We start from the raw sequence: 250,012 nt of genomic DNA on the forward strand, positions 1-250,012 counted from the left end.
AAAACCTCTGGCTGTCCGTCCGTTTTTCCGCAATTCTGTCCGTCCGTATGTCCGTCCATCTGTGGTTCCGTCCGTCCGTCTTCATACGTGTGCGTGCTCCAAAATCGAGAAACATCCCTTGGGTGGGGCAACATGGACAACGATGAGGACACATAAAGGCTAAATTGAGCTTGAATGTGCGCCATGGAAGACATTGCCTGGCCAATGGACAAACACTCAAGTCATTTATCCCACCTCCAAGCTTCTAAAAATACTACACGTATATCTGGCAGCCACCGGAGCCTATTGAATTGGAAAACTCAATGGATATAACCATTCAATTGCGTCCTACAAGTGTATAATTACGCCTCGCAAAGCAACTTTGGGAGTGGGAGTACCGGTATATGGATATGTCCCATCTCAATCTCTAACGGAATCCGTTTGCCACATCGCCTGGCTGCCACCCAGAACGTGTTAACACGAAGGCCGAAACGTGTGCTTTTGGCCCAGTGAGTGGGAGCCATCAGGGCGAGTCGTGCTGCCTGTCAACAGTTTTTGTTTCTATTCTGATGCTGTTCATCCATCCAGCAATGCTGCGATTGCGGGGAGTTCAGGACCAATGGTCCCATATGATACCTTTTACTCAAACTTTGCATAATCTCTAAATAAATAAGATTTGAAGCTGATGCAAATCAGTTTAAAAGTATCTGATAGAACGAACATTTTTAGATAGTATTTCATCAAACTAGCTTTCACAATATATTTCAAGGCTTATCCGTTTAAAGCCAAAAACTTCATGGCTTCGGTTGTGCCAAATGTGGAGATGTTTGGAAAACAGGCTCGCAATTTCTGGACAACTCTGACCGAGATGAAGATGCGCCGTCCTGCCCCCGAGGGTCCAACAAAGGGACAAAACAAACGACAGACATTTGGAGAGCGGGCGCGGGAATTGGCAAGTGGGCAGCTGCCCTAAAAGGTTGTTCCAACCAAATGAGAGAGCTTCAAGGTTGTGCCTGCGAGCCACAACAGCAAAGCAAAAGTGTGCGCGGGGAAAGCGGTGGGTTTTCCTCGGAAAATGACTGCTCTTGGAGAAGGTTTCCATTGGCATAGGGGGAATGGAAATAACAGATAATTGCCAACTGGATGAACCATCTTTGTACACCTTGGGTAACCAATAAACCAAGGGCATATATTATGCTACATTTTATATTTTTAATATAATCTATAATATATAATATATTTATAGTTTTAGCCAAACGGAATTTGTCATAAAGTTCTGTGTTGAATATTATATTACATGAATATAAAATAGAAAAGCATAGAGAATATTTTTCTGTGCACCAAAAATAGTGACCAACATTGAGGGAGTTCGTCATCGATGGCTGGCATAATTGCAGGACAGGAATTAAAAGGTGGTGCTCCAAGGTTAGACTCGATGGCGATGGTGGGCTGTTAATGCGATATTCGCCCAACCCTCTGAACTTTGAACTTAATGCACATTTAAATGGTGGCTCTTGGTCGCAGTCTGTTTGGCCAACTTTTCTGCTGACTTTTTAGACTAAAAGTCAAATATTTCATTTGGAAATTCCTAGCGACGAGGCGAGAATGAAATGTGAAATTTTCACCCACGCACACATGCACAACCCACATTTTTCTAACCTTGCGGAAAACCGCCCTGAATAACCCACCCACATTGGGTGGTGCTGCTTAAAAACTATAAATTAAGTTTACAACTTTTCCGCAGAAACTTTTTTATTTTTATTTCGCCCGCTTCGCTGGCACAGTCACTGTTATTTTCGCTGTTCTATCACAGTGTGACAAAATGGCATTGTCAACCCGGAATTGGAATCTTCGCCTCCGTCATCGCTTCTCCATTTCTCCATTTCTCCGCTTCTCCTTATCTCTGACTTTCTCAATTTCTGCATCTCTGGAAATATATGTCAAGTGTTACCAAAAGCAACTTTGACATCCATCATTTGGCATCTGTGGCACTTGTTGACCTTTGTTTGCAACACGACACAAACAGGATGCCGAAGTGGAAGCTCTGAGGTGGGGCGAAAATATAGGTGCAAATTGGGTGGCTGAGGTAACCCCCCCTCCGCCCAACCCACCTGCCAGCTAATCAAAATGTCGCACAAAGTTCATTAACAACATTTTCCAGTCAATTGTCTTGTCAAGCGAAAGAGTAGGGAAAGCTCCGGCAAATAGAGAGGAAAAACTGGAGACAGCCAGCACATTTCTGCAGCTGTATATTTATGTTTGCACTTGCCTTGTGGCAGGGGCGTGGCCCCGCCTCCTTTTCCGGGTCGTTGAGGTCGTCGGCGGCTCACTTTGTTAACAACTTGGCATAAAGTTGTTTGTCTTTCACCTCGGCGTGTCGATGACATCACAACGACGAAGTGGGTGAGGCAAATCAGGGAACGGGTGGAGAATTCACAGGAAGAGTCCAAATGTATTGCGAAGAAAATCCACTAAGCTTAACAAACTTCCCCGGGGGCAAATTTAAATTTCAGGCAAGAGATCTAACGCAAATTTCCGTGAAACTCGAAACTCCTTAAGTTTTAGAGCTACGAGTATAATTGTTATTTTTCTTTTTCTACAAATCTCGTAAATCTATAAACCATTTTTTCGGTGTGAACAAAGAAGCTGAAATTTTTAGCAATAGTTGTAAAGCGGTTGTAAAGTTGAGACTGGAGGACTGCAATTCATACAATATTCCGCAACAACTTACAGACGTTCACCCAGTTTTTCCCATGAGCCAAAAGCCAACGATATGTCGTTCTCATGGACTTTTCTCCATTTCCAAATTAAATTTTCCTACGCTTCGGCATCCAGCGAACTAACCGTCGGCCAAGGGTGTAAAAATCAATCAAACAAAACGAACTGACACTTGGACAGACGATTAAAGGAAATGGAAGAAAGCTTGGGGAAATTCGATATGCAAGTAAACGAAAACCAGACTTTGGGCAAGACAGATGGAAACCTTATGGATGATGGGCATGGGAATGTTGGGAAATGCTGCAAAAGTGCGGGGAGGGGGGGGGGGGCAAGATAAGTGGGGATTCTGTCATTGTTTCGGTCAAACGCACAACAACAGAGCGTTAAATTCACACAAAACGAGCAAAGATGAGTCCGATTTTGATTCCTAACCGTAGGTTCTTGGAAAGCCATTCGACCAGATCCTTGAAATTGTCCAAAATGAACACTAGGACCATGGCGAAATTAGAATGAATAGAATTAGAATTGAATTAGAATTAAGAATGTCAAGTAGTCTTATGAGTTTCTTTAGAGCAATCGCAGATAAAAGATCCTACATTATACATTTCAGATTACCATTTTTGTTTTTTATAAAATTTATAAAGTTAATGTTTGAAAAACTGATTTACGCGATTTCCCCATTTTTTCCTTAGTTTTCTCTGCTTTTTTTTCAGCAAAGAGAATGAAGAATCAGCAGCATAGATTATTTTTGCATATCAAATGGCCGAACGGAGTTTCCCGCCAGCCCTTCCGCCTTTCCCATTTCCATTTTCCGCAGCACTCCAGCCGAGTGAATGAATCCTTCACAGCGGAGGACACGCACAAAAGCGCAAGCAAGGCAAACAGGTCAAGGATATTATGCATATGTGAGTAGGCAAAACGAAACAAAGGGGGTGGTTGCCTGGGTGGGTGGTTTGTATGAGTGGTTGGGTTGTGGGCTGTGGGCTGCGTGGGTGGTGCAGCAAGGAGTCCCTCATTTTGGCTGTCATTGTCACCATCAGCCGTCTGCAGCGTCATCTTCATCTACATCGTCATTGTTGTTCGCCACTCGAAAGTCGCACAAATGAACGCGTAATTGTTTGCACATGAATACATTGAGTAAATATTTGCAAACACATTCAGCATTCCACCGGTTTTCCTCGCCTCTATACACGGACTCATCACGTTTTCCTCGATTTTCCCCCGATTTTCCTACGATTTTCACCCGTTTTTCAACCGGCTTTCTACCCGCCTTCTCCTCGACTGCATCCTGCCAGCTCAGCCAAGCTGAGCCATCATCATTTGCATGCCGGTGCAAAAGACTTGAATTGCATTGCCAAGTCAAAGAAGGCCTTAATCTGCTTACCTTGCCTCGGTGACATTTCTTTTCACACTCCACACTCCCCCGTCGCCCCGCCCCGCACTGAAGCCAGCCAGGAAAATGGAAAATCGCTGGAAAAGTTGCTTAGCTTGGCAGGGCTTTGCTTTAATTACGGCTGCCCCGACTTTGAGAGCATAAACAAATTGCAAATTGTTTATGGCATGCAAATTAATCAAATCTCTTTCTCAATTAAGCCTGCAAGCCAAGAAGCTCCAAGCGAAGGAATTGCAATGGGAGAAGTGTAGTAGTGTACAGAAGGCCAAATAAAAGCTAGCCGGAATAGGCAAAGTGAATCGACAGAAAGAAATATGGAAAACTGGAGAAAAATTGCAGTCAATACAAGCGCTCACATAACTTGAACGTCTGTTTTTGTTTATGCCAACTAATTGAGTACGGGAAATAGTTATTGGAAATGGAATGAATTAATAGTTTATTGAACTTCAATTAAGTACTAAAATATTCACTTTCATAGGTGTTTTGGAAGCATAAAGAAACTGCTTCAAAATATCTAAATATGCGAAGGACCTTATACAGTTTTCATTCCCTAAGCTGACCCTCGATGATCCCTAAACGAACGAATCCCTGCGAAATGTTGCTCACATCCAATTAAATTCGCTCAGCTCCGTAATTTGGAGCTGTGAAGTTTCCATTTCGCAGCCCGGGGGGAGCCAACTCATGTAATTGAGTGTAAACTTGTCAGAGCATTTATTTAATGCCTAATCAAGTGATGTATAACACATGACTTACCCACTTCACCGCCTCCGCTCCGTGCTCCATTCCTTTCGACTCTGACCGGGTTGCCATGGGTTAAGCGGGCCGATGATGGGTGGCGAATTGGCTTTTTCGGGGCATGGGGGTTAAGTTTAAGTGTCAGTTGTAGCTTGTCAAAACTTGTGTTGTCCAATTAGCATAATTTCTTGTCTCAACTTCGGCCCCGATGCAACAGATACGTAATTCGGATACGAAAGTATCTACGACACATCTAAATTGCCGGATGCCCGGAATTCACTTAGGTTCCCATTAAATAGTTACGGAAACTTATCCTCGTCTGGATGGCATTTTCCGCTCAGATGGACTCGCTCATTAAAGAATGAAATGTAATTATTTCAGATATTCCAGCACAACAATTAATCATTGGGATCTAGGTGGTATTATGTGTGTGTGTGACGGTTGTATCTCAAGCATCTAGGACAGTCCCACCTTGAGCATATTCTTACTTTTAATCAAGTTATTAATATGTTTTTAATATTTTCCCGACGCGCAATACTGGGGCATTGTTGGAAATCCAGATTGTCAGTATGCCAGTACCACTAGCATAGTGATTCCCACCACCATTCTTGGCAATTAGGACCGCTACGATGGCCATAAGCGATTTTGGGTAGCCGAAAGAGAAAAATCAACAGCTGGCGAAGAGCGAGCCAAGGTCGTTCGCCGGGCGGCCGCTCTTTAGTGCGGGGAAAACCGTTGGGGAAAACTCACCACGACGACGAGGATTTTCCGAGGCGACGAGGGCATCGCACGAGGCTTTTCCGTACGGCATTCAGTCTCACGTTGAACTCTGCTGCTGTTTGTTGTCAGCCGGCTGGTGAATTAACCCCCAGGACACACAGAAGCCAACCGATTTGGCTGAGCCAACTCTGAGCCACTCAGCCAGCCGAAGGACGAAGGACCACGACCACGACAATTCGCGACGTGTTGTTTGAGACCAGAAACCCAGAAACCAGAGACCTCAGGTCCTTATGGTGTCCTGTGATCGCGTGACGATAATTGTTTGTGCTCCGTGTTTCGTACGAAAGAAAAATAAATAAACACTGGAAAAGTTCGCTGATCTCTGTGCGCGATTTTCCATTATTTTCCAAACTTTTTTTTTGTTTTTGTTTTCCCGGCACCAGACCACGCACACACACACAGAGAGAGTGATAATGATGGTGATGAAAATCGAATAACAAGTGAATGCAACAAATGCGCATGAAATGAAAAATTTGTCCACACAAGTGTGAAAAACCGAAAAGTAAAAATCAGATAAAACTGAGATAATCAGCGAGCGAACGAGGCGAAGCCGGAAAACCCAATCAACCAAATAAGCTGAGGGCCAAAGTGCTCCGAGAACGGTTAGTAAACACAAATTGTTTGTTTTCGTGGCTTTTTCCTGTGTTTGCCTGGAATTGGGGACTATTTTCTTAGAAGAGAACCGAAAAAGGCCAATACGAGTGTGTTTTCTACCAATTTATCCCCATCTACCCACTTAATCCACGAGATCAGCTAGACACTTTGAGAATCGCCGAGAGGGGCGCTAAACGTTGTCGCCTTGTTTTATGACTATGAATGAGTGTATATTTGCATTGCTATTATTTTCTTAACGAATAACAATCAACTAACTATGTTTGGTTAGTAAGTAAATACAGTAGGTCGCAACAGAGTTATATTTAAAAAATAGACGATTTCGAGTACATTCAAAGTAAATATTGGATAACACTTATCCAAAATGTGAAGCGAACTTATTTGCAAACTGTCAATGCCTCTGCCCTTCTGATGATAAATTCTGCACGGACAAGTGTTGGTCCAGGCTCAGGAGGACCCTTATCTAGGCAACCCAAACGATGACAGTTCATTTTCCGGGGGATGGAGGCTAATCAATTCCGGCACCAGACCCCAGCGATAAGCAGTTGTAAATCAGGGCTTCATAAATATGGAATTGTGGAAAATAAGTGACTCCATCAGGCAGTGAAAACTATCCCTATTCTCCCTTATCCTCCTACGCCGGAAAGTGTGACAAAGCAGGGGCCACGACAGGACGAGGACCTACATGATTTATAAGGCACATTAAATTGAATATTCAACATAATGTAGCATTTAAATGACCCACGCACAGCGTCGAGCGAGCAAATGTGTATATATTATAAGGAAAAGTGGCACACGACGGCCTTGAAGGTCAACGCGGCGGTTTTCCAAGGAAGAATGCGAAAAGAGGGCTCTTTATGGCCAACTCCTTGCCATATTGTTTAAATGCGAAGACCGCTTAAAGTTTGGCCGGCGATTGAAATTCCTTCACTGCTGGAGTGGGGAGCAAATACTCATCCAAAAAAGCATAAACAAAAAAAAAATTCGCACACTTTGCGTGTGCGTGTGTGGGGGAAAGTAATTTACCAACACAGCGCCAGGGAAAGCATCATAAATCACACGTTCTGCCCAACTACAACTACAGAAAGTGACATTCGCTGGGGGCGGGAGGTGGTAGGCGGGTGTGGGGGGCGTGGCGCGTGACGTGTCCAGGTCAAATGTCAAAAGTCAACCAATTTGGGCAACATTTTGACAGACACTGCGCTTAGCCGCCGGCTGGCTGTTCATCATTGTGCAACACTGCCAACCGATTATCGCAAGGGCGTGATGAGTTACTCGCATTCCATCCCAAGAGGATTACACACGAGTTTCAGAGTCCCCCCATCACCACAGATTATTTCAATTTACACAGCAGCTCGAGTTTCGAGGGAAAGTCGCATGCTCGAAGTTCAACCTAATTCAAAACAATAAAAACGCGTACAAAATATGTATTCAGTTTCACAATCTCATTTTGCCACACTCATGAGAGCTAACATGATTGCTTCACTAGTCTCAAAAAATAAATATATTATATTTTAAACACTTTCATATGTGCACGAAACAGAAACATGAAAATTTCATTAAAAAGTTAAACATGTTTTGCAAATTATTAAAACTTTGCTGTCAATATCAAGCCGCGTAATCAATTTCAAAGTGCCAGCAGTGGGTAAACTAAATTATTAACTTTTACCGAAACTAAACGCTTATTATTTTGAAATGATTATGGACAGGAGATATATGTAGAACCCATGTTTTATTGTTTCCATTAACTTTCGAGTGACTCCAAACCATACATCCCTTTGCCAGCCCAGGTAATCACTCCATGCCAGCCCCTTGACCCGCAAATCATATTTTCCGGCCGTGGATTTATGGGCTGCCCTTCCTCTCCTCGCAAAATGTATGGCCCTGGGTTAACAAGATGTTTATAAAAATGATATTACGATTTGCCTAACCCACAAGATGGCACGCACAATGTGTGTGAAAGGGAAGTTGGAGGGGGACATGGGGGGCGTTGGGGATCTAAGGCCATTAGACAACGCATTAATCTAATCATGAGTTGCTCTGTCTGTGTGCCAAAAATCATGAACTCAAAAATGGTGGCCCTTAAAAAAAATAAAAGTGTGAGACATTTGCAAGTTGATTTATAAGCGCGCTGATGTCAGTTACGTGCAAAATGGCAGCAAGTTTTTGGCCCACGCATGGGTTAAGAGAGGTTAAAGGGGGGGCGATGGGTGGTGGGTGAGTTGGCTCACCTGCTTTCGTGTGCCCGGGGTGAAAGGTTACTGGCGGGGATTTGCCAAAGTCAGAGGCAAAGGCAGCGCTCGCTACCATTGCGCAAATTGCTTGCAACACTTTTTGTGCCATTCAACCCCGCTCCATTCCTTGGCTGCCTTGGCTTTTATAAATCGTTTAACCAGCCCACCTGCCCGCCGCGATTTTCCACTCCCTGGATAACAACAACAGCGGAGCGGTGGCGACAACTCGAGTCAAAAGAAGCCCGAAAAACAGGAAGCCACTCCCGTTCCCGTTCGCCTTCCCATGCCCTTTGACCCCGAATCCCCAGCGTTTCGGGCGCCACTGAAAACACATCCATCAACAGCGTATTTATATGCGAGGCAAAAGGTTAAAGGTGTTTTCTTTTTACTTCTTTCCCACCTCCTCATTTTGTATCCAGAGAGAAAGCTCCTAATTGTCAGGACTTTGCATTGGCCTCAGCTTGTTTGGTCCTTGCATACTTTTGTGCGCTCGTCGCGTAATGAAGATAATTGCTGCTAAGCGGATCCTGCAGGATTTCTGAGACACCTCCGCGTTCTCACACCCGTTCATAAAATCCGCAATGTTTCTGGCCGGATTTTCCGGTAGGCGGGGGGGGCGAAAGTTGGCCAAAACAGGCAGGAGCTCTCATTTATCTAAATTTAATTTAAACTTTGCTAATTTCAACGCATTTTTATGTTTTTGGTTTCGTTATTTGGCCATTAGTTTTCATCTTTAGGTATACTTTTAAACGATTAAATTGCAAATTCAAGGACCTTAGGAATACAAATTTTAAATGCAGCTGCTGTTTTACGTTATATTCCCTTATTGCGCTTAATATATTTTTTTCTTTTTGGCTTAGTTGCTTACTCATTTCTACGTTTTTAATTTGCCCGGGCGAGGACCAAGGACTTCCTTTTGCCGAGCAGCATCTCTGGTTGCTTTAGCGAGGACGACCTGCATTAATTAAATTCTTTCAGGTGTTAAAAGGTGTCGAGTCTGCAGCTATTGTTAATGCAGGATAGAAAGGACGAAGCAGCGTAAGGGTGGCTAATTGGTAAATGCTCTGAAGTGCCACGGCTAACGAGGCGTATGCGTAGTCCGAACAGAGTCAGAAGCGGCAGGTGCTTTTGGCCTAATCAGTGGAGAGAAGCTCCTCCCGGATTTACCATTTAAGCTATACTAATCCCGACCGATATATCCTAGTCGGATTCCGATTTCAATCGTAAGTTTTACGCACTAGCCTGTGGAAAAATAGCAAGAATAATTTTGACAGACGTTCACATTTATGACCAAAAAACCCATGACAACAGGTAATTGTTTTTCTTATACGTTTCTTTCTCAGTTTTTCCTTCTTTTTTTTAAGACAATAGGCTGTGTGCCTATTTTCTACTTCATTTTTGCTTCATTTGTTGTCTGTTTTCGGTCTTCTGCTCCCTCGTTTGTTGGCATAAATTTATTGTATTTGCCCGCCTTACGCATTTGCATAAATATTTTAATTTGCATTTCAACGAACACGAAAAGCGAAACGAAGCCAAGCCATAAAATCCATATACCCAAAAAAAATGACTAGTATACATATATATAGTAAAATATATATGCAGACCCAGAGGACTGAATGAAAAAATAATAATCAGTGGAAATCTACATGTAATCAAAGTGTTACAACTATCGAAAGACTTTATTTGTATAAAATTCTCGCAACATTTGTATGCAAATTCATTTTTGGTTGGCTTAAAAAAATATATAATAAGAATTGTATTTCCTATCACAACTGAATTTTCTATGAGGTCACAGAAATGGATATTCAATTTCGCATAAAAATATCCTTTTTGTCAATAGTATAATTTAGATATAGGTGTTCTTTTCCAAGTGAAACACATTCAAATACTCATTTGCGAATCGCAAGTAACTTGTTTCAATATTGAATCGGTTAAGACTTTTGCTCTGCCTCGAAAATCCATAGATCGTTAAAACTTTGGGACATTGCGCATACGACACGTTGTCTCGTGAAAGTTTCCAGATTCTTATCATAGCACAAAAAGTGGGCGGGAGTGGGAGGTGAGCAGAAGGAAAACAGCGATGGGTGGAGGGCAGAAAAAAAACTAAGCAAACAGCCCTCGCACAGGCAAATATGTTTTCATTTTCTCATATCTCCGGCCACACAGGACGAAAAGGACTACTGCACCAGCGTATGAGCTAAAACTTTCCATTTCAAAATATTTTCTTAGCAAGCTTCTCATTGCCGGCGCTCCTTTGCCAAATGCACAGGAGCTGGGAGCTGGCAATGCACAAAGCAAAAAATCCTAGAGCCAAAACAAGATCCGCAAAAAGCTGCACGGTGGGCGCAAAGCAAAAACAAGTCTCGCCTGCAGATGTTTGCTGGCCGAAAAGCCGAAAACAAGAAGCCTTTTTCCACCTCTCCACATTTCGCCGGATCCATAATTGAATTTCGTCAGGCCATTTGCATATGCTGGCCAGAAGCTTTCGGCACAACCGGCTTGCACAGCTGGACAATTGCACTGAATTTACGCAATTACTATCGGATGCGATGATGCACTGGGATCCCCGAAAAGGAAATGTAAATTTAATAAGCTAAATAACCGGGCCGCATTTAACACGCATAATTCGGGAACAAAGGGCACTGGATGGATGTTAAGGCTTCCGGAAATACTCTCAATGCATTATTCATTCAGCCTACGGTTGGACTTTTCAATTTCAATCCTTATTATTTCAACTGCCCTAAGTAATTAAGCAACATTGCGAATGCATACTTAAATACGAACTCACTGCTGCAACGGTTTGGCAATTATTTGTTGAGCTAGTGCATTTAATTATACTAATACCATGATCGAGGAATATACTACCCGCTTTTAATTGGGTTTTAGCTTCCAGATAATTAAATTTCCTTAGACTATGTTAAATTACAAATATTCAGAGGGAATAAGTGCAAATTTAAAGCTCAAGGATAACACGAAAATGTAACAGAGCTTTTCAGTTCAAATGAGAAATACCTGAGGGCCACACAAGAGTTCATCCAGAAGTGTGCGTGCACAATCCTTTAACAATGAAATCTACATAGCCAAGAGTCCCCAAACAATTTCCTAGCAATTAACCGGAATACCGCAACGTTTTCGCCACAATTGAAAAATACTTCTAGTCCTTTGTTGTGCAAAAAAAAAAAAAACCCGCATAATTCAATCAGCTACATCGGAAACGAACTGAGACCACGCCGAGCACAATCACTTTATTAGCCATATATCCACATGGCCATAAAAAAAAGCACACAGAGTAATGGCCATCAAATTTGAGGATTCAATGCGCCAAAAATGCTGTTCATCCTATTTTGCTCCGCTGGGTCTGCCGCTCTTTGCGGGCTCTGTTTATCGATAGGTAATATATTTATATTTAAATAACACTTCATCATGTCGACGCTGCGTATGCGTAATATTGTTCGCTTTCATGTTTCGGCCAAGTGAAGCCGAAGCGAAAGCCATGGCCCATGGAGAGCATCGACTTATAAATAAACTTGATCCATTGCACGGAGCACGGGGTAAAAGGCCATGAGACATGGCCTGCCAAGATATAGGCACACACAATTTGCCTCGACTGTCGAGTGCGATAAATTTGGGCTTATGATTTTATCCCTTTTTACAGCCCTTTTCAGGCCCGCGAAACGAAAAACGCGAGGCACATTTCCAAGTCAATTCCTCAGTTTCATTTTCATTCCGATTGTGGAATGGGCGCGGGCGGGCCTTTTGGCCCGGATTCACTGGCTTTTCCCTTTCTGGGTGCGCTGGTCTTTCCTGGCCAGTCATGCGTGAAACAGCGCTTCAGGAACAGACAAAACCGAGAGACATCGCATTGTCTGCCGCTGAAGAATAAATAAACTACTCGTAACAACAATAAGCGGAGCAAGTCAAGCAAATTACGCACACACAGTGACACAAATAAGTTTATTCGGTTAACTTTGGCCGCAGAACTAAATAGTGAAAATCAAATATAGAAAAGCGAAACTTTTCACCATTGACATGCATAGAAAATAGGAAGAAAAAATCAACGGAAACACAAATTGGGCCGTAAATAGAAAAGAAAAGAATGGAATTGAATTAACGAAAAATAGGAATAAAAAGCGAGCATATATTCGATATCCCAGCAAGGCTCCTTGAAAATGATTTAGCCCCAAGAATTGCCTGGGAATTGCCTCCTTTGAGATGAACTCGAGTGGAAGAGCAACTTTGCGGATGGAATTATCTCTCATGAAGATGTAATTGATAAATGGGCAGGGGCCCAACCCCGCTCGCCGATGGTAATGAAAATGGCAATGGAAATGCGATATACGATATGCGATATGCGATACTCTAAGCCCAACTGATTGCACAAGAGCCCTGGAGAAAGGTCGCTGGTTTTGTGGTTACAGAATTCTGCACCAAAATCGTTGAAGTCTGGAAGAGACGCCCAGAACCAAATCGAATTGCCACACAAATACATACGTACATACATATGAACTTGTAAGCTTTATAATTAAATGAAAAACTTTTAAAGTGGCATTTAGTTCATCATGTGCTTAACCAAGACAAAGGGAAATAATAAATAAGTTTGTATATCAACGAAATAAGCCAGGATAATACATTGCTTATCCGTATTCAAATTAAGTTATTATTTAACTCCAATGCCTTTGAAAATTAAATCAATTTATCAACTCGAGGTGTTCGTCAAAGCGAGCCTCCAACTCAACAACAACAACCATAAATCCCATCTCCCAATAGTTTGGCAATTATTTCGAGTACTCAAACCCTTTCACCTCAAATTGCTGGTCTACCCATGAAGTGTTTACACAACAGGTACCCCATTCACTGATTCCAATTGTAGTAAAAGCAGCGGGTACTCAAGTCAACAACTCAACAATAGTTTAACAATCGCTCTCTGTCGATATGACAGCAATCAAATGGAAATAAGTACGGCACATTATTAACCTACCAATGCAAGGGAACCGAAAGGCATTGGGCACAATAAAAATGCGAACAATTGGCGAATATTTATAGATGCTTATAATACATCCACTTGGGCATTTTATTCGCTGACACTTGATCATTCTTGATCAAGAGAGATTCGCTTCCCCCACTCAATGAATCTCAAGCAGCAAGAGCTACTTACACACGCACATGTAAATAGATGGCCATGTGTGGGTGAATGTCCTGGCCCTTGAGCGTGTGTGTGTGTGTGTAATTATGTGCTACATCATCTTTTATGGGGGCTCAAAGAACAAGGGGGCCATGCATCATTTTCTTTGCCGCTTCCTCTTAATCTTTTTGCTTTTTTTTATTGTCAAGTGTATCAAACGGAATATTGCCACGCCCCCAGGGCCGACGAGCAGACCAGCTTTTGGCCCCTTATTGCAACCACTATGTCTCTCGTTTGTTTGTGTTTAATCTCGTTTTAATGCCGTCGAGCATCATCGTAAAAATTATTACATTAAATGTCAACGCAAAAGTGAGGAAGAACGCTGTAAAAGTGGAGGAGCACTAACACACATGGCTGGGTACAGAGAGAGAAATATGTGTAAGGTTTTAGCTTACAGAAATCTAGAAAGTAACTTTCAGTGGTGTACATAATGTTACAAAATGTATACAATTTAGTTTTTTAGCGCCACCGGCATAGTTGCCTGCTCTTATTTAACCACTTTTTACGTTATTTCACATAATATTGTTAAGTAACTATTTAATTTTTCGCCGTGTCAATGAAGAAAGCGAAATGAGAGAGGAAGAAAGATATGGGTGGATAGAGCAGGTTCACTGAAGACGGTGAAGGTCTGTTGGTTTAAGAGGGTCGTTATTATTAAATTTTATACACGCACACCTACAGACAACAATAAAGTGTGCGACTGTACGCCCAAAACACACACACACACAATCCGCACACCCACACTCACTTACAAACAATGTATACGCCACTAAAATTCAATTTTTACGAGCATAATATGTTTCAATGGCAACACACACACAGACACACACAGAGATAAACGCACACACACACACACACGTTTCACAGGCACACCTTCACTTAGGGCCTTCTTTTGTCTTTGTCGCAGCCTCCGTTTGCCAGCCCACTACCCATTACCACCCACCACAATCATTTCGGCAACTGCTTTTTATGTGTGTCGCACATTATTAAATGAATTCAAGCGCAGAAAATTGCCTGCCTGCCTGCCACGCCCACTTTTGTCAATAAGCTTAGCGTTGCGAGCAGCAAATCAAGTCCATATCAGATGGCAGGCAAATTGCTTTTAAAATAATAACAGGCGAATGCAAATATAAGGTGCGCAAAAACAACAGCCAGATTTTTCATAAATTTCCACTCTTTCTTATCTTTCGATAAACAGGTCATTAGCTTTACAAATATGCACAGAAAGTAAATTTGCTATTTATACAATATGTTTTTCCACACATTATGTGATTCCTTCAAGGAGACATTTAATGATCAGTTCTTATGCTCAGTATGATAAATGACCCAAATATTCCTAGGATAACACCGCATTTCCAACGACACAGACATGTAGAACGTTACTCACTTATCCTATTTATAGGTTCATATTCTACTCTCCCACCCACACAGGAGATGCATTTTCCTGTCTGATTCACTTCCGCATGGTGCAAATAGGACATACTTCTGGGCTGATTTGAATGTTGACACGTTCTGGTACTTCTGCATCCCCTTTTCCTGGTCTTGTTTCAGCTTATTATCGCAAGTCCTTTGCCATTTCCATACAATCAAATGTAACTAATGAGGCGTATAATCATTGTTATGTCAACAGTTTTGCTGCCTTTTGACAAACGGCACATACACAACCAGATGAAAGACAGGCGGCTGTGAAAAAGGGCATACATTTTCCGTTTTTGGGCGATACTAGGAGAAATCTTCCTGCACATGTCAATATAAATAAGCGGCAAGGAAGTGCCAAAGAAAAGCTGCGGGCCGGGAAACTTCATCATTACATTGTGTAGAAGTGGCTAAAAAGAAGGAAAAGCCACCCACACAAGTACATGACACATGCTTTGACGTAATTGCTGTGTAGGAAATAAGCAATTTGAGAGATCATTAAAAAGTTGAAGCGACAAAATAAAAACTCTCCTCTCGAAAGAATAAAAACAAGAGAAACTTGACGAAAAGATGAAGAAATAAAAACGCCATCCACGCTAAAGGATATTAAATGCCAGGCGCACATACGAACTTTGTTCATGCCTCAAAAAAATGTCTCAAATTTGCTTCTTCTTTTCAGCCGAAATAGTTGACCCAGTCAATTGGATTTTTGGAAGAACCAAAACAAAAAAAAAAAGAAAAGAAATGTGATTCAATGCGAAATCAGTTTATATTTCTGATTTCTTTTTGATTAGTTAGCAGCTTAGAGAAAGCCAACTGACAGTGATTTCCTCCAATCGCATTCACGGAAATTGACTCAATTGCCATGGAATTTTCATGGCAAACGGGAACCAAAACAAGCATCAAGGCCACAGGCAACAAGAAAGACGAAAACCGAAAGCCTCAAGAAACCCACACAACATCAAAAAATAATAAAAAAAAAAATACTTCTACGGAATCGGTGAAGAAAACCTTTCGAAGAAAGGAGAAAGAAAAACTCGTCGTCGGCATGCAGTTGAATGCACGCATTTTGTGGCTCACAGTCTTTGTGGCGAAACTTCGCTCCTTGCAGCCCCCCTGGGCCACTGGGGGGTTAAGCCGTGAGGGAGTGGGCCGGAGGAGGGTTAAGGATGGCAGGATGGGCATTTGATTGCAAGTTTGTGTGCTTTACTTTTTGGCCAGGCCAAAAGACTTTGCGTCAACAGCAGAAACAGGCGGCAGCAGCCAAAAACACTCGACAAGCGACAGGCGGCAACAAAGCAAATTTTGTTAGTGGCTTTTGCTGGCCTCTGGCTGCTGGCTAATACACTGAGAGAAAGCCTAGCTCTATATGCATTTAAAGGGAAATCAATCATACATACAGAATCATATAATGAAATAATTAAAGAAAAATAAAGGACAACAATATAACTACCCCCCTTGTAAATTCAACAAATAATGTGATTTTCACATGTTTCGCATTCGAATTTCGCCCAGTGCCGCTCTCCTTGTGGCTTTCCTTTGGGCCCAGCTGCGTGAATGCCACTGCATTGTTCGGCACTTATTTCTGGCTTTTGTAAATAGTATTTGCATTTCATATTCTGGTCGTGTCCTGGCCGAGTCCTTCCGAGCTGTTTTCGCCGTGCTAGTTAGCGACTTTTCGCTGCACTTTAAATGTCATTTGTTTGCCGTTTCGGTGCGGCTGCCTTTAAGTAAATTAGTGACCCCCTTTTCGGCGCCCCTGCATCGCCCATTGTGTTTATCCAGGCGCATTTCTTTTTGTGCAGCGAGACGTACCCCTACCCCTACTCCTACCCCTTCTCCAGCATCAACCAACCTATCACCAAAAACATTCACCCACTTCACTTACCCCGAACCCGCTGGACGCTTCCTTCGTCTCGACATCGCTGACGATGGCCTTTGTTTCACCCGGTCGCACAGTAGTTGAAATTTGTCGTAACAAGATTTGCTTTTGATTTGGACCTGCGTCCAACGTCTCCATTTCCCGACTCTTCTGCATCGCCCACTTGCGGCACTGAAAGAAAAGAGTTAAAACATAGTAACTACCAATTTTGGGACAAAATAAATACATGCGTGAAAAGGTAACCGTTAACTTTACGCGTCGCTTCGCTTCCTTCTTGTTGGCTCTCTTTGTCTCTCCGTTTTGTTGCATCAGACGCGCGCCAACTGAACTTCATATTTCCACTTGAGCACTTATGTTTTTGGCACTTTAAAGATAAAAAGTATTAGTTTATTGGAAACATACTTAGTGAAACAGTTGAAATACACGCGGTTTACCGTTTTTACCATTAACTTTATTATTTACTAATCACTTTGCATCCGCCTCCACCAATCGCAAATCTCAGAATGGCGCCATTTTTCTCTCTCTCTCTCACTGTTACGTTCGCTCAGCCTAACATTCGATCTCTTCTGTTAAGTGAATAGCATGAGAGAGAGGCGCAAATGTTAAGTTAACAGCTGGTATTCTTAAGTACAGTGAACCTCGCCTGTAAGCGTACTGCTAAAGTAATTTATTTAATTTATAGCTCCAAACAAAATAGATAGCCTATTGAGCCAGTGCATATTTCTCCCTGTGCATACCCGCCCCCTTAATGCCTCCCACTTGGCATCGTGAGCGCGTGCAACATTTTTGCGTAAACAAGTTTCTTTGTGCAGCGAAATGGGAACGGCGACAGGAGCAGCGAGGCAGCGGGGGGCAGTGGCAAGGAATCCCAATTGCAGGCCTGCCGAGCCACTTGAGCCAATTAGGATTTATGGCCCAGCGGGCTGTCCTTTTGCTCCGACCAAGAGCAGCCGCCACATGCCCACTTTTGTGGTCACGATTATCACTGTTTGTGACAGTTGTTGGACAGCCGACGAAGGCCACAGGGAAGTAAAAATGACGAGGTGTTTGGCCAAATTGAAGCCGGGATCAGTGACTTTGTTAGCAGAACAAGGCAGCAATTAGTTATGGACAGAGCGAGACGATAGTATAGTATGAAACTGATCATGTACATATGTACATAACAATGGTACAGGCAGCAAAGTTAAGGCAATCCCTTTCAATTTGGCCATAACCTCGAGCGTTTTCTTCTCTTGCCAGCATCTATCAACGCGAATGGCGAAAGCCCCACGGATTCCAGTGCGGATATATATCATATTAGCCCATCTGCGCCACTGCAAATCCCATTGGAATCGAAATATGTATGCACATATATTCAGCTTTATACATATGCAAGCGAGTACACCATATATCTTTATCTGCCACATACGGCGCGGCGGAGCAGCGAAACATTTCAGCGTCAGTTTTTATCTACGATGATGCATAAAGCGCCACAAAACATTCCCTTACCAGCCGAAATCCCGAAATCCCAGCCCCAACTCACCCTTTTTCCAGTCGACTGCTTTATTATGCTAAAAACTGTGGAGCTAAAGTGTGTTATATGGCATAATCCACTAACGAAAATTGAGCACGAATTTATTATGTTTTCGCATATTTTTTTTCGTTTTTTTTTTTTCCTGCCTAAACAAAATGCCAGTGTGTGCGTGGGTGTGGGTGTGCGAGACACACACACACACACACTCATACATAATGAATTATGCAAGACATTCATGGCCCCACACACACTCGGAAATACTTTTAGCCCTATCAATAATTCAAACCAAACCCAACGAAACAAATAAAACCAAAAAACCAAAAGCGGCGAAAAAGCGATAGCGATAGCCTAAAAAGAGAGAGAAAAAAGGGAAGACTAAACAAACGAGAGCAGAAAGCTGCCGACTTGATGAATTATAGAAGTAAATCTGAATTGAAATATAACTGAACCGAACTGTATATGTGCATAACTTCTCTATAAATACTAGTATGTGCATATTTGGACATCACCTGCGCTCGGAAATGGAGATGACCGCGGTTTTTGCTCTCGTGACTGGAAGCGATATCTGAAACAATAAATAGATGCATTTATAATTCAAAATCATAAAGTTAAACGTACAAATTTTGAAAGTGCAAGAGGAAAGGCACATCTAACAGATATTCCAAGCTCAGAAAAAAGAATCTCAGAGATTGACAAATTCGATGCCAATCGATAGTCACGCGCTCATCCCGATTATTTGGCCAAATTTATAGCACAACTTGTATCTGTATATCGTTATATCTTTTGTGCGGCGTTATTACGAGCAAATGAAATGCACGCCATATGAAGTGTAATATATCAAAGGCATATCGAAGGCAGTCAGACAAACTGGATGGATGATGGGGCAGGAAAAGTTGGGGCGAGGCCAGGTAAATTGGCCTATATAAATAAATAGATTTATTGCCGCACTCGTTTCGTGATTGTCTGTGTGTGTGTTTGTGGTAATTTATGCCGGCCAAGGAACATTTGAATTAATTTGTTGGCTTTATCAATAGTTCTTATGCACGCTCCCCCCACCATTCAACTTCAACTTCTTTGCTAATAAGCTTTCAACTTAAAGCTGCAACAACTTATCACCGACTTTTGTTGCACGTTCGCCAGCCATATATGTATGGTATGTATGTGTGTGTAGGTATTCCGGAATGGAGCCAAGTCTTAAGTAGTTTGCCGGCTTTTCTTGCCAATCTCGAGTTGCTTTTAGCTAACAAAAACTAACCGAAGAACTGAGATCACGAGCCACAGACTAGAAAAGTGGCGTTTGTGCGGTGACTGACAAAGTACTTTTACTTAAAGTGCATTTCTACTTCCACCATTTCACCCCTTCTCTGCGTTTTTTCCTTCTTTTTTTGAAGAGAGCTCACAAAGTGGCGCGAAAGAAAGAGATTTTCGCGAAAGAATGGCCAAACAAAGGCCGAGAAAATCAAATATTTCCAACACGACTTTCAAGCGCCTCACCTTTCCAGGTGAATACCACGTTTAACTTTGTGCGGCTTTCATAGAGGCTATAAACACTTGTGCTAAGTTCTTTAGGTACGAAGAATGGATGAGAGATTTACAGGCATATTGCACACTTCACTCTAGTTACTAGAGCATATAATATAATTCCTTGAAAAGCAATATAAACAAATTGAAATGCCTATCCTACGCCCGATCGTAACTTTTCCTAATTGGATTAGAACCAAACTTCCCCTTCGATCAACGATTGCGATGCCATCGGATTACGTAAGTTAAGACCGCCCAGTCGTAATTCAATTACGTATCTGTTACGCCGCTCCGATCACCATTCCGCGGCCGTGAGTTACGAATTAAGCTACTTGAACAATAATTGACTTCAACAAACTGCATTTGTTGCGCATTTATCTTGAGGCATCCGCGCTGCGCTCTAACTATTTGCACAATGCTGCCTGCTTTTCGTATGGCTGACTGGATGGCTCATTGGTTGCTGGAGCCCTAAAACCCCACAAAACCACTCAGGCCAACCCTTAGCATCCCCAACCCCTTTCCCCCTTTCCAATGAAAGCCGCTGCCGAAGAGCCGCAGAAGATGTAAAATACAGCACGAGAAAAATAAAAGAAATAATAAGAGTTAACTTGAACGTGGAAGGGGTGCTGAGGGGAAGTCTGGAGTGCATGGGGCTTTTGTTTACACATCATGGGAAAGCGAGCCCCCCTTTGCGACGCCCCTGCCAGCCATCCTGTTGCATCTCTAGCAAGAAACTGCGGTTGCTGCCGCCGTAACACACGAGTGCTGCGAGTGCACTGAGAGAATCGGAAATGCATCGATTGAATTTGCTTATTAGCAAATTCCTTTGCCATTATATCTACTTCCACGTTTATTTTTTCTCAGTGTACCCCAGCTTGGAGTCCATCAAATTGCAATATCCGCGACAGCGACATCGACATTAAGCCCCTCTCATCGATATCGCCTGCCTGTCCTTTTTGTCTCTTCCTCTTCCACCGCGTGCCACGCCCCCTTTGAGGGCAAGATTAATGCATTTTAGCCGAGGCAGCAAGAGTCTTACTTTGGCGCGCCGGCTGGAAAAGCGAGCATCTTAATACTCTGGTTACACTTCAAAATGAGCAGCGCCCGCTTTAGCCCCTTTTCCGCAGATTGACTTTTCCGAATACGCTTTCCCCGCGATTTTCCCCCATTTTCCCCCCTTACCCACATTTTCCCCACCCTCCTTCCATAGATTTACCTGGCTTGCTTTGCATATCGATGGCACTAACTTGCTGCCTGCGGAGCACTTGCGAACAAAGTATCGCATCGAGATTGATGGGCGGGCTGCTCATTGATCAGGCTTAAATAGTTTTAAATTGCGGCCCTCGGCAACAAAACCCCCTCACCCCTTGCAAACCTATTTATCCCGATCAGTTTTTCGCTAATTGGCTTGGTGTACTGTAGCAATTTGTAAAGTTTTGCCAGGATTATGAGCTGGTTGTGGCCGATTCTTAATCAACTCAACTTGCAATAGTTACTATAGTTAACTGTACAGAGATTAGTGTAGATAAGAGATTAGTGGATTAGTGCCGCCTTGAGACTTATACCAATATTTAAACTCGCCTCGTTGCTTCTGGCTTAAAATGATTGAGATTTAGCTGCGGGCCATGTTTTAAATGAGTCGTGTGTTGCCTCGAATGACATACATATACCAATTTTCGTACTGAGCAATCCATTCGAAAACAATTTGGCCGACAGGCCACAAGCGCCACTCGAGAAAACTTTTAAAAATCACTTTTGCAGAGCAAAAAAAAAAAGTGACCAAACAATTTCCATTAGTGCAGGAGAGTAGGTTAAATAATTGATTAAAAAGCCTGTTGATGTGGCGCAAAAATGTCGGAGTGACAAAGTTGCAATTAAATTAACATTTACATCGAAGCCAGCACAAAAAAACAAAAAGAACACACACACATGCAGCAGATTGTTGTCACATATTTTGTGCGCACGCAAAACTAATTGAATTATATTTAATTAATGTCGCACAACAATGCATGAATGAAAAAAGGGGGGTAAAAAGTGGAAAACGGGTTGGAGAAGTGAGTGAAAGACTCTGGGATTGCAGCGAATTTCTTGCATTTGACAAAAACTAACTCGCTAGCACGTGGATAATTTTAATTTTCTTTACCTACACACACACACACACTGGCAGCGGGAGAAAGCATTTCCCTCGCATGACTCAAACTTTCGCTGAAATTGTTTTGCTAACGACAACTACGAAGTAGCGGCAACATCAAACTCAGCCAGACTGCACCAGTTGCAGCTATAAATCTTAGCATACCGCAGGGCGCCCAGCGCCAAGGAACTTTCCCGCTTTTCCGCCCACCGCCCCCCCCTTCCAGCTGCCCTTTCCCAACCGAGTGCCACAATGTGGCTTAAGCAATTTGTGCAGCAATAACAAACCTACACAGCGAGAAACATCAATACTTATTTGTTCATTTCGTTTTGAACGAAAGTTGTTAGCCGCACATATTTAACATTTTTTTTTTTTTTTACACACTTATACCCTCGCTTTTCTCTCGGTGTGCGCGCACAGTACGTGCTAAAAGTATGTGCACAGGACTCGCATATATAGAAAGCTTCGGCATTAGTTTTTAGTTTTCGCATCACATGACGCTCGGGGGTGTCATATTGAAAAAAAATTGCTTTCAAATTGGGCCAAGCCGAGCAGAAACGTAAAAGCAAAAAAAAAAATAAAAAAAAAAGAAAAATCGCAAAAAAAGTATGAGCCAAAAAAGGCGAAAAAAAAACAAAGCACGGGAATAAAACAAAAAGCAAGGAAACAAATAGCCGCCGGCAGCAGCAACAACTACAAATTTTTGTTTCGAAATTAATTGCAGTGGTTTGCAAAATATAACAAAAAAAAAAAAGCGAAAAACCGAGCAAAAGAGAGAGCCATAAAAAAGGAGGAAGAAAAGGCAGGAGTCAGAGGCAAGGTTCAGTTTTTGGTAGCCAAAGTTAAACAATTAACTAGGCAGGGACTAGTTTCTGGCCAAAACAAAGCAGAACCAAGCCAAACAACACAAAAACGGCAAATCGGGGCCCAAACGGAGCCAGTCCGAGTGAGATATATGCAGACATGTTGACATGATGATGGGCGTGGCACTGGGGGGCGGGGCACCCTGTGAATGATAGATGGACGAGTGTTAAATGGCTCTGGGGCAGGAAGATTTGCGTGGTGGATTCACTTGCTCCGGGGCAAGATGCCACCACCATGAATGGCATTACACAGATGCATTGCCCCGAAAAATGACAAGACACGACAGCCAGAGCACGAGCATCTGGGCATATATGGGATTAATAGAGATTTCCTTTTTTTTTTTTGTCTCTGCGCAACACTGCGTATACGCAATGTTATCTCTAGTTTATAGCTTTGCAGTCACTTCGATTGAGCAGGCACTCAGCAATTAGCGTGCAATTTGAAAGGCCCAATTGTTGACGAAAAGGATGTTTACTGTACCTGCACCATACCTGTATGCCATATTAAATGGCATGTTTATTGAAGTCGCTGCATGTTTAATGAATTGCAAACACATATGGCATATGGACTGTGCGCCGCCCTTCAAATAAATGTACACTTTCATGAATGCTACTCGAATATGTATATATATATATATGTATATGTACATCAGCAGGCAGTGTATTTGCAGCGGCATACGTTGTGCAAATACGTAATAGTTGGCGCCAAATGAAAACATCAAGGTGGCCAGCCAGCCCAATCGACAATCGCATATCGACGCCATCACCAGTGGCACACAATTACGTCAATCGCGAAAATTACGGCAAAGGCTCGCTGCGCCTCTGGTGTTCCGTATTCAATATTCAGTTTGATTACACATAAATGTGCTTGAATCAAATGAAATTAAAATTCATTTCATACCCGATTCTGTCAATATTGCCCTGCTGTCTGCCGTTCGCTTTGTTCATTGGGATCGCCGAAACAATTGAATCGAAAATTATTCAGATCTAACCGATTGCTCGGGCGGAGTGCACTCGAATTAAATGTGTTATTTGCACAATTCAGGTTGCAACTCATTTACGCGTTTTTACTTTTACACGCTTGCACAACGCTGCGTATACTTAATCTATATTGCACATGTTACCCGAGCGACTCTATTCATCAAAATAATATTTTCCTAACCGGATTTTATTAACGTCCATCAGCATCACTTAGACTTGGCAAAAATGGGCCACATATTAAAACGTTCCATCAAAAGTTGGCTTGACTAGTTGGCCACAGAAGAGGCCGTCGGCATTTGTCAATTGGCAGGCGACAGAGACGGACTCCGGCCACGCCCACTTCACACTATATAAATTAATCAATTACAGACACACACACACACACTTACACATATGTGTGTGTAGCAGAGCAATAACATTTGCGATCCTTGCGAAAGGACGAACAAGGAGGAGAGCCATCAAACGGTGCAGCTCAGCTGTCAATTGGAGTTGTCGTTGCCATGACAGACGATTGCACAAACACAGCGGACACAGATACGCACACATATATGGCGAGCACTCACACAGATACTCACACAGACAAGCGGCTGTCAAGTGTATCCGGATGGTTCGCCTTTGGCTGTTTGTTGTGTGCTCGTCTATAAATCATGTTAATTACGTTATAGCAAATAATTTTCCTGCATTTCGACCCGCACACGGAGGACATGTCTTGCATAGACAGATTGTCGCTGGAATGGCGAGCCACTGAACCACGGAACCACCCATCAAACCACCCATCGAACCACCCGCTGGGGCTGCTCCCATTCGCCCGTTTTTGCCATGTAAAATACATCACTTATTTGCTCGCGCTGCCATGCGGCTTTCAATATTTGTGGTCCATCGAATCATCCAGCCATTCGAACGGGCAAACAGCCCAACAGCCCAACACCCAAACACCCAGCGAACCACTCAACCATCCAATCAATCGAGGAGCGCGATGGAAACCCAATGATGACCGCTTCGAAACGCCGATAAAGATCTTCTTTGTTTTATTTCAATGGCTTCACGGGACTTCAGATCCTTTGACGAGGCTCATATATGTATGCTCTGATTTACGAAGACTGAATAAGGCAGCGGGAATTCTTAGGTTTTTAATTAAGACTTAAACTATATTAGCTTAGCAAATTATGGAAGTAAGCAACATTAATTTAATTTAATTTACTTTAGTTTAGATTGTCTATGGATAAGTGGTAAGTGGGTAGTCCGCAAGCTCATCTCGTTCAAGAAAACGATGAGCTGTGAAAATTCGGGACAAGTTTCTATTTTGGGGCAATGGATGAGATGTTGCAACTTTAAGCAGCTGAAGTGGCAGCACTTGATGAGGAAAAGGCAGTTTCCTAACATGATTCCGTTGCCCCTTTCTTTATTATTTTTTTTTTGTTTGCGGCTAACAGGCAAGAAGTGGGCTTGGCTTAGTTTTTCCGAAAACGGCCGCCAGTCCAGATATCCGGCACACAAATGCGAGACAATGGGCGATAGGCATCTTCAGTAACCTCATCATCGCCATGGGCTTCAGCATCGTGTCCATTGTCATCTGCCCATTGAGGGTCAGACTGTTTCGGATTCGGTTTCGGTTGCGCTTCCTGGGAAAGTGTCAGTCCAATAAAATGGCCAGCTACACGGCAAGAAATCAGTGAAAGTATTACTAGCTGTGTCATATTTTAAGCAACTGTATCCCCCATAAATTTACAACTTTTTTGCCATAAATTTCTCTCTGTGCTTGATATCGTAACGGTCCTGCATATGTGGCTAATCCTGAGCCGCATCCTCAAACATTTGTGTCCTGCCGGAAGAATAAGTATGGCAATTGTAAGGTCAACTTTCGTGCTAGATGGGCCTCATCTAATGCAGTGGAAAAATGATTTGACTGGGAGGCTTCCGTTTTTGCGGTGGCCTTTCGACTTTCGGTCCACTCATGCCCATTGTGTGTGTGTGTATGCCTGTGGAAATTTATGATTTTCCGAGTGACTTTGAAAATCAGGCAGCCGGCAGCAGCAGCATGAACATCTTTTGGCCTTTTCACTCGGACTTGGGCTTATTTTGCTATCCCGTCTCCTCTCGCTTGACATTTCACTTTTGGCGCTCGCCTTGCCGTTTGCCGTTTGCCTTTTCATATTTCGCATTTTATTTAGCAATCCTTTTTTGCCCAGCAACTGACTGACAAACATATTCGCTTTGGCTCGTCTTGTTTGCCGCCGACAAAGGCGGAATAGCGCCAGGAATACCCTTTTGCCAGCGATTTTGCAGTCCTTGCCAAGGATGCGCGCACAAAGGACCTGAAAGCCGAACACGTTCTTCGCCACTGTCCCTGCGTACGTGGTGGCGTATACGTTATTTTTTCGTATTGGGTTCGAAATTCGGCTCTTTTAAAGGGGCTGCGGGCTGCGTTAAGAGGATGGCAAGGCAAGACAACCCCAAATATCCGCACCCCTCATAAGCTCTTCAATTCTATTCAATCTAGCTGGTACTCACAAGTGCTTATGGCTGCGTAAGCATCGATAGTTATAGAAACTGGCACATAGTTTCGATAGTTTCGACATTAAAGCAAACCACTAATCGAAATGATGTTCAATTAATGCACAACACTTTACTTCACACTTTACAACACTTCAGCACTTCACACCCCCTGCATTTTGACTAACAATTTATTTTTTGGGGAAGTAGAAACTCGGGCTAAGCTCCTTTAATCGCAGGGCATTTATCATTCGACTATCTCCGCCTGAAATCGCTTTCTGTTGTGCTTTTAATTATTTTCTTATGCCTCACTTAAGCCACCGCAGCTGCTTTTCCGCAACCCGCAACCCTTTCAAGGCATATTGAGTGCTTTGTAATTTTTGCGGTTTTTAAGCCTTTTCCAGGGCCGCAAGTTTAAAAATAAAGAAAGCGTATCAATAAAGGGGATTTCTTTTGGGGCCAGCCTTTTTCGGGTTGAAAAGCACTACACCCACCGCCTGCCGCCCAGAATTTTCCCATTTTTCTGCTCCTCGGTGGCTGTTGTTGTTGTCGCGATTTAATCTTTGGCTGCTGTGGATAATTGCGAGCTTAAGCATGCGCATAAAAGTCATTACGTCGACTGCCGCAGAACGGGCAATTTAGATTTATTCTAATTAGTGGCCCAGCCCCAGCCACCAAGGCAACAAGAACACGTATTTCAAATGCTAATCAGTGATGCTCAAAATGGGGCAAAGGGGAGGAGGGGGCGGCGGCGGCGGGGAAATGAATGAGGGTAAACATTGAAAAATGTCCCATCTTAGGCGATGAAGTTGCTTGGAAAATTAACTTTCGTCCACGAAAAGAACAAGTGACAGCTGCTGTTGCTAGACAAGGTCCTTGAACAGGGTATTCAGTGTTTCCGAATGGCTGGATCAGCACTTTGGCCAACCGAAAGCAGGGGTACTCGTAATCCACTTGGCATTAGCTTAACCACGACATTATATGGACTTAAGCGGTAGCTGCTAGTCGATTATTGATTTGCTGTGTACTTTCACAAATAAATCTCCCACATTTCCAATAGGCAGGCAAATTGCCTGAAGCCCACGTGTGAATTAGGGCCAAAGCCCACAGCAAATTTATTTTAATTTAAAAGCGAATTCGCGGCAAAGAAAGAGATGGCAGGCGACAGTTGTTGGACAGAGACAGGCATAAAAGGCTCTTGATGTGCCAACTGCTGTTCTCGATTAGGATTTGTTGTCCTTGATGGCTGGGAATTGACGATACAGAATTCTAAAATTGAATCGAAGCCAATGAATAATGCAAACATACAAATCAGCTAATTGATGTATGTGTTTAGGCTCAAATCTACAATATACAACAAGTTAAATCTACAAGCTGCAGCAAGTTGGTCGGTATAGTAATAAAGTTTGTTATTGTGGCATAGTGAAACAGAAACCCAAAACAGAACCCAAAACTTTCACCCGGCATCTGCCCTCCCCCACAAAATGAAGCATTATAATAACCTTGCGCTATGGCTAATTTCCTCCCCCCCTTTCAGCCAATATCCATTACTATTTTATGGCATCCACCACTCAAGAACCCTATCAACCAATAATTGGCTTTCGAGTAACTTCGGCCCGCCATCGCTGGCGAAAAGTTGGCGAAAGCTTTCGACGAATGTAAGCATTGGGTAGTGTTAGCAAACATTTGGAGCCGCCCGACAACCACTTTGCAACACCAAAACCATCGAACCAACGATCCACCGAACCAACGAACCACCCAAAAAGCCCAAGAAGACTTGGGCCATATTAATTATCCACACAACGCAAACACTTTGTTGCAAAAATTTCCAACGCTGTCTCGGCCATTAAATATTTAACGCCTGCCAAAACACTAATGACAAACACTGAAGCTCGACACTAAATTTGAAATGCTCTAAAATTTTATTTAAGCATCCATTAAGGGGAGTGCGATCGCAAAATAAACGCCATATAAAATCAGGCGGGGCCGAATAAATTCCACGCTTTAAGATTGCGGCCCGTTTGTGAGTGTTTGTGTTTGGGTGTTTGGGTGTTTGAATGTTTGTTGGTCTGAGTGTTTCGCACGCAAGTGTGAGTGCTCCGCTGCCGGTGAGGGAGTCACTATTTTGACGGCGACGATGGGGTCACACTTTGTTTTTATTGCACGTGCTTGCTTTTAACGATTCTCCATTGTTTTCACCCCACAACCGGACAGCTTGCGGGTTAAAGGTGATGACTGACTGTACCAAGCTACAATATAAAAATATGTAAAAAATTAAGATAATGCTTAAGTTCGTATTTATAAAGAAGGATACAACACTGTGTACAGGAACTATCAGACTTATAGGGGAAACTCCGCGAATTCTTCAGTTTCGACGAAAAGGTTCTTTGCAAACATTGTTGCATACTTACGGGCAGCGAATGTTGAATGCAGCGAAGTGGAGCATGGTGAAGTGTCTGGGGTATCGGCACGTCGAACTGCTACCCATAGATCTCTTAAAAATTCCCTGCCAAAAGGGAGGAAGTGCGCGGGGGGCAAGGATGAAGCGGCAGACAGGAGCTCCGTTTCTGAGCTTTTTCCCATGCCAACACAAGCAGCCAACGACAGCCATACAATTTTAATCACATTAAGTTCGCGCTGTCGAGAGAAAGCAAGGCGAGACAACTTCCTTCTGGCTTCAGTTCGTCCCCCCCCCCTCCCCCCCCCCCCCTCAGACAGACCCCTCTTGCACACCGCCACTGTGTTTGCTTGTTTGTTTGTAATGAATATTTGCAAGTTGTGCCTTGAGTTTTCAGTGCAAACAAACTTAAAAACTGTAGCGCACTCAAGCAAAATAAATACTTGAGCAACAACAAGGACAGCGCAGCGAAGGCGGCAGCCACGCCCCCCGCCGTCCAACGCCCTCCACTCGTTTCTCGCTTTTTTTTCTCGTTTTGCAAAAAATTTATTTGGTTAAGTGACTTTGCAAGCTGCTCATATGTATATATATGTACATGCGTGTGTGTGTGTGTGTGTGCCGCTGTCTGTGTGTGTTTGTCTGCTCGTGTGTGTGTGTGTGGTAGAGAAATGCGTGTAAGAGAGGAAGTGAGGCTTCATGCATATTGAAACAGAGTGCTCGCATTGCGTATACGCAGCGTGGCCGCCAAAGCAAATTAAATAAAAATAACCAAAAAAAAAGAAAAAATAACCAAGGCAGGAAAAAAAAACATGGCAACAGCCAATCATTAGCTTAAGGATGGAGCACTACAGTATAAAACCCATGAAAAATGAACCAAAAATGGCAAAATTCCTGCGGATATTACAGGATTTTATAAATTCAACTGCATGAGTTTCAAATGAGTTTGGTATCTATACAAAAATGTTTAGTAATTCACAAGCATTCAGAATCTACGATATCAGCTGGTGACTCTGCTCTGGCAAACCATGGCAAAGTGAAGATTAATCCACGTTGCTTTGCTCTTGATGGCGATTTTGCTTGCACTGAATGCGATGCTAATGACACATTCGCAGACCTTGGCACCCAAATCCGAATCCGTATCTGAATGCCGCCGCCCCCGCCAATGGCTACCGCCATTCTGCTGCTCACAAATGCAAATCCGAAATCAAAAGCTCACTTCGGTTTTTGTGACGGGGGTTGCATGCAGGGGAATTGACATGCCGCAACTTGGCGGCAAAAGTACACAATAAATTTGCATGCCACATGCACATTCGTATAGGAGTATGTATGCACACACTCACACACACTAGCACACAGGCAAGCACACTCTTTTATGAATAGAAATTGTTAGCACACAATAAGCGGCAGACGGAGCGTGAAACGAGTGAACGAAAGACAGAGGCGGCGAAAAGGGGACATATGCATAATGCCTAATAATCCGCATATTGTAATATCTGCATTATACGACCAGCGCAAAGCGAATGTCATTATGTGGCCAAAACGACACACCCGACCGCCCCCCTTTCGCCCGGCCACGCCCCCACGAATATTGTGTAAAAATTGCGACTTAATCACGACGCTGCAACACGAGCAATCTGCGATATGCAATCTGCATCTGCAACTGAGGCAAATGCCGCAAGCCAACTGCCAAAGTGCCTCAAAATCCAGTTGCTAGCTGCACAGTGGGGCCATTGTAAATAGGGAGCATCATTTTAATTTTTATATTTAAATTGCAATGTTAATCATTTATTTTTGCCATACTTCAGCATCATCAGATACTTTAGCAATGCTATGATTTTCCAGAAAGTTTTTCTCACTTTGTGAACTACAGTGCGTTACATGCATATCAATGCGCAGCTCAGGCGACGCCTGTTTGGCTGCCACTGTCTGCAAAGTGTCGCTGCCCGTGTGCCCCTCTGCCTTTAACCCTTAACGGCACACCCCTCGCCTTAACCCACCACACACACACACACAGCACAGAGTTAACCCACGATTGCGCCTTTGGCAAGGCTCCACGTGGTCGCCAGCGGTGCATTATTTGCGCTCATGTGTGGCCTGTTCCGCTGAAGCCATCGTCTCTTAACCCATAGTCTGGAGTCTGGAGTCTGTAGCCCGTAACCCTTAACCCTTAACCCATACCCTAGCCGGGCTGGCTTTTATGCCCGCAGATTTGGGTTAAAAGTAGCCTCCCTTGTGTATTTAATAGTATTCCACACTCGCCTTCATCTTCTGCTAGCTGCAATTGTAAGTGGGTTGAGGTGGAGAGGGGGTGAGGTATTAGGGGCATAAAAAATAAATAAAAATAAAATAAAACGATGTCGTTTAGTATATTTTTCAGTTTTATGCAACTCTTTTTTCTACCCAGCATTTGCTTGGCATGCATTCAGTGGCCAAAGGATGCTGAAGTCAAAGAATTTCCTCAGCATCAGATACTTTCGTATGCAAATTTCTCAGTTTTCGACTTCGGGCCGAGTTTTGAATTTCTATTTGAGTTATGTAAGCACAATGTGCACACACACATACACAGCCTTTCAAATACCACACACATTCGCATTCCATTCCCTTTTGGCATTCGCTCCATTCGAGTTAATGGAATTGCAAACCTTCTCAGTTATTTATTTATTTAATCTCTTAAGACTTTAATGGCCCCAGCAAATGCAATTAGATTGCAAAACAAATGGTAGTGGCAAAAAAAAAATCTGCTCTGCGAAATTCAAAATGGCGAAAGCAACAAAAGTTTGGGTTATTAATTAGGCGGCATTAAACGGCATTTTGGGGGGCCAAGAAAAGTTAGAGAGCCATTTGCAAAGCGTTAGCAACAGCAAGGAATTTTAAATTATTACATATTCCGGCATCAACTGTCATTAGTTGAATGAACAAAGTAAAATGTCTCGTAAATGTCAAAGAGAAAGCAACAAAACAATGCTATTGATGGCTATATCCTACGATTTCTGGCCCATTCTGAGCAATTAGAACAATATAAAAACACAGGCAGCAGCAAATGCATGTCATTCGAATTAATTGATCAGCAACAGGCGTACTGCTTTTTTTATTACAAATGGTTGTGCCCCAAAATGTTGCTTTTAATTCGATATTTTCATGGCAACCGATTAGAGAAGGCACTGAAAACGAGCTCAGGTCAAAAGGAAACTGAACACTATGGTGTTTCCAATTTTTTTTTGCGACTTGGAGTGAAAGGCTGAAGGTGGCAAGGAAATAGGTTGCAGGCAAAAGCAATTTGCAGTTAATTAGCAGACTAAGAGCCACAAAAGCCATCTAAAACGGGCTGAAAGTGGCAGATCGGCCGCAACAAAGATGAAATTCTCTCCATGGCCAAAATGGAAACTGGCAATTGTATCGGGCAATGAGGAAACCTTTGCTCGATTGGTTCACAAAAGACAAGTGTGGGGGGTTCAACGCAGGGCATTAATTTCAAGCGATTTCCTTGCACATTCCATTACAAATTTGGGCTAGGAAATTTGCACGAGCTCACATGTACAATATGTGCCCCACTTTGGGGCACAACACAATGTCAATTTGTCGAACGGAGGGGGGGTGGGGGCTGGATCGAAATGCATTTTACAGGGGCCGTAATGAGCCCAATGGCCGAATGCATCCACCAAATTGACCCCCAAGCATATGAAGCGGAAAAAACAGACTCGCATCCATCGTACAGTAAATTATAATTGATGTTGCACTGGGCGAAAAAGGGGGACAACGCATGGCAAAGTGACAGTGTTGGTAAAGGTACTTTATCAAATCTAGATAAATTTCATAAATTGTTTCTTAAAACTGTGAGCTATTTCTTCCAGTGTAAAAGTGTTAGGCCAGCAGCACATGCTGTTGGTGAATTTACAAGCAAACTGATTCGATTGATTCGGTTGCAATTTTTCCCTACCCCCTTGCCCTTCCCTTGCCACCCGTTTCTCTCAGTGTGCGAACGGTGTCAGCTGCTTTTGGCCAGCTGGCCAGCTCGCCAGTCGTTATTTAACATTAATTTATGCATTACTAGGGCGCTTAAATTAATCAGCGAATGGTAGGCGGGACGACAAAAGGGAATAGGCCATCCACAGGCGGAAAATAAAATTTTAAATCGCCACCGAAAAGCGCGAGAATGAAGTGCAATTAAAACGGGGAGAAAAAAGAGGCAAATTTACGCAAAGCTTAAAAAGTATTAACGCGAATAAGACAAGGACAAAGCAAGTGCTAAGATGTGGTCATAAAAGGGATAATGTTTTTATCTGGCCAACAAGGAATGGTATTCTGATTTAATGCCTGCTAAAAGGGTCTTTTGTACAAACCGCATTATCATTTAAATATATATGTTGTATATATACACTCATTTATCAACCATTTATTATTGCAGAAGACATACCATTCAACTTCGAACCGCAGAAAGTAACGATTTCAGTCGACTCACTTTGGGTAAGTAAGACTTCTTTTTTCAGAACCCACCTGACCCACTTGCGCGGATTTTGCCAGATAGTTTGCAGCCCCTTGGCTCCCAGCTCCACTCACTTATTTCGCAGAGAGTTCATAACGCCAATTTCGGTTTGCCGTTCACCCTCTTTCAGCTGTCAGTTACTCAGTCAGTCAGTCAGTCAGTCAGTCAGTTGGTTGGCCAGTAAACTGAGCCGAGCTCAGGCGAATGATAAATGGCTGACATTGTGGATTGTGGTCAACATTAAGCGTCGTTGAAGCGCCGCAGATTGCAATCGTTGAGATTCCTCCTTCTTTACAGAGCCACGCCCACTAATCCCAAGGCCGCCCACTAGCCGACACCCGACTGAAAAGCAGGTTACTTTTGCAGTTTAAAATATACCCTGCTTTTGAGCTGTATAAGTAGATTGATGGGTAAAAACCTTATAAATCTAAGCCACCAAGTCAAAATATACCATAAATAGCATCTTGTTTCAAAATTAGTGAAATTTCTTTTATTTTTAATATATTTTGTGTATTTATGCATGTACTAAGTGTCCATGAGATGAGTTGGCCAAGTCAAATACCTTTCGTTTGCGCGCCAACTTCGCTCGTCAAAGTTTTTCATGCTATTTTTTTTTCTTTCCTTCTGCAGAAGCCCAACATCTGACCCCTGACCCCTGACCCATACCGTCGACGGTTCGCTCTGACAGCCAGCAGCTTGTAATTTGTAATGTCGAGAGTGCCAGGTAGTGGTTGTTGTTGCTGCTGAATGGTTCATGATTTTCAAATGAAATGCATTTCTAAACTTTTGCGGTGATTTAATGATGTGCCCGGGGTAAGTGGCTCCTGGCACTTGAGAATATGATTCATTTGAGCCATCCGAGTGGCGTATCCATCTAAATGGAGCCCCGAGTCCTTAATTAAGCCGCGCTCGAATTGATTTGAAAACCGGCAACTGATATTGTCAGCGGCGCACATTGAATTTGCGGTTCTAATTAGCTTCAATTAAGTGATTAAAAGCCATCAAACTCGATGGGAATGGGCCAGATCGAAGTTGCCATATAATTCAGGCGTGGCCCCATTTTATTTGGCCGCATTATAAATGCCAATTAATTATGACAACAACAGTAACAAAATAAAGGCAGGGGAAATTGTGACAGATAAATCTGTAAATTGTCATGTGCCACAAGCGGTGCGCATTTGTGCGTTTGCGTGTTTATATCTTTCGGGGGGATAAATAAATTTATGGATGTGCCGTGCAACCAGCAACAATATTGCGATGACTTTTTAATTAAAAACAATAAAATTGTTTGTCGTATTATATTGATTGGTTAGTGAAATGAATCATCGGCTGCAGAGTTTCACTTTTTTTGCGCTTTTTACGGTGTTTATCAATTCCGGACAAATGGTTTCGGCCAAAGCCAACGTAAGTCCGATTATCGGTTCAGTTCAGTGCGTGTATATATTTCGCTATAATGGCCATGGCCATTTTTCGAACGGATTTCCAGCTTATCCCCCAATTGATGAACTGCCAGCAGTTTGGCAAATATTTTGGCCAGCTTAAAGGACTTCTGGAGAAATTTAAAACTATCAGTTTCCGTGTTGAACAAAGCCCTTAATTATGCAAGTAAAACGATTCTATTAAGGTAAGCCTACAGACATAATTTAATATTCTGCAGCAAAGGCATTTGTAAATAATAATAAAAAAATATATCTGTAGGAACTGTACTGGCTTTTGCCAAAAATCAAATTTCTAACCCAAAATAATCAGTTTATTGTATACGAATTTTCTAATTCTTGTCCAAAAGTAGAATGCCATACATCGTTGAATTCGTCACAAAATTTCCAACAAAGTGGCATTCCAGCCTTTAAATGTAAAATTTTGACCATTTTTCGCAAAATTTAATGATGTTACCCCTTACCGAAAATGAAAAAAATTGAGAATTCTTTTTTTTTTGGAAAACAAAAAAATAATGATTAGGCTAGTTGGCGTTGGTAATTACCAGCACAAAAGGGTCATTCTTTTAATTCTGTGATCATTTTTGGGCAAGTTATGACAAAAATGGCAAATAAAATATTCATATTTTTGGCGAAAATTTGCAGCCCAATTAATCCAATTAATTAAGTTAAGCCCAATTAATCAGTTTTTTGCCTACAACTTTTATAATTCTTGTCCAATTTTAGAATGCCATATATCGTTGAACTCGTTAAGAAAGTTCCAACAATGTGGCATTCCAGCTTAGAAATGTAAAATTTTAACCATTTTTCGGAAAATTTAATGAAAAAAATTCCGAAAATGTGAAAAATGGCGAAATTTTTTTTTAGTGCAAATTTGAACAAAAATGATGAGGATAGTTAGCCTCGGTAATTAGCTATACAAAACAGTCTTTCTTTGAGTTCTACGATTCTTTTTGGTCACGTTATGGCACAAAGCTCATTTAATATTTTCATATTTATATAAAAAATTTAGTCCAACTTTTTTACTTTTGTCTAAAACCGAACAGAAGGTATTTTAAATATAGGTACGATGCGAAAAGCCGATTGCTTTACCATTCTGGATTCCTCTATAGTCTGAATAAAAACATTTTTAGTTTCATTTGGTTTTTTAAACCGAAACTTAAAAGTGATAAGCTTAGTTTGGAGATTCGGTATCAGCAGGCGAAGCCCTTTCCAGCTGTTGCTGACACACCGCATTTCCCACTTTTGAGGGATCTATTCAAATATTACTCATACGCCATGTTGTACGGAGTGAACAAAAAGCAATGGCCAGTTATTAGCTGGCAGTCCAGTTCAGTACGCTTCACTTCGGTTCGATTTTGGTTTTAGTATTGGTATTGGTATTGGCATTGGTATTGGTTTCGGCTTCGGTTTTGGTTTCGTTTCAGTACCAAACTGGCCAACAAACAAATGACCGTTTTATGGCCGGCAATCAAACACAAGACCACAAATACTTAAACTTATGGATGTCTGTATATGCCAGAACCCAGATATCGCCGCCATATGTATACACATATACGAGTATTGGATGCCTGCCATCATCATCATCGTGGCTTGGCAGAAGTTCCAATTTTTCACAGCACAACTCGACCACAAAACATATAAAAAACACATTCTTATTACAAATCGTGGCGAGTGGTGTGCCAAAAGCAAAATAAAAAAAAAAAAACACAAAAAAAAAACAAAAAATAGGGAAGGAAAAAAGTATGTTTTCATTCCCATAAGTGAAAAGAGGTCGAAAGGCGGCCGAAAACCCACTGACGCACTTATTTTGCGCTTTGAATCCAATCACGTACCAATTTTCCAAATTTAACCTTTTTGAGCTTGAGTTGAAGGCTCTGGCTGCCAATAAAAACCATTTGCCAGAGTGATATTTATATGGCGGCGTCGATAAAAAGGAGAAAAACGAAAAATAGGAACGTGTTTAAGAAGAGTGCAAGCGAAATGGAAGCGGATAAAGGATAAAAAAAGAGTGTGGGCTAAAGACCGCAGGCCAAACGCCCTTTGAACCGTTTCAATTGACCAAAGGTCAGGTCAGTTCGCCTACCCAGCGATTTTCCATAATGCCTTATTTCAATCCTTCACCATTTTCAAAAAAAAAATTGAATATAACTCGTAGGCATATTGAAAATCTAGAAATTATAGATATTAACCCTCATTATTTTCACACTCATATTAAATATTTAATTAGTTAGTTACTTAGCCTGGCTTTAGTTTCCATAGTTCCAACTGCACGTGGTTATTTTTTAGTTAGTTATTAAGTATATATTCCCTAGTACGCCATACAAAACGCAGCTTTTTTTCTCCGTGTACTACTTATGCTCTTTTCGATTCTCGATATCTGTTTGCTTGGCTCCCATTTTGCCTGTAAGCGACACCATAAAATATTGAACGTGTTGAGCACACACACACACACTCACACAAGTGCACGGCCACTCACACTGCTGCACTTGTACGCTCTTGCACACAGACGTGGGGTGGAAAAGTGGAAGAGTCGATGGGAGGGAAAACGCACTGACCTCGCCAACATTACCAACCCATCGATGCCTTCGATTCTTGGGCTGCGAATGTTCCGCTGAAGGGCCGTCCTGTTGTTTTATTTTTACGCGGTGGCACTTTTGGCTTTTGTTGCCAACATCCAGTCTGACCCTGCCACGCCCCCTTAGCCCCCTTAGCCCCCTTGCCGTCCGCCTCTTAAGAGAACTCAACTTTGACCCCCTGCGACCCCGTAGCGAGTAACGCTTCATTTTCTTTATTTCGGCTGGCAGCACGCGCATTACATTACATTACAACATGGCCGGAATGGGTCCGGTCGATCCGGAGTCCATGTCCATGTCCGTGTCCGTGTCCATGTCCGTATCCGTATCCGCATTCGCATCCTTGTTCTGGAAAATGAGAGAGCGGGACGGCCAGTGGCTTTTCCGACTCGCATTTCGGCCACTCGCTGTTTGCCCATTTCTATTCGAGTGCGAGCGTGAGTGTCAAGTGAGTGTTTGAGTGCTCGGCTTATTCATGGCCAGTTGATTCGAGTGGAATGAGTGCTGGCTACTGGCTGTCCACTAAGTAATTGTCTGATGTGAGCTTACGGGCCACAGAATATCCGCCATTTAGTCCGCAAAAACACTGATTCAACATGGCATTTATTCAAGGATTAGTAAATAAATGTAAATCTAATATTCACATTAACACAACCCATCTTATTTCACATTTATTAAATATATAATATTCATTTCCTGACAACGAACTACTGGTTTCTCGTTTAAGCCTTTTTTTCCGCGCACTTTTCCGCCCTGTGGCTTTCCTTTCTTTCGCCTTGCGAGGATTTTCCGCAGCTTCTTCATACGGTTTGCTCGATTTTTCGGTACAAATTGATGCCATCTGTTCGACGTTTAATGCCTTTGGGTTTTTGGCCAGCTCCCGGGCCATTTGTCGTGCAACACTTTCAGCGCTTTTTAATGCAGTGGCTGCATAATTTTAACGTTCGTAAGTCGCCTGCATTATCCGGGCCATAAATCGGACAAGAAAGACTTGGCCACGCCCACACCCACTGCTGGATGCCCCTGGGTTCTCCGTGGATGCGGATGCGGTGGAGCAGTTAATTTTGGCCAACGGGCAGCTCAATTTTCACACGATTGGCCCCGGCTCACAATCATATCCCTTCAGCCCAACATACATATATATATATATATATATATATATATTTATTCCTACCTGCAAGCCCACTCACCTGACCCGAAAGCCACTTAAGAGCCATTCAAATTACGTTTCATTACGCTTATTGAGGGGGGCTTCAGCAAGCAAACCTTTTTACGGACGGCAGGTGATCCCGAAAGTCGGCGAGACTCGCACTGAAATTACCACTTGCCAAAGAACTCTAAATAAATTGAGCAAATATTTATTATGTTTTCTTTTTTTATAACATTTTCCAAAGCGTTCTTTGGCATGTTTCTTGTAACCAATTGGTTGTATTTGTATATTTAAATTTTTTTATTGGGTAACTCCAAGTCCAGCAGTGAATGCGAGTGCCTTCAAAGTTTGTGGCTTTGTTTTATGGCCTCGAACTTTTGAATTCAATTTGTTTTTGGGCAGCCAAAAGTTATTGATTTAATTCGTATCTGGGGAATGCTTAATCAAAAATACTCGGATATATGACGTGCAGTAACACCCTGTTTTTTCGACACTTTTACCATCGGAAAATGTAAGGGAAAACTTGGTTGGCCGTCCGTGTGTGTATGTGTGTGCTGCTCGTTAGCACAACTCCGTGGAGATAGTTTTCCGACTTTCCTTGTTTTCATCATCGATTGGGAGCCCAGTATCTGGTCAAGTGGGCCGTGTAAACGCTGTCAGTCGGCAAGCGATTCAGCTCGAACCTTTTGAAGCAGTCCAGTTAGGTTTCTTTTCGACAAAACATCAGCACAGAACGTCTAAAAATTTTCTAAGTATTTAATATATTTGTTATGTATATATATCCACTGCATTAGGTACGGGAATTTGGCGTTTAAAATGGCTTTTCCGAGGGCTAAGAAAAGAAGTAAGAAAATCGAGGCGACGCCAATGGATGAGGACGAAAAAAAGAAAAATCGTGAACGTAAACATGTCTTGCGTCATATATCGCGGGCACCCGGAAAATGTGCCTTGTGTAATCAATTGGTGTTCCCATCGAGCATGCTGCTTCACATGATCCGCAAGCACAATAATAGTCCGAATACCGACTTGGCGATCATCTATGACGACCAAGGACTCCGTAAAAACTTCAATCTAAATAGGTTAAAATACGACAAGCCGCAGGCGTTGAATATACTCCTGTATGCTGGCACCGAGGGCAAGCCGCAAACTCGACCAGCTCGCAGATTTTTGAGTTTTTCCAATTACGATCTCCCTCTTATTTTGCGTCAGTACGAGCATCATTTAATGATGATCCTAATGATTTGCAAGACGTCTTGTTCCTCCATGCTGCCCAGAAGAAATTCCATGCTGAAGAAAATGCGTAATACGCCGGAGAACACCATATATGTTATCTGGGTGATTGGCCCGGAGACCACGAGTCGAATGTTTTATACGCTGACTGCATTCGATCGCAGCTACACACAATCGCGCAGTGTTATCCGGAAAACAAGGAATTTCTTTCTATCGCAGCGTCCGAAGGACTTCCTTTATAACGAGAATGATTACCTGATGCTTCGCCATGAGGAGGCAATGGGTTTAATGAGAGGCGAGGGCGACGAAGTGTATCAGACACCGTACATTAAGCTGGAACTATTTGTGCACGTGGAGCCTAGTCTGGTTTCGTTACCCACACAATTGCTTCCGAAACCAATGATGTCAGATAAAGTGCGAAAATTCCCATTGTCAAATAAGGCGGTTGATGTTCCGCTCCCTAGAATGATGACGGAACAGCAACTCGAACGGGTCACAAGGATGTCCAGGGAAGGAGTTAAGGCAGACACTAAGGCCGCGGAAGAATCAAATGTCATCTCAGACGATGAAGATAGTGACGTAAAAAAAGGGCTCCTTATATATATGTACTCAGTGACGATACCTGAGGACCAGGGAACGCAAAAACAAGTCAAGGACGTAGAGCAAGCAAATCCACTCGAGACTGGTCCCGTAGTCACGGCTCCGTACCCGCAAGACGAATTTGAAAAGCACGCAGCCGATCAGGGAGAAGACAAGTGTCGGCAGCTACTGAAAAGCATGGAAGGCTGTCCAGAAGCTTCTTCAAATGAGATCAAAAATGTTCTCAAGGATGTCGCTAAGGAGAGATCTTTGGGCGACAAGGACTCCAACCAGCAATCAATCAATGAAAGAAATGAATTTGTTAATGACCAAAATAAGCATAACGAGTCCTCAGAAATGCAGTCAGGATCACACGAAAAGGCCGAATTGAGTCAAGAAGGTTCCCAAAAAAGCTCTGAGATATTTAACTTGGTAAAACCAATCAACAATCGAGTAGAGCAAACTATTAAGGATGAAGTGTTTGATTGGATCAAGGACACAGTACGAAAGGTGGCTGAAGAGACGATAACTACCAAGCTACACATAGATTCTGAATTGGAACTACAACCAGAACTGGAGACGAAAACCGGAAATAAAGCCGCGAAGCCGACAAACTAAAGCGGAAACGGAAGCTATAACTAAAACTAAAGTTCCACCAAAATTCCAGCAGTATAACACATTTATTTTCATCCGACTACGAAATTTTAATTGAAAAAATCGTAATGTTCCTTCAACCATATTAATTTTTCTTACCAAAAAATTTCACGTAACAAATTGTAAATTTTTCAGTACAATAAATGACCCGAATTCAGCTTGCATACCGAATAAGATTTTTATAAGAGCGAAAATGCTTTCGTTGTTTTCATTGCCATTATTTAAATTCCAGTTTCGTTTCATAGTCGCCACATAAAAATGGTCAAATCCTGTGGAAAGACTGTGTGTGCGATAAAGGGGGAGTTTGCGGAGGGCTTTTAGTGAGGCAACCAAACCATTGCGGTTATCAACGCACGTTGCACTCAGCAGGAGATTTCATTCCATTCCGGTTATTTAAAATATAAAGATTTGAATTTAAAAAGCTTGCAAATGCGGTGCACGGATAGCAGGTGAAGGTGTGTGCCAAACCGATTAAATAATGCACTAATAGTTCAGTCTGACATTTATTTAAGCTGCTGCCGGCTTTACACTGGAAGCAAAACCTGAGTGCAAATTTAAAATGTTATTCAATGCACAAACGTTGGTATCAAACAGTGGCAAAAAACAATTAAGGTCTTTAATTCAGATGTGCGCAACGAAGGATGCAGAAAAAAAATATAAAAATACAGGACGTCAAACGAGAAGATAAAAGTACAGTCCCGCCAAACTGCAGGCGATTTCTGTCAAACTGACAGTCGGCTGAAAGGAGAGAAAGAGGGCGCGATAGCCGCCAAGAACGAGAAGGATAGATCGAGGTGAGAAAATCACTGAATGAATCTCATCCGAGAGTTTTCGCACTTGAAAGCGGCCGGCAAACAAAACAAGGACACCAGGAAGTGGGCGGAAAGGGTGAAAGGGCAGCGCGGCCCGTCCAGAGTTGCCTGCAACTGAAATGTCCGACGAACAATGCAAAAAATTAAAAAAAAAAATGAACACACAAAAAATAGCACCAGACTCGGAAAGGTAAAAAATAAGAATGGCCGGCAACACAAATAAAATGCGAAAATGCTGGGCGACAAGAACAACAAAAGTACAACAACAACGACATCAACGGTGGAAATCTTCTGCTCTGCGGCAGTGGAAAACTTTTGAATAATTTATCTTGCGTTGAAAGGACGTTTTCATTAAAATTCGCCAACGTATTTAAAGTGCGAGATAACTCCCAGAGTGGCGATTATTCAAGTGAGTTCATTTGCCTGCTAGGAATGCTAAATGCGAAGGTAACTCCCCATACAGAAGAACATATACATATATATATACATTTATATACACACATAACTCCCGGAAAATGTGTTTCACTGACAACCAAAACTCACTTCTAGGAAAATGGGTAGCAACCAAGCCGTACTTTGTACATTATTTTGACCAACTCAACACATGTTATGCGGTAATTGTTTTATTTTAAACGAGATAATAAATCAACAATAACATCATATGAATACGAGAGTAAGAATTTCTCTGTGGGATAACAATACCCAACTTAATGATAATAAAATTGCAGAAAATTATAAAATAACATTTAATGATTTTAACGATTATAACTTTATATTTTTTGTATGTGTATTCCTAAATTCTACCCAAAAAAAAGGCGGTTGCCAAACTGCAAAGGGAAAACAAATGGAGAGCGAGGTTTTCATTGGAAAATTGTTTTACATTTCAATTTAATTAAATTTTTTGTGTATGGTTATATGGTTTTGTGTTTTCCACTAAAATGAAACACAAAACATCAAATATTTAAACGTAATTGTACTTTGAGTATTTCCAACTTAAAGAAGCTTTAATTTAGCATTATATTTCATTAAAATCCTGTTATTAATTAGCATTTTAAGTCACCATTTCAATGCCCAGATTTAGCGCCTTTGTATCTGGCAAATGTGTCAAAAGTGAGCCAACAAAAAGCTAATTTTCTGTCTCAAACAGACGCAGCTGAAATGCAGCTAATTTAATCGGAAACACAAAAGAAACCATTCATTTCGGTGACGGAAATCTTCCAAATCTTTCAAATCATGCCTTTGTTTTTCCTTCACCTTGTACTATAGGTTTTTTTTTAAATTATTTATAAAAGTGTTAGCCGGTTTGGACTAAATGTTAGTGGCTAGCTCTCTTGTTGCGCTTTGTTTTTATTCGGAGGCTTTTTGTTAACTGAAATATGGCGCTTTCGCTGCTGCATATCTCGCGTAAATATCGCGGCATTCACATGTGCCTGTGCTTATTCAGGAAAAGTGGGTGGCGATGGGCGCATTAACGTTGGCTACAAACTACAAACTGCACTGGGGCTGGCAATTTTCTTGCGGATCCCCACCGCAGCGCCCAGCCATTTCCATTTTATTCCGCTCCTGGGCAGCGTCGTTTCATCGCGCAATTTCCGAGCAAGTGTTGGCAATATAAAAATAGCGACAAAATATAAAAGTAATTTATGTTCGCCTTTTTCCATATCATTTCTATATGCATGAGTTCGGGCCACTCACTTCAGCTGGGTAGTTTATAAAAATGTATGGTACACCAACCAGCCAACCAACTACCGCTGCCGGCTCATCCTTTTTGTGATATATGAAATATGCATGCTGATGCGCTCGTTTGTATGCGCCAAACTGCATTTAATTTATTAAAATAAATAATTTGCAGTGTTGGATAACGGTGTCTAAGTTATGTCAACGACGATAAAGCACTTTGTGAATGTATCTTGCTTGAGCGTAACGCGAAAATACTTACCTGCTGTACGAGTAGTTTCCTATGACATCAATTATTCTGTAGTGTTGAGCAACGTTGTATGAGGCAGCTAAAAGTGACTGAATAGAGCACGTTTAAACAGTGTCCGATTTGTGTTAGTAATGATAAAACACCAGATGCTTTGTCCATAATTGATGACAGGCCTTGGTCGTCGCTTTCAATATGATTAACCAATTGCCTCGTTAAAATTTACATGAAGCGAAACCGAAATTAAATATGTTTAGTCCGAAATCACATTTCATTATAGTGCGGCAATTGCATAATAATGTGGTCAGCCGCAAATAGCAGCCATTATCCGAGTCACCCAGCAAACCAAACCCACCCACCTGTTTATATAGTTACCCAACACGTTTTGTTGATGTCAAAACGCATTCCAAAATACTCATGAATATATCAGCATGAGCATTTGCCAGATTCATTTGACAGGATGTGGCAGGTGGATCTTTGTTAGTACACCCCGAAAGCAAATATAAATGCATATCCGCGAGCATGTATGTATTTGCGTAATCGATTTCTAGTTTTTCATAGCTGCAAGCTAAACGAAACCCATATCAAACCAACAGAATAAAGCAGATATTTTTGTTTTATGTGCAGAAATATTTAATAACTTTTTATTTGAAGCCAAGCTACCTGAAACTTTTTCGCCCACAACATGAATTCCATTACCAGCTTAGCAAAAATAATTAGGATGTCCCTTTTGACTTTGTTCAAATATTTCCGGGCCAAATTGTCAACTAAAATGATACACAATTTGTGCTAGCAAATGGCCGAGCGGCATATTTTTTTATTGTTCATCAAGTATGCAGAAAGGGAGAGAGAGAGTGTTCATAGTGTAAAAGTGTCTATTTACATAGTCATGCATCATGGCAGACAGCGAGAGAGACGGAGATATGGGTGGCGAGAAAGAGAGCCACACATAGGGCATGAATGAGAAGGCGAGAGACAGGTACAAATGCTTGGTAAGGAACTGCATACAACAAAAAAATTAAAATATCTATATGGAAAAGTTCATAAATTTTCAAACACCACGCGAGCTGGGAAAACCAGCAAACGGGAGAAAGGGAAAGAGACGCAGCACACAGGGGGGCACAGATTGCGGCAAACTATTTGCAGCGCAGCAAAAGTGAAATGCAAATAAATCCCCAAATGCCAGCCCAACCCAGTCGCAAGTACATGCAACACTAAACAACAGGCACGTTCGTCTTTAGCACGGCTCCAAATTTCCCATTTTTTTCTCTCTCTAGGTGCTACCTCACCACCCACCGATTTTCCACCCATTTTCCCGCCTCGTTTGCCGGCTGAGAGATGGCCAAAAAACTACTCGCACACATATGTATGCAAAATATGCCCACCTACACCTATAAAAAAAAAATGTGAAACCAACGGACAGGCAGGGAATAAAAAGAAAACTCCGGAAAATTCGCTTACAAATCGTTGGACAGCAGAGTGCGTGGTCTACGCCATGACTTTTGCCCATTTGCGAGTAAACACTCGCATCTCCAGATTAATACGATTTCAATGTAGCCCACTTTTTGAGCTCCGCTGGGAAGTGAACTGGATTCTGCTCTCGGAAAGTAAATTAAATTTAAATTTGCAGCCATTAAAAGCAGCATTAGGATGATCCTATTAAAGACCAGAGATAGTATATAGTATTTAAATACTAAATATGGCATTTATAAGATCTGGCAAAAAAAGAAAACATACCATAAAATTACTTCGATCCAAACTGACCTAATTTCAATGATAGTCATCCCTGTCAGTCCCCGGAGATTCGGCATGATCAAAGGTTCCACGGCTGTGGGTCTCTGTTTCTGAGTATTCCCCAGCTGGAAATCATTGACAATTCGCTGATGTCTCCCCAAAAGCCCCGAGGAAGTGTGGCAAAAGGCACTAAAAATGAGAATGAAAATAAAAATAAAAAAAGGGAGCCCATAAATGGCAGAGCCAAAGCGAAACACTGCGGGGTCGAGGGGCTTTTTGGCACACGTGGAAGCATTTTGTCGGACCGGAAGTCGCATAATTCCAAAGCGGAAACAACTAATTTGATTGTATTTAGCACCAGTTGAGGATCGGGCATCCGGACGTAAAGCGGGTATAAATTGCGAGGGCCTTTAAAGGGGGTGGGGGGTGGTAGTTGGTTGGCTTAATGAGCAACTTTTAGTTGCAATTAGCCAGCAGAGGAGCAGCTGGAGTGGAGAAACATCGAGTCGAGGCCCAAACCTCAGACCCGGCTACTGCGGTTTTAAACATTTCACTTTCGTTACTCGCAAAAATGTGCTAACTTTTTAATGCCCTCAACTGTTGTCCAAAGCACTCCGTACAACTGGCCGCATATATCTATATATATATATATGTATATTATAGCGAAATGGAGAGAGTGCAAACTTTGCTGATATCAAAATGAACGACTCGGGCCATAATGCTAGGCAGGTCAGTGGCTGACAGCTGCAAAACTATTCCGAAATTGGAGCCAGGTGAAATGCTGCACAACTTTACATCGCTTGATTAAAAACTTTCCAAAAAACGTTAGGTTAACTCGTTTTAAACTTTGGCATCGCCTTAAAGTTGCAACAAATCTCGCATATAATTAATGCGATTCGAAACAAGGCGAACAAGAAAGTAAGAATAAAGTATTTGTCTTAAAAGTAATAGACTATGATGCTATTCAAAAATATACTATAATTTATTGGAGCCAACTGCCACCGATGTACCATGACGAAAAGCTGCTTGCTGCGACAGCCAGGAAAAGTTTATAACTCAATTTGTTGGACATTCCGCAGAACATATCCATAGTTAATGATCCTCCGTGGGGCGCAGTTAATATCGCAAACAACGGGGAAAATGGGGGAAAACTTTTGCGAATGGGAACGGCTGGTGGAAAATGGTGGAAATGATAAAGCGGCGGGAGTGGGGGCTCTGCCACTTTTCCAGCAAACCTTTTTGACAAGCGTCGCAGTCATAACTTTTACTGCGCTACTTGTTGTTGCTGTTATAATTGCTCATTACGCTGGCATGTGCCACGCCCACGACCATGCCCATACCCACGCCTACGCCTAAAAACGCAACCGCTTCCCTTTCTCGACATTTTGCAGCTTTGCAGCTCGCCACAATGAAACTTTTTAGTTTATTTTATTATTTTTTCCCCACTTCCATTCATTTTTTTGCTGTTGTTTTGTGTTGTGTTTGTTTGATGCCTTCCAATGGCAGATTTCCCGAAAACCGAAACTTTTCTCTAGGCCCAAATTAAAACAGTATAAGCATAGTCAAACACCGAAGACCCTTAGGTGGTTCAAACATATTTTGCTGGACTTTATTTCTGTTGGGTTGGCTAGCAAAAAGGAGCGCTGAGCTAATTAAAATCATTTCATAAATTTGCCATTTCTTCGGGTGCACAGCAAACATAAGCAGGAAAATTCCCAGAAAGTGGCATTGAAAGTGAAATTACTAGACTAGAAATGGGCTCCTATTTGGGCGTTTCACAGCACTGCACGAAAAATGATGTGACCATATGACGCGTATAAGGTAATAAATTATGAAGTTTTTAAATTGCACCTTTAATGTTTGCATCTCTTTCCACTGACCAACACTGGTATTTCAGCCATCAAATATTTTCACCCAGCCAGCAAACACTGGGCTTTCAATGTAAGAACGGTTTACTTAGGTGTTGATGGGAATGTATTTTGGGGGTGGCTGGGCTATCGGGTGTGGTTTTTCGGTGGTTGGGTGGTTGGGTAGATGGGTGGGTCAAAGAACCGGATGGGCTTTGAGAGCCTGCGGCTGGGACGCGACACGTGCAACGGGCGCGTCAAATAGGAATTCATTAACAAAACGTTACACAAAATTTTAATTAAATATTAAAACATAAAAGTTTGTCGAGCAATATTTTCGGTGGTGCGTTGGCGACAGAATTTCGTCCAGGCCTTGGGGCACTTGAGCACCCGAAAATCGCCTCGAAAGCCACCCAGTTTGGGCAGCAGCATGACAGCGGGCTTTTGTTGTTGCTTTCGCTGCCTTTGGTAATAGAAAATTAAGTTCTATTTATGTGCAAAAGTTGCTCATTAAAATCGAGCAGGCAAACTTTGATTAAACTTGCAGGCCGCTATTATTTCTTCCATTTTTTTCACTAGTTCCTATACGAGTATACACTTTTCTCTGGGGCAACAGTTTGTTTTTATGCGACAAAACTTGTCGATAATTTAATTAGTAGAATTTCCTAGCCGGACACACAATGGCTGGACAATAAATGCCAGAGTGGCGAACAGCAGACAGCAAATTGCCCATAAGGCTTGAAAGCGGCCTGAGGGGCGTTGGGCGTAAGTAGATGGGCGTGCCACTCCACACGGCTACTCCACAGAAATGCTGTTCGGTTTTGCTTGCGGGCATTTAATGTATCTTTAATTTCCCCTGTGGTTCGTGTCGTACACAATCAGAGAAATATACATACATGCAGACACATATATGTACACACATGACGATGTGTGGCGAACATGTATGCATGTGTGTGTGTGCGTGTGTGCTTGTGCATTTCCGTTTCCGCTGAATAGTCGTGGTTCCGGTTATCTGGGGAATTTTCTTCAGCTCTTTTTTGGAAATTTTATGCCAGCCCAAAGACAGCTAATTCGCAGAGGTTACAAATTTGGTTAGAAGCGAAGAAGAAAAGTCTTAAAATAGACATTGATATTAGTAAATAAGGGGTTTAACTGGTAAAATTGTATTTATCTCCCACATCCGTCATTCCCAACAAACTGAATATTAAAGTGAGCCACTCTGTTTGGCAATCACACTTGATTGAGTCCCCAAAATCCACATTGTCGTCATCGTCGTCGTCCAAAATCCACATACAAATTGGAATTTCAGACAGAAAGATAGAGGGATATACATTTTGTGTTCTTAGAATTAGTGGCCTTACTCACGGCCCTAGACAATAATAACGACTTGTAGTTAATGCCGTCAAGCTAAGAAGTCCTGGGATTTCCCAAGCCGAAAGAAAAGAAGGGCCACCGAGAGATCGAGATAATACAACCCTTTTTAATTCGAGTTTAAGGATTTTGGGCGAGGCTAATGACGCCTTTGGGGAAATTCACCATCGACGGTCGATGGTCCAAGGTTGGCAGCCAAAGGAAAAACAAAATCGACCAGTGCATCCAATTAACTGGGAACATAAGACCACTCACTCACTTCTTCATTATACAGAGCTGCCCATTGGGGCCAACACAGAAATCAATGCGAAGACCAGGGAACTCATGAGTCCTTCAAACGGTTGCCTTTTCAGGGGCCCAATGTATTACGCATGCAATGTTTGGTGTCTTTATGCTACACTGAACAAAAAATCAGAATCAATATATAAATTTTGTATTGTAAAAATATATTTTTAAGAATTAAGAAGTCACAATGCATTAATTTAACATATAAGTGTTTTCTCTCAGTGATCAGTTCTGATTCTGAGGTGTGGCTGACTTTGATTTGATTGAGCACAAAATGTACCATTTCTCAGCCTGTCCAAACATTCAACTGCACTCGATGTCCGCTGCGTAACATCGAGGTTGTTCCGGTTTTGAAGTGGTTTTCCAGCCGCCGAAAAGGGGGGTACTTTGCATAGGAGGGGGTTGAGGGGTTTTGAACAGTCCGTAATACCCTGACTAGGCGTGTTCACATGCCACGCCCATTTGACGCACACGGCAAGTGCAACAAGCTGGCAACCAGGACAGCGCCAAAAACTAAGCCAGCTGGAAAGCCGTTTTGCGCAATGATAGCACACCCAATACCCAATACCACTAGTAATAAATGCTATATATATGTTAAGCTGCATTACATATGCTTGCTAAGTGCGAAAAATTGGAAGAAAGTCGAATGTTAAAATGAATAAAATTAATGAATAATTAAAATACCCTTGGCGATGCCCAAATGCCAGGGTATGCACTGTGCAATCACACGACAACGCCTGCACCCAAACTGGAGCACATCAATGGGGATTTATAAAAAATGCAAATTCATTAGAAGAGCCGCCGACCAGGACGAGTTGGCCGACTGAGTGCTGAGATCTCGAGAGCTCGAAAGCTGTTAGATTCGGTTCAGTTGGGGGCCAGCAGCTGCTCTACTAATTCCACTGACTTGACACCGGCAAAAAAAAGTGCATGCCACAGAAATGGGGCAAGGCAGGCACCTAGGCACGGAACCTCAGACACAGAGGCGTCGTGTCAGCGCCGGGTGAAAGTGCAGCGTCAGGGGCTTTCCGCCCCCCGCACCACAGCACCCCCTTCCTCCAATCTCTAACACTTTTTCCCACTTTCTCCACGGCGATGGCAGCATTTGGAAATTAAAAAGAACACCAACGGACCAGAAGAAGTCGAAGGAAATGTGCAACCTTTGGCTGCACATATTGACGAAGCTGATGGGATGGCAAATATTCCGCACATGCGGATGCGTGGTAGCAACGGCGACTTGGACATCCACTCCAATCTTTAAATTCAAAAAACTCAAAATGCCAAACTGAAGCTATGCTAAGGTATAGAGAAGTATGAAACAATATATTTAAAAAGCGGAAGTGTGATTTACAATGAGGAATAAGCTAGTTCCTTTTACATACAACTCTATTTATAAAGATTTGGGATTTTTTGCTCAAAAGATATATTTGTAGAAACAGGAAAACTCTTCCATCACTCTATCGTTTTGCGATTCTTCCAACCTCATTTCTGCGCTTGCTGCTGAGTTGCTTTTACCTGCTGGCTGCACACACCGCATGAGTCCTGATGTCTTGATGTCCTCATGTCCTGGTGTCCTGGTGTCCTGGTGTCCTGGTGTCCTTATGTCCTGAAGTCCTTCGCGACTTTCTTACCTGTGCGGTCTCCGAAGCACATAAATCTCAACTGTGGCCGCCATTTGAAGCGTCTTTTCAAGAGTCGACTGCGCGAATGGGATTGCGAATGAAATTCAAATTCGCTGCATACTTTGCGGCGCTTATTAAACTCAAGATAAACGCCCGAAAGGCAAAACGAAACGAAAAAGGATTTGTGGGCGTTTATGGAGGCGTGGCAGACCACTAATAGCAGCGCCTTGTTGCCACCGCAAAGCATGCTTTTCGGTTTAATGAAGCAGCCGCGGATTCAGCAGCAGATTCTCCGAAACTTGTGAAAACTCTTTCGCGGCAGTCATAAGTTCAATCAACATCAAATTTAATTAAAACGCTAAAAGCATCCTCGCACGCCACCCTGCCCCCAAATGCAAAGTGAGAAAAAAGTAGCCAGCCAAAGAAAAAGCACCAAGAATGCGTGCACTGTGAGCAAAACCGCAGCTCATGACAATAAAGTCAACGATTACATTGGTTTACAAATTCTTTCATTGGAATTCTTTGGAATTTTCGAAAGTTTCGAATATTTCGCTCAGTGTACTCGCAATGGCCGGAGGGGGTCGACACTGGCGAGAGAGAAAAGAGCGAGCATTAAAACGGAAATAATTGTGGTCTGGCCCGAGACCGTCGGACCGGATATGGCCAGATCCAGGGGCGTCTGCTCGGAGAGGGGCGTGGCAATGGTAGGTGAGCCGTTGCAGGGGCAGCGACATTTGCAAGACTTTTGGTTTGTAATTAAGTAGCCAAATGGCAGACAGACAGCCGAAGGGTGAGAAACAGAGGGAGAAAGGAGTCGAAACTTTAGAGAGACTGGTCGACCGAAAGAGGATGTTAGCCATCCGCAGCTAATCATAGTTACACAAATGCTTATGGCGGAATTAACTTGGCCGCCAACGATGAGAAACAATTGAAATCGATGGTAAGAGTCAAAGAGATTGCAGAAATTGAACAAAAAGCATTAAATGGGAAAAAGCGGAATTTTAAAACTTATGTGCACTTAACAATTATACAACACTAAGTAAAAGATAAGCCAGCAGTTAATAGTTAAGTGTGGAAATATTAGCACACAAGTCCAAGAAAAAAACTTTCGAAATTCCATTCTCCATTAGACAAAGTTTATTCCCGTGTTGCACAAAGGAATTTAAATTTTAAAACAAAGTGCTCGGCAATTTCATTAAGTATAAATTAAAACAACTAGACAGCCAGACCAAACGAATGGCTAACACGGAAAGGAAAACTTTTGCAGACTTAAAAGCCCTCGAAGGTTAATTCTCAACTTGTGTTGGCCGTTCTTTTTTTTCCAGCCAAAAAATGTAGAAAAACTAAAACAGAGGCCCAAATACAATTATAAACACATTTGTCTAACCATTTTTGCACTTTTATTCCATTTTTGCTGGCCCCTTTGGCAACTTTAGTGGCATGCTCACTTTCAATTTGGCCTTCGTGTGAGTGCAACACACGTGAGTGTTGTTGCAACAATGGAAGAGGACAAAAAACTGAAGAGGTGCGAGTGCGAGGGGGCGAGGTGCGGAGACAGGGACAGCAACACGGGCACAGAGCAAATTGTGTAGAAGAAATAAAAGAAAAGTGAGAAATGCAGACAGACTCTGTTAGTGGCAAACTTTTGCCGCTTTGCAACACTTGAGCACCAGCACTCAGCGAAAGAGACGGCTATACGGCGCCAGAAAGAGAGAGAGCGAGAGATCTAAATGGGGCTAGAATGAGAGGGCGAACATAGCTTATCCACCCACACATGTGAGTGCGAAACTAATTTAAAAAGTAATTATTACTTCCGGCTTTTACACAGCTGCACTAAGGTAAAAAATGATGATAAAAAGCTTACAATGTGCAACGCAAAACTAATTTTGTTGCTCAGATATTTTGGAAAGTGCACAACAGATTTGCGTTAACTTTAGCAATAAATATTGAACAGGCCAGATTTTTGGCCAAAGCAAGTGTTTAACTTTAATAGCAGCTCTCTGCACAAAGATCAATTGGCAATCCAATGGGGGAATTACAGCAAACAAAGTTACACTATTTTCGGTTCAAACAATTTGTAAAATTTGTAACTTTGGCAAGAATTGCAGTTCAGATAATTGCCTGCTCCTTTCGAATGTCCCTTAAACGGACTTCCTTGTTTTCCAGCTAAAAATCAACACGGCGGTCTGACCGTTTACTTTCTCAACAAAGCCAAATCAGAGTAAATAATAATAAACTAGCCCGATGGTAACAACAGCTCACCCCTTGCCACTAAATCAGACCACGCCCCTACCCACGGGCAACCGCAACATCGACAGCTGCAACAACATTACGTGCAACAACAAATGCTTATTTAGTGCTGGCAATCTGTGTTCGATGTGTTTCGATTGTTGTGACCAAGGGCCGCAGGTGAAAAGTGGGCGCAAAAATGGGAGTGGCATTGATGGGTGGCAGCGCTGGCAAACAACAAAAGTTGCCAAACTCAGCAGCGGAAACTTCAGGTTCAGTGGTCTTTTTTGCCAAAGCAATTAATTTACTAAAACTATTTGCGATTTGCACGTAAACCAATTTAAAATCAAAGTCCAAGTAAATGCCAAAAACAAATGATGAATGGAGTATCCTGCGGTTATACCTCTATGACACTCAAGTTTTTGCTCCATTTTGTAGTAAAATGTGAAAAGTCATTAAATGAATAGCCAATAGAGAACCAAATTGGGTCAGCGTGTATAACTTGTATGGGAATTTAACACTTAGTTTTATGAATAATAAATATTTGATAACGCATTTTTCCCATGTGCAATGACAGACACTCAAAAGTAAACACCATGAATCCAGTGAGCGGGCAATAAACGCAATTCATACATAAACGAATATGCATCATAAATATCATATATATCATAAATAAATATATATGGGAGAGACATGAAGATTTGTCATAATACCGGTTAGGCAATGATTCCCGGGCTAATAACAGATCTAATGCCAAAGCAAACGCTGTGAAATGGCCAAAATATATATGTATATATATATAGAGAGCACATAAAGACGACAATGTGGCCATAAAAGCTAAAGCAAATGCGAAAGCAAAAGACAAGCAAACACACTCGCGCACTCACTGACATTTCATTTCATAAGCCCGGCATTTTAATCTCGAGGCATAAACTCGTTGACACCCGTTGTCACACAACACACAACACACACCACCCACCACACCTCCCCCTCCCACGACGAAGGAAATGTCCTTTCTCCTTTTCCCAGGGAAAGTTCCTACCCCCCTTTTTTTCGCCCACGGTCGTGTTATCCATGTTTGAAATTAATTTTACTCACACAAAAATTCTCGCGCGCATACAATTTCATTAAGCAAATATTTTTGTGTCGCCCGCCAGCGTTACCTACGCAGACACGCCCACTTTTCCAGGCGGGGCCACGCCCCCCGCCCGCCCACACAGCCCCTTGGGCGCAAAACAGAGCCGCAACAAAAGCAAATCAGAAGGCGTTACCAAGGCCACAGAATGATGTGTTTAACTTGGTACGTTCGCGCACTTGTTTAGCTATAACAATACCCAAATAAATGATATGGAAAAATAAAATAAAATAAAAAATAAAATAAAAAATAAAATAAAAATAAAATTAAGAAGAAAATGTTTTACATAAGTTCAAAAGCAAGAAAATGTTAAAAATATACAACAAATTTGGCAATGAACAAATGCAGCAAAGTCGCAAATCAATTGATAATTTACTCTAGTTAAGTCCCATCAATTCACATTTAATTATGTGATTCTTTCAGTATCCTTTGCGAAGGACCTAACGGATTTATCTCTTCAATTTTTTGCCTGCATGTTATCTTAATTTTTTTTTTTTTCGTTGAGTTAACGACGCGCAGTTTTTATACGATTTTAATGCCGCGAGCGTTTCCACAAGCAACTGAATCATTGCGCTCATAAAACGGGGCATATAACAAATGATAGTCGAGGCCACGCCCACTGCGACTGGCTCACAAAAAAAAAAAATCCCGAAGTAAAAATGACAGCACAATTAATGCATTAAAATAAGGACGAGAATGCGAAAGCAGAAGCGAAACATTTGCAGGGCCAATAAAAATGGCATTTAATGACGCCTGCAAATTTTCGAGCCTCAAATAATCAGCATAAAAATGAGCAAAAGTGCTGAATATAAAATTAATTGAAATATCTCAGCGAGCAAAAGAGACAGCGACGGAGATAAAGGCGCATTAAATATATGAAACAGTACCGAAGTCAAATGCCAGGGATTTGCCAGCGCCAATTGACATGCGAATTTTGATTGCGAGTGCGAATTAAATGCGAAATGCTTTCAACAGATAATGAGCCAAACAAAATGCTTAAAGCATTACCAAAAGTAACCCATATCGAAATCGAATTTAAAAATCGAGAGGGGCGTTCCAAAAAATATACCCCAAATTATCTTCAAGTTCGGCCAACAAAGCGTTGAATTCTGAAGTCCAAGCAAAGGCAGCACTCAGGACGACAAACCAATTAAGGCGAAGGACACAAAAGAAGGAAGTGGGGTAGGCTGATGAAGTAAGCAAAGAGAAATGCGAGTGGGCAAAGTGGAATGACGACTGAGCGAATCAGTTTGCCCATTCCGACCAGGATGTTGCCCATGGCCAGCTTATTGGCTCAGTTGGAGCCGGCACGATGGTATTTTCCCAGATCCTCGAGATCCCCGAGATGCCTCCACTACCACTGTCCATGCCTCCATCCATCCATCTCAATTTACTGCGTGAGACTTTTGTCAACGCACGGCAAGAAAATGAATGCCAGCCATGGCACTGCCGAGCTCGAATGGAAAAAAGAAAATGGGGAAAACTGGCGCTGGGGGCAGCCAGCTGTGTAGTGGGGCCAAACAAGCAGCGGACTAACAACAGTCATTAGGCAGCCTTCGAATTTGTATCACAACAATGCCATGGTTACAATCGTCTGGTTAAAGTTGCAGTGTACTGCATTTAAGCCACTTACCGCACATGAACTGAGCCTACTGATTATTTATATAAACTCATTAACAGAAGACACCAGACACCAGACGCCGCACTTGATTCTTTTAAGATCGTATACTTGATTTTAATACGTATACGCAATGTTGCCACTGCCATGCATATTCTTCAGTGCAACAAGGTAGAGAGGCGCAACCAAACGCAACACGTTGCAAAAAAGTGTTGCCCCAAAAAGCAATTTATACGGGTCTGCGCCGCTTTCTACCGCTTTCTCTCACTTCCCTTGTTTGATAGCTGAGGCCACAGTGTTGCACTAGTGTGCGTGTGCGTGTGCGTGTGTATGTGTGCGTGTGTGTGTGGGCAAACATAAACAACAGTTACGCTCGAACAACGAGCAAAGTTGCATTTCCGCTGTAACCGTTTTCCGCACAGGAAATGCGTTCGACGCGTGTTTGAAATATTGGGACCGAAAGTCGCAGCCCTGGATTTTCCGCCGCCGGGCTTTTCTCCTGCTTTTCCCCCCGCCCCCTCCCCCACCATTGCCGTGCCGCCCCATTTTTGCGGTCAACTTGGCCAGTGGGCAGTGATTTCGCTGCCCGTCGGTTCTTCGCAACCAGTTTTCATCTCATTTGAGCGAGCATTTAATGTTCAGCCTTCGCGGGCTGGCAAACTGCGCCAGGAAATGAGTCTCAATCCCCGCGATTTTCCACCCAAAAACCATCTACGATCGCGCAACTTTTGGCGGGGAGTGGGTTTTGATTTTCCGCAAAACGGTTTTGCTGCTGCTGGCAAATCATGTGTAATGGAATTAAAGTCGCAAAAAATTTTCACTGCCACTGTTTGCAGCAGATTGAAATTGAAAATAACAAAGGGAACTTAATAGTTGCCTTTAAATTGGTTAATTATATTAACTTCTGGCTTGTGAATTTCTAATTGCCTGCCTTTTTTTCATAGCACATTATATATAAATGATTTTCTTTTCTCGACTATTTTGTACTAGTTTTCAAGTATTCCCAATCGAATCACCGTGATTGCCACACAACTTTCGCATTTTTCGCATATATGTACATATGTATGCTTGCTTTCTCACCTTGGCCACTTGTGACTTTGATTCAAGATTTTTGTGTTTCCCATGCTGCAGTTTGCCCCTTGGCCGAGATTCTCACCTCGCCCAAAGTGAAGGTGTCCGAGTGGGGCCACGCCCCCTGCCACGTCCGCCCTGCATACGAAATGCGCAACACATTGGCTGCACTTGAGCTGAATTCCCTGCGCTTCGTGTTGTTGTTTTTCCCACCTTTTGTTTTGCCGCCGCTTGTCTTAGCCACTTGACGCCCTTTTGACCGCCTTCCTTTCGCATGGAAAATAGCGAGGAAAGCGTTGGAAAAGCCTCGGGAACGTGTTGGTGGGCCGTGTTTGTTGTGTTGCACAGAAAACAACTCAGGGCCAAGTCAAATATGCTGTCCTTGTGTCCTTGAGCGCGTCCTTAATTGCCGCACCTTCGTTTGCCTGCTCGCCTTCGGGCGATTTATTGCGCATATTCTTAAAATGCTACATAGTACATGGTCTTAAGTTAAGGAATTTTAGCAATTTAGTAAGCTAGTTGTATTTGAAATTCCAGGCTAATAATGTTCTTCACCTTACTAGTTGATAGGAAGTTTTGGCCATTCGAAGTGAAAACTAAACAAATTCCACGCTCCCCTGCCTCTCAATCAAAGCGAACTTCAACCGTCGATGGCAGAGTTGATGATTGGGAGCGTAAGCTGCTTAGGCTTTGCCCATGGAAACACCCATCGAATCAACCCAGTGAGCCACGCCCTGCCAACCGTCAGTTTTTGGGCATTTTGGCAAAAGCGATTAATTTCGAGTAATTGCAACTTAATGAAAAGCATTCGATTGTGCAAATTAATGGGAATGTCTTCAGCATTCTGATTTGTGTGTGTTTTAGTGCCTGTTAATTATTGCTTTGATGAACCGCACTCAACTGATTCAGCTTCCACCTGCAAAAGGCCCAAAGTTCCGGGTATTCCCAATACCCAAATGCGATTTTCATCTGCGGCACTTGCGGATTTTGTCCGGAATTGTAACCGATTGCCTTGGCCATCGGGGCGGAATACCAAATCGGTTTATCGTATCTATTTGCCTATTTTAGCAGAAAATTATGTCAAGCAATTCGAAATGCCGAGCTAAATGGCTTAGAGTTTAGCCAGTGTGTGTGTGTGTAGCTCAAAACAAAAATGGCAGCACGCCAATTGGATGTCAAATGTTTATTCAAAACCACGAATGGGAATGCAATTAAATTATTACATTTTCGATGGAGCAAGATGCAACTCAAGTTGAATGCATCCCCTTTTTAGAAACATTTAAGACACAAGATCAATCCATTATCCCAACCATTAAGTATGGCTTGTCCTTCTTCAATCCGCAGCTTGATTGATCGTCTGATTGATTGATTGAACTGGGAGGCAAGGACCGGGCAAAACAGCGACCAAATGCAAGATGAACCCGGATCAACCGATGTCAATGCAAAACGGGGCGCCGCCTCCGCCCCCCTCGCAGCTGACCGCCCACACAATCGCCGCGTCCTCCGTCACCGCTGCCCCGCCCACCGGCTCCATGGCCGCCCCCACAGCCCTGCACTACGGCACCGGAATGGGTGGGGGCATTCCGCCCACTTCGTCCGCCGGCGGCACGGCCGGCAACTATGTGTCCATCGGCATCCTGCCCAGCATGTCGCCCGCCCAGCTGCCCCCGCTCCTCCTGCCCGCTCCGCCGCCAGCGACGACGACCTTCAAGACCACGCCCCTGCTGCCCATGCCCACGCTCGAGGACATTGAGGTGGCCAACCAGACGGGCGGCCAGAGCGGTCAAGTGAGTAGTCCACATCGAAACTAATTCCATTTAAACCGTATTCTAGATAAAAGTATTAGCTTTTCAAAATACGACATCTCTGTATAATTGCGCACTTTTTGTTGACATCTGTGAACTTTTGCAGGTGGTCGTGTCCTTGGCCCAAACTTCGATGGCGCCGCCGGGCATTTTGAAATACCCCACGGCGGGTGGCTATGTGAGCGACATGATGGCACCGCCGCCCAGCCTGCCGCTCTCCATGTCGCTGCCCCATCCGCCGCTGACCTCCATTGCTGGCAGCACCGCCGGCAGCAACAACAGCAACATCAGCGGCAGCAACATGAGCAGCAGCAACAGCAACTGCGGCACGCTCAAAAGCAATGCGAAACTGTTGCCGCTCCAACTGATGGCCACGCCCCCCAGCCGCAAGGAGCCGCTGACACCCGCCCATCCGCAGGCGGCCTCGATTCAGGCCCAGGCGCAGGTGCAGCACCAGCTGCAGCAGCAACACCAGCAGCAGCAGCAGCAGCAGCAACAGCAACAGCAGCAGCAACGGCAGCGCAAGCGGCAGGGCTGGTGCTCCTGTTTCAGTTCGGGGCCTGGTGGTGGCACCGCCGGCGGTGGTGTTGGTGCTGGTGAGACCGGAAAGACGCCACCCGGATACGGAAGCAAGGAGAAGAAGAAGAGCCGCAAGGCCACCTCGCAAACGGTGTGGTCCGCCCTGCTGACAAACCTGGGCATCTGCATGCTGCTGCTCGCCTACACACTTCTGGGTAAGCGCGAATGCGAATTAAGTTGGACTAATTAATTCAATAAATTAGCGAGCGAATTTAATTTAATTAATTAGGCAGAGTTGCCATTTCAACCACTTGTGCTTAGGAACTAGAAATCGATCATTTCAAGATAAATCAATTGAATCGGAGCTACAAATTTAGATACATAGCGTACTTGCTGGTGTTTTTAAATAACATATACTCGTATACTACAGTTTGGCTATAGTTTCTTGGCCCAAAGCAGCTGCCCCACTAGCCAAGTTGGCGGACTGTGCGTGACAGGCACTCACATATCATTTGTATCCGCTGTCTGTTTGTGCCAGTTGGCATTTCATTGTTGCGGCCACCCTAATTAACGTGGCATCTTCTTTCGGCCACGCGCCCTGCTCATTTGCTCCTTTTTGCGGCGCGTGTGTCATATACAGATCTACAGATACATTTTCGGATACAAACGCGGATGCGAATGCGAATGCGGATAGGCTTACACTAGTGGATAGCGTTACTGTTTGCAAGGATGCTTAATGTATCTTGTCACAGGCTTCGACGTTTAAATTAACCAACAACAGAAATGGGGCGGGAACGTCGCACAAGCCGCCCAAGCCGCCGCACGACAACGTGATAAATTTAATTAATCATTCGCTGCCATACCGGGAACTTGTGCAAAAACAACCACTGTGCGAAGTGAACTTCAGCTGAATTTCGCGCAGAGATTGGCATGAAAGTATAGCGCAGTCATGTTTATGAGCGGGTATTAGGAAACCAAAAGGCGACACTTGACGCGGACTCCGCCCAATTCCCAATTCCCCGCCTCCGGAAATCCTGCTCCGAATCTCAGCCGCTTCCTCCGACTCTCTGCCCCTTTCTCCGAATCTCCGATTCTCTGACGGTGACGGCTGCTTTGACAAGCGATGGTGGGAGACACAACAGCAGCAACAGCAACATCAGTACAGCGACGACATGGAAAAACACAACACACATGTGAAAATACTTTAAACAAATCGAAAAATTCGCACTTGTGTGCGTGTGTGTGTGTGTGTGTGCGTGCGACAGCTGGGCGAAAAAGTTGTCCCTTGTTAAGAGGAAATCATCAAAATGACACAAACAATTATTTAACTTTCGCTAGGCCGTGCGTGAGACCGGTGACGTCACTTTACACACACGCACACACACACACATGACAGATGACTTTTACCCCAACCACCGCACATTTTTGTTCAAGCCAAAGTTACAAGCCCATTTAACTTGAAGCCTCTGCAGTTGGAAAAGCCGCCAATATGAAACCATTACTCATTTCAAGCTCAAAAACCTACTGCTAGTGATAGAAAATATTAAGAATTTCTTTCGAAAAATACATAATTACCTATACATTTGCTTTCCGCTCAATAAAGTTCCATGTCGGATTTTCCAGAGCGATTTCCTTGGCAATAATACTACCACATTTCAGTGGCCATCATCTTGGCATTTTACTGCGATCCGATCCGATTTTCCACCATCCATCCATGTATTATTCTCAACTTTGACATGTGTTGGCTTTTGGCGAGGACATCAACTGCTCATTTCACACACACACACGAGGGTCGTGAATGGAAAAATAAATGGCAACTTTGTTGTAGGCAGGCGAAAAACTTTTCAAAAACTTGACAAAATGTGTGACATGCGAGCGTGTGTATTAGTTGGCGAGCATTAACATTAAATGAGTGACAGGAATCAACACTGACGTGCCCAAAAGGAACGAGGCCTGTGGGAATTCTATCGATTTGCTGCGAAAATAGGAGGCCCAAAAACAAGGGCTACTCTTTTCAATATGTAAACAAACTAAACTATTTTAGATACGAGTAGATTAAATGGAGTTTGCACTTCCCAGAGCATTTCACTTTAGAATGCCCCATAAATTGGCCGTAACATGCCCGAGAATCCTGCCATTCAACGGTGTGGTTGCAACAGGATGCTCTTAACTTGGCTCACAACGATTGCAACACCTTCAAGATGCTTTATGGCCCGAGCCCTATCTCCTCGCCACCTGCATCCTTTTTCGCCCATATAGGAAACAAATGAGTTAGCGTTGAGGAAAATCTAACTATCTATAATATATTAATATATTATAATAAATTATAATATGTGTTACTAACTTGCTGTTAAGGGATAGGGTTCCAGATCCTGATGTACCTGTTCTAGCTTACTTTGTGTTGCTCTTAAGAGTTCCAACTACTCCATTTCTGGCAGTGTTGCATTGCTGATGTTTGGCTTTTGTTCGCCACCTCGTTGCAGGCTCCTTCATCTTCCTGACCATCGAGAACGAGGACTCGGCTTTGCTGCATCAGCAGCACACGCTGGCCAGCACCAAGCGCAATTTGGCTGGCCTCGGGATCGGTGCAGCGGGAATCGGGAGTAGTATCTATCAGCAGCAGCAAAGGACACCACATCAGCAGCAGCAGCAGCATCAGGCGGTACAGGGACGTCATGCCGACAATGACACGATGGCCGCTGCAGCCGCAGCTGTCGCCGCGCAAGGAATGTTGCCCGGAAGCGCCAGTGCCGGCGGCCTCAATCCATTTGGCCAGCCCGCATCCAGTGGCGACTTTGTTTACGGCCTGGACGGCATGGAGGCCACCGATTTGGAGGCGGGCGGAATGCCCCAGTTCGCCCTCTCGCCGGACACCTACGATGTGCGACAGCGGACCATCGAGAATATCTGGGACATCACCGTCTCGCTCAACATTCTCTACAAGGAGAACTGGACAAAGTGAGTGCTTTTAAGTAATAACAATTTTAGGCAAATAAGTTAAAACAAGTACTTAAGATAACATAGCAGTGTAGACTTGATCTACTTAATCTGGTTACCCCGTGCGTATACTGGATGCAAGCAAACTGGGCGTATACTTGATTTCATGTATGCTTCACCGACGTGACCCACTCATACTCCCTCTCTTTCTCTTTCTGTATCTCTATCTCCCTCACAGATTAGCCGCACTTGAAATAGCCAAGTTTCAAGACCAATTAATCAAGAGACTGAACGAGGATGTTATGCTGCAATTATCGCACGACGATGTGGCCAACGCCCCCTCCTCCTCCTCGTCGGGCGCCTCTGGTGTTCCGGGTAGCAACAATCCGGCCACGGAAGCCGTGCTCCTTCACACACACTATCACCATCATCGTGCCGGAGGCGTTGGGGGCGTGGCAGTGGGCGGAGGGCCGCCGCATGAGTGGAATTTTGCCAAAGCGTTTTTGTATTCGCTGACCGTTTTGACCACAATTGGTAAGTGCCAGTGGCCTTCTGCCTTCACAGACACAAAGAGGGGCGGGCGGTGGAGGGGCGGACTTTGGATACCCCCGACCCCACAATGGAGATGGAAACAATGACCCCCACTCTATCCATGGCTGTGGGCCATAAATTTGATGTTCCAGCAACGGAAATTTGTTTTACTTGAATGGCGAGTGCGCTCGTGTTTGCAGGATACCAAAGGCAAAAGCTGTTGAAGGGGGCTAGCACACTGCAAAAAATTCCCTAGAATATGATTTGAAATTTACAAAAATTCAGTGCAAACAAATTTACGTTTCCTATCCATGTCTATTTCAAAAATGTTTCATATAAGCTTAAAATTTGCGATTTATTTTGTAATATATTGCATTTCATTGGGTAGCATATTTATAATATATTGAGTGCCATTTTTGGCCGTGTATAAAAATGGCAAAATGGATTGGGGCGATGGGGGTCTATGGGGCTATGGGGCTGTGGTGCTATGGGGGCTACGGGCATGACCCGTACACCTTTTGACACCATCGCATGAGTGCATTTGGGGCCGCAGCAACTGCTGTTGTTGATGGCAACCAAGGAGAATAGCGGAGTGGTCAAAAGGGAGTCCAAAAATATGGGGGTATGTAAACGGGCTGAAAACGGTGTGCAAGCGGTGGCTAAAAGTAACCTCCGGGTTCGAGTAGCGACAAGGGGAACTTGATGATGATGCGATCCCATGGTCACATCCATGGTGCATGGAGCTTCCACAACGGAGCCAGAGTAATTTGGGCCATAAGAACTGCAGTGGTAATTGATTGATATGCGGGCTTAAAGGGTTATCGTTGCTAGACATCGATTATTTATCGGCGGGATTGCAGCTGGCTATCGGATAAGCGAAGATAGCGAATTTAATGGATATCAGCTCTTTTAAATATATAATTTAGCACTTTTCTAACGTCGTATACGTTCAATAGATATTGCGTAATAGATTTCCAGCTCGTCCTTTCAATTACCGAAACTAATTCGATAAGTCTTCGATTGCTGACTCTGTCGAGGATTTCTCAATGGGCATTTGTCAGCAGCAGGCGGCACGAAGCTCTGGCCAATTTTAAATATTGGCTTGTGGAGGGCCTAAACTTTTAAGCCCCCAAACATTCATCCATCAGCAGGGTGCTTGCCCGCACCTTTTCCTTCGATTTTTCCTGGGCTGCCACAGAGCCACTTGCCGGTTTTCCCAGTAAAATGCCGTGTACGTTTTTCCCTCTCACTTGGATGGTAATTTCGTAGGCCCAACAAAAAAAGAAAAAAAAGCGAGTGGAGACAAAAAACCAAGCCGAAAGTCAAATATTGATAGAGCAAAACAACAAACGAAGCTATTTGCTTAGCCAACTCACACACACACACACACACTCGCATTCTTCGGTTTTATATCCGCCCTACATATACATATACATATATGCAGGGATACATCGACACGACTTTCCACTTGTGAAAATGCTATAAAATAAAATTTGCAAAAATTTTCTGCTGATCTTGGCAGTTGATGCCAATGCCAAAAGGCCAGAAAGCAAATATAGGGCCAGAAAACCGACCCCCCACCCACCCACACACACACACACACACCCGCCCCTGCAAGTGTGCATAAAGAAAGGGGCGGCGGTGGTGAGGGGGCGGGGCAGTTTGCAATTGCGTTAGTCAGCAGGACTGCCGTGACATTTATATTAACATGACATCCTGCCATTCCACCACCAACACCCTCTCCTTGTCCTTGTCCCTGCTTATTATTATTATTATTGTTTTTGTGGGTTGTGTTTATTTTTATTTATTTTTTTTGTTTTACTTTTTGGCCAGAGCAAGCGAGCCAGCAGGTCTTCATTGTTCTTGGCCGGGCAGCCCGAACAATATGATTATGATTATTGGCCCGTGCTTCTGGCCAAAGGACTAAGCCACTCGAGCACTTGAATGCAGCGCCATGTTCGCAGTCATTTTGGCCTTAAAATTGGCTAGGTTCCTTTAGGGGCCAAAAAAAAAAAGAAATATTCCTAATTACATATACAATTCAGGCTTAAAATTAATTTAAGCGAACAACTACATTGTATTATTCGAACGTTTGGTTTGGATGCATTACCATTTTTCGAGAGTATCACTTAGTTGAGCCCTATTTAGCTGGCAACATCCTTGTTACCGACGTGAGTTCTATGATTGTCTTGGGCATAAATGCGAATTTATAGTCGGCCTGCTACTGGCGCTCCTTTCGCTCCTTCCGCTTCTCATGCTCCTCGAGATGCCTTCTGCTGTCGCTGGCACAATAAATAGGACCCCGGATCGGGATCGGCCAATCCCCTGGACGGCAATAAGACAAGTAATTTAGTTGCAAAATAATTTTAAATTTCATTTTCCATTTGCACACACACACACAGCGAGCCAATGAGAATGGGACTGAGGCTCCATTTCCACATCCACTATCATCAATTGCGCATCTTTGGGGCCCAGCGATTCCGTTTTATGCTCCACCATTTTGTGTTATGTGTGCGCATAACCGAAGGACCATCGATGTACAAATGGGCCTCATTGAGCGCGGGGGTTAGGGGGTTTGGATTGGATGAACCCAAGTCCAGGTCCAAGTCCAAGTCGAAGTCGGAGGCAGATTAGGTCTAGTTGTTTATGGCTGGAGTGTGTGCTTTGGCTGGGAGCGGGTAATTGTATTTGCTTGGCCACACACGCATATTCGAAAAATAATTCACTCGCCTATCGGCTTAGTGCCCCATCGCTAAGTCAGCCCATAAACACCACGAGCGATTTATTTGCATATTCGATAAGCATCTATCGCAAAGCAACTCTGTGGCGTTCAAAGTCATTAAGGTGATTTGCTCTAGTAATACTAATAATTATTATTACTTTCGTTTATAAGCCAGCATTCAGTACGCCAATCCTACTCAATATTGAAATCTTTCAATATCTTTCAATAAAATATGTAGATGCCCTCGAATCCTCCCGCCACTCCCTACGTTATCCGTGATACTCCGTGATATCCCAGCAAATTGACAGCGCGACAGCTGAGTTTTACAGCCCCCTCGAGTCGGGTCAATGGCAATATTATTAGCCATGGGTGGTGGGATGGAGTAACATAACCAGGGGAGTGGTGGGTTGGATCTGTGGCTGGATGCCGGGCACAGTGGTGCAAATAAATCAGCAAAGTGTTGCCGAAAATCTTGCAACCAGATTGATTTATGCCCCCCATGCACAGCGGTGACCCACTGTGCTGGGATGGGGATCGGCCAAAGGGATATAGATAGAGATATATCGATGGGGGGGAGGGGCACTTTCGGGGGATGCTGAGCTGTCGTCTGCTTTGTGACACATTGACATTTTGGTCCTGCGTAGAGGGGGATTTCATTTAAATTTGCTGTCAACGCATTTACATGGTTACCAAGGTATTGGAAATCCGCTTCCTGTTTCAGTCACTGTTGCTGATTTGGAGGGAACAACACCCCCGTGCACAGAGAAAAACAGCAGTACTATGACTGTAGATCCATTATAGAAGCGTGCAGAATAAAACATTATTTCTCGCTGTGCATCCCCCAAAAAGTGCTCCGTTTCCAGTAGACCGACTGCCGGAGGCACTTGAGCCCTGCCACATGTGATAGCCCCATATTAATTCGATTCCATTCGATTCGATTCGTTTTCTCCCACAGCTTCCTTCGAATCTCAAATGACTCACTTCCTCCGGGGGCAACATTTGTGCCATAAAAAAAATAGAAGACGCGGCAACCAATAAACCACGCCCACGTATAAATAAGAAACATATATCGCAAAACCGCCGACTGCGAAATGAGAGAAAAAAAGAAAACAATAAAATTAAGAAATTTTCAAATTTATGCATGACACACCTGTGTGTGCGTGTGTGTTCCACGCCCACCTGCTCAATTGTTTCCCCGCCCCCCAGTTTTCCTTTTTTCTACCTTCCTTAGGGAATTTCCGGCCTTAAGCTTGTTAAGCATTTTCATTGCCTCTGCCAGCTTAATTATTTTTGGTGCCCTTTACAACGTGGGCAAAAATGGCGAAAAGACGGAAAGTTGGGAGTAGGGGGCTTACCGGGCTTATATGTGAAGTTACGGCTCATTTGGGTAATGTCAATAAGTCGGATCTCTCGGCGGAGTCGCACAAATTGACTTCTGGCAAATTAATGTGAAAAACAACAACAGCAACGAAATAACAAAAACGAAAATTGTTAACGGAAATTTTGTTGCAAGGGGAAATCTCTTAATAACCATACAAAAAGTGGTACATATATTCAGAAAGTTAATTAAAGGAAATATATAACGCGGTGACTTTACATTTTAACATGGTCCATCGATCCGAATTATTTATTTTCTTTCGCCGAATTAAAAAGTATTAACCAGTTTACTTTCTTTTCACAAATCAGGCTATGGAAACGTTGCGCCGCGAACGACGCTCGGAAGGATCGTGACCCTGGCGTACGCCTTCTTTGGCATCCCATTGACCCTGGTCTACCTGAGCAGTACGGGCAGCATTTTGGCCAGAGTGGCCCGCGAGGTCTTCTCGAAGGCCCTGTGCTGTTGTCTCTGCTCGAATTGTGGCTATTGCTGCTACGACGAGAAGCGGATGGCGGAAAAGGAGCGCCGGATGCGGCGCAAGAGGCAGCAGGAGGAGCTACGCAAGCAGCAGGCGGTCATGCAGGAGCCGTATTACGTGAGGGATGTCTTTCATGTCACGCCCGAAAAGGATGCCGGTGCTGGAGCACCGCCGCCGAATGCCGGCGGTCCGGGTGGATCGGTTGGTGGCTTGGGGGACATCGATTCGCTCAGCGCCAGCGAGTCCAGGGGCTCCATGCACGGCCTGAGTATCTTGGCGCCCATCCTGCTCTGCTTCTCCATGATGATCATCTACATCGTTTTCGGTGCTGCCGTCTTATATCGCCTGGAGAACTGGCCCATTCTGGATGGCATATACTTCTGCTTCATGAGCCTGTCCACCATTGGCTTTGGCGATATGCTGCCGGGACTGCGCCGGGAATCGAACGCCACCACCTGGTTTTGTTCGGTTTACATAATGTCGGGCATGACCCTAACGGCCATGTGCTTCAATGTCATACACGAAGAGATCGTCCATCGCATTCGCATTGTGGTGAAGTTCAAGAAGACGAGTGCCGCTAACTCGGGCGGCGGCTTGATCGGCGGCGGCAGTGTTTCGGGTGGTGCAGGTGGTGCTGGCGGATCGATGATGGACGTGGCGCACGAGGAGGGCAGCCAGTATTATGTGCCGGCGTCTTGACACTACGAGAAGCGAGGTCATCTCTACCAGCGCAACCCCACCGAAGAGACCCTGGTGACAGGTGAGCGCTTCTGCTGAAATGTACCAAATTAAGAATTTGGCTTCAATTCATGGTCCTCCCAGTCGAATTGACTTCTTACTTACTTACCACTTTCCCTTTTTTTTAGTATGTATTGTTAATGCATATGGATATTTCCTCTTGCAGACACACCCACATCGCTGGTGTTGAAGGACTACGTAAACCACGAGCTGGTGCCCATCCTAACAATGGACCCCAATGGCGCCCGCCTGGCACCCACCCCCGCCCCCGCCTACACGCCCGCCAACACTTCGACGGGAATGCCCGGTTCCGGCGAAGTGACCACTCCCGGCAACAGCTGCATTGCCCACGGCAGTGACCCGGGCCTGGGCTACTCCTCGCTGAGCAGTCCGCTCCTCGATGTCCTGAACACGCCAACGGGAGCAAATGCCTCCGGGGTCTACACGCTCGCTGAGGAAACGGAACTCGAGCTGCAGGAGACGCAGGTGGACAGGGAGCGCATCTAAAAACGCCAACGACGAAAGTATTTACTCGACGGATCAGTATTAGTTAGCGGTTAGCCTTAGACATAGTCCTAAAACCCTAGATCGAATCGGTATAGTCTGTAAAGTGTAATGACTATTTTTTTGTTTTTTTTTTCGACCTGCCCCCCAAAAATATTGTGCGGGTGCATATGCCATAAGAAGAGTAATAAGTGTGCGTGTGTGTGTATGTAATGGGGAGTTTTTCCCCCCTCAATAAAAAACAAATATGTCCCGTTGGACCAGCAAAAAGATCGTAGCATAAGGCAAACTATCACTGTACATACTATATATTGCGAAGATACATTTCCATAGCACCTAAGCAGATCGACCGATTGTAAACAGAGGCCCCAAAGGAACGAGGAAACAACTAGTCAATGTAGTAAGAGATGCAACCCGGATTTAAGTAAAGAATACATATAGAACAGCAACCGATTGGTTGGAGTGTGCTGATCGTATGTATTAAAATTAAACTCTAGGGATTTGGAAAGCTTTCAATGTGGGCTTTATTACTATGCTGTGATAAATTTGAACATTTATTATTGCATACTCCTGAGTCCTTTTCCGGTTATTTGAAATCCCTAGAGGTATTCGTAAGTGATATTGCCAATTTACATTTACCTAACGTATTCACTTAAGTTGTTCGCCAATTTGGAATTTGTACAAAACTTCTTGGTGGATCACCGCCAAGAGTTGACGTTTTAATAGTTCATGCAACTGCATTTCGATTTAAAGAAATCTGAGCCTTCACTTTCAAACTACATTTTCTTAACGTACGACTAAATAGAGAAATTCCCCTTTTTAATGTGTGCAAGCAGGGAGCTCCAGAACGCAACTACATAATCCAGAATACCCATACCTAATCAAGACACATTTTATACGTAAATCAAGCTTAGAACAATTACAAAATATGTACTTCATACGAAATAAATATACTACACATAAAACTATATATATCTAAATATATATATGAAACTACATCTAGGTAATTGTTTTTTTTTTTTTTTTTGTAATTGTAATAAGCATAAAATGGATGAGTGGAGTATTAAACTATGCATACATATTATCAATGAATTCGAATTCATAAATTTAAATAAATGTTTAAACTACAAGAGAAAACTACAAAAAAAAAACAAACCAAACTTGCGTAACTTTGTAAATGTTGAAATATACCCGATTGTATATTTATGACAAGTGCAGCAGTGAAATAAAATCAATAAAAACTTAAATGAGTAAAGACGTTAAGGAGTTTCGTGTTTGACTGGAAAAGAATTTCGAATTTGGCGCGCAATCTAACATAATGTTCGCCAGCGCTGTTAGGCGTAACATGGTGCTAACATGGCGTTTGGTGCTGTCCAACACAATGTTAAATTCATTGTGCTGTTGGGCGCACGATGCACTGCAATGATTATGATCCAGTGCATTAATCAATATATTCGATATACTTAAGAAATTGTCTATCAATGTATTAATTAATTTTATTATTTGCTTGTAGGTTTAAACTGCATGCATTTTTTATTGATTAAAGTGCACAACTATATTTTGAGTGTAGTGTAACATGTCTGCTAAGTTAGCAGTGCTAACAGTGACAGCACTGTTCCGCCATATTGAAATAACCGTTAGGATCTTATTGGCGTGGCTTTATTTTTAAGTTTTATAGCGTAGTTTAATATAATGGACTGGTCGCTCATCATATCGATTCTGCTCAACTGCCTCTACGCCGGAGCCTCCGCGCACGACGAGGATTGCCCAACCTTGGACGATGGAGACAGTTTGTCGCAAACACAGCTGCTTGACCGCTTAACCCATGGCTGCCGCTACGATCGCTTGGAACGACCCATAACTTATTCGGAAACTGGCCAGCGGCTGCCGGTGGACGTCTATATGCGTGCCTACATCTACTTCATGCAGAACCTGGAGGCACACGATCTGCAGTTCAAGATATATGCGCTCCTCCAAATGCGATACCTCGATCCGCGTCTCAACTTTCGCAACGTGAGTCCCAAGCGCAGGCAGCCAATTTTGGGCGAGGAGCATCTGAGGAACTCGCTCTGGATGCCCCACATATTCCTGGCCAATGAGCGCGACTCCAGTATTTTGGGTGAGTAACGGTGGAGTCTGGAGTAGACTCGTACTTGATTGCAACTAATTGGCAGGCCTCACGGAGAAGGACATCCTCACCTCGATATCCCCCGATGGCACAGTGATCGTTTCGAATCGCATCAAGGCGACACTCTATTGCTGGCTCAATCTCAAGAAGTTCCCATTCGACGAGCAGCACTGCTCGACGGTGCTGGAGAGCTGGATGTACAATACGTCGGAACTGGTGCTCCACTGGGAGCAGAAGCGTCCGATAACCTACGATGGGGCACTGCATCTCACCGAGTTTGTGCTGCAGCGTTCCTGGTCGAACGAGACGGTGATCAATGCCGATTTGAGTGACCTGCGGCACGGAGCCTTTGCCGGAAACTACAGCTCCCTCAGCTTCACGGTTCATCTAACGCGAGTGGTTGGCTTTTACCTGATGGACTACTTTCTGCCCTCCATGCTGATCGTGGCCATATCCTGGGTATCGTTCTGGCTGCAGGCAGATCAGGCGCCGCCGCGCATCACGCTGGGCACCAGCACGCTGCTGACATTCATTACCCTGGCCTCGGCACAGGGAAAGACCCTGCCAAAGGTTAGCTACATTAAGGTGTCTGAGGTGTGGTTCCTGGGCTGCACCATCTTCATATTTGGCAGCATGGTGGAGTTCGCCTTTGTTAACACGATTTGGCGTCGTAAGAAGAGTGTGCCCGTCAAGAAACTGAACAGCAAACACATCCTGAAGTCAACTCTATCGCCGCATCTGCTCAGACGACGCAGTCACTCCAGATCCAAATCCTTTTCGGGCACGGCTCTGCATAAGACAGCGGATACTGGCTCGCTGGGCGGTGCCGGTTTCAACAATTACCTAACCGTCAATCTGCCCATCACCACGATTAAGGAGGGCCAAGTTCTGGATCAGCAGAGGACCAGCCGCGGCGTCCAAAAGATGGAGGTTAACTTTGTGGAGAGTGCGTTTGGATCCATGGGCTCTGCCCAGTCCACTGGAGCAATCAGTGCTGCCAGCAGCAGCCAAACTTTGACCAACAATAACCGAACGGAGAGTGCGGGGCACCAGGAGGAGATCGATCTGAGTGGCTGGACCACGCTAACGCCCCAGGAAATAGCCATGTGGATTGATAGTCGAGCCAGATTCGTTTTTCCGCTCTCCTTTCTCGTCTTTAATCTGTTTTTCTGGACATTTGTCTACTGTATTTAAAAAAAAAGGGTCCACTTTATTTTATTATTAGATTACACAGTAGGTTTAATATTGTGAACAGTATGCAATTTAAAGTGTTTATTATTTGTACCCATCGTTTAGCATAGTTTGGTTAATTATTGTGAAAGTTTTGTATTTTGTTTGTTTCACTTTGTTCTGTAAAATGATTTTATATTTATTATGTTGAAAAATAAAGTTCATGATTTCATGTATGCCTAAAAAAAACACCGTTAAATTTTTAAATAAAATAACCTATGATAAGTAAAATAAATCTTTCGCAGTTGCAATTAAATATTAAATAAATATTAAAAAACTTGTTTTCAACAACGATTCCATTAGCCGCCTCGTTTTCGATTACGGAAATCGATAGAAATATCGATAGGCCAGGCCAAGGAGCACCAGCCAAGCCAACCTGTGGGTTAGAGCAGCGCGACTATATCGCCGCGAATTCTTATCGTATTCGTTTTTTCCCCCACACATACACACACACGACACACGCATACAGCGCAACAATAACATCGGGCCCCAAAAAAAGGGAAAAAAAGACGACGGACAAAAACTTCGTCGTGAATTGTAAAATACAAAAAAAAAATCGCATTCGAACGCGCTGGTTTTTTTTTTTCACGTGTAACTACGCCAAAAAAAGGGCAAAGGAATTAAGCAAAAAAAAGAAGCAGAACTTCGCAGCAGCAACAACAACAGCGCCGCATATTTGCTTGTATGTGCAAGTGCAAGGCAAACATAAACAACGCGCGTGTGTGTGTACCACGAAAATATCGTATAAATCAAATTTCTATATCATTTTTATAGTTTTTTTTTTTGTTTTTGCCATCATAATATGCCATAAAGCGATCACCGAAATCCAAAGGCAAATCAAACTCCAAAAAGTTAGTTTCAAATACAACCACACATCGTTTGGATCGTGTTCACAAACTTATAGTAGGAAGGAAAAGGAAAAAGATAGAAAAAAAAAACGAACCAAATAATAATAAACGAAAAACAAAAACGGTGCTGAATGTTAACCGGTAAAGATAGCGGTAAATTGCGAGGGAGAAGGACGACAACAACAACAACAACAACGACCGCAGAGGGGGCAAAAGTCAGCAACAAAGTGCATCCTCCTTCTCCTGCTCCCCATCCTCTTCCTTATTTACTGTTATAATGGACACCATCTGTAGATTGTGCTTCCAAACGGCAACGGTATGTTAACAAAAAAAAGATATACACACATATGATTTAGGTATATACACTTTGTTATTTCTATTGATTTTTTTTCTTTTGGTGGAGTTTAAACAATTGAATTCGCGCTACTGTTATTGTGCGGGCGGGTTGTTGGTGCAGGGGGGCAGGGGTTGAAAAGCGCGCGCATTGCCCCCCTTTCCCCACACACATGCAAACGCACACATACAGAAATAAGAAATACACACACACACATGCGACCCCAAACTATTGCTGAACAATTTTTATTTTTAGCCAACTCAGCCCGAAAAGTTGTTCAAGCCGACAACTTGAAAAAATATTATTTTTACATTTTGCTTACGCTCGCCACTCGCTTTTCACTTTGACTCCTTTTCAACCTATTCCCCCGAACAGTCCCCCCTCCTTCACCCCCTCCCGCCGCCCATGAACCGCACAAAAAGAAATACATAATAAGACAAAATGACAGAAATTGCGCCAAGGCAGCCAAATCCGCAGTGGCTGCGCGTTGATTTAGTGAGTGGGGGTTACTATTGGGCATCTAAGCTATGATCGACATGCGAAAAATTTAAAGTTAAGCGGTTAATCGAATGAACAAAAGAGATCTAACTCTGCTTGGTTTTTAGTTCATTACTTAAACAATTACTAGTTACCCCTTTTATGTGGGTGACGCCTCTGCCGCCGCCGCTGGCAGAGCGGCGGCAAAGCAAAACAAAAAGCGAAAGAATAACAAAACGTTGTACCGAAGAAAAAAATAACATGAAATGAAAACAACAACAACAAAGCACCGAGCTGCTGGTGCTGTTGTTATTGTAGTTTCTTTTCTTTCTTTTTCGCTCTCCATGTGTGTGTGTGTGTTTATCTTCTTGGCTCTTATTTCTAGTTGGCGGAAAAGAGAAAGGGCTAGTTGACTTGGAAGGGGGAGGGTATGTGTGGAATAAGATTGAGTTGCCACAATAAATAAAGAGCATTATTGGGTTTTTTTCCAATTGGAAGCACTCTCTAATTCACGTGTCCTGTTCTGTTCTATTCTATTCCCCCGCCCTACAGTTGTTCCAGGTGCCCGGCTATAGCATACCCACGTGCGTCCGCTGCTCGGAGCAGTTGACAAATAATTCCAACTTCCATCAGTCGGCGGCGGCCGCTGCAGCCGTCGCTGCCTCTGCCTCGGCTGCAGTTGCCGCCTCCGCAGCAGCGGCAGCTACCTCCTCGTCGACGGCCTCCTCCAGCGACAGCGACGCCATCGCGCAGCAGCAGCAGCACCAGAATCCGCAGCAGCAGCAGCATCAGAACTCGCAACAGCAACAACAACAGCAGCAGCAGCAAATGCAATCATCCAGTTCTTCCGAGAACCTACAGTCGCAGGACGACTCCGAAGACGTAAGTCCTTTTCCAAAGCAGGGAGAGTGTTGTAAAGGGCATAGTGAGTGGTTTGCACTACGTGCAGTGTTGCAAGGGGCATGACACAGAAGTGGCAGCGAATACAGTGCTGCAAAGGGCTTACTAAAGGAGATATGTAAATAAAGTTAGAAAAATAACTGAATTTAAACCGTATTTTTTAATAGCCCACGAAAAGTGTTTTATGATTTTGGAATCCAATCAATGCAATTGCCCATCAGACTATAAATGATTCAAAAAAAATGACCAATTTAAACCTAATTACAAAGTTCATTGCAATTCCCAGTAGATGCATTGCGATTGGAATTATGGGGGTTTGAAGGCCCCCATCAACTAGAAGCGGGCTTTACTCCCCAGGGAGTTCGACTCCTGCTCCTTTTGCTGCACTTGTTTATTATTGTTGTGCTATTTTCTCTTCATTTTCTTACATTTCACTACTCCCCCGCTCACAAAAGGCTTACATATACATATACATAAATACATACGGACACACTGCACATTCATAGCCGCTGATTTTCTTCTTCGCTTCTTATTTCGCCGTTTCTTTGCATGTTCTTGTTGCCTTTCTTTTTCCATCATGCAACAGAGAATTGCAAAAAAAAAAATGTATAAATAAATGTAAAATTTCGTTGTGACGACTTGGGAATGCTCTATTGCAGACATGTTTAGATACTACTTACTACCATTGCTGCTATTTACATCACTTTAAAAAGATAGTTTCAGTACAGTCTCATTCCATCACACAGTCGACGGAGTAGTGTTGGAAAGTTCTTATAGAAGATTAAAAACGGTAGGCCAAAAAGATATGCATTACAAACGGGTTAGAAAAGTGTTGGGCGTGAGAGTATTTTCTATTCCACTACATTTCGCACTGCTCATTTTCTTGTTTTCCTTTATATTTATATATATATATATATAGATATATGTATATACACATATATTTTGTGCTTCTTTTTCCATTAATATCTGCTCAGTCGACGTCGACGTAGAAGTCGACGCAGCTCGTCGTTTTTGTGCGCTGTGTAAAGCGGAAAAAATTCATTTTCAGTTGGCGCTTTTGGTGTGTGGGTGTGCGTGGCACGCAGAAAAATAAATGAAATAGTTATAATAAATAAAAAAATCGTGAAAATTATTAAATGTAACTCAAGTGATTCCCCAATAAACAAACTGAATTCGCACGGGAATTTGCAATCCGTTCTTTTGGCCGCCAGCTTGTTGAGCGTGAGTGGGAGTGGGAGGGCGATAGTGGGACAGTGATGTCCACTTGGCTACTTAATCGTTAGAACTATATGTATATATGATGTACAGCTTAGAAAAAGGAAAAGGTTTTTCCTATACATTTATAATAGTTTGAATTAAAGTAATATGGCATATCATATATAAAACATAACTTTCTGATGGAAGGTAACCCTTGGTAGAGATGGCAAGCCCTTTCCAACTGATGCTCCATTTGTTTCTTCCAGGTGGATCTGATATTCAACGAGGAGGGCTCCTGCCCGCTATGCAACAAAACTTTCTCGCGCAAATCCTCGCTCATGACGCACATACGAAATCACTCGGCGGAGCGTAAGTTTGTGTGCACCTACTGCCAAAAAGGTGAGTCTATATGCTGTTCGCACACATCATCTGGTTGTTGACGACAATCCATGGACAATCCGTGGTACCCCTTGCACTTGCAGGCTTCACGCAGGCGGCCAACTTGCGGAACCACGAACGCATCCACACGAACGATCGGCCATACCAGTGCGTGGACTGCGGCAAGACCTTCACGCAGATCACCAATCTGAACAATCACCGCCGACTGCACACCGGCGAACGGCCCTTCGTCTGCAATGAACCGGAGTGCGGTCGCAGCTTCGCCCAGGTCAGTTCCAGACATCCAGCTGCAGAGGATTTATGATTAACGACTCGATATGTTCTCGCATTGCAGGTGACGAACCTGAACAACCACATGAAGTCGCACCACAAGGTGCAGCAGTACTGCTGCAACGTGTGCAACAAGAAGTTCACGCAGGTGACCTCGCTGAACCAGCATCTGCAGGCGCACGCCGGAGTCACCGGCTACTACTGTCCGCGTTGTCCGGAGAAGAACTTCAAGCTGCAGTCGCAGCTGCACACGCACATGAAGACCCACGGCCTGGCCTTTCCGTACGAGTGCGACAAGTGCGACGAGAAGTTCCTGCAGCAGGCCCATCTCGACCAGCACCTCAAGATGCACGACGAGTTCAAGTTCAAGTGCGACATCTGCCCGAGCAGCTTCAATCAGGAGTCGCTGCTGAAGAAGCACGTGCAGCGCCATGTCGAGGGTCGCTACCTCTCCTGTCCGGTGGCCAATTGTGCCGAGTCCTTTGCGGTGCGCCAGCACCTCTCCAAGCACCTGCTCACCAACCACGCCCACCACGAGCTGCCGCCTCCGAAGCGATCCAAGAAGGCGGGCACGCTGCAGACGTCGCAACAGCCGTTGGCGATGATCGGCCAGCCGTTGTCCCTGCAGCACACGACAGGACAACGTAAGTGCTCACCATTCACTCTTTCACTTTCAATCTCACTATGCCTTTTGTTGCATATCCAGGTGGACGTCCGCCGAAGAACAAGAACAAGGCGACAACGCTGGCCGCCACGGCCATCAAGATCGAGATCAACGAATCGCTCCACAGCCAGCATATCAGCAATGTCAGCGGCCTGTCCATCCAGCAGCAGATCAACCAGCACATGCAGCAGCAGGCGGCACAGCAGCAGGCGCAGCAGCAAGCGGCACAGCAGCAGGCGCAGCAGCAAGCGGCGCAACAGCAGCAGCAGGCGGCGCAGCAGCAGCAACTGCTGCACTTGCCGATGGGACAGGCGGTCAAGGCGCGTTTCATACCCACTAAGTAGGCTAGTTAAGGATGGAAAGAAGGTCTCTTTTAGCTTAAGCCCCAAACGATCAGCTGCTAAAGTCCCTGATTAGCATAGCCATAGCCAAAGTAGCATCACATTCAGCACATACACACCCAAAATATGATAGATATGGCGCGGATGTTTTGGAGTCTCTGCAGATCTCGAAATACTTTTGGGTGTCTGAAGTTGATGAAGCAGTCATCCTTTTTATACACGTTACCCGTGGAGTAAAGCCTATGCTGGATTGGTGAAAAGGTAGGAGTAGGAAGCGTTTCCGTCCGTGAATTCTGAATCAGAATGACCTAGACATGATCTCGCGCCTAGCTTGTCCTACTTTCACATCAACTTTTTGGGTATCAGAACCCACATATCTTGAAATCGGCGAGCGGACTTCCAGAACATCCCGAATTTAGAGTCGGCGGCAAGCTGCTGGTTCAGTTTGGTGTCTGTCTCCCACTTCCTGTTTTGAATTCAGCAGCCAAAGCAATAGAGGAACCAAATGCCCCTGAATAGATTTCCAAGAAAATAGCAGCAATGCATGACATCGAAAGAGAAAAGGAGAAAATGCGGCAGCACCAGATGGACAGACAAAAACACAACTGACTTATAAAATTATGCACATAACACCCACATCTATATATACATTATATTATATAAACATGAGATCGGGTTGAGAAATCTGTAAAACTTAAATCGAATTAAAATTTTATTGTAATGCAAAGGCACAGCGAAACGGAAAATATAATGTTGGAAAGAAAAAAAGCAGAAAGCAAATACAAATTACCTACAATTGATAGTAATTATGCATAGAGAAAAGTAACGAAAACAAGAAGTGAAAAAAACAATTCGATTAAATTCGGTATGTATTTATGTTAGGCATTAGCTTAAGTGTTTTTATTTTTTTTTTAATAAACCATTACAAAAAATCAACATTAAGAAACGAAAACCAGCCAACAAATGTTCATTACAGCGAAAGTTTTCTTCTAAATGGGTGAAATTTGTTATATATCTTGAATATATGTATAGAAATTCAGAAGTGGCACAGGCGATCAGTTTTATATAATACATGTATGTATATATAGTTTATTTGCAAATGCAATCCGTTTAAAAAAGATAGATAATAAATGTACATTGAGCTTAGGCTAGACGAGCAGAAGCGTTGAGGGCAACGAGAAAGGATCAGCAAGTCGGGAGCTCAATTCGAGATGAGTATATTTGGCTCGATGGAGTGCAGGACGTTGAATCCTTTGTGGAGGATGCAGGTGCGCTGGACGCCGCAGGCCACCAGAAAGTGCGAGAACTGCGAAATAGGGAATGACTTTAGTTTGCAAAGAAGCTTCAATCGCGCCAGTGGATGACCCCACCTCCACGGAGTGCTGATGGATGTTGCTCACGCAGACGACGATCTTGCCGCGGAGCTGCGCCTCCAATTGGGGCACCTGCAGGGCCTCCAGTCGCTGTTCACCCAACTGGACGGTGGCGAACGGTATGTTGATGCTATGCGGCACATGGACGCGTCCGAACTCCACCACACTGCGCAGATCGACGAGGGCCAGCTCCGCAGGCGAGTTGTCCAGCAGGAATTGCACATCCTTGGCGCTGATCCGGGGGCACTGCTCCTGTTGCAGGTGTTTCAGCTCGACATCCGCCACGCCAATGTCCTAGGGGGGAAGAGAAACGATCTGTGATATAGAACGTGCCATGGTTTTGCTCGAGACTCACCAACGCCTGTGGCGGCTGGAGGCGCAACGCGTGCTGGCGGTGAGTAATACTCTTCGGTGTGGCCTCGTACATCTTCTGGGACTCCAGCACACAGCCATCCATCACGATATCGGGCAGGTCCGAGAAGAGCAGGATGCACTCGTTGAAACCGGAGGTGAGCAGCGTGCTCCTCAGCTGGCGCAATATGGCGATGCCAATGAAGAGCGGATACGAACTGTCGCCCAGCATGAGTTTATCCCACAAATGCAGGATCTTGTGCAGCGGGAATACATCTGCAAGAAAGGAGAGAGTGGATATTCAATCTATTAAAGCTATCTATCATTGGTGCAGACAGCAACTTACGCGAGAACATGGTGAGGAACCAGGGAATGGCAAACAACTCGGGTATAAAGCTAATGCTGGCCAAATGCTGAGCGAGGAGCGGCTCATGGAAGGCAGTCAGCTGGGAGAACTTGCTCAGGTACTCCTTGATCACCGCCGAATTATCCTTGAGAAAGAACCACTGCAGATACTTTGGAATGAACTTGAACAAGCTGAGGAAGGCCAACTCTATGAGCGGGTAAAGCGTTACAACAGAGAAACCTTTGCAAAACCTTGCTCACCTTCATTGTTGAAGTTGAGATAGAGAAACGGTGCCGTCAGTGAGTCCAGTCCCTGCCAGTAGACGTACTGCGGATGGGCGGTGACCCAGGCCTTGAGCAGCCGCCTCAGCTTGCGGTGGCCATCCGGCGAGGAGAGCAGCTCATCGTACTGATGGCAGCGCGGTATGTCCACCTCGATCTGCCGATCCGTGCTCGTAGACGTAAACTTGTCGATCTTCGCGTAACTGCCATTGGGCACGACCTCCAGCAGGGCGGCCCAAATGGGACCCCTTAGTAGCGGCGGCACATCCACGGCTGCCTCGCGCTGCAGCTGCTCCGCCGTATGCGGATAGCCCTGGAGCAGGCGCGTAAACAGTCGCACGCGCTGAAACTGATACTCGATGTCCTTTTCGCGGATCACCAGCGGCAGTTCCTGCAGTTCGCGGGCAAAGTGGGCGGGAAAACGCGGCGAGTGGAGCAGAGGAAAGTAGACTGCGGCCGGCAGGCCACTCAGTCGCTGGAGCAGCGCCTTCAGACGCAGCGGCACCACGCGATCGTCCATCAGCTGCGCCTGGCTTCGCCCGGGACAAACGCTGGCGCCGCTCAGGCGAACGATTTGTGGCAGGCCCAAAATGGGCGCCTCACTCCGGATGAGGCCCTCCTTTTTCAGCTCCGCCTGCACATCTCCGCCGGCCAGTTGCCACAGGTGGTAGATCTGCGACAAGGGACATCGCAGCAGCAGCGGTAAATGATCGGTTTCTGGGCTCAGGGGCTCCATCTTCTGTTTCTTCAAATCCAATAGGACTTCCTCGAAAATGGGATGTTCCAAGAGCTCCCCTGGCAGTGGTCTCCTCTTGGGCAGTACACTCAAACAGCTCTCCAGCAGCTGTCGCAGGCGCTGGTCCATCTGCACATAGCGCTCGTGGCACTGGTGCTCTCGCGCAATCTTCTCCAGCGCCCCGTTGCTCTTGCCGAAGGCCAGGATCTTCCTGACCACATTCGAGAGCTTGAGCTTCGGCCACAGCTCGATCTGCAATATTAGCTCCACCATCACCAGGGCCAGCGACCAAACGTCGCTCTTCACATTGCCATTCAGACCGAGGAGTCGTTCGGGCGCCATGTAGCGAATGTTGCCAATGGGAAAGGGCACATAGGCACCGCCCTTGGTCATGTGGTGCAGCCCGTAGTTGAAGAGCTTCACCCGCTGCCCGTCGCTGGAGAGTAGAATGTGCTTGGGCTCTAAGTTGTGGGCCACCAGATGGTGCCGACTCAGCACGTTGATGCCGCACGCCACCTGGTAGAAGATTCTCAGGATCTGGGCAATGGTCAGCGGTGGATGACGCATGGCGTAGTCCTCCAGTGAGAGTCCCAGATACTCCGAAACCACAATGGTGCGCTCTGAAAGGAAGGGGTTTCGCGTTAGAAGTGAGTCGTGGCACTGGAATTAGTGAGTGTTATCCGTAGATGATTCTGTGATCTTGGCACGTGTGAAATCAGTGGGAGTTTTGTGGGGACACGAGATGTAATAGTGGGTGTTTCCGGATTCTCGCCGCATTAGACCGGATGAGTGGTTTCCTGAGCGCTGGCTACCCACCGTGCTTGCCGCGGATCACATCCAGGTACTGGCACAGGTGCTCGTCCTGCAGCTCCTTCAGTTTCTGGGCACGCCCCAGGATCGCAATCGAGTTGGGCGTGAGGGGCAGGCCGTTGCTGCCGCACACGTCACCGGGATGCAGTTTCGCGAAGAAGGTGACCGCGCACAGGCGGCACTCCCTTTCGCGCTCCCGCGTGCCCATGATCTCGATGCGATTTGCAAATCACAGCGATTTCCCTGGACTTCACGCCAGCATCAGCAACAATATAATATTTTTTTTTTTTTTTTGCGAGCGGAATGCAAAAACAGCTGTTCACGTTGCCAGACTTCAGCGAGTGCAACGCCCTCAATTTCTTGGCTGGTGCTAGCAAAAGAGCATAATTTTAAGAGATAAACGTATGTAAATCCTCAATTAGGGTTGTACTCATACGCCATCTATAAGTCTGAAGTTTATAGTTCTGTTCCATAAATAGAGCAACAGTTGAGAGCGCTTAGTCGCGAGGCGCTGCCAGAATTTACATCAGCTGTTGAACTTTTATTGGGAATTTTTTCAAACGTGTTAACATTAATTACGTAGGCAATGTTTTTATATATCTCTTTTTTGCATAACATTTTAAATTAATTATTAGAAAGCGAAAAACGACATATCTGGCAGCTCTGCGCCAACGGCAGTGGGAAGCTTCTTCGCTCGATTTGCAACACCAATCGCTAGTTATCGCCTATCGTTTGTTTTTTGTTTTGTTGTCGCCTTGTTGTTGCCTCCGCTTGTTGTTGCTATTGGCATAGCGAGTTTGTTTTTATTGCGCACTCGAAATTGTTTTGTTATTTGCTGGCGATACGATTCGAGAAACACTCTTCAGATGGTGCAAAATTTAGTTTAGTCCAAGTTAGTCGCTCGTTGCGTTCAAATGCAAGTGTGTTTGTGTGTGCGTGTCGTAGGTAACTGTTGAATGCAATTTGGCTATTTGGCAATTGCAGTTGCAACTTTGCAAGCTGCAACTTTGTGAATGAGAAGCGCGGCTAGAACGCAAATCACTGACAAATGTCGCTTTTTGTGGAATATACGGAGCCGAAGTGGCGACACCTGGATATGCGCGCGCTGTCCGTTGACGAATTTTACCTGTACCTGCGCTCGGAGTTCAGCAGCCAGACCCATCTGTACTCACTGTCCGACGAATGCTACACGGTAATAAATTGATGGCCCATGTAATCACATCGCGCAATCGGTTTCCCTTTCAATTGGCTGGCCCACTGATTCGATTTTAATTGCATTCTTTGCCGTTTTCGATTCGCAGTGTCCGTACACCAAAGTGAAAGCTCTGCCAGCTGCCGACATCGCTGCCGGCGTCGCTGAACCGTTACGTTTGAGTTCGGCGTATTCGTTGAATTTCAAAATATTCGAACACGATCAGGGTCACTATGCCTACGACAATGTGTGAGTATCACTGTACGTACAGTGGGCACTCGCGTAGAATGGCGCGGATCACAAGGTACAGTGGTCACCCGCTGAGGTCGAACGCTAGCACTTCTTTGAGTAAAGCTACATACTTAACTTAAGAATCTTCCAATGATTACAATGGTTTATTGTGACCATGTGGGCTGTAGGCGATGGCCACTGTACATCTTGTGATTAGCATACATGTACATGTAACTAGTTAAAGCGCAACTGCTTAGCAATATGCAATTGCACCTGTTCTCCTCCAAGTTTGTGTGACCAGCAGTTTGTCTTAAATCAATTCAATTTTCCCGCAGCTCGTCTCTCTGCTGGCTACGTCGCAGCGATCTGCTGGAATTCGGCGTCTACAACCTGACCCTGCAAGCGAATGGCACCTGTGCCTTTGCCGTGGACAAGCCGGGCGTACCAATTAATTACGGTGAGTGCCGCGTTAATCCGCAAGTGCCACTCCAGATACATATTACTTATCGCTCATACTATGATCCCCGCAGCTTTCATCGCCGTTTTCGTGCTGGTTGCCGCCCTGCTAATCGCCCTGAAGCTAGTGAGCTGCGCCTGGCGTTACTATCGCTATGACGAGGCCACCGCCGCCGCCGACAGCATCGGCGAAGCCGCTACCAAGGCTACGCAGAGGAAGCGCCTCCGCAGCCTGGACACCTTTCGCGGGTAACTGTCGTTCCGCCTGGCCAAGTCCTAAGTGTATTGTCCTTGTATTTGAAAACTAACAACGCTTTCCCATCGATCGCCACACAGCCTTTCGATTGTTCTGATGATCTTTGTGAACAGCGGTGGCGGCGGTTACGCCTGGATCGAGCATGCGGCCTGGAACGGACTGCACTTGGCCGACATCGTCTTCCCCTCGTTCCTTTGGATCATGGGCGTGTGCATACCGCTCTCCGTCAAATCGCAATTGTCGCGAGGCAGCAGCAAGGCGAGGATTTGCCTTCGCATACTGGTGCGATCGATAAAGCTGTTCGTCATCGGCCTGTGCCTCAACTCGATGAGCGGGCCGAACCTGGAGCAGCTGCGTGTCATGGGTGTGCTGCAGCGATTCGGAGTGGCCTACCTGGTAGTTGGGGTTCTTCATACGTTGTGCTGTCGCAGGGAGCCCATCAGTCCGCAAAGATCCTGGCAGCGCGCCGTCCACGATGTGTGCCTGTTTAGCGGAGAGTTGGCTGTGCTGTTGGCCCTGGTGGCCACCTATTTGGGCCTGACCTTCGGCCTACGCGTGCCTGGCTGTCCGCGCGGCTATCTGGGCCCGGGCGGCAAACACGACTACAATGCTCACCCCAAGTGCATTGGTGGCGCGGCGGGCTATGCGGACCTTCAGGTGCTGGGCAATGCGCACATCTACCAGCATCCGACGGCCAAGTACGTCTACGATTCCACAGCCTTCGATCCAGAGGGTATATTCGGTCAGTTTTTGAATTGAATGCGCGACCTGATCTAATCTAATATCGAACCAATTGCAGGCTGCATTCTGAGCGTTGTGCAGGTGCTGCTCGGCGCCTTTGCGGGCGTAACTCTGTTGGTGCATCCCAACTATCAGTCGAGGATCCGTCGCTGGACACTACTCGCCATTCTGCTGGGCCTCATTGGCGGCGCTCTGTGTGGATTCTCGAGTGAGGGCGGCGCCATACCCGTGAACAAGAACCTCTGGTCGCTGTCCTTCGTGTGCGTCACCGTCAGCTTGGCCCTGGTAATCCTCTCGCTGATGTACTACTTCATCGACGTGCGGGAGACGTGGAGCTGGTCGGGCTATCCCTTCACCGAATGCGGCATGAATGCCATCGTGATGTACGTGGGCCACTCCGTGCTGCACAAGATGCTGCCCTGGCACTGGCGGATCGGCGAGATGAACACGCACTTCATGCTCCTGCTGGAAGCCACGTGGAACACTCTGGTCTGGGTGGGCATCGCGCTGTATCTGGACGCGCAGGAGTTCTACTACAGTGTGTAGGCCACACGAGAATGCACAATCCATTCAATTGCCAAATAAATTAGACACTATCGCTGTACCAACGCGAACCAATATCAACAAAAGTAATTATAAATCAGACAAAGATAAACACACTGCGGCTTTTTTTTTCAAATTTATTCATTAGTCTTTACAAAAACATCTTCTCTTAATACATAAATAATGGATTCTTTTGTAAGGCTACAATTTGTATGGTTCTGTGTGTGTGTGTGTGTGTCAAACTACAGGCTACCTGGGCGCTTCATTTAACTATTAACACTACAATATTGGATACAATTTGTAAGGTTCTGTGTGAGTGGGTGTGTTTTGCGTGGACTCATTCGCTCATTCTGTTCTCAAGGGCCCCAGTGTCCTGTAGTTGGACTCCAACAAGTCCCTCCCTTCTGCTCGACCGAAGCCGGAGCATCGAAGCCGGCGGAAGTAGCTTCCGGCGGTTAAGAAACTCCAGCGCCGGTGAAGCGGAAGGAGCGAGATTGTTGGAGTCAAACTTCAGGCTACCTGGGCGCTTCATTTAACTATTAACACTCAAATAATGGATACAATTTGTAAGGTTCTGTGTGAGTGGGTGTGTTTTGCGTGGACTCATTCGCTCATTCTGTTCTCAAGGGCCCCAGTGTCCTGTAGTTGGACTCCAACAAGTCCCTCCCTTCTGCTCGACCGAAGCCGGAGCATCGAAGCCGGCGGAAGTAGCTTCCGGCGGTTAAGAAACTCCAGCGCCGGTGAAGCGGAAGGAGCGAGATTGTTGGAGTCAAACTTCAGGCTACCAGGGCGCCTCATTCAACTATTAACACTACAATATTGGATACAATTTGTAAGGTTCTGTGTGAGTGGGTGTGTTTTGCGTGGACTCATTCGCTCATTCTGTTCTCAAGGGCCCCAGTGTCCTGTAGTTGGACTCCAACAAGTCCCTCCCTTCTGCTCGACCGAAGCCGGAGCATCGAAGCCGGCGGAAGTAGCTTCCGGCGGTTAAGAAACTCCAGCGCCGGTGAAGCGGAAGGAGCGAGATTGTTGGAGTCAAACTTCAGGCTACCAGGGCGCCTCATTCAACTATTAACACTACAATATTGGATACAATTTGTAAGGTTCTGTGTGAGTGGGTGTGTTTTGCGTGGACTCATTCGCTCATTCTGTTCTCAAGGGCCCCAGTGTCCTGTAGTTGGACTCCAACAAGTCCCTCCCTTCTGCTCGACCGAAGCCGGAGCATCGAAGCCGGCGGAAGTAGCTTCCGGCGGTTAAGAAACTCCAGCGCCGGTGAAGCGGAAGGAGCGAGATTGTTGGAGTCAAACTTCAGGCTACCAGGGCGCCCCAATTAACTATTAACACTACAATATTGGATACAATTTGTAAGGTTCTGTGTGAGTGGGTGTGTTTTGCGTGGACTCATTCGCTCATTCTGTTCTCAAGGGCCCCAGTGTCCTGTAGTTGGACTCCAACAAGTCCCTCCCTTCTGCTCGACCGAAGCCGGAGCATCGAAGCCGGCGGAAGTAGCTTCCGGCGGTTAAGAAACTCCAGCGCCGGTGAAGCGGAAGGAGCGAGATTGTTGGAGTCAAACTTCAGGCTACCAGGGCGCCCCAATTAACTATTAACACTACAATATTGGATACAATTTGTAAGGTTCTGTGTGAGTGGGTGTGTTTTGCGTGGACTCATTCGCTCATTCTGTTCTCAAGGGCCCCAGTGTCCTGTAGTTGGACTCCAACAAGTCCCTCCCTTCTGCTCGACCGAAGCCGGAGCATCGAAGCCGGCGGAAGTAGCTTCCGGCGGTTAAGAAACTCCAGCGCCGGTGAAGCGGAAGGAGCGAGATTGTTGGAGTCAAACTTCAGGCTACCTGGGCGCTTCATTTAACTATTAACACTCAAATAATGGATACAATTTGTAAGGTTCTGTGTGAGTGGGTGTGTTTTGCGTGGACTCATTCGCTCATTCTGTTCTCAAGGGCCCCAGTGTCCTGTAGTTGGACTCCAACAAGTCCCTCCCTTCTGCTCGACCGAAGCCGGAGCATCGAAGCCGGCGGAAGTAGCTTCCGGCGGTTAAGAAACTCCAGCGCCGGTGAAGCGGAAGGAGCGAGATTGTTGGAGTCAAACTTCAGGCTACCAGGGCGCCTCAATTAACTATTAACACTACAATATTGGATACAATTTGTAAGGTTCTGTGTGAGTGGGTGTGTTTTGCGTGGACTCATTCGATCATTCTGTTCTCAAGGGCCCCAGTGTCCTGTAGTTGGACTCCAACAAGTCCCTCCCTTCTGCTCGACCGAAGCCGGAGCATCGAAGCCGGCGGAAGTAGCTTCCGGCGGTTAAGAAACTCCAGCGCCGGTGAAGCGGAAGGAGCGAGATTGTTGGAGTCAAACTTCAGGCTACCAGGGCGCCTCAATTAACTATTAACACTACAATATTGGATACAATTTGTAAGGTTCTGTGTGAGTGGGTGTGTTTTGCGTGGACTCATTCGATCATTCTGTTCTCAAGGGCCCCAGTGTCCTGTAGTTGGACTCCAACAAGTCCCTCCCTTCTGCTCGACCGAAGCCGGAGCATCGAAGCCGGCGGAAGTAGCTTCCGGCGGTTAAGAAACTCCAGCGCCGGTGAAGCGGAAGGAGCGAGATTGTTGGAGTCAAACTTCAGGCTACCAGGGCGCCTCATTCAACTATTAACACTACAATATTGGATACAATTTGTAAGGTTCTGTGTGAGTGGGTGTGTTTTGCGTGGACTCATTCGCTCATTCTGTTCTCAAGGGCCCCAGTGTCCTGTAGTTGGACTCCAACAAGTCCCTCCCTTCTGCTCGACCGAAGCCGGAGCATCGAAGCCGGCGGAAGTAGCTTCCGGCGGTTAAGAAACTCCAGCGCCGGTGAAGCGGAAGGAGCGAGATTGTTGGAGTCAAACTTCAGGCTACCAGGGCGCCTCATTCAACTATTAACACTACAATATTGGATACAATTTGTAAGGTCCTGTGTGAGTGGGTGTGTTTTGCGTGGACTCATTCGCTCATTTTGTTTTGAAGGTCCCAGTGGCCTGCAGTTGGACACCAAATAATGGTTACAATTTGTGTGGTTCTGTGTGTGTGTATTTGGGAGTGTGTTTTGCGTGGACTCATTCGTCCATTCTGTAGTTCAGTGTCCTAGTCTAGGCTAAAGTAACGTTTAGGCTAAGGTGTTCCTTGAAATGTTAAATATTACTCTTGAATGATATGGGACCGCGGCTAAGGAAGGGAGCTTGGCTTTCGGGCGCCGTTAAATAGCTTAGTGTATAACAAACGTAACAGGGTGGTTATTATATTCCCTGCGAGACGCTAGACATCTCCTATCTATCTCTCTCTCTTTCGTGTTTAATCGCCTATACGATTTTGGCTTGTGGAGGGGGAGGAGCAGGTGGCTCCGCCGTCAGAGTCGCGGTATTCACCTCGTTTGACGACGCTGGTCCCACAAATTTTGCTGGCTTCAGCAGGATAATCTTGGGATTTGGCACCGTTACCTTTTTGCTCACCGATGACGGCGTTATAGTCACCGTGCTGGGCGCAATTGCGTTCATGGCAGCTGTTTGATTGCTGGCTGCCAACGAGGAGGCTGGCACAATGGTGGTCACTCCGTTCTCATGCTGAATGCTGCTGGTGCTATTGAATATAGCACGCATTTTATTGCTGTTGCCCTGAGATCCGCCAAGTACGTTGATTTTGAGTGGGGTTGCTCCTATCGATGGAGCACCGGCTCCGACTCCGGTTGCGGCTGCGATTCCGGCTTCTCGTTGCTGCACAATTCGTGCCGTAAACTCGTTGCCCGCCAGCATCAGATTCTGAGACTGTCCAGCCAGAGGCAGGCCGCTGACTAGGATTAGCTGCACCCTGCCACCCGTGGTTCCACGCTGTTTGCACTCGTCCTGCTGAATATATTTAAAGAAAAAAATATAGGAATTAGTCAAATGCTCTGCATATATCATGCAAATATACCGGAGCAATCGAAATAACACCGTTTTAAAAACGGTGCCGTAAAAAAATAGCGCGCACAACTAGAATAATTCCGAAATAGATCTGATTTTGTAGTGATACAACATGCTTCATTTTTCAGAATCCCGAGATACGTCGCTGTGAAATGCTCGCGTGTTGTTTGAGTTGGTGGCCACCGAGAAAGCGGTAGGTGGAGTCAGTTTTGACAAAAATGGTTGGTGAGGTGTGATTGTGTACGCAGGAGCGAGGTCCACCGCGCCCACAGAAGGCAATATGCCCTGGGCTGCGACTGTCGGTCTCGCGTTGGGACGGCCTTTCTCTCTAGTGATGGATTTCACGCGTGATACAGAGTGGAATGTGGCTTCGGCGACAGTGGTTGGCCAGTAACTGTAATTTTAGTCATTGTGTGCTCATTGGTATGACTATATCACATATGGGTTCCCAGAGCTCATATGACTGTTAAGAGAAATAGACGCAAACCAGACCTTTGGTTCGACATTAGACACAAAGTAAAAGCTAATGCGTAGAACAATTAAATGATGCTTTCTATGAAGTGGCGAACACGCAATGAGCGCGTGGTAAACCAATTTCATGAGAACACACCCACATGAAGATGAGCCGGTGTATAGGAACGGCTTAAACTCAAGGCTTGGGAACTTTGCTAGATGTGTTTAGAGTGTGCGGAAGTATATGGGTTCTTGGTAGTCTGTAAACGGGTTTTGGGGAATTGGTGGCATTTCCAGCTCCGCCTGCTGCTGTTGGACAGCATCGGGACGATCTCTTCGCGATAACTGCTGGGTAGAGCGTTAGCGTAGACTCGTGCTGGTGCTTTGTCTCGCCCGCTTTCTATACTTCTCTCAGGTTGCGGAGAGCAGTTTGTGGTGTAGTGGATCGCTATGTGGGAAGATTGGCTGCCTGAAGGGTAATTTAATAGCTCTCGGAGAAGATGATCACCATAACAAAAGCTCTTATATTTTAATGGTTATGGGAGAGCATGAGCTTGTCCAGGGAAAGAGTTACTTTTTCCTCGAAGAACGCGTGAGGACTTGTTCTGCTGGGCCGAGCGGATTATCGTTTTTGATATGGTACTAAATTGCGTGACGAGTCGAGATAGTCTTGCTCAGCGGGTTCCGCATTTACAGTGTGGGCGTGGTTATTATGTTTAAGTTCGTGCTCTTACTCTTTTACGTATGTTTCGTTGGCATGTGGGGAACAGTGCGGCTACGGGCGCATGTGTTTCTGCATATAGACAGTGGACGCGTTTTGAGTCTATGGTGCATTTGTGCCTTGAAATGCACGTTTTGTAAACACTCAACATCAGGAACGACTTTAATCTCCAGTATCCGACAAAAAACAATCGCTCTGCTAGTGAGAAGCTGAATATATTATATTTCTTTAACACACATGATATACGTATATGTGATTTGTGATTAGATTGTTAGAATACATGCGGTTTATCACAGGTGTCGATCTTATTGAAAGCAAGCTATAATGGATTGTCAGCTATGATATTGGTGGATAATGATCGATTGAAAGTATGGAAAGTAAAACTAAAGATCGATTTGTTATGATTTTATTATTAGCGAATGTAGACATCTTCGGCTGCATTAGCTTTTCAGTTACCGCCGCTCTTCTTGCTATTACTACTTACAGGCGCGCTCTTTGAAGGATCATTACTCGAGCAGGCATACGTTACTTCAAGTGTGCGGAAATGTATGTCATAGAAGGCTAAGTAACAAGACAGTGTGCTGGTCCGGCTGCATTCTTCTCTGGGAGAAGGTCGCTTACGATGGTAGTCAACGTTAGTTGCTAAAGGTGTAGTATAGGACCCATGGAGAGACATGAGAAAGTTACATCTATATAGAAAAGTTGCTGGGGTCCAGCACGGTCAACAAACCATGTGTGTCTAAATGCTATGCGGTCAACCAGGCGAGAAGACGCGAAACGAGCGGGCGATAATCTCGCGACTATAAGATGGAATTTTTGTGTGTTTTTTGATCGCATCTCTAGGTTCATTGATTATATGCTATTCAGATGGATGCACCCAGTAGACGTAACGTATATACCTAGTTGTACATATATCGAGGGCTTCCACGGTTTCTTGCGTAAGTCGGCGCTATTCGGATCATACCCATGGAGATGTCACGGAATATTTGGCCAATTTTTTCAGCTCCACATTGTCGTCGCTTCTTTCTCGTGCACTGATGTTATTTTGAAGGCACTGTGCGAGCACTTCGGAAACCATCCTTTCTGTTGTTCTCGTAAGCTAATTGTTACAGTTCTGGAGGTGAGGTAGTCAAAAATGAACACCCGGAGGAGGATTGCATTCCGAGCTGGAGGCATCCGAGAAGTCAAAGTGCGAACTTCTGGAATGGGAAAATTCTCTGTTATCACGCGGTGGCTAGAACGCGACTGAAGTTGCTCTGCATGGACATTGGAACACTCAGGGGCTTTCTTTGTTTATTTGTAGTGTGGGAAACCTACTGTTGATCGTGTCTTCTGGGTATATTGTGGGTCCGGTTACATCACTGATCTTCTTGCTGCTCCGTCGGTGGAGATTTTCCACGCTCAATCGCTTCAGTACGCCTGCGTCGTTTTATTTTCGCTCTCTTCTTCTCGTTGACCCTTTGTTTGGTTTTCCTCTTTCTTCTTCTGTTGGTGGCTGTTTACTCAGTTATGGTGTGTTCTTTCTTCTTTTTATATGTGTTTGTACGGCTTTTCTCATTATTGTGCTTTAGTTGTGTGTTGTGTTATTTTTTGGTTGTTTTGCACAGCAGACTGTGTACATTATATCTTTTGTCGGCATCATCCATCGTTGTACTCGTTCCTCTTATTACTCTATGGTTTGTGATAGCGCTCTACGTGTTGTTTAATTTGGCTTTTCCGTTGCGTCGGAAATTGGGGTAGTCTTGTAGGTATTGAGAAGCACGTTCGTTTGTAGTGCTTTTTTATCTAAGGAGTGGAGTTTTCTTGTTGTGGGTGTGTGTTACTAGAGTGCGATAGTGCGGCGTTGTATAAATAGATAGTTTTGGTGTGAGTAGGTATTTTTAATATGTTGTTTCCAGGATTTTTCTGCGCAAACTGCAGTTTAGTTATCTGTAGATTTACGCTGTGTGTGGTTGCTCATTTTGGACTTTTTAATAGCGTGATTAATTTAGTTTTGACATCTATACCACTGGAATTTCGCTTTTGACATCATAAGGCAAGCCTTTCGCACTTTTTGTGGTCTGTTATGCCTTTTGGGAATCCATGGTATAATAAGGCAAAGCATTAGGCTACGAATTGGTCAGGGGCCAATAATTATATACATAAATACCGTCACAAGTGATTTGTACTCTACCGTGGGTCTCGTGGCAGGACTCGGTTTGATTGATTCATTCTGAGATTTATACGTAATCAAGTCTGGTGGCGAACGACACTAGATAATTGGTAAGCAGTTACAGTGATTAGTAAAGAGCGGGTCTTTGCGCAAAGAACTGACCAAGCAGTGTGTAATCTCGGCATTATTTCATATACTCAACAACATAAGCAATAAATGCGTTTAAGTAACAACACCATCAATGATGACGCAAGAAAATATTCTCTGTTATAAAGTTACAATTCTGTCTACAATATTCACGCCTAAACTTGAAGAGGGCCGGGCGGAGTAGACAACGAAAGTACGGTAAATCGCGCTTGAAGCAGTAAGTGCTTCTTCTAGCGGGATCGAGGCCAGAGGAATAGTGTTTCTGGGTGTGTACAATGTTGCGGGCCTAGCTAGCCTCAACTCAATAGATATGACTTGCTATATCTCTCATTTGTCTGCCGGCGTTGTCTGCAAAAAAAAAAGGAAAAATAACAAAAAAACATCGCAATATTATAGATCGATTCGAGCGGAGACCAAGTGGAGTGGGTTTGTGCGAGGGCGAGATTTAGCTAGCTAAGGCCACGGCGCGCGCTTCAAACCACACACAAACGCAACATATTTCGTAGGTAGACCGCGTGGTTTTGCAGCCATTGGGGCGAACGCACTACGTCGATATGAGGTCAGTGAGCGCGTAATGGTCACAACAACAATGACTGGCAGGCTCATTTCGGCAGGGTAGGCACGTGGATACATTAGGGCAAGTGCAATTTTTATGTGGTCTGTTTTTTAATCTCTGGATATGTGGATGGCTAGGAGACACTCCGCTCGATGTGTACTAACAAATGCTTTCCATGAACAGAGTCTCTCTTTTTTTTGATACGCGTTTCGTGCAATTTGAGAGTGATCATTGTTCCTCGTCTTTACACTTGACCTTGCCGCGCTCTTGGCTCCACAGTTCATCAACTCTAATCGCAGGGGTAATTCAATATACTCTGGGGAGAGGACGACGTCTCTTTCTTTTTTTTGTGAGCTCCGGGGCACAGAGAGTAAAAGATGTCTTACTTTCTTTTTCTTCAGATCGCTCAGTATTCTATATTATGTGATATAGATAAGTCTCGTTCTGTATTTTCTATTGTGTACATGCGCATTTTTGTGAGGTGGTAGACATACTCGCTAAGGGAATGTTATACTTTTTAGATAAATTATTGATGGATGCATCTGTCGGTTATAGCACCCTTTATAGAGTATATTGTGTGTAGTTCTGCTTGTTGTGACACTATAAGAATCTGGGCTAGCAGAAAGAAATACTTTGGTATTGCATATTTATATTAATTCCTTGGGGACTATATTCTATAAATATCGGAGTTTCATACCTCTTACATATTTCTTTATACACTCATTATATTAGCCGTAGCTTTTTATCGAGAGTTGTATTAATATGCTCTAGATTAGTACACCTTGCTAGATGTTATTTATTATTGATTTATATGGTGTCAGCGTATAATGGTCTCGCTGTGATTTGACGCTATAAGATTCTTATTCTTTAATTTATAACCACATATTAAATGAGAATCAGTACACTTGTTTTTGCCAATTTTTAGCTAACAATTAAGATCATCTGATTTAATTTTTATATTTGAAACATATAGTGCAAATGAAGACAACTGGACGTTGTCAACTATATCGATACTCTCCAGTTAGTGCGCTATACAGTGACACGATGCCAATAATACTGCAGATCTTTTGTGCGATAGAGTGCAATACACGATCGGGTGGCGAATTATAACGAGGGTAAGATTTTCTGTCCGCTTTTATATATGTTTTTGAGGGATACAATTCAATTTTTAACTTATATATAGTCAGTTTTAAATCTTATATACTACACAGTTGGGTAGGCACATTGAAAAGATTTGTATGACCCCGAATATAGTCGACAAATGGTCAGGGAGTCTAGAAGTGTGAGAGAGGTGCGGCAGCGCAGCTAGTCAATTGCGCTTTGTTCTAGTGGCACGAGAGACAGATAAGACAATAAACAACGAGTCATTGCGGTTACCCAGCCATCCGCTGACGTGGAAAAAAATCCCGGATTACACATTGCTTCTTACACCATTTGACACTATATCCAACTGAATTTGGTTATTGTTTGCACTAGGCGCTCGCTCCAGTTCGTTATTGTGTTCTCAGTATTCGTTTTTTTGTAGAAGGGTATACACGTTATACTGACACATTTTCTTTCTAAAAATACAATTGTATCTGCTCGTAGAGTTGATTCTACTGCGGTTGCTCATGTCGCATAGTAGGGGTGTAGAATGCATCGCTTTCTTGTCTTACGAGTATATCTGAGTACTTATTCAGTCAGGTAATATGTAAGCTGAAGAGTCGCGCCTCGATAAAGATTAATAGCTATCTTTGGTAAGTAACTACACAAAGGTGTTATGACGTGCTTATGTGGGATTGAATTTTAATGATATTTGCTTGCGGATTAGAGTTATCATCTAAAGTACATAAATTTTTTAGCAACATTAAGGTTTGTTAGTCGCATTTCTAGTTCTGCATTGATATTGCTCTCTACTAGAATAGTATTATTGGAAGGACAATCGTGGAGTCGAGAAACAATATATACAATACGACAGTTTGCTGACTGTACAAACGCAGGCTCTCTCATGTGGAACACGCTCGCCATACGGCCTGACGCTCAGTCGAAACTGTACGTATATCGCACTCTCTGAGGTGGCAGTATAAAGTGTGATATTCTCACACTCGATATTGAATGATCGCACAGTCCGTGTACTTGTGTGCGAGAAGTCAGACACTCGTGAGTGATATATATCACACACGAGGATAATGCGCAACGTCGATACACACAGTATGTACACGTACAGGCTAGACTCTTATCATTTTTGCTAGAATACTGTCTTTTATTTCATTAAAGGTAGTATTTTTGCGACACTTGGACAATTGTATTGTGGGTATTTGCCTTGCTGTGGTTGGTGGCGTCATGAGAACAGCGGTAGGCACTTGAGATCCGAGAGAATTCCAGCCAAGCGCTATTCAATTATTTGTGACAGATATATTGTATAGTCGCTCGGTTGCAAGTTGAGACGTGGTGGGATCTTCGTGTGTGTGATTGCGTTATAAAAATGATTGACTAAATCTTTCATCGTACGCTTATATAGTCGATTTGCAGAGAATGGTTAGTTGTTTGTTGCTGAGAACACAAGCTGTGTTAGCTGTATTATAAAGATAAATGAGCAATAGGTCATATAATTCGACTTAGTCATATGAATGGTCGCAAGAGATTTGCGTATAACATACCTAGCTATATCTGCCTTAGTAGATTTATAATAATTTCAAAAGATTTATAGCTTGAATATATATAAATTTAGATTCTTTATATCACAAATTAGAGTGAAATCAGGATGTAGCTCTTTTGTTAACTTCGTCACGCCATATTTATTTATTTAGTATTAGTAGAAAATATATATTTATTTAATCATATATCTAGTGAGATTTATTTTATGAATTTTCTATACAGTCATAAGAAAGGATAAATAATAACGAGTAGGTTAATTATAATACATTTCGCCTAAAGACATATAAGAGCAGGTGCTCATATAGCGCCACGAGAAACATCATAGCGGAACTGAATATATACGTACTTTGCGAATAAACTTGTGTTAGCGAAAACGACTAATATGATGCAGATCGCGATAATTTATAGGATATCGGTAACATACAACATTTTTCCTGTGTGTATCGTCATATACAGGACTAATGCGTATTATCTATATCGAAAGAATCAAAAACATGGTGTTTTTTTTTCGGAGGATCATGCGTATAAATTGTAAGTACAAATAATTTTTGCACTCTAGCTTCTTAGATACACGCTTTAAGCTATTTTAGCTACATCTCGCACACATTATTGTGAATGCTGTGATGGATACGTATGTGTGTGATAGGTGATCGGTGAAATCGTTATAAACCCGACATTCCACCAAATTGCGTTATCTATAGAATTCTCTCGTTCATGCTCTTGAAACTTCGTTTGAGGGGAATCTGATTTTCTTTTAAAAATTTGCTAAGTCACTTTACGTTCATTTGCACAGTTGTGTGATGAGTGGCATCGGCTTGTCTGTTCATATATATATATATATTATGAAATGAAGTGCAATGCGTCTAAATTCTGCTTCTTTTGTAATATTAACACATTATGGCAATGAATTTAATTAAATTTACCTTGAAATGACAGACACACTTTTTATTGCTATTTTATAGCAATAATTTATTCCTTTGTTTTAATTAGATATTTTTCAAATTTGAAAGGAAAACGGAGGAGAAAAACTAAAACACAGCCTGCGCCGCTAGAAACCCAAGGGGCCAACTGGAGAACTGACGAAAATCAGACTAGAGGTGGAGACACAATTGATGATAACAAAAATCGAATGTCCAAACATCGATATTTTTCGAAGAATCACAAACATCGTGGTTTTTCGAGATGCATCGTATAATTGTAAGTACAAATTTAATTTTGCAATATCTATCCTAATACCAATTATTATTGCACATTGCAAATTTATATGTGACTTGCTTGTGTGTGGGTGCGTCGTGAAACACGTGGGATAAACTCCGACATTCCACAATGCGTTATAATTCGTATTTCTTCTTCGTTGAGGGACCTGATTTCTTTTAAAATTTGCTAAGTCACTTTCGTTGCATTTGCAAGTGTGTGTGTGTGCACCGGCTGTATGTTCATAATATACATAAATTATGAAATGGAAGTGCAAATGCGTCTAAAATTCTGCTTCTTTTGTATATTAACACACTTATGGCATGAATTTAAATAAATTTACCTTGAATGAACAGACACTTTTATTGCTATTTTAATTTACAATAATTTATTTCACTTTGTTTTTTGATATTATCAAATTTGAAGGAAACGGAGGAGAAAAACTAAACACGTGCGCACGCTAGAACCCCAAGGGACCAACCTGGCAGAAACTGACGAAATCGACTAGAAGCTGGAGAAAAATTGATGCGCAACATCGATTGTCAAACATCGAATATTTATACCGAAGAACAATAACATCGGTGTTTTTCGACGAAGTCAATCTTAAATTGTAAGTACAAATTATTTTGGCATATCTTCTAATACAATTATTTATTAGACACATTGCCCAAATTTCATTGTGACTTAGCTTGTGGTGTTGGGTTGGCGAACGTGAAACAGTGGATAAACTCCGAAATTCACATGCGTATAATTCGTATTCTTTCCTTCGTTTGGGGGACACTGATTTCTTTAAAAATTTGGCTAAGTCACTTTCGTTGCAATTTGCAAGTGTGTGTGAGTGCATCGGCTGATATGTTCATATATATAAATATATATATATATCGAATGAAGTGTCAAATGCGTAACCCCTAAATTTCTGCTTCTTTTGTAAAGATATTAACGCGTTAATGGGAATGAATTTAAATTAAATTATAACCTTGATGAACCAGACACTTTTATTCGTAACCTCTCTTATCAGGGTCACGCTTTTCAATATTGTCACCAATATCATAGTTTTTTGAATATCTTTTTTTTTTTTCTATGAGTTCTGTGGTGAAGGAGACTATCACTCGAAGAGAACAAAACTGAAGAAGCACCTTGCTCCGGACTCTGTCACGCCTATTCATGAAACGCAGGTCCCGGTTTGTGAGAACGATAATCGACGCGTAGGGCGGGCAGTACTTCATAAGAATTTTGTACATACATCCGAAGGTCAATATCACTTTCGAAATAGACTATCTGAATTGATGATTTGTTCCATACTCTAGATATATCTCATCGTGGAACGTCGCTGTTTCTTTCCGAGCGTATAATTATATAGGTGAATACTCACAGTTGTCTGTAGTAAATAATCAATATTAGAGTTCTTTGCAATAATTAATCTTTTATATCAAATACTGACTCAGTAGTCGAGCGAGAGATCTGTGCAACGATCTATTATCTTTGGATGAGCTTAAGTGGGATTGGATATTGGTTGTGTTTCTGTTAGAATATACAGATAGGTATTAAGCGCTACATAAGATACTAGTTAAGCAACGGACTGTCGTATGGAATTAAAGATATATTTTTCCTTATTTACCTGCTTATTGCAGGAGAACATTACTGATTTTCTTTTAAAATTTTGCTAAACTATCGTTGCATTTGCAAGTGGTGTGTGTGTGGACACCGGCTTGTATGTTCATATATATAAATAGTCGCACATGACAAGCGCTTGTAAACTGCTCCTCGTATAATTCTGCTCTCCTTCCTTCTGTTTTGAGCGATATGTAATCAAGTGTTAAGATTGGACATTAAAATTCATTTAATTGTATTTTTTTATCCTTCATCTTGTAGCAAGGATACGCAGAGGTTCGACTGACACTTGCTTTTTTTTTCTTGGTTATGTTTTATCCATATTATATTTTAGTCCTCCTTCATCATTTGTTTTTCTTGATTTAGTTTGTCAGAGTATCCTTATATGAAGTTAGAACAGGTTGAGGGACGAATTAGACGGCAGACTATCGGTGCGCACCGTGAATAATTATGGATGTAATCTACCGCGCCTATAGATAGTGGAAACTGGGCGATAACGACTCGAGAGCATTCAGACATAATAGGGGTGATCGCTTTGAAAATTTGTAGAAGGTGCTCCAGACACTGGTTCTCTACAGATACGATAATTCGGGAAGAATACAAACGTCTGGCTGGTTTTTCGCAGAACCTATCGTTATAATATTGCTTAAAGATTAGCAAATTAAAATTTTTGCTCTCAATATGATTCTTGCTTATATTATACAATTATTTTGACGCTTTTGCATATTTTTGTGATTTTGCACTCGGCTAATGTTGGTATAGTGTTGGGGTGTGCGTCGAAATGTGATCAACGTGTATAAAATTTACCTGGAGAGCTACTTGATAACATGCGTGAGATGCTTTCGAGTTCTGCATTTACTGTTTGGACAGGTTGGTAATTCAGTGCTACTGGAGGGTGATCAAGCTCACTAAGATATTATCTCTTTGTTACCTAATATGTGCTCTTATTAGGTCGTGCAAGTTTCTCACGAGTGTTATAGTTTGTCGATGTTGGTTGTGTGTGTGTCAGACGAGCCTTGATATAAGTTGTTTCTCATATCTTTCATTATCGTTAGATGAATAGGTGGTATTTGTGATTTAAATTTATTGACACTCCTATAAAGATGCGAATACAATTGCGCTTTCGAATATATCTCGCTCTATTCTTTGTAAATATTCCAACAGCTCAGCAGCATGAACACTGAGCGGTATAAAGTTATTAAAAAGTTCTCTTGAGTCCAGCTCTTCGGAATGAAGATGAGCACGTCATCATTTTGGCTTATATTATGTGACTTTAGGGTATAATATATACCTTCTTATTATCGACGTTTGTATATTTTTTTTTCTTAGGACTGTACTTCATTTTCACAAATTTTTCGGAAGGAAACAGGAGACCAAACTCAAACACACTCGCGCACTAGAAACCGCAAGGGGCACTCGGCTGGAAACTGCGACGTAATACTCCGGGACGAGAGGTGGGAGCACACAAAACTCTGGCATGCAATCACTGAGATGTCTAATTACACGCGACATATATTTCTCATATGCAGAATTCTAGACATCACATATCGTGTGTTTTGCATCTCCGCGAAGGTGATATTGCATAAATTGTAGGTCAAATTAATTTTGCATATGCTTCTAATACGATTTATTATTAGCACATTGCATTTATTGTGACTTGCGTTGTGCGTGTTTGTGGGACAAGTCGGTGCAAACACGTGGATATACACATGCCTCAAACATGTCCCGCACATTGTACCTACAAAATTCGTCACTCTCTGTCTCAATTAGCTATTAGTTAAGGGGAACAGACTATTGTTGTATACACATTTCACTAGGCTCTAACTTTCGTGATTGTTGCACCTTATGTGCACACATGGTGTTCGTTGCTCGAGTCGTATTCCAGGTCTGAGCCTACATGTGTCCATTCATATTTATAACACTTTATTATATTCGCATAATGAGTTGCAAATTGCGTCTTAATTTCTGGCTTCTTTTTGTAATATTTTACACCGTCGGCTTGCCAATATCGGACTTAAGTGTATATTAAGTTTAAAATCTATAAAATCTTAATTTAGCCACCTTGAATGAACAGTAGGTATCGGTAATTGTGATGAGTGGCTTATTTTGGTCAAGGAGCAGTAAGAGGTGATGAGCCGGATTTTTTGGTGCCCGTGTTCGGGATAAGTGTATTTTTAATCTTTGTCGCATATATAGTATTATCGGCGAGGAGGAGAGAACCACCGAGAGGGCATACACCTAATCGATAGCGCGTCGGGCGTCCACCTGGTGTCCTCGCATAACACCTGCACCAATGGCAACTGGTGGCGTAAATCTGGGCAATATATTCGTGACTACGAGTTGGCGAGAAAATTCGGCTTGTCTTAACGGTTGACTAGTCACCACGCTATCGGGTCATTATTCGAACGCGAATGACAGAAACACATGCGGATGTTTAAGTTCGGGTAGCACATCATACGAGTATAGCAAAGATTGTAGTACAGCTCCCTGGAATTAAGATATGCTTGAATAGTCTCATCAGCTATAGAATTTATGACAATTAAGGCAAAATTTGGCATAATTTGTCCTGTATGTGGATCTGCCATTGTTGTGATCTGGGTGGCACATGGGGTTCGCTCGAAATGGACGCAGTAGAGATCAAACTCCGTGTAGATTTCCGACATGCTCGATATAATACTTGTGATTAGTCTAGAGTAGTCTATCGGTTTGGAGGGGACTAGCTTAGATTTCATTTTAAGATATGGCCCTGTAGACGTCAGCACTTACAGGTTGCATTGGCAAGTGTGTTGGTGATCGCGCCTGTATTGTTCACATAGTCACCTATTACGTCACGAGATTTTAAATGGGTATACATTGAGTTACAATTGTCGGGGTCTTACGCTCTCGTCGCTCGCTCTCTCTTTGATAACTCACTATAAGCGTGTTCATATTGGACATCGATGGTTCACAGTCTATAATGATTCGACTCTGATTGCGGAATCGCTGACAGTTACTTTAATGGGCCGTGGAGTTTACTCTGGAGTTTTTGTTACTGCCTATCTTTTTATCCATATTATATATAATGTCCACCGTGGATTTTCTCGATATGATCATTTTAATTAAATATTTATTGAACGGGTGTACGTAGTACGCGGGAGGTGAAGAAAAATTACTTTGTGAGAGAATACTCTTTTACTCTGTGCAACAATTTGGAGAACTTGTGTAAAGCATACATGAATTCAAATGGTTTAAGGTAACTGTTGGCGCACCAGGGCATAGGAAAATCCCAGAGTAGGTATCCTCATCTTGTGGACTAAGAACATACTATTGCACTCTATAGATTTCGACTAGAGGTCGCAGCGAGTAGAAAACCTGATGCAACAATCGTGACTTTGCTCATATATCAACACGATTCGGACTCATCTTCTCGTGATGATCATAACACTTGTTCCTTTGTTTGTCCGAGGATTTCATGTGTAATAAATGTCGTAAGTCACTTATCACTGTTTTTCTTCGCATTTTCGTAATATTTGATAACATAGATGTCGACTTAAAGTTGATGACACAAAGTCTCGGACACGTTGTAATTGGGTGAATGTCTTGTGGTGTCTGTGAGGGGTCGCGGTCTAGAAATACGATTCGATTGGAGGTACATAATTACGACCGAGTTGCACAAATGCCGCTTAGTATGAAGTGTCGTATGTATCGTGATGCTGTTTGAAGGGGACAACTCGGAGATTTGTCTTATGTGCAATTGCTGTGCGACGTTAGATTCGACTTTGCATAGTGCATTCTCGCCACGGGTGTGAGCTCCAATAGTATGTACGCGGCAGTGCTTGAGGATATGCATTGCAAGTATGAGTAGTAGGGCGAATTCAAGTGCTTTCTTCTGACTTTGACTCTTTTGGTGCTGCTGCCAATTAGTCATTTGGAAATATGGTAGGGTTGCTAATGAGGTCATAACTTTCGTGACGAATATTTCATGTTTGGTATTTTGGTAAAAGATATTATTAGCACCAAGGTTTATCAATTATATAGGAGATAATCATATTTTGTTTTAAATTCATTTGAACTAATTGAGGGAATGGTATAACTTAGGGACTCAATCATGCATTATTTCTTAGGCTTATATTAGTATTAAAGACACATACATATTAAAAATTATTTCAATGTCAACTTATCTTTTGGTTATTTTTTTCACTTTCATTGTTACACGTTGGATGGTGGCCATGACAGGATGGTAGTATAATTATGCTATATATAACTGTCGCTCGGATGTTTGTGTCGCTCACGACAACCTAAAGGCTCACCACATAGGAGTGAAACTGGGTACGCATACAAGAAGGCGACATTAGTGCGAGGCAGAGAGAAGTGGGAAATATTGCACGCAGTCTGATATAGACGAACAAATCTGTATGCTGATTCATACCACAGAGGGGGTCAGGTCGAGAAGTCGAGTCAGATAGATAGACGCACTCGGTGCAGGTGCTGTTTAGGAGTTGCGGTGCACGTTCGGGAGGATCATTCGGGTATATAAATTGTAAGTACAAATTAATTTTGCATATCTTCTAATACAATTATTATTAGCACATTGCAAATTTATTGTGACTTGCTTGTGGTGTTGGGTGGCGTCGTGAAACACGTGGATAAACTCCCGAACATTCCACATGCGTATAAATTCGTATTTCTTTACTTCGTTTGAGGGGACTCTGATTTCTTTTAAAATTTGCTAAGTCACTTTCGTTGCATTTGCAAGTGTGTGTGAGTGCATCGGCTGTATGTTCATATATATATATATATATGAAATGAAGTGCAAATGCGTCTAAATTCTGCTTCTTTTGTAATATTAACACGTTATGGCATGAATTTAATTAAATTTACCTTGAATGAACAGACACTTTTATTGCTATTTTATTAGCAATAATTTATTTCACTTTGTTTTTGATATTTTTCAATTTGAAGGAAAACGGAGGAGAAAAACTAAAACACGTGCGCACGCTAGAAACCCCAAGGGCCAACTGGCGAAACTGACGAAAATCGACTAGAGGTGGAGAAAAATTGATGCCAACATCGATGTCAAACATCGATATTTTCGAAGAATCACAAACATCGGTGTTTTTCGAGGAATCATCGTATAAATTGTAAGTACAAATTAATTTTGCATATCTTCTAATACAATTATTATTAGCACATTGCAAATTTATTGTGACTTGCTTGTGGTGTTGGGTGGCGTCGTGAAACACGTGGATAAACTCCCGAACATTCCACATGCGTATAAATTCGTATTTCTTTCCTTCGTTTGAGGGGACACTGATTTCTTTTAAAATTTGCTAAGTCACTTTCGTTGCATTTGCAAGTGTGTGTGTGTGCACCGGCTGTATGTTCATATATATAAATATATGAAATGAAGTGCAAATGCGTCTAAATTCTGCTTCTTTTGTAATATTAACACGTTATGGCATGAATTTAATTAAATTTACCTTGAATGAACAGACACTTTTATTGCTATTTTATTAGCAATAATTTATTTCACTTTGTTTTTTGATATTTTTCAATTTGAAGGAAAACGGAGGAGAAAAACTAAAACACGTGCGCACGCTAGAAACCCCAAGGGCCAACTGGCGAAACTGACGAAAATCGACTAGAGGTGGAGAAAAATTGATGCCAACATCGATGTCAAACATCGATATTTTCGAAGAATCATAAACATCGGTGTTTTTCGAGGAATCATCGTATAAATTGTAAGTACAAATTAATTTTGCATATCTTCTAATACAATTATTATTAGCACATTGCAAATTTATTGTGACTTGCTTGTGGTGTTGGGTGGCGTCGTGAAACACGTGGATAAACTCCCGAACATTCCACATGCGTATAAATTCGTATTTCTTTCCTTCGTTTGAGGGGACACTGATTTCTTTTAAAATTTGCTAAGTCACTTTCGTTGCATTTGCAAGTGTGTGTGAGTGCATCGGCTGTATGTTCATATATATATATATATATATATGAAATGAAGTGCAAATGCGTCTAAATTCTGCTTCTTTTGTAATATTAACGCGTTATGGAATGAATTTAATTAAATTTACCTTGAATGAACAGACACTTTTATTGCTATTTTATTAGCAACAATTTATTTCACTTTGTTTTTTGATATTTTTCAATTTGAAGGAAAACGGAGGAGAAAAACTAAAACACGTGCGCACGCTAGAAACCCCAAGGGCCAACTGGCGAAACTGACGAAAATCGACTAGAGGTGGAGAAAAATTGATGCCAACATCGATGTCAAACATCGATATTTTCGAAGAATCACAAACATCGGTGTTTTTCGAGGAATCATCGTATAAATTGTAAGTACAAATTAATTTTGCATATCTTCTAATACAATTATTATTAGCACATTGCAAATTTATTGTGACTTGCTTGTGGTGTTGGGTGGCGTCGTGAAACACGTGGATAAACTCCCGAACATTCCACATGCGTATAAATTCGTATTTCTTTCCTTCGTTTGAGGGGACACTGATTTCTTTTAAAATTTGCTAAGTCACTTTCGTTGCATTTGCAAGTGTGTGTGTGTGCACCGGCTGTATGTTCATATATATAAATATATGAAATGAAGTGCAAATGCGTCTAAATTCTGCTTCTTTTGTAATATTAACACGTTATGGCATGAATTTAATTAAATTTACCTTGAATGAACAGACACTTTTATTGCTATTTTATTAGCAACAATTTATTTCACTTTGTTTTTTGATATTTTTCAATTTGAAGGAAAACGGAGGAGAAAAACTAAAACACGTGCGCACGCTAGAAACCCCAAGGGCCAACTGGCGAAACTGACGAAAATCGACTAGAGGTGGAGAAAAATTGATGCCAACATCGATGTCAAACATCGATATTTTCGAAGAATCACAAACATCGGTGTTTTTCGAGGAATCATCGTATAAATTGTAAGTACAAATTAATTTTGCATATCTTCTAATACAATTATTATTAGCACATTGCAAATTTATTGTGACTTGCTTGTGGTGTTGGGTGGCGTCGTGGAACACGTGGATAAAATCCCGAACATTCCACATGCGTATAAATTCGTATTTCTTTACTTCGTTTGAGGGGACACTAATTTCTTTTAAAATTTGCTAAGTCACTTTCGTTGCATTTGCAAGTGTGTGTGTGTGCACCGGCTGTATGTTCATATATATAAATATATGAAATGAAGTGCAAATGCGTCTAAATTCTGCTTCTTTTGTAATATTAACACGTTATGGCATGAATTTAATTAAATTTACCTTGAATGAACAGACACTTTTATTGCTATTTTATTAGCAATAATTTATTTCACTTTGTTTTTTGATATTTTTCAATTTGAAGGAAAACGGAGGAGAAAAACTAAAACACGTGCGCACGCTAGAAACCCCAAGGGCCAACTGGCGAAACTGACGAAAATCGACTAGAGGTGGAGAAAAATTGATGCCAACATCGATGTCAAACATCGATATTTTCGAAGAATCACAAACATCGGTGTTTTTCGAGGAATCATCGTATAAATTGTAGGTACAAATTAATTTTGCATATCTTCTAATACAATTATTATTAGCACATTGCAAATTTATTGTGACTTGCTTGTGGTGTTGGGTGGCGTCGTGAAACACGTGGATAAACTCCCAAACATTCCACATGCGTATAAATTCGTATTTCTTTACTTCGTTTGAGGGGACACTGATTTCTTTTAAAATTTGCTAAGTCACTTTCGTTGCATTTGCAAGTGTGTGTGAGTGCATCGGCTGTATGTTCACATATATATATATATATGAAATGAAGTGCAAATGCGTCTAAATTCTGCTTCTTTTGTAATATTAACGCGTTATGGAATGAATTTAATTAAATTTACCTTGAATGAACAGACACTTTTATTGCTATTTTATTAGCAACAATTTATTTCACTTTGTTTTTTGATATTTTTCAATTTGAAGGAAAACGGAGGAGAAAAACTAAAACACGTGCGCACGCTAGAAACCCCAAGGGCCAACTGGCGAAACTGACGAAAATCGACTAGAGGTGGAGAAAAATTGATGCCAACATCGATGTCAAACATCGATATTTTCGAAGAATCACAAACATCGGTGTTTTTCGAGGAATCATCGTATAAATTGTAAGTACAAATTAATTTTGCATATCTTCTAATACAATTATTATTAGCACATTGCAAATTTATTGTGACTTGCTTGTGGTGTTGGGTGGCGTCGTGAAACACGTGGATAAACTCCCGAACATTCCACATGCGTATAAATTCGTATTTCTTTACTTCGTTTGAGGGGACTCTGATTTCTTTTAAAATTTGCTAAGTCACTTTCGTTGCATTTGCAAGTGTGTGTGAGTGCATCGGCTGTATGTTCATATATATATATATATATGAAATGAAGTGCAAATGCGTCTAAATTCTGCTTCTTTTGTAATATTAACACGTTATGGCATGAATTTAATTAAATTTACCTTGAATGAACAGACACTTTTATTGCTATTTTATTAGCAATAATTTATTTCACTTTGTTTTTTGATATTTTTCAATTTGAAGGAAAACGGAGGAGAAAAACTAAAACACGTGCGCACGCTAGAAACCCCAAGGGCCAACTGGCGAAACTGACGAAAATCGACTAGAGGTGGAGAAAAATTGATGCCAACATCGATGTCAAACATCGATATTTTCGAAGAATCATAAACATCGGTGTTTTTCGAGGAATCATCGTATAAATTGTAAGTACAAATTAATTTTGCATATCTTCTAATACAATTATTATTAGCACATTGCAAATTTATTGTGACTTGCTTGTGGTGTTGGGTGGCGTCGTGAAACACGTGGATAAACTCCCGAACATTCCACATGCGTATAAATTCGTATTTCTTTCCTTCGTTTGAGGGGACACTGATTTCTTTTAAAATTTGCTAAGTCACTTTCGTTGCATTTGCAAGTGTGTGTGAGTGCATCGGCTGTATGTTCATATATATATATATATATATATGAAATGAAGTGCAAATGCGTCTAAATTCTGCTTCTTTTGTAATATTAACGCGTTATGGAATGAATTTAATTAAATTTACCTTGAATGAACAGACACTTTTATTGCTATTTTATTAGCAACAATTTATTTCACTTTGTTTTTTGATATTTTTCAATTTGAAGGAAAACGGAGGAGAAAAACTAAAACACGTGCGCACGCTAGAAACCCCAAGGGCCAACTGGCGAAACTGACGAAAATCGACTAGAGGTGGAGAAAAATTGATGCCAACATCGATGTCAAACATCGATATTTTCGAAGAATCACAAACATCGGTGTTTTTCGAGGAATCATCGTATAAATTGTAAGTACAAATTAATTTTGCATATCTTCTAATACAATTATTATTAGCACATTGCAAATTTATTGTGACTTGCTTGTGGTGTTGGGTGGCGTCGTGAAACACGTGGATAAACTCCCGAACATTCCACATGCGTATAAATTCGTATTTCTTTCCTTCGTTTGAGGGGACACTGATTTCTTTTAAAATTTGCTAAGTCACTTTCGTTGCATTTGCAAGTGTGTGTGTGTGCACCGGCTGTATGTTCATATATATAAATATATGAAATGAAGTGCAAATGCGTCTAAATTCTGCTTCTTTTGTAATATTAACACGTTATGGCATGAATTTAATTAAATTTACCTTGAATGAACAGACACTTTTATTGCTATTTTATTAGCAACAATTTATTTCACTTTGTTTTTTGATATTTTTCAATTTGAAGGAAAACGGAGGAGAAAAACTAAAACACGTGCGCACGCTAGAAACCCCAAGGGCCAACTGGCGAAACTGACGAAAATCGACTAGAGGTGGAGAAAAATTGATGCCAACATCGATGTCAAACATCGATATTTTCGAAGAATCACAAACATCGGTGTTTTTCGAGGAATCATCGTATAAATTGTAAGTACAAATTAATTTTGCATATCTTCTAATACAATTATTATTAGCACATTGCAAATTTATTGTGACTTGCTTGTGGTGTTGGGTGGCGTCGTGGAACACGTGGATAAAATCCCGAACATTCCACATGCGTATAAATTCGTATTTCTTTACTTCGTTTGACGGGACACTAATTTCTTTTAAAATTTGCTAAGTCACTTTCGTTGCATTTGCAAGTGTGTGTGTGTGCACCGGCTGTATGTTCATATATATAAATATATGAAATGAAGTGCAAATGCGTCTAAATTCTGCTTCTTTTGTAATATTAACACGTTATGGCATGAATTTAATTAAATTTACCTTGAATGAACAGACACTTTTATTGCTATTTTATTAGCAACAATTTATTTCACTTTGTTTTTTGATATTTTTCAATTTGAAGGAAAACGGAGGAGAAAAACTAAAACACGTGCGCACGCTAGAAACCCCAAGGGCCAACTGGCGAAACTGACGAAAATCGACTAGAGGTGGAGAAAAATTGATGCCAACATCGATGTCAAACATCGATATTTTCGAAGAATCACAAACATCGGTGTTTTTCGAGGAATCATCGTATAAATTGTAAGTACAAATTAATTTTGCATATCTTCTAATACAATTATTATTAGCACATTGCAAATTTATTGTGACTTGCTTGTGGTGTTGGGTGGCGTCGTGAAACACGTGGATAAACTCCCGAACATTCCACATGCGTATTTCTTTCCTTCGTTTGAGGGGACACTGATTTCTTTTAAAATTTGCTAAGTCACTTTCGTTGCATTTGCAAGTGTGTGTGAGTGCATCGGCTGTATGTTCATATATATATATATATATGAAATGAAGTGCAAATGCGTCTAAATTCTGCTTCTTTTGTAATATTAACGCGTTATGGAATGAATTTAATTAAATTTACCTTGAATGAACAGACACTTTTATTGCTATTTTATTAGCAACAATTTATTTCACTTTGTTTTTTGATATTTTTCAATTTGAAGGAAAACGGAGGAGAAAAACTAAAACACGTGCGCACGCTAGAAACCCCAAGGGCCAACTGGCGAAACTGACGAAAATCGACTAGAGGTGGAGAAAAATTGATGCCAACATCGATGTCAAACATCGATATTTTCGAAGAATCACAAACATCGGTGTTTTTCGAGGAATCATCGTATAAATTGTAAGTACAAATTAATTTTGCATATCTTCTAATACAATTATTATTAGCACATTGCAAATTTATTGTGACTTGCTTGTGGTGTTGGGTGGCGTCGAGGAACACGTGGATAAAATCCCGAACATTCCACATGCGTATAAATTCGTATTTCTTTACTTCGTTTGAGGGGACACTGATTTCTTTTAAAATTTGCTAAGTCACTTTCGTTGCATTTGCAAGTGTGTGTGAGTGCATCGGCTGTATGTTCATATATATATATATATATGAAATGAAGTGCAAATGCGTCTAAATTCTGCTTCTTTTGTAATATTAACACGTTATGGCATGAATTTAATTAAATTTACCTTGAATGAACAGACACTTTTATTGCTATTTTATTAGCAACAATTTATTTCACTTTGTTTTTTGATATTTTTCAATTTGAAGGAAAACGGAGGAGAAAAACTAAAACACGTGCGCACGCTAGAAACCCCAAGGGCCAACTGGCGAAACTGACGAAAATCGACTAGAGGTGGAGAAAAATTGATGCCAACATCGATATTTTCGAAGAATCATAAACATCGGTGTTTTTCGAGGAATCATCGTATAAATTGTAAGTACAAATTAATTTTGCATATCTTCTAATACAATTATTATTAGCACATTGCAAATTTATTGTGACTTGCTTGTGGTGTTGGGTGGCGTCGAGGAACACGTGGATAAAATCCCGAACATTCCACATGCGTATAAATTCGTATTTCTTTACTTCGTTTGAGGGGACACTGATTTCTTTTAAAATTTGCTAAGTCACTTTCGTTGCATTTGCAAGTGTGTGTGTGTGCACCGGCTGTATGTTCATATATATATATATATGAAATGAAGTGCAAATGCGTCTAAATTCTGCTTCTTTTGTAATATTAACACGTTATGGCATGAATTTAATTAAATTTACCTTGAATGTACAGACACTTTTATTGTTATTTTATTAGCAACAATTTATTTCACTTTGTTTTTTGATATTTTTCAATTTGAAGGAAAACGGAGGAGAAAAACTAAAACACGTGCGCACGCTAGAAACCCCAAGAGCCAACTGGCGAAACTGACGAAAATCGACTAGAGGTGGAGAAAAATTGATGCCAACATCGATATTTTCGAAGAATCATAAACATCGGTGTTTTTCGAGGAATCATCGTATAAATTGTAAGTACAAATTAATTTTGCATATCTTCTAATACAATTATTATTAGCACATTGCAAATTTATTGTGACTTGCTTGTGGTGTTGGGTGGCGTCGAGGAACACGTGGATAAAATCCCGAACATTCCACATGCGTATAAATTCGTATTTCTTTACTTCGTTTGAGGGGACACTGATTTCTTTTAAAATTTGCTAAGTCACTTTCGTTGCATTTGCAAGTGTGTGTGAGTGCATCGGCTGTATGTTCATATATATATATATATATGAAATGAAGTGCAAATGCGTCTAAATTCTGCTTCTTTTGTAATATTAACACGTTATGGCATGAATTTAATTAAATTTACCTTGAATGAACAGACACTTTTATTGCTATTTTATTAGCAACAATTTATTTCACTTTGTTTTTTGATATTTTTCAATTTGAAGGAAAACGGAGGAGAAAAACTAAAACACGTGCGCACGCTAGAAACCCCAAGGGCCAACTGGCGAAACTGACGAAAATCGACTAGAGGTGGAGAAAAATTGATGCCAACATCGATATTTTCGAAGAATCATAAACATCGGTGTTTTTCGAGGAATCATCGTATAAATTGTAAGTACAAATTAATTTTGCATATCTTCTAATACAATTATTATTAGCACATTGCAAATTTATTGTGACTTGCTTGTGGTGTTGGGTGGCGTCGAGGAACACGTGGATAAAATCCCGAACATTCCACATGCGTATAAATTCGTATTTCTTTACTTCGTTTGAGGGGACACTGATTTCTTTTAAAATTTGCTAAGTCACTTTCGTTGCATTTGCAAGTGTGTGTGTGTGCACCGGCTGTATGTTCATATATATATATATATGAAATGAAGTGCAAATGCGTCTAAATTCTGCTTCTTTTGTAATATTAACACGTTATGGCATGAATTTAATTAAATTTACCTTGAATGTACAGACACTTTTATTGTTATTTTATTAGCAACAATTTATTTCACTTTGTTTTTTGATATTTTTCAATTTGAAGGAAAACGGAGGAGAAAAACTAAAACACGTGCGCACGCTAGAAACCCCAAGGGCCAACTGGCGAAACTGACGAAAATCGACTAGAGGTGGAGAAAAATTGATGCCAACATCGATGTCAAACATCGATATTTTCGAAGAATCACAAACATCGGTGTTTTTCGAGCAATCATCGTATAAATTGTAAGTACAAATTAATTTTGCATATTTTCTAATACAATTATTAATAGCACATTGCAAATTTATTGTGACTTGCTTGTGGTGTTGGGTGGCGTCGTGAAACACGTGGATAAACTCCCGAACATTCCACATGCGTATAAATTCGTATTTCTTTCCTTCGTTTGAGGGGACACTGATTTCTTTTAAAATTTGCTAAGTCACTTTCGTTGCATTTGCAAGTGTGTGTGTGTGCACCGGCTGTATGTTCATATATATAAATATATGAAATGAAGTGCAAATGCGTCTAAATTCTGCTTCTTTTGTAATATTAACACGTTATGGAATGAATTTAATTAAATTTACCTTGAATGAACAGACACTTTTATTGCTATTTTATTAGCAACAATTTATTTCACTTTGTTTTTTGATATTTTTCAATTTGAAGGAAAACGGAGGAGAAAAACTAAAACACGTGCGCACGCTAGAAACCCCAAGGGCCAACTGGCGAAACTGACGAAAATCGACTAGAGGTGGAGAAAAATTGATGCCAACATCGATGTCAAACATCGATATTTTCGAAGAATCACAAACATCGGTGTTTTTCGAGCAATCATCGTATAAATTGTAAGTACAAATTAATTTTGCATATTTTCTAATACAATTATTAATAGCACATTGCAAATTTATTGGGACTTGTTAGTGGTGTTGGCTGGCGTCGTGAAAGACATGGAGAACATGGTGGAGAAACATCGATGCAAGCATCTCTAAAATCAACGCATGTACGAAATGGTGTACAAGGAGAATGCAGTGATAACGCGAGCAGCTGAGCATTGCCGTCTCGCTCGCACGCGTGCGGTGCGTGTGTGTACGTGAGAATGCGCACAGCAAAGGCAACAGCGAAAAATTCCGGTTGTGAAAAAGGGAGAAAGAAAAAAGCGTTTGTTACAACCAGGGGCGTTAGAAAACGGAGAAAAGGGTTGTGCCAATGTAGATTTGGTCTAAATCAATAAACAAATAAATAGAAAAAAGGTTGATTGCATATATTGTTAGATCCCCTGAATATAAAATCGCAATACGCCACTGTTTATAACAGAAGCAGAAGTTCGCTGCCGGCAGGGTTGCCACCTGACTGCAACTTTAAATGAATGCGAATTAAGCAATACATATGATATGCAAATAATAAGCGCAACAATTATAACACGCTCTTTTGTTGATATTCTTTGTTTGCACTGCGACTGATAAAGATAAAGCTGAAAACGTGCCGCGCAGCTGTTGCGGCTTCTCATATCTATTTATAGCGTTTTTATTGCAGCACAGCACCCACACGCTTTTGTGTCGCTCTTCTTCATCCCCCATTACTACTATTGCCATCTCATACGTGAATAGGCACGCATAACATGGGAAGTGGTAACACTGCTGCACAGTGCTTAACAACACTAAGTGTTCTTCTCGATGTTGTTGATGTTTCGCTTGCATTTTTCTTCTTTTACGTTATCATTCGGCGAAAGTTGCCGAAAAAAGAGGCCCCACCATGTTTTACATTTACAGATGCACACAAATGTGTGTGTAAGGCGGTCTACGTGCCGAATTAAAGCAACATAAAAGGCCCCTGAATAAACTAGGTCGCTGCTCGTTGTTGTTATTGCTATCAAAAAAAAAAATGCAAGCCGCTAATGTGTGTAAATGGAATTGTAAGCGAGTGTGCTTGTGTGCGTGCAAGGGACGCCTGCCGCTTCCTCTTCTTCGACTTGCCAAACAACAACGAGCGAAATTGAGCGTGAAAACAGAGGAAACGCAAAGATAGATATTGTATATAAACATGCGTATTTAACAGCGGCTGACCTTGTTTTCATTTGCGCCTAACAAGCAACGGAAAGTGAAAGACTTTGATTGGAATTCTCATAAGAATGTGAAACAGGTTTCGCTCTCATAACGGTATCTGCATACATACACACACACACACACACAGATGAGGCGTAATAGCAAGGCAAAAACAAGAAAAAGCCGGAAAAAGAAAGTAAAAAGGCAGAAAATGTTTAGTTTATATTTCTTGACCGAGAAAGAGAGAGAGAGAGAGAGATGGAGACGTAGAGAGTGACTGTTAAGTAATAGGTTTGCAGAGAAAGCGCGCGCAAAAGATACAAGAAATAAAACACATTTAGATGTATTGTGTGCTACTTATTGATGTAGCTATTTTCTGGTATTTTCCGCACAATTGCCGCAGTTTCTGAGCGCTGCTTTTGACATTGGAAGAGTTCAAGCGGCTTTTGTTTTACGAATTCGATTTAAACTCATTTTCGATTTGCGAAGGTCAACAGCAAAACAAAATGAAGCCGACTGCACGCACACCAACGCAATATTTACACAGATACATTCACCGCCGTTGCTTGTTGTCTTGTGTTTGCTCCTTAAATATGTAACTTGTGCATATCAAATATTACTTGCAATCTTTACCTTTGTAGAGCCGCTCGATTTTCCAACTATTATTGATCACGCTTTATTTTCACTATATACTGCACTTTATCGCTTCCTTTTTACTTTTGATTGCTACTGACATCAAATTGACGTGCTGCTAGTGACTGCATGTTAACGGCTAACAGCTTTAGCAATCTATCGATTAATGCTGTTAACGCTACAGCTGCTTAACAGAATTATTGAAATATATTAGATTTTAAAAAATACTAAGTACAGCTAGCTGGTCATACTCCTGTTTTACATTTTATTTAATTTACGAATACGTTTAATTTAAAATTTGTTGATATATGATTTGACAAATTATTTGGTCTCAACACGTCTTAGCTAACCCCACACAAAACCACTTAGAGATTATTTTGAGGTTTCACGAAAAAATAAAATTTTTGTGTGTATAGAGAATATACATAAAAACCAAATATAAATAAACCTGTATATATTAATACCATAGGATAGCTACTAATTCTACGAGCTGTGGGCCTTGAGTGCTGGTGCTCATATAACTTTCTTAAGTTTGCTTGATATAATTTTCATATTGCGTATCTGAAAAAATAAATAAGTAATAATAAACTATTTGTTTGAAGTTCAGTAAAAGTAGTTTGATTCACTTATTACCTGGTATTTCTTTCTCTGCAGATATAAACCATTTGAATATATTTTCAAAATCGTTCGTGTTAATGTTTTCTACCCAAATTATAAGGGTTTCTGTTTATTATGAAAACATGGATAACATTTATAGTAAGTGCTCAAAATATTTATATATTTTCTTAATATATCAAAATATAAAATAAATTGTATTTTCTATTAGAAGACTTATATTAAAAATAACAAAGTTATAATAACAAGTTTGAAATAATTTCAAAATTGCAATTTTTGAAATTGAAAAGCAGGTAATTTCATATAAAATAATATTAGTGTGACTGCACGAATACTTGTTGAATACCATATCCATAAATTAAATTTCGCTTTCAGAAACAAGTAAACATCAAATTTGGCCACGAACACGAACAAAACATCTCATATAATATTAACAATATATTTATACACAAATTGACTAATTTTAAATAAATTATGAGTGGCCCTGTGTTGTGTAAAATATGTAGTATTTATTCAGTATTTTTGGATATTTTTTGCGGTTTTTCGGCAACACTGCGCGACGGTCACGCCTTTGTATTGTATTTATATTCATTCGTTAAACGACGCTCGTCCAAAAAGGCAGAAAATGTGGAAATTCATTGATAAACAGTGGTGAAAAGTGCGTGCAGTCATTCGCTTCTATTTATCGTGGCCGATTCCTTTTCGCAGCCAATTTTTCTTATTTTTTTTTTTTCTTAAGATATCAGTAACAAGTTTTCGGTCAATAAAAGTGCCAGCTTATTTTCCGCATAATAACGGCTACTAAAGCCTAATTTTTTTGTCTGTGATTTATTTTTTTTTATATTAAGTGCGCCGACGCGACAGAAGTTTATATTCTGTTTTTATGTTTTCCCCTTAAAACGAAACGTGACTAGTTTGTTTTAAATTGGTGTGCAACGAAAACAAGAAGAAGCTGAAGAAGAGGGTGGAGAGGAGAGGAAGCAGAAGAAAAAGAGCAACAGTCAAGTGAATTAGTTTTTTTTTCGTCCATGCCGTCGCTGCCGACGTCGACGCCGTTGCGCCGCCGCATTTAGTCATTGCATCAGTGTGTGCGAGTGTGTGTGTGGGAGAGAGAGCGAGTGGGAGAGCAAGGGCGGAGTAAAAGTAAATGCGTGCAATTAGCATTTAATGCAATCACCATTAACCGCCCACTATTGTAATTTATAATACCCTAGTACCTTTACTTCACACATACACCTACACACACACCTGCTCAGCTAGTGGTAGTGCAAATATGAAGTGCAAAAAGCGGCGGCAACAACAATTCTCTGTTAATTGCTGGATATTTCGTAATGCAGCAACAATAACAACGGTAGCAAACCGTAATGCCACAGTGGAGACTCGCTAATCGAATCGTTGGTCATATTAACCAAATTAGTTATTTGTTTGCATTGAATTTACATTTAATATTTTAACTTCTAAATCTCGATAGATGCTTGCGTGTTCAATAGCAGGGAGCGCCCACTGTACTTGTAGTGAAGCGCCGTTACAGCCACAAATGCGTGTGAGTGTGATTATATGTGTGTGTGTGTGTCTGCATCAAATCACACACTTGCAGCGCTCATGCACACGCACTTGTACTTGTGCGTGGCTCACATTTCCATAGCCAGCCGCTTCCCCCTCCACGATCATTGTTGCTCATCACCTGCAGCTTTCGCTTCTGCTTCTTCTCCTTCTCCCACCTTCGGTGCGCGCATACACATGCACGCATGTGCCGTTACAAATTCGCTTGGGCATAAATCAATCAATTTTTCGTGCATTTGCCGGCGATTGTTAATGGAAATCGTATTAGAAAACAACAATTACAATGGGCCCACATCTGCCGCTCTCGCTCTCGATCGCGCTCATCATTGCTCTCCCGTTTCCCGTTACAGAGAGTGCAATACAAGTGCAATATTAATTAAGTAATAGAGGAAACGTAATATGCGTGTGCAATACAAACAAATGACCATGTAACGGCCAACAGAAATGTATATGCAATACAAAAATATATACATGTGTAAAACAATAAGCGCAAAACACCGCCCATCCCCGCTCGAAAAGTAAAACCAGCAATCTGCGAAACCTTCGACCATCATTGGGTTTTACTGTACTTGAAAATGGACTGTGCCACGCGAAAACAACAACAATTACGGGCACATCATCAGCAGCAACAAATACAAATACAACGACAAACATATGGACGAAAGCGGCGGCAATTACAAAAACAACACCACAACCTCCACCACCACTACTACCACCACAATCAACAACAACAACAAAAACATTTTGTGTGGCTTGTTGTTGGCATTTTGACAATTTATTTGGCTCAGGTGAGTGAGAAAAAAAATGAAGGAAAAGAAACAACAACAAAACATAGTGATAAAGATAAAGCGACAGGTAAACCCACAAAGTTAGTTACCTTTATGATTTTGGGGGAAATTCGTTGGGAAAATTCTGAGGACACCTAATGATGGTGCAGTGTTGTAAAAAATATGCATATTTCCACTAATTACAATGCAGATTTCATAGAGTTGCCAACAACACAGGCAATTTGCAAACTATCTTGGAATGTTTTTTTCTGTTTTTATTTTTTTCGAAAATTACAAGCCACAACTATTTTCCAAGTTTTAGTGGCAGAAAATGTCTTAACTGGGTTTTTGATTCGCTGAGTGCGTTTTAGGAACTCGTTTGGCCGGTTCTAGTTGGGATTTTGGCTGGGTGTTATGTTATTTTAATATGAACTCGCTCAACCGCTCACTAAAATTGAACTAAAATCACGATAAATCCAGATTTCATATAAAACCGATCAGTTTCATATAAATATTTAATGTGTTTAATGCTCCAAACCGGGTTTACTTGTTATCTGATTAAATTTCGGTAGCCAAACTATTGATTAAAACGCCGCTTGCAGAGCTCGAAATCTTAAAAGACAAATTAGAAGCGCACTGTATTTTTAAATTTAAAATGCGCTGATTAAATTTGATTTTGATGGGTGATTTGTGGGCCTATTCCAGTGATTATTCCTTCTTTTATTGCCTGACTTTTTTTTTTTACCTCGTTCACAAAACTCGTTTCATTTCGTTTCGTTTTGCATTGTTGTCGCATTGTTTCAGCGCAAACGAAAGACAATAAAAACAAAATCCCAACCACCGCAACGCAACAAGTAAAAAGTTAAAAAAAAAAAAAAACAGATGAAAACACTAAAAAGCGAACGCAAGTTAAACTCAAGGTTGGTTCTGATGACGCTGTCATCGCAACTTCCTCACTCAGAAAAAATATCAATACGCTTTTCGAGCGATTCCGATTCGTAAACTGTTTCTATGCTTAAAATGAAACAAAAAACTACAGATGGCAAACTTGTATCTTTGCTGCTGCAGTTTTGTATCTTTGTATCTCAGATGCACAACAAAGTTGTCCCTGATTTGGCAGTTTCTTTGGCCACAACAACTTCAATGTGCACCACTGCCGTGTTAGTTTTTTTCACATGCTTCATTTTCATAACTACTCACGTGTATCTGTGACTTTGGCTTTCATTTTATCTGGGCAATGCCGCGATTGCGGATCGCGGGTCATTACGTGCCGGCTTATCGCCCCAACTTGGAACTTGGCCGAAAGTATTCGTATTACTAAGCGTCCCAAACATACAAATGCAAAAATGTTTATAAAAAAAAAAAACAAAAAAAAATGCCAGCGAAGAAGAGTGGCGATGACATCAGCCAGGTTTTCGTGATCACTTTATTTACTACGGGCCAAAAGAGAGCGGGCGTAACCACAAAATGTGTAAATTTGACTGATTTCAACTGAAAAATGTTTGTTTCGAAAATTCCCATTTGATTTGATTGCGCTCTGTTTTTGCATTTAATTGTCCTCAAATCGTTTGCACTTCTTTGGGCCTAATGAAAGCATTTAATACCTATATCCTTTGTTGTTCCATGGCAGCCTGAAGTGAGTAAACTCAATTAGAATCGAGCAAAGTGCCGGCAATTAAGCCACCCTTTTTGTATCCACATAATATTGGAATTGTGTCAAGTGGTTTTCCATTTTGGGGGGTTCGTGGTGATGTGTATCGAGAATAACGAAATGAGAGTCGGAAAACTATACAATTTCTTTGTTTACAATTGCTAGGATCGATGTAAAATTAACTTGCGCTCAATTAATGGAAATTGTGCGTTCTTTTCCACTTGTTTAGTTTTCCTTGCTGGATTCTCTCAAGATGCCACTGTTTCGTCCACTTTCTTGTGGGTGCTTCTTTTTATTGGGTTTTTTTTTATTCTTTGGTGCCTGGTTGTTGGCACCTCCACTCCGTTCACCGTTCACTTTATGGTTTTGTGCCTATTGGCCATTGTTTATGTGGCAGCTGCAGAGGAGCAGCAGTAGAATCAGCTTGGAGTGGGCCCAAGGGAGATACTTACAACTAATTGGCATGCGGGTGGAGTTGGGCCAAGTGGAGCACACACCCATTGGAATGCTGGAATTTCACGTGGCCATAGGCTCCGCCTCACCTGTCCAGTGAACTTTCGTAGAAGAATCTGCGCATCTGCTGCTTTCTCCGCGCCGAAGACAGGAGATTGAAAATAAAAAAAAAAGACAGGAAGCGAATTTCGCATGCCAAGTGACAACTCAACAGAGAATCGGTGAGGAGAATAAACATATATGCATATACTATATATATGCATATCCATTTATGGCTTGTTAATCTCTATTTGCACTTGACTATAGACCCCATCAATTGAAGTGTTGGTGGCGGGGTATGTTGGGGTGAGGGGGGCAATGGAGGGGGTTGAAGGGGGGTGGAGGTGGCGGCTTCTTAAAATAGCCACATCACATGCTTGGGGTCCCACATCATTATTTATCCACTGGAGGCAGATGAACTCTTAGCCCGTTTGGCAATCGAAAGCAGTCGCTTTTTGGTAACAGACTCTATACTCTATACTCTATACTCTACACTCTATACTCTACACTCTATACTCTACATTCTATACTCTACACTCTATACTCTATAATTTGCATATGATCAAAACTCCAGCTGTAGCATGACTCTTCCCCAGTTTAGTGCTATCTTTGCCCTATCCGGTTTCACTTCGCGCTGGGTTGACTGACTGACTGACTTATATAAACCTATAACAATTTGTTGCTGCATCGCTGGCGCTGGTGAAGTGCCCATTTATCAATATAATTATTGTTTTGTTAAACACTTTTCTGATCCGCGGAGTGGGGCTTTACATATATACATATGTACATGCCACATTTGCGACGCCAAGACTTCTGGCTAATTTTTGTGCTGATTTGCTGATCTCCAATTATTTTCGTTCGTTAATCGCTGTACCGAATTCTCTCTTTCTCTCTGTGTTCTGACAAAGCAACTACTACTAATTAATTGATATTAATTGCGGGGCCAACACAGAAAACTGGGCCAACTCGACCCGAACAGAAAGGCCAACAACAAAATAGCAAGAAATAGCAACAAATAACCAGCTAGCTGGAAAAAAAAGATTTGCTTGGCCAAAATAAGTTAAAGTTACAGGTGGATTGTGGAGGGGTGAGGGGGGTTTCCACATAAAACGACAATTTGTTTATTTAACACAAAAATATGGGTACGACAAAAAGGTAAAAAATAAATGTTTAAAAAAAAAGGAGACACGACGCACGACAAAAATTGAAGCAAAATTCGAGAGAAGCTTTTGGCTCACCTAACTGGTTTTTGGTTTTGGTTTTGAATTGGATTTGTATTTTATTTGGACTTTTTTGCCTGCGAGCTCTCCATCTCTCTTGCACGCACATGAAAATAATTAGCAAACAACCTACAGCGTTTTATACTTGGGGCAAAAGAAAAATAAATGAAAAATAAGACGAAAAATCGCACATTCACAAGAAAAAAAAAAGCCTTAAATTCGATCTCACGCATTCCAGTTTGCGATTTCAATTTGCGTTGCGTTTATTTTTTATGCCGCCCGGTTTCATCTCGATTTATGCGATATTTTCGCACTGGCTTCATATTCATTCGTTCAAATAGTTTAGTGGAAAACTATTACAAGCGAGCTTAATTTATTTAAGCAATTATGAGGATTCAACAAAGTGGCACATTGTTCACTTAAAGTTCAATGGAATATTCCTGTGGGCGGCGAGACTAGAACACGCTGTCTATCGATAATTCATTACGCACTCTAAATAACATATACTTTAATCCCCAACTTTCCCAAAAAAAAAAAATCTCAGTGGCTTAGCAAAAAAATAAAAGTGAAAGGCAGGTCCGAATAACAACATGAAACAAAATCCAATTTAAATTGTCAATCAAATTGGCTTAACCCAAATGTAAGTAAGTGCCGATTAAAGAAACGATCGTGTGTGCAAATAAATCGAAATAATCGATTGCACCAATGCAAAGACGATGTGCAAAGGAAGTATTTAGTTGGTGCGATATAATTTTATGCAAGCCATGCTATTATCTTATGATTTCAAATCGATAACATATTACAAAATTAAACTACAATTATCGATGGTTTGCAGTGTAAAATATTTGTATTTCGATTAGAAACCAATGTTAAAATGAATATCTGGAGCACTCTACCAAGTAATTAAACTTATTATTTAATTTGCATTCCAAAAATAGTTTTTGCTTTTTTTCTACACACCTTACATACATTAGCTAAATCGTTTTAGTTCATATGATGACGATTGCTCTTTGGCTTCCGTCCCATCACTGTCATAATCATGCCCATCATCCTAATTATAACCATTAGTATGATCATTTAGGCTTAAAGGTCATATTCATTTGCCGCATTGAAGGACAAAAAGCGGTTGGGGGGCGTGATCAGAGGTGTCGCTGATAAAAGGGGGGCCATTAATGTGAAAAATGGGCGGCTGATCGCTTTTGGCTCGATTTGCCTAAAAACCACTTAAACTTCCGTTTTCACATGCAATTTGCCATTGTTATTGCTAGTTTTTTTTTTTTTTTTAAGTTGGAAATTGCATGTGACATGCAATAGCAGCCCCAGCACTGCTGGAATCGAATTAAGAAATCATATTCAAATTGCATATGCACTTCGAGCGTAGGAAAATCTGTTTTTCCTACCATTAAATTTTCAATCCATTTTCCGGATTCCGGATGTTTTGCAGCATGATCGGAATCTACTCCCTGCACATTTAAAAAAAATTTTTTTTTTATTATTATTATCTACTACTTTTTCGGGTAGACCCAGAAATTCGATATCTCGTATCCGTTGCGCTGCTGACGTCAGCATTTGCCTAATGTCCGAATAACGTTGCAAACGTGATCAGCGTCATTATCATTCATATATGTGGATATGCTATACTATATATCAGCCGTCAGATGATCGGACCATCGGAAATTAACAAGTTGCGGGCAGAGACAAAAAACAATAAAAAAATAATAAGCAACAAATAGATCGCCAGCGGCTAATTTGATTTTTGCATTATATTTTTTATGGCCAAACTGCACTTTATGTGGATAATTATCAGCCACCATAGATGTTAACTGCGCACTTATAGCATCTTAATTGGACGCTCTTCGGAATAAATCACCAGATTTAAGCAATTTTGCATAAACACCACCCCACCCACTCACAAGTAGTAGATCTAAACATTTATCCCCTGAAATAGGATTGCGAAACGCTACGATTAAGGAATGGGTAATCCAACACTGGACATTCCCGAAGGCACCAAGAAATCGATCAGGTTCGCAGTTTTTCGATGGCCAGACAGGAAATGCGATCGAAGTGCTACGATTTCCCCAAAGAAATGCCAATCCCGAAGTATCGTAAACAGATATTTGTGTATAGAATTTGCCATTTGCATACGCATACCTAACCCGTAACCCGAACTGCAAACGCAAAAGGGAGGAGTAGCCAATGTGTGTGTGTTTTTCCTGCTGCATTTCGCTGGAAACAACAACGCACGAGGTCGTCCCGGGGCGGTGGAAAAACCCATCATCACAGTGATGGCCACTCTGGGATTCCGGAGGCCGCTCATTGAAGATAACTGGATGTCGGGGCCGGGCACACATGGTGATCCATGTGGGTTCGTGGGCTCGCTGGCTAGCCTTATGCAATGCCAATTTCAAAAGCTGCACACAGCACGAGATGCACTCACTCAATGGCAGCCAAACGGAACCCTCGTGAATCACTTTCTCTGGCATTGTGCAAAGTGTTGTGATACACTCATGATCTGGTGATGATGATGAACTGGTAGATTTCACGCTCTTATCGCTCAATACGCTTATTGATATGCCAATATGCCGGAGTGCGTTATCTCGCTGATTAACGCGGAATTGCACCGATGTTAGGATGTAGGTCAGTTTGGAGGTGGGCGCTTTGGATGTCTGGACTGGACAGACTGACTGAATGCCGATTGATATACCCTTGTTGTGGATTCACGGGCAGACTCAATTGCATGCCTCAATTCACTGCAGCTGTAATCATCGCACACAGTGCCAAATAATGTAGGACTTGGACTAGAACTATTGGCTTATTCATCGGCAGTGCGTGATTTGTTTCACTTAAGTATTGAGATTTACGTTTACTTTGTGTCAAGCAAAAAACCTTCGCTGGGCGTAATTGCTGCGGTTAGCAGTTGATTTATTTGTTCAGTTCTAATTAAACTGTTTTTAAGATTATTTATAGACGCTATTAACCGCAACTGGGGAGCTTTTTGTTTTTGTGTTGCTTGGTCTTTTATGGCTTGTATCTGTATGTGATTTCCAACTTTTTACCTAATATAATATATATATATATCAGTATAGGAGAAAAATGGGTTGACAAATTGTAATTTACTCTCCGTTCTTTTTATTCTTAGCACGCGAATGCCGCTGATCTAGTGATAAATGTTCCAAATGCGAGCAGCAACGCCAACGCCTTCTACAGAATCGACTACAGTCCGCCCTTCGGCTTCCCGGAGCCGAACACCACGATCCCGGCCAGCGATATTGGCAAGGACATCAAGTTCTCGAGAGCTCTGCCGGGCACGGAGTACAACTTTTGGCTGTACTACACGAACTCCACGCATCGGGAGCAGCTTACCTGGACGGTGAACATAACGACAGGTGGGTGTCATATAGTGTTGGATTGAATGTAACTAACTAATTTATAATGTTTCACTTTGGGCGGACAGCTCCCGATCCGCCGGCCAATCTGAGCGTGCAGCTGCGTTCCAGCAAGAGTGCGTTCATAACGTGGCGACCGCCGGGATCGGGTCGCTACTCGGGATTCCAGATCCGGGTGCTGGGCCTCACGGATCTGCCGTTCGAGCGCAGCTACTCGCTGGAAGGCAACGAAACGCTGCAGCTGTCGGCGAAGGAACTGACACCCGGGGGCAGCTACCAGGTCCAGGCGTACTCCGTCTACCAGGGCAAGGAATCGGTGGCCTACACGAGCCGCAACTTCACCACAAGTAAGTCGGGACAGAGGACAGGAACGCGTAGTCCGCACCGCAGGTGCAACTTCTAGTGCACCAGCACATACGCAAATATCCGGTTAATCGAATATGCTGGCAATAACTGCAAGCCGTAATCCGGTGATGGGCCATGACTAACTAACATATGTTAAATTCCACTTGTCTCACCTTGTATCCATAATAATGCTCTCAAGTCGCCGGGAATCTGAAAGTCTGAGCAGCCTGAAGGTAACCCTCTCTTTACGCACCCAACTAAATCCTTAATTTCCCAAGCGTTTTACTAGTTTGTTTTGCGTTAATAAAAGGTTGAGATGCCAGTTGATTAGTTATTCATTCGAAGCGCTTTTAAGCAGTGGCGCCCAATTCGATGTGAAAATTGTAATGATTGGATAGATCGGAGATTAGTAGATTGTTCCTCGCCATTGGTTCAGGATTTGGGGACCACTGTGCCGGGCGTATTGCGTCTTTATTTCTCCCAATGTTTTATCGTCGAAATTCGAAATGTTTGTATTTGTTGGCTCCTTGTATATAATTTTATTTATTTATTTCAAATCTGTACATAGCCTTTACATAGTATATCGTTTTTGAAATCATTTAGAGTATTTCACTTTTCATGTTACTTTTTTTTTGTTTTTTGATCTTTTTTTTGGCTTAAATGTATTGTAGACTAACCCAAACACACACCTATTAATCGACTCACCTTAGCTCTTAGTTTAGTTACCCATTTACCCAAGACTCATTGCATCTCGAAATCCCTCTCTGCCCGCTGCATCTTCCTTAAACGCGCAGAGCCCAACACGCCCGGGAAGTTCATTGTGTGGTTCCGGAATGAGACGACCCTCCTGGTGCTGTGGCAGCCGCCGTTTCCGGCTGGAATCTACACCCACTACAGGGTATCCATAACGCCGGACGACGCCATCCAGAGTGTGCTGTACGTGGAACGGGAGGGTGAACCGCCGGGACCGGCACAGGCGGCCTTCAAAGGTCTCGTTCCCGGCAGGGAGTACAATATCTCGGTGCAGACGGTTTCCGAGGATGAAACATCGTCGGTTCCAACGACAGCCAGATATCTAACGGTACCGGAGCGCGTACTGAATGTCACCTTCGACGAGGCCTATACCACATCGAGTTCCTTTCGCGTGAGATGGGAGCCGCCGCGAACCTACAGCGAATTCGATGCCTACCAGGTGATGCTCTCCACGTCGCGTAGGATATTTAATGTGCCACGCGCAGCGGACAGCGATTCGGTGTACTTCGACTATCCGGATGTTTTGGAGCCAGGTCGCACCTACGAGGTGGTGGTAAAGACAATCGCGGACAATGTGAATTCGTGGCCAGCCAGCGGAGAGGTCACTCTGCGTCCACGGCCAGTGCGCAGTCTGGGCGGATTCCTCGACGATCGCAGGAATGCTCTGCACATATCGTGGGAGCCGGCGGAAACGGGACGACAGGACTCGTATCGAATTAGGTGAGTAATACTGAAAAGATTAGTTACACTAAATACCAAATATGAAATAACACATCTTACCTACGTTAGCTACCATGAGCAGACGAACGCCAGCGAGGTGCCGGCACCGTTTCCGGTTGCCGCCGAATCCCAAATCACCACGAATCTCACGGAGTACACACTGGACTCGCTGCTGGCAGGACGTCGCTATCTGATCGCCGTGCAGGCCCTGTCCAAGGGTGTGGCCTCCAATGCCAGCGACATAACGCGCTACACACGTCCGGCGGCGCCACTTATCCAGGAACTGAGGAGCATCGATCAGGGCCTCATGCTCAGCTGGCGGAGTGATGTGAACTCTCGCCAGGATCGCTACGAGGTGCACTACCAGCGCAATGGAACGCGCGAGGAGCGCACTATGGCCACCAATGAGACAAGTCTGACGATACACTACCTGCACCCGGGATCCGGTTATGAGGTGAAGGTGCACGCCATCAGCCACGGAGTGCGAAGCGAACCGCACTCCTACTTCCAAGCAGTTTGTAAGTACTTTACTTCTTTAAAGCTGTGGGGATACGGAAAGTTCCACCTTAGCAATCTGATATCGGGTTCCAATACTTTGTTGCAGTGCTAGAATTTGATTGAACTTGACAGGTATATTGATATATGTCCCCCATTAAATGTGAATTTAAGTCTTCTATTGAGCTTTATGACCGCTAATTAGTGGACGGTCAAACGGGTTGTGGCAAGGGGTTAGATTTTGTGTTTCCTAAGATTAACTGCCAGTTAGAGAGGTGTTTAGTTTACAATGTATACTTTAATGTATTTGAAAACACCGCGTGACCAATTAAATATTTGCTCTATTCCTCGACAGTTCCCAAGCCGCCTCAGAATCTCACCCTGCAGACAGTGCATACGAATCTAGTGGTGCTTCACTGGCAGCCGCCGGAGGGCAGCGACTTCAGTGAGTATGTGGTGCGCTACCGCACGGATGCCTCGCCCTGGCAGCGGATATCCGGATTGCACGAGAACGAGGCGAGGATCAAGGACATGCACTATGGCGAACGGTACCTGGTGCAGGTAAACACCGTGAGCTTTGGCGTCGAGAGTCCCCATCCGCTCGAGCTGAATGTGACGATGCCACCGCAACCGGTGTCGAATGTGGTGCCATTGGTGGATTCGCGTAATCTCACCCTGGAGTGGCCGAGACCCGATGGCCATGTGGATTTCTACACACTCAAGTGGTGGCCCACCGATGAGGAGGACCGTGTGGAGTTCAAGAATGTTACCCAGCTGGAGGATTGTGAGTTGATACCATTCGATGCGCTCAGTACTGCATCTAAACTAATCGTATCTAAATTTTTCAGTGAGCTCTCCCAGCGTTCGAATACCCATTGAAGATCTGTCGCCAGGTCGCCAGTACCGCTTCGAGGTTCAAGCCAGTTCCAATGGCATTCGTTCCGGGACTACCCATCTGTCCACTCGCACCATGCCACTGATCCAATCCGATGTGTTCATCGCCAATGCGGGGCACGAACAGGGTCAGGATGAGACCATTACCCTAAGTTATACACCCACTCCGGCGGACAGTACTCGCTTCGATATCTATCGCTTTTCCATGGGCGATCCGACGATCAAGGATAAGGAAAAACTGGCCAACGATACGGAACGCAAGCTGAGCTTCTCGGGACTGACGCCTGGCAAGCTGTACAACGTGACCGTGTGGACAGTGAGTGGCGGAGTGGCCAGTTTGCCAGTTCAACGGCTATATCGCCTGTATCCGCTGCCCATCAGTGATTTGAATGCCATCCAGGTGGCTGCTCGTGAGATAACACTGCATTGGACAGCACCTGCTGGGGAATATACTGATTTTGAACTGCAGTACCTAAGTGCAGACGAGGAGGCACCACAACTGCTTCAGAATGTCACCAAGAATACAGAGATCACGCTGCAGGGCTTGCGTCCGTATCATAATTACACATTCACCGTGGTGGTGCGATCGGGCTCGACCCAGGGTGCGGATTCCGCCGATGTTTCCGTCAGCACCCTGATGCGCAGCAGTGCCCCCATCTCGGCCAGCTACCAAACACTGACTGCTCCGCCCGGAAAAGTCGAATACTTCCAGCCCAGTGATGTGCAGCCTGGTGAGGTTACCTTCGAGTGGAGTCTGGAACCCGCCGAACAGCATGGACCCATCGATTACTTCCGCATAACATGCCAAAATGCCGACGATGCAGCGGATGTGTCAAGCTACGAATTCCCGGTGAATGCTACCCAGGGGAAGATTGATGGTTTGGTACCCGGCAACCATTACATATTCCGAATACAAGCCAAGTCGGCTTTGGGCTACGGTGCCGAAAGGGAGCACATCCAAACAATGCCCATACTAGCACCTCCGGTTCCGGAGCCGAGTGTAACACCACTGGAAGTGAGCAGGACCAGTAGCACCATCGAGATTAGTTTCCGCCAGGGTTACTTCTCCAACGCCCATGGCATGGTAAGATCTTATACGATAATCATAGCCGAGGATGTGGGCAAAAATGCTTCCGGACTGGAGATGCCCAGCTGGCAGGATGTGCAGGCATACACCGTTTGGCTGCCTTACCAGGCAATAGAGCCATACAATCCATTCCTGACCAGCAATGGCAGCAGAAAGAACAGCCTGGAGGCAGAGCACTTTACGATAGGAACGGCCAACTGCGAGAAACATCAGGCGGGCTACTGCAATGGTCCGCTGCGGGCTGGAACCACCTATAGGATTAAGATTCGCGCCTTTACGGATGAGGACAAGTTCACGGACACGGTGTACAGTTCGCCGATAACCACCGAACGCAGTGATACCGTCATAGTGGCGGCTACCGTTTCGGCTGTGTTGCTGGTGGCAATGGTGCTTGCGGTGGTCTACTGTCAGCACCGCTGCCAACTGATTCGTCGCGCCTCCAAGTTGGCCCGCATGCAGGACGAGCTGGCCGCCCTGCCCGAGGGCTATATCACGCCCAACCGACCTGTCCATGTGAAAGACTTCTCCGAGCACTACAGGATCATGTCGGCCGATTCGGACTTTCGTTTCAGCGAGGAGTTCGAGGAGCTGAAGCATGTGGGCCGCGATCAGGCGTGCAGCTTCGCCAATCTGCCCTGCAATCGGCCCAAGAATCGGTTTACGAATATCCTGCCCTACGATCATTCCCGCTTTAAGCTCCAGCCAGTGGACGACGACGATGGTTCGGATTACATTAATGCGAACTACATGCCGGGACACAATTCGCCGCGCGAGTTTATCGTCACCCAGGGACCGTTGCACTCGACGCGCGAGGAATTCTGGCGGATGTGCTGGGAGAGCAACTCCAGGGCGATTGTCATGCTGACGCGCTGCTTCGAGAAGGGTCGCGAGAAGTGCGATCAGTACTGGCCCGTGGATCGGGTGGCCATGTTCTACGGGGACATCAAGGTGCAGTTGATTATCGACACGCACTACCACGACTGGAGCATATCAGAGTTTATGGTCTCAAGGGTGAGTTGTTTACCATTGACATTGCATGTCCATTTTTCATCCTTTTGTTTTGCAGAACTGCGAGTCGCGTATAATGCGTCACTTCCACTTCACCACATGGCCGGACTTTGGGGTTCCAGAGCCGCCGCAGTCGCTGGTGCGCTTCGTGCGCGCCTTCCGCGATGTCATCGGCACGGATATGCGTCCGATCATCGTCCATTGCAGCGCTGGAGTAGGCAGATCGGGCACATTTATAGCCCTCGATCGCATCCTGCAGCACATTCACAAGTCAGACTACGTAGACATCTTTGGCATCGTGTTTGCCATGCGAAAAGGTGCGATATTACTGATATTTTGTTCTTTTCGCCTTGACCATAATGATTTTGCATGATTTCAGAGCGCGTTTTCATGGTGCAAACGGAGCAGCAGTACGTGTGCATCCATCAGTGTCTGCTGGCGGTGCTGGAGGGCAAGGAGCACCTGCTGGCCGATTCGCTCGAGCTGCACGCCAACGATGGCTACGAAGGTGAGTTGGAGGATTGTTCTTCTTTGGCCAGACTCAGAACTGTTCTATTCTCCCTCATTTTTATCTGATTTTTCTCTATTTTCACTCTCTTTGCGGATCAAGTTTTATAAATATTACTTGCTGATTGATTAATCTTAATCTGTATCTATTTGAACACACAATCTGGATACGGGCTATAATAATTTGTAATTTGGTGGTGCTTCTTATTTTGAATTTCAAATTGAGTTTCTGTGGCTGCGGTTCACCTAGAGGTTCTACATTAATTTATCTGAGATTGTAACTAACCAAAAATGTTCAATAATTTATTTTCTTCTTTCTTTTCACAATCATTCACAAACACCCATCACACAACTAAAACACGATTGTAAATCACACAAAAATCGCCTAACCTACACATTTTCATATGCTTCTACTCCTGCAAACGAATTGAAATTGAAAAACTCGAATCCAATCAAAAACACCGAAAAAAAAACCACAAAAAAAAGTGACTAAAATTTACTTAGAGCGCCAGCCACAAACGAAAATGGGAACCTTGCCCATACGAGCTTCTTTGGCCATGGCCGAGAAACTGGACGCGGATTTAATGACCAACAAGGATGAGGTTGAGGATCAGGAGCAGCAGCAACTGCAGCTAGCCACGGAAGAAAAGCCAAAGGGTGACGATGAAGAAGTCGATGACGACGACGACGACGAAGACGATGACCAGCAGCCGTTGAACAATGAAACGACGGCCACCTTGTCATCGGCCAGCTGCAGCAGCAGCACCCATGACGTGCATGTGGTTCTCCAGGAGGCGATAGAACACCCCAAGCAAGAGCAGGAACAGTCCCATGCAGATACCGAATCTGAGACCACGGACTCAGATGACGATGATGAGGATGGGGATGGGAAGGTGGCCAAGGATGGGGCTGTCGCCGATGAGGATGGCTGGTGGTATTGATAGAAAAGTCGACTTTTTAGGTTTGTACCCACAAAAACAACAACACAAAACAACACAGACCCAAAACTGTATGTTCCATATCCAAAATTACTGCTTTAACTCGCTTTTGCCCCCGACTAAACAAAAAAAAAAACAAACGCAAAATTCTAACCGCACACTGGAAAGTGAACTAACTAACATTGACACATCAACACGGTTATGGGTTGAAAGACAAACAAAACATTAGATATTGCATCGAAAGACCAAAAGAGAGACAAATTTAAAATCCCCACTAGCTTGTTTCAGTCCATGTGTTATGTTCTCGCATCCGAACATCGGTGGTGTCACAGCACGATTTCTAACCGATCCTTGCACTTTTCCAGATGACGAAGGCATAGCTGAGACGGGAATCTGAGGATGCTTGCTGCGGGAACATCTACATATGATATAAAGTACCTATAGTTATTTTTTTTTACATATACTATACGTAAAATCTGCCTGTGATGTGCTGGATGTGATTTGTCTACGAAGTGGCACTCGGAGTTGCTGTCAAATGAGTTGAGTTTGTTGCCCTTATTCTGCGGAGGATCGTCGGTGGATCGTCGGTGGATCCATCCGGGGGATAATGGACGCGCTTCTTGGCCTGTGCCATGTGTGCGAGTACGCCGCACCGCCTGTTTGCCATAGAGCTAAGCTAGCTAGCCCGCTGATTTAATGTAATGCCGCCAAACTAGACCAAACCAACAAGAGCGTAAACTTAAGCTTCAGGTTTAACAATCTACTACCTATTTTTGTATCTGTCCTGTATCCCTGTACCTACTATAAATACCTAAAAAAAACATATTACCCTTTGCTCTGTCGTGTTGTGTATAGATTTGTACATTTGTTACCACTTAGTGTGCGCGTCGATCGATATTATGACCATACTATGTTTACCATTACCACTATGACTATTAGTCTAAACGATTGTGTATTATTTTATTATATAGTTTATATAGCCTAGTTAGACGATAGACTCTAGACCACGATTAGTCAGCGAAATGTTGGCTCTAACTGCGTGCAGCTTTCCATTTGCCCTTTCCGTTGGCCATCAAGTCTCGAAATAACCAAGCGATTCCATCGGATCTGTCCGAAGCAGCATTAGTACAGTACAGTACACTGCAGTTAAAGTTATTAGCATTTATTTTACTATATTTTATTATATGATATTGTATTGTATTGTATTTTTTTAGATGTGCATCTACACAAGATCAATAAATTTATATTGAGAACATGAACAAAAAACCAACCTCGTTTCATTTACGTGGGCGGGTTGTTGTTGTTTTTTCTTTTCCAGCGGGGCGAAAACCTGGCGAATGGCGAGATTTCTGATTTTTGGATACCAGGCGAATAGAATCGATCAGCAGGTGGAGAACGCTAGGGATGGTCGATTCAAATAAGTGCCAGGAGCTTTCGTGCTTAACGGACAAAGTTCGTGACACGACCGGAAAAACAGCGAGATTGGCCATCTCTAGGCTTTGCAGTTTTAATTTATCGACGGACACCTTTTACCGTTTCTGTTTGCCTGGTATTTAGCGTCGGCAAAACTGTCAGTTTTGGCCGAAAAAATTGGTTGCGGCGTTCAAATATGAAGCAAATTGGTGATTTTTCCATTGCAAGTACCAGGCGAACAGAAATGGTAGCAGGTGACCAGCGATCAGTTGCGTTAGTCTCCTAACGGTTGTTTTCCAAAAAGCTGACGGCCATTTATGCCGCAGCCCAAAAGTATGCAATGCTTTTTAGCCATTAAAGAAGACGACATGAAAGTAGCTTTTTGGAGAGAATGTGTGTCAGAGAGAGAGAGGAGAGCTTAAAAAGTGTAACAAAACTGTTGAATACTTTCAAGACAACTCAAAGCTCAAATAAAAACTAATGCTTTTGATTTTAATAAATTCTTTATTTCACACATTGCGTGCAGGTGTTTTATATTTCTTAATATTTATGTTAAGCTTAATAATATATCTTTTTATAAATAATTATAAATATAATAACATGTGGAATTAGGTATAGATCAATTTCTAAATTTCAGCTAGCCAACGGGGTTGCAGCACCTGAAAAATACAGAAAGAATTAGTTGAAAGTCTATAAATTAAAATGCAAATTATTAAATAACTATGTCATATTGAACTCTACAATGTTAATCAATGATTACGAATGGACAGTGATGCTGTTCTTATAAGATCTGCTTTTTAAGCGCAAAAACGAGCTTTCTTCTTAACCAGATGGATAGTAAATAAATAAAATACTTTTTTAATTGTGATCCGAATTCGATGGGATTTTGAAATTTCCCAGCACCATTACAAGAGCAATAGAAACAGGAGACAGACAGCCGCGGGCATTTGAGCCATCTTAATGGGCTGAGCAGGCCAAATAGAGCGAAAATCATTGGAGCAATTATAAGGCATCTAAATGTTGGTCCAATGACGAAGCGGAGTAGCAGTTGCAACATGCTTTTGATCCGAATGCAACAAGTTCCAGGAAGAGGAAGACGAGGATCGGAATAGCTAGATAGATCATCGTGATCGCTATATGTACATATGTATGTCACTGCGACTCGTCGGCATTCGTTTTAAACAAATAAAGCCCGCGACTAATTGCATTTGCACTTGTTGTGCGATATTTCTTTGCTGGAAATTACACACGGCCCCACAGTGGATGGAATACGAATACGAAAGAGTTGCGATCTGCGCACTCTTTGGTTAAAGATGGGTACCTGAGCACAGTTTAAGACACGTCATTTGTCATTTATCTTTCGTGGCCTTTTAGCGTTTGGCTTAATTGACTTCTTCTTGGCCATCGTCGTAGCTGCAGCAGCGAAATACAAAAACAAGCCGATTGACAAGCAGAGAAAGCAAGCACAAGGAAAAAAAAATTACATAATATGAAAATTGTATAACATTTTTAGAAAACTTATAGGGTATGATATATTTCAGTCGCAAAAGGCAAGTAATGCGGTTCAAAATTCTAGAATCTTCTATTGGAATAAAAGCATTTCAAGTTCAAGAAACAATGTACATCATGCTGATATATTATTTATGACATTTCCTTAGCTTGTGGATACATTTTTCTCTCGGTGCAGCCACTTTGGCCAAAGCCTAAGCTAAAAGTCTTAGTCGGAGTTTTGGTCTCATCATCAGCTCTTCTCCTTCCTTGCCTTATGGTCAATACCAATTGGCCGTAGTGCGGAACATTTAGCTTCATTACGTCGGGCCATGTTTGCCATGCCTTGGCCATCATCGCACTGCAGAACCGTTTTAATTAGATGTAACCATAATAAATCATGCGAGAGCCAAAATCAAATTCAGCCAGGAATGCAGCTGCATCGAAAGGGAATTTCCAGGTTGCCAACTTGGGTACACATGTAGGTACTAGGAAACACCACAGTGAAGCCTCGCCTGCACAACCTAAATGGAAAGACGACGCAGTGCAGCAAGCAAAATTACCTAAAATATACAATTGCAATCCCTGATAACTTTTGCCATTTGCCCCCCAATCCACGCGTTGAAGTTCATCGAGCTGACTACAACTATGTAGAAGCTAATCCAACTTTGGGACCATTCCGTCTCCATAACTCTTTTAGTTCCCATGCCAAAGAGTGATGTTCTATTGACATGCAAGCTGGCAGTTTTGGCCGGGCCATAAATTTCTGGCTGGCAAATGAGGCTGTGCTGCCCACCCTCATCGCCTGGCGGCCTTTGGGTGTAGTGGTTCCGCGTTGCGTCGCCAGCGTTCAATCCAATGGATTATTGTCTACCCTTGGCTGTCGGCTGGAGCTCGATCTATTAGAGCTCTTCCCGAGCTGGACTTAACCCACATTGTGGCCATTAAAAAGTCATTCCCCATTTTGCGAGGATGGCCATTTGACAACGCCCGGTGCGAAATGCAAAATGCAAATCGCACTGGCAATTGCCACACGCTTCATTCCGCCCCCTCATTTCCCATTCCGTTCCCTTCCTTTTTTTTCCTACTCTCGAATGCCCCGTCCAATCCTCGCCAGCTCAGACATCACCCACTGCATTTGCCACATCTTAGATAAGTGCATTGTGCATTGCATGCAATTTGGTTGCATGTATTGCCGCAACAGCAGCAACATGCAACAGCAGACCCAGCAACTTTGCCGCGATCTTGGTCTTGAACTTGTGAATTTGCTAGACAACAACAAGCCAAAAGCCAGGAGAAGCAGCAGCCACCACTGGCAGCTCCAACAGCAGCAACAACTGCCAGCAGCAATCAGCGGCAAGTGAATGAGCTTAAATTGTCCCAGCCACGGTGGGCCGAATACTTCATTTGCTAGACTAAAATCCAGCATCAGTATATAAGTTATATTAAATCTAGTACTACTACTTAGTAGTATGCAACTAGGCATATCACTTTTATCATCATATTGCAAATATTTCTTATCTTATTAGTCTTATGTAGTGCCCACTGTTCAATAGCTGCAGGGTAGTTGATTTTCGGTCGGTTTTGGTGGTGGCCATGATGATGGCTTCGCTTGCTGATTCTGCAAACCATCAGCCCATCGCCCCCTCATCCCGGCCACTTCCCTCTGCCCCTGAATGTTGCATGTTGCTGCCTTAACGCCCTCAGTACGCTATTATATAGTGGGTATTTATGTTTGTATGGTATGTATATGCGCTGCTGCTGCTGCTGTCTGGTCGTCTGTGGAGCATCAAGGCACTGGGGCAGCGAGGCATCAAGTTCGCAATGGGCGACATGAGATGGCTAACACACACACACACACGTGTGTGTATAAGCCATCTATACAACAGCGAAAAGATAGAGCGAGCAGCAACCGCAGTTACTTTTGGCTAAGACTGCATAGACAAGCCTCAATTAAGTTGCAATTGCAGTTGTTGCTGCTGTTGTTGCTGCTGCTGCTGTTGCTGCTGCTTTGTTGCTGCCGGGGAAGCGTTGGCGGCATCGGAATTCCACTCTGGAGCTGCCCACGCGCGCGCTGCTCGGCTGCCTGTTTTGCTGATAAAGTCCGAAATGATGTACTACCCATGTGCTGCTGGTGGCTCATTTTGTTTTTCTTTTCTTCATTCTTCATTCTTCATTCTTCGTCTCTTTCATTGCCCATTTTCCACTCCGCCAGCCTGCTGCCTCCCACTAGCACTATTTTTTTTTTATTCTAGCACAGGAGCGCACTTTTTTACATTTTTGTATTTATTTTCCTTGGGTTTATTATAACTTAATGATTTTCCTATTTTATTTCCTAATCAACATAATGTGCGTCCTTTATGTGCCCTTCAACTTGTTACTTTGGATTAGTGCTCCTTGGAACGGTGAACGCTTCAGTGGCATCAGTTAGCTCGGTTAGCTCAGTGTTGCCAGTTCCCTCGGCGATTAGATGCGATTGTCGCGGCGTGGTTGAGAATACGACTCCGAATCGTTCAGCCTTCATCTTGATCTGGTCCAGTCGCCCATCGATTTCGGAGAAGATTTCCTCGCTTAAAACCTTCAACTCGGCGATCTCGTAGCGAAAGTCGTTGATATGTCGGGCGATCAGGGCGTGACGCAGATATCGACGGCTATAGCGAAAGCCACTGGACATGTTCGTCTTGGTCACGAGCAGGGCCATCTTTTTGGTGAGCTTGACGGCGGCCAAGGAGCGATGTCTCCGCTGGCAGTTGCTAAGATCGTTGGCGCACTCCTCAGTCCAGGCCAAGTGGACGAGATTCTGGCCGCGAATATCGGCAATACGTCGCTCCAGACACGTCCACGTTTCGCCCAAACTGCGCAACATATTCCGGAGCGCATCGTAGCGGCACAGGAGTTCGGTTAGTTGGCACTGGATGTGATGCTGGGCACGTTGGATGCAGCGTATCTCCGATTGCTTCGCATTCAGGCCACTGCAGGAGATCGGATCCTCCGGCGCTTCCGATGGTTGGCTCATATCCTCCAATTGCAGATTCCTGCGCAGCTGACTACGCAGTATATCGATTCTTTTCAGTATCTCGTCCAGACCCTGAATGGCAATCAGGGTTTTCGTCTCCTCGTCGGTGGTTATGCCCTCCTCGCCCATTCCGTATGGCAGTAGTTCCATCTCCTCCTCCTGTGAGTCGGTTTCCTCATCAACTGGTGCCCGATCCAAGGAAGTGACTATCCTCTGATAGCCCGTCGAAATAATCGGATCTCCTGCAAGCTGACATTTGGTGGTCGTTCGCGCTATGACATCTATGTCCGCCAGATTGGCCTTGTGACAGTCGCCCAGGTTGCGCAGCAGATGGAAATCCTCGTCGAGCGGATAATCCCTTGGTTCGCCGTCATTGGAAAGTTTCATCTTCACCTTATCCATTCGGTATTTTATTTTATTTTTAACAAATTGTAGATCTAGGTCTGAGTAGATGTGTGTGCAATATGTGTGTGTTAGGGTAAAACAAAAGCATAGCCCACTTAACTTGGGTTTTTCAAGCTCCTAGTGGTTCCCCATTTTGAATCCACTCCAAACCGCTCCTGTCTTTTTGGCCTGGCGCTGATAAGAAAATTTATGGCTGCTCAGTTGCTCTGGCGGCATAATTGCGCACCCACATCCAGAGCCCCACATCCAAATCCGCAGAAACATCCACTCCACTCCACATGGAGTCCGGCAGCAGAAAACGAAAAACAACGATGAGTAAGAAAAAAAAAACAAAAGAAAAGCTGAGAGCTGTGGGGCAGAGGCTTGTGGGCTGGCTTTTGGCGTGTGGCTTCATCGGCAATTCTTCTAGTCAGCCCTCGCCCCCTTTCTTCCCCCGCTTCCCCGCCAGCCGCCATCCATTCAGCCACCATCAACTGCCGGCAGTTGACTTTGTTTACCCGCAAGTTGTAATTTTCTGCGAAAACCGTCAGCCGCAGAATTGCTTTTCTCCATCTCCATCTCTCACAAGCTCACTCTTCTGTCTCTGATAAATCCCGCTTCTGTCTGTCTTCCACTCAGTCACCCCTGTTCGCCGCTTTCTTCTGGGCTCCTATTCCATGCTCCCCCTTTTCTCCAATTGCAATTGGTGCCCCCGATCGCGGTCTTGCGGTGATCTTTCTTCTGGGCCCTGCCTTGCTAATTGCTTGCCAGAGATTCGGGCCTCTACTTAGGACATCATTCCAAAACCCATTTAAAGCAGTGAACAAAATTGAGCTAGCAAATCTTCTAGTGTTTAGAAGTTAAAAATTCGATTAGAAATTGGTAAGTAAGGTTCTATAGTATTGCATTATTATATAAACGAACAATTGCTGAGTTATTTTTTAAGAGAAATATCAGAATATTGCGTTCAGTGTTCCTTTCCACGCAACATCAGCGATTGACAGGCTTTTAGTCAACTTTGCTATTCCATTTGGAGCCATCTCGCCATCGCGGCATCTGCTGAATGCTGAATTGTCACATGTGGAATTTCGCAGGTCTCTAAGAAACGTTTAGGCATGTGAGCTGCGGATAGGATACGAAGGCCCAAGAATGGGGTCAGGTTAAACAAATATTTGGTGGAGCCTGGGCAGGCATTTAAAAAAAAAAAAGATGAAATACCATATGCACAGAACTAGCTGCAAGAAATGAGAATGAGACGAGGCCAAAATAATTCCCACAACTTATATACTTAATAATGTGCCTTACTTTATTTGCATTTCATGGGTGCAAAAAAGCGAATGAATTAAGAGGCCTGGCGGAGCCGAGAACTGTACCGCTAAGATGCCTAATTACATCCAAGACGAGCGATGACCGATGATGGCCATAAAAGTTCACATGATCTGCTGATCTCCCGGAGGCCTTGGTCATGCAGGAAGTTCAAGTGCGCGAGAATGGGTATACAAACAGGGGGGTACTCCGATCCAGACATCCAGACATTCATATATTCCGACTTGAGTTGCCCCAAGTTGACTTGACTCAACCTGGCGCGGTCAAATCTTCGCGGCTCGGTAGCGAAATTCAGCAGCACCAGCAGAAGACTCCGAAGAAGAGATAAGCGATCATAAAATAATAATAATAATAATAAAAAGAAAAGAAAAAACAGCGCAGAAACAGAAAGAGAAACAACTGGGAGAAATCGAGTAGCGAATAATGCAATATACATTAGATATAGAACAAGTCTATAGAAAATTACGATTTATGTAACAAGTTGAGGAATTCAAGTGCATTTATTTCCGCATCTGGAACTAAGTGGAGAAGCCAGCGCATAAAAAATAATGCCAAACTCCGACTGGATCGACCTGGTGATATCCTGTAATCGCAGATTTCTCCCATGAGCCACCCAAGTGCTTTTATTTGGATTATTTCCATTATTGGTTGACTTTGAAGTAAGAGCAATTTCCCAAACTAAAGTTACCATCTAGTCGAACATACTCTTCAGGTTGCAATATTAAACAGCACACCGATCAAAAGCAAAGCAAAGAAAGCAATTTTCCGATGCACTGTGCGTTGGGGGAGTGGGGAACCAGTGGGGTCTAGGATCAGATTGGATAGGATGGCATCGGATCGGATTGGTGCAGTGCATCCATCAGAGCAGCGCCATGAGTCAGTCAGTCAGCCAACTAGTCAGTCAGTCAGTCAGTCAGTTAGTCAGTTATTAAATGTGACCATAAGAAATAGAAACAACACCAGACACAGGCGGACGATAAGAGGGCAGTTACGGGGAGTTATTACATAACAGCGGGCACAATTGCGAATTGCGAATGGGATTGTTGTGTGCGGCAGAGGAAAATACAAGAAAAAAAGAAAATAATTATAAAAAAAATAAGGAAAGATGGGAGATGAGATGGCAAAAGAGGTGGACTTGTAAAAATCATAGCGCTGCTAAAGCGTAAAGGCAAAGAATTATAATTTTCCAATCAACTGATAAATTTTTAATGATGCGACGGGCCAGAGAACTTGAGGTTGCGATGATATGGTATGGGGATGGTATGGGATCTCTAATATGTTGTCCAAAGTGCATGCTGGAATCCCACTGCGTTGTGCTGATCATGATCATTTCCAGCTGGTAATGATCATGGTATAGATGTTTGGACATGTGTTAGAGACATTCCCATAGGTGTGATTGCCGGCGCGCAAGAACAAGAAAGACACCAAATTACTGTTACCTAGACGTCCACATGGGCGGGTGGCCAGTCGCCGGGTGTGCGGAAGGGGGGAGGGGCAAGGGGCACTAAGCTGGAAAATCGCTGGAAAAAGAGGCGCCGCAAATTCACTTGGTGACGAGTGACTAGTGACTCCGCAGTCGCCATTGGCACTGGTCCAAGAAGTGGTTTCGTGATCGATGCGGGCTTTTGATGCCCCTGACTACCAGCTTGATTGCCACCACCACCAGCTGCCCCCCTTCCCTTCTGGATGCTCCACCCCCCTCCTTTGGACATTTCCCATGCAAATATACCCCGCGTTTTCTAATGAAGTTGTCTATCTGCGTTTTAAGCCGCGTCTTTAAACCTCTGCAATTTGAAAAGTGCTCAATCGAGGAACGACATAGCGAAAAGCAGGTAAATCAATTTGTTGAACTTTTGTATGAGTTTTCTGTAAGATAAAAAGTACAAATATTATACCAGCCATTTTTGTCATAGCTTACCGAAAAAAGATCGAAGATTAAGATTAAGAAATTACCAACTATAATTCCTATCACTTTTCTACAGAATTCAAAAAAATTTTTTTTGTCAATTTTCCATTTTTGGTAAGGGGTAACAACATCATTCATTTTTGCGAAAAATTGACAAAATTTTACATTTTAAGGCTTGAGTGCACCTGTATAGGAATTCAACGATGTATGGCATTCTACATTTGCACAACTATTTTCTTAGTTATGGGAAAAAAACGGACTATTTTGGGCGGAAAATTGGGATACACATATTTGTCAAAAATATTAATATCTTTTTGGCGATTTTTGTCATAACTCGCATGAAAATGATCGCAGAACTTAAAAAATTACTGTTTTGTGCAACTTATTGGCAACGAAATAAATCCCTATCACTTTTTTACCGATTTAAAAAAAAAATTTTTTTCGTAAAATTTTTCATTTTCTGTAACAAATAAATTTTGACAAAAAATTGTCAAAATTTAACATTTCTAGGCTGGAATGCCAGTTTATTGGAAATTTTTTAGCAAACTCAACGATGTACGCCAATCTGCATTTGGACCAATATTCTTATTGTTGTAAAAAAAATAATGATTATTTTGGGCGAAAATTGGGAATTTTTGTGCGAAACTTGTCGATAGGTTGCTTATCGCTGGTGCCATGATTTCTAATGATATTCCCAGCTGCTTTTCCAACCCCTCAGTTGGTCATGAGAGAATTCGCATTTTGGCAAGCGATCGATTGTGACCGTTATTTAATAAGGAAATTTTATCAGGCAACCGCGGTGGTGATGGTGGTGGTGGGGGATTCGTCGTCCAGACTCAGGTGGCAAAGTGTCCATGTCGACGACGTCCAAGTCGAAAGGCGCCAAAAGCTCGCAACGTTTTTCATTTCGTGCCCGCAGCCGTTGCACGCATACAAATTACGAATGCAAATGCGAAATCCCAGACCCGAGTTTTCCCGCTCGCCGCCTCCGGGATGCACCCCACCCCCTTTAGCCCCTTGTGGTTGCCTCAAGGAAAAGGCGGATCGAATGCGCAGCAAATTGTTCGCACGCTTCGCTCTAAGGTAAAAAAAAAAATAAAAAAAAACAAATCGAAATAAGACAAAAAAAAAATCAAAGAGAGGGTCTTCTAGTAAATGCGTTAGCGATTTTCGCACATTTTCTTTTATTTTTCAATTACGACGTGTTCGAAGCGAGACAAACCCAACACACACACACACATGGATAGCCACAAAGTAAGCTGAAGTGTGCACACTAAAAATGAGATGCTACTCAAAAAGTAAGCATTATATATATGTAAAAAATAAATAAATTTAGAGCTGTACTTAAGTATATTAACATGGTTTTGTTAAGTATTTTCTGCGCTCGCCATAAATTTTATTTCGTATAATTTACTTTCAGGCTGTATTTTCTCGCAGTGCATGTATCGGCAAACGATCGGAGTTCGCAGCAAAGCCAATAAAAAGTTGATCGTCGCTGCTTAGCCACATATCTTTCCTTTAGTTGTTTTCTCAACTTCTCCCCGATCTCACTAACTTGTGCGCCGATCATCGCAGTTTGTCAATTAATTGATTGCATTCTCCGCAATTGCTTGGCCAACAATAATAACTGTCGTATTTGCGCTTAAATATGTGCATCTCTTTGGACCTCCCCCCATCAATGTGATCTGCGATCCGTACTGAAAGTTCCGTGGAAAGATCGCTGTTAGGCCATTTCGTTTCGCCTTGTACCCTCACAACAGGGATTGCAATATGGCTTTGAATCCTGAATGCATTCACTTGGAAATTATAATAGTTGAGAATTTGCAGCAGGATGTTTAGAGCATTCCCAAGTCGAGATGGGATTTAGGCATAACCATACACCTGATACTCAAAGCTAATGCAAAAGACTGAGGCCCGAGGGTCCCCGGCATCAATTGATTTATCATATACTTATATTCCTAGCCTAGCCATCGTTTACCGTTCAGCGTTGGCCCACTTGGGATTGTTCTCAGGCTCAATTAGCCAGCTTTTGAGCCAGAGTCCGAGGCGAATTTCCATTCATTGCCGTCAACGTTGGTCCCCCCCGCCATTTCATTTCCCATTTTCCAGTGCCATTTGTGCGGCTTTTCTTTCGCCAAATGAATCATCGAAGCAGTTCATCTTATTTTTAATAAATTGAAGTTAAAGTGAATGGTATTGAACTCAGCCGATTGCTTGGCAGTTTACCCCCAATTTTCCTACATTTATCATTCAATACAGAAAATGTCAATTACAATAAATAAAGTGGGAATTTTCACCAAATTTGAAGTAAAATATATTTTTGTGTTATTCCAGCTGCAATAGAAATCTTGCAAGCTTAATTCCACATTTAATTCAGTTTAACTAGTTTAATTAAAGTTAATAGTATGGAAATTATTCCTTTTTTCCGTGCTCATTTCCCTTGTTTTTCCGCAGTTTCCCTTGATTTCCATTTGAATTAATGCAAAGAGCTAAAGAACTAAGAGTTTTTCCCTGTTGAAAGAATCAGTGGAAAACAAAAAAAAAACATGTAAATTGATAATGCAGATTCATCGGCTTCATGGACTTCCACTAGTTCTCGCATTGAAGTTTTATGGACTTGCCTTAGTGCCTTACATTGCCGGCGCGCACTGTCCGCTCTTCTATGCATTAAGGAACCCGAATGAATTTATATGCGTATTTATTTATTTATTTATTTTGGTTTATTTTCTTTTCTTCGATCCGATCCGATCCGATGCGACTCATTTCATTATTCTTTTCATTTCGCCTGGCTTTGTTTCTTTTCATTTTTTAATTGTCCCCCTTTGGTTTTGTTGCCCAATTAGGATTTTCTATAGAAAGCCAATGGGTTTATTTCGTTTTATTGGCCTTTAATGAATGCAATTCCAAATCCACGCACCGGCCATTGTTGGCTCTCTAAACCGGCGGCGGGGAAATGTCAAGTCATCGAGAGTTGCAATCGATTGAATCGATAGGTGGTGGTGGTAGGTGGCAGGTGGGGAAAGGTGAGCAAGGTCGCCCTCAAAATGGAAAACAAAAAGCCGCCTCGAATGTTTCAAAAATAAAGCAATAGGCTATTTCTTATTGAAATATTCAATATTTATATACCTCTTGCTTCTTGTGGTCTTTGTCATAGTTTTTGATGAACCATTCCAGGATTTCCGCTTCTCAGGGATCGCGATACCGCTCTGCGGAAGTTAACCCATTAAAAAGACCAACAACTTGGGCCATTTTCTAACCCAAAATTTCGGTTGCCGCCCCTGCTCCACCTTTCCACGGAAATTCCCATGTCCGTTAAGTTGGAGGAACATATATATATATATAGGTTTTATAGGGGGAGCAGCATCTATTCATTCCCATAGATCCAGTTCCATCAACCCTTCTGCGCACCCTCGATCATCATCATCATCTGTTGTCTAGCTGAGGATCTGTCACAGGTAAATGGGAAATAAAATAGTAGAGGGTTGATATCCTGGAATAGGTGAATATTTGACTAATGCTACCTGCCCCTTCGTATGCGGATGCAAAAAGAAATGCGCTCCGGTTCTCACATATCGATCATACACAATTTGATTCGCATTTCGCTGGCACCCACGCCAGATTTTCAACATCCATTTCCCATTCGTGGGAGTCGTGGGAAATCCTCACAGGTGCTGTTTCCAAATGGCCCATATGAAATTCAATACTTTTGCTCATATTTCCCTCAAACATTGTTGCAAATATTTGCTTAATCCGATTTGTTTTGTGAGAATTTCTTCATGGACGGGCGTGTGCGTTGGATAATTTTTCCTAAAGGGGATTTCCTTTAGTTTTTTTCCCCCCGCTCCACTGCATCATCATTCGGTCTTGTGTGGTCAATGGGATTTAGAAAAGAATCAAAGATCTGGCAATTAACAAAAATGATTTGATGAAACAGAAGCTGGACAAAACGACAACCGCAATGATGACAGTCGGACAAATCAACAAATCACGATCACACGAAAATCACGATTTCTTGTCCCGAAACATCAATGCCATCGGAAGAGAAATGGAAAGAGTATAGGAAGCTAAAAAACAGTAGCTAAAAAGCAGGCAATCTAACAACAGCAACAATGAACAGAAGCAGCAAACCCTTGGCAACTAAGAATTGCCAAACGCAATCTCTTTATTCCTGAATCTTTCATAAATGGATTCGAAACTTGAAATACTCTTGTGCAACAAAAGAAAAATAAAATAAACCATAAAATCTTTGGATTTAAAGTGATATTTGCTAAGTTCTAAGCATGAAGTTAATCTAGATGAGTTTAAATTATTGAAAAAATTTGAAAATAAATCTGTTATGCCCATGGACATAATGATACCCTATCGAATGTTACCACCGACTTTTGTCATGGCGCATGCTTAACAAGAAAACGTTGTTCAACAAGTATCGGCCAAAACGAAATGTGGCCAAAATGTGTAAGCAATTTGTCAACATCATATGACAACCGAGCCGAGTTAAGCCCAACAACCGACAACGAACAGCAGCAGCAAAGCAGCAACATCTGCAACATTATTGACATTAGGGCACCTGTTTGTTTGCCAACTAAACTGTGATTACCGTTTGCCATACCCTCACTCGAATGCGCAGACATACGTATTGCCAAAGGTGAACATGGTACAACAATTCGGTGTGGAGTGCAGTAATTGTACAATCGAGTATTATACACTAAGTGACTTGATTCGATTTTAACTATAAATAAATGATTTAAATACAAGTATATGTTGTTTTGGTGACCCAACAACTGGTTTGTTTGCTTCCTGCTGCTACATAAACTATGATAAAACACTGTTTCATAGAACCAGAGATGCATTTGCCATATTTCAACACTATTTTCCAGCATACTTGGCTCATAAAATAGTGTATTCCCAGCGACCTGCTGGATCTCCACCAAAGAACTGCGATTGCTTTCTTGTCTGTCATTGAGCCGACAGCACGCGTACCTCCAGTAACAACAACCATACTGACAATGGCAGCAATATCAACAAGTTGGTCATAACTCGTGACTGACTACACCAGACGGCCAAGAAGAGGCTGCGGGAATTGGATGTGACTGTGGATGTGGCTGTGGCTGTGGATGGGTGATGGGTATGGAGTCAACGTGATTCACAGACAAAAAAAATCCTTAGAGGGAAGAACAATTAAATTTCAAATCTCAAGATCGAGAACAATTAGAATTAGAGGATTAAGTAATTTCCCTATAACTTAGCCTTATAACTTAAGTATTGTAAACTTTGCTAGATGCCCTTTTTTTGCTCAGTGTAAGCTCGAGTCAAGTGGCCAAGTGAAAGAGCCAAAAGTCCATGAGCAAGTCAAAAAGACCGAGTCCAGGCTGCACTTTGTGGCCACAACTCAATGGCAAAAATGTTTTCGTTGTTGCTTTTTGGTCAATGAACAAGAAAAATGGGTTTTCACGGTTACATGCGTCCGCGGCTCAAATGCACGGAGATATACTTACTCATAAGTATATGCAAATGGCACAAAGAAAAGCGGAAAACCAGCCGCCTGTGCAGGTGTGTGATATATCAGCGTTTTGGTTTTTCTATTTTCCTTTTTTCATTTGGCAGGGGGTAAACTGATAGGAATATTGGATGGGATATGCGCAGAGCTCAACAAAGACATCCTGTCAACGATGGAGTTTCTCACGATAGCAGGGAAGCGAGGAGAGCAAAAGGAGCAGTCCCGCAAAAAGGATCTCGCGTCTCGATTTCCCATTTACGCCTCTTTTCAGGTAGAACCCAAATGTTGAGCAGGTAGTTTTAAGTGGAGAAGAAATGATTTCGAAAGAGATTCAGACACACAGATAGAACCCTATTCTTGCCAAAAATTGCATTTCAATCAGGGTCCTTTTTTGCTTTTTCCTTGACCCACTTTCACTTTCACCTCCCTCGGCACAATCTTATCTTAATGAGCTCAGTGAGTAGAACAAAATAGCCTGCACCCTCTCACAGTGAGCAGCAAATGAAATTATGGTAATTTTTGTTTTGCCACGCCATTACATGGCTGAGCAATTTTCCATAACCGCCCGAACTAAACAGCTGCCGATGTTCCAAGAAGTTCAAGTGTTGAAAGCATTTTCATGGCTTTATTCCCTAATTAAGCAGTTGGTTTTCCTTGAGCTCGAAACAAAAGCGCGCACTGGCAGAAATCATAGATGAAGCTACCATTTGAATTCATTATGATATGTAGAGTATTTGATGAATATTACTGCTATTTTTTCTCCGTGCAAATGGGTGGTAGGGTCAAGGTAGACCCACTTTCCTAACCAACGCTGCCCACTCGATGGCTAATGACAAGTTGGTCTGTTGCTCTCTGGCATAATTAATGTTCATTAAAGTCGCAGTCTAAAAAGCCACAACTAGCATTTGATGTATGCAAAAGGGGCTATGGCTATCTGTGTGTTTTCCTTAGTGGGCCACGTGCTGACCTGCGTTCGTCTTGGTCGCGTGCCCATCGAAAACCCCACCCACATGTCTAGAGAGACCCAGCATCCTCTGCTGTGCGCCTTTTGTTCCAAGTATCGTTTTCTTTCGGAGATCGGGCATGGAGCACGCTTGGGGTGGTCAATCATGGCAGTCAGCCGGCCGTTAAGCTGGGCTCAACTGTACTTTTTTTTCGAAACTCCCCCCTTCGTGCAGTGACAACTATGTGCATGATCATCTAATCAGGCAGTGTCATAAGGGGAAATAATCGAAAAATCACATGGATTTGCTACGAGAGCATGAAGTTATTAAAACTGGTTGCAAATATTATTGCAGAGTGATGCTGTGACTGATGCTGTTAGCGTGAGCATAAATCCAACTATATGTACATCTCTGCAGTTTAATTTATCATCTTGAAATTGCAACGGCAAATGAAATTCGGAATGCAAAAATATAATAATATAAGGACCTTCCCTCGTAGCTAGCATAATTGCAACACATTTATGTACGTGTAACATATTTAATTCAATTAAGGGGACAACACGCAACACGCACGAGGCCCACATGCTACACATCTCTATTAAGGAGACACAGTGCACAGTGAATGTTGCATGTGGAGCAGCTGCAACAACTGTGAACTCGAACTCGTCTGGTCGCGATTGCGGCTGCCTTCACGTTGTCTCTCGAGTATTTATCAATTAGATTTTTAATTGCTGAAATATGAATGTAGGCGCAGCAGCAACAAATGCCTTGACTTTGACGTTGACAGCGGCGGCAGCAGCAGCAACAGCAGCAGCAGCAGCCACATGCAGCAAATGCATCTGCAGCATTCGCAGCCTGTTTTGCCTGTTTTCTTGCTGCTGCTGCTGCTGCTTCAGACGACTACGATTATTAAATGCAACTTAGATCAGATCAAAAGCAGCAATTGCAGCCAGAGCAGCAGCATCAGCAGCAGCGGCAGCAACGAACGCGATTAAATCGAAATTCTATGCGCCATTGACCGACCGCTCCTCCTTCTGCGTCTCGAAAATGGAATGGAAAAAAAATGGAAAATATAATCCCCGCGCGTCTGGAAAAGATGGATCGCGTGCCAGGCGACTGCGACTAGTTGAAATATTGTTATTATGCTATGGCTAAAAGTGAATGATTGCCGGGAAATCTCGGCTCTGCAGACCAGACTGCATGTGCTGCTGCTGCTGCTTGCAGCTGCATCACTGCAGACGGCCGACCGAGTACCATAAGTTGTTGTATTTGCAACATTTGGCCCAAACAGTTGCTGCACTTGCAACATGATGCATGCTGATAGACGACGATAGATTATCAGCAACAGGCTGCCAACAGCAACAGCAGCAACCTCTGAAAATCTCGATTGGTGAAGGTTGTTCTCTCTGGCCGGCATTTAATGGTTTATCAAACAGGTGATCAAGGCAGCTCTGGGGTAAGAGCCACAAATAGATTCGCAAACAAGGCACTGTTAGAACGAATACAGGAATTAGGCATTTTTAGTAAAAATACTACTGAAAGTTATATGTTTCATCACTATGTACCAACTATAATAGAATTTATTAGCATACAAAAACTGGCGGCAACTGGAAAGAACCAGGACATCGGACTATAGCCATAACTTGCGCCACTAAAACAGCAATAAATGCTTTGGCCGGCAGCAAAAACAGCGGCAACATCTCTGCAACATCAACAATATCAACTGCGGCAACTGCGGCAAACATGCCCGCAACAGCAGTAGTAATAAATTAATTAAGCAGACGCCTAGTGATTGCCCCGCCGTTGTTCTCGACTTCTGTTCACTTCGGGGCCTAATTAAAATTAGCGCCAGATTACGCATACGCCACGTGTGCGGTGTCAGGGAACAATCAGTATAGGGATTAAGCTTAAGTTGGGCTAAGCCTAAGACGGCGGGAAAAAGCAGACGGCTCATCATCATGTTGCAAGTACCCTGGTACTCGTACTCGTACCGCTGATGTTTGCATAGAGTGCACTTACCGTTAGCCAAGGAGGATTCAATGTGCGAGTCTGTATATAAATATTTTCATTTGCCGCACGGCTGCTAACTGAGTGACTCGAAGACCCCGAGTTCTCCTCCCGATTTCCCGACTTTCCGACTTCAGCTGGCACAACGTGCCTCGTTCGCAGTTTCATGGCTTTCATGACAAAAGTGGCAGCAGTTGTCGTGCCATGTGCAACACACAACTGCAAGGCATGGTAATAAACTTATCTTAAGTGAATTTGTTGAGTTCTGATTTCTTGTATCTTTTCTTTTTTAGCCGCTCTCATATTTCAACAGTTTAAATCGAAATATATATCGTTATTCATAACCCAAACCAACGATATTCACAACGTTCCTTTCTCCATTCTGACTGGCGGAATGGTTCAATAAATTATTGTTAAATAGAACAAAAAACGAGAAAGAGACTCAAAAGCATTCGAATCGTATTAATTCATATTAAAAAGGCGGAATGGGGGGCATCTTGAAATCTATATTGAAATCAAATGAGACACAAAGATGCTACCCAGGAATATTGCGGGGATATTCGTGAGACACCCAGTGGAATTTTTAAAAACAAAGTTACACACATTTAAGGTTACAAAAATGCCCAATTTTTCGAATGTAGTAATATTTGGAATCTATTTATTTCACTCCATTTAAGTTCTCTCAGCAACTTGAGATTTCGATTCATAATTCATCGATTTGTCACTTTGTATTTAAATACTTCAACTTAAGGCTGTTGCTTGTCGGCTGTCAGCGGCATTAGCATTTCAATTGATCGGCGGTGACCCACACGAGTGCTGAACTTTAGCGTGCGCCAAGCTCCCCTGTGATCCCACAGCCCTCTCCGATTTTTAACACCTTCCACTGCCTGAATAAATTCGAGAACGATGCTAACAAGAATATCGAAGGAAAGGCAGATAAAGATATCAGTTTTCAATGGACGGAGCACGGAGTGGAGGCACCTGTTCTAAGGGGCCAGTTGTTGGACATCTCCAGCCTTTTTGACACTTTTGAAAATTTGTTAGCGGCGATTTGCATATGTTCACAGTAAATTCAAAATCTCCAATAATCTCGATGTCCCCACGGCTGCCCATCTCAAACCTAATCGCTAATAAATACAGACTCGTATTTCAAAATGATTTGAATATTTTTGATATTTTTTCCTTTTCGTTCCACCCGCGGCGTTTGCTTTGTTCGAAATCAAAACATTTCCCGCTGCCCAGGGAGAAGAAGAAAAGCTGTAATATTTCACACCTTTCCCGAGGAACTTGGACTTTTGAGGATGGGGTTTCCAAGATGAAGATCGCCTTGCTTCGGTTTCGGTCTTCAAAAGAAGTGGAAATACTAACAACTTAATCAAAGTCTTCGCGGTGTATGTAAATTTTTGTTGATCGAATAACTATATTCTTTCGCCGGAAAAGCTAACGATTTATGTAACCTTCATATCGAGAGTTTAGAGAGCTGTTTGCTCTCGTTATTTCCAGGCATTTCTCACGATCTCTGCTCGAGTTTTATGTACATTGTGCACATCTTTTTGCCTCATTGATATTTATGACAGATCATTCGAAAAGTGAACGGTCGCATGTCATTTTGGAAATCGATATTAAAAAGTTTCGGTTCTCTTCCGCATTTTGGGTGTTATTACTTTCGATGTTTACGTGCGAACTCACTCAAGTGTTTTTCCGATCGAAGAGTTAAAAAATAACATTTTTTAAGCACAATACTATGATTTTTTTTTTTAAGTTGAACCATTTATATTTTACAGCCGGTCACGAAGCCCCTCGTTAACATTCTTGGAGAACTGCTCTTCTAATACGATTCACACTTGATCGCTGATGCTAATGATGATGTTTATTGGTTCTTTCTTTCGATTGTTATCGCCTTGGCTAAACCTTTTGTCTTGATTCGCTGCTGCTGCCATTCTATTGATCAATATTTCCAATCGGTTTTGAATTCATTTATCTTTTTTTTTTTTTGCGCCCAGGCAGCCAGGTGTTTGCCGAAATTGATAAAGCTTCACGCTTCGCATTTAGGCAGCATGAAAAAAACAGCTCTGAGACGAAATAAATAAATAAACGTGATAAATAAAAAGAGATTGTCAACACGAACCACGGCGTCGACGATGATGATGTTGGGCTCCCTTGTGCCCAGGAGATGTTAAATAAATTAGGCATTTGATGGCATTTCGGAATTATGCAAAGTTAATGGGGCAGAACATAAAGACAGACAACGATTTATGCGAACGATTTGCGGGCAATAATGAATTTCATCGTACGAATTTGCTCAAATACTTGCTTGAATCTCAACTAATTACAAAATATTTCAACTATTTTGTTAACGGTTTCGATTAGTAACCTTTATGCACCACCCCAAAATATCTCGAAAAAATGCGTATCTTTTGTGTATTGATTTAGATTGCCACACAATAGTCCTGAAATTTTTATTGTCTCAACTAAGAACACAAGACAGTTGTGGATGGGGAAAAAGACGAAAAAGTCAGCGAAATAATAACAATAAAATTGAACAATGGAGCGCCATAAATTTTTATTATATTTTACCGTAGTTTTGTCTTTAGTTTAAAGTGGCGTCTATCCATCTCTTTCTACCTGTTGGTTTGTTTGTTTGTTTATTTTTTTTCTCTTTTCAGCCGATCTGTTTTGCAAATAGGAAGCAGAAGCTGCAACAACAAAATATGTCATTGCATACAAAATTTGATTTCATTGTTATCATCAGGTTCTGTTTTTATTAATAAATTGTTGGTTTTGTTGAATCTATCAGTCGTGAATCTATCAGTCGATTGATTGGGTTATTGAACCCTCTTTGCAAAGCGAGAGGCCCATTCGATGGGCTTTGCAAGAATCGTGGCTCGGGTCTGTGGCATACTGATAAAAGGATTGCCATCTAATCGCATCCGAATTAATCCGATTCAAACTAATCCCATCCAATCCGATCCGTTCCATCCCATTCCAGAGTGTACAAGATATTCACTTTGCCTTCCGATTTTCAACGCTGCCGTTGTTGGCCGGCAAATTAACGCTTGATTAAGAACAATTTTAGCCAGATGCATATGTTGACTCATCAGTGAGAGAAAAGCTATCACTATGTTATGTTGCAACAAGGAGTTTAACCAGTATATGTGTCCTAGCTCAACATTATAATAAATAATAAAGTATAATTTTTATTTTTATTTCAGAATTGACTACTCAATGGCTCTAAAAATTCCCAACTGTATCTCAGTGCTGCTGAGATTGTCGCCATACTATATTCTTCCCAGCTGTCTCCTTAACTTTTGTGGCGCTTTGGCAAAATGCGTTGCTAATTGTTGCCACTAAACTGTTGTTGGCATGCGTTTGACAGTCGGTCAGCAACGGCCTTTCGCTGACCAACCGACAAACTAACTATCTAACCAACCAACCAACCAACCAACCAACCAGCCAACTAACAAACAGTTAGCCACGCCCCTCACGCCTCAGCCTGTGCTGGTTGTTCATTCTGTTTGCCTCCTTTGGCTCATTTGTTTTGATTGAGTTATTAAAATACTTGTTTACACAAGCTTAACAACAACAAGGCGATGTAAAAAAAAAATTGAATAAACCGAAAATATATGAACTAATATTGGCGAAAGAGGAAGAACCGGGCGGTTTTTATCATTTATTTGCATCGCTCAGGCGATAATTATAAATGTTTTTGATTTGATTTTACAACTCTGCGACTTTGTGTCGCATTTTGCCTCGCACTTCCGTTTCCGCATAATAAAAGAGGATGCTGTGCTGGAAAGGTCTTGATGATGGCTTTAAATTAGCTAGAAATTAGCATCAAATCGTCTGCAAATTAAAGAGTCGCGTAATAAGCACTTAACAGCACTGGAAAAATGCAGCTATCAATGTAATTTTGAAATAAATACGTTCAGTTATTGAAATCCATCAATGCCTATGAGATATACGTTTTTTAAATGAATAATCAAACGTTAATGGTGCCTAATATTTTTTAAGAAAATAAAACATCCAAATTGTAGTGGAATTATATCCATTCAAGCCATTTAAAGTCACAATGCCATGGGGTTATGAAATTTCTCCGTGTGTACCAATGAAACATTTAGCTCTGCATTACATAAAATTGACATTGATCGACGACATCGGATCGCATTGAATGCGATAAATAAAGTGGATAGCTTCGAGATTACGGCGCTCCAGCTGCCGACATCCGCCGCATCTCATTTGGCGACACATTTGCATGATTATGAGCTCGGTTCCGGCCACCATGGACCATGGAGCCCACCGACTGCCATCGCCTTGGATTCCACAATTCCCTGCCAGAGTGCACAATCGATTGAAAGCGATTGCGGCGCGGCGATTAAAATTGTTTGCATTTGAGTGCAATTATTTATTTATGCACCCGGTGGTTGGCGAATCAATCGCTAGATAAATGCATTTACTGTTTATCGAACCATGCTAAATCCCATGGGCGACACACCACTTGACACTCCAACCCAAGTTGCAAGTTCCAAGTTAAAGCTCCTCATCCGCCGTTCGTCGTTGGTTGGAACAAGCATGGGATGGAACTAATCGAAGTTGTTAGCCCACAATTAACGGAAAATCAAATCATCTGCAGCGGCGAGGGAAAACTGCGGAAAAATGTGTCAAATGGCACCTTCAACTTATGCTGCGACTAATTGGTTGATAAACGGAACTTGTTGGCTGCAAATTTGCGTTTATAGTTATGCAACTAAATGCTGGAAGAGGTCAATATGGGTTACTATTTATACATATGTATGTTGGAGTTATGTAAGTTCAAAAGTAAGCATTGATTTCTTACAATTGCTTAAGGAAAATCAAAATTTAAAAAGTTGTTTTAAAACGGGCGAACAAAAAAGATTCTCCAGTTTCTTGTAAATTGATTAGCAAGGTTTCGTTTTTATTTTTTTTTGCCTGTCAGTCGGCATTCAGTTCTTTTCGTTTTTATATTTTTGCGGTTTCTGTCCTTCGTCGTATTTATTTTACATTTATTTCGGGTTTTTGCGTTGATCTTTGTTTAATGTCGATTTTATGGAGCGCCACAGCGCTAAATTCTTGTGCTCCTTTGCTGCGAGATGACTTATTTTGCAAACAATAAAACAATAAATCAATCAATTATAAGTTAAACACGGCGACAAGAGCAATCGAAATGAAAAATAAAGCTTAAGAGCACAAATGAAATGAAAAGGCAAAAAAACCCAAGATTTTAATACCCACAAGTTGTGCCCATTTTGGGATTGACGAACGGTAGACATGCTGGGCGATGTGTGCTGTATAGCGTATGACTACTGTCCCATAGCTATATTCAATGGATAATGTTTTCTTTAGATTTAATTGCACTTCTTGTCAAATTTCCCACCCAACAACAGTTTAATTTGGATTAAAACTACTTTGGAGCCCACAAGCTGTAAGCCATGATTTATTTATTTATCCTTTTACGACGCCCCTGTCTGTTGCATATCATACGCATTATAATTTGTCAGTCCGGACATCAGCGCAACATGGCAAAAACCCGCCGCCGAATAAACAATAAACAAAAGAAGCTGGCCAAAACGGTGGCCGGGGCATTGGGCACTGCATTCAACTGCAATTTGCTGAACGTTGTTCGCCTGTCTCGTTGGTCGACTCTTTTTGGATTTTAGCCAAAAGCCAATGGCACAAACAGAAGAAAAAAGCGCCTCTGCCTTGGCGCCAAAGTGGGTCACTCGGCGGCAAAAACAATGAAAATAAAACCAACAATAGCTGCCAATTTGGGCGCACAAAATTCCTGGGGTGACAGGCGTCGACTGGGACTCGGATTCGAGCTCGGATTGGGATTCGGATTCAGTATCGAACTCCAAACTGGCCGCCTTACGCATGCCAATTAGGCAGAAGGAGAGCTAGACCTAGATACCCCCGACCAAAAACTCCAAAGTCCTCTTCAAACCGAACACATGCAATTCGAACTAGTTTTAGTTTCTAACTTAATTACAAAACCCAAAAATATTTTATTTTTTTTTCCTATGCACCTCTATTCACCTGATATTCAAAACTTTGTGGTAGTTATTTTGGGGAAAAGAAACGAATAGATTATTAAATTAATTCGAATGTTTTGATGGTCTTTAAAGACAATGGAAATGTTTTCTATTGCTATTATATTTTTTTTAACGACTACCCGAACTGAATTCGATCGTTTTGGACTTTGTCTCATGGCTCTTTTGTTGAACATCATCGCTAGGCTATTGTGGCCGCAAAACGAAGATTCGAAATTCACGATCAACTCAGGCAGATTGTGTTCCCGATTTCCATGCCAATTTAATGCGAATTTAATGAGTGAACAGCGATGAGCTATCAATTATACACACTCAATTTGTTCGATTCTATAGCTGCTATTGTTTGGCAAAACCAATTGAATCATCCATCCATAAAAAGCCATAAAAAGAAGATCAATTTGAAGAGTTTGAATTCAATATGGGGAAATATGGAAAAAGAAGGCAAACAATTATAACGGGAGCGGAAAACAATAGTTTATATATATTATATATCAAATGTTTGGTAAAAACCCCACGAGAGCTGCAGAGTTTGAAATTCATCCTCGACCTCTGGGGGTCAGTTTCACAGAACCCAAGGGCATGGTAAATTGGGAAAAGGTGGATGCCACATGGCTTTTAAATTTATCTAACGGCTTTTGATATATATATCTTTTTTTTTGTCAGCTACCCAAAATGATTTTCGGTCGCTTAAATACACAAATTTATCCTGGGGCATTTGAAACTCCACACCGATAGGCGACAAAGTTAAAAAAATATTTGCCAAAACTTTAGCTAATGAACTGTTAATTGCCCAGAGACCTCCAACACTGGCCGCCGTTAATTGCAGTTAATGGGTTAAGCTCTTACCTATTTCTAACACTTGATTATGCAAAGGTCTCGAACTTATCCCTAATTAATTTCCACACCGCGAAAACCAACAATCTGAGTCGATGGCTTTCGCCCCGAGGAAACACGTGCGATTTGCTCGCGCCAAATTTGACAACATTTACGAAAGGCCCTCGGAAATGGGCGCTTATCAGATGTACGACTAACGAGATACCCTACAATGCGCAAAATCACATTGATAAAGCTTAACGCTTAAGCTGCATTTGAATAACTTCTTCTTATATTTATTATTTATTTAAGTAAGTTCAATTTCATAAAAATCATGATACCTCGCGAAGTGAGTGTGTTAACCAAACTCCAGAGACAGTGAAGTCAGATATTTGGAAAATGTATTGAAATATGTTTTCATCAATAATTACATTTGCCGTTGGCCGTGGAGACGGACGACAGCTGCCACCTGGAGCCGGAGATCCGAAGATCCAAAGATTCGAAGCTGTTTGGGCGGTGGAAAGTCGGAAAGTTGGACGGCTGAGGTGAGAGGGTAGACTGTTCACCGCTCTAATGGCATTTTAATAATAGATTACGACGCTGGCGACGACAACAGTAGATTAAGACGAAGCTGCCATAGAGATGCCCTGAGACAAATGATGTTTGCCACTAAACAAATTTCGCAGACTCTTCGGTATTTACCCCCCGCCCCATCCCCCCTTATTTTAAGTGTCCGTGTGACAGTTGACAGTTAGGAGAAGAAGCTGCAGAAGAGCGTCTTCTTCTCGCCATGCAGAAAGAGCCGGACAGAGACGAGAAGAGCCGGCGACTGAAATTGACTGGGAGTTGCGAGTTCATCGCAAAGTCTCGGCATTATTTGCATAATTCAACTTTAATACAAATTGGCAACTCCAGCAATTTGCGCTTGAACGGCCACACATTCACTTGGACACTTTTACACGGGGATCTGGACATTAGAGATGGTCACATGGAGGGATAGGTACTATTGGTATAATTATAAATATATTGAACATTAAATTGGTTGGTAAATTAAATAGTTCTATGAGGTGATACATAGTATATTTTAGCTAGACCATACATATTTGTTATTTTATGTTGGTTTTGAGCAAATTCGTACCATCTCTACGCTGAGAACCAAAAGCTCTGCAACTCATTTCATTTTTTTCTTTTTTTGCCAGCTAATCATGCGCATGATCTTTGGGATGGATGTATGTGGGCACATTAGGGTTACCACTGGCACAGCACAGCTCAGCTCAGCACGGCACTCCCCCCGATTCCCGATTCCCGATATTCGATTCTCGGATTCCCGATTCCCGATTCCTGGAGCCGGGCTCTACTACGTCTCACACTTGAGCACAATAAATTCCCATGACAACTAATTTAGCCGGCTTCTTGGTCGCTCTTTCGATCTTTTGCGATCGAAGTTTGCCTGCATTTATTTGCAGCGCTTTTTTTCTTTTTTTTTGTTACCCACTGATCGGCTGTCTCATCTTTGCCGACTCTAGCATTTTTATTGACTTTGACTTTGTCTTTCAGTTGGAGTTTTCAGTTCGACTGACTCGTTCTTTGAGCGCGGCTGTGGCTCTGCATTTGGTCAAATTATGTGGCCGGGCCTTAATGATCGTCTCTATGGAGATGCGAGATGCCACAAACTGGCCAAAGTCACCAAATTCCCCACATTACGTATACGACACGTGAGACAAGACGAATTGAATTGAAGCGCTCTAAGGCCAAGTGCTCCGCCATGCAATCAACCGCAAAGTGTCAAAGTCAAGGCAACGGGGATAGCTGCCAGTGCCACTGTCGCTGCCACGCCCACTGCAGCCCACAAGTGTGTCAAATAACAATTATTAACTTTCCTAGCTACCCTAGCTGCGGGTAGCATAGAATGGGAAGCAAGTTGTCCTGCTGCAATACGAATACATACCAAATTCCTTGCACTTTAGAGCTTTACTCATTCTACAATTTGTAAAAAAGAGCTAAAATAGCAAATAGAGAGTCTTTAGAGGGTATTTAATGTCTTGGAGACTCCTCAGTGCAGCTTGTTGTTTGCTTAGGAGCAACTTGAGCCACACGAGGAGAGCAACATTGTCGCCATGGAACATGGAACAGCAATCTAAACAAATGGCCTACGCCAAACGTATGGCATAGCCTCGCCGAGTGTTGATTTCCATTCCATTTAGGATACGGATACAAGATGCGATACATGGGTGTTTTTTTTTGTTGTTTTGGCTCAACAACCGCGGGCGTAATGCGGATGACATTGACGCGCGCCAAGCGAAGCCATCCATCTGAAGATTGGAGCTTGGAACGCGAAGCTGGGACCTGAATTTGAGTCCCGTCTGTCAGGCGCAGATTGGTGCAGTTTGCCCCTGGCCACTGTAATTTAACACCCACGCCAGTCTGTCAGGCAGCTCGATTCCCGCGATTCCCGATTCCCGATCCCCCCTGCAATCTGCCAGCCCAGCGCCACTGGCCTGAATTTGAATTTAGCATGTGGCAACGTTTATTATCAGGTGTCGTCGCTTTTCAATCATTTTGTTGTGCGCTGCAAACTTCACTGCGGCAAAATTGGTTTTAATTGCTTCGGCTCTCCCGTTAGACACTGCGAAAAAAAACACATAGTTTGGCATCATGTTTGCAGCACTTCAGATCACATGTCCCATTTTTTAACATTTTTGTAGTCATTCTTGTCTAAGTCATCAATATGCAGATATTCTTCTCATTTGCTTACGTTAATTTGTGCGTTTTTTTCACAGTGTAGCTCCCCCACCCCTCTCACATTTGCCACACGAAAGGCGGAAGCAGAGCAAAGAGCAAACAATTTGGCCAATAATTTGTCAATCAAGAATTAACGATCGAACGGAGGCCATAGAGATTGTGGGATTGGGCAGCAAGAGGAACCCAAGGGGGGCCCAGGACATGGGGTGGGGCCTCTACTCCTTTATTGCGATAAAGCCAATGATTTTATGAGCGAGTTGCCAGCTAGTTGTCAGGCATAGTAAAGTTACATAACTGCAGTTTAGAGCACGCGACATTTTGTCGCAAGTTTACGGTCGACGACAGGCAACAAATGCAACTACTCGAAGATGAGGTAATTCCCCGCAGCAGGAGCATCGTCATCATCATCGTCATGACCATCCCAGTACCAGTACCAATGGCAATCCCAAACCCAATCCCAAGGAACCGAACCGAATCGAAACGAAACGAAACGAAACTGCAGATGCCCAGCACTGCGATAAGACCCTGAATTATGATTAGACGACAGTCATATATATATGCACACAAATGCTATATATGAGATGGGGTTTTTTTGGTGCAGGGTGGGTTGCCTTTTGTTGCATCAAATTATGGGGCAATAAAACAATTCACAATGAATGAGTAATGGACAAATGCGATGGCCTGTGCTAAAAATAATTGGACAGGAATTAGTTGGTGTTTAGCCAACAGAATTTCACTATCTTGTGTTAAAGTTGAAAATTGTGAATTAAAACATTGAGACAAATTCATAATTAAGCTGCATGGAAATTGCTCTTACATATATGCGAATAGTGTTGTTGTTACTGGGATAAATTCGCTTACTTTTCATTGACTGCACACGAAATTTTGTTGTGCATGTGCCTTTTGTTTTTATCAGCCACACTTTTCGACGCTTGGCTGCGTTTTCATTTTTTCTTAATCAGTCAAAAAAACGCAAAAGATGATCAAGACGACGACGAAGCAGCAGCAGCTGATGATGATGATGATTTTGATGAGGAAGAAGATGAGGAGTACACCGTTCTACGGAGTAATTATTGCTATATTATATTGTATGTACATATACATATACATATGTGAGTTAGTTGGGAGGCAGTGAGCATGGCAAGTGCTCTGCCCTTGCAGTAGTAGCTAGATAGAAGCATATTATATAACTTAAGTCGGCTGCATACCCTGTAAAGAGGGGGTGTGTTGGGCAACGAACGAATAACTCAGACTTGGAAACTTAAAAACTGTGAGGCTCTACAAGAAGATAAAAGATATAAGATTGTCAGCAAAGTTGGTCGATATCGATAGGATATTTGGTAGTCTTATACTTTTGGACTTTGAAAGTGCTCGGCTCGGTTCATTTTCGTTGGCGTTGTGCTTATGATTTATGATGCTTGAAAGATAAATTCTGGCAAAGCTCTTGTTAACTGCCGCTGTCAATAGTCAGTCGCCGACAGCTGGCAGTCAGCCGTCTATATAAGATATGGCCCATTCCAAAGCTGATAATGATAATGATGCCTGATGTCAATGCTCTGTAGCGGTGAATTTGCGTTAATACACTGCTTCTGATTCGGAATACCTAACTCTGCACTGCTAATACCTCTTCTTTTCAGCATTTATTTTATTTTTTTGTTGTGTTCTTCTGTTTTCTTGTGCAAAACTCAAGAATCCCACTTGCTAAAGTCGCTGTCGTCCAATCTTGAGCACATTACGTATACGCCGTGTATGCGCCTTGAGTTTGCAACAGTGAGTGTATGCGTTTGACTGCCCAAAAGCATTTTTATGCTATAATTTTCAAAATCAAAGAAAATTGATAATCTGCAAGTGCCGCAGAACGCAGGCCACTATGCACACTTACAGTTGTGGCCAAGATGTTAGCAATCTTAGCATGGTAATTAGACTGAATGAAACAAGGAGCACTGCAGGTTTTTGACCATCGTTTTTTCTTTGTTTTATCTTTTTTTCTTTTTTTTTTTTTTTTAATTTTCAATTCCACATTTGAGCCGTGCAACCCACGGTCGCTGGCCAAATTGTAATCGTAGTTGTGGTCGCCGTTGTAGTTGCAGTCATGCCTTGAATTTCGCTTTGATGGTCGCCGCATTCGCATAAATCAATAAAAGTGCAGCCGCTCAAGAAGAGGAAGAACGAGAAGCAGCAGCAGCAGCAGCGCAGCCAACAACAATTACAACTGAACGGCAGCAACAACAACAATAACAACTGCCGAAGGAGGACCACGAAAAGCTTGGAAAATGCAGCGAAATTTTCCCGTCCTGACAGATAAGGAATAATTTGGTGGAGGCTAGATAAAATAGCTATCAAACTTTCATAAATTTCAGTTAGTGGAAGGCAGCATAATTTCGTTCCTTCTACGCACTTCGCCACATAGTTTATCATTCATTAAACTTAGCCAAGAATGTATATAAACATTTAGATTTGATAACGATTCCACTGACGAGCCGTTCAGAAGCGTAGAGAAGCTAATGATATATAATGGCTATTCGGTTTCGGTTTCAGAAACAACAAATTGCAATTTTTACGACTGGGAATCTTGTGGCAAATGAAACATTCTTCCACCAAACTGCCAATAAGAATCAGTGAACAAGTATAAAATGCCATCGCAGGGCAATGATAAATGATAAGAGACTTTATGACCCTCGTTGATATAAAATCTGGCTTTAATTGAAAATAAAAACCCCGAAGAGCTGGAATTATTGAAATGAAATTTAAATAATTTTTTATTTTATGGAGCATCAAAGTGGCGTAGAAAAAGAGGCAAACAAAGGGTATCATCGTAAAGAAGACTATATCTACATCTGTTAAATTAATGCATCTTCTTCGCTTCAAGTACACTTAAAGAAATTTGGTTTAAGATATTAAGAAATATTGCGCTGCATATATTCTATTGATTGGTATATAGTTTTAAATACAACAAACTTTTGTTGTATGTTATTTTTTTACCATTTTAAGAGTTTACTTAAAGCTAGAGATAAACAATATTTTTGCTTCAGTGCATGACTTTTTACTGCCCTCTCTTTCGATCCCTCAGTGTCTGTGTGGTATAAAAGTTGATTTTATGTCGGTTGTTTTAATATTCGTGCTACCGTTAGAATAAACAGCGCAGAGTGCTGTGGAAAATTCGTGGAAAGGGGGTGGACGGGGAAAAAGGGGGTAAAGGGGGCGGCGTCAAAGTCAACGCTTCGCCAGCGCCGGCGTCTCTTTGGTAAAACATTAATTAAATTAATTAACCAACTCGTGCCAAGAATTTCATACCGAAGGAGATGAGCAGCAAACCAAAAAAGAACATACATACATATATATATATATATATATATCTATGTAGCCGTATGGTCGTATATATATTTCAGACATCGCTTTGGAACGCATAATTAATGCGCTCAGTGCGCAGAACCAGATTAAAGTGCACACACATATACAGATATATATGTATATATATATCTCTTTATTCCATAACTACTTGCTGTTGTTAAGTCAGTCATCTGTGGTGAAAGATCCGATCCGTCTTCCGGCAATTGAAAATGATTCTTTCAATTAAAAAATGCGCCAAGCTGAGTGGGTTTTACTTTTAATGTTACTTTTCCCGGAATAAATGGGTTTTATGATTTATTCAAAGGTGCAATAGGTTGAATTTTAAAGGCTTAAATTGGCAGAATAACATTACATTTATTGGCCAATTTAATCCCTTCTCCCATTTGATTAATCCAATATTTAATCCAGCTGAATTGAACGAATTTTGTAGGCCTTTTGTTGGCCGCTGCTCGCATCTCTAGCTTAAGGGCCAAAGCCAATCAATCTTGGCCAACACGAAGATGCCTCTGAATACGTTTTCCATATCCGTTAGCAGCTTGGAATGTGAAACCCTGAACAAAAAAAGAGACAAAATATCGCGACACGTGCCAAGTGAGCCACACAAACCGGCGAGAGACATCAATCAATTGCGCTGATTGAATGCAGTCGAAACCGAAACCCAAACGAAACTTAAGAAAGGGGAATCTATCTGCGAAAGTAAATAAATAAGAAAATAAACACAACAGAGTGTGAAGTTGGATATAAAGTGGCGCTTAATTGCGAGCGATTAATGAAGCAAGAATCCCCAATTTCCCGATTCACCGAATTCAATGCCCAGTTTGGAGGCGCCCAGGGCAATCGGCTTCTTTTTTTTCTAGTGTAGCCGCTCTGCTGTCGTCGCCTGTGTCAGGTGTCATGTGTCAGGTGTCAGGGCAAGGGGCAAAAGTTTAACGGTTCTCCCAGCCACCAATCAACGCAAGAAACCCAACAGCAACAAAAGCCAAGAAATAAAAAACAAAACCAAATGAAAAACGAAACAATCTAAAAAGCTTACAACAAAATTAACACGAAAATCGCCGGCAGCCAAATGACCAACGAACTCCAATCCATTGGCAATCGGAAGGTCGCCGTCGTCATGAAAATTTATACATATATATACTTCCAATATATGGGTACAAAAATAAAGCCAAAACAAAGAGCAATATCAAGTGCAATAAACCATAAACTGATGGAATCCCAAATTGAATATAACTATCGAAGAAAACTGCAAAAAAAAAAACAATACATGTTCAGGCTTGACACGAAATACTCGTTGAGTGTGTTGAGTGTGTTGTACCTACTTCCGAAATACCCTGGAAATTTTTAATGTTTTTCTAAGATTCCACTTACTAGTTGGCTCTCCACAAGGAGATATTTCAGATTAGAAAAAACTTAAGCCTAAATTGTTATCATTGAGAATTTCCAGGAATATAGCGCTAATCCGCACCCTCGTCTACTGTGCAGTCAAAAAATCTGGCACAGTTTTCGCATATTGAACGCCTCTCTTTCTGCTTCCGATTCTACATGTCGGATTCTCCAGTTCTCCGATTCTCCGTGACACAATTTCGTATCAAAGGAGCGAGGGGCGACGGAAGTATCAGACTTCGTGGCCCGCCGATTAATATGGAGAACGACAGCACTTGCCGCAAATGGTGTGCCAACTTCCGATCACAAGTACGTCCATATGAACAATTCGAAAAAGCCGGCGAGAAGAAGAGCCCAAACCATAAATCACATGAGCGTATGTTGACAACACTGGCAGCATGACAATTGCCACCTGCTGCGCCGAAAGGAAATCCCATTAATGACAAAATCAATAAATTCATAATTCCATCGAAGGCAGACATCACAAATGTAAAATCAACAAATCGAGAAGATATACAGCCAGACAGAATGCCGTTAAATCAGCGCTTTAAATACAATATTAAATTAAAGACCCTCCAAATTCTCCACTAACTTGTCCGGGGGACAGAAAACCATCTAACTAAATGGAAACTCAACGGGAGAGGAGGCGATCGAGAATGAAATTGATTTGTCAGATAAATCAAATAGTGATCCAACCAACAGAAACCAAAGCTTGGACAATGCAATTCAACAACTTTGTTCGGCGATTGAAAGGACTGAGAAGATTAAAGACTTGAGATCAAAATACAATATTGAAGAGAAGTTGGTGTTTAATCTTCTGCGATTGAAGATTTAAAGTCACAGTATAAATGGTAACCCCATTCCCCCATCTGAAAATGAAAAATGTGAAAAAGAACTTTACCACTTCATTGAATCCTTCCTTCTTTCAATTAATTACATTTGACTCTGGCTAAAAATCAATTAAATAAAAACCACTGCTGCTCCATTCGAACGGATTACGCAATCACACAATCTGCCGAGCGTTTTCTTCCGGAAAAGTCAATCAGTCCATCACTCAATCGACGATTGAAGGAAGCCAAACAGTTGGCAGAGTCTGCAGACTGCCGTTGCATTAATCACCAATGCAATGCAGGCAAATCAGAACCGATCCATCGCATCGCATCGCACTCGTCATAATTATCGATGATAGCTGCTCGGACTCAACTCAACTCAACTCGACTCCAACGTGTCATGTCAAGCCCCCCGATCTGCGATCGCCCCTCTTTGTATTGCCTAATTGAAATAATGCCGCCCGTAATTGAATCAATTAAATCGGAAGATCAAATCAATGCCAGCGAATGAATAATACCACTGAAGGGGAGCTTTGAGTGGCGTCTTTATAAAATAGGTCTTCGTCTTAATATTTTAAATTAATAAATTAGTTAACAAAAGCATCTTTCTGTTTTCTCTGTTATCAGAATTCTTGAATCTTCTTGCTCTCAGCGCAAAATATTGGATATAGTAGTTGATAAACTTGTATATATAATGTAGATTATAATATTTTTAAAAATTATTTCATATCAATTAACGATTAAATTTGTTAAATACCAAATACATAAATTCCCCAATCCTATTAGGGAGCTAATGGAATCCACACATTCAGATCGCTTCGAATTCCAGTCACGACCCAGATGAGTGAGTCATTCAACCCCAGTAAACTGCTGGCCATCTGTCTACATTAGTCTGTAATTATTTTTTGTATTTGCCGCATTTCGAAATGAATCGATTTCGAGACACACACTGACGCACAGCGATGACACGAGTAGATTGTATTGGCGAATCGAAAAGGACAAGCGGTTCGTGGATGGAGCTGGCAGGGATTAGGTTCGGGACCAGCTTGTGGCTCCTCCTGCTCCATTTCAGCTGTATCCTGGCCAACATCGATCACACAAAATGCAAGGAATGCGAACAGTTCAAGTACAAACTGCCGGTGAGATGCAGGTATTTGTTGGAGAATGTTCAGGTGTTCGAGCGAAAATGTGGCGGCACCTATCCACTAATGGCCTTCACCAAATATCGGGATACATTCATAAAGACCGGCGAGCCATATGCCCTGTACATGCCGAGCTCCTTGGATTATGTGATGCTGCTGATGAAGGACTCGGCAATGCAGAGCTGTGCGCGTATTCAAGTGGGCGATACGAACACGTTCTTTTGCCTGGACGATAGCACCAATGAGACGATCAAACTGGACGTGGCCCACATGTATTGCTTCCCATTTCACATCCAGCTGCCGGATGATCTGATGCAGGAGTGCCTCATGGAGAATCAGATGACCAATGGCTTTCTGAACGATATCCTCCGCACACGACGCGGCATCATCCACTATACCTTTGGCTCTAGTCGCGGCCATCGGCTCGATTGTGGATATTTGTGGCCGAAGCTCCTGCTCCTCGTGCCCCATCTCCTGCCATCGATGATGAGTCGTAAATTTTTATGCGAGCTGCCATAAAGATTGATCGGTTAAGCCAAAAGAGGATGGCATTAAGTAAAAATTGCTTAAAAACAAAAACAAAAAACGCTACAGCTGAGTAAATATATATGTATATGAATTGCCAGTCTTATCGGTGGCCTTGCTCCTGGCCATCTCCTTCGCGCCACCGGCCCTTGTTGTGTATTTTTTATTTTATGGCAAAACGAATGAAACTATATTAACGCATTGTTTGTTTTCATTGGACGGCGGAGCGGGCAGAGCGGAGCAGAGATCTGGGTTCCCATGGCTAAAGGCCTCAGCAGGCAAGCGTTAACCTCTTCCGCTTCTCGGGAATTCGAGAGCAAACGATCTCGTTATGTCTTCATAACGCTTGCTGATTAGTTTTCTGATTTTCCTTTAATAGTTCTTAAACATTGGCTGCCACATGATGAGCAAATGAAGTGCTAACCATGTCTGTAGATGCTGTCTAATTAAGAAAATACATTTTCCCTTCCACCCTTCTGGTTGATTGCACATGTAGGTATAACTTCGATATCTGGCCACGTCACGTTGCAGTTCGTGATCCAAAGAGATCGGTCACCTGCGGCTGCCTGGCGTGCGTACTCGCCAAATTTCCATCCACATTGCAAAACCTAATTCGCGATCGCCGCCGGTCCGCCGGTCCGTATTCACATATCCAAATCTCCAAGTCTCGGTCCTCTAATCCCCATTCATCCGGTCGTTTGTAGTCGCGTCTAGCGGTTTCCCCCGACTGCAAGGAAAAGCCTTGGCGCGACCATCGACCAAATTGTCAATGCGGCGATCTGAATGCAGAACATCAACATCGGCATCAGATATATATATATACGTATGTATATATCGATTACTCCAGTTCGATCGCACTGAAGCGATTTGCATTTTGGGCATTGGCCCGGGTTAAGGAGAATCATGGTTTTAGCAACAGTTGTGTTTTGTTGCACAAATGCCGTTGTCCGCACAGTGCACTGTGGTTTTTTATGCGTTTTTTTTGGCAGAAATTCGAAATGATGACCTATCTTCACCAAATTTGGTTTGTGTTACTCCTTTCTTCCCCCAAGATGATTCACAAAGTTTCAAGTGATTTGGTCAGCTTTCATATATCTGCCATATAAACGATCTGGCCGATATGCCATAAAAATATTTACCTTACCAAAAAAAAAAAAATGTATCTATATTTAATTATATTATATTAGCATCATATTTAGCATCAAGAATATCTGAATTAAAATCATTCACATTCATTAAATGCGTTGACTTTGCTCCGCAAATCGGGCAAAATTGGCAAGAGTTACATCCTGTTAATATGTTTAAGACTTTACCGTCTATTAATGTCATTTGACCGACATATTTTACAAATATTTTAATGTTGTTTATTTTATGCAAATATATGTGCAGATTACAAATCTGGGTATCCAAGTTTTCTTTTTCTGCTAATATAAGCTCTCGAGTTTTCTTAATAAATTCAATTTTTAAAGGACAACAAAACCGTATAGATTGTGGCGATCTGTTTTTTTTTCATTGTCTACTAATTTTAATGGCACTAGCCTTTTCATAAACTAGTTTTGGACGACCAACACAGCTACATTTGTTAAGTTGACTGTAAAAAAGGTACATAAACAAAACGCGATACAACTACACAAAAACATATAACATACACAAAAATTTTACTGAACTACAAATCTACATACCTGGCCTACTGTTTTCCATGACACCACCTTAAACTTTTTAATTCTCTGAGGAAAAAATTTTTTGACTTTCTGCCAAAAAAAACACATAAAAAACCAGTGTGCAGTGGTCGCAATTGGCAATGAAAGTATTCAAGAAACAAATGGGAAATTATTTAACAAAGTATCTGAATGTATGCAGCAGCTTGACGTTGAATATGATGCAAAAATGGTAGTCTTGCTTAAACGTTTGAAGCTTTACTTTAGAATAGATATTTACCACACACCACCCACTGTGCCACAAGAAAAGCACCCACATGCAAGTGGTTTTTCTTCTACTTGCCGTGGTTTCGGTTGTTTTGAATTTTCTTCTGGTATTCATAGGAATTTCCAATTGATTTTCAGTTTCTATTGACCGCACCGCACCGCACCGCGCGTTGTCACGTGTTGGCCAGCCACCTCCCTCCCTCGTTGCATTTGTCCACGCCCCCCTCTCCGCACAGCCCCCAAGCGGTCCACAGCAGGATCCCTTGCCCCATCAACTCATTACGCATCTGGCACACTTGAGTTCAATCAAATGCCAAATTCTGCAGCAGGTGGGGTCTTTCCCCGACTCCTCCTCGCACTTTGTGCTTTACGGGGATAATTGCGCAAAAGGCTTTGGAAAGATCTGTCCGGCCATTTGCATAAATTTCCCTTGCGAAGCCGACGACTTTGCGAGCAGGGGAGCGACCACACAAACTGGGACTCCTAGGGGAGAGAACACAGAGACCTGACTTCATCCTCCACACGAGAAAGAATCTTTACATATTTTTGTTTCACTTGAAACATGACTTTCTGTTTTTGTACTTGCCTTACGATGGAATTTAGTGAAGTTGAGGATTTTTTAAATAAATTCGAATGAATAAAAAGACAATTTTTGGCAAAGTTAAATATGCTAAACACTCCTCTTCTCTCTGTGCAGCCGAATGGTTGGCCAGTGGCTAACCATGTCATAAACAATGATTAGGCGGCTGCTGGTGGTTCTAGTGGTGCTAGTCGTGGTGTGTATTAAAACGGTTTCCATGTTGCAAATGGTAGCGATCATCCGCCTCCCTCCTGCACCACAACCATCCTCTTCTGGCTGCAATGGCAGTGAAATTGCATTATAAATTAATTAGTCAACTATTTGAGCAGCACACCTGTGAGGGGCGAACGGACAGGATGGGAGCACGATGGAGAGAATCTACCATAGACGGAGTTTTTCAGAACAAATCAGGCAGCAGAAACAGTAGTCACCAAAGACGGACATCTCCGGGGGCTTTGGGAACATTGTGACCGGCTACCAAACAGATTCCCCACAAATGAGTTTCGTTTCCAAGTTTCGCGGAATGTTGCTGTCGCTCATTAAATGTATTTAGCTATTTGATTTCCCTAATGCTTTCCGTAAGCGAAAATTTTATACCATAGCTTGACTTGGCACCTTGCATTTGATTTTAATTCAATGGTTTACTACTTATTTGAATAATATTCTACATTATTCAATATTCAGTATCTTCCCACACTTCTTCCGCTCAAACTTCGCGGCGGCGGCAATCAAAGTGATATTCTTTGGTGATTCGGACACGCCTACTTAGTGACAGCAATTAGGTAGCCGGCAATTAAGTGGAATCTTATAGTTATTCATTTGGACGTCAACGAGCGAGAACGATGGGCGTGGCAAATCGGCTAAGAAGACTGCGGCCGGTATGATATCTAAATTTAGAGAAGGCCTACTAAAAAGGAACATTAATCAATTGATAAGTCAGTGTGTTGGTCTGGAAAATACCATAATTAAAACATTCTCTTTGATGGTGACGAAGGAAAACAATTCATGCCCAGAGATCGGACATTGTGGCGTTAAAACAATAAGCGGCCAATAAGCCAAACAAAGCGAATATGCAGTTAACTTAACGGTCAAGCGTGAAGAAAAACATAAATAAAGTTTGTCAAACAGTTCTAAGAGCTCTCATATTGAGATAAACAAATTTACAGTCAAGCCTCGCTAGAAGCGCTTGAAAATCGTATGATTCTGAAAAACCATTAACATATATAGAAGTGCAAATTATATGAGAGCATTACAATATATTTTCTGAATATAAAATAAATAATTATTTGGAGAAATGTTGATTTCAGTACTGAATCTATATGATAATATATAATATTCCATATAGCTAGCTATATCTCCATTTGAATAATATATGAAAGAATCGTTGGGCAAAGGCAGGTTGCCCTGTCGATCGATGATGATCTTTGACAGCCAATCGATTTCGTTTTCCGACGTCCCTGACACCTGAACTTTGACTATTAATGGAACACGAGCGAGAGTAAAAAGAATGGCCACCAAAAAAAAAAAAATGTGGACGGTGGGTTCGATGAAAGTACCGTTGGGCGGGGAGGCATCTTCCTCAGCAGCTTTTCGGATCATTTTTGGCTACTTTGGGGTGCTACTCTTCTGGGCCCATTGTCACCGCAACGATTTGTGGCAACAATAGACAATTTGAAATCTTGATCGAACCTTTTGTTCGCTTCGTTTCGCTGTTCGTTGACTTTTGTCACCATCGTTGGGAATATAGAAAAATAAAAACAACAAGTAAATCGATTCGATGAGATTAACAGCCCCGCCTGTCCTATAAACCATAGCAATCGGTATTGCAACGCCCCCTTTTCTATTTCGATGGCACAAGTGCTATTTATTTATTTTTAACAATATCGACACATGCGCAGACGCATTGTGTTGCGGATTATTTGTTAATTTTTTGTTTGTTTTTTATTTATTTTTTTTTTTCATCTTCGGATTTTATCATCTTGAAAGGGCTGTGGCGCTGTTTCCTTCGTAGCCAGTGTATATATAACTAATAGAAAATTGGTTTAACCTTTCTTTGACGATTTCAATGAATTTGTATGTATTTGTTGTCTCCTTATTTTTTGCAATCTATTTTTGGCCCCTTTGTCCGCGACTTTCGTCTTATGCAAAGTGCGTGAAGGTGACTGGACTCTGGTCTTTTCTTCTTTTTTGTTTTTCTATACTAAATATATCTACTTATCTGCGCCCCTATACCACCCCACCGCCCTTTTGGTTAGGGATTGGCTAGTCTGATTGGCCAGCATTTTAAGCAAGATTATTAAGTTTTGGAACTATATATGTGTAATATAGTTATTAAATATTTGTAATTTTCAACCCAATTAGAAAAACGTAGAGATGCCTATCATCATCCTTATTTTAACGGCGCATTCAGAAATTGCTGGCTGAATATGATTTATTTGAATAAGCCTGCCTCGAATGCGAGCCTACATTTGTGTACATCTATATTTGGGCGTGGCTTCCATCTCGTTAGCAGCGTCACCTGCAGCATTAATTAAGCAACAAATGGCAGCAAACATGCCTCAAAATGGACTCGCGCTAGATGGTTGGAAAAAATGAAGCTATAGAACGAAAGCGTGAATCTCGGGGATCTGGAGATCCGGGGATCCGGGCGGGCAAAGACATTCATAGATGCCCAGGAGAGATTGCCGCAACAAGATTCTTATCACCGGCAACTGCGATGTAAGAGCCTGCCACCTGCAGCCTGCAACATCAACACATAGCATCGCGGCTAAATCTAGAGCCTGGCCTGTCCGAGAATCCACAATCCGGGCCGATGATAAAGTTATAAAAAACGGAGCATTTCCGATTAAGTTGATTGTCGAAAATTTGCAAACAGATGAAATATTTCAGCAATGTGATTTAATGGTTGTGTGGTGGCATCCACACGGTAATTGCAAACGCCGGCGGGGCGTTTTGCAACAACAAAACAACGTGCACTTCAAAAAAAAAAAAATAATAATAATAAAAAAAAAACAATAATAATAATATTCAATCATTTTCACCTATTTAAATTAAACTTTAGGAAATGAAAAGTGCAAGTAGTTTGAAAGTATCTTTACTGAACTAAATTCAAATATTTGCAGCTCGATCTGTTTTTTTTTCCAGTGCAGTGGCAACCTCTACGGTCCAGATTCGTGGCTACCGCTGTTGTTGGCCACCTGTTTTGTCATCCATTAGCCATCATCCTCTGCATCGAACCTCTTGTTCGCCTCTTTGTCTCTGGGGTTTGGAGGTTGGGGCTTGCCGCTCGGCGTTTGGCGCTTGGGGTTTGGGGCTAGTTGCATGCAACGCCTGCTTAATGGCATTTGGAAATTTGTCAATCGTTGTTGGGCAGTGGTAGCAGTAGCACTCGTGTTACCCCCTTTTTCCGCTGCAGCGGAAGTGGGAGAGCTAAAAAATTGGCCAAAGCGGTTCTTCTGGGGCAGAAGCGAGCCACATCCAACCCCCCCGTCCACCAAGTTTTGCCCCATCCATAAGCCATCCTCCTCTTCGATCTAACGAAGCAATTAATTTTGCCTGGCACGTTCCCCGGTAGTGGCGTGGATCGTAGCTCCGGTTTCGTCTGCTTCCAGTTGTGCTTTTTCCCATTTTTTTTTTTTTTTTCAGCTTCTGCAATTTAAGTTGATGTTGCGCTAAGTGCTGCCATTGCCCCAGGGCCGTGGCAGGGGGCATCGGATTCTGCGCGGAGGGGGAGGAGTGGGGAGGCTCTGCGGTCTATCATTTAAATGACGAATTGAGTCAAGTCGAACCGGCCGGCCAAGACACGCGCTATACTCCATATTCTATTCCTGATCGTTCCTTTCTTATAGATGTGACACCCGGCAACATGCAACATGCAATATGCAACATGTTGCCAGCCACTTTATTGCCGGCGATAACAGACACGCACACAGATGCATTAGCATCAGATATATATGCGATATGTTAACAGATTGAAGCAGGAAAATTGATTGATAGACAGCCGACGGTAAGATACAACAAGCTAGTGGGGCAGATAGTGCCAAAGTGACAAAGAACATTGTAACATATATTACATATATTATGTTCGTTAACTAGTATAGGTATTACTAGAACTACAAGCCTGCAACTTAATTAAGCATTTGAGTACCAGACTGTTGTAAAACAGTCAGTCAGAGAACCATATATACAACCAATTTAACAGTACTGTGAGTGGCGAGAACCCCAATAGCCGCGTCTGCTATTACTAGGAAGTATCTTCTTGGCTGCATACACTGCGCTTTATTGCGCCATATTTGCACAAACATTACCGAAAGCCACTTGCAACTTGGCAACTCGGCACAAGTCGGCTAACCTGTCCATAAAGCGGAGGCAAGCAGACGATGTCGCTGTTTGTTTGCCTTCTTGAACGGTGTTAATTGTCATAAAACGAAACGATGCGTAGAGCAATAAGCATACTCACATATGTATATATACAAGAAGGAATATATATAAACATATTTAAACAAATATATACACATTGATGAGGTGTCTATGGGCCCGTTGATAAGCACTGCTTTTGGCCTGTTCACATTCCGTTTGGCATTCAGCGCATTCTTTTGGTCAACTACCGCCCAAAAGCCATCCAATCAATCGCACTTTATGGCATCATTATGCTAATGTTCAATTGTGCATTGTCTCTCCCTTTCTGGATACTTATGCGTATATATAATTATATGTATGTGTATAGCACCCCCCAAAGACTACAAAAGGCCCCCTCGAATTACCACCGACTTTAGATTATTGTACAACGTTTACAGTTTTTTTTTTTTTTTTTTTTTTGGTGTTCATTCATTTCCATATGGACACGCTCATTTGATTAGCATACACATGGAGGGAGGAGCCGTACATCTGCATATAAATCTATATCTTTGTACATATCAAAGTATATATATATATAGATACATATATTGATTTGTGTTTTGATTTGTTTAGCATTACGTGTGCGCTGCTCGCTCATTTGACCCAATTTGTTATGCAAATATTATGAGTTTTATTCTCGCTCTTGGAAGATCTTAGGAATTTTCAGCCATGGCAAAAAGAGATACGATTTTCCAGACTTTTGTCCAGTGGCTTTCATTGTTATTTCATTGTTCTTCGACTGTCTTTTTTATTCGTCTGCGCATTGTCTCGACTGGAATTTGCATTCACTGATGTCATCGAGATTAAAACAGAAATAAAATAAAGCCGCAAGGAACTCACAAAAAAAATCCCCAAAAATCACATTTAAAATGCAAACGATTGTTCTTTTTAGGGAATCATTAAATAAGCGTAGATTTTGTTATTGTTTGGAGTTTTGTAAAATAAAATCGCATTCTTCTCTTCCTGATTAGCAAAACAACACATTTATAAAGCGCTAATTTCCCCGCAAAGGGAAAAAAAGGAAAGAAAACTGAAACTGGTTTCTCCCTTTTCCTTTTCAAATACAGTTGCTTTTCAAGAAGAGAAACCCGATGGAAAAGGGTTAAGGCAGAACGCCTCCGAAGAAGGCTGGCCAAAGCGCAGTCCAAGAAGTCTGAGGAGGCTGTTTCCCCAAAAAGGCCCTTCTTTTCGAAGACTTTTTAAAATGTATTTCCCTCATTTGTCTTACTCTTCTCGCATTGCTTTTCCTCTTATTTTTGCAATTTATTTTTATTTCTGTTTTTTAATTTTTTCTAATTCCTCTGATTTATGGAAACGGCAGTGAGAGACACACGGGGACCCACCCAAAAATAAAAAATATCGGCATCTGCGAATTCCCGAAAGTCACCAAAACAAAACAAACGAACTGACTCACATGACCTGCCTGAACTTGGCTTTAATGGCTTTTTATTAGCCAGTTCCTTTCGATGCCATTTGCCGTTTTCGCTGTTCGTCATTTATTTTGGCCATAAAATCCGTCTGGCTCTTCGTTCTGCTGCCTCCTTCGGATTCTCCAGCCTTATCAGCATATTGCACTTGATGGCTGAAAGAAAAAAAAGGGAAAAAATCCAAAATTGGAATAAGAAACCCGATTGAATTTATCTCGCATATTCTTAAAATTACGCTTTATATTTGCCTTCGCTTTCGTTTTGAAGAACCGTTGAATAAATATTAAGAATATTGCACGGATAAGCGTGCAAATAATGAATAATATTGGTTGTCAAATATTTAAGAAAATTATATGGTTCAAACCCACTTAGTCATCAAGAGAGTATAGATTAAATACTAACAATTTGAACACCCAAGATGATTGGAAAGGCGGAAAAATTCGTAAAGATTTTGGCATTAAGAATGGAGTCTTTTGGACATATTATACCCTATGGTGGACAAGTGCGGATCCAGCCAAGTATTAATTGCACTCGTACTGCCAATTAATCTGCCCGATAATCGTATTAATTGCCGGCACCGTGGAGCCACTCATAAATATTGCTGCCAAGTTTAAAGCCGTCTGACTTCTTCTCGGCCAGTTTTTTGTGTTGTGGAGGGGATTCGGTGTCCAAAGCTAAAGCTAACACCGAAGATGCAGCTGATCAGGTGGCAGATGCAATAGCAAAATGGGATCCTCTCCCAAACCTGGTTTCAAATAGAATGCAAAAAGCAATCAAAATGCAAAAATGAACAGCTGTTACTATCGCATTAAATTTCAATGGCTGTGTGCGTAAATAAACACAACAATGTTCGCTCGAAGACCTATTATCATAAATATAACGATGAGATGAGAAAACTATAAAATTACGTAGAATTAATACTATTTAAAGGCATTTCATGGTAACTCAACTAATTTGGGAAGTTTTAGATGAGAATAAACTAGAGTTAATTTTATAGTCTAGTGTGGAAAGTTTTAGATACCAAATCAAAGCCAAAGGAGCAACTTTAAGATATCTAGTTTAAGCCCACAACTGCAAACGAAAGCGAAACGATGGCAAAGGGTAATCCCGACTGCCAGTTATCCCCCCTATTTTTTTTTTTTTTTTTTTTTTGAAATCTCGGGACAAACCCAATGCCTTACATAGGCAATCCAAGCGAGTCGCGGGACGAACTCTGTAAAGGAAGAAAAGAAAAAAGAAAAAAAAAAACATCTGCGGCAAGCGAACTTTACATGCAAAAAGGAATCACAGTTGGTAGTTTGCTTAGATGGTTTGTTGGTCGGTTGATAGGCAGGCAAACAAACAGGATCAGGAAATTCCGGTTTGCTATTATTTTTATTATAATAATTTTTCTCCTTTTTTGCAGCAGATTCTTCGGAGGATGTGAGGCTCTTCTAATGCCGAAAAAGACGAGAGCAAACGAGATGGGCATATCAAACAGGAATCCGCGACTGAAAGAACATTGAAAGACGATACGATACGATACGATATACCTACGTTCTTCTGGGTTCTTCTCCTGCTCGATTCTCGATTGGTCAATTCTCCGGTCTTCCCCGACTCTCTTCTTTATTTTTTTTTTTAGTTTCTGTGTGCTGTTTGTTGTGGTGTCTCCTTGAACTGGCGCTGCTTGTCGATCTGGCCGTGACTCGTTTGCTATTTTTATAATCAGCAAGATCGAAATAACTGGGCAATAATGGGGTATACTCATTGGGGGCCGAACAGGGATCGATGACTAGCGCGATAAGAGATTATAGCACGGCACGGCTGGCTAACAAAACATTAGCTGAATTATATGGATACAAATAAGATAATGGTATGAGCAACTCTGTTTTTTTCTTTTGAAATTGCGGGTTTACCACTTAGGTTGATCAAATTATGATTAGATTACAACTTGATGATATGCCTTTTCAAAACATGAATATGCAGCTAATTAACATAATTAATTTTTGCGAAAAATTGACAAAATTTAACATTTCAAGGCTTAAATGCCACTTTATTGGAAATTTTATAACGAATTCAAGGATGTATGACATTCTATATTTGGAGAGTTGTCCTAATTGTTGTAGTCAAAAGACTCATTATTTTTGGGTTATGAAATTATTAATATTTTATTTACAATATTTCTTACAGTTTTTCTAAAAGTGATAGCAGAACTAAACAAATAACTGTTTTATTAAGCTAATTACCAACTCGAACTATCCGTGTCACTCTTATACTGATTCCCAAAAAAAAAAAAATCGAAAATTTTCTCATTTTTGGTAATTTAGCATCATAAATTTTTGCGAAAAATTGTCAAAATTTCACATTTCTTGGCTGGAATGCCACTTTATTGCAAATTTTATAACAAATTCAACGGTATATGACACACCATATTTGGACAATTATTTCCTCGTTGTGCACAAAATACTGATAAGAAGAAATCAACATGCAGGGTAGTTTGTATGTTGAATCCCCTCTTTCTGGCACATTATCTGCAGCTTCCGAACCCAAAAGGATACCAGCAGGAGAAAAGACAGAAGAATCTGCCTTACTTCTCAACTACCTCCTAATGTGCGGCCCGTTGGTTGAACAGGTTCTAAACCCTCCAACCCACCATTCTTGGGACCTCTCTTGCAGCCGCCTTCCTCCTGTGGCTCTATTCAACAGTCTTCGGACCTCTCTTCGCTGCTGATCTTCGCACTGAACTCTTCCAGTGCGGATTCATTGCGATCTAAGTTTGATCCCCGCGTTTCCCCGCTGGCTCTACGCTTCGGATTATTGATTGCTCTGGGTCTCTGGGCAAACGTGTGCCAAGCAGTGGCTCTACATACTTCTTTCTCTCTCTCTCTTTCTTGGCCAATATACCCCTCTCTTTCGTTCGCCCACTGCCGCTGCGCTAAGCATTTGTCGCCATGGCAAGTATTTGCTTTTCCACTTTGCATTCGCTGTCGAATTATTATTTATGGGACTGCATCTAATTCAGAAGACGCAGAAGAAGCACCAATCGCTGAAGAATCGGGCAGCTATAGCCTCTGGGCCATTGATGTCTTTGTTTATTGGCTTCGGTTCCTGTTCGATTCGGTTCGATTTGGTTCAATGTTCAAATGGGTGGGTTCTGCTTTTATTTCACCATTTCCCCATTTCAACGCTTGCAGTTTTCAGTTGGACGAAAAGTGGGAGGGGGTCGCTAGCTGGCTTTGGGCTCCACTAAAACGAATGCTAATTAGACATCTCGGGGAATCGAAGAGAAGGCGAGCTGCATACATCCAAAGATCGAGTGCATTCCGTTTGGGCCCCATTTATCTGGCTGACATCGCAGACATCCCGCTCTAATTGACAGCGGCTCTAATGGAAGAATCCAATCCATGCCGAATTCCAAATTGAAGCCGAAAATTCTCAGGGAAATGCCACGGCTAATTGCAGTGATAAGAAAAATGTATTAGTATTTCATACTTTATTCAATGAATACTTTACTTTATTCATACAATGATACTAAGTTGAAAGGAAGCAATGACCTTGACCTGCACCTAATCTATACATATGTATCGCCTTGCGAGGTCCACATTAACAAAAAAAAAAAAAAAAAATTCTCACAACAATTTGCATAGGAATTTGTGCTGCTGCGATTGGTTTTTCATCGATCGCTTTTTTCCGATATGTGCTCTGATCTAATGCATTTCACAAATGCCAACGAGTGACTTATTGACGCAGCATGTGGCAAAGGCAACCTGCAACTGAAACTGGGGATCTTGGACCGTCGATCGCTGATCAAATCGAATCGAATCGAATGGGGATCGCCAGTTGGAGTGCAGCTCACGTACGCAATTGTGGCTGATGATTGGAAGGAAAATGCCAAAGTCAAAGCCGTGGCCCGTTGACAACGCCTTCGTACTAAGGAGAACTGGAGCTGCAGCTTATGGGTCGGATTATTGGGCCACCGACGGAACGGCGGCTGTAGCACAGTTCATTTCATTCAGCGGGCACAATTCCACGAAAGTGATTGATTACAATCGATGCAGCGATCCAGCGATCGCAGATCCAACTAAATGTAATACAATGAAATGCAAGGAGCGGCGGGGCATGGCAAAAGCGATCAATTAAAACCGACTGATGATGATCAATTATCGGCGAAAGATGAAGACTAGAGTGAAGAAGCTGGCCTGATCTAGATTTGAAAATGCACCGGAAAAAAGTTGGGGCTCTAACTCAGAATTCCCTTTAATAATTAAATCAACACTAACTACTTGAATTTTTGTTTGCTTTGCCATTTATTGATTTTGGTTTTCTTTAATTTTATTATTTCGGAAATTTATTGATTGCTCCCATTGAAAAGCATTTAATTTTCTGTGCACAAATGGCCGAGAACTTGAACACTTGATCCCGGCCAAAGCGAAACCGTCCGTTCGAACCGTCCGCTCAACATTTCCACGATGACGACAATGACAATGACAACGACAACGACAATGACGATGACGTTAGCCAGTCATCGTCGTCGTCATCCTTTTTTTTTATCTTTTTTCTTGTCATGGCGGTGGTTGTTGCTGCAACAGTTTTAACACATCATAAAGCTGCTTAAAGTGTGCTTTTGGTTCGCAGCTCCCAGTTCGCCGGCGGTAAGATCTGTTGACATTACATAACTAGTACCACATTCTCAGATAGATCGATCTACAGCCGCCCAAACGGACTTGTTTCATCTATTATTTATTTGTCGCACTCAGTGGTTCGGTTGAGAATAAGAAGGTCAAAGAACTCGTGGAACTCAAATACCAAAATACAAAGTATACACAATAAAAGTAAGGAGCATATGTATATTGAAGATATATCGGAAATGCAGGATAGCAACACAGTGCACATGACATTATAATTTGCATTTAGAAATCCAATATCACCGTTTAGTCTTGTTAAATACTAATTTTTGATTTTTCGGATTTGAACGTAAGACCACCCACCGCATACGAACATAAAATAATTAATCAAAAGCTGTACATTTTTATAGCCTACTTTTCGAGTAGTGATAAAAAAAAAGCCCTCCCATAAGATCCATGATTGGATTGTTGAGGGAATTTTATTAACTCTCCCGTTCAAAAACAAACAAAAAATAATAATGATTTCTCGTATGGCTTTCGGATGTTTTTATGCTTTATGACAAATAGACCTGACTAATTGTGAGGCACTCAAAAATCTATTTTAGTGAGCCATCAATCGGGTAAAATATATACGATATTTATAACTCGATATAAAAATATATTTTATGATCTACCATTCTTTGTCAAGCGCCGATTGCCTACAAGCACACCAATATACGTGCGTTGTGTGTGTGTGTGTGTGGTGTGTTGAGGGAAATAAATCAATAATTTGTTAAGAGGCGCTAGCTTCGAACTTGTGAAAGCAAGTTCGTTGCCTAAGTCTTTTGTTTGGTCAGCAAGGTAACGGCCTTTTCTTCAGCTTCTTTTTCTTCTTCTTGCCCATATGCCAATAAATCACTTTGTATTTATATTGATAATTTCGTTGTGCTCTGCTCGCATTTCGAAAGTATTTAAAGATTTTTCGACTCTTTATATTAGCCCATGAGTTGTTGGTCGTTGTTGTGAAAGGAAGTCCGTAGATCGTATGCAAATTCGCTGCTTCTAAACACAAGAGGAAAAAAAAAAACAGAAGATAGAAAAGCAAATAGCCAAAGAGACAGTTGGCTGGCGGGAAAGAAAATGGGCAAACGGAAAAAATTGTAAATCACAGAAGTGCAGCTGCACCACACTGGCAACATCATCGCCATACTGCGAGTTTCGGCCCGCGTTTCCGAGCCACAACCCCATCGACCATTCTCAAAAGCCACGCTTAGAATTCGTTGCAAATCTTTGAATTCTACGGAGATGGCAGCGTGATTGTGGTGACACGAAATTCAGGCGAATCGATTAAAAAAGGATGAGATGATTTAATGGAGTGCATATAGTGCCATTCCATTTAATGCATCATCAAGTCTTCTAAAGTATTCAGTTTTCAATTTTAAATTAATTCAAATGATGCAATATCTTATGAACCACGTTATGATTTCGCCTTCTAGCGGTTTTGGTTTTCATATTTAATTTAATTTTAGTTTAATTTTTGTTGACTTGCATTAATATTTACAAGTAACGACAGACTGGCAAGCGGCTTTATAAGGAATTTAGTGTAGACGCGTGCCAAATTGCTAGGCGGTCTGCTACCATTAAGTCCTGGCACTCTTTATGGATTTGCCAGTTGCGATTATTGTACTTGCATAATCCCGGGCAGCAGGAACGCATCTCTAGAGCATTGCTGTTTATCGCGAGTGAACGTTGCAGCGTTGTCAAATCGGGCAGTGATTTGTCTCCAATCGGTAGTCTCGATGGCGATGCGGATTCGGATTCGGATTCGAATTCGCGCTCGGATTGGGATTGGAAGAAGTCGCACTCCTGCCTTCCCGCTGGCCAATTGACACTTGAGATTGGGCCCCGCCCCGCGGCCAGCTGCTGTTGGCAATTTATAAACGAAATAAATTCAATTGACTTGTTTGCCGCAGCATTTACAGTTGGCAACAATTGCAGCAATGCCATAAATCGTTGGACAAGCATTCGAAGACGCGATTCCCCTCGTTTTTCGCAGAAGTTCCGCTCGTGGCTGCGTAACAATAAATTTTCAATGCAAACAAGTTGGTAAGAGAGGCGACTTGGCCAAGCGACGGCCAGGCCATCCTGGCCAAAAGCAAACCAAGTCCGGCAGCGGCTGCCGCCTCAGCATTTGTTATTTGAATTTCAAAAATTATGGCCACAAATTTGTTTTATTGCCAAAGTCAAGGCGTGCAATCATTAAATGCAACAGCATGCGGTCCCGATTCCCCAGTCTCAGTGTCTCCACTGGTTTCCCCTGTCTCCAATCCCCCCCTGCTCAGCTTTACCATTTTTCTGGCACCTGGCTTAGGAGATACTTCCAGATTCGCCGTCTCAACTTGAGTTATGCCTTGCACTAAAAGCGTTTCAACTAACTTAAATATGAGCACATCATTAGCCTAAAATTGTTAGTTTGCCGACTTGGTCATGGCCAGCAGACGCCTTGCCCGACGGATTTTCTTCTAAGCTGGGTCTGCACGGAAAAAAACGAATGAATCTGGTACGAAAACGTTTCCTACGAAGTTAAATTGAAAACTGAAAGGATATTGCGAAACATTGCTGTAATAAAGAAGTAGCTCTACTCTTCATAATTAATGGAGTTTAGTGCCGCCAAAAGCAATCAAAAGCGCCCAAATAAAACTTTCTATATCTCATTTCTTGCAGTGTGACTGGCAACAGTTTCAAACTGTTTGTGTCTTGCAGCTGTGCTGTGCGCCGTGTGTTGTGTGTGCATCATAATGTCTGATTAACACGTGCGCAAATTATAAGATTTTATGCATTAGCCACAGATATCAGAGCCCGAGATAAAAGCAAAAATGCCCGGCTTGCCGCACTCTCATCACGGATCCGATGATTCCCCATTCTCGGCTCTCGATTCTGGAGTCTGGATTGTGGATTCTAGAGTCTGCAACTCATGGAATGATGTTTTATGCATGTGATGCACGCACGCTCAGCCAGCTCAGCCTGGACACCATCAAATCTGTGCTCATCCCAGTGCTTAAGTTTTTTTTTTTTCGATCACTTTATTAGGCGAGCTGCTTACAACAACGCCTCATATGTTTTTTTTTTCTTTCGAAATGGGAACGCTCTTGATTATTCCTTTGTTTGCCGCCTGCCTTCTCTAAAAGGGGGCGTGGCACGAGTGGTCCACATTTGCAGACTTTTTGCCAAGCGGGAATTATGTAAAATGGTTTGGTCATAATGTCCATGTCCATACAGAACAGTGGGAGGAGTAGCGGCGTCGTAATACACCAAAAGTGGGTGAAATGTTTTGGAATAATGAGTAGTTTCTAGCTTTTAACGGAACACTCCTACCAAGCAGAACAACTGCAAGCAATGTTCTCTTTTTTTGGCTTAGGTTCGCAAAAAACTAAGTTAAGCATACAAAAATATATGAAGAAAGAAAACTGCATGTTTTCGAAACAATAAAAGGTGTTATGAAAGATGGTAATGTGTAATCCGCCATCCAAGCGCATATAAAAATCATACTAAACACCCTGGGCAAAAAAAAAAGAGGGCAATACAACTGCACATTCAGCTGGCTCTATTAATGGATAATCTCTTTTTTCACCGGTTCTAAGGTGATCCAAAGCCATCAAATAAAAACAAGCATCCAGATAAAGTCAAAACGACCCACACAGAAAATCATTGCGCTACTCCCAGAGACGCAGCATAAAGACTACGCACCGGCATCGGTTTTAGTAATCGAATTTTATGACAATTCCATTAAACGGTCATTTACAAGAAGGCAACAACTGTTGGACAGCCAATGTTTGAGCCAACAATCTGCGCGGCTAAGCCCACTCGCCAAGCGATCCAACACGCCCACATCCTCGGGCCAGCGAAATAAAAACCACGATGGGCTGAGCTTTGCGCTCATTTATTTTTATTTTTTGTGAATTCTTGCTTTTTATTTACTTATTTATTTTTTTTTTTTGGTGGGAAGGGGGCGAGAAAAACTGTTTTTCCAGCCTATAACACGCACAAATCTTGCATGTATTTACCCACGGACGGGCGGCTAATTCAAATTTCTGCTGCCTGCTCGACTTTCAAGATCTTCGATCGCCCATACTATACAGAGAAGAAAACGTATTATTTCAATATAATGGAAACGCACAAGTTCGCAGTAAATGAGCTAAGCATTCGAAATATGAAACACTGTCCTTAGCAGTCGTTGTTATTTGACAATTGAAGTATTAGCTGTTTAATTGTTTATTTTCCCCCGGTGTATACAACTATTCCATCCGCTGGCAGACGTAATTACTTCCTACCCATCCACAAATCCCATTCTCCATCCTGCTTCGCATCTGCATTCTCCAATGGAGGGCAGTAGAGGCAAACAACATCGGGTTTTTTTTTTGGTTGGTCTCTCTCTCTTTGGGGATTTTCAATTACCACCGATCAAAGAGAAAAAAAAAGGGGGGCCGAGGATGGGGCTGCGGAAAAATGTGGTGCGCGTGTTTGGTGGCGTTGCGTGTCTCTTGGCATGTGTCCACGCGAAATTGATATCGAACATAATTTTTTGTTTTTCTTTTAAACATATTTTTATACCTCGCAACGGCGAGCATTCGGCTGTGGGGTATATGAAATATATTTCCCAAATAAATGTGAACATAAAACATATGGCAGTTAGTCCAATAAGTTTAAGTATTGCACAAAAATTCTATCCAGCTCAGTTTCCAATTATTTTCGAATTTCAAATCTTCTATTAACCATAACGGGTAGCCAGCGAGTCGAAATATTAAAAAGACAGCATTACCGCTTTTATTCGTGGCTGTTCTACCTGCAAGCTTATAGCTTATAGATTATACACATAATATATATATATATATTGCCCCCACTCTTCTGGGGGGTTTGTATGTAAAGAGGAAATGGCTGAAAAATGCTAACAAGATTTGCACGATCCGCCTGCCAACCTCTGGCTTGGGATCTTGGCTTTGGCAGTGGCCAGAGCTCCAGCTCCCAGCTCCCAGCTCTTTTATGCTGTCTGCATGATGACAATGACAAGGCTGCAAGGTTACAAGTTTTTCCAGATCGGGAAAAATAAGCGCGGGAAATGGAAAGGAGGGATGGGCGGCGGAAAAGTCGGGCCGGGGAGACAGGACAGAGATTTTTCTTTACTTTTTTTTTCGTCCCGCTCCGCGCAGCGACGATCATCAAACACTAAACAGCTCGTAAACACTTGGGCTTTATCGTCGCAGAGTCTCCCCTTATTTCCCCTTCTTTTTTGTTAAGAACCATTTCCATAAGAGTCTTCCCCTCCTATTCCGATTCTCCCCTGGCTGATAACGTGCCGCTGACAATTGCAATTGCTGCCTAGCTTATTGTCTGCGGATTTTCCTTGTCGCTTGTCCATGTTTGTGCTATCAATTTTATGTTAAAATTTGCACTACGAAATTGCCAACAGCAAAAAGACGAGCAGAAGTTGGATTCGAAAATGGAGCACTAGATAAAAAAGTTGTAGCTTAAATTAAGATATCTATCTATTCACACATCTGACAAGAGACAAACGAAATAAATTGTTTATAATCGCAAGCTGTAATTAAATGAAATTGAATTTAAGCGCTAAATGGTTTGAAATATTTAATTTCCCCCGAGAACTAATGCTTTATTGACCAAACTTATATTAAAACGAAAACTCTTCGTGCCAAGACGGCAGAACTCGTTTCGATTACCACTTTTGTAATGGTTAAAACGATCGAGCAAACTGGAGCTCCACTAATCGATCCAAATATTTACCATTTTTGCACGCTAATTGATAACATTTCATTCCAGTTCATTCGCAACTCCTTGAAGTTGTTGAAAAATTGCGATCTTCGGACACGAACATGTAAATTAAAAGTCGCACTTGAAGTGGATCTGAGAGCTGAAAACAGGATAAAAAAAAAAAAATCAATAAAAAACACTCGGAGTTTTGGCATCAATAAAAAGAGAGTTAAATGTCGGACAACATTAATGAGCAAACAGAATGTGTGATTTACACGCATTTGGAGTTTAAAGTAAATTTTGAAATGAACAAGAGGTCTTTTCCATTTCCTAGTCGTATTTGTCCAGCGGTAACCTTTGGCCAAAATCAATTAATTAGCCCACTCAGTGCTGTCTGAAAATCTCATTATTTATGCACATAATCTTGACACCTTTGGGAATGTTTTGAAAGCCATCCCCCCTCCGTCCGCCACCTTCCTTCGTCGCAAAGACCATCCATGTAATACCAGTTGAAAATACTCGTAGAAATGCATATGCGCGCTACACTCGATAAGTATACGCAATGTGCGTTTGTCAATGCCGATTATGATTGTCGTCGCCCCGCTCAGAACGGGGTTTCCGGGGTTGGGGGGGATGAGAAACGAGGAAAACCCATCGAGAGGAGCCTCCACATTATGGACAGGAAATGCTGGCCGGGCCAGAAGCAAAAACACGCGGAAAAAATGCAACCACTTTACAAGAATTTCATCCAATTAAATTTCCATAAAATGCTATTCGCAATGTCAGAAAGATGACATTTATTGAAAACAGATAGAAGAACTGCAGTTCGATAACCAGCTATCGTGTGAAATCGATTGTAGCGAGAAAAGCCATCGAACATAAATTGTGGCTTTTGGTAGCAGAATTTTGTATATTTCCTTTTTAGGAGCTCACCAAAATGCATTAATTTTTCTTCCTGTGCAAATTGCGCTTGCGAAGCGAGCAACTTCCATCTGCAGCATTTCTATCTTTTCTTCGCTGGCTGCAATAAAACTTTGCAGTTAATTAGTCAAAATGCTGCACAACCGGGCTAGCAACTTTGCCAAATGATTCTATTAGCCAGACGCACAAAGTTGAAGAAATCAAGCACCCAGAACCTCCAACGAAATTTCAAAAGAAAAAAGAGCCCAAAAAGAAGAAGGTTGGTCGGTTGAGAGCCGCCAGTATCCAGTATCCATTTGCACGCAGTAAATTCCTGAACATATTGGCTTGATATCGGCTGACAGGCAGAGGCGGCAATCGATAAGCCCAATAATTCAGCATCTTATGTCCACAGTCTGCCACAATTAACCATTGTTTATATGCCCGATGGCCCGGTTGCTGCTCCAATTGGCCAACTGATGCTAACGGCCAACTGTTCGATCGCTGCACAAATTATAATTTGCCAAGTATTCGCATTTTAGCGGCAACTTTGTCGCCAGAATGCGGATTGGAATTACCACAACACAACCAGCAGTTTGAATAAATCGCGAGCCAATTTTTGAACAGGTATACCCGGTAATTCTAAGCAAGATTTAGATGTTCTCTGTTTCGGATTTCAGTGCTTCAATGGACAACTGGCAACTGACATTGGTGTACATAGGCACTTAAACACCACATAAATGCAATAAGTTAGGGCAATAATTACAAAATATACGAGACAGGAGCTGTAATTGAATGTTGCAAACATTATTCGGTAATAAACGTGCATAGCTCTACAAAGAAGCTTACTTTTTATCTTCCGCCTTAAAAGTCCCTCTGTTTTCTGCTCAATTTAAAACTTATCATGGCTAATTGCCAGACCGTCAATCAACTGTTGTACGAAACCAAAAAAGAAACCACTTGCAATCCAATCCGGACGGAAAGGAACCATTTCAATCGGGCCGCAAGTGGATTTGAATTGAGATCTCAGCGGGAGTTGAGTGAAGCTCGAGCACCTGTTCAACCAATTGATAGCCAAGGGCGATCCGCCGATCCACCATCGCACCCCAGTCCACTATCCACAATCTAACCATCAGCCATCCATCATCCATCAAGTAACGCCCCCGCATGTTGGAGAGCATAATTGATATGCATAATCATTATTCGTTTTTTTTTTGTCGCGTTTCAATTAAGGCATTATGAAAATAACTCCAGCAATTGTCAATTGTTGCACCATGAAAAAGTCGTGATTCAATGACTTTTAAAACAAAATGAAATTATAATTTTTCCTTTTAAGCTGGAATACTTACAATACTTTTAAAATTTCTAATACGAGGCTGCAATATCGCAAAGACTTTTCCTGTGTGTGTGAAGAGAAATCAAAGCGAGATACTCGTATTCGCAGAGATTTATTAAGTTCACACATTCGAACAGCACTTGAGGCTGACAATTAAAAATCACTTTGGTCATTCTTCTCGCTTTGTGCCCCCCTCCCCTCTATCGTGACTTTCAGCCAACTTGACTTGCGGCCCGACTCAACTCAAACTCAACTTGACTTGACTGCCGATTGCCATTTTGGTGGCTCTCCAAGTTTCTTGGGCAGCAGCTACACCACCAACGATAAAAACAATAAAAAAAGTAAAAAAAAAAAATAAATAAATAAATAAAAACAGAAACACTGGGCGATCTAAGGCGCCATATGCGAAACGTATTTGATACGCCCGTGTGTACAACAATTTTCTGGCTTACTGGTGGTTTTCTTACATATTGGTGTGCGAATATGTGGCGGCTACCACTGTACATCTCGCATTTGCCCCACTGTCCACTGATGCTGATTACTGATGGCCGGTTCGCCTGCGCGCTCGTTTGTCCGCTTAATTGTGAGAAAATATATCAACGGCAGCCGGACAACAAAGCCAGATCAAATGGAATGAAAAAGGCAAACAAAAAGCAGAAACACCACAAAACAATGTCTAAGTACACGGGTCTTTTGTCATTTGCATTGCGATTTGATCGATTCGATTCGATTCGAATCCATTTACTCAATTCGCTTTATCGGTGGGTGTCGCATGGTATTAAAAACTTGAAATAATCAATTGCGAATCCTCAATTGAGGGGGCAAACAACAAAAGGCGAAACCGAAACAAACAAAACAAGTGGCAAAGTTCTTGACATTGTTCGAACGGTTAAAAGAAAGTCGATAACTGGCCAGAGTAGATTGCATCGGTCCAAGCCCGAAACTCCAAACTCGATAGCTATAGCTATAGCTGGTTGCCCCTCCGATCGCCGATATCCTCTGGCAATCGTCAGCTGCGAACCCAAAACATTTGGGGCCATCAAATGAAGTGACGAGTGCAAGACAGACAACACAACCACATCACAATGGCCATGGCAATGGCAATGGCATCGTGCTGCAAACATCGCAAAATGTTGCACAAATTAAAATTGAACACAATAATCAATGTGACATGTTGTTGCCGTCGTTGTCTATATCTGCAGGGAGTGTAAAGCAAGAGATTTCAATGCAAACACACGATTCTAGCCGACGACGAAGATACCCCACTCGAATGTAAGCATGACTCTATAAAAAAAAAAGTAATATTTAAATATTCAATCAACTAAGAGCACTTAATATATCATTATTTTCATTTGGATTAGATGCATATCACCATATCACCAGACTATTCGACTTGTCCTTCTTGTCCATTCGAGCAGATTTTGACTCCAGAAACTATTTTTGCTTGGCCATTTGTTGTTGCCAAGGCACTTGTCGCCTGTCGACGGTTTTTCTGTTTTCTGTTTGCTGTTTTTGTGTCCGTGTGTCTGTTTTACTCACTTTGCTGTCTGTTCTGTCTGCCGTGTTCGCTGTCGGAGCTTTATCTGCCTTCTCCCTCTTTTGACGCATGCGTAACGATCTTGGCCAAAAGACTGCGTCCGAGACTCTCTCCCCTTGCTGCCAACTTTTCGAGCGCATTGCTGCTGGCCAAGTGGCCAAGTGGCCAAATGGCCGACCGCAGCAAATGACTTTATTATAGGTTTTTAAATTTATAAACGCACATTTACCAATGCTAAACATCCTTCGCTGAAATCCCCAGACACGATCTCTCCGCACGTCTTGTTCCTTGATCCATAAAATGGAATTATGTGAACTATTTCGCTTTTGAATCGCTTTATGGCCTTTGGGCGGTGGCGTTTTCATTTGCAACACATTTTGGGGCCCGAATCGGACACAGATCTTGGACGGATTTGGTCCATGTTGTAATGCATATTGAAAACTATGTTAAGCCTTTTTTTAGTTTAGTTTAGGCTTTTTCACTGCCCACAGGAAGTTGGCCCACACGTAGGAGCACAAACAACAGATCGAAGACAAATTATGCTGATCTCCAATAATGTTCTAAAGAGCTGGTTCCGAAAATCCTTCTTTCTTCCCAAGACAACAAAACGATGTGAAAGACGCAACTTCCATTCAGATCGACGATCTTTATCCTACGCATCTAAACAAGAACTTCCAGACGTGTGGGCTCCCCAATGCGATCTCTTTTTTTCTTTGTTTTTTTTTTTTTTATCCGGTGCGATCGTTTAGTTGCTGATTTGTTGACCCGATAAAAATGGGACTTTAAGCCTCGCTGGCATGCACATAATTTGTAGTTTTTGGTCATTGGACAAAACTTTGACAAAAAAGGCGATCAAAACTTGTCGAAAGTTCGGAAGTTCGATTGAGAGGTTTTTTTATTGCTTTTAAAGTGGACGGCCGCCCAAGTTGGTGGAGTTCATAATTCCTGAGCTGCTTGTTTGTTCTTCTTTATTACGCGGACTACCTACTGCTGTTCGCGGCTTACCCAGTGCACTGAAAGAAAATACGACTATGTTCGAAGTAAACGTATAAAGTAGCAGCAGCTTATGTTGTAAAGTTCGAAGTACGCCTTCCTATAGTATATTTATTTCTATATTGTGTAGAAAACCGAATATTTTCTGAAGTGTATCCATATTTATTCATGTTTTGTCGCCTGCTTCCGTCGTTCTTCCGCCTTTCAAGTTCTTGTAGCTTACTACGTTTGCTGTTATTCCCACAAAGTGGCTTTTTCATATATCTTATATATACTTTTTGTGTGATCTTCCTATGAGCGCATTAACTTCAAATTGAAGTCAGCGGATCAGATCGCTCGTCTTTCCCATCCTCCGCAGTTGGATAATTTTATGCGAAATTCTCGTGCTTACCAGCTCACCGGGCCGCATATTTATAAATATATATATGTGTGTAAAATACAGCTGAGCGCCCAAGTGCTTCTCAACTTTGATTTAATTTCTTTCGGCTCTTGCTTTATGTAACATATATTTTATAATTATAGTTTGCGTGCCCCAGGGCTGAGTGAATAGCCATTTGGGTGAGGGTCATTTCAATGGGCCATTGAAGGGAAGTGACTGGACTGGGCGCTAAATGAAAGCTTCTTAGAAAGAGTTTAACAACAGATTGACAAGTCTTGTTAAAGTCTAAATGGTTATTTGTGCTTAGTTATGTAATTGAAATACTCAATATACGAAATATTGCAAACGAGACCTTCGGAAATAGAATGTTACATATAAACACATATAATACTAAAGTGTATTCATCTCCTTTTAGATAGTATTGCTAATCGCCCTGCTGGCAAACGAATGACTTGCAACACAAACGCGATGCATTTGACCCAAAACACTTAACGGTAACTTCTACGTCAACGTGCTTCGTGTGACCTTCAGCAACAACAACAACAACAAATTCACTTAGCAAAGCTTTTAGCAACAACAGCAAGAAAATAAAAGAAGTTCACACAGCTCCAAGTGCGTCCATTTACATAATTGTCACACTGATTTTGTGTTGTTGTCTTTTCTGTTGTATTTTCTGTGCCATTAAAAATAACAAAAAAAAAAAAACTAAAAAAGAGCAGGCAACATTTCAATTTGTTTTTGCTGTGCTCTTCAAAATGTAATTAACCTCAAGTTTCCTTATTTCTTGGCAGTTTTTCGGCTCTTTGGTTTTGTGTATTTTTTTTCTTCATTTTTTTTTTTTTTTTGCGTCACTTTTAGAACAACGACAACGTCAGCGTCGAGTAATTAAGCAAAGCTAAAAGTTCATGTTAATTGTCCCAGAGGGAAAGAGAGCGCTGAAAATGGGGGACATAAAGAAACGGGGCCACACAATTGTGAACCCCCAAAGGTCAAAGACTAAGAGAATTGTCAACCCTGGACAGGTCGACAGAGCGAATGAGCAGCGGCCACCAGAAAAAGACACATAGAGAAAGAAAAAACAGGAAAATATTAAAAAAAAAATTTTTAGTTTTGAATTTTACGTAGATCTTATTTATTATTTGTTTTAAAGAGCTTAAAAGCTGTAATAAAATACTTAAAAATTCTATTTTTGTGCTGGCATATGACTTGATTATTAAAAAAGTTAAGAACTAGTAATTTGAAATTGTTAAAGAATGTTTTTTCTGATCTTTTTTTTTTTTGTTTATGTTGACTCATTGAAGGGGAGCCGTGACTGCTTCTTCTTCCAGTTGGACGAACTCAACGGAAGCAACGAACGACAACTCTTTTTTTGGCATTGTTTTGTGCTGTGTTTTGTTCTTCCTTTTTGTATGTTTTTTTTTTCATTATTATTATTTTAGCAAAATACCGTTAGATTGTGCGAACACACTGTGTGAATGATACTTTAATTACACCAAAATGCGATGGTGGTAGAGTGGGGGGGTTTATAGTATTATGCTAATGCAAATCAAGATATAAGTTTGTTCACACTTTGTGAATAAGAAACCATTTTAAAACAAGCCAAAACTAATGCCTTAGCTATTTCAAAAAAGAAAAATCATGCTGTATTATTTGAAATCATTAAATAATTAATCATTGCTATCAAAAATATATTAGAAAATATAGGTGGTTCAAAGGCACTAGCAAATAACTTAAATAAATCGGCAATGAAAATCCATTTGGTTTAGTCCAACTTAAGGATTCCACCAACTTCATTGCAATTGCATTTATAAATATTAATTAAGTCCATTATTTAAGTATGTTAAACTGGTCTCACAGAAAAATTAAACGTTTCAAACTCATAAGCCGAAAGAAAAATGAAAATGCTAGATTAGTGCAGTGGCCAAGAGAATAGCCGTTAGTCAGTTGGTAGCTTTTCTTTTGTTTCTCGTGATAGGTTAATATGTGTGTACAAAGCGCCGACATTTTCGGGAGGTGTTATCAACACATTCGAGACATCGAAAGTATTTAAAAGCGTATTTTTCTCATCGTCGTTTAACAAAAGGGCTGATATGATGTTTAAAAATCAAGTTGACTACTGAGAAAAATTCGAAGCCACCACCCCCCGTCCCGCCTACCCGTCATCTTTATTTAGTTTTTAATGGAAAATCAAACGTTTGCACCAGTAGCGACAGCACAGTGGAGTGTCTCATCCGTGTTTACATTAATTTTCAATCAACTCGATTTGCATTACATATGAGGCAACCAGATCTGGAGAAGCCGATGATACCGCAACACGAGATAGCGCGAAAAGCTCAAACAAATTTCCTCTGTTACTTGAAATACTCTTTAAAACTTTAAAAATAAATGCAAGTTATGATTAGAAAAACCCAAGCTAAATCGCCAAAACTCCCAATCCCGATTTTTCATCCGAAATAAATCAGTTTTTCTTATCATAAATTTGAAATAATGCTCCAAATATGGATTGTCATACCTCGTTCAGATCGTAAATGAAATCTTAATCAATTTGCATTTAAATTTTGAAAAACAAAAATTTTTAATTTTTTTCCAAATTTTTACGATTTTATAAAAAATTTGAAAACGTAAAAAAATTGATTTTTCAAAGTAGGACCAAAAGTGATGCGTATCGTTAGCATTGGTAATTAGCTGCTTAAAATAGTAATTCTTTTAGTTGTGCGACGTATTTTATTACCATATTTGTTTATAATTTTTAAAGACTAGAACATACAAATGATGCATGAAAAGCAGTATAATTTCTTAATTACATTTTTAGTTAGCTAATAAAAAAAAAAAAAACTTTAGCAGAAAAATTAATTTTCGCCAAGGAAAAATTCCAACTGCTTCGTTTCAAAGCTCATAAAACATTGGATCGTAGCCAAGATACCCGAACAATTTATGGACTGCCACTGGACTAAGGATATTGAATGGGAGAAAATAAAATCAATGACTTTGGATGGGGGTTCGATCCACCCGATCGACGTTTTTACACACCAGTTCCATCAAAAGCCACGAGCGACAGCAGCATCAGCACCAGCATCACACAAGGTGGCAATTAATCAGCGAAATTAGTTTTTATGCATTTTAAATGATTTTATAGTTTGGCTTTGGCTGCGCGGCACCGTTACTTGGAGTATCGTCAATATGGCTAACAGAAGACAGACTTCCAACCCCCCACTACACCCCATACCCCATCTTAAATCTGGTGTGCCCCCCATCCACGCAGGAGGATGCCCACTATCTCATCCAGCTGCCTTTTAGTGCCTGCAATCTGTTACCAAGTCTGCAATCAAATTTTCGCTTTCATGCCATTTGGCCAGAAAATAACAAACACAAGGATCGAATGGACGGAGAAAAATATAAAAAAAAAATAATAAAAAGTACAACAAGAATATAAAACAACGAAAAAAATCTCACAAAATGATTTTACGCCGCAAGTTGATCAAACATAAATTTAATAAAAGGCTTTTGCCCTAATGTGGACCTGCAACAGCTGCACTCGGCGAAATTTAACTCGACTGCATGCATATCCTTTCCAAGGATTTTGATTTATAGAATATATTGAGGTGTTAAGGAAAACATATTACCTCTATGAGTTCATTTAGCCCTTTCAACTAGTAAAACTTATAATTCAGCCAGCCAATATACTCTCTCAAATGGCAAATCACATTTCCAGGGTGCTCCTCCAAATGCGCTTACGTCCGCAGATAATGTTAATGGGGTGTGGCATTTTGGCCAGTGTAAATAAATTAAAGAGCAGCCGCAAAACAAAAGCACTGATCACCGCGCGAGTGAGACGGCAAACGATAAGGCGAAAGAGACGGCGAAGATGCGGCGGCATTTTGATTGCATTTCATTTGTGGCAGCAGCCAGTGAAACAAAAAAGAAAAAGAATAACTTGGCCAAGAGATTTTGATTCGTTTTGGCCTTTGTTTGCTTTGCAAATTGCGCTCAAGTGCGCCGCCGAGATAATCAGTGCAAATTCTGGCCAAAAAGGGGAGGGGGGTGCTCTCAAGGGGAACGGGGCGGCGGAGTATCGCTGCTTTATGATATCTTATCTGTGGTTAATCGGAGCAGCTGCTCCTGCATCTGCATCTGCGCGCGTTTGTGTGTGTCATTCCTTGAGCAAATAATGGCAACAATTATTCCGGCAAATGCAGCCAACCCAGAATATCGGGGACTCCTCTTTTTGCACTCGCAAAAACGCTTTCAATTCAAATAGTTATCTCCTCTAAGCCCCAATAACAATTCAAATGAAAGCTAATCGTAAGTCCCCCTAAATATAAATAAATACTGCTTGAAAATAAACAAATGTAATAATTGTGCCCAGCATTCTCTATCAAAGAATTGTCTCGATTTTTTCTTGCAGTGCAAAACGATTTCAACTCCTTGCGGCCGTTGATTCCTTTTTGGGTGATTATGCAATTTAGCAGCTTGTAAGTGATTGTTTGTGGGGCGTTGTTGGCCTGCACCACTGCACCACCGCACCACTGCACCACTGCAGTTGCAAGGTGCAACATGAGAGCCACTGGAGGCAGGCAGCTGTGCGCTCGCCACAAATTGTTGTCCGCGCATTTTCCTCCTCTTTCGGCATTATTTCTGTGGCAGTGGCAGAGCCGCCACTGCTTTTTTATTCGGTACATTATTTTATTCTTCTTTTTTTTTTATTTTTTGCTCGTGCGGCGCTGATTGTTACAATTTTTGTGTGTGCGCGGCTTTCAAATTAAAACGCAGAACATTTTTGGCCATTTTTCTTCGTACTTTTTTTTCCGAATTTTTTCGGGCACTTTGTGAGTTGAAAGTATAGAGGGTATTTTCATGGGGTTGGTATGGTATGCTTCTGGAAATCGACGTTTGGATATGCTTTCTTGTACACAGCTTAACTAAATCGTACTTATATCTAGGTAAATATCTTAAAGTATTTACCTAAAGAAATTCAGTTTCTGGATTTCAAAGTATAAAATGTTTCAAATTATGCGTAATTAAGGGTATTACGAACTCCAGAGAACTCTGATAGCTGAATCCATCCCACATGGCGAAGCAGCTTGAGGATGATAAGTTGGGATTGGGAATTCGGGATTGGGGATTCGTGGGTCGGCGAATGGGGTTCCGGTAGAAGATGACGTTGACTCGACCGACGACGACGATGACGAAGACGATGCCAAAATGCAGCGATGTTGTTTTTGTTGTTAACAAACCACACGTAAGCCAAATAAAGTAAATTGCGGCAAATACAAATTGAAAACGGTCTGACAAATGAAAGTCAGTAACAACAGCTGCAACCGCTGCGATTTGGGATCTGGTGCAAAATCGTGGAGCGCAGGGGAGGAAATCATTTCAAGGTCAGGCTGAAGCGCCCGGCCAAGAAATTCGTTGAACCGACTTTCGACAAATTGTGACAACGCCCATGCGACAAAAGCCACTCCAAAAAATATAATCAGTGCACACAAAGAAATACTTTGTGGTCATGCCTGAGTACAAAATGCAAATATTCACATAAATTTCATAAGACTGCGCTAAAAGTGTATCATAAAATATATTTTATAAATGGTATTTTAATTGATTACATTTGTTCTATTAATGAGAACACTTGTTTGAGCTTTGTGCTAAATTATGATGATTGTGTTCTGTTTTTTTCGCATTCATTCTCCATTCCACACAGTGACCGCAAATTAATTACGTTCAATTGAGCAGACAAGGACACGCCCATTGTGGTGCCGCCCCTTTTGCTCGCAAGCGTACGACTTTTAATCCTTGTAACACCCATCAATTTGATCCAGGATCTTATGAGGATAAGGACAATGACCAGCAAGCAAAGCTCTTTATTGTTTAAAAATCATATTGAATACATTAACCTTGTTGCAACAAAATGTCTCGAGCGGGCCAACAAAATACTTTATAATTATGCTACTTTTGCAACGGCTCAACATCTGTGCTCAATATTATATGGGCAATATGTTAAAGGCTTAAAAAAAACAGCAACAAAGCGAGGGGGTGTTGCTCATTAATCATATGACAAACGTTTTTCTTTGTTCACTCGCTTCGCGCATCGCAGCAATTCGTTTTTCTTTTTTCGAAAATTTATGCATATTGCGAGTCGAATTTGACAACGGTCCCAAAATCCAGACACAGACCCACATCCAGCCCGATATCGAGAAATGGAGAGTGGGTGGGGTGGCAGAATGCAGCCACTGAATCATTTGGAAACCGAAAACCCAGCAAAAGTAAGTCACACACAAAAAAAACCATAGGAAGCCAATTAAAACCGAGCTCTGATATATGACAGTCAATGTGCAAAATAAACTGAAGGGGATTAAGGTTGAATACTGATTCTTACATGCTATGACAATAAAAAAAAATAAGCAGGGTCCGAAATCCGAGATCGTATTTTCGATGTTTTCCAACACAGCTTTATTAAAGCTTAAAAGCTCCAATGTTATGTTACAAAAATATTTTTAGTTCAAGAACGAACGCTAGAAGAACAGAACTTCAAAGTTAATAAATAAATTATTTACGATCTCTGCCGAAAAAGAGGATAGTGCTTGGCATTTATGATTAGCTTGGGTTCACATTTTGTCGTCTTCTTTCAGTTGCTTGCGATGCAACATATTGAACCGCAGCATAGCGCACATTGCATTCTGGGCATAATAATTGGCCATGTATACAACCGGCTCGAATAAATATATTTAGATGGCCATAAGGAATGTCTGGGCATATTTCATCATTGCAGGTCTTTGGCTTTTAAAATTTGTGCAAGTTTCGGTGGCATAACATCATGGGAGAATTCTATCAGCGAATGCTACACATAATTTTGCATAGTTTTATTGCAGAACGTGGAATGTACCACTCGTTACCCTAACACCAACAGAACTCAAGAACTCAAGACTTTCGGAGTGGATCAGCGTCGAGTGCTCGACATTTATATGCGCATCACTTAGTCGAACTTCTTTTACCATGAGCGGAATTCATAAAAGGCAAATTCTACTCACTATATACATATAAACATAGGTAAAAGATATATGTATGTATGTATATTGATGGGAAAAAGGCGCTGAATTAGTTGGTATATATTCTGTGAGTAATTCTCGTGTCTATGACATAGGAAAATGCCTTGAAAATGCCTCTTAAATGCAACATTTTCATGCGGTAATTGCAAAGAACTACGCCGGCAACAACAACACACAAAAAAAGAAAACATTAAAAATAAAAACAAACAACACCAAGAACAACAAAAGGGAAAAATGGAAAGAGAAGAAAACAAAAGCGGAAGCTTTGGCAATGATCATGCAAACTGCTCATTCATAGGATAATTATTCCATGAGTTCATTGCGGTGGCGTCGGTGGGTGAGCAATTGTTTATTCTCTCGGTTTTTTTTTTCTTTTTTTTATTATTATTTTGCTGCAGTGGCCTGGTGGTGTGGCACCTTCCGAGTGGGGTATTCTCTCCCTACAACATCTACACTAGATATATATAGTATGTGTATATATTTTGCCGAGCCAATGTCGTGGGAGCTGAGGAGCTCAGGAGCTGAGTCGGCAGCCACGTCGGCTGCGATGCGATGCATTTTTAATGTTTTCATCGCGTTAAGTGCATATCTAATTTAAGACAGTCGCTTTATAGGCTAGGCTGTTCCACATCAGTCTCGTAAGTTCAATTTTCCAGCACCACTAATCACTCAAGAATGTACAAATGAATGCAGCGAGATAAGAGAGCAATTTGTTTGGTTTCAGAGAATATTTCATTAAAAGCTGACAATTTGCTTGCGGGAACAATATTATATTCGGTAATAATGCCATAAGTAAATATATGTATATTAAAGAGTTTCTAGAGAACCTTCTCGTTCCCGAAATTTCTCTGACGACCTTGTGCCGAGAATCACCAAAAATCAGCGGACGAAATGTAGCACGCCCACACTTTGTTTCGCATGTCTGACCAGTTTTTTTGTTTTTTTTTCGTATACGCAGCAAAATCCGTATTTTAAGGTGGCTCCTCTATACATCCCGAAAAAATCACAAAATTCTTCGAGAATGACAATGACTGAAGCGAACTCAAGCTTCACTGGACTCTCGACTGTTCCACTTATGTACATACATACAAATGTACTCACGTACAATTCATCACATTTACATTGAACAAAATTTTAAACTTTAAACTTTATATAAAAAAACAAATTAGCTTTAAAAAGAAACATATTTGGTCGTAATAAATGTGGATTTACGCGTTGTACTTATTGTACTCTTCTTATTATATCTTCTCGATATAAATTAAATATTTTCTCAGTGTCACATACTTCGTATCTCGGCGTACAGTTTTTTTTTTTCTTTTTTATTTTGTGTTGACTTAACAAATTTGAGCGTACATATATTTGCGATCTTCTCCTTTCGCTTAAAACGGTAAAAAAGTAAATTTGATTCATACTGGCACGTAACAACACCAAACGCTTTTGCTTGTTGACTCGTTTTATTTTTATGATCCCTGTTTTGGCCGCTTTTTTTGTTTTGTTTCGCTCGTTGGAATTCTGCGAATTTATATTGACAAATTTCATTAGAACTTGTACTTGGTCAAAAGCCGGGCAAAGGGGCGAACTTGACTTGGCTAACTGTAGTCGAACGAAATGAAATGAAATGAACTGAAGTGAACCGTGCTTCTTTTTTTTATCTGGCACGAAAACGAAAGACTTAGGCAACGAACATGAAATTTGTCACTACAGCAAACTTAAATGCCTGGGATTTATTTCATAAAATAAGAAGAAACAGGGAGTACAAGTTTTTAGTTCAAAATTCACCTTTTTTGCTCGACTTACAAACCATAAAGTGAGGTGTGCGAGAAAAAAGGGCGTAGATAAAGTGGTAGTTTTTTTTTTGCTTTTTGGGAAACCCACAAAAGAATTTAAATACCAAATTACACATCAACTGACCAGAACAAACTCAAATTCATTGTGTGTTTGTGTGTACTTAGCACAAATTCTATGATTGCGAATTCTAACAAACACACAATGCCACGCCCCCCGCAAGCCGCCTACCAACGCCCACCCCCGCTCCCCCTTTTCCACACTGTTTTGTGCAGAGCAGCGTGACAAGAACAAACAATGAGCAGCAGCAAAAGTAGCAGCTACAATAAAAATAACACAACAGAACTACTGCGAAAAAAAAAAACATTAAAACCAAATACAACATTTTTCGTTTCTTATTGAAATGGAAATAGATTTTTGCAGCATTGCTGCTACTTTGTAGGCTTGTTGTTGCTGTCAAGTCCATTGTGTGATTTGCAACAAAAATAAGAGTCAGAAAATGCCAGTTCGGCAAGTCGAATATTCTATTCCACTTATTTTCATAAAATAAATGCATACATATAATATTATTAATGCTAATTCCGTATTGGTTAATTCCAAATTAAAACACAATTTACCGAGAGTCATCAAAAGACATCAAAATCCAAATACCCTTGCGTTAGAGTATCACAACAAAGGCAAACACTTTGCCTGCCATGATTGTTGTTGCTGCCTCGAGTGTTGAAGTTCGTGTGAATCGCTCTGTTGTTGCTTTTTTTTGCAGTAACCAACAACATCATTACCATGCCACAAAGTCAGGGGCAACAAAAACAACAACAAGAAGAACATCGAGAATCTTTGCCCATTGTTTAATTTTTTTCTCTCTTTTTTCTGTTTTGTTATTACAACGAAAGCTCATTGTGGCAAAGAGGCATCTAAATCTGAATCTGAATTCGAATCAGAGGAACCACAAGTTGGCAACAAGTGCTTTTCATTGGCCTCAAGCCTCAAAAACAACCACTGCAGTCCATTTTTGGCCACAAAATGTTGCTCCATTAAAATGTTACAATGCCTAACTTTTTTTTTTAGTAGCTGTGTGCATCGTTACCAGAACGAAAAACAGAGAATGAACAGCACTTTAATTTAGCCCATTAAAGGATCATAAAGCGATTCTCCAGGGGATTCTTCAAATACTTTGCTTACTTTTCATCGGATTATCAGATTTATTTATTTGAAGTTATTTATGGGAATTTAACTAAATATTTATGATATCAGCATTAGCAAGCAGTTACGTTTTTTCCAGCTTGCCGCATAATGAATTCATCATAATGAGTGTTTTCTGTTTTGATTGCACTTTTTCCTGGTCAAGAAGTTAATTTCAGCACGCTCAAATGCACTTGAAATCAATGAGGAAGTAATTAGATTAACTCTTCTTTTCTTCATTTACAGTTCTGGATATTCCCATTCGCCCCTTTTTGCTGCCGTCTTTATCCAATTTGCTGTTGGTTTATAAATCAAGTGTAAGTGACATTGAAATTTATTGGCCAGAATTTCTGCTTCTCTGCGCTCTTTCAACTCGTTTATTATTTGTCTATTTCCCTCCCGTTTTTTTAATTTTTTTTTTTTTCAGCGTCTTGCTCTGTTGCGTGAGAATTTCGCATGTTGTGCGGTAGTTTATATAACACACAGTACATATGAAGAGACCCACACATACATATTTGATGTATGCTTATTCTTACACCATCTAATTAAAGCGCCGACCATCTGGCAAAGTTTTCTGTTTCAAGTCGCACAAATCATAATCTTCTCTTGCGGTTACTTTGAGTTTCAGATATTGTACACATGGATGTATGTTGTTTGAAAACGAGGGGAAATGGTTTTTGATGGCAATAATTAACGTTTATTTTCGATTGGGCGCCGTCGTTTCCGTTGTGTATTTTCGAGAATTGCGACTCTTAAGTCGGTTCTTTCTAGATTAGCTCTTATTTTCTCTCATTCATTGTACCCTACAGATAGTTGTCTTAAAAAAAAAAAAAGAATCCTATGCTCTACAATTAATTTCATCATTTCGCGATGACGATGAATTGCTGACAACTGGTGTCCATTGCTCCCTCACAGATTTATTTACTGATCGTTTGGGGAATTTCATAAGTTTTACCAATCGAATGATTTTAATTGCCTTGACATTGCCGTTTCAACCGTTAAGTAACTTAACTATACCGCTAGCTATTTATTGTCATCTCATCATGTTTTTGCGCAAATATCTTCATTAAATAAGAAAGCATCTTAAAGTATCTGCTTCAAATACAGTTTGATAGCCAATTGAACAATAAAGTGGCGAACAACCAGTCACCGTTAGACAAGTATCTTAGCCCCCCGAAATGATTTCCTTTGAATTTTGTCATCGAGATTTCGATTTCGGATTTTTGTTCATTTTCTTGTTCATTAATTAAACATTTCACGTGTGAATTTCCTGCAGCAACAGGTACATCCGGGGAAAACATTTTTGGCTGTCTATAAATCTATATTCATATATGCACAGGGGGTCTCACACTTTTTTTTTTATATGTGTGTATATATATAGTTTTATTCGTTTTGGGCTTTGTTTAATTTCGAGATCTGAGCTTTTCAGTGCGTGGGGCAATTAAAAAACTCTTTACGCAATTTGCAGAGATGTGTTTTTTTTTCTTTTTTTTTTCTTAGTTGTATGTGAGGCATTTTTTGTTGAAAACGTTTCGCTTAATTTTAGTTTATGGCTGCCAATAACCGACGTCAAGGCCAAGGCCAAAAAGGCCGGTCGACAGACAATCGTTTGCTTCGTTATTTTCTAAGCCGCTCCAACTACCAAAAAAAAAAATATGTATACCAAACACAAAAAGTGAGGAAAATAAGTGTAGTTGAGCCTACAATTTGTCTTGGAGTTGCCGTTTTGTGCGTGCCTCACGTCCCGCACGAAACCGAAACTGAAATTAAAATTGAATATCATCTAACGAGATCAGCGCAGAGCAATCTTTTGGATGCTAATTGCCGCTCGAGATACTAAAGAGTTCAGCGGTATTCGAATGCCATCGGAAATGAACAACACAGGAAGGTTTCATTCTCAATCAATTCAGCCACAAATTTGATCAAATCTGGACTAAAAACAGAGATTCCGGATGGAAAATATCTGTAAGCAAATATAAATTCACAACTTATGCAGAGAACGATGCAGACAAAGAAATATAAGTACTGTGCTTGCTGTTTAGTAACATTACATATTTTTCCAACCAACATAACCAATTAATGATGAAACTAATCACCATCGATCAAAGCAACTAAAATAGCCCAGCCTGCGTCAAGGAAATCGCAAATATTTAATTAACAAGCGATTTGAATTGCAATCAAATGATTTGCATACTTTGGCTAGTTAACTGTTTAACGCATGCCATAAAATATGCTTCACATTTTGATTAATGCCATATAATTGAGGCGGAATTTAGCAATCAAAGTGGAATTAAAATAAATGTTAGTTTTTAAATTGATTCATAGGCGGCATGGAGATGCCAAAATGTGGTTTATTTTTTAATCAGTGAGCTAAACAATTTCTGGCCACATTGAAATCATTAGTCATTATGACTTTCGACTTGTTGCGTGTGAGCCAAGCCAAGCATCTCGGAAATCTCGCTAATTTATCTCTTATAAGTAAAGCCTTTCGTCTTGTCTTGCTTTTTTTTCCTGTATTTTATTTGTATTTTTGCTCTGTTGGGCCACATTTCTTTCTTCTCGCTGCTGATGCGCCGCAGAAACAACAACGTCGAGAAGAAGAAAAAAAATAATAATAATAATAATAATAATAACAACAACAATGGCGACTCATTCACTTAGTCAGCAGACACTGGCGACTTGGTTTTTGACTCAGTCCAATGAACTGCAAAAATCTGCAGGCCAGCCAAAAGCAAAAAAAAACAAGATAAATACAAATAATCTGTGCAAAAAACTTCTGTGAGATGGACTGAGTATATGAGCTATAGGTTCTTAAACTAAATTTAAAAACTTTGTTTGTTGGCCAACATTTACGTGTCTTTCAAACATTTCTTAAGAGAATTTCTAAAGTTCTGAATAGATTTTAGACACATAAACTACCGTCGTAAACATAATGAGCTTGATTCAAAAGATACAATTTTTGATTAGATGTTTAAATATTCCTGATGTCATTTCTAAAACGTGTTTCAAAGACAACCTGCGCTGTCATAAACCAAATCAAATAAAAATCCAAATCATTTACACACGAGTTGAACGATTCTGGGCGAATAAATATGTTAAATGCACAAAAATATATAATGGCTGCATTTATATCGTGTTTTTAGATCAGCCAACCAACATTTTCGGGCTGTAGCTCATCAATATAATTTAAACGGCCAGCTCGGGGCGATCCCCGAATTTAAGCTGCTTAAGATCGATCCGCAAGCAACCGTCGAAAAATCTTCCGACTTAATCATTTGTTGCGTGGCTCCTAACCGATTTTTGTGAATGAATGCAGACATCGAAATAACAATAATTTGCGCAAAAAATAAAACGCTCAAAATTATACGGGTATATTTATAAATACGTAACGCATAGGAATTTGTACAAATCTTCGCCACTAATAACAGTTCTCCTCTTTTTCGCGCAAAAGAAAGGTGCACTATAAATAGATCAATCGAATGGGTTGAAGTGTTCGTCTATAAATAAATCAAGAAAGTAAATCATCCACTCAGGTGGAATAAAACCGTCTAGAAAGAAAATTAAGTGGGTGAAGAGGTGTTAAAACTAACATACACTCTCTCCCTCTCTAGTGATTTAAAAGTTCATTTTAGCCGAACATTTCAAATGGATTTATCTCCTTTCGAGGGTTAGAATGTTTTATAATTGCAATAAACACAAATGTTGATTAACAAATTGTTTCGTTCGAGAAAAACTTGTGATATTTCTATGGCAAAGTTACAGTTACCCCCACACAATCGCATTGGAAAAAGCGAAATTTCCGTTGAGTTGAGTACATTTTCGAGTGTTTTTATGTAACAAATGAAACTAAATATGTTGAATGCTCGATTATTCGATAAAATCACGAACTCATCGCTACATTTTTAGTTAATGTAGAGAGAGAGAGTGGGAGGAGGCGGGCCAAACATAACGAGCTAATTGCTGTCGAAGCCAAAAACGATCTTTGGACTAATTGTTGCAGAAATTGCGAACGATCCAGAGATCTCACCCTCTCACTCAGCCGCCCACCGCGCCATCTCTTTCGAGCGCAGTGTAGCCATCTCTTTCGAACTGTCAGTCAATTAGAGCAAAAGCGCTAGAGAGATCATTAGAGACAAAAAAAAGGATAGAAAGCATTTTGAGTGGCAGTGATAGATTGTTGAATTGTTAAAGAATTGCGAGATTGGCTTGCCAGAATAGAAGAACTGTATTGGCATTCGGCCATATGCCATTTCTGGCCATACTTATATCAAACAGGAGCAGCCAGCCGCATCAGTTGGAGCGGTTAAGTGACTAATTTATGGCCTTTTATGTAAGCCAAAGCAATAATACTGATTCCACACTCGCGTCAGTCTGCGACTTGGACTCTTCGACTCTGACTTTGACCACTTTCTGCAATGGTAGCAATTCATCTAATTGCCGGTGACGGTGCCGTTTGATGGACAGTCCGCTGGACTGTATAAAGAGAATTATACAACAATCAGAACAGCAATAAGCCAACCATACCGGGCAACGAACACAAAAGACACGATGCATTGGCTATCCGCCGTCTTATCAGAAACACACCTGTTGGTCAGCGAAAAATCCCCAAGGGATGTGGCATGCACCATTCCCCTGCTAACCCCCAATAACAAAGAGAAGAGCTCATATTCCTAACTAATTTCGGATTCCTTATCATGCTGGGAACCATCTTTATCAGCTTTGAATTTGCCATCTAATAAATACAAAGTTTAATAGCAAACATATAACAACAGTTAAGCTAGTTTAATATTTTCTCAATCTAGGATAACAACCTCTTTAATAATCTTTTTTTTTTTGATCTTCTCACACGTGTTTTTCGTTTTGTCATCAATTTACGGAAATCAATCAAATAAGCTTTAACCATTCTCCCGGGTTTTCTCCGCGAGGAAGTGAAAACTTTTGAATGAAAATCATCAACGAACGAAACGTCTTTGGGTCGCTCCACTATTTGGGTTTTATAGTCTAAAGTGCTGAGTGGAGCTTAAATCACAGTCTAATGAGTGTCGACGACAAAAACCGAAAATCAAAACTTTTCACACACATCCGAAAGTCGAATCTACATAAATCAATAAAAGATATAACTTAAAAAAAAGGAAGATTTTTTAAAGAACCAATCAAAACGACATTACGAACCCGCTAGTGTCATAAAAAACCAAACAAAAACCTGAGGGATAAGAAAGAAAATTTGTATTTCCAGCTAGTACGTACGAAATCATTCTAGGGCTTTATCTTTACAACAACACTCAAAAAGGTGTCAGAATAGGTGCAGCATCGCAAGATGATGATGGGAATGCAGCAAATAGTCCAAGCAGCAGATATCAATTTTATATACAACGAAAATCGGTTTATATTTATTTTTATTGCGCATACGCAGTGTGACTTTGGTTTATGATGAGAGCGTAGCCAGCCGCAACGGAAGTCATTTGTCCGAAACGCCGAGCCAACAAAACATACAAGTATACAAACGAAAAAAAAATACAAAAAGCGAGCTTAGAATCGGTTTTGTAGAAAAAGAACAAGTATTAGTCGAATAAGATAACAAAAAACAAGAAACCCACAGAGCTCAGTACTCAGCTCTTTTTTGTTGTGATTGCCAGTAGTTGTTGCGATTACGTCACTGTCACAGTGCAAGGCAGCAATGAGAAGGTGAAATGTAAGGCACAGGCAAATATCCTGTAATATTATGCAATACTTAACTTATGAATGAAGAATTAGGCATTTATTTGTGGTATAACTATGCTTGAGTTAAAATTGAAAAGTTCGAACAAAGTGAAGCTACAGTGACTCAAGTTTAACCAAACCAAACAAACTCATGTTAATATCTGATTTCGTTCCACGTGATTTTCAAGATAAATATAATCCGTTGTTCGCTGGACTCCCAATGGAGATCTGGGAATCATATCATATACCCCTGGCCAATTATCGTTAGGGTAATGGATGCTGTCTGTCACATTTGCCGGCATGGCCACGGATGATGAGGAAGATGATGAAGATCCGCCAGTTCCCATGGTCGAATCGTTATATATAAAGTACAGCTAGGCCGATCTGCTGAGCCATGCCACAGCTGACCAGGGTGCTAGAAGAAGAAGAACAACTCAATCAAGCGAGTGCGAAACTTCAAGTTCATCGTGATGTGTATGGGAACCGAGCGTGTCCATTACACTAGTCCCTCGGCCCAAGTGAATGCACTGAGAAAAATTAGGATCATTTGCTATGCTGATGCCGTACATATATCAAGTACAATATGGTAGCATTGTTAGTACGTAGGAACAACCATCGATCGAGATTTCTTTCTGTGCACTTCGCTGAGTGCCTGTGAGATTCTCTGGCCATGACAAGCGCGGGCCCAATGCTAATGCCGATGCTAATGCCATTATTATTGTTGCTATTTGCGCTACTGTTGCCCGAAGGCGTTAAGAACTACAAAATAGCGACAAAGTGTAAGCTTAACCCAAGAGAGGAAGCCGGCGAAAAAAAAAAGCGAACAACAATCGCAGCAAGCTGAAAAATTACATTGGGAAATCCGATTAGCAGCTGACCATTTCACGGAACCTCAAGATCGGAGTTTGTGGAGTTGGTTAATGCAGGGATTACATTATCGCTGGAGCTCAATGTTTTCGGTTTTGATTGGGACAAAGCTACATCATTTAATTTCACTTTTCTTCTACTCGACCATTTATATAATATAAATTATCCTTATATAAATTATCCTCTTTTTTACTTAAGCTCAGCATTTCATTCTCGTTCGCTGACAAATAAATGAAAATCTTATCTATGCAGGTGAAATGCACAAATCCCTTCCCACCGACATTCAATTTTATGAGCCCTTGGCTTTTTCGGAAGTTCTTTCTTTCATTTCCAATACGCTTTTTAGTGCGTTTTGTTCGTACTTATTTCCATTTTCGGGCATCGATCGGTTCGCTTTGTTGGGCATTTGACTTCTTTTATTTGTAATAAGACTGACATTCGCTTATCAGACTGGGACTTCGTGTAATACTTATGTGGCATTTTGTCACCGCGACACCATTCTTCGTGGTGACCTTTCTCTCTGCGTCGGCCGGTCGGTCAACTACTTGAAAGAAAATTTAAATTTTAGCATAAATTTATGGGACTGACAAGGTATTCTGAGCGACAAGGCGGTATTTGTTTTGTGAGTGCATTTATACATTTTAGATGCGATATTAAGTATTTGCGATGACGGCTTCTTTTTACGATTTTCACAGAAATTTTAAAAAATCATACGAATATATATTTCATTCTTTAGAATACAAAAATATATATATGAATATCCAAAGCATATATAATAAATGTAAAATAAATGTAGAATAAATGTATGTATATTATATATTAATACAAAATACACATTATAGCTACTCTCTGTCATTTCCAACCAAAATTAGAGTGCCCGGTGTGAGAAAACCAGAATCCCACTTTATTGACCACCTCCCACCAAACTAAAAGGCGCGTTTGGACATTTCTATTTATTCCTTTCGGTCAGCAGCCCATTCATTGATTTTTGGAACCTTCTTTCACTCAACGAGTGAGTGGAGCTTGTCCACTAAATTAGCATTAACATTCATTTGGTTTTTGGTCTTCAGATCGATATTCGTTTGTTTGTTTGTATTGCGTGAGCTTAGTGGCCAAAGGCTTAAAGCCCAAGAGCTAAATTCAATGCAATGCTAAAGACGAACGCATTTATCATCGATAGGCAATAGGCATTGATATGCTAAACTGCAGTTGACTTTTCTTGGTATCCCAATAGTCACTGCCAACTAATACATGAATATATGTATATCGGAGATCGGTTTACCTATCCCCATTTCTTTGGGGCCACGGCTTTCGATATTGGGTTCGCTTTTTATCAATCAAGTTCCCTGCGGTGCGGCGTGTTGACGTCTCTCTTATTACAACAGCATGATTATGGCGTATTAGCCCTATTAAATGTCTCATGACATCGATGTTGACTCAAGGTGTTAGGGTGTGTCATAATACTGGACGAAACGGGAGCGGGAACATGGGAAGTTGGGGTTTCTATGGTGGGCTTAGCTAAACTCTGTCATGGCTTTTGAATGTGGACCTCTCTACCTTGGGTTGCATAAATAATTGAGTAGCAGGAATTTGTTAAGAATTTAAAGCCTACGCATTTAAATCTCACTCCATTCCCAGTTTCCTCTGAAATAAAATTCCACAAATGAGTAACGCCTTGACGAATCCACTCACAATGCTGCCAACCAGCCACTTGCCAACGAGCAGCAGGAAGCGGACAGGAAATTTGCGATTAGTCAAATTAACGGTCGCATGGCACAATTAAGCTAAGCCAAATCAAACACAACAAGATAATGGAAGCCACAGCTCATGTTCGGAGGCAAATTCAATTAAGCAAATTGCTATCGTTTCACATGGATTTCGATTGGCATCAACAAAAGTAACCGAATCGCTCTTGTAATGCTCTCAAAGTTAAACTTAATTTTGGATCACCTTGAGAACAGCACACACACTCACACCCAAAACAAAAAAAAAAAATGAAAAGAAAAAAGGGCGGTAGCTCATGGTAAATATTCTGGAAGTGCTACCTGATCATTGCATAATTGCTGCCAATGAACAACAGCAAGCACAACAACGTCGACGAAAATTACATAAGAAAGCAATAAAAGGTTAAGAAAGAGAGTGGGAAATGTTTGTTGTCCAAAGTCAGTAGAAGTATGATGTAAACTCCGCCGGCAGACAATGTTCCAAAGAAAAAGAAAAAGAAAAAACACAGACGTACTACGGTAATGACAACAACAACTAAGCGCAAAAAATGCTCAACTGCGGTAAATAGCCAACAACAACAACAACAGCAGCAGAATGAACAGAAACACCAAAAAAATAAAAAAAAATATTTAAAAAAAATTACATATAAAGGTAAAAATAAACAACGCTGGCAAGTCAAGTTGCCGCTTGTTGTGCGCCTTTCCTTTTTTTTTTTTTGCACTGGTGTCTGTGTCTAAGTCTAAGTCGCACGCCTGTGTGTGCGTGTGTATCTGTGTGAGTACGTGCAGACACCCAAAAACCCGCCCCATTCCGACTCGCAAGGCGGAAAAATCAAAAGGTGTAAAGAGGTTACGCCATAACAAACTCTAGAATGAGCTACAAACCAAAAAATATTTGCCAAAACAATAAAAGCGAATTAAATAAAAATATGATTTTCATATTTAACAATAAATTCTGTATGTATATAGGGAATACTAACTGAACATCTTATTTTCGTGAGAACAAAAATGCCCCAAACTATGTAGCGCACACTTTGGTTATGACCAAAAGCCAAAAAAATCAAGCCTCTTATTATTACCACAAGGTACAAAGCAGCCAGTCAGCTTGTTCTCGTTGCTGCTGTTTGCTGTTGTTGTACTTGTCGTGTTCGACTGCAAAATACAAAAAAAATACAGGAAAAAATAGCGCCAACAAAAAGTACAGACATTGGGTAAAAAGAGTGAAAAAAAAATAACCAACCGACAGCCAAACGATGGAGTCAAAAGACCAAAATAAAAAACCAAAAAATGCCAGACTCCGGCTCTTTGCACGTGATACATTCATCATGAACTTGAATTTGAATTTTTAAGTTTAATGGTTAATCCATTGTGTGGTTGTTGTTGGGTTGTTGTTGTTTCTGCTGGCGTTTCTTGTGCAGGCAACAATTTGCGAGCACTTGTTACCACTGCTGCTGCTTTTGCTATTTCTCGTTTTTGTGTCTGGCCCTCTTTTTTTCCAGCGTTTTGTTTTTTTTTTTTTGTTTTTGGTCTGAGGCTGAGAGCCGACAATTGCAGCAATTGCTTTTGTTGTTGTTGTCACTTGCACTTGTTGCGCTGCTGTCTTGTTTGCGTCTTTATCGTCATCATCATCATCACGAGCATTATTGTATAACGCCGAGGACTCCCCCGCTGAGCGCACCGAAAACAAAAAGGGCTAGCTTATCCTCAGCTCAGCCGCAAGGTTTTGCCATGCCACGCCCCCTCACCCACAGAGAGCCGAAGTACGCCCACTTATGTATGCGCAACCTGCGAAAATCTGTTGACAGGAGCTCGATCTATTGTATTGACGGCTTTTGTTTTGAGGGTGGCAACTCGGAAAAAGAAGAAAACACAAATCCTTTCCGAAGAAAAAGTGCCAAATAGAAAGATAAGATAGGTAAATTGATGTAAGCATTTGCATATTTAAAATAATTGAAGCAAGAATCGAAAGTCGCAAGTTTGTGTCTTAAGTCTTTTGTTCGTGTCCGAAGTCTTTCAATGTTTCAATGATGCCAGTTAAAAATAACAACAATTAGAAAGACCCCATAAATTTTATTTTCAAAAAGTAAAAGACTTAATAAACTGCAGATATGTATATCACTTTAATTGATAACCACCCCATTTTAAATAATCACAGTCGTTTATTTAAAAGTGAAATAAATCGAAGTGTTAAGTGGAAAGAACGCCAGCAATAAAATGCCATTAATAATGTACCCATAAAATATTGAGCCTTTCGTTCGCTTAAGCTAAAATTGCTCGAAAATAAAGCACCCAATATAAGTAGCAATATAAATTTAAGAGTATATATTTGCTTTAGCTCTATAGACAGCACACAAGTAACTATATCTCATTCTGAAACAATCTCATTATTATTGCAATCAGGTTTCCTCGATGTTCACTTCATTTTCGTTTCGTTTTATAAAATTAGTCAAAAAACGTGCGCATGGGGGGCGAATCTTTCTTGGGGGTGGGACGCCCTGCTCGACTGCGTGCGCTCTCTTAAACGAATTATGAATAAAGCAATCAGTTTTTTTTTCTTGAGGGCCACGTTGGCAACTAATTTCGACCTTGCATACAATTTTAATTAAGTTTTTTTTTTGTCCGTTCATGCGCACATGGTTATATGTACATTTATTTTGTATATATGTATATCACATACCATAAAGAAGAGGCAGCAGCAGAAACAGAAGGGTGTTGTCGACAGCCCCGCTGCTGATGACAATGATAATTTGTAAGCTAAAGTTAATTTCGTACTACGTTTTACGTGCTGGCTTCAACTTGAACTATAAAAAGTGGGCAAGGAAAACCGTGAAAATGATCAAGTTCAACTGGGCAATTGCTCGACTGATTTAACTAAATGTATCGTATTATCTAATTAGAACTTTTTCGAAGATTCTCAACTTTCTGGCGCTTAAATCTGCTTCTTCCCAACACCACATCTCCATATCCTCGTGCCTATATTTTCCATTCTCTCCTTTTTTATGCTTTCCTTCGCCTCGCTTCGATCGCCGTTGCATATTTTCAATTTTTTGCATTTTCAACATAAATTAGCCGTCTCCCAGTGACCCCCAACACGAGTTCTTCTTCTTCTTCGACTTCTTGCCAATTCGCTTGTCTCTTTTCGCTCTTCTTGGCCAGAAATAGACATCGGTTAGGCCAAGAGCAAAATTCCTGGCGTCAGAAAGGAACGTGGACAAAACAGGCATTGGAAAAAAGTGAAGCGTTAATAAAACGGCACTAAAGGAACACACACGGCAAACGACACACAACGGGTTAAAAGGGGGGCGCGTTGGCAGGGGAGGCGTGGCAGGGACCAAGTGGAGTTTGCACAAGATGTAACCAAAGTCCAGGCCCAAGATCGTCATCATCATCATCATCATCGGCATCAACAGCAGCATAACAGCATCATCATTATGATGCAAAGAACCCAGTGAAGCTCCAGAGCAAAGAGTGATGCGAGAAGATGAAAGAAAGATTTTTAAAGAAATAAGGCGCACAAGAACTTGGATTCGCCTTCGGTTTCTGCATTCGAACAACAGATCGAAAAGAAAACCGTTTTCCTGAGCATAAGGGCGCAGGAATACCATTCACTTAAGTTGCTTCAAATGGTTTGGATCCAAAAATATATAGTTTCCTTCAGTACTAATCAATCTCCTTAAATAATCCTCACAAGATTCTATCAACTCATTCTATCCTATCTCACAAGCACCTACTACTCAGCATTCCATTTAGTGGGTATCAAGATATCGAGCAAATCCGACTGTATCCATGTGTGTGGGGTTTTGGGCGTTGGGATTGGTACTGCAAGAGATTCTTCTTCGTTTTCCAGCGGCTTCTTCCTCTTTTTCATGTGCTTCCTCCGCTTTGGTCGCGTCTTCAATTGCTGTTCTTGATGTTGTTGTTGTCAGGCGTGTGCGGTGCGCGTTGAATCCGCTATAACAGTGTTAGTACGTTAGTAGGTATACAAACAGGTAAAACAGGTATTCCCAGCCGCTCTGCCGTGCTCATCATCATGATCATCGCGATGATTACGTTCTTTTGCTGCTGCTGTTGCTGCTGCTTTTGCTCTTTTACCACCACAATGGGCTGGCTGGCTTCTCCGCTTCTTACTTCACTTGAAGCATTATTTTAGCGAGTCGCCGTCGATGACGACAATTGAGCAAATAAAGATAAGAACCAAAAAAGAGTTGTAAAAAAAAAACAATTGAAAACAGATCACGAAACTATTTCCTTACGATATAAGCATGGCATTCCAATAGCTAGTATTTTTTTTTAAATAATTTAAACAATTATTGCTTTTATTTAATTATGAAAATTGACTTTTGCTTGATAACACACTTTTTTTATTCCAAACTAAATAAGCACAAGATATTTCTGCACTTTGATATATCAAAATAAATTAAAAATATACTGATACTGATTATTTTTTTCGAGTGTACAACACCATCGCACAATGGCAAGCACTACCAGCCCAGAAGGAGTGAATGAGATCGAACGATCCAAGCGCATTGAGGCCCAAAGGAACACATTCTTAAACACAGCAATTACCCAGCGAAATGGGCGACGGCGGGCAAAGGGGGCTCCCCACCCGGGGAGCAGAAGATGCAGACACTAAAAATGAGAAAATTCTGTTGGATCCGTGGGCCCTCTTCTACGCCCATACCGCCCCCTTCTTCAAACGAACCCCACCCAACTAAACAAGAACCCAACTACCAAAGCCAAAGTCAAGGCATTAACAGCCCAGTGAACACACTCACTCACACACTTGCCATGTGCAATTCCACACTTACATGTATCGGTATAGATGTATACATATAGACAAGATATATATATATATATATATATGGATCTGGCGAGCAGTGTCGGTCGTGGTCTATACCTTTGGTGGCCTAGGTCTGGGCCAACAACAAAAACCAGCTCGATTCCCATTGTGTTCGCAATCAAGAACTTGAGATTCGCTTTTGGTTAGAGATCTCGATCCACTATATGAACTTTGGGCTTATATTATAATCGCTTCAACAACCATTGTCGAATAAGAAAGGCTTTAACTAAACTAAACTTACTTGTTAACTGCAACAAAATTGTGTTTCAATTTGTTCCTGAAAATAAATCAAAGATCAATCAGTATTTAGTATAGAACTTTTTGCAATTAATATAAACATAATACAAATTCTCGCTTTCAAGAACATGTACACAATGTACACATAATCAATCTTTTAGTACAACCAAAATCTGTGCATATGTTCGTTCTGGACCAGAACACTTGCATTTTGGCCAACGAGCGGCTTTTTGAGTGAGAGTGAAGTTGGCGCAGGAACAATGCAGCAACAACAACGCAGGGGAGGAGGGGGGCTGTTCTTCAGAAGGCTCCACCGACCGAGAAGAAGAAGAGCCATCGGAAAACCTCTACTAACGCCAACATCATGACATTAACATTGCCGCTGCCTCAACGGCAAAGTCACAGTCAAAGCCAAAGTTACCAACAGGTTTTCTGTGCCTGCCACTTCGGCCTCTGATTCTCAGAGCCGCTCTTTCTCAAATTCTCTCCCGATACACATCGATGCACAGAAATAAAATTAGTTTCAGATAATGGAATTACAAATTCTGCCTATTATTTTCAACCAGAAACCAACATTTTAAAAATGTGTTATTTCTTAAAATTGTAACTTGTTATGAAATTAAAAATAAAAGTATTTAGTTGATCTCTGTCTTATTTTATTCTTCTTTTAGGTTTTTAAAAGGCAGCACCAATTTCTTATGGTGCACCTCTCTCACCTGCGAACGAGGCTTCGTTTTCAGTTTCGGACGTGAGTTCGTCTTCGTTTTTAGCTTCGGCTCGTTGCTCTCTCTCTCTCTACCTCCGCACACCAGCTCAAAGTTAGCTGTAAATTTGTTACGTCGCCGCAAAAGAGCGTATGCGTGCGTGTATGTATATGGGTGTGTGTGTAACACAGGTGTGCGACGCTCTGAATTCGCCGTCGCTTACATCACTTGCTCTGCATGTGTGTGTGTCGGTGAAATAACGTTAGTTATCCGTTGGCAGCGCACCTGTGCGGGTTGAAAAGAGATGGAGCTAGGCCTTCTTATTTGCCATTCTAAGCGCATTCTAAGCGATCTTCTCTCACATACACACGCATGCGCACAAGGATTTAGGGGAAGGAGAGAGCAGGTGAAAGAGAGAGAGAGAGTGGGCAGGAGAGTGAGACGCACACCTGAGAGCGAGAAATGCCTGCGTTGCCAACTATTTTGCCGTTTAATTTCGCTTATATGGGTACATTTTTCCATCTTACTTGCCGCTGTTGCTTCTTCTTATTTGGCTCGTTATTTCTTCTTATTGTATTTACCGCGGTTCTTCTCTTTCCTTCCATGTACACAAACACACTCGCACAAATATAATAATGATGAAATTCTTCAAGGGCCACAGAAAATAAACTATTGGATCGTCGTACATCATGCCTCCTTTTTGGGGTTCTCTTCATCGAAAATCAAATGACTTAGGACACAAACTAGCCAGAATATTTAATTATAATTAGGAGGATTTTTAGAAACATTATTTCATTAAAACAAATCGTTTTATATTCGATGTCCTATTATCAATAGTCTTAAAACTAAGAACATACAAAAAAATCTATTTAAATTTAGCTTTAATTCAATTATTTTAAGATGTGCTGTAAATACAAAATCCTTAGTTCGAAAGTACAGTAAAAAATTAACCAAATATGACCGGAACATTAATATTTATATGGACATTTTTCTAAATTTTCGATTAATTTGCCAATTCAACCAAATTCTAAGTACCACAAGTACAGCTCTCGGTATCGGGTAAAAACGATCTCAGCCGGCAAATGGCCAAGGCGAAGAATCTTGATCATGAGCGTGATCATCATTATGATCACTACCTTGACTCTGAGGAGGGAAAGAGAGGGCGCGTCAGAGAGACAGAGAGAGCGCGAAACTGCATGAGAAACGTTATGTGAGCGAAATGAGGCAACGCACACAAAACACTCTCACTCTCTCTCACACAGGTGCGCTTGGTTCGCCGTTTCGCCGCTGTTTTCTCACCTGGGCAACGGCGAATATCTCGTTATTTTCTGACTCATACGAAAGGGAAGTTTCGCTCTTTCTCTCTCTCTCGATTTACGGTGTTTTCAATTCGCCGTCTAACTGAGTTTGTTGTAGCGGCGAGATCGATCGGTTGACTTTGGTTTGGCCTAACTGACTACCTCGAATACAGTAAGTTGCGAGCCGGCGTTGTGAATGCACGTGTTTTCGCTTAACTCACCTGGGCGAACCCCAAAGACCAAAGCCAACCATTAAACTCACATAAAACAATACAATTTATAAAAACGAAAACACTGTGTTGTGCATCAAGCAATATAGAAATATATTGAAATACATCCATACAAAACAAAAACGAATTTTTTTTGAGTAATATTTTTTACAAGTGCGCTGAATAACACAAATAAATCAAGAACAACAAGTGTTTGAAAACCCAAAAAAAAAATTGGGAAAACAAAAAATTTTCTTAACACATTTTTTTTGAAAACTTGAGAAAAATATCCCACAGTTTTTTCGACAAGTCACCGAAAACTTAGTAAAAAATTGATTTTTCAAAAAAAAGAACAAGACTCGACACTGCCGAAAAGGCAATATTTTTCAAGTACATTTTTTTCGAAGTGTTTTGACAAAACAAAGCAAAATTCTCGAACCAAAGAACAAAATCACGAAAGGACCCCCTAAAACAATCCCTCATTTATAATTGACTACTTTGACTTACAAAGCCGAAGAATTTTCAAAAGACATGAAGAGGGCAAAACAAAAGTTAACTTGAGCTCGGCTCATGACCAAATCAAAACTGAAATCAAACAATTTTTTTTTTCAACACAGTGGACGAGCGGCGAACAAACATACACACACAATTGGATTAGTGTTTTGTTTATTTCGGACCCACTGTAACTGTCCCTCGTCCACCCGAAAATAAGAAGAAATTCGTCGCCTCCTTGAATTCGTCGCGTGTCGCCGTCGCGTTTCGTAAAATCGCTTATCGTTCATCGCAAATCAATCGATAATCCATCATGCCGAAGATTTTCCTGATCAAAAATCGCCTGCATCAGCAGCAACAGCGCTTGCTTGAATCGCAGAACTTGCTGCAGCACAAGAATCAGGATGATGAGCGCTTGGTGCCGCCCCTCAGTCCAAGTGGGAGTGGCAGCGGCCCCTCGCCAACGCCCACATCCCAACCACCACCGGAACCGCAAGGTCAGGGGCAACAGGTGCTCGGACAGGTGCCCGATTCAGATCAACAGCCACTGAGCCTCACGCGCAAACGATTCCACCATCGTCGTCACTACTTCGGACAATCGCGCCACAGTCTCGATCATCTCAATCAAAATCAGAGCCCGAATCCAAATGCAAATCCCAATCAAATACAAAATCCTGCGGAATTGGAAGTCGAACGCGCCACTGGCCAAGTTCAAAATGGTAAGTTTAACTTTTCTAAAAACAGAGTCTAAAAATCTTTTCGCTGCTTAAATTTCCGTTTTGCGTTCTGTGACTTCTTTGGAATACTCCAAGCACAAAATATCAAAGAACAACGCAAAGAATTTTAATTTACTTCGATAAATAATTGCTACAAATCTGTCAGTCAGTTTTTTTGGCCGATGGCAAATCGGCTGGCAGTATACAATGCGCCATATCTATTGCCTGGAAATCTTTTCAAATTATAAGCTTCACTTTTGTTATTGCTTTTTTCGCCCACACCATGACGAACTCGTCCCCAGTGTATCTTTGTATCTATATCTGCCCTGTCTATCTTCCATTCTCCAAAACGTAGCTATGGGTTTACTTCGACATCAATCACTTTCATTGAATTTCGTAAGCGTATTATTTCGTTTTATTCTATTTTATTTTTTGCCAAAAAAGCCAACCAGAGTTCTCATGCCTCTGTTCTGATTCTCTGTTTTCTGTTCTGTTCGGTTATATAATCGCCCAGCATGCTTATTAAGTCATTTCGATTTAGGCGGTGGACTTAGGTTAAAGGTTTAAAATTTTCATAAATGATTAGGCGAGAAGAACTTTCTTCGATTTCGGGGCGGGTTTTATTAATTAAGTTCTTTTCGATTTTATTTGAAAGTGAATTTCGTTCAGCGTTCTTTAAGCGTTTTTTCGCTAAAGTCTTTTGTTTCTAAGCTTTTTTAACTGCCCTTTGTCTGGCCTTAATTATATCTATATTTTTATTCAACCATTATAGCTCGGCTTCACTTCAAGAGAAGCGTCTCTCACACGCAGCCTTATAATTTTGCCCCTTACGCAGGCATTATATTTCATGGTTATAGCTTATATATATTATTTTCACGCAGCGCGTAGTAGAGTGCTATATACAACATTTATTAAATTAAATAACATGTTGCGTTCTCGGTTCCTCCCGGTTTATCGCCGTCCAACTCCAAGTTCCCTTCATCATCTCTATCGCCCATCCACTTAAAAATGTATTATGAACGCTTCCGCTGTATAATTTTTATGAGTTCTGCGGATATTGTAATGGAAGTTATTTGAAGGGAAATCGTTTCGCAACCTTATATTCTCGAAGAAAACATTTGAAAATAGGATAGAGAAATTGTGAGCTCATCTGATTCGCAGAATGCGAATAGCATAACTTCATAGCTACCACTTTGAAGTTTTAAGTTCCAACTTTGTTCCATCTATGCCGGTTTTAATATTATTTTAAGAATTTTCAATAACTCTGCTCCTAAGTCTTGTACTCTAACCATGTGTTCTCATGCTGCTCTGATTTCAAAGAACCCTCTGGTCACACTGCCCTGTTCACTTTTTTTTGTTCAATTACCGCTTGCTGTTCGTGTTTTTCTTGGCTTTAGTGGGCTGTGCCCATGGCCAAGAACTTCACACACTTGAGCGCACACTCACACACTAGAGCGAAGCTAGAACGAACGAAAAAAAAGAATTATATAACTAGCAAAGTACAAGGTACTAAAAGCCAGATACAAGAAAAAATCTCCTCTCAACCACGCAAAAGTACAAGTTTCGCCAGAAGATGAAGAACCAAAGCCAAAGCAACAAGAAACGGAAAAAGAAAAGAGTGCGGCGCAGAAAAAGAACTTCTTTTTGTTTGGTTTTGCAGCCTAGACTTGCGCTAAAGTTCCAACTAAACACAATGACTAAGAAGATCATCATGACGATCATGAGAGCCAAGTTCAGTTGAGGAGGTGGAGCAGGAGAAGGTGGTTGGGCGGGTTGGGGACGAGGACGTTGGGTGGGGTGCATTGTAGGTACGTCGTCTGCCATTTGGCCTAAGCAAAGTCAAGGCAACTGGCCATAATAAAACTTGTAGAACCAGTCGAATTGAAGACTGGGGAGAAGAAACCCACCAGAAGAGGCAGGAAAGGCAAAAGAACAGAGCTTGTGAAATGCTAAAGGGCCTTGGAGGATGAACATTGCTACAGGAGAAAAAGCAAAATGCGAGCCAAGATGCCCGAGAAAAGCGAACCGAACCGAACCGAACCGAACTGAACTGAACTGAACTCCATGCATATATGGACAAGAATTCCTCCTAGTTTCTTCGCCCGCCACAGCTGGAAGTTATGATGAGCATAACTTCCTGTTACATTTTCCTCTATCTTCAGCCAGCGATCTTTATGCCGCGAATTTCTCTTGGGCCACACTAGTAAAAGTTAATAAATAACCGAAAGGAAATTCATTGATCGACCGATCGGCGATAAGGAAATTTCCAAAAATAAAGGAGAGCGATCAATGCAAATTCTGCAGCTGTTAGAACTGCAAGTTCAATTGCACACACAGCTTACACGCAGATGTTGCAATCCTCGAGCGGAAGTTAGCGAAAGGTTCCCTTAAAGACCTCGCGACCCTTCTCCAGAGACAAGTTCAGCGAACCCTCTCCAAACAACACTCACCATCTCAAACAAAACCAAAAAAATAAAAAAAACACAGACGACGACGAGTCAAAAGCAAAAGTCAAGTGGTAAATGAGGTAAATGGTAAGGTAAATGCAAAAAGAGAAAGACAAGGGGGCAGTAACAGAAAACAAAACCCATTACTTCATAGTGCCAGTGCTGAGATTTTCTTCGGAAATCAAATCAATTCTATTGTTTATTCAATTAAGCGCTTGATCCCCCAGACGATTCGCTCTCCGATCTTCAACTAATTGGAGTCTAGATGGGCATCTCCTTGATCTTGATTGAGCATATGTAAATGGAATATAGACTGATGAGACCTCTTTCTGCATTGATTAATCAAGCCTCATATTGGTAACCCTTTTCATTATCAAAAACAACCGTATAAGAATATCAAATATTCTGTTTAAGAAAAAAACAAATTTAGCTACAATTAAAATGATAACAACTAAATGATAATGGCAAAATATTAACAATTAACACACAAATTTATTTCAGTAAACATACTTTTCAAATTGCATACCTTGGAAGTTTTGGCAAGCTCAAGTTCGCTAACTTAGTAATTTTGAATCGAAAGACTCAGGCGGCAAACTTGATTTCTCCAATAGGCATTTAATGAGTTCTTTTCGCCTCGTCTTTTTTCTTCCTCTTCCCTTGGTATACGAACATATATTTTTTTGGCATTAGTTTTACCTGCCGAAGGACTGATAAAACAATGCACTATGTGTGTGTAGGTGTGTGCGTGTGGAACTGAACGAACTACCTGTGCCAAGGGTTTTTTTTAATCTCCCAACCAAAAACGATATTTGACAATCGGAAAGAGGGAGAAAAGCGAAAAAGGGCAACCAGAGAATCCTGCACACCTCGATAACATTCAAAGCCGAGATTTATTTGTGCAGTGAATCAACAAACAAGAATACCCAGCACAAAGGAAACGGCAGAGGAACACAGTATGAAAGAGAGAGCGAGAGAGACTGACAAAAAAACAGGTCTCAAGTGCTGCCAACCGAGAAGAAGAAGCAGCAGCAGCAGCAGAAGAAGAAGAGAGCAAAAAGAACGTAGAATATACATTTGAAAAAAAAGGAAGCGAGTTTTTTTTTTGTCCGCCTTAGCTGGGTGTTTTTCTTTTGCCTTTTTTTGGTATGCAGTCGAAGAAGAAGAAGACGAAAAAGAAGGAGCAATGTTGAAGAAGAACAAAAGAACGAAGAAAGAACGAAAGGCAGCAGCGGGAAGATACAAATATATTTATATATATATGTATATATTCGTGATCATGAGCAATGATCAGCGCAATGATGACGATAATGATGGTGCGTGTATTTTCTTTGTCTTTGTCCCCGTCTCCCTCTACACCATACACCCATCTCCCTTTGTTCTTCTGGGCATGAAAATGCACTATTTTCCCGTCGGCTGCAACTACTTCTAATTGAATTACCTTTTGATATGGATACGCAATGATAAGATCAATGGAAGCAGTCGACGAGAAGAAGGAAAAAATGGGGAAAAAACAAATAAACAATAGGAATATTTTGGAAAAAAGTTAAACAATTACAAAAATTCATTTCGAAATAAATGCACACACATATGTGAATGATATCCAAAAATGAATATTGCATGTGCCTCAAATATAAGCTAAAATATTTAAGCGAACTGAATTTGAATATTTTCAAATTTAAACAATTTATTTTTAATAGCAGCAATGCTTCAGTTCTCCATAAATAAATCGGCTCAACTGTTGGCAAGTGAAGCGCAGTCAAAACAAATAAATTGCACAATATATTCGCAATTCCCGCCGCAGCTTTTAGTGAATTTCTGATTTTTTTCCTCTGCAATCGCACAAGTGTCAATAACTTGTAAATCGAATTTCTGCTGCAAATTTCTTATAATTTTTGCCAAATTATTATTATCAACTTGTTTCGTTTGATATATTTTTGTGTATTTTTAATTTTCACATTATTGTTTCAAACACGTTTTTATAACATGTTAACAACAGCAAAAACAAAAGGTTAACTGTTTTTTTGTGAAATATTTGCGTTTTTGTTGGCAGAAGATCGGCTGAATAAAAACAAACACGTTTTGGCCTGGCCAAAAACCACAAAAGGCGCGAGAGGCAGCGAAACCGTTTTTATTTGCTCTATCCGAAAATAAACATGTGCAAAAAAATAATAAGCGATTGAGTGGGTGGGGGTGTAATTCGATAGGTGTAGACATTGATTCCAATGGCGAACCGTTTTCAAGTGTGCGAATTAATCGAAAATAGCTTCCAATTAAATCAAGCTTAAATAGTTAACGCTCTAAAGAGTGAATGCACTTGAAATGCTTTGAATGTGTCGATCGAACGAAAAAAAAAGGATTTACTCATTTATCGATTGTATGCAAATTAGTTTCCGCATTAAGGTAATACCTCAATGTAACTCGAGTTGGGAATTATTCAAAAAAAACCAACATGTGTAAAGATGTTTGAAAGGCGAATATGCCTTTTTAAACTAATGGTAGAAGAAATCAATCAGTAAATACAATTTTATTGTATGAATTTAATCGTATAGCCTGAAATAAATTTCCTTTTCCCCGAAAATCAAAAATACGATGACCACACTTTGCAGCCATTAAAATCGACACACAAATTTACAATTTATGCAAATCTCTCCGGGAAACGAAACGGAATAGCCGAGAAATTTCACAAATCCATAGGTCTTAAACATAATTGAATAATGGGGGCTATTTTGTGATACTTTCGGCTTGCGGCAGATGAGCTGCGCAAATTGCACAATTTTCGAATGAGACAAAGGTTTTGTGCTTATTCGTTTTTGGCTTCTGATGAAATTTCTTTTGAACGACAACAAAAAAAAAAAAAAAAACGAAACGGCGATGAAATTTCACATATCTGGCAAAAAAGAAGATCTATATATGTATGTACGTCCGCATTATATAGTATAGGTGCAGATATATGCGCAACTGACTCTGAGCTTGATCAGTTTGTCAATGGCTGCGTTTGTCAAGCCGAAAGCTGGGGAAAAAAACCAGTTCAGAGGTGCAGCAGCCTCAGCCTCAGCCTCCAATGCAATGTGCTTAACGCATATGGTGTATCGCGGATCAGGGGGCAGATATCGAAAGGGGGTCTCGACTATATAGTACGAGTTGTCAATGCTTTAGTTAGTCGTGCGAGGAAAAGAGAGACAATCGCAGCTAAATGCAGTTTCATGCAGTCATTCATTCATTCATTTAGTCAGTCACAAGTCAACCCTGACCTGAAAAGACTTATGTATCCGTATAATATATATGTATATCTTTGCTTGTGTGTGTGTGTGCGTATCATGCATGCCTGCATGTCTGCTTGTATGCAGATGTTTGTTTTGTATGCAACTTTTTGTCGAGATGCCATATGCGAATGCATCTTTATCGCACCCACACTTATCGCTCTCGAGTGGGTAGTAATACGAATTAAATTGTACCTGTTGTTTGTACATATGTATATATAACTATGACACATTGATGGTATATGTATATAGGAAGATGCCTTATCCATGGCTGATTTTTATTTCATATTACCACCGCTTTGATTTTCTAACTATATATATAATTGACCACTTTAGACTATGACTTTATTTGTAGCCTCATCAAAATTAAGCTTTTCAGTTATTCTCACTTTTTATGACCACAAAATGATATTTAAATCTAGTTGTCGTCACTTAACACACACACACAAATCGTGTGTTTGTTGACAAATGTCAAATATTTCAATATCAATATCAAGTTCGTTGCCTAAGTCTTTTGTTTGGTGGCGGACTGCAAGTGAAAATTTCCAACAAACACAAATCGAATAATACCAATAGTAATAATAATAATAATAATCGGACAGCAAACAACAACAAGAAACTACAAATAAAAGCCAAGTAATAAATGATATGCACACACACACACACAACAGTGGGGCACACATGAAATTGAGTAAAAAAAAAAAAAGAAAAAAAAAACGAAAGAAAAAAATCTACCGGTTTTCAAGGTTAGGCCGCTTTAACTGTATTAACACCGGGTCCGTAATCACAGCAGCAGTTACGTCATAATGAACAGAGCGGCATTTACAGCAACAACAAGCACTTTATACTCTTATTCGTTGCGGTTTTGGCTCATTTCATTTCTCAGACCCAAATAAAATTTATACGCATAATTTCATATTTGTAACAAAATCCAAAAAAGACGAAACAACAAAAAAATGAAATGAAAAATGGGGGAGAAGATGCAAAGAAGTGTTGTAAGTGGGTGTTTGCTTAACATAATCTCGCATTATTGTTTTCCTCCTTAACGTGTTTCGGTTTCGTTTTTTTTCGGTTTCGGTTTTGGTTTTTTTTTTTTTTTTGTTTCTGTATGCAAATGTGGGTCACCCAACTCCTGGAAAAAAGTTTTGTTATATGTTTACAGTTAAAACAAGCCAGAGCGCTTCTCTTGGCTTTTCACTCTCCGTTCGCATTTAGCAATCAATATTGAGAGCAAGAGTTAAGCAAGTTGTCGGTGCTCATCATCATTATTGATTTTTGTTGTTTCTGTTCAAGCTTTTGTTTAGTTGCCTTTGCTAAAAAAAAAAAAAATTTCAACGTGCTCGTTGCCGTTGACAGTTGATGATACCATGTTGTAATCGGGGGCCTATATAACGGAAGCCAAGGTCAACCAGATGTGGTTGAAAAAGTTTTTTCTTCTCAAAAGCAACAGCGGTGGAATTATACACACATGCATAGGTGTAGTATTGGGAAAATGCAAATATCAATAATTCGATGCAGTCAGAAAATGGAGAAAACCTTGTTAAATACAAGTAATGAGTTCGGGCATAAAGTATTCCCTAAAAACACAGCGCCTAAATAATCTAAATGCGTATGCAATGCAGGTGTAGTAAGAGCCCGAAACTAGTTTCTTAAAAGGTTCATCACTTGTCTCATTAACAAGTGCCTGGCAATTAATTAAAGCCACCTGTTTCGAAGGCTAAAGGAAACCGCTGAAAGAACTAGTTACTTAACTGATTCCCCAAGTATGCGACGATTTTACTAAACTTCCCCTGTATCGCATCTGATGAATTTCCGTTACGTTTTTCGCAGTCTTTTATTCAAACGCTGCAAATGAGTTTGTCAACCAAATGTTTGCTGTTTTTTATTGTTTTTTTTTTCTTTTTTTTTTTTTTTTGCAACAGTTGTTGCTGCTCCGTTGTGGAACTGACCAATACAAATATAAATATTGATGTAGACAAAACTCACACGAGCACTTGCCAATTGAGAAGCGTTTTTAGAATGAATACATTATATGCGTTGACCTAAATTTTGTGTCTCATTTGTCTGTGTGTCAGTTGCACAAAGAAGCATGCTAAATAGCAACTAAAAACCATACAATTGCAGTCGGGGCGAATTGAACAACTGTTTGACTGACTGACGTACTAAATGGACTGACTAACTGGGGAAAAAAAAACCGAAACAGCATCGAAGGCTGTCCATGTGCATGTGCTAATTGTTACAGCCAATATAGCCAGTCCCATATGACTTATGCTCCACTATTTATGCATATCGATAGGTAAGCAAATAGTTATCAGATCATGGAATGCAAAGGATCATAAAAAGTAATATATTGTAAATAGATTTATTAATGCTTTCTTGTAGCTAAAAGTTTTGCTTTTTTTCAATTTTTCAACCGCACCTGTCTAGTTTCTTCACCGCACTGTTCCTCTCGAAAAAAACACTAGTCTACACGAACATGTATCCATATATATATATATATGTAGATATAGAACCGAAAAGCGATTTTCCGTTCACAGTTCGTGCCTGGCTCATTAACATTTCACAGTGACAACAAAAACAACAGGGTGCAGCCTCATCTACTTTTTTATTTTTGTATTTTTTCTTTCTTGCCGCACTGCCTTACAAATCATTTAACGCAATTGCGTTAAAACTTTGCCCCATTCAAATGCACGAGCAACAAAAACAATGGAGCATAGCTAGTCGTGTGCAAACAAACATTTTGCTGTTTTACTTTACTTGCAGCTTCTTTTTTCAGCATTATTGTTAAGCAGTTTGTTGCACTTTTGTTTAGTGCGTCCCCGATTTATTTGCAAAGTTGGGTTGAATGTGGTCAAGTGGGGTTGAGATAGGGTTACTTTCGAAACCGACACCGAAATGCCATATAAATATCTCGACATATATGCTCGGCATTATAAAGTTAAGGGTGTGATGGGAGTGCGACAAGTGGTGTTTTGCCTTCTGGCCAGGATAATCAACCGTTGGCCATCTGCGTGTGCAGCCAATTTGGCACTTGTCAATGCCACATTTAGTTCAAGTCTAAGCGGCGACATAACAGCACAAATTGCAATGTAAACGAGTCAAATGAAAGAGAGCAAGGTTAGCATTGACATTAATACCAAAAACAGCCAACAACAAATTGAAAAGCACATAAAAGCTGCATTAGAACAGCGACAGCAACACAAACAGCAACAACAATCGCAAACTGGCAGCGAATAAATAAAAGCAACTGTAATTAGCAGCTGCACAAAACGAAGCACATGTTGGCACAACTTGTTTGTAACTGTGTATGCTGCACTGGAAAAAAATAAACGTTCTAGTTGAATATATTTTACAAATGATCGGTATTTGAAAATATCACACGACTTGCATACTATACTATAAATGACAATCAATCTGTGAAAATGCATCTACGCAAATAGCATTCTTTAGCATATTTTCGTTAGGTGTACAAATGCTTCAGATCACACACATCGAGCACTCGGACCATATCCATGTGGTTTGCAATTTAAGACGCTTCAAGTCGGAGGCCCTGAGTGGTTGGCAACGTTGATGATGACGAACAGCGATATCTCACACACAAAAACATTAAATGCTTAACCAACATTTAGTGTCGGCCATAATTCGTTGCAGTTTCGACCTTGAAAACGAAGCAGCAGCAGCAGCAGCAGAAACATTTGTATGTTTGGAATGGTGGGGAGATGTACCGAATTCAACCAATAATCCAATTCACAGGACTTTTTATGATGTTTCTTAAGAACAAAAGACTTAGGCAACAAACTTCAAAAATAAGTCAAGGTAATCCTTTTGGCAAAGCAAAAAATAAACAAGAACTCCTCACCCAAGCAAGCGCATAAACAAAAATGTAATTATGTTAAACGAAATTATTTTGTTAACGCGTCGGCAATTTATAATTCATATACTTAATACCTATGTGGAGCGGACGGACAACAGGGCATGTTTATAAATACACATATATATGTACACATTTAACAACAAGAAGCGGCAATCGCGATGGGCAGATTTTCGAGGATCGATAAAACTTAATTGCATGGCACTTAATGCATTTTAAGTTTTGCGGCCAGCGGATGAAATGAGTGGGTAACCCGAGACGGAAGAGCCTAATAAAGACCTTGGAGGCCCTTAGAAATCGAACTATCAACAGCAGCTGAAGCGGAAGAAATCGAAAGGCGAAGAACAACAAAATCGAGGCAAAGTAAACCCTAAAATGAACGAAATAAACCGAAAGCAGCCAAATTGGGCGTTAGAGACAAATTCATTTGGGGAGCGAGAAAAGGAGCCCATAAATTTATAGACTGTCCCGAGGGTCTGCGATCTTGATCTCGATACAGACAAAAAGTAAAGAGAGCAGCCGAAAAAAAAAAGAAAAAATTATATATCCGATCGGATCGTGTTGCAAATGGGTTGGCACAACACTTGGCTCCTTTTGGCATTAGAATTGCTAAATGCTCCAGGTATCGAAGGGAGAAATGACAGAAGGGTTCGCTGTTTAGGCTTTTACACTACACTACATAATTTGTAAGGGAAGCGCGCGGACATTAGGTCATTTGGTCAGCGAATGAAAGCAAAAAAAAAAAAGAAAAAAAAGCAAAGGGTAAAGGATCCCAGCGATAGGACGGACCTGAGCCGAAAAAAAGCACCTGTTAGAAGCTCGAACTTCCTCTTCCTTCAAACGGATGCATTCATCAATTTGGCAGGATCACAGGAAGCTCCTTCCTGCCGTTCCTCTTTATTTTTTCACCCTTTTCTTGACAAGGGTTCTGCATCTGCTATTCTATTCTTTTCCCTTAATATGCTTCCTTTTTTTGCTGGCCATTTGAAAAGGAGCAGAACTGAAAAAACACGCACTTGTCAGTTAACCAGGGAATTGATTAGCTGTCTGTCGGCTAATCGATGACACTTCAACTAACTCTCGCATTTATTTCCATCTCATTAAGGCAACCATTTTTTAGTCGCATTTGTCAACGTTCTCTGCTCAGTTTCATGCTCTATTAAATGCCGTTCGACATTTGCAATCGTTTCGGTATATTTTTTTTTTTTTAGTTTTGCGAAAGCAAAAGTTTCGATGGGTGGCTGCTGGGTTGGATCAATGGGTGTATTTAAAGTGTGTCACCAGCCGAAGATTGGCTAAAAGTTCATGGGTCAACGGAGGGCTGACATTGCTCCATTGCTTTGTACTTCGTAATACTCTTTTAGCCAAGCATTACTCAAAACATCATTCAACCCAGACCAGCACAAACGATTTGAGACAATATCATTGAGGCAAAAAGGCACTCTTTTCATTCACTACTGCAAGCGAAGACACAATTAATTGAGTTTTTATCGGAGATTTGACGGTTTTATTAACTCTTCTTTTTTGCGCTACAACCAATAGCAATTATCTGGCAAATCTGATCATAGCTAAATGTTTAAACAATAGCTAATCAAGAGAACAGCACCTGGTGCATGTTACTAATATTGGGGTCAATATATGTTTGTTTGTATGCTGCAACATGATGATTATGAAAAACATGATGATTTCAATAGTTTGGGTCTAGATCTATTCATTGTTTAGTCTGCTATATACGTAGCTATGTATGTATGTATATAGTCAGCTTTATATACATATAGTATGTATATGGGCAGAGCTGCTTGGAAAACGTTACCGCCTCTGTCAACGTGTTTGGCATTTGCAATTAGACACACAGAACCACACGACAAAAAAAAACAGACAAACTGAAAATATATAAAACAAGAAGAGCGATGGGCTCAAGGGGGGAGGCAGGTGGGAGTGGGTGTTTGTGTGTGCCGTCATCGAATTGTCGTGCATGCCAGGAATTCAATATGCGATAAGCTCAGAATGCGCTTGGAATTTGACGAACCGCGCCATCTCAATACAATAAACGTAACATTGTAAATATATATAAAATATTATAAAAAAATAAATGAAATATATACATTTTCTAAGTGAATATCTTCTGGCTTTCTGCGTAGTCTTTGAATCAACAAGTTGGAACGCCCACGGCATAAAGGGTTACAACTTTATAAGGAAAGTACAGGTTCTTTGCGATCAGGTGTCACCCGCATGAAAATTAAAATACTTCCTCAAATACCGAATATACGTGTATTTATTTATATGAAACACAACTAGGAACTAAATATATACATACATATGCACATTGATAAGACCCCACCCACTGAGGAGGCACTACATCATTTAAATCACCTGGAAATTCCCGCTGAATACTGAAAGCCTGGGTTCATCTACCCAATTAGCAGGCGCCAAACCCGTAAAAAAAAATCAAAAATCCATACGTACGTAAGAGGCGCGAAAAAATAAGAAAACAAAATATCTTACGAATTCTAGACGACAACTTCAACGGTTCGACTCGAAATGCTTTGCTTTGTCGGCATTGTCATGCACAATTGACACATACATGCATAGTATATAGTACACAGCAAGAATAACCTATGTAGTTCAATTTAAACATATTTTTTTGTTTAAGATTTCAAGTTCAATAGATGATTGTGTGTTCTATTCTATTTGTTTTAGCCCCAATTTGATTTTTTTTTTTTGTGGATTTCCTTTTTTCACAGTGCACACAAAGTTATTTCCCTTTTTTTTTTGAATTCGTACTTATTCTACATATTGCGTATTTGTTTTATACCCTTTTCTCCGTTTTATTTCTTTACTTTTGCACTTTTTGTTGCGTGTTTTTACGACGCATTTGGCGCTAGACGAAATCGGTGGAAGCCTCCGATTTCAGTGGGGCATAAATTTAAATTGAAAAGTTCAAGCACTCATCATCGCATCCGCGGGTGCGAAAGAGATGGCGCCAGTATGCAAATCGATTTACGGTAAAGGATAAGACAAACGTCCATTGAACTCACGATCGTTGGCGAGACCGAGATGGTCAGATCCGGGCTCGATTTAATCGGCAATTATTGCCCTCTCTTTTTCGCTAGAAAAATTCTAATTGTTTTAGTGATTTTTTATTTCCTTTTTTTTTATTTTCTCACTTTGTTTTAATTGCTGTTCGCTCGAGGTCAATGTTTGTGCTTTGTTATTTGCTTTTTTTATTGTACAATACAACTTCAATTGAAATTCATTTCCTCATCGCAGCAACACACAAAAAATAAAAATAAAAAACAAAACAAATGCGCCGCCTTATTCGCATTTCATTTTCAACTTGAAAAACTCAAGCTCAAACATGTTTTATGTGTGTGCTGGTGTAATTACAAACATTTTACAATTCGCCTTGACCTTAGCACAATAAAATAAATTACAACTATGGCCAATGCAAACGCACGCACACCATTAAACAACTAAAACTTGTTACATGTAGAAGCCGTGTAGATTGCCAGTGTGGGCGTGTAGAATGTGGCCCGGTGGGCGTGGCCCACCTGTTAACCCATTAAAGACAGAAATGGCATGCCGGCATTTGGCAGGGGTGGGGTAAAATGCGTTAAGTCGGCAAGGCAAACGATCAATTATTTTCGAATTTACAGTGGCATACAATTCGCATTTAACAATAATAATAATAAAATATTCAACATATTTTCAATTGTTTTAGAGTTATAGCCAGGCTAATATATTGAAAATGAAGTGTTCAAAGATTATATCTTATTTTAAGAAATATGTATGAACAAAATATTTTTTAAATTCGCATATGTACATACATATGTGCAAATATGTTTGTGCATATGTGCGCAATAGACAGTTAGAATTTATGCGACGTCGACTGCAACAGTTGGCCATGACCAACAGAGCGAGATAGCGAATGCGTGATCGGCATTTGTAATTGCACACACTCCTGTAATTGCACAAACAACACATGCATGCACATACATATGTACAAATGCAATTACACACTCGCAAAGGGCCAAGAAAAACACGCACACCCACGCCACCAAGCAAACACATACACACTCTACTCACTCACTTCGACAAAAAGCCTTGATCTTGATCGAAGTAACACAACTTACTGTGCAGTTTTTCTTGCTTGCAGTTGGTTTTCTTGCTTGCCTTTTTCGCTGCACTTGTTTTGATTTAAAGCCAAGACGGCTTTTTCAGCGGCTAACCTTGTCTTTGCCCGTTTTGTCTTTGCACTTGCACTTGCAATTATTGGCGAATCGCAATTGATTAAAAAAAGGCCACTCAAGTTAACGTTCAACAAATCCGTGCGCTCAGCAAATGAACGCCATCGAAAATGATGTTCGCAAGAACATCCGAGAGAGGGCGCTTTCAGCTTTGGTTTGAAAACAGGTGGAAAATAAAGACGTTAAAATTGAATTTAACAGATTTAATAGTAAATAGTTTCGACTTAATGGTTCATCACATTTCAAATGTATCTTTTAATAGGAATAGCCCTATTTTAGTTTTGTCAATTTTAAGTTAATGACTTTTATTCACCTTATAATCAGAAAGTAGATTTTAGTAGTAGATCTGTAGATTCTAGTGTATTCTTTTGAGACATAATTTCATCACTTGTTGATTCGTAGAGTCGGCAACCCTGCACCAACGACTAGACTACAGTTAGAATTGGAATTACACACTCCCACGAAATGGAAGAATGTAAGGAAGAAAGGGAGTGTGATCGAAAGTCCGTTCCTTTTTACAGTTAAATGGCAATCGTCAGAACGAACGGACAGACAAATTTCTGAGAATCGCAATTCCTTTGCTTCTCTCATTTTCGGTGATTTTCCGTTGCTTTTTTTTTGTGTGCACTCGAAAGTTCTATTAGGTTCCACAGGGTTTTTATACATATAATTAATTCGAAATTAAAGTAACTTTGTGCACCTGATGCTAATTTAATTTTCACCTCTTTTCTTGCAGAAAACTTTGCCGCCGAGTTGCTGCAGCGTTTGACACCAAACACTGCCACCACTGCACAAAATAATATTGTTAACAATTTGGTTAATAATAGCAGAGCCGCCACCTCCGTTTTAGCCACTAAAGACTGTACAATTGAAAATTCCCCAATTAGCATACCAAAAAATCAGCGAGCAGAGGACGAGGAGGAGCAAGAAGAGCAGGAGAAAGAGAAGCCCGCGGAGCGGGAGAGAGAGAAGTCCGATGAGAGGGCAGAACAGGTAGAAAAGGAGGAGCGGGTGGAGCGCGAAGAGGAGGAGGACGACGAGGTGGATGTGGGCGTAGAGGCGCCACGCCCACGTTTCTATAATACCGGCGTGGTCTTAACCCAGGCCCAACGCAAGGAGTATCCCCAAGAGCCCAAGGACTTGTCCCTAACCCTCGCCAAATCCTCGCCAGCTTCACAGCATATCCACAGTGACTCCGAATCCGATTCGGACTCTGATGGCGGCTGCAAGCTAATTGTGGACGAGAAGCCACCATTGCCGGTGATCAAACCATTGTCCCTGCGCTTGCGCAGCACACCGCCACCGGCGGATCAGCGACCAAGTCCGCCGCCTCCGCGAGATCCCGCGCCCGCCGTCCGCTGCTCGGTGATCCAACGGGCACCGCAATCCCAGTTGCCCACCAGCCGGGCTGGCTTTCTACTGCCCCCCTTGGATCAGCTAGGACCCGAGCAGCAGGAGCCCATCGATTATCACGTGCCGAAGCGAAGGAGCCCCTCTTACGACTCCGATGAGGAGCTGAACGCCAGGCGCCTGGAACGAGCGCGGCAGGTGCGCGAGGCAAGACGTCGCAGCACCATTTTGGCCGCCCGCGTTCTGCTCGCCCAGTCGCAAAGGCTAAATCCGCGCTTGGTGCGATCCTTGCCCGGCATTTTGGCTGCGGCAGCCGGACACGGACGGAATAGCAGCAGTTCCAGCGGTGCCGCCGGGCAGGGCTTTCAATCGTCCGGTTTTGGCAGCCAGAACAGCGGCAGCGGCTCGTCCAGTGGCAATCAGAACGCTGGTAGCGGTGCTGGTTCACCTGGATCCGGTGCCGGAGGCGGTGGTGGCATGGGCGGCGGTCGCGACGGCCGAGGGAACTACGGACCCAACTCACCGCCAACGGGAGCATTGCCTCCGTTTTATGAGAGCCTCAAGAGCGGCCAACAGAGCACGGCCAGCAACAATACGGGCCAAAGTCCCGGCGCCAATCACTCGCATTTCAACGCAAATCCAGCGAATTTCCTGCAAAACGCAGCAGCGGCTGCGTACATCATGTCGGCAGGTTCCGGTGGAGGAGGCTGCACCGGAAACGGAGGTGGTGGAGCATCGGGGCCAGGAGGTGGCCCATCGGCAAATAGTGGTGGTGGTGGTGGTGGCGGCGGCAATGGTTACATCAACTGTGGTGGTGTTGGTGGTCCAAACAATAGTCTCGACGGTAATAATCTATTGAACTTCGCCAGTGTTTCTAACTATAACGAATCCAATTCCAAATTCCATAATCATCATCATCATCAACACAACAACAACAACAATGGTGGTCAAACATCGATGATGGGTCATCCATTTTACGGCGGTAATCCCTCAGCCTACGGCATAATACTCAAGGATGAGCCGGACATAGAGTACGAAGAGGCCAAGATCGATATTGGCACCTTTGCGCAGAACATTATCCAGGCTACGATGGGCAGCTCCGGTCAGTTCAATGCCAGCGCCTATGAGGATGCTATAATGTCGGACCTGGCCAGTTCGGGCCAGTGTCCCAATGGAGCCGTCGATCCGCTGCAGTTCACGGCCACTCTGATGCTGAGTTCGCAGACCGATCATCTACTGGAGCAGCTGTCCGATGCCGTGGACTTGAGTTCATTTCTGCAGAGGAGCTGCGTGGACGACGAGGAGTCCACCAGTCCGCGGCAGGACTTCGAGCTGGTGTCCACGCCCTCGCTAACGCCGGATTCAGTGACGCCGGTGGAGCAGCACAGTGCCAATACACCCCAGCTGGATGTCCTGCACGAGAATCTGTTGTCGCATCTGACCAACAATGTAGTCCGGGGCAGCAGCAATCAGCAGCAGCAGCACCATCAGCATCACGGTGTGCAGCAGCAACAGCAGCAGCAGCATAATGTGCAGCAGCAGCACAATGTGCAACAGCAGCATGGCGTGCAGCACCAACATCTCCAGCAGCAACCACCGCCCTCGTATCAGCATGCCACGCGTGGCCTGATGATGCAACAGCAGCCGCAGCACGGCGGCTATCAGCAGCAAGCTGCCATCATGTCGCAACAGCAGCAGCAATTACTCAGCCAGCAGCAGCAGCAGTCGCACCACCAGCAGCAGCAGCAGCAACATGCCGCTGCCTACCAGCAGCACAACATCTATGCACAGCAGCAACAGCAGCAGCAGCAGCATCATCAACAGCAGCAGCAGCAACATCATCACTTCCACCACCAGCAACAACAGCAGCCACAGCCACAGTCGCATCATTCTCACCATCATGGCCATGGTCATGACAACAGCAACATGTCGCTTCCCTCGCCAACTGCGGCTGCGGCCGCTGCTGCTGCTGCTGCGGCAGCGGCAGCCGCTCATCTGCAGCGTCCGATGAGCAGCAGCAGCAGTTCTGGAGGCACCAATAGCAGCAACAGCAGCGGTGGCAGCAGTAACAGTCCGCTCCTGGATGCAAACGCTGCTGCGGCAGCTGCAGCTGCCTTGTTGGACACAAAGCCACTCATCCAAAGCGTAAGTAATCCAATTGGTCAGCCACTAAATACGCAATCACAGCAGCAAAAGCAGGGACAACAAATCACATTGATGAAGACCACCAGGTACACGGAATTCGTCGAGATGGTGTCCATGGACGTGACGGTCAAGCCAGAGCTCTTTAACGAGCTCAAGCCAGAAATGACCGAGATCACCGCCGAGGAGTTGACTTTGGAAGCTGAGACAACAGCAGCAGCGGCAGCAGCAGCAGCAGCTAAATCAGCAACAGAGGGAACTCAAGTTCTGGCAGCATCGCCAGCACCATTGTCGTCCGGCAGAAAGCTGCGTGGACGCGCCAAGGCTGTAGCCTATGGCTCCACAGTGATTACGCTGATATCCACGATGAAATCGTCGCCAGAAGTGCCGGCCACCAAGACGGTGCACCACACCACTTTGCGATCTCTGGCTACGGCGGCAGCGGCCACTGCAGCCGGTTTGCTGCCGCCATCGCCCACCGTTTCCGTTTTGAATGAGAGCAAAGTCTTGCAGCGGCGCGTAAGTGCGGAAGATGAGTCGGAAACTGGACAGCTGTGGGCCTCCAAGAGATTAGCTATCATTTGCGTTTCAATGGACTGCGGCTATCGAAGGCGTTTACCACGAAACATTAGGTTCCAGTCCATTGAGAAGTTTTGGTGTTAATTTGCTGGATTAAAGGCTTGGAGCTTGGAGTTTACCGACGATTCTTTCTAGGAACTAACCCGTCTATGTGTCTTCAATCCATATTTGTCTGTAGTTTGTGTTTGTCTGTGATTGTCTTAGATTTGTTAACTCCTTGAAAATGTTTAACCCATTGCCCGTAACCACAATTAATGAACGTTCGTTTTATGCATTTTTCAACAGTTGGGCTTGCCGCCGGATCTGCAGCTTGAGTTTGTGAACGGCGGCCATGGCATTAAGAACCCGCTGGCCGTGGAGAATGCCCATGGTGGCCATCACCGAATTCGCAACATCGATTGCATTGATGATCTCAGCAAGCATGGCCACCACTCGCAGCACCAGCAGCAGCAGGGCTCGCCGCAGCAGCAAAATATGCAGCAATCGGTGCAGCAGCAGCAACAGCAGTCGGTGCAACAGCAGCAATCCCTTCAGCAGCAGCAGCAGCAGCACCATCAGCACCACAGCAACAGCAGTGCAAGCAGCAATGCCAGCAGTCACGGATCCGCCGAAGCCCTTTGCATGGGCTCATCCGGCGGAGCCAACGAAGATTCGTCGTTGGGCAACAACAAGTTCGTCTGCCGCGTCTGCATGAAGACATTCTCGCTGCAGCGCCTGCTCAATCGGCACATGAAGTGCCACTCGGACATCAAGCGGTATCTGTGCACGTTCTGCGGCAAGGGATTCAACGACACCTTCGACCTCAAGCGCCACACGCGCACCCACACGGGCGTCCGGCCGTACAAGTGCAATCTGTGCGAGAAGAGCTTCACGCAGCGCTGTTCCCTCGAGTCGCATTGCCAGAAGGTGCATAGTGTTCAGCACCAGTATGCCTACAAGGAGCGCAGAGCCAAGGTGAGCATGCTTTTCCATTCCCAGGAGTACTCACAAATGGGATATGTGTGGTTCTATCTGTAATCCTCGTCCCCTGCCCTCTTTTTTTCACAGATGTACGTGTGCGAGGAGTGCGGCCACACCACCTGCGAGCCGGAGGTCCACTATCTGCACCTGAAGAACAACCATCCGTTCTCGCCGGCGCTGCTCAAGTTCTACGACAAGCGGCACTTTAAGTTCACCAACTCGCAGTTCGCCAACAATCTGCTCGGCCAGCTGCCCATGCCAGTCCACAACTAGTTGATGGATTTTAGTTATATAGAATAGGAACCATTCGAACCATTCGAATCATTCGAATCGCTCGAATCACTCGAATCACTCGATTCACTTAAGCAAACCCACATTGTGACTTTGAAGTTTTTTGAAAACTGCCCCACCTCCTTTTGCGGAGGATACGGAATTATTGGAGATTATGCTTATTATGTATATTTTTGCGTAGTCCTAAGAAATTAGTTACTAGCTGAATTAGGCCCCACTGTATCATGCTACCCCACTTCACTTTGCTGTGCAAATCTCTCTCACACTTGGGAAAACTCGAGTTCACCTTTTTATTGTTAATCTTGAATTTTCGTTTATTTCAAGTATGGATCTTTCGAAACAGCTCGTTTTTAGTCAAAAAGAAAGGTATCGTTAGACGTAAGAAATGTTTGAAATTGCTTTGAGCAACACTCACACAAATTATGAATGATCACGCGTATACATATATTAGAAGAAAATATATATTAAATATTTAGCTTTAAGATGTTAAGAGCTACCAACCGAACAAGCGGCAAACGTTGGCATTTATTTGTCTTCAACAAAACACAAATTAAAAAACAAAAGTTTCAAAAAAGAAAAAAGAAAAAAAAAACAGAACTCGTAGAGCAATGAGCGCGGTTCGCGGATAACATTATGTACACACCACCAACCATACGCATTAATATATTTATTACTTAATCACAAACCACATTGCATAGAGGCAAATCATTCGAATAAACTAGGCTAGGATTCTTAATATAAACTAAAGCTGTTCATAAATGAAGTCAAAGCCCAACAAAATCCAATCCAATGTTTTGGAAAATCGAATCGCGAGAATATGATCTACTGAATATATAGTTTGCAATAATCTTAGCTCATAGGCAATACCACCAATTGTACTGATCTTAAATGAACAAACAAAATACTAAACACAACATAAACATAAACATAACATAAACAACATTATGTATCTGATGGTATAATTTCTAAGCTTTAGCTCTAATGAACTTTGAAACCGGATTCGAATTTGAGTTTGAATTTGATTACGATTGCAGGGAAACGACGATTTCCAATTCGTAACATTAAACTGCATTATTATTTCTGTTTTAGCATAGCGCTTTTTTTTTCTTTTAATTTGTTGTAAGCAACAACGGGTTTTTTGTGCAATCGCTTGGTGTTGGTTAAATGGAAAATAAGGATGAAATGACACGACAAATTTAAGATTTAAGCATCGTACTTTAAGGTTTATGCGGGGGCTGTCCACTGTGGCGCCACGCCCACCGCCCGCTGTGCAGCCCCCGAGGAAAATGGGAGGAGACGTCGAGAATGAGCGAGGGAGCAAATCGAAGCTTGGCAATGAACGAGTCCTTGTTTCCATATCCTCCCTCAACTAACTTAGTTCTTAACTAGAAAACTTTCACTCACACATAACTACACACACACACACATATATAAATATCAGTTCTGCACACACGCGAACACACACACACACACCTAAATATGTACTTAAATTAAGTTAGTTAGATTAGGCAATATCTTGAACTTGAAAAAGAAAAAAGGCAGCGTAAAATTTGATCAATGAAAATCTTGAGACTTCCATGAAAAATTCCAATTTTTTTTTTCATTATCATATTTATCGAATTTTGTGCAGAAATGAGCGAGGAATTACAAATTATTACAAATATATTAAATATATAACGAAATTTGAACGGAAGGCAAAAAAGTTTAGTTTTTAAAATGATACAGTTTTTTTTTTAATCTATCCATTACGTATACTATATATAAAGATTATGAGAAGCGAATTAATTAATAAATAATACATATGACAAAAATCAAACACAAACTTTGAGTTCAATTATTGAAATGGTATGGTAAGTAATAAAAAAAATGATTTAAGTTTTTACATCCTAACAGGAAATGGAAAACAGTTGATATTTTTTTCAAATATTTTGTATTTTATTTATTTCGCTAGTTTCTTTATGTTTTGTCCTTAATTTTTTATGTTCAGTGTCCTTTTTTTTCAGAGGTTTGCATTTTGTTTTTTACAATTTTTTTGCTCGGCTTTTTGTCCATTTTTTCAAGTTGCCCTTGTCGATTTTATTGTTAAATTTTTTGTTGTTTTTTGTTTGTTTTAATTTTTATATTTTTTTACATTAATTACTGAAATACACACACAGACACGGAATTACAATAAAATCTAGATTGTTTTTGGTTTCTCTTAAGTTTTATGCATTTCTTTTTCGGTTTTTTTTTTAATTATTCTCTGTTATTATCATGAATTTGAATATATGTGTGTTGTTTTTGTTTGTTCATTATTTAATTTTCTTGGAGTAGTTTTTTAAATGGCTTTGCTTCGTCTACTTCGATTTGGTTTAGTTAAACTAAATTCTTTAAAATTTCCACTATTAATTCAAGAAAACGGAAAACAGGGAACTAACTGCTTTTGAATTGTGATTTATGTTATGTTCTCGTATAATGTATTGTTTTTTAATATGTTGAGCAAATTGCGCCAATTTGTAATTTTGAATTTCCTCCTTTCTGCTCTTGCCACACACACAACTTTCTTCTCACTTTACATTTATATGCGCAGAATAGATATTTATACAAGTTGTTGTATATTTTATATCTGATATGAACCACCCCGTCTGGGAATAAAAGTGAAATAAACGATTAAATCAAAACACAAATTTTACTCTGACAAAATATATATATTTTCGTTTTTGTTGGTGTTAAATTATGAAATAAAGATCCATTAAATGTGTACTAAATAAATGAGAAATTATAATGGTTAATTAAATTATGCACTAAGATTAAATCATTTAAGCATACTTGTTGATTCATTTTTCCATTTTTTTTTTGCATTTCATTTGCATTTTGTATACACAAGAACTAAGAGTAATAAAAAAATATATATATATCTTGAAATACATACAACTCGCGTTTTCCACTAAACGCGACGCAATGCGCTGACTTAAAACCACAAGCCAACTAACTATTTATTTAAATGGTTCTATCCAAACCTATAATTAATTCCAATTGGCCAGGGAATTTTTGTCAGTGCATCGAAAACAGAAAGTGAACATAATGATGAACGAACTTCAAAAACACATCCCTCTTAAAATCTCTCATCCGTTCGTTTACACACATTGATTTAGTAATTCGTAATGATCTTTATGTACTATATATATATTTATATATATATATATATATATATATATATATATATATATGTGTGTATATATATTCTGTTATGTTCTTTTTTATTGTGATTTCGCTTACATCGAGTCTAACACTAAAAACAGACACATTTCGTTTAATTTTGCGCTTGCACTTCATCGTCGTTATGTAAACGTTAAGTTTGGTTTCCCATATGTGTTAAAAATGCTTCTAAAAATTGTTTACCATATTTTGTTAATTCTGTTTTATTGTACACGCTACACACATAATTTCTGATTTATACTTTTATTTTTGCTTTTAGTTTGCATCTCCAAAAATTGGTTTTTTTCACTTCACATTCATTTAGCTTAGCTTTCTAGTTTTTTTTTTTAGGTTTTCATATTTTTACGCTGTTTTTTTTCTTTTGTGGGGTGTGGGGGCGGGAGAGGGGGAGGGGCGGTTTACATAATACTGAAAATACGACTAGACATTCATAGTGTATAAATACGATTTGTTTAATTTACTTTACCGTTTCTGTTTATAGATAATTTATTTAAATATATTTATTTGCCTTTATTTATATATAATATATATACTTTCGTGGGCTTTATGTTGTTGTTCAGATTGAAATTGTTCGGTTTTCCCTCAATATTTCTCGAAAATGCTTTAAAAAGTCGGGTTTTCTTCTACTCCTTAGATCCTTTAACAAATTCGTAACTTAAAAAGTTGGCTTTTCTGCATATATATATTTTGTGCATAACAAATTGATTTCCATTTACAAATAATTATAATCTTGCTTAGTTACGATTTCTTTAAATATAATTTTAATTTGTTTCCTTTTTCTGGTGTTAATATGATTATGTGTTGTTATTTACTTATTTTTTTCTTTCTTTTGCTTTCAAGAATTTAGATTTTGCAAAGTTACACACAAGGGAGACACATAGAAATTAGTTATTGATTTTCTCTTCTCAATTATTTGATTTTTAGGTACTTTTATGTTAAAAAAAAAAATAGTAAAACGACAACTAAACCACATTTAAATTGTGTGAATGTGTTCTTAATTGGACTTTTCTTGGCTTCACAGTTATACATCCATTTTCCATCCTAATTTACGGTGTTTTCGTGTGTGTACACTATAAAGTTTACAATATTATTTATATTAAAGATTTTTTATTGCAGAAAATTTGGCGCCCAAGCCTTTGACTGGCCTGGTTTACACTTAAAAAAATATTTCACTTTGCTTTCTATCTTTCGCTTCACCCGTTTCCTCTTCGATCTTATTTAAAGTTACGTTTTTTTTATCTTTTTCCCTTTTTTTTTTAATATAATACAAAAAATTTGTTTGTTGTTGTGTGCGCAGTCGTTGAGAATAAATTTTTAAAAATTTAGTTGGTTGTTGTTGTTGTGGTGCAAAGTTGTTGGGTTTTTGTTAATCATCGTTTTTTTTCATCCATTTGTTGTTTGGTATATAAAATAGTATATTTTGGAGTTTGGTTTTGGATTCATTAAATATTACAATACTTATTTTTTCTCTCTGCAAATGTACAAAAATTCGCATCTATTCTTGATTTTTTTTCGGTTTAACTGAAAATTTGTTGGAATAACGTTTTCTTGATTTCACTTGATTGCTCTCAGTGTATGGAAAAGGGGGCGTGAGAAAAGGCGTGTGGGGCAGTGAACGATGAGTTTTCCGAGAGGCATTCCGCGAGGATTTCCCACCTGTTTGTCTCGTTTTTATTGCTTCCCAAAATTCGGGGCAATCCCGAATCAAATGGGAGAAGGGTAGGAGGGTCGTATCGAATTCGGAAACTGGTGATCGATTTATTCAACTGGAAATCTGAACACCGTTCGAATCGAGATATCAACTTCATTTAATTGCTTGCTAAAATTCAGTGTTTCCGCGAAAAGCGCTTGGAAATGGGGCGGACCAATGGTATCATCAACTGGTTATCGAATTCATCGACTATTTATCGACATCTTCAACTGGCTATCGATTCACTAAACTGGAAATTTGTACATCGTTCAAATCGAACTTCTAACTCGTGCGGAAGACAAATCCGTAATTAACTTCATATTTTGTTTTTTTTTTTTTGGAAAACAAAAACATTTTTCTTTGCGCGTTTTTCCTTTGAGCTTTACCACGTGCCTATGTGTGAGTGTTTGTGTTTTTTTATGATTAACGGCTCTTGTTATATAATTATTATATTTTTAGTAACAAACAAAATTGGCAAGCAACAACAATTATTATTATTAAGCACAAAAAAGCAAAAGAATACTTTCTCAATAAACGAAAAATCGATTAAATATGCTTTTCCTTCCATGCTATACACAGAAAAAAAACAGGTGTACTTTTTCAGCTACGTTTTACAATTGTTGGCTAACTTGTTTGTTATACATTTATAATTTAATTAATTAATTTATATAGATTTTATTCATTATGTTGTTAACATTAAATGCTTTGATAGAAGTTTTTGTTATGTGGATTCTTTTTCTCCTTCTTTATTGTATCCGATTCCCCATCCAGATATATATCTCTATATCTATATATATATATATACTTTATGGCTATATATATATATATATTTCTTTTAGACCATTTTAAATTTTCGAAAAAAAAACCAACGAAAAGAATACACAAACAATTGTTGATGTAAATGCAAATTAAAAGATTTCAAGTGTTAATGCTAAAGATCAAGTAATTGTACAGCGGCTATATATATATATATTATATATTCGTATGCTTATGCAGTTTTGTATGTTAGGGTAAAGCTAAAGCTAAAGCATGCTCTTTCAGCTTAGAGACTACACTGAAATTAGGCTTACACTTAGCTACAGATTATCTATAGTATATAGTAATGCAAATCATAATCAAGTATCGTGTGGGTGTTTAATGTATTCGTGTGTTCATCGTGGGTACTTAGCAACTAATTAAGGTAACCACAAGGTGTTCGAGCGAAGGTGAGAAAGAGGTCAAAGTTCAGTTTCAGTGATGGGGGGAGATTGCACATAAGAACTTTTAAAAAATCAAAAAAAAATCAATACCTTAACACTTTACAAACTAACTACGCAAAAAATCGATACGGATTCTCGAATTATATGAAACAAATACTGCGGTTTAGGTAATTAAAAACAAAGTGTTAATCAAAAGTAAAAAAGAAAAGAACGAAAAGCATAATTAAAGCGGTTTTCACTTATTTGTATCTTCTTTTTTGTTTTGATTAGGTTTTTGGAGCCAATACTGTAGGATCCTCGAGTGACAGAAAGATATGGTTCATACATATGCATATCTTTCCGCATGACAGCAGCACATCGATTGCCTAGTCCATTAAATTATAATACAATTTCTCAAGTTATCTTTGCCATTACACAGGAACTGAATTTTCTTTCGCTTTGAATGCAAAAACTAAAGCCGAGAGATCAAATGCAAAACTATACAACTAAAATTAGGGTTCGCAATAGAAAATACAATGTGCTGCTGGGCCATGCGGAAATTTAAAACAAGAGATTAGAGTACACAATAAGAATAAATGATATGTAAAAATTAAAACTTATAATAAACAATTCGTGTTTCACATCAAGTTACAAGTTCATTTGAGATTTTCTTCGTTTTTTACACTAAAAGTGGAGGCGAAAATTGTACACACTTCGTATAAACAGATCAGAGTGAGACGGGGCGAAAGTGACAGAGAGGGCACGAGAGCAACAGAGACAGAGAAACACAGAGTGAGAGAGCGAGAGACAAGATAAACAACTACAACAAACGGAAACGGAGGCAAATTACACACTGGGAGAAAAGGTTTGAACGAAAGCAAGTTAAAAACAAACATTACATTTTACACATTGATTTAGACTTAAGATCACGTTATAAGATCATCACGAGCGCAACAGAGATAGCAAATTGTCTATATGGTGGACATATAGGATAAGTATGTGTTCTGGTATATATTAGCAATATATATGTATAAATATTAGGGCGGCTCGACCTGTTTGCGTTGCAAAATAGTTAAAAAGAACAATCTGGAAGAGTCTTCTATGAATAATTCTAAATAATTTGGCTTTGAAAACTTTAGATACAATTCAAACCCATTTTACATCTTTTTTTATCTTAATAAAAAAAAACCCCCCCAAATCTTTCTTTCCTTTGGGAAGGTCCAAAATGTCAGCTTAGAACTCTAATTTGGAGATTTACAAAAAAAAAAATGCATAGTTTTCTGTTGAATAATACCAGATATTTAAAAAACCAGCTGATAAATCACTCAAAACTAATTTTCCTAAAAATCTATGTTTTTAAAGCCCATTGCAAAAACCTATTACATCATTACCATTTTGTTTCACCCCATAAAGTTGATATTTTCCTGATGCTTTTTGATTATACAAGACATATCCTGTGGGTTTTGCACGAATAAATCGTTTTTCTGTTACGAGCAGCTCTAAAACGCAATTAGCCCTAAAGTTTTCACAGCGAAACTAGTTAGAACTGTTCATAAATTGATTTTTGCAACCTACGAAAATCGATTCACCCTCTTGGATGTGTTTTGTGGTGTGTGAATTCGGCGATAATGGGGTGGGGCGGGGGGGCATATGTTATATATATATATATATATGTGGTACAGCTATGAATCTGGATTAACCGAATCCTCAGCTCCACATGGCTGCATCGTGGACGCGACGCAGGACATTGCGTTGCTGATCCTGTTCCAGTTCCTCCTGCACATTTCGCGCTTCCTCCTCCTGCTGCTGCTGCTGTTGATGCTCCACTTCCTCCTCCTCCTCATCCTGATGACGCGGATGCCTCATCCGTTTCCAATGACAATGACCATGACGATTATGATCCACCACAACGCCAGCGGCTGCTGCATGCACTCAATTGTAAATGAAATTGGCCGCATCGCACAGGGCATCGCTGTCGTCATCAAACTTGCCGTTCATGGCATAGGAACTAGCGCCCGTGCCGTATACCCATTCCTTCTTGATGAAGTCCCCATCGGTGGTCGACGACGACGTTGTGTTGTGCAGTCCACCGAGCGAACTATGATCCAGCCGGAAGTCATCGTCATCATCCGGATACAACTGCACCGGTATGCTATCCGGTATGGAATGCGGTTCAAACAAATTACCATACGGCGGCAGCGAGTGATTCAGATCAACGTGATGATCCACTAGATCACTATCAAAGTTGGAGATACGGAATTTTGAGCTTGGCGGCGATTGCGGCGAATGCAGGGCAGCCGAATCCTCAAACATGACCTCCTCCTTGATGAACATATCGTTCGAGTTATCGCCAGAGCCCGAGGAATAAAGATTTGGTTCCACTTTGATAATGGCCGCTGTGGCCAGGGACGGTGACGATTTCTCATCGTCATCATCGTCATCGAAATGATGATTGTGATGGTTGTGATGATGACTGTGATGATGGTGATGCTGTTGCGTTTGCTGCGTATGCGTCTGCTGCTGCTGTGGCTGATCCTCGTCGTCGTCTTCATCGTCATCCATGTCCGCCAAATGGCGACGTCGGTGGTGATTTCGGTGGTTGTTGCGCTGCGTTACCCGCTGCTGCTGTTGTTGTTGGGCTGGTTGCTGCTGCTGCTGTTGGTGATTCCTTGTGCTGCGTATGATAGTGGAGCCTCCGAGTGCAGCTGCCGCCGAGGAAGCTATCGATAGTGGCACACCGGTGGCTTTGGAAACCAGCACCGTGGATGAGGAGCAAGAGGTCGAGGATGATGATGGCGATTGAGCTGGCGAAATAACTGCAAGAAAGACAGGATTTTTAGTTTTATACAATCTGCTAGCTAGATTTCAACAAATATATACTTAGGGTTAAAACCCAAAACTACTAACCACCTGTTTGCTGCACCACACTGGTCAGCGCTGAGCCGCCGCTGCCATTGCTGCTCCCGGTCGAATGATGAATGATCGGCGTCTTTCGTATCAACTGCGAGCCATTGCTGAGATTGCCGCCGGCGTTGGTGGTGACAATGTTGGTACTATTGTTGCTGCTGCTATTGGTGGAGGAGGTGTTCCCGCTGCCGTTGCTAGTGCCTGCACCGCTCTGGATGCCCTGTGCATGCAGCACGGGCGTTGGATCGGAGGTATGTTGCTGCTGCTGCTGCTGGGATCCCTGCTGCATGTAGTTCTTAATGACGATCGTTCGTGTTGGTGCCGAAACGAGATATTGCTGCTGCGACTGCTGTTGCTGCTGCTGCAGCACGTGCTGCTGATGCGACGACACTTGGTGCTGCGAGGCTGGCGAGGATGAGGTGGAGGAGTGCTGGTTCAGGTGTAGCGAGGCATTCGAGGACTCCGATGAGTCCTCGCCGGTGGTCAAGCGATTGGTGGTTGCGTTCACAATATGCGAGGAGGAGTTCATACCGCCGCCGCTGCCATCCTCCTCGTCCCCGCTCAGTCCCGACTGATCGTCTAGTTCCATTTGGTGGTGTTGCGACTGCTGCAACTGCTGATTGCTACTGCTGGTGCCTGGCCTCTCCATCTCGTGCGGCGGCTCCAGCTTGACAATTGTTGTAGTCGTTGCGGCTGCCGCCACAGCTGCCGATACGCCGTTGCTGCTGGAATTGCTGCTGCTGGAGTTGCTGCTGTTGCTCGAATTGCTGCTATTGCTGGCCTTCGAGGAGGCTGCTCCAGCAGCAGAGGCGGCGGCAGCAGCTGCTCCCGGCTGATCCCGCAAATGGACCTGCATGTGCGTCTGCAGCGACGACTGTGTGTGCAGCTTCTTCTTGCAGATCTTGCACTCGAAGGGGAAGTCACCCGTGTGCGTTCTGGCGTGAATCTTCAGGTTGTAGCGCTGTCCGAAACCCTTGCCGCACACGTCGCATTTGTGCAGCTTAACCCCCGAATGCAGCTTGGAATGGCCGCGCAGCGATGCCAGGGCACTGAACACCTTGCCGCAGATCTCGCAGGTCAGGTTCACGTTCTCGTTGTGGATCTTCTTGTGCACCTTGAAGTACTCGAAGCTCATGAACTCCTTGTGGCACACCTCGCACTTGTACTTGTGCCGCTCCGACTGCTGGCCCGTATGGACTCGCATATGCTTGATGAAGTTCGGCCGGAAACGGACGACGCGACCGCATATCTGGCATTCGTACGGCTTGCAGCGCAGGCAGTGCTTCTCGTAGTTCTTCAGGGACTTCAGCACCATGTTGCAGATGGCGCACTTCATGTTATTGGCATGGCCGCTGCGATGGATGTCGAAGAGTTCCTTGGAATCGAACTTCTCCACACACTCGACGCACTGGTAACTGGTGGTCACAGTCGCCGATGCCGCTGGCGTGTTATTGTTGCTGTTGGTGGAGTTTGTGTTGCTGTTGTTGGTGGTGGAGGAAGAGCCGGATGCTGAATGTTTCACTGGATGGGTTTGCTGTTGCTGTTGTTGCTGCTGCTGCTGCCTCTGCTGTTCTTGTTGCGCCTGCTGCTGCTGTTGTTGCTGATGCTGCTGCCTTTGCTGTTCTTGCTGCTGCTGCTGCCTTTGTTGCTGCGCCTGCTGTTCCTGCTGCTGCCTTTGCTGCTCCAAGGCCAAGGCCAATTGCTGCTCAGCCGCTGCCGCTGCCGGCGTCTGTTGCTGTTGTGTCTGCAATATCAGCTGAGTGGCCGGCAACGCCTGTTGCACCACATTCAGCACCGCCATGGGACTCCGGCTGATAACAGCGGCCGCCGGCATTCTCACATAGGTTGTGCCGGCCGTTAGGCCGCCCACAGCATTGCTTATGTAGACAGGTCGTCGTTGCAGCTGCACAAGAGCCGCCTCGGTCACGGGCACCGACAATCGGTGGGTGGTTGTGCTCACAATACTCCCGGCGGGCAGTTGTACCAATTGCTGTGATCCTCCGCCGGCTGTTGCGGCGCCACCAGCGGCACTACTCGTCGCTGCTCCACCTGTTTGCGTGGCCGCACTAATTTGGTACTCCAGCTGGCCGTGCTGCAGCTCCTCGTCATCGTCCTCATCCTCTTCCTCCTCCTCGTCGGGCATTTCCTCATCCTCTTCCAGCTCCAGCTTAACTTGCGTGGACAAATGCGCGGTGGTTTCGGGCTCCTCATCGGCCTCGGCTGCCTGAGCCTCCTCTTCGATATCCTGCAGATTCTCATCGTTCAGCTCGGGATCTTCCTCCTCCTCGTCCTCCTCCTTGATATCGCTGGCGGCCAAAACGGACGAGTTACCGGTGGCCTGGATTATGATGCGGCGTCCGTTTAGCAGATGATGTTGCTGCTGTTGCTGCTGAATGAGCAACTGTTGCTGGTTGTCCAAGTGATTGCTGTTGTTGCTATTGCTACTGCTGCTGAAGGAAGCGCTGTTGTTGGTTGCTGCGGCTGCTGTTGCTGCAGTTGTTGCTGCTACTGCTACGGCAGCTGCGGCTGCTGCTGCGGTCGGTGGGTGGTTGTTGCTGCTGTTGTCCAGCTTCAGATGATGATGCGGATGATGGTGTGGCTGCTGCTGCTGTTGCTGAAGATGCTGCTGCTGTTGCTGCTGATGCGAATGCGAGTGAGGATGATGCTGCGAGTGATGATGGTGATGCACATGCGAATGCTGGTGAGGATCGTCGTCCTGCTCCATGGGAGCATCCTGCAGTATAAATTCGATCTGTTGCGATAGGGCGCTATCGTTAATGGCCATTAATCCGTCCATATCCTTGACACCGGCAGCGGCGCCAACGGCGGGGAAGAGCGATGGCAGCGCCGTCGACGTCCCGCTGCCGCCGTCGACGTTCGTCGCGCTGCTGGCCATGGCAGCGATATACCAATTGGTGTATATTTCCCTCACTTGTATCTGCAAATCGTACAAACATTTGTTGGATTAAACTTACTTTCGGCCATGGCTGGTCAATAACTTACGTTCTTCTCTTGAGCTTTTCGGGATGCGACGCCTGCGTTTGGCGTCAACCTCCTCCAGCTATGTTGAATATATTGTTAGCCTGAGAAACAGAACAATATTATGAACTCTGCCACAAAATCTAACTAACATTCTAAGTCCATTCGAGTTTCTGATGACTAAAGTGCGGTTTATGAAATAAAACTCAATACTTGAGGGTAATAACTATACAAAACTTTGGTGATTAAGTGACAATTTCATGGAAACGAACTAATTTTTGTTTGGAAAGCAGTTCTTGTTGTTACTTACAATTTCTTTTTGTTTTGTTTTTTTGTGGTTTTGGCTGCCAAAGTTTACTTTTATGTTATTAACTCCTTCTATTTAAAAATCTTGCCTTTGGGCGTCTTTTGTTTCCTCTTCTACAGAATTTTGTTTGTCGAAGCTGCCATAATTAATAATTATTGTATATTTTTCAAGTTGCCGCTTCCTCTTCGCCTTCTTCTTCTTCTCATAGATTTGCTGATGGGCTTCTTCTTCTGCTTTAGTTATTACATCTGCTTCTTCCTTCGCTTATTCTGTTCTCTTTCGAATGCCGCTTCTTCCTTGACTTGTATTATTATTACTATTATTCTTCGATTGGAAAACACACACGCGCACACACACACACACGTTCTTGTATTTTTGTTGTATTTTGTTTTGTTTTTCGTTTGCTCAACGCCTCGCTGTCGGCCTTTCCTTTATGTTCACATTTGGTTTTTCGGGCTGCACAAAAATTTTCCATTTCCTTGTCATGCGGTTTTCTGTGCTTTCCATGCGGCGACGCTGGCGTCGACGTCGCTGCTGGCTGCGCTACTCCTGGCTGTCGTTGTTGTTTTAGCTTTTGTTGTTTCCTTGCTTGGTCTCCACATTTTAGTTAAAATGTTTCTGCGCTGTTTTTTGTTATTTGCCTCACGCACGCACACACACACAGAAGTTACATTTGCTCCTTTCCTTTTGTTATTATTATTATTATTGATCTGCTCTCCTCTCTCGCATTTTGTGCAATTTGATTACTAACTGTAAGTGAGATGTAAAAAAGTCAGGTAAATTATACACGTTTTGCTGCTGTTAACAATTAAATGCGTTTTACGAAATCCGATTTTCCACCCACACTCACACACACACACACCAGTGCGCGCCTTGGAAATAAAAACAAAAATTAATTTTAGCTTTTCCCCCACTCTCTCTCTCCCGCTCACACACACACACTCACAGGTTTTTCACTTTTGCTCCATTTTTCTTTCGGTTTTTTTTTTTTTGGGGAAGTCTCTCCTCTCCCTTGCTCACATTTTTTGACCTTTTCGATTGTTCTTCTTTTGTCTTTTTCTTTTGCCACTGCTGTTCGTTCCTTTGGTTTTATGTTGCGTTTATTAACTTGCTAATCGTTCAGTTCGTTTGATTGAATTTGTTTGCATTATTTTTTTTTGCAATTTCTTTTTCGGTTTCGTTTTTTTTTTTGCAAGGCAGCAACAACAACGAACGACGAGACAATTAGCGGCTGCGCTGCTTCTTCTTCTGCTGCTGCTGCTGCTTGCTCTCCTACTCTGATTCCTATTCTTCCTCTTCTTCGTCCGTCCGTGTTTCCCAGCCGATTTTTGCTCCCCCGCGAGTAGTTTTCCTTTGGCTTTCCCCCGTTCGCCTTTTGTTGTTGCCGTTTTCCACACACCCGCTTTACTTTTCACATCCGCAAGCTCGTTTTTCCCTTTCGCACTGTTCTTCCTCACTGTTCAATAATAACAAAAAAATATTTGCTTGTGTGTGAATTTTTGCCTCCCTGGGTCTTACTACGTTCGTGTGTGTGTGAGTTAGTGTTGCGCAGGGTTGCATTCGGCAGTCAGTGTTGGTAAACGAACGGGCGATGGCGCGCAATTTTGCGCAATATTCAAAAAGTTAATTGGTTTTCGGTTGGGCCGCACATAAAACAACGTTACTTTTATTTCGTTTTCCTTTTTGGTTCTTGTCCTACTCCGTTTCGCCTTTTTTTTTTTGCTTTTCTTACCCCTTTTAAACACCCACACAACTTCGTTGTCGCTCACAACAGAAAACCAAAATATACAGCAGTGGTCAATAAAATAGTATCATCAGTTACAAATTACTCAACAACTATTGATTTGTTTTCAAACAGATTATTTTCAAATAAAAGATGCACAACAACATTTAATTATTATTATTAATTTACTAGGGGCTAGGTACAGGAATTTTTAAGATCATAATACAAGCGAGCATCTACTTTCAAAAGGCGGCCGTTTTAACGAATTTCCTATTCTCTCGGCCACAACTGTTCCTAAAAGGACTGCCAGAACTTGGAGCCCCAAAAGGGAGCACAAAAAGAGGACGTTATTGGGCGGGGGAGCAGGGGGAGAGCTGACCTAACAAGCGGAAATACATGGGCACAAAAGAAATACGCCAAAAGGCAGGCGGCGTGAGCGAGAAGGATGGAAAATGTTCGAAATGCGCGAGAGCGAAAGAGGGGACGCTAGCGCGTCATACCTTGCACAGTGGAGCAAAATGGGTAATAATAAAGCAACAAACTCATTAAAAATATTACATTTAAAACTTAAATGTAGTGCCTGAGTTTACTGAAACGTGAAAGTTCGAATTTATTTTGTTAGAACACCTAGTCTGCGCGTCCCACTGTGCGGTGGGACCCGCAGCGGGGGGCGACGAAAGGCGTGAGAGGTGGAGAAGCCGTTTTATTTCGACAGTTTCTGAATTGCGCTCTCGCTCTCTCTCTCACTCACTCTCCTTCACAATCTTGCGTCTCCCTTTTTTCGAGCGCTGCTCCTGGAAAGATGAGGAGCAAGATGGGGAGGAAGAAAACATCATCACCTTGGAAGAAGAAAATTTTCAGTGAGAAATAATTCGCTTCGTTTTTTTTTTTTTGTTCTTTTCTTTTGGGGGGTAGTGGGTGGTTTTATTGCTCAGTGATTTTTCGCCGGGCGGCGACGGGTGGTGAAGTTTTTGGGGGTTGAAAGCCCACACACACACACACACACACACACACACTAACGCAAACATCAGCAAAATAAAGGGCTAACAAGGGTTAAAAAATATCCGCACAACAAAATAATAGCAGATAAAAAAAACTAAATGAAATTCACACACAAAGGCAGCTGGAATCCTCTCCCCCACACAACCACACACGAACACTCAAAGAAAAGAGAACTAGTTCTTTTGTTTTTCCTTTTCCCTTTTCGCAACTACTGGATAACTACTCCCATGCATAGATCCATATATATAAATTTACATATTTATTTAATTGTTTATATTTTTTAGCTGGCGCCGCTCTCTTGCCCTCTCTCCTTCACACATTATTCGCACTTGACGCG

At 41.8% G+C, this 250,012-nt stretch overlaps 11 protein-coding genes and 2 long non-coding RNA genes across 25 annotated transcripts; 9 read left to right on the top strand and 4 right to left on the bottom strand.

Annotated features, from left to right (window-relative positions):
• The first annotated feature begins 5,658 nt into the window (after nt 1–5,658).
• Nucleotides 5,659–67,953, top strand: LOC6612458. Its single transcript, XM_032725089.1, has 8 exons — nt 5,659–6,207; nt 33,237–33,295; nt 57,932–58,374; nt 58,499–59,126; nt 61,395–61,869; nt 62,087–62,382; nt 66,788–67,717; nt 67,862–67,953. Exons 3-7 carry the CDS (start codon nt 58,003–58,005, stop codon nt 67,654–67,656), a joined length of 2,640 nt encoding a protein of 879 aa, XP_032580980.1. The 5' UTR covers nt 5,659–6,207; nt 33,237–33,295; nt 57,932–58,002; the 3' UTR covers nt 67,657–67,717; nt 67,862–67,953.
• Nucleotides 39,124–41,000, top strand: LOC6612459. Its single transcript, XM_002036931.2, has one exon. It carries the CDS (start codon nt 39,293–39,295, stop codon nt 40,901–40,903), a length of 1,611 nt encoding a protein of 536 aa, XP_002036967.1. The 5' UTR covers nt 39,124–39,292; the 3' UTR covers nt 40,904–41,000.
• Nucleotides 67,954–69,845: 1,892 nt separating the features above from the next.
• Nucleotides 69,846–71,746, top strand: LOC6612455 (glycine receptor subunit alpha-4). The gene is made up of 2 exons (XM_002036927.2): nt 69,846–70,318; nt 70,374–71,746. Exons 1-2 carry the CDS (start codon nt 69,892–69,894, stop codon nt 71,519–71,521), a joined length of 1,575 nt encoding a protein of 524 aa, XP_002036963.1. The 5' UTR covers nt 69,846–69,891; the 3' UTR covers nt 71,522–71,746.
• A 263-nt stretch (nt 71,747–72,009) lies between these two features.
• On the top strand, nt 72,010–77,942 carry LOC6612454 (gastrula zinc finger protein XlCGF8.2DB). 2 transcript variants are annotated; one of them, XM_032726310.1, is made up of 6 exons: nt 72,010–72,721; nt 73,769–74,098; nt 75,580–75,712; nt 75,796–75,980; nt 76,047–76,626; nt 76,689–77,942. In XM_032726310.1, exons 1-6 carry the CDS (start codon nt 72,683–72,685, stop codon nt 76,988–76,990), a joined length of 1,569 nt encoding a protein of 522 aa, XP_032582201.1. In that variant the 5' UTR covers nt 72,010–72,682; the 3' UTR covers nt 76,991–77,942. The 2 variants fall into 2 exon arrangements, with proteins under 2 accessions (XP_032582201.1, XP_032582202.1); XM_032726311.1 differs by lacking the exons at nt 72,010–72,721; nt 73,769–74,098 and adding an exon at nt 75,162–75,337.
• A 100-nt stretch (nt 77,943–78,042) lies between these two features.
• Nucleotides 78,043–81,218, bottom strand: LOC6612453 (TBC domain-containing protein kinase-like protein). The gene is made up of 6 exons (XM_002036925.2): nt 80,891–81,218; nt 79,318–80,694; nt 79,058–79,264; nt 78,716–78,987; nt 78,358–78,654; nt 78,043–78,293 (listed from the first exon to the last, which is right to left on the bottom strand). Exons 1-6 carry the CDS (start codon nt 81,090–81,092, stop codon nt 78,189–78,191), a joined length of 2,460 nt encoding a protein of 819 aa, XP_002036961.1. The 5' UTR covers nt 81,093–81,218; the 3' UTR covers nt 78,043–78,188.
• A 434-nt stretch (nt 81,219–81,652) lies between these two features.
• LOC6612452 (heparan-alpha-glucosaminide N-acetyltransferase) lies at nt 81,653–84,417 on the top strand. The gene is made up of 6 exons (XM_002036924.2): nt 81,653–82,076; nt 82,186–82,325; nt 82,643–82,764; nt 82,838–83,012; nt 83,100–83,761; nt 83,819–84,417. Exons 1-6 carry the CDS (start codon nt 81,933–81,935, stop codon nt 84,304–84,306), a joined length of 1,731 nt encoding a protein of 576 aa, XP_002036960.1. The 5' UTR covers nt 81,653–81,932; the 3' UTR covers nt 84,307–84,417.
• An 18,233-nt stretch (nt 84,418–102,650) lies between these two features.
• LOC116802169 lies at nt 102,651–112,245 on the top strand. Of its 2 annotated transcripts, XR_004362540.1 has the most exons (17): nt 102,651–102,847; nt 103,269–103,447; nt 103,875–104,053; nt 104,475–104,653; nt 105,075–105,253; nt 105,677–105,855; nt 106,279–106,457; nt 106,885–107,063; nt 107,485–107,663; nt 108,085–108,263; nt 108,677–108,855; nt 109,279–109,444; nt 109,866–110,031; nt 110,455–110,620; nt 111,042–111,220; nt 111,642–111,820; nt 111,897–112,245. It is a non-coding gene; the product is annotated as an uncharacterized LOC116802169 (long non-coding RNA). The 2 variants fall into 2 exon arrangements; XR_004362541.1 differs by lacking the exon at nt 111,642–111,820 and having other exon boundaries at nt 111,897–112,244.
• A 2,586-nt stretch (nt 112,246–114,831) lies between these two features.
• LOC6612450 (tyrosine-protein phosphatase 10D) lies at nt 114,832–131,350 on the top strand. Of its 4 annotated transcripts, none has more exons than XM_032724434.1 (12): nt 114,832–114,923; nt 116,179–116,616; nt 123,098–123,344; nt 123,413–123,691; nt 124,484–125,162; nt 125,232–125,680; nt 126,013–126,441; nt 126,506–128,649; nt 128,705–128,963; nt 129,026–129,154; nt 129,640–130,114; nt 130,457–131,350. In XM_032724434.1, exons 2-11 carry the CDS (start codon nt 116,404–116,406, stop codon nt 130,092–130,094), a joined length of 5,283 nt encoding a protein of 1,760 aa, XP_032580325.1. In that variant the 5' UTR covers nt 114,832–114,923; nt 116,179–116,403; the 3' UTR covers nt 130,095–130,114; nt 130,457–131,350. The 4 variants fall into 4 exon arrangements, with proteins under 4 accessions (XP_032580325.1, XP_032580326.1, XP_032580327.1 ...); XM_032724435.1 differs by having other exon boundaries at nt 129,658–130,114; XM_032724436.1 differs by lacking the exon at nt 129,640–130,114.
• Nucleotides 131,351–131,994: 644 nt separating this feature from the next.
• Nucleotides 131,995–230,127, bottom strand: LOC116802208. 5 transcript variants are annotated; one of them, XR_004362573.1, is made up of 5 exons: nt 230,092–230,127; nt 212,130–212,165; nt 183,636–183,762; nt 173,241–173,408; nt 131,995–132,163 (listed from the first exon to the last, which is right to left on the bottom strand). It is a non-coding gene; the product is annotated as an uncharacterized LOC116802208 (long non-coding RNA). The 5 variants fall into 5 exon arrangements; XR_004362570.1 differs by lacking the exon at nt 230,092–230,127 and adding an exon at nt 229,256–229,489; XR_004362572.1 differs by lacking the exon at nt 230,092–230,127 and adding an exon at nt 229,213–229,265.
• Nucleotides 135,290–136,875, bottom strand: LOC6612449. Its single transcript, XM_002036921.2, has one exon. The coding sequence runs from the start codon at nt 136,408–136,410 to the stop codon at nt 135,370–135,372; it is 1,041 nt and encodes a 346-aa protein (XP_002036957.2). The 5' UTR covers nt 136,411–136,875; the 3' UTR covers nt 135,290–135,369.
• Nucleotides 164,145–165,101, top strand: LOC6612448. The gene has a single exon (XM_002036920.2). It carries the CDS (start codon nt 164,219–164,221, stop codon nt 164,915–164,917), a length of 699 nt encoding a protein of 232 aa, XP_002036956.1. The 5' UTR covers nt 164,145–164,218; the 3' UTR covers nt 164,918–165,101.
• Nucleotides 214,303–236,507, top strand: LOC6612445 (transcriptional regulator ovo). Of its 4 annotated transcripts, XM_002036917.2 has the most exons (5): nt 214,304–215,547; nt 230,106–231,563; nt 231,714–233,380; nt 233,726–234,394; nt 234,488–236,507. In XM_002036917.2, the coding sequence occupies exons 1-5, from the start codon at nt 215,142–215,144 to the stop codon at nt 234,671–234,673; spliced, it is 4,386 nt and encodes a 1,461-aa protein (XP_002036953.2). In that variant the 5' UTR covers nt 214,304–215,141; the 3' UTR covers nt 234,674–236,507. The 4 variants fall into 4 exon arrangements, with proteins under 4 accessions (XP_032581806.1, XP_002036953.2, XP_032581807.1 ...); XM_032725915.1 differs by having other exon boundaries at nt 214,303–215,547; nt 230,106–233,380; XM_032725916.1 differs by having other exon boundaries at nt 230,106–232,864.
• Nucleotides 236,508–241,357: 4,850 nt separating this feature from the next.
• Nucleotides 241,358–248,490, bottom strand: LOC6612443. Its single transcript, XM_002036915.2, has 4 exons — nt 246,954–248,490; nt 246,668–246,747; nt 243,665–246,602; nt 241,358–243,573 (listed from the first exon to the last, which is right to left on the bottom strand). The coding sequence occupies exons 3-4, from the start codon at nt 246,558–246,560 to the stop codon at nt 242,690–242,692; spliced, it is 3,780 nt and encodes a 1,259-aa protein (XP_002036951.1). The 5' UTR covers nt 246,561–246,602; nt 246,668–246,747; nt 246,954–248,490; the 3' UTR covers nt 241,358–242,689.
• Between the last annotated feature and the right edge of the window lie 1,522 nt (nt 248,491–250,012).

This window comes from Drosophila sechellia, chromosome X (assembly GCF_004382195.2).
Source record: "Drosophila sechellia strain sech25 chromosome X, ASM438219v1, whole genome shotgun sequence".
Taxonomy (NCBI): Eukaryota; Metazoa; Arthropoda; class Insecta; order Diptera; family Drosophilidae; genus Drosophila; species Drosophila sechellia.

Coding starts and splice junctions, on each gene's coding strand:
- LOC6612459 (XM_002036931.2), top strand. CDS start 39,293: ATGGCTTTTCCGAGGGCTAAGAAAAGAAGTAAGAAAATCGAGGCGACG.
- LOC6612458 (XM_032725089.1), top strand. CDS start 58,003: ATGAACCCGGATCAACCGATGTCAATGCAAAACGGGGCGCCGCCTCCG. Junction 58,375..58,498: donor CGGGCGGCCAGAGCGGTCAA/GTGAGTAGTCCA, acceptor GAACTTTTGCAG/GTGGTCGTGTCCTTGGCCCA. Junction 61,870..62,086: donor TACAAGGAGAACTGGACAAA/GTGAGTGCTTTT, acceptor TCTCCCTCACAG/ATTAGCCGCACTTGAAATAG.
- LOC6612455 (XM_002036927.2), top strand. CDS start 69,892: ATGGACTGGTCGCTCATCATATCGATTCTGCTCAACTGCCTCTACGCC. Junction 70,319..70,373: donor GCGCGACTCCAGTATTTTGG/GTGAGTAACGGT, acceptor ACTAATTGGCAG/GCCTCACGGAGAAGGACATC.
- LOC6612454 (XM_032726310.1), top strand. CDS start 72,683: ATGGACACCATCTGTAGATTGTGCTTCCAAACGGCAACG. Junction 74,099..75,579: donor CGCAGGACGACTCCGAAGAC/GTAAGTCCTTTT, acceptor TGTTTCTTCCAG/GTGGATCTGATATTCAACGA. Junction 76,627..76,688: donor GCAGCACACGACAGGACAAC/GTAAGTGCTCAC, acceptor TTGCATATCCAG/GTGGACGTCCGCCGAAGAAC.
- LOC6612453 (XM_002036925.2), bottom strand. CDS start 81,092: ATGGGCACGCGGGAGCGCGAAAGGGAGTGCCGCCTGTGCGCGGTCACC. Junction 78,655..78,715: donor TCCAGCCGCCACAGGCGTTG/GTGAGTCTCGAG, acceptor CTTCCCCCCTAG/GACATTGGCGTGGCGGATGT. Junction 78,294..78,357: donor TCCATCAGCACTCCGTGGAG/GTGGGGTCATCC, acceptor CCTATTTCGCAG/TTCTCGCACTTTCTGGTGGC.
- LOC6612452 (XM_002036924.2), top strand. CDS start 81,933: ATGTCGCTTTTTGTGGAATATACGGAGCCGAAGTGGCGACACCTGGAT. Junction 82,326..82,642: donor CACTATGCCTACGACAATGT/GTGAGTATCACT, acceptor ATTTTCCCGCAG/CTCGTCTCTCTGCTGGCTAC. Junction 83,762..83,818: donor CGATCCAGAGGGTATATTCG/GTCAGTTTTTGA, acceptor AACCAATTGCAG/GCTGCATTCTGAGCGTTGTG.
- LOC6612450 (XM_032724434.1), top strand. CDS start 116,404: ATGGACTGTGCCACGCGAAAACAACAACAATTACGGGCACATCATCAG. Junction 123,692..124,483: donor GAGCCGCAACTTCACCACAA/GTAAGTCGGGAC, acceptor TTAAACGCGCAG/AGCCCAACACGCCCGGGAAG. Junction 125,681..126,012: donor CTCCTACTTCCAAGCAGTTT/GTAAGTACTTTA, acceptor ATTCCTCGACAG/TTCCCAAGCCGCCTCAGAAT.
- LOC6612449 (XM_002036921.2), bottom strand. CDS start 136,410: ATGGATAAGGTGAAGATGAAACTTTCCAATGACGGCGAACCAAGGGAT.
- LOC6612448 (XM_002036920.2), top strand. CDS start 164,219: ATGACACGAGTAGATTGTATTGGCGAATCGAAAAGGACAAGCGGTTCG.
- LOC6612445 (XM_032725915.1), top strand. CDS start 215,142: ATGCCGAAGATTTTCCTGATCAAAAATCGCCTGCATCAGCAGCAACAG. Junction 233,381..233,725: donor GCAAAGTCTTGCAGCGGCGC/GTAAGTGCGGAA, acceptor ATTTTTCAACAG/TTGGGCTTGCCGCCGGATCT. Junction 234,395..234,487: donor ACAAGGAGCGCAGAGCCAAG/GTGAGCATGCTT, acceptor TTTTTTTCACAG/ATGTACGTGTGCGAGGAGTG.
- LOC6612443 (XM_002036915.2), bottom strand. CDS start 246,560: ATGGCCAGCAGCGCGACGAACGTCGACGGCGGCAGCGGGACGTCGACG. Junction 243,574..243,664: donor TGTGGTGCAGCAAACAGGTG/GTTAGTAGTTTT, acceptor TCTTTCTTGCAG/TTATTTCGCCAGCTCAATCG.